Source organism: Carcharodon carcharias, chromosome 23, assembly GCF_017639515.1.
Source record: "Carcharodon carcharias isolate sCarCar2 chromosome 23, sCarCar2.pri, whole genome shotgun sequence".
NCBI classification, from domain to species: Eukaryota; Metazoa; Chordata; class Chondrichthyes; order Lamniformes; family Lamnidae; genus Carcharodon; species Carcharodon carcharias.
The window spans coordinates 32,497,825-32,786,182 of record NC_054489.1 but is presented as its reverse complement, the minus strand read 5'-3'; the positions used below and the strand labels follow the sequence as shown (position 1 = coordinate 32,786,182).

General features: G+C 43.0%; 1 protein-coding gene across 2 annotated transcripts; it reads left to right on the top strand.

Annotated features, from left to right (window-relative positions):
• Positions 1–86,257: 86,257 nt before the first annotated feature.
• Positions 86,258–265,817, top strand: LOC121269222 (tumor necrosis factor receptor superfamily member 16-like). Of its 2 annotated transcripts, none has more exons than XM_041173766.1 (6): positions 86,258–86,482; positions 115,401–115,539; positions 143,611–143,976; positions 224,305–224,503; positions 230,443–230,624; positions 263,492–265,817. In XM_041173766.1, the coding sequence occupies exons 1-6, from the start codon at positions 86,414–86,416 to the stop codon at positions 263,794–263,796; spliced, it is 1,260 nt and encodes a 419-aa protein (XP_041029700.1). In that variant the 5' UTR covers positions 86,258–86,413; the 3' UTR covers positions 263,797–265,817. The 2 variants fall into 2 exon arrangements, with proteins under 2 accessions (XP_041029700.1, XP_041029699.1); XM_041173765.1 differs by having other exon boundaries at positions 224,302–224,503.
• The last annotated feature ends 22,541 nt before the right edge of the window (positions 265,818–288,358 follow it).

Sequence of the window (288,358 nt, the reverse complement as noted above, 5' to 3'; positions counted from 1 at the left end):
AATTAGCCTTGGTGACAATCAATAAAATTTCTCATTTAACTTGAAAAAAAACAATTTTCAGTTGATGCTCAGGGTTTTTTCTGATCTGCAGTTGTTAAAAGCTGATAATACTGGAACACTCAAAAAAATGTTTCCATTATTCTCCTTCAACGGCAGGAAAAGTTATAATGCCAGATAAGAAAATGTACTTTACGTAACTTGATCCACTATAACCCAAATACTTTTTAAACATTTCATGTATAGAGAACACTTCCTGCTCACAAACATACGTACTGTAACATTTTAAAATCATATCACGGTATGGCAAAACAATCTGAAGCATTTTATAATGGCATAACCCAACCTCAACATTTCAACGTTTATAATGGAAACGTTGGCCTAGGAATTGGCTTGCACCTGAATTCAGGTGTGAGCTCAATGCTGGCAACAGCCGCCACAGCAAAACTGATGCATAAGCTTGGTCACCTTGCATTATCAGTTGTGACCAGCCTGCTGGAGGAGCTAGTGGCATCCCAAGAGATAAGTCATGAAGAGATGGACAATTGGCAGGGTCACCAGGTCTTTAGTAAGTCTGGAAAGGCAGAGTGGGGATCAAGGGGAGGGTGAATAGCAGTCAGCAGCAGCCCACTGTTTCAATGCAGATCCAGGAGAATTCCTCCTGCTCTTAGTTCCACATTTGGATAAGTAAAAATGTTGCTAGCAGTTCCTTTAAGTACCATTGATTTGGCCTGAGATAATTGACAGTAGCGTGAAAGCCACATGCTGTGGTTAGTCACAATCTAATTTTGCAAAGGGACTTACAATAGCCATTAGGTACTCCATTTGCATAGGTGTTGATGGGCAGCGATTGACATTTCAGGTGATAGGCCCCTTTTAATCTAGATTATGCAGGACATGGCATTGATCAGCACTTCGTCATGTCAAATTAGTTAGGGTGCAGAGTCATCCAGGGCATCTGACTGGTTCTGGGATCCAATTTCTAGGCCCATGAGTCAATTTTATACTGCGAAGCCATATGTAAAATCTTTTACCATCACAGTTTGTTAATGAACTAATCAAATATATCAAAAGATTTTTTAAAAATTGCAGTTGAAATTCATAATGTCCAAACTAAGTTTTAAGCAAAAAAACTTACATTTCCCAATGACGTTATTAAATTTATCCTTTAACTTAGCTTTTGTGTTTTTTTAATACCTTCATGTAAAAGTTCAATTCCTGACACCAGATTATGGTTTGCAACATTCTCCATTATTGTAAGTGACCAAGACCAGGTACACACAATATTTTTAATCAGTGGGCATGCAGAGAAATAGAACAATACAACTATGTTTTCTTTCCTCGGGTAGAGACATAACCTTGTCATTGTCTTTCCTTCCCGATCCTGATTTTCTGTACAAATAGTTAAAGAAAAGCTCAAGATCTTATAGTCCAATTATTGTGAAAAGCTGACATTCCCGGTTGATTATGACAAGTGTTTTTGTGAACAAGATCCCCAGAGAGAATGAATTTCCTTAAGAGATCTTTGTTCTCCTTCTCAAGTTATTTCTTTTCTGAAGGTTAGACAGGGTAAACTTGTTCCCAGCTGTATGAGCTGAGTAGTTAATTAGCTAACTGGTTGAACAGTTAATTAGCTAACTGGTTGAATCTGGTTACTGTAACCCCCCAGTTCAGTTTACTTTAAATTCAGGGTTCTTAGTGTAGCTGATTAACTAAGTGAAGATTTGAGAGAAGGAGTTGTTTGTTTCCTCTCACCCTGTAAGAATTGGTTCTCCTCTACTACAGGAAAGGAGCGAGGTGAGTATTTGGTAAGTGGATAAGTTGTATTCTATATCTAAGGTTTAAAATAGTACACAGTTTGGTGGTAAAGTTAAAATATATAAGAAAGTAACATAAGTAAGTGCTTAATATAATTAAGTAATTATTTAAAACACATTAAGGATGTTAGGTTAGGAGATGTGTCAAGGCTGCTGCATGTGGTAGCTCCTGGATAACAGTGTGATCCTGGGCAAACATGTCTGTAGTAAGTATTTATGGCTTGAGGAACTTTGGCTCAGCCATTGAGCTGGAGGCTGAGCTGCAGATTCTATGACACATTAGGGAGGAGGTAAGTTACTTGGGTGCTTTATACCAGGAGGGCACACCACTTAAGAAAGGGTCTTCTGATTTGGTCAGTGACCAGGGACAGGAGGGTGTGACTGAGTGAGGCAGATAAGGGGACCCAGAGGGCAAGACCGTGAGCCTCTGCAATTGTCCAACTGGTTTGAGGTTCTCTCAGCTTGTTTGGATGAGACTGGGGCTGGAGGGTGGATGAGTAAACTGACCATGGCACTATAGTACAGGAAGCCATCCAAGTTGGGGAGTAAAAAGTAATCTTGTGGTAGTATGAGACAGTATAGTAAGGGGATTGACACTCTGTAGCAAAGAGCAAGAGTCCAGACAGCGTTATTGCCTGCCTGGTGCCAGGGTTCAGAACATCTGCTCAGGATTGGGGAGGATCCAGTGATCATGGTCCATGTATATATCAACAGCATTGTCAGGATGAGGAAGGAGGCTTTGCATAGCATGATGAGCTAGGCACTAAATTAAGGAGCAGAACCTCAAAAGGTAATAATTTCTGAATTGTTACCTGTTGGAGAAGTGAGTCCTGGTTTGTGGGGCACTGGCACCTGTATTAGGGAAGGTTGGATCTGTACAGTTGGGATGGTCGACATTTGAACTGTGCTGGAGCTGGTGTCCTCATGAGCTGCCTAACTAGGGAAGTACAGGGGGTTTTAAACTGAAAGGGGTCGAATGTGGTGAACCAAAGAGCATAGATAAGGCAAGAGACCGGTATTAATATGGGAAATGATGAACAGACTGTGACAGGAAGGGATAGCAAGTACAAATCTAAGAGTGAACCAGCAGATATGGCTGGAAGCTACAAAAATAATAAAAGAACAAGAAAAGGCTTGGTATCCAAATGTATGTGACTTTTATTAATTCAATTTTTAAAAAATTCTGAAATGTAAAAACATCTCCCATCATGAGATGGGACATGTTTAAATTTTTAATTAATTTTAAAATAATTTCAATAGCGATTCAGTCTCTGAGGCATGCACGTGACTGAGTGCTGGCCCTGACTCTCCCTCTTCTCCCCTGCCCCGCCCATACAGATAGTGCTGGCTGGGCCTTAATTGGCCCGCCTCATAAAATGGTAGCACAGAGCTGATTGTGGGTGGCCCACTCCAGCTGAGCCCGCCTGCCAACTGAAAAATTCAGGCCGTAGATTGGGACCTGAATATTGAAGGGTATGTGACATTTAGAAAGGTCAGGACGTAAGGAGAAGATGGAGGGGTAGATTGTTAATTAATGATGGTATTAGCACATTAGAGGGGGATGACCTAAGCTCAGGAAACCAGGATGTAGAAGCGGTTTGGGTTGAGATAAGGAATGCTAAAGACAAGAAGTCACTTATGGGAGTGGTATACAGGACTCCTAATTGTAGCTACACTGTAGGCCAGAGTATAAAAGAAGAGATAATGGGAGCTTGCCAGAAAGATGCAGCAATAATCATGGAGGATTTTAATCTACATATAGACTGGGGAAAAATCAGATGGATAAAGGTAGTGTAGCTGAGGAGTTCTTTGAATGTTTTTGGGATAGTTTCTTAGAACAACATGTTCTGGAGCCAACCAGAGAGCAGGCTATACTAGACCTTGTATTGAACAATGAGATAAGATTATTTGATAACCTCTTAGTGAAGGTACTGCTAGGTAGAAGTGATCATAATATGGTTGAATTTTACATTCATTTTGAGGGCGGGAGAACAAGTGTCCAAGACTAGTATTTTAAACTTAAATAAGGGCAATTATGAGGGCAGGAAAACAGAGCTAATTAAAGTGAATGGGAAAATGAGGTTAAGAGGTATGTCAATAGAAGTTCAGTAGTAGACATTTTAAAGGGATATTTCAGAATACACAGAATAGATGCATTGCAATGAGGAGGAAAAATTCCAAGGGAAGGGCCCACCATCCATAGTTCACTAAAAAAAAATTGAAGACAGCATCAAACTCCAAGAAAAAGCATATAATTATGCAAAGATGGGTGGCAGGTCAGAAGATTGGAAAGAACACAAAGAACAGCAAAAAATGACTAAAAGATTAATATGGAGAAAATTTAGTGTATGAGAAAGCTAGCTAGTAATATAAAGAAAGATAGTAAAAGGTCTTATATATTTAAATAAGAAAAGAGTTGCCAAAATGAGTGTTGGTTGTATAGTGTCTGGGGAATTGATAATGGAAAGTATGGAGATGAATTAAACATTTATTTTGCTTCAGTCTTCACTATAGAGGAGACAAGTAACATCCCAGAAATTGCTGCGAATCATGAAATGGAAGGGAGGGAGGAACCTGGGAAAATGACATCCCCAGGGAAATGGTATTAAGCAAATTGTTGAGGCTGTGGGTTGACAAATCCCCAGGTCTGGATGGACTTCACCCTAAGGTCTTGAAAGAAGTGGCAAGTGAGATTGTTAATACACTGGTTTTAATTTTCTAAAATTCCCTAGATTCAAGGAAGATTTTTTTAGATTGGAAAATAGCAAATAGAACTCTTTATTCAAAAAAGGAGGGAGACAGAAAGCAGGAAACTATAGGCCAGTTAGCCTAACATCTGTCATGGAAAATGTTAGAAGCTACTATTAAAGATGTTATAGCAGGGCACTTGGAAAAATTCAAGGCAATCAAGCAGAGTCAGCATGGTTTTATAAAAAGGAAATCATGTTTAACCAATTTATTTGAGTTCTTTGAAGGAGTCCCATGTGCTTTGGACCAAGGGGAACCAATGGATGTACTGTACTTAGATTTCCAGAAGGCAGTTGATAAGGTGCCACATCAAAGGTTATTGCAGAAAATAAAAGCTCATGGTGCAGGGGGTAATACATTGGTATGGATAGAAGATTGACTGACTAACAGGAAGCAGAAAATTGGCATAAATGTTTTTTTTCTGGTTGGCAGCAGAGCCATGTCCATGAGAATCCACCCAGCATGCCTTGGATGTTCATCCAGGATCCCATTGCTGTCACTAGGATCAGTGCTGGGGTGACAACCTCAACTTTTTTACACTTGGATGAAGGGACCAAAAGAACTGTTGCTAAATTTACTGATGAGACAAAGATGGATAGGAAAGTAAATGGTGAAGAGGACGTAAGGAGGCTATAAAGTGACATAGGATAAGTGATGGACAAAAATCTGGCAAATGGAGCATAATGTGGCAAATGTGAAATCTTTAATTTTGGCAGAAGAATAAAAATGAAGCTTATTGTCTTAAGTGGTGAGAGATTGCAGAGCCCTGAGATTGAGAGGGATCTAGGTGTCCTGGTGCATGAATCACAAGCTTCATATGCAGGGAATTAGGAAAGCTAAAATAGAAATATTATTTATTGTGAGGGGGATACAAAAGTAGGGAGGTAATGCTTCATTTGTACATGGCATTAGTGAGACCACATCTGAAGTATTAGTACAGTACCAGTCTCCTTAAAGAAAGATGTATATGTGTTAAAAGCAGTCCAGAGAAGGTTTACTAGACTAATACCAGGAATGGGTGGGCTATCTTATGAGGAAAGGCTGGACAGGTCAGGCTTGTTTCCAATAAAATTTAGAGTAAGAGGTGACTTCATTAAAACCTTTGATCCGGAGGAGTCTTGACAGGGTGGATGTGTGGAGAGGATGTTTCCTCTTGTGGAAGAATCTAGAACTGGGGGTCACTGTTTAACAATAAGGGGTTGCTCATTTAAGACTGAAATGTTTTTCTCTCAGGCGGTTGAGTCTTTGAGTCTCTTCCTCAAAAGGCAGTGCAAGCAGAGTCTTTGATTATTTTTAAGGCAGAGTTAGATAGATTCTTGATTAACAAAGGGGTGAACGATTATTGGAGGTGGGCAGGAATGTGGGGTTGAGTTACATTCAGATCAGCTATGATCATATTGAATGGCTGAGCAGACTAGAGTGGCCTACTCCTAATCCAAAGATGAAAGCAAAAAACTGCGGATGCTGGAAATCCAAAACAAAAATACCTGGAAAAACTGAGCAGTTCTGGCAGCATCTGCGGAGAGGAGCACAGTCAACGTTTCGAGTCCGCATGACTCTTCAACAGAACTAAGGAAAAGTAGAAAAGGGGTGAAGTATAAGCTGGTTTAAGAGGGTGGGTGGGACAAGAAGAGCTGGATAGAGGGCCAGTTATAGGTGGAGATTGTCAAAAGATGTCATAGAGTGGGCCAGGGTGTCCCGGAGGGAACAATCTCTATGGAATGCCGCTGGGGGGTGGGAGGGGGTGGTGGTGGTGGTGGTGGTGGTGGTGGTGGTGGTTGTGGTGATGGTGGTGGTGGGTGAAGGGAAGATGTCTTTGGTGGTGGCATCATGCTGGAGTTGGCAGAAATAGCGGAGGATGATCCTTTGAATGCGGAGGCTGGTGGGGTGATAAGTGAGGACAAGGGGGACCCTATCATGTTTCTGGGAGGGAGAAGAAGGTGTGAGGGCGGATGCGCAGGAGATGGGCGGGACACGGCTGAGGGCCCTGTCAACCACCGTGGGTGGAAAACCTTGTTTAAAGAAAAAGGAGGACACATCAGAGGAACTGTTTTTGAAAGTGGCATCATCAGAAGAGATGCGATGGAGGTGAAGGAACTGAGAGAATGGGATGGAGTCCTTACAGGAATTAGGGTTTGAGGAGCTGTAGTCGAGGTAGATGTGGGAGTCAGTAGGCTTGTAATGGATATTGGTGGACAGTCTATCACCAGAAATTGAGACAGAGAGGTCAAGGAAGGGAAGGGAATTGTCAGAGATGGACTATGTGAAAATGATGGAGGGGTGGAGATTGGAAGCAAAATTAATAAATTTTTCCAGGTCCAGACGAGAGCATGAAGCAGCACCGAAGTAATCATTGATGTACCGGAGAAAAAGTTGTGGGAGGGGGCCCGAGTAGGATGGAACAAGGAATGTTCCACTTACCCCATAAAGAGACAGGCGTAACTGGGGCCCATGCGAGTACCCATAGCCATACCTTTTATTTGGAGGAAGTGAGAGGAGTTTAAGGAGAAATTGTTCAGTGTGAGAACAAGTTCAGCCAGACGGAGGAGAGTAGTGGTGACACAGTAGTGGGAGACACAGCAAAAATTCGTCCCTAGGAAGAAGAAGCATAATAAAGGGAGGACGATACAACCATGGCTGACAAGGGAAGTCAGGGACAGCATAAAAGCTAAAGAGAAAGCATACAATGCGGTGAAGAGCAGTAAGAAGCCTACAAAGACCAACAGAGGACAACTAAAAAAGAAATAAGGAGGGAGAAGATTAAATATGAGGGTAAACTAGCCAGTAGTATAAAAGAAGATTGCAAGAGTTTTTTTAGATATATAAAGGGTAAGAAAGAGGAAAAAGTGGACATTGGGCCGCTGGAAAATGACGCTGGAGAAGTAGTAGTGGAGAACAAAGAAATGATGGAGGAACTGAATAGGTACTTTGCGTCAATCTTCACAGTGGAAGACATGAGTGACATCCCCAAAATTCAAGAGAGTTGGGGGGCAAAAGTGAGTATGGTGGCCATTACCAAGGAGAAGGTGCCAGGAAAACTGAAAGGTCTGAAGGTGGATAAATCATCTGGGCCAGATGGATTACACTCCAGAGTTCTGAAGGAGATAGCTGAAGAGATAGTGGAGGCATTAGTGGTGATCTTTCAGGAATCACTGGAATCAGGGAGGGTCCCAGGGGACTGGAAAATTGCTAATGTAACCCCCCTGTTTAAGAAGGAAGTGAGGCAAAAGATGGGAAATTACAGGCCGATTAGCCTGAACTCAGTTGTTGGTAAGATTTTAGAGTCCATTATTAAGGATGAGATTTCAGAATACTTGGAAGTGCATGATAAAATAGGGCAAAGTCAGCATGGTTTCATCAAGAGGAGGTCATGCCTGACAAATCTGTTAGAATTCTTTGAGGAGGTAATGAGTAGGTTAGACAAAGGAGAGCCAATGGAGGTTTTCTACTTGGACTTCCAGAAGGCCTTTGACAAGGTGCCGCACAGGAGGCTGCTCAGTAAGATAAGAGCCCATGGTGTTAGAGGCAAGGTACTAGCATGGATAGAAGATTGGCTGTCTGGCAGGAGGCAGAGAGTGGGGATAAAGGGGTCCTTCTCAGGATGGCAGCCGGTGACTAGTGGAGTTCCGCAGGGGTCAGTGTTGGGACCACAACTTTTCACTTTATACATTAATGATCTAGATGAAGGAACTGAGGGCATCCTGGCTAAGTTTGCAGATGATACAAAGATAGGTGGAGGGAAAGGTAGTATTGAGGAGGCGGGGAGGCTGCAGAAGGATTTGGACAGGTTAGGAGAATGGGCAAAGAAATGGCAGATGGAATACAACATGGGCAAGTGTGAGGTCATGCACTTTGGTAGGAAAAATAGATGCATTGACTATTTTCTAAATGGGGAGAGAATTCAGAAGTCTGGAGTGCAAAGGGGTGTGGGAGTACTAGTCCAGGATTCTCTTAAAGTTAACTTAGGGTCAGGGTTGGACCTGAGAGAAAGGAGTGCAGAAAGTTCAGAGAGAGACAGGTTAGAAGGGGTGAGAGGAGCAGAGAAATTGAGATGACTGTCAAGTTCTGTCGAAGGGTCATGAGGACTTGAAACGTCAACTCTTTTCTTCTCCGCTGTTGCTGCCAGACCTGCTGAGTTTTTCCAGGTTATTCTGTTTTTGTTTTTGTAATTTACATTGGCTGTTGGGTACATTTGAATTAAGTTGAACTGAGCATGATTGATGAAATCTTGGCAGCAATCACAGTCTTACTTGACTCTCGAAATATAGGTCTGAACCTGCTTGTTCGTGTTTTCTTCATTCCATGCAATTAATAAGAAAAGCCCAGTATCTAAACAGTGAAATGAATAAATGAAAACCAGATCTCAGAAAGATATATTTATTTCCACTGAAGCAAAATTACACAATCTCTTGCCTGTCATTTATAAAATGATTTGATTCAAGAATCAACTAGGGTAGACCTTTGACTGATTGACTGACTGACTGACTACGGTGTGTAACATGGAAAAAGTGAGCTTTCAGCCTGTTTTATATCTCTTTCTCTCTCCGTCCATTTTGTTCCACTGTCTTAAAACTGCTGACTTGCCATTACCTGTTTTAGACCATCTCTGTCATTCTTTATCCCACTGTATGCCAACAAGAAGGAAAGAGGGCAAAACATACTAACCAAGAAATATATTAGACATCATAGAGTCTGCAGTGAGATGCAAGTTAGCATCTTGACCAACTACAGTCTCCTTTTGCTCAGCCAGCAGCCTGACCCATATAGAAGCCCATTGCACAGTGCTTAAAATTTACCAAGCCAAATTACTGATGATCCCATAGAAGCAGAGTTTGCATTAGGCCAATGTGGAGCACTCTCTCTCGCTCTCTCCACGCAATGCCACTTATCTAAATGTTGGGGATTAAGTTGGCAAGAGCTAAGGTTACGAGTCAAATGTTGCAAAACAATTATGGTTAGCACGATCTGGATGCTAACCTGGAATTTTTTAATAACAATTATGTCACACTTTTCCTGACCTCCTGGCATCCCAAGCTGCTTTTATAGTTAAATACTCTGAAGTGTAGTCACAGTTATAATGTAGGTAACATGGCAGCCAATTTGGGCACAGCAAGGTCCCACAAGCAGCAACGACCAGGTAACCATTTTTTTTAAGTTGTATTATCTTTACCTTCAAAATAATGTCATGAATCTTCTACTTTACCTGAGAGGCAGGTGACCGTGCTTTAATGTTTCATCTGAAAGATGTCACCTCTGACTGGCTGATACTGTTGGAGTTTAATATCTTTTGGAAGGACTAAATGGCTAAATTACACAGATGTTGTATAAACAGAAAATACCAGGTTACACAAGATTATTATGGAGGTTCTGAAGCATCGCAGCATCTGTGTGGACTGTATGACATAGGAAAACATTTTATAATGTCAATGAGAAATAAAATATATCTGCAACATCTGATATACTGGAAGCTAAACAGGTCAAAATGATTTTATATCTAAAAAAGTACTCGTCCCAGTTTGCACACACATTGAACATTTTGAATTAAACTTCATTATCTATGATCAAATAATTGACTTACATTAAAAGATGTCAGAAGAAGATTGGATATTCCAAAGTGCTTCATTCTTGCATCTACAGAAACTGAACAATTTGCATATTTATTACAAAAGGCAATTTATCATGATTATTTTCAGATGAAAGATATTGCTGTCATTATTTTGGATCCATCAAAGCACCATTCTGGAACATTCTTAAAAAACCACTTATCTTGCACATTGGATCTCTAAAACTTTGCAGGTACAAATCACAATCATTTTCCAATCCAAGCATTTAATCAAGCTGTATTTTTTTTTACCAAGATATGCAGGAATAATTTTTCTTTTTTTCTTTTGGTTCTTCTCATGGTGAATGATGATAGTACTGAGGAATTTCCCTACACCAGTTACCCTAAGGCAGCTGAGATTGCTAATTACTGCTGAATTAAGGAGTTCTGTGCCTATGCCAACATGAAACTGGATTGAGAAGCTTGGCTTAAGTAGCCAAGTGGTTATGGTACTGGGCTTGTAACCGTAAGATCAAGAGTTCAAATCTTACAATGGCAAACTATGAAACAATGTAACTTCATCTGAAACAGATGAAACTGGATTGAGACAGTGCAAACTCATTTCACATAGGGTCCTTACAGCCAGCGAGCAGGGCTGACTTGCTGATTGTGAAATTGTACACCAACCTAGGAGTGAAAGACCAGTGTCTAAACCATTGTGCCACCCAATTCCCAAGGGGAGGATTAATACAATTTTAAGTCACTTGTTCTGACTAACACAAATCAGCAAAGTGCAAGTCCCTAAGAAATGCTTTTGGGTGACACAATTTCATTTGTGCAATTGTCAAAAAGAGTAACTCACAATGCACCTAAAATAATGATTTTTTAGTATTTGTCAAGCAGCTAATGACAGCAAAATTGTTCCTTCATCATCGCTCAGCCTAAATCCTGGATATCCCTATTTAACAGCACTGTAGGAATACCTTCACTACTTATCAGGAAAGTTCATCTCTCCCTTCTCAAGGGCATTTAGAGATGGACAACAAATTCTGGCCTTGCCAATGATCCTCACATCCTGAGAGAATAAAACAAACACTCCTAGCAGCTTGTAAATGACAAAATGCTGGTGAATCCTGTTAGAATTGTATCTCTCAACACTGAAGTTTTCTCTTACAAAATGGAAGGATTTGGCATGATCTGGATGCTAAACTGGACTTTTTTTAATAAAAAGGTCATAAGTTCACCATGGAACTGTGAACAAGCGGGCTTTTTCCAAGAAATCATCTGACCTATATGGTACTTGTGAAGGAGCTGTTTGTGTTGAACTGCAAAACACTTTAATTAATGAAAGGCAATCACATAGCAGAGGTAAAAAATATGTTGTGATCCTACTTGTTTTGAAGGCAGTCTTATTAGAGAGCAAACTGAGGAAAGAAGGCTACCTTGACTGGTGCTCTCTCTCTACCTTGTCTAAAATTGTGTTTGGCTATCAACCTGTAGCCAGAGAATCCTCATTTGAGTGTAACCAGTCTGCATTTGAACCAGTGGTGAGAACTTCCAGCCATCCATCAGGACCAGTGGCCAGTTGTCGCACAAGAGAACTCCAGGTCGGCAGCGGTGAGACCCTGTGGACTTTACTCTTTATTTTGTAATGCCCACCCTCCAAAACCAATCTCTGCAGAGGTACTCTATGGGCAGAATTTTGCGAGCAGGGGTCGGGGCCCGCTCACCAACGCAGGATGATGCCGGGCGGAACCCCTGACGTCACCCCGCCCCAATTAAATTTTCAGGAAGGTGGGCCCACAGCAAAATCAACTATGGCACCGCTGACCTGTCAATGACTAATTGAGGCCATTGACACGACCATTTAATCAACTAAAGGACCTGCTTGTCCAAGCTTAATGTTGGCGGGCAGACCAGGAGCCCCGGCGGCAACTAGATAAAACATGAAACCTCATCCACCGGCGGGATGAGGTTCATATAAGGTTTTAAAATTTTTAATAAAGTTATTATGTTAATTATGAACATGTCCCATCTCAAGTGACACTGTCACATGAGGGGAATATGTTAGGGAAATTTTTTCTCTATTTTTAAAAGTGTAAGCGATCTCCTGGAGGCAGCACTTAGCCTCAGGGAGATGTGCGCTCTTCCGTGCGCATGCGTGAAAGAGCGTGCTCACTTTTGGGGAATCCCCCTGCCCGCACAGGAAGTGCATAGCGCTTCCCGCCGGACGTCACACTGGGCGGGCCTTAACTGGTCCGCCCACATAAAATGGCGGCAGGGCCCGCTTCTCCGGCGGGGATCAGATCCCCGCCCGCCGGAGATTGGGTCAGGCCCACCCGCCCAACAGGCAGAAAATTCTGCCCCATCTGTTTATCCTTTGATTGTCTGTTTGTGTGCTGGAGGAATTCTTTTAGGAAGAGGTAGATAGTTAGACTTCCCATTACAGTTGTGTGTTAACTAGTACTTGCAACTTGTTTAAAAAATGTTTTGTTTTAAGATAAATTAATCATTGAGTTTTTGAAAGGAGCCTGGTCAGAGTCTCTTTTCTTCTGAGTACTGGAGGTATAAGTACACAATTGGCCATTTTGGTGAGAAAATTTAGCACTTAAGTTGATGGCATAGCCTGCGGAGCAGGGCGGGTGATAATTTGCACACTCCTCCCATTCTGGTTGTAACATTCCATGTTTAGCATTTTAATGGGATGGCTGTGCACCAAGTTCAATAAAGCTCAGTTGACCCATTTCGGGCAGACGGGTCTGGGTTTAATGCCTTGTCCAAAAGGTGCAATACTCCCCCTGGGACTGGAGTGTCACTCTGGATTTTGTGCTCGAGGCTCCGAAGCAAAACTTGAGCCCCGGACCCTGACTCAGGGGTTACAGTGCTACCACCTGGGCAAATGAATACTGCTGCAATTTGATCCCTTTTGAAAGCCAGCTTACGAAGAGATGTTGTATAAATAGGCTTTGCCTGTGCGTTTTTAATTCTGTCACCATTGCTGCCCTTGGTCCCTGTGGGGACAAATCATTTGCCTTTCAATGCAGTGCTGGCTCTAGTGGCTTTCCTCAGTCACACATATTTGGGGTATATTTTCTGACTGACACTGCTCCTTTATGAAATATTAACACACTCGTACTAAATTCTCCTGCTTACTTTTTAAACACAGGAGGTAACCTGAGTGGGTCAATGTCAGTATTCAAAGACGCAGAATAATTTAGTACAAGTGTGTCAGGTATTCTTGTGAAAACAGTACTGTACAACAGTACAATTTTAATCTGCCAGTTAAGTGTCCTAAATGTTAAAGTAATATACAGAATAGACGGCTTAAGCAATTAAATTAAAATCTTAGTAGATGTAAGACCATGGTGAAATAATACAGAAAATCAATATCTTCCAATTATTTGTAATTTGTCCAAGTGACTGCGCTAGGACCAGACCCCTAGGCTTTTGGTAAGATCTGGTTAAGGACCAATAAAGGGGGAGGCAATGGCATATGGTATTGCCGCTAGATTAGTAATCCAGAGACCCAGGGTAATGCCCTGGGAACCTGGGTTTGAATCTCACCATGGTAAATTCAATAAAATATCTGGAATTAAGAGTCTGATGATGACCATGAAACCATGTTGATTGCCGTTAAACACTCATTTGGCTCACTAAAGTCCTTTTAGGGAAGGAAATCTGCCATTCTTACCTGATCTGATCTACATGTGACTCCAGACCCACAGAAATTTTGGTTGACTCTTAAATGCCCTCTGAAGTGGCTTAGCAAGCCACTCAGTTGCATCAAACTGCTTTTAAAAAAAAGTGAATAAGGAACAAAACCGGACTTGGGATCAACCTAGGCACCCGGAATGACAATGACAAACCCAGCCCTGTTGACCCTGCAAAGTCCTCCTTACTAATATCTGGGGGTTTGTGCTAAAATTGGGAGTGCTGCCTCACAACTAGTCAAGCAACAGCCTGACATGACCATAGGCACAGAATCATACCTTACAAATCAGGTCCCTGACACCACCATCAAAATCCCTGGGTATGTCCTGTCCCACCGGCAGGACAGACCCAGTAGAGGTAGTGGCACAGTGGTATACAGTCAGGAGGGACATGTCCTGGGAGTCCTCAACATGGACTCTGGACCCTGTGAAGTCTCATGGCACCACGTCAACATGGGCAAGGAAACCTCCTACTGGTTACCACGTACCACCCCATCTGACTTGATGGATCAGTGCTTGTCCATGTTGAACACCGCTTGGGAAGCACTGAGGATGGCAGGGGTGCATAATGTACTCTGGGTGAGGAACTTCAATGTCCATCATCATGTAACATTACTACAGACCAAGTTGGCTGAGTCCTAAAGGGTATAGCTGCTAGACTAGGTCTGAGGTAGGCAACCAACAAGAGGGAAAAACATACTTGACCTCATCCTCACCAATCTGCCAGCCACAGATGTATCTGTCCATAACATTGGAGTGACCACAGCACAGTCCTTGAGGACACGAAGTCCCATCTTCACATTGAGGATACCCTCTATCGTGTTGTGTGGCATGACCACCATGCTAAATGGAATAGATTTCTAACAGATCTAGCAACTCGAGGCTGGGCATCGATGAGGCACTGTGGGCCATCAGCAGCAGCAGAATTGTACTTAAACACAATCTGTAACCTCATGGCCTGGCATATCCCTTACTCTACCATTACCACCGAGCTGGGGGATCAACCTTGGTTCTGTGAAGAATGTAAGAGTGCATGCCAGGAGCAGCACAAGGCATAACTTAAAAAAAAATGAGGTGTCAGCTTGGTGAAGCTATAACACAGGACTACTTGTGTGCCTAACAGAATAAGCAGCAAGCAATAGACAGAGCTAAGTGATTCCACAACCAACGGATCAGATCTAAGCTCTGCAGCCTTGCTACATCCAGTTGTGGATGGTGGTGGACAATTAAACAATGCACTGAAGGAGGAGGCTCTGCAAATATCCCCATCCTCAATGATGGGGGAGCCCAGCACATCAGTGCAAAGGATAAGGTTGAAGCATTTGCAACAATCTCCAGCCAGAAGTGCCAAGTGAACCTTGGCTTCCTCAGGAAGACTTGTGCTCCAGAACTTGCTGTGCCCCTAGCCAAGCTGTTCCAGAGCAGCTACAACACTGGCATTGAACCAACAATGTGGAAAATTGTCCAGGCATGTCCTGTACACAAAGAACAGGATGAATGTAAGCTCGCCTATTGTTGCCCCATCAGTCTACTCTCAATCACCAATAAAATGATGGAAATAGTCATTAATCGTGCTATCAAGAGGCACTAACTTAGCCATAACCTGCTTGCTAATGCTCAGTTTGGGTTCTGGCAGAGTCGCTCAGCTCCTGATCTCATCATAGCCTCAGTTCAAACATCGACAAAAAAGCTGAACTCCAGAGGTGAGGTGAAAGTGACAGCCCTCGATATCAAGGCAGCATTTGACAGAGGGCAGAATTTTCCGTGCCCACTGGCGCCGGGTGTGTTGGGTGGTGTGAGTGGAAAATATGATGAGAAAGCCAAAAATCAGATTCATGATGTCGTGAAAGCAGTTTACGATCATCCCCTCAGCCCATCGATGGCCGGCCCCCTTCCCTGGACATCAGGGACCTCATCGTCATACATCAGCATATCATTATAAGGCCAGTCTGCTGGACTCATCACTCCAACCGGATCACCCATGGAAAAACATACTGGTGCAGAACACGTCTTGACAACTCTTTTATGTGCAGACTTTGAGACTTACCGCCAGGGCCTTGCTCATGTTGTGGACACCCGTGGAGCAGAAGATGCTGGAGCTCGACAGCAACAGGATCCTGGAGGAACATCCAAGGCATGCTGGGTGGATTCTCATGGACATGGCTCCACCGTGAAGCAGCTCACGGAAGGTGGAAAATCATCGTTGATGCTCACAACGGATGATGGTCGAGGGAGTGGGAGAGGAGGGTCTAGGATCGATTGGGAGAGAAAGATGTGTCAGGGGTTGAGGTTGGATTGGGAGAATGAAGGTGCCAGGGGATGAAGTTGGGAGGGGGGAATTAAGGTGTCGGGGGGAGGGAGTACAGGGGAGGGGTTAATAGGGGAGAAGATGGCAACTGGGGAGTTGGCTGTAAATAGATGGAATGTGTAAGAGAAGGAGTTTGGAGGGAAGAAGGTGTGAGGAGAGGGAGAGGGGGAGGGGTCCAGAGGGGAGGAAGGAGTGCAGAAAGGGTAGTAAGTAAGGGTGGAGAAAGAAGTAAGGGTAGAGGAAGGAATTGGGAAGAGGGGAAGGAGTAAAGCTGGAGGAAGAAGTGAAAGTGTCTGAGGGAGTCAGGAAGGGGGAGGGGCTAAATGGGAGGGGGAGGAGGAGGGGGAGTGGTTCCGTGGGGAAGGGGTCCAGAAGGGGGAAAGTGTTCTGGGGATGAATATCCAGTTGAACATGCAATGGAGGGGTCTGATGGGTCCATGACTGCCTCTTAGACAGTAAACTGAGGGTAGGCATGATATGAGGGAATGGTGAGGGTAACGGAGATCAGAGTGAGGCAGTAAGGTGGCAGGTGGGAGGGTTCGGCTGTAGCAGTGGAAGGGATGGTGAGGATGACTGGTGGGGACTTGGAGGCAGAAACGGGCCCTGGGGGTGGGAAGGAGGAGGCCAGGGAGGTGAATGTGGATGGGGATGAGATTTTGGGGAAGGAAGGGGATGTGCACGTTCAGCTGGCCATTCCCGAAGGAAAAGGGCTGTCGCTGGTAAATCACGGAGGGGAGGGGGAAGGCGATGCCTGGTGGGGGGGGGGGGCAACTGTGTTGGTGGAAGGAAATGGGTGACTGGGGGTGGAGAAAACATGGGGCAGCTGACGAAAAAGTGAATCTAGACTATGCTGTCCGAAATGAAAGTGAAATGACAGTCGTGGGGGGGCGGGATCAGGTGCTCCATAGGAGTGTGATCAGTGGGTGGGCAGAGATGCAGGTCAGCTCAGATGGATAACTGACAGTGAACCCCAACAGGCAGGCAGCATTGAAAATGTTCGGGGCATTGGGATGAGTGTGATACTGGAAGGATCTGCCTGCATCAGAGTGCTTGCCTGAGGCTCCGAAAGGCCCTACCCCACATACACGCACACACACACACACACACACACACACACACACACACACACGTCTCCCTCCAGTATCATTCATTGGCCAGCTGCTCCCTCTGCACTGACAGAGGATGAGGTTGAGGGAGTCACAGGCAAAGGGGAGTCGGAGGGAGAGGACAACCTCTGAGATTCCTGAGTGGATGACCCAGGCGTGTCCAGGTGCCATTCCTCCTTTCTTCGGGTACCTAGGGCCCCCGGCCTGATTCCTTGAGGGGAAGAAGCACCTGGAGGGACATTGAGGGGCCCTGTTTTCCTCTTGCATTGCCACTGCAGGAACTCACCCATGGCTCCCACAATGGAGTCCAGGTCTGCTCGCATCTCTGCACTCTGCTGGACCGGGGTCTCAATGGCATCCGACATCCTCCCCATGGAGACCTTCACATGTGCACATGTGGGCACCACTTCATCAGAGAGCAAGTGGATGCAGTCCTCCAACTCGTGTGCCACTCTGTCGAGGACTTCCAACTGCTCTCTGCGATGTTCCCACACCTTCTGCTGACTCTCCACAATGAGTTGGAAGGCTAAATCCAGAGGCTCATCATCTGACTCGGACCTCACAGATGCCTCTTCCCTGGCAGTCCTCCGAGCGTCAGGGAGCTCGCACAAACCTGTCTCCTGCTGCTGCGGACAAGTGTCTGTGTGGTGACTACCAAATTGTGCTCTAGATCAGGTCCCACCGAGGTGTGTGTCTCTGCGCTGGTGCAGGGTGTGGGTAAGCACCGTGATGGGTCTTCCAAGCTGCTTATTTCCAGCTCTTCAATGGAGGAGGTGTCCTCTTGGCTGGAGGTGAGGACCTGGATGGAGCTGACTGTCAGTCAATTGGCAGAGTTCCTTGTGAACCAAAGTAGAGGTAAGTAATGCATGGCAGCAGAATCCAAAACAGGAGAGACACCACTCACAGTTACATTGGGAGCGGGATGATGCGGTGCAGGATCCTCACAAGGGTGTTTGCCACCGAACTCACCTTCACCGCAGGTGAAGTCTATGTCCTCACCAGTGACGCTGGGGGGGACCACTAGGCATCATTTACACCTGTGGCACACCTGCTTTCTGTACCAGCACCAGCGCAGATACCAGCACCTCAGTGGGCATCAGATCGGCAGCAAGAATGTTGGTGCACATTGGTGAGGGCACTTCACACTCACTTGAGGTGCAGGTGGATGCAGCCGGAGGACTGCTGGCAACCAGGATGATGCTCAGATGAAGGCAGATGATGAGTCTCTGGAATCGTCCATTAGGCGACAGATGCTGGATGTGCAGCGGGATGTGCAGGAGGATTTGGCAGAGATCCATGAGGATGTGTGTGCCATGGCTCCATTGTGGAGGAGTCCATGCAGAGCCTGAGCACTGCTTTGACCCTCATGGCCGAGCGCACTGCCTCTTCCATTGAGAGAGTGGTGACTCTCATGGAGAGGCAGCTCCGGGACAGAATCAGGAGTTCCTGGGGTTGTGCTTGGACTTGCAAACCCTCACACAGGCAATGACCTCAGGTGGTAAGTGCCAGTGGTGGGGGATCGATGAGACATCCAGTATCCCAGGTAGGTGCCTGTCCATCAATAAAGAGCAGGGAGGTCCAGTGACCTCATAGTGGCGCACAAGATGTTTGCTGTATTTGTGGGGTCCTCTCCGGGGGCCCTGGATGGTGGCAGCAGCTCCTCCGTCCCTCTGCCAGTGACCATGGCATTTGATGAGGCCACGATGGCTGGGGAGATGCCAGCTGTGGCACTAGCTGCTCCCTCTCAGGTGAGGCCAGCGCAGGCTCCACTGGCCAGAGAATGACCGCCTAGGTCATCAAGACTAACAAGACTGGCTGCCTCCAATGCTGGTACCAGCAAGTTGGGGGACACCTAGACATAGCACTCGCAAACGTAAGTTAATGGCACCATGAGAGGGACATTTCACAGGTGATTTTCTGTTCATTTATGTTTGGCTTATATGTCTGCTGGTGTGGACATCAGCGCCAATAATGATAATGTCATTATGCTTTCAATGTGATGATAACATTAAATTTGCTTTGGTTCTGATGGCCTGAGTATGCTTCACCTATTTTCTTTCTGGTGCAGGGTATGCCAGTATGTAATGTTGGATGTGAGTGGCTCGACATTTTACCGCTCAGGCATTGAGTGGACTTTGGGTGCAAATGAAAGGGTCATTTCAGACATCCAGGATGGAGGCGGCAGCCCTGGCATGAGGTGGAAGCAGATCTTTGGCAGCCTAGCTGAAGGAGCATTGGATCAAGGCATCCCTGCCTCCCTCTAGGAAACAGAGGTCTGCCTCCATGCCCTCAACATTCTCCTCACTGTGCTCCTCTTCTGACTATCTACTGAATTCATCCTTTGTGGCCTGTGGAGTTGTGTCAAGATCCTCTTCCTCCTGTGGGTCCCCCTTGCCAGTGCCAGGCTGTGGAGATGCAACCACTATCAGTGACACCTGTTCTGGGGGGTATTGTAATGCTTCCCCTGATTGGTCCAGGCATCGGAAGTGCATCTTGAGAAGACCTATGGTCCTCTCTACCACTGCTCTTGTGAAAGCATTATATTACTATTATAATGCTGCTCTGCCTCTGTTCTTGGGTGGCGTAGAGGTGTCAAGAGCCACCTCTTCAATGGATAGCCCTTGTCACCCACCAGCCACCCATCCAGTCGGGCTAGAGCACTGAAGAGCCTCAGCACCTGGGAGTTTCTGAGGATATATGTGTCAGGGCATAGTGCACAGACTTGCAGAATCTGCGTCCTCTGGTCACACACTATCTGGACTTTCATCGAGTGGAAGCCCTTCCTATTGACTAAGGCACCTGGCTGACCCACTGGCGCCTTGATGGCCACATGTGTGCAGTCGATAGCACCCTGGATGAAGGGGAACCCAGCAATCGCTGCAAAGCCTCTGGCTTGCTAGCTTGGCTGGCCTCCCCTGTATGGTAAAGAATACAAGTCAGTATCCACCTGAACAGAGCTTCTGTCACCAGCCTGATGCCACTACGGACAGCTGATTGGGACACTCCACAGAAATATCCCACTGACCCCTGGAAAGAGCTGGAGGCATAGAAGTTGAGGGCCATTGTGAACTTCAGAGCCACTGGCATGGCCACCCACACAATCAGAGGTGATCTCAGGGCCAATCATCTGACAAATGGAGGTCACGGTCTCGCTGGAGAGGCAAAGCTTTCTTTGGCATTGCACCTCAGGCATATTGAGATAGCTGCATCGCTGCCTGTAAACCCTGGCAGCAAGATAGTGGCATTTTCAGCGGTCCCGTCTGCCGAGGACTACCTGCTGGCCCTGCTCCACCTTGTGCCTGTGCCGCTCCTCCCACTGGTCCCTCCCCTGAAAGCTGCTTTAGGACACCTACCTCCTCTCCCTTCTGCTCTTCTCTTCATCCTCAGAGGAGGTACTACCAGCGGAGAGCACAATCGCCATTACCAGGGTAACAGAAGGCTGTCTTACACCTGGAAGGGTCCACCTGGTCTGAATTTTCCAAGGGCATTGGAGACACCATTAAGTCCTGAACTGAAGCCTGGGAATGATAGCAATGAAGCACCGAACAGAGATGAAGCTGCCAAGTATCAATAAGTAACCAGCAGCAAACTATCTCCAAGTCTCCTCGCCACTCACACTGGCAACGATGCTGACCCTTTACAACCTGCCCTTGGATGAGGTTTAGCAAATTTTCGGCTGTCCGTGCGACAAGTGCCAAATTGCACGGGCAATGTAAGATCCAGCTTAATTGCCTTTTTAATGCCTTAACTAGCCTTGTAATTGATGGTAGGTGCTGCTCCAACTCGCGCTCATGCCCCTCAACCAAAATATCGCGTAAGTGCCTGATGATGTCGACATGCTCACCTGATGTCATCATGCACTATTCTACTCTCAAGCGGGTCGGGCATGCATTTGTCCCCTCAGTGAAAAATTCTGCCCTGTGCATCAACCAATTTTGTTGGAACTCTTTTTCTCTCATGATGGATTCCAGTCCTCACCTTCGAAGAGCTTGTCTTGGAATTCTCTCCAAATGTTGCTCCCTTGGATGGCCTCTGATGGCCCACCTTTCAATCTCATTTTCCGAGACTCTCTTCCCCGGATTCCCGAGTCTGCACTCCAGCACTAACTCAACAAGCACAATTTCACCTCTTTAGCTGCACCGAGCTGAATGCTACTGTTCCAAAGGGGTACCTTTTGTCCCACTGGCCCACAGCACAAAGTCATCACCCTTCTGCTACCTACCTAGATCTTCAATGCTTCTCGTATGTTCCTGTTACTTAAAGTCTGCTCATCACAGTCCTTTTTCTGCTTGGAGCTTCTTTCTTTGCTCTTGTTTCATTAACTGGGACCTCTCCCTGTCCCCTGTCTGCCATTCCCTTTGGAGCCTCTCTGTCTATCTCCCTGTCCCCTGTCTGGGACTCTCCTTTGGAGCAATACTCTGCTCCTCAGTCACATGACTGCGGTTTTCATGCCATTTCTTTTTTCTTCTCTTCACACAGGGCTGACTTGCCCTGTCCTTGGCCCAAAGACCCACAAAACGCCGATTGCGCATGCACCACCTGTTCCCAGTTGGCACATACATGGAGACTCCCAGGATATGCTGAGAGCTGTAGTTCCCAGCCTTCGCTCACTGATAAGGTAAGTTTGGATCTCAAAATAACTGTTAATTTTACTTTTGAATAAATGCACATTATATGCATCTGTGGTCAGTGACGTAGGAACGCTGCTCGCCAATCATTATGGTTACGGCTGGGCACAGACTTTTTGTGGGCTTTCGAGTAGTGGCTTACAGTATTTCAAGATCATTTGTAGTGTGACCCCCTCTCCAAAGGGGATGTGTTCTGTGTGTGAGCAGGGTAAGCAATCTCTTCAACCGATCAGATTGAAGAATTATCACAGAGACGTGGTGTGGAATTTTCTAAACTTAGTCTCTACTGCAATGACAGGACCACTAGTGGGTCAGGAACCCAGTAGAATCTTGAGCAGACGTTACCGTGGCTCTTTAACTGAGCCACAGCACTGGCATCCCACTTCCTGATTTCCAATCAAGGAAGGTGGCAGGATAATGTATCAGATCCATCAAAGTTTTTAATTAAGGGGCCCTAGCACGAGTTGTAATGGCTCACCTGGATTTTTGAGGCTGCAGTAACTGCAGGATTGGAGAGGAGACCCAGAAAAGCTGCTCCCTGGATCTCTCGCTCTTACCTGAATGTCCTGCTGAGGGATCTGAGTGGCGGCAGTGAAGTGAGCCTTACTCTGGACAGGAGGAAGAGGACAACTTCTGCAACCAAACAGGCATGGATGGATGTGACTGAAGGAGTCAGCAGCAGAAATGTGGCTCCTCCAAACTGGATACAGTCCATCAAGCAGATTCAAGACCTCAGGAGCAGAGGAGAGCGAGTGGCATAAAACTCTCACATGCCAAGGCTCATACTTTGACTTTCCCAACATTCTCCTGATAAGCACACTACAGAACAACACACCTTTTTGCACTCATTCCTCTCTCTCCAAGTATCCAATATCCCATCTGAATAACCAACACTCACCCTCATCCTATTGCCCTCCCTCATGCCTCACAGTTACCCCCCAACAAGTTTTAACCTCTCCTGTTATCCACACAAGCTACCATTAGCACTCATAACTCTCTGCTTTCTCTTCTTGCAGGGGAAAAGAGCGCACAACTTTAGGGAGAGATGGGGATCTGGAGGGGTGCCCTCTAGTGATGTATACCTAATGGCCATCGCTTCTAAGGGATTTAACACCCTGCAAGTACACAAACCTGCCTCCCCTTGCCTGCAAAAAGAATAAATTACTGCCAAACAACCTCTCTGGCCCCGAAAATGTAATTATATTAGTATATTGTTACGGACAGGAAGGGGGTTAATTTAAACAGCCCTAATTTCCCCTTTCACCACCCGTCCGTAAGCAGAAAAGTGTTTTGATTTTTTTCTCCCTCTATAAGTGGTGGTGTATTTCCCAACCCCTCAATTTTTGTGTGATCCAATCCTCTAGTAATAGCCCCACAGCAAACATGAGAAAGCATGAACTCAAAGGATTAGTCTATTTGCGGACAATCAAAACATGGGAGGAGGGTCCACACTCAGACAGTAAGGGAGGGATAGAGAAAAGAAGAGTTTACTGTATAAAGTTGACAGAGAAAATAAATATTGGTTCACATGGGGTCCACAGTCCAGAATCAAATTCCAATGAGGCATTCCTTCACGGAGGTCAGGGGCTGATAACCAATGCTGTAGAATTCACTTTTCCAGTGGAGTTGACTTCACAAGATGAGATAGGCATACAGAAATGAATCAGTCTTGTAGGTGATGGTACAGAGCTGCCCACAGAAGCAGGGTAGATGGGGTCAGGTGTCCAAACTGGGCCAGAGCTCCTCTGATATGGCCTGCTAGTCAGATGATAAAGAGCAGACGGAACTATACGGTCCAGCAAGGCAATATAACTTGTACAACAAGCCAGAGGCCTAGGTCATATGACTTTACCTCCCCACAATGTCTTCAGCAAAGGATGTTTATCCAGTATTCAGAAATTGGCTTTGTGTTCCAGGCTGATAATGCCTTAGCTATTATGGGTTAAAAGGAATGATTGAGAGCCCATTGTCTTAGTAGATGTTACATCTCTGCTGGCCAGCCTGGATTATCACATACAAAAGGCCTTCGATGTAGCTCCCTTTGAAGTTGGGCTGTGCAGTCACCAGGTGATCATTAGTAGCTCCTCAGAGATAACGATGTGTGAGATTTCCAAAACTGCAAAGTAGCTTCTTTTGTTCTGGGGGCATAGACATAGTTTCAGCCATTTTAAGCATTTTTGTTCAGTTTTTTTTTAAGTTTAGAAATAGCCCTGAGGATATCTATATATATTTCATAAGAATATACAATGCGAGATCTTAGTCCCTCACAGTATAGACTCATTGCTTCAGAACTGAATTACTCTGGTGATTTAAAAAAAAATAGTAACACTTCTTTTTGATTTACTCTCTTTTTTAATCCTGTCTTTTCCCCACACTTTATTGAATTTTCTACATTGAATTAAATATTGAAATTTATACTTCCTGGTTTCTTCTCTGCATGGCTCAATGAGGATTCTTCAATGTGATTGGATGAAGAATCATGCTGTTACCTCTCGTGCTCACACACACCACAGATCCCCTGTAGAGGGCACTGCACTGCCAAGCATCTCTAAATACCATAAACTGCCTCTCAAAAGCCCCCAAAGAGTCATCATGCATCTGTAAATGCAATGAACAGTGACCACTGTTCCTTTCCTGGGCCATTATTGGGTAAAGTAAGTGAAAGTAAAAATTAAACAGAACTACATGTGTTTGTTGGATAATTAATAATTTTAATAATTATTTTAATTAATGTCATGAAAATATAATAATTTTCATAAATTATCGTGATTTATTGTAAAGGTAGGATAATAGTGGGGCTTGGATTAGTTTCTGTGTGTGTGTAGGTGTTGTAATTGAATTAAAGACAGCTAGTCTGGAGTTTTTAAAGTGTCAAAAGGGAAGCTCAGTTTGAAATGCTAAATACATAAACATGCTGAAGTTTTGGAATGTGAGGTGTGAGGAACATTTGCACTTTTAGATAAACAAGAGTCATGAACTTCAACAGGATATTGGGATGTTACACCTATCCATAAGAGGCTAAACCAAACAGTATGTTTGTTTTTCCTAAAGTTAACTGATTATATGAGTACTATGAATAAGTTATATTATGGAAAAGAGAAAGTTGCAGGGACATGTTGGAACAATAGGATTTGCATTAAAAAGGGAGAAACATATATAAAGAAGATGAGGTTATGTGTAAGGAAAGAAGGAATTCTAAGATCTAACAAGTGTGAAAAGCCTCCAGGCTCAATGTATCAAGTTGCTGTGTATAGGAACCAAAGCTAAGAGAATTCACCTTGAATATCACTGTCCAGGGTTTTGTGTCCCTGGGTATGTTGAAATCTATCTTGTTTTACTGAGGTGTAACTGGAACTAGATTAATTAGGAAATTTAGGAGCTTAATAATTTGTAGTACTATTTGTAGACCTATGTATGTGCTTAATATCTTTTCTTCTATGAATAAATGTTTAATTTAGTTTTGTAAATAAAAATCCTCAGTCTTGGTGGGCTCATTAATACTGAATTCAATGCAAGCATCTCAAAATAAAATACAAATTGCAAACAATTGTGGCAGCTGTTTCAAGTTTCCCTCTGGGATTTGAGCAGCTCAGTATTTGCCATCCGCTTTGCCATAACTCTAAACAAAAGTAAGATAACATGATTTTCTTGGTTATCAATATTTTTTTTCCTGGATTGGTGCTTCTTTCTTTTGAATCTGATTTAGTCCTTTATTGGCATGTTTGTATGATTAAAGAAAAAGTTAACCTTGGGGGTATGATAAGTGGAGTATCAACTTTATACTGTGTATCCTGAAGAGGTGAGCATTAGAACAGTGGCAGCTATGGAAGAGTATTTTTTATTCCTTTCATGGGAAGTGGACATCACTGGCAAGGCCAGCATTTTGTTTTCCATTCCTAATGCCCTTGAACAGAGTGACTTGCTAGGTCATTTCAAAGGGCAGTTAAGAGCCAACCACATTGTTGTGGATGTGAATTCACATGTAGGGCAGACCAACTAAGGATGTTGTTGTTTGTCGCTACAACCACACCAACCCCCTCCACCTCTCTGTCTCTCTATCTCTCCGCCCCCCACACACACACCTTAAACCAGCTTATATTTCAGCTCTTTCCTGGACTCGAACTCAAGTTCTGTCGAAGGGTCATGAGGACTCGAAACGTCAACTCTTTTCTTCTCCGCCGATGCTGCCAGACCTGCTGAGTTTTTCCAGGTAATTCTGTTTTTGTTTTGGATTTCCAGCATCCGCAGTTTTTTTGTTTTTATTTTTGTTTTTATTTTTGTTTTTAAGGATGACAGATCCTTCCTTAAAGGACATTAGTGAACCAGATGGGTTTTTATGACAATTGATGATAGTTTCATGATTAGCATCATTGAGACTAGTTTTTGACTCCAGATTTTATTATTTGAATTTAAATTCCACCAGCTGCCGTGGTGGGATTTGAACCCATATCCCCAGAGCATTAACCCGGGCATCTGAATTACTAGCCCAGTGAAATTAGCATGTGCCACAATTCTCTCCTCCCTACACCCCCCCGCCCCCCCACCTTGTGCACTTTGAGGTGGAGGGTCAAACAACCTATGTGGCTAGATTTTCTAATCAAATGTGCACTATGTCGGGAATAGTCGCACGATGCGATTGCACAACGATTGACAAGAGGTTATGCTTGCCGTCTGATTAAGATGTACTTTTAAAACTGATAAAAGTAGAAATCACCTCAGCTGCTGAACCACCTTTTGTGGAGATGGATTCCTCCAAAGGCAGGCTGCAGACTTTTTTAAAAGCAAGAGTGCTGGTCCCCTGGCCTGCCATTGAGAGGCCATTTCCTTTCTCTGACTGTGTTTCAGACATTGCAGGCTTCCTACCTGCCAAAAGGAAAATTAATAGGCTCCTTAATTTGCTCAGGTGGGTAGCCATCCAGACCTGTCCTTCTGGAAAATAGACGGGAGGAAACACTGCACCAGGAACCGGCACACGGGCAAGAAATTCCAGTCCCACCCACCTCTGTTCCTGCCCTCATCTTACCATAAATACCTTGCCCATGGGTCCTGATTGTATTTCTCCTAAATGGGCTTTTCTTCTGTTCCTTCTCCATATTATGAGAATACTTCAGCAATTCACAATCACATGCAGCATTTTAATTGATTTTGAATGTTGCTTTCAAGTCTCTGCCAAAACTTAAACTGACCAGGAAAGAAGTTCAAAGCAGACCATTGAATCTTCTGCCAAAGTAGAGCAGTTAGTGAGGTATTTCTAGTTAGCCAGATGTAAATATTTAATTTTTAGTTCTAACTTCCATAACAAAAACATATCTGGAGAGAGAGTTACTATGCTGTTGAAAGTAAAATAAATACAAGTACAAAATATAAAAGTTTCAATATTTAATTAAAAGCTGTCAGTTTTTTACAGCCAAGAAGGGTGGGAGGACTCCAAATACTGAATTTTTTGGTGTCTAGCATAAGATAAATAGGAAAGAAAGACTGAAATTGTAAAATTCATAACAAGCAAATACATACAGAAATAGATTCCCACATAATTAGTTGCATTAATTTAATTGCATCATATATGCTTTAACTGACAATATAATAATTGGAAGGAGTATGGTACATGATTAATCACAATTATTATCATGAATGGGATAGGCTTGCTGTGTTATCAACTATTATGTTGTTCTTCTTTGACAAAAATGTACCAATCATACATAAGGATTGGTGAAACAATAATGTGGGTTCTTTATTTGAAGTTAAGACTATAATATTCACATATAATATAATATATAATATAATATTCACAGGGAGATCGTGAGGCACATGTCTGGCCTCCATCACTGTTGCTTGCAGACTGACTACAAATTATGGGATTAAGGCATCGCATCCTGTCGAGGTGTGTAATGACAGTTGTTTACAAGAAGCTCATGTAAAATTATATGCACAGCGTATCACAACATCCACTTTTTTTTCTAAACTAAAGGTTTGCCTTTAAAGAATCAAACTATTTTTAGCAGAGCAAAGGAAAATAACATTGCGCTTGAATGTACTTTGACAAACAGGAATAAATTTATAAATCTTTGAAAGGTAACAGTGGTTTTCTTATCCGTCCAGACTTAGTTCTGGAGAACTTTATTGGAGGCTGCTGTACATTTTCAGAATGCTGGTTAGGGATGCTTTGTTTGTGTTGTGTTTAACATGTGTTCGAGTCATAAAATGATCAGTCAGCTTTTCTAGTTTTGGCATTGTTCAGATTTGGCAACTGTTTCATTGCACTGTCATGCCACTTGGTGTTCTTACTTGGTTCTGGGTACATGCTGATGATTTCTGCTGGATTCTAGGTACCATCAGTTTGGTGTTGGACTTGAACTTTCTGATGTTCATGGTGGGTAATTCATTACCTGCATGCTGGCCATAGGCATCTATCATCTCACCCTGTTTACCATATAATGCATCATGTATTCCTGGGAAAATTGGCGAGTGATGACTTGGGATGTTTGCCTGCTGAATAATAGTTCCGTACTGGGTCCACAGTACGACGAAGTTTGCACTTTTGGAATGGGTATATGCATTTGATTCAAACAGCATCATGTAACCTATTGTGGAGTTAGGTGATCTCTCCCAGTGTAAACACAGGGTTGCCGATGGTGCTCCTCATGGGCTGTGGTATTCTCATTGTCTTGATGATACCATGGATAGTGACCAAGGACAGGTCCTTGCACGCTGGTAGGCCTACAATCACTGGATCTGTGCTGTCCACAACATAAAATACCTGGGGTGACCAGGGTGAGTTTTTGTAGCGACACTTGAGCGTAGTGGATCCCAGGGATGGGATCTCTGAGTCATTGAATGTGCTGAGTTTGGTATTGGTTGATTGAATCATCACCTGCCACTTCTGTGGATAGATACATTTCAGTGAATGAAGTGGGAGGATATTTGTACCTGCACCAGTATCCAGATTTGCATATAGGTTATGCAGACCTTGCAACTATAGGCATATAATCTGGCTGGTGGCAAAAGCTTCTGTTGGTACACTGCGCCAATACATTTTTGATGTTCATCCTACTGAATGGCAGCTCACCTTTGTGTGTCATTGGTCTTGTTATCCACATGGTCTGATCATTTAGCTTGTCTAGACATTTTGTGGATCCTGTTTTTACATTGTTTGGTTTGTGCTCTTAGTTGATTGGGATGCCATACCTGCCTGTCCTCTGTTTCTTCTTGTGATGTTGAACTACTTGGTTTGGCCTTTGCTTTTGACATTGGTGCTTCCAATGTCCTCTGGTGCCACTTGCCTTGCATACAGCATGTAAGGCCACACAAGCCACATTGCTTACTAGGCTTGTCAGTATTGGCTATTATGCTAATGGTAGAATGAATTATGTATATCCTGTAGACTCTGTCTACCAATTAGAATGGCTTTGTACTTGCAACTGCTTTTGAGTTGTGCTTCCACAATGGGTTGGTCCACTATATCTTTTCGAAAACCTCCATTGGGGTAGATGCTATCATGAGCTCAATTATTCTGTGATTGAGGTCTGCTGTCATGAAATTGCATTCATTACTCTTGTCTCTGCATCTACTTATGAAATGGTCTCTGTCGGTTGTTGCCTGAAAGTCATGAATTCCAGGAGGTATATCCTGAAGCTGGCCTTCACTCATAATTGATCTTTGAATGTTAACGAAGTTTTACCTGAACTCTAAAGAAGGTTGTTGGACAGACCTGATGTGTTCAGTCCGCCGAGGGCTTCATTGCCTACCACAATTTTAATTTTAATAGTTTGTTTATCTGGTTTGGAAATATTGAAGTACAGAAAACACAGCTTGACACATTGTTGGAACAAAGTAAATTCAGATAGGAGATCCATTACTTTCCAATTGACTGTTGAAAATTTTTGGTCATATTTTAGCTTTTGTAGGATTTCTAATGAATAGCTGTTTAAAGCTCCAGATAGCAAGTTTCTTCCAGCTCTTTTGGAGTTAATTTGGTTCTATGTTGCCGTACCTTTAGTGGCCACTGTTTTAGCCTGTTAAAGGTTACTGCTGTAAAAGGTTACTGCTTGACTGTAGAGATGGTGCTGTTGAGCACTCACTGCTTTTTTTCATGTTTTAGCTCTAGGCTCCACCAAAAAGCAGTGATTTCAGCAGGAAAATGGCTACAGACTTCAAAAATGAAAGCAAACAGTGAAATAGACTTTTTTTTTACAGGATTCTTCCAGCTATTAGGTGCCATTACTGGATAGATTCTTCTTCCCAGCTGAGCCTGCGATATTTAGCTTCAGCAGTAATGGATTCCCCTGTCTGTGGAGTTCTACTTAAAGAGAGACCATCCACTGTCTGCTGTTTAATTTTTGCTCCTGCTTAAACTTTGCAGCAGTTATACTTAGACTATTAAACTCTCACAGATTTCAACAACCTTACTGGGACCGTTTAACTGCTGGCTGGAGCCAGGTGCAATCTGAGAATAGAGGTACCATGTGTAGAAAGCTGCAGAATCTTTAACAGGTTGAGTTTTGATAGTTGTTTTGCTTTCACATCAGTTTTTTTTTGTTGGATGCAAAGGGGGTGAGGCTTGAATTCTGCTTGGTCAAATCTTCAAAAAACATACGTCCACCCTGCCACCATGTTACATTCTTCTTCTGCAACATAAACGGACCAATTGTACACATGGATTGATGAAACAATAATATGGGTTCTTAATTTGAAGATGAAACTATATACAGATAGTATTCACTAGGAGACAGTGAGGCACATGCCTGACCTCGATCACTGCTGTTTTCAGACTGACCATAACTCATGGGATGAAGATAGCACATCCTGTTGAGGTGTGTAATGACTGACTGTAGTTTAAGATATGTTCTCTTAAAGATATATGCACATCAAGCACATGCACATAGCTACTTAATAGTATATCTTGTTTAATATTCCTGAAAGCCTAACGGGTCAAGGTATTCAACATGCTGGGAAGCCTCATAGAAATCTCCCTTCTTGTGTATTGGCACTTGATAAGCATATTCTTTTATCAATGAATATAGATCTCATGAAGCTAAATCTGATTGTTACTTACTTAACATCCTTGAGTAAAACATGAGTGAACTAATTATGCAGAGCTTAATTAATAAGGATATGAGGGAATGCCCTTAAATCCATTTCTTAACAACAATAACTTGCATTTATATGGCATATTTAATGTATAAACATCCCATTAGCTCCTTTTAGACTCTACCAAATGACACTAGGCAATTTCTAAAACTTTGGCACCAAAATATCTAATAATGATATCAAATTAATGTGCAACTAAGCTTTAGGCAACTCTAAATTATTTTTGTGGAGTAAAGCAAGCTGTTCACCATTTGTTTTGAGTTCGATGATGTAATTGTTTTATGTATGTAAAGGAAAGAGAAACTTTCTGCTCTACTAGTTCTAGTTTTAGAATATTTAGACTCCGAGCTGGAGGAATGTGACTCAGAACCCTGGGCTTGCCTTCATTGTTTCACTAGCTCTCAATTCAGGCAATCACCTGCTGGTGGATCAAAGCTTTACACTGGTACCAACACTGAAGAATGCCATGTCGCAGCTTTTCTACATTGGTGCGTTGGCATGTTATATCACAAGATTGCTGGATGCAGGGTGGCACTTGATTTTTCCCACACAGTGAGCTTGCTGACTTCACATACAGCAGCAATTCAGGCTCTGTGGAGAGATGATGCACTGTATAACGTGAAGGGAGACAAGATTAGGTGACATGGCCACTCTATGACACTGACTGAATGAATGGAGCAGGAAATCTCATCTGATTCTTCTTCCTTCTGAATATTAGTAAATAAAAAAGGTTATCTCAGAGGGGAGTGCAAAATAAGAAGTTTATATTGGAGAAGGTTTTGTTAAACTAAGAGCTTCTACTGGTTCCTAAAATCTTTCATGTTCCAAAGCTGGGCAAAACCGATACAAAGTATGCAGAGATGAACTGATTTTGTGTGATCCATTCATTGTTGGATGCTAGTTGACCTACGTTAAACCAGGTCGCTCTGCAGCAATAACACACTATGGGCGACATGAATGAAAATGAGGTGAGAGTGGGACTTCCACCCCTCAAGCTGTAGCAGTTCCAGCAATGCCAGAACTCAGTAGTGGGCACTGCTGGGACTGTAAGCAGACCCATGGATGAAGACAGTCATGGCCCTCTGACCCAAGTAAGTCCTGAGCTTTGGACAGGGAAGGATAGGAGAGCTGGGGGGCGGGGAGGGATGGGGGGGGTGGGGGGACGGGGGATGATGGAGATGAGAGGGCTGGGGTGGGTTTTGGAGGGTAAATAGGGAGGAATAAAGTGGGGTGTCCCAGATGCACACAGGGCATGCCCCAAATGACGTATCCCATCCTTCCCACCTTTTTAAGCAGTTTGCTTAAAAAATCCTGCCCACATCTGCCCTCAACTTCTATGCCTCTGGCTCCTTCCAGGGCTCAGTGGGTGATCTTTGCAGTGTCTCCCAGCTGTCCACACTTGTGTCAAGCAGGTCACAGATGCTCTGTTCAGATGGGCATTGACCTTCATCCACTACCGCTTGGACCAGGCCAGCCAGACACAGCGACCCAGAGGCTTCGTGGCCATTGCTGGCTTCCCCCGTGTCCAGGGTGCTATAGGCTGCATACATGTGGCCATCAAGGCGCCAGCAGGTGAGCCCGGTGCCTTCGTCAACAGGAAGGGCTTCCACTCCATGAACGTGCAGATAGTGTGTGACCACAGGGTGCAGATTTTACAAGTCTGTGCAAGGTACCCAGGCAGCTCCCACGACGCCTACATCCTCAAACACTCCCAGGTGCCGGGGCTCTTCAGTGCTCCAGCCCGGCTGGATGGATGGCTGCTGGGTGACAGCCCCTCAGAAGGTGGCTCATGACGCCTCTCCGCCATCCAAGAACAGAAGCTGAGCAGCGGTACAATAGGAGCCACGCCTCCATAAGGGCTGTGGTGGAGAGAAACATCGGTCTTCTCAAGATGCGCTTCTGATGCCTGGACCACTCAGGGGGTGCACTCCAGTACCCCCCCCCCACCCAGATCGTGTGTCGCTGATAGTCGTTGCATGCTGCGCTCTCCACAACCTTGTGCTGGAAAGGAGTGACACTGTGGATGAAGAAAATGTAGATGTAGTTGCTGCAGCTGCACATGATGAGTCCAGCAGTGAGTCTGAGGATGAGTGTGCACAGGGAAATGCTGAGGGGATAGATGCTGAATCGGGCATGCTCCAGGGAGGCAGGGACACCCGGGAGGCTTTAATCCAATGAACCTCCAGCTAGCCCACCACAGATGGACCTCCAGCAGAAGCCTGTGTGCTACCTGAGTGCTACACCTGCTAAGGGCCTTGTCAATAAAGCTCAATGTGACACAACCCACTCATAACATCATGGGTAACCATCCACCTGCAGAGGAAAAAAGTCACCCTCAGCCATGGTCACATGTCTAAACTTAATGATATAACAAATGAATTTAAGGAAACAAACTGACAAAGGTGTTAAATACCACACCAACTAATCATGACCTCATTGCGGGGCAACACAAAAGCACCAGTGAGAAACCCGTGCTGAGCCTAAGGTGCCTTATATGTACGCTTTCGGGTGCTATGTCTTGGTGTTGCCCCTTCACTGGGACTGGCATCTGAGCCAGCCTGCTCACTGGGCTGTCCTGTTGTCCTCGATGACCTCGGTGATCGTCCTCTGGCCCGTGGAGCCTGTACTGGCCCCACCTGGCAGGGAGCGGCCAGTTCCATGGCTGGCATCTCCCCAGTCATCGCAGCCTCACCAGATCCCACGGTCACTGGCAGAGGGGTGGAGGACCTGTTGCCCTCATCCGGAGGACCCTGATAGGAGCACGCAGAGACGACAGGCAGCTGCTGCGCCAACATGAAGTCGCTTCAGACCTCCCTGCTCACCGTAGATGGATGGGCACTGAGCTTGGAAACTTGGTGCCCAGACCATCTCCCACACTGGCACTGACCAGCTGAGGTCAATGCTGATGTGAGGGCTTGCTGGTCCGTGCATCTCCAGGAAGCCCTGATTGGCCTCCTGGAGGAGCTTCTCCACGAGAGCCGCCACTCTCTCCATGGAGGAAGCATGGCGCTCAGCCATGAGGCTCATTGCATCAGTGCCTCCACCGTAGAGACCAAGACAAGTATGGCCTCATGCATCTCCACCAGATCCTCCTGCACACCCTGCTGCACTTCCAGCATTTGCTGCCTCACAGACGACTCCAGAGGCACATCATCAGCCATCGACTGAGCATGTGCCAGGTCTCTGGACTGCTGGCACCATGGGCACTCTCTGTCTCTGCCAGCTCCTCCAGCAACTGTGAAGTGCCCTCACCGCTGTGCCCCGGGACACTAGCCAATGATCTAATTCTCACTGAGGTGATAGTACTGCGCTGGAGCCTGCCTGGCAGAGATGGTGTGGCGCTGGCGGGTCAGAGACTTCAGGGCCCTCGGGTGTGAGACGGAGCCTCCTCCTCCTGGCTCTGCTCTACTGATGCTGAAAGGAAGAACAAGGACATTTGATTAGTTAACGTGGAGACAATGTCAATATGCATCCCTGTCCCCCAGATCATAATGCGCTCATCCTTCCATAAGCAATGGCCAAGCCATGTTGCAATCTTCAATCACTGAACATTCAGCACTGCCATGGCTGCTGGGAGAACAATGGTGACCTCAGTGCTGGGCATACATACCTGCCCATGGCAACCCAGCCTCACCGACACCAGTGGATGCGGGCGCCTGGTGCCTCTCCAGATTAAGGGCCTCCTACTCAAACCTGGTAATGATGGCCAACTGGGCCGGCTCTCTGCCAGTCCTCAACCATTCAGCGGCCTTATGAGCATTCTTCTCCTGAAAAGGAGAGAAGAGCATTGATTAGTGCAACTTGTACCTGGAATCTCTTTGCTGCCGTCCCACCCAATCAGAGTGGGACATTGCAGTGCTCCAGTGCCTCTTCACCCTGCAGCTGCCGCACACTCACACAAAGATGCCAGGCCTGTCCCCCTGCCTTGGCCAAATGCTGCCTACATCACATTTGGCACCGCACGGTCTAAACTTGCAAAGCAAGGAGCCGCAAGTATGTGGAACACAAAGGGCAGCAGATGGATCGGTGCCCCACCACCTGGAAGCTTTCCTCCCAGCATGTCAGCACCCTGACATTGACATGTTTTGCTGTTCCAGCACTGCGCCAAGGTGCAGATCCTTGAGGTTGTCCCCAAAACAGTAATGTGGGTCTCAGTGTACCACATGCTGCTGCTACAGAACCCACCTCATCACCACCCTCTCAGGGTGACCTCGACATGGGTGATGTCTGCTGGCCTACCCAGCAAAGGGCACATGCTCAGAGTTGTTGGGGTGGGGGGTGGGGGGGTGGGGGGGTGCGGCCAGTTGGGGAAGCCTACCTGCTGGGTTAAATGACCAATGCAAACATGGTACTCACGTTTCATGAGCGCAAGAGGTTGTTTAAGCACTTGCAGCACTGGATCCAGGTGTGTCGCACCACGTCACAGGAGCTCACTATCTCCGCCACCTCCTCCCAGGCACGTTTGGTCATGTGGGTCTTGGCCTCCTCCTCCTGTCCCTTGGAACAAGGACTTCCCACCGTGGTGCCACCTCTACGAGGAGGGCAGCAAGGCAATGAGGCACAGTGCCCCCCTGCCCTACCTTCTGCTGGCCATGTTTGACAGCCTTCATAAGGCTGCGGGAGCTTTTTCAAACAGGCCCCCGGGTCGCCATTGGACCAGGCAGGCATAGCAGTCCCATTGCCGCCTGCCCACTCCCGCTCTCCTCAGGAGCCGGGTTTCATGCTGGGCGGACCTTAGTTGGCCCACCCATGTAAAATGGTGGCACGGACCCGATCGCGGACGGTGATCAAGGCCGCGCCCGCCCGACAGTCAGAAAATTCTGCCCCATGTGTGGCAGTGCTGATCCTGGAGGAGTCTTAGAAAGAACAAAAATAAAAGTACCTGGAAAAACTCAGCAGGTCTGACAGCATCTGAGGAGATGAATACGGTTAACCTTTTGAGTCCATATGACTTAGAGTTGTACGGACTCAAAATGTTAACTGTATTCCGCTCCACAGATTCTGTTAAACCTGCTGAGTTTTTCTAGGTATTTTTGTTTTTTGTTATTGTTTTGGATTTCCAGTATCCGCAGTTTTTTTTACTTTTATCTTGGAGTCTTAAAAAGCTTTGTTCCATTTAGTGGTGCTGTCTTCTTTACATATAGCACAACAATGAAATTGGATTTGCCATCGGCTGCAGAACTGTAATATAAAGTAGGGCATTTAATCACTTAGATAAAAGCAAAATACTGCGGATTCCTTAGTTCTGATGAAGAGTCATATGATGAAGAGCTCTGAAGGAGATAGCTGAAGAGATAGTGGTGTTAGTGGTGATCTTTCAGGAATCACTGGAGTCAGAGAGGGTCCCAGAGGACTGGAAAATCGCTCATGTAACCCCCCTGCATAAAAAGGGAGTGAGGCAAAAGATGGGAAATTACAGGCCGATTAGCCTGACCTCGGTCATTGGTAAGATTTTAGAATCCATATTAAGGATGAGATTTCAGAATACTTGGAAGTGCATGGTAAAATCGGGCAAAGTCAGCATGGTTTCATCAAGGGGAGGTCATGCCTGACAAATCTGTTAGAATTCTTTGAGGAGGTAATGAGTAGGTTAGACAAAGGAGAGCCAATGGATGTTATCTACTTGGACTTCCAGAAGGCCTTTGACAAGGTGCCGCACAGGAGGCTGCTCAGTAAGATAAGAGCCCATGGTGTTAGAGGCAAGGTACTAGCATGGATAGAAGATTGGCTATCTGGCAGGAGGCAGAGAGTGGGGATAAGGGGGTCCTTCTCAGGATGGCGGCCAGTGACTAGTGGAGTTCCGCAGGGGTCAGTGCTGGGACCACAACTTTTCACTTTATACATTAATGATCTAGATATGGAATTGAGGGCATCCTGGCTAAGTTTGCAAATGATACAAAGATAGGTGGAGGGACAGGTAGTATTGAGGAGGCTGGGAGGCTGCAGAAGGATTTGGACAGGTTAGGAGAATGGGCAAAGAAGTGGCAGATGGAATACAATGTGGGCAAGTGTGAGGTCTTGCATTTTGGTAGGAAGAATAGAGGCATAGACTATTTTCTAAATGGGGAGAGAATTCAGAAGTCTAGAGTGCAAAGTAGTTAGTTAGTTAGTTAGTTAGTCGGTAGTTAGGAAGGCAAATGCAATGTTGACATTTATTTCGAGAGGACTAGAATATAAAAGCAGGGATGTGCTGCTGAGTCTTTATAAGGCTCTGGTCAGACCACATTTAGAGTATTGTGAGCAATTTTGGGCCCTGTATCTCAGGAAGGATGTGCTGGCCCTGCAGAGGGTCCAGAGGAGGTTCACGAGAATGATCCCAGGAATGAAAGGCTTAACATATGAGGAATGTTTGAGGACTCTGGGTCTATACTTGATGGAGTTTAGAAGGACGAGGGCGGATCTGATTGAAACTTACAGAATACTGAAAGGCCTGGATAGAGTGGACGTGGGGAAGATGTTTCAATTAGTAGGAGAGACTAGAGGGCACAGCCTCAGAGTAAAGGGAAGACCTTTTAGAACAGAAATGAGGAGAAACTTCTTTATCCAGAGAGTGGTGAATCTATGGAATTCATTGCCACAGAAGGCTGTGGAGGCCAGGTCATTGAGTGTTAGATAGGTTCTTGACTGGTAAGGGGATCAAAGGTTATCGGGAGAAGGCGAGAGAATGGGGTTCAGCCATGATTGAATGGTGGAGCAGACTCGATGGGCCGAATGGCCTAATTTCTGCTCCTATGTCTTATGGTCTTATATGGACTTGAAATGTTAACTGTTTTCCTCTCAGCAGATGCTGTCAGACCTGCTGAGTTTTTTCAGCTATTTTTGTTTTTGTTACATTTAATGATTTAATCTGATATTGCCCAATATTATCACAACCCAATAGATTAACCTTGGCAATGATCCATTTCTACAATAACACATTTTCCATCCTGTGGACAAAGGTATACATCCTAGCACCTAACATCCTCAAGCTAGGTGTTATTTGCACATTTGATCCCTTGGGACTACAAATGGTATTCCCAGATGTTTCCATGTATTCCGAGACTTTAAATCTGTCTCTTTCACAGCCTTTTCTTTTTGGAATTCCATTATCCCCATGAAGAACGATTGATTATTCAGGAAATTCTCTAAATATGCATTAACAACTTCAAAGAACATGACAGACAAGAGCTGCTGTTTGAAGTCAAATAAATGACTGTGGATCAAAATGCTCAATTTAAATACGGACATGCATTCCATCATCATCAGGTAACTTCATTTGTATGGGAATGGCTGTGTTGTGGCAACTATTTATAAGTTGTGTAGTTTAACAAGAAGTACGTACAGTGTTTGCTGCTATTTACCTGTATTTTTGTCAATCTATGATTCTGCTAACAATGAGAATGCCTCAGTCATTCAACTACAGCTTGTACTAATGTGCAATTTGTGCAACTACAGCTGGAGAACATTTGATTTCCTTCTTGCACAGCTAGAATGTACAACCATTTGGAAATTTACAGAAGATAGCTTTGCTTCCATATATCCTCTTTTTACAAGCTCAAAACACCCAAGATCACTTAAAGCTAATGAAGTGCCTCGCCTCTGAGTCAGGAAGCTATGGGTTCAAATCCCTCTCCAGTGACTTGAGCACAAAAGTCAAGACTGATACTCCAGTGCAGTACTGACGGAGTGCTGCATTGCTGGAGGTGATGCCTTTTGAATGAGATGTTAAACTGAGGCCCAATCTGCCCTCTCAGGTAAAAGATCCTATGACACTATTTTGAAGAAGACCTGGGGTGTTATCACTGGTATCCTGTCGAATGTTCATCTCTCAACCAACATCGCTAAATCAGATTATCTAGTCATTATCTAATCGCTGTTCTGTGGGAGCTTGCTATGCACAGATTTCTACAATGTTTCCAATATCACAAGAGTACTGATGAAGGATCATATGGACTCGAAACGTCAACTGTATCCCTCTCCGGAGATGCTGTCAGACTTGCTGAGTTTTTCCAGGTATTTTTGTTTTTGTTCACAAGAGTGTACCACACTTCAGAAGCATGCTTCATTAGTTGCAAAGCATTTTGGGGCATTCTGAGGTTGTGAAAGGTGCTATATAAATGCAAGTCCTTAAAGTCTTTCAATAAAAGGATGAAAAACTAATTGAAGAGAGCTCTTCAATTTACCCAGCTACCTGAATGACTGAAAATAAATCAAATTCCTATAACTCAGCTTCAAAGCAGTAATCGGTAGAGCAATTTTACATTTATGCATCGAATATTTGTGCAGTGTCTCTTGAATGGGTTCTGATTATAAATCCACTGTTATTGTGTTCTAGTTAAAATAAGCCAGCCATGTGTAAATGCAAGATAACAAGGTCAGTTTCAGCTCACAATTACTCTGCTTCTTTATATATAGCACATACAAATTAATACAAAACAGCACAAGTGTTTATTTGAATTGTACGTTGTTTTAAGATGACCTTCGACATACTTGCAAATGAATCATTGGATTGCAGGTAGAAATTTGACACCACTCCAAGAAGATTTCGAGATCACAGTTTACTGACTTGCTTAGCACATTGTTCCACTTCAGGTTTGCAGGCTACATTCTAAGGAAGTTTGGAAGCTGCATAAAACCAAATTTACATGAAGTTAGGTATGAAATATGGATGTGATCATATGATATTAAATTCATTTATTCATAATTAGACACCAATTATTTTCGATTGAACTTAACTTCTAAAAAAAATTGCGTTTTTCAATTTGAATCCATAAATTCTATTTCCTGCCATGAGCTTTGTTTTTTTGAAGCATGTTTCTGGCTCTCAAAGCTGCAGATGTTAGTAAAGGGGGATGGAATAATTCTGCTCCCAATGTCAGCATTACACAATCCCAGGTCATGGGCCAAATGATTAAAAAAAGCTTCCTTTTACTGTGCCTCAACAAATTACACCAGCTTCCCCATTGTGCCAGTGTGGTACCTATATTATCCAGCTCCTTTCTGCCATGGAATTCATGTAAGTTCCCCAAACAGCAACTACTAATTTCAGCCATGTGATGAGGGAGTTTCTCCCTGGGGAAAAAGAAATTCTAGAGTGTAAATCACCTCACTTCATAATTACCTGCAAACGCCTTTTCTCAGTTTAAACTTGAATCACTGTTTCGGGTAATGAATGTTTTTTTTTCTGAGAGAGAATCTCATTCTTTTCAGTGCAAGATATCAAATGAAAGGTGCTGCCAATGATTTCACTAATCGTACAAGTCAGATGGCTTGTGATGGATGACATTGGCGGTAACCCAGGGATTAGTTTATTTACTCAATTTATTAGCAGGCGTGTGATGCTGAGGGAGATCTGGAAGAATGTATGAAGCAAAAAAATAGCAAAAAAAAATTAGAGGTTGGTGACTAATCCTGAAACTAGGTCAGTTGTGTTTCTGTGGTGGTTATTTTAAATGCTGCTTCGCGCTCTTTTGAGTTTTTTACTGGCTTTCTTGCTGGTTATTAAGGATTAATATTACTCAATCTGGTATTATTCTGGATTTGCTTCAGGCAAATGATTAGGACCCTTATTTTTGAGAAGGGTAAAAATTCTGACAGTTTCTCATCTATTGTTTAGTGTTTATGAAATGCTGGCTAATTACCGGAAACCTTTAAGAAACACATAATGCTGGAGTTGTACAGTTTCTTTTCTAACAGAGAATCTAATTTCTTTGAGCTCAAAAGACCAAATGATAGGTTCTTCCATCAATGGTTTTCAAAGATTCCTATTATTTACAATGAAAGATGCTTCTAAAAATGCCTTCTATGCAGTTTTTAGATTTGAAAGATATCTTCTGTTTTTATTTCAGGTTTCCAGCACATTGTGCCGTATTTTCTCAGCTGCGACCTTTATGGATTCGCTGATCACATCTGTCTTCAAGGATTAGTGGAATTATTATAAGTAACTTTCATTTGATATTTTGGAAGCAAAAGAATAAGAATCTCAGTCAAAAAAAATCTGCTACTAACTTAAAACAGTCTGTAAAGTTCACACCTCTGCAGAAAATGAATCCTAAGTCAATTTTTAAGGTGAATGAGATTTCATTTGATGTGTTCAGTAGGGTTTGCTTGCTTCTATCCATAGAGGTTATGAGCAAGGTGGTCTTGTCCTGTTTTTTTGTTTCTCTATTCTGCAGACTGTAGCCCCTTTACCCCAGGTAACTTCCCAAATACTGCAGGATTTGGCCTTACTCTTGATATCAACATAATAAGTATTTGTTCTCACAATCTGGCTTATTTACTCCATTCCCAAACTATGGATATACTCATTATACTGGTAGTTGGGAACCCCAAATTCGAGAGTTCATCCTGGGTGGTTGGTCCCCCAAATGAGTTCTCTTCACATCTTCAGTGGCCGACCAGGCCATTCACTTCCTGACTGCAGTGTATGCTCTTTTTAAGTGTATACTTTTGTACAGTTTGGTTGTAGATCTTGTCAGCTAGAAGATACATGTCTTCTTGAGGACATCATTATTTAGTTGACATAGTTAACACAATTGACATTGTTAAAGCTGCTTTGTGTCTCCTCTGTGGTTCCTCTGCACCTTTATGTTAACACATTAGTGGACGAAATCATGTTTTGAGCGTAAGATCAAACTCCTGTGATTGTTCTCTTTGCCTTTAACTATTTGAATCAATTATAGTTAATCACCTTCTCCTTCAGCCACAGGACCTGTTCGAGGATCAGTTTCTCACTTCTGCAGTCGTTGTGCCACAAGGTTGTGCAGTCAAAGGCCACTCATTAACCTTTGGCAGAACCAGTTTGTAATATAAGGGTATCTGGCACAGCAAGGGTTAATGTGGACTGGGAACAGTACCATCACAGTGTAATGTAGAAGCAGATGACCTGAGGCTAGAGAGAGTAGTGGACTGAACGGAGACCTGTGTAGAAACAAGCATGGAGTTAGTTCATAACTTGGACTATACCCTGCATATATGTATACAGTTATGTATTATCAATAAACAGTTAACGTTCACCTTTACAAGCCTCAGAACCTCTTCCTGCCAGACCTACTGAATATATGAAGTGCAGCACAGTTCACTCTGCACCTTTACAATATCGTCCATTTTCACATTGTGCTTAGCAGCCTCTTTGGTCTGTCATCTTCTACCACCCTTTGCAAACTCTCTACACAAAATTCCCAAGTGTCCCGATTAAATTTGTAACAAGCATTTCGCATCTGGATTAAACAGTTAATCCACAAACTGGAAATTCAGCAAAACTGTTGCAAGCAAATAACTGAAAAACATTAAGCGGAATTTTCCCAGATTGGCAAAAGTGCGGTGGCGGGGGTGGGGGGGTGAAAGAAGTTGTTTTACCCGCTGACTGCAATGGCCGTTTTCACACTGTATCGTCCCATCCCTGCCTCATTAATTATGCAGCCACAGGAAACACGCTGTCTCGCTGGCAGGCAACTTCCGATTTGCCCACCACACCGTTACATCACCGATTCCGGTGAGCAGGGTTTATAATGAGATGCTAAAGTATTGAAATTGGGTACGCGATGTGCTACAGCAGGAAACACGGCCCGCCACTGACAGGTGGAGCGGACAATCACAAACAAGTTTGATGACGGTGTGAAACTGATCTTTGGCCTTCTCGCCATATTATCCCCCCCTCCCAGTCCTCCACGAATTCCGATGCCAATGGGGCCAGAAAAGTCCACCCTTTACAAAGTTAAGAGATGGTCTCAGGTTTTAGAAGAAGCATCAATTTATGGTTCGTGTAACTTTAATTTTGGTTGATGGCTTAGAAACTTATGCAAATCATTTCGCAGTTCAGAAGTATTTGGGCCGAGCCTGTCTACTGATTTAAGTGGACTGAGTTTCAGCTATCAAGCCTCTGTAAGAATATTATGGGGAGAATTTTCTCGCCATCGTGTGAGCTGGGTAGGAGCGGGAGCGGGTGAGTGTGCAGCCGATCGCCGCCCGTGATCGGCTGTGTGCTGCCATTTTATGTGGGTGGGCCAATTAAGGCCTGCCCAGCGTTTTGCATGGCCGGAAGCGCTCAGTGCTCCCTGTGTGGGCAGGGGGAGGAGGGAGAGTCGGGGCCTGCGCTCTTTCATGCATGCTTGCGAAAGAGCACAGAAATCTCCCTGAGGTACAGAGCTGCCTCAGGGAGATTAATCTGATTGTGTAAACTTGAAATAAAGAATTTTAAAAATTATTCAGACATATCCCATCATGTGTCAGTGTTAAATGAGCTGGGATGTGTCCATGAATTTTATTAAAAATTTTTATTAAAGTTATAAAGCTTTCATGAAACATCATCCCGCCCATGGGTGAGATTCCATGAAAAATACCAAGGCCGCCTGGACTCTTCATCTGCCCCCCAACCTTAAGGTTGGACAGGCAGCTCTTACAAGTGCCTCAATTAGTTGATTAATGGCCTTAAATAGGCCTTTGACATTTTGGCGGGAGCACAGCCGACTCCAGTGCGCATCCACCGAGCTGAAGATCTGAATGACGCATGGTGACGTCTGAACACATACCTGACGTCACCGCACATAATATTACACGTCGGCATGTGGGGCCCACCCCCTCTTGCCGACCATTAGATTCAGGTCTGTGTTTCTTGTTCAAAATGGGATGGTTTTTTTGTGCTGGGATTAAAATTATTTTCTTTTTTCTTTTTCTTTAATTGGATCTTTTTGTACAGAATTTGCCCCATTATATTTCTGCATAAATGCTATTTTCAAAGCCTAGGGATAAGGGCATTCATGCCCATTAAAATTGTGGTAATCAATTATTTGGAGATTTTGATTCCAGCTTCTTGTATCGAGAATATTCCTTTAGTTATTGTACAGTATTATTAAAACCAGCAACACATTTTCAACCTTCTTTGGGTGGGTAAAAATGTATAGTATATTTTGCTTTATAAGTGTATCATTAAATAACAGGTGGGGCTTATACATTTTTTTTAAAGATTGCAAATTGAAGATGAACTATCATTCAGTCCAACAGATAAAAACAATTTAAAATCTGTCTGGATAAAATGCAATAAGAAGTCATGTGAAGATACCATTATGCTGATATCCAACCCAATGTGACCTGTTTAATAATTTAATGGGAGAGGTGGAGGTGTAGTGGTAATGTCACTGGACTTGTAATTAAAAGGCCCAAGCTAATACTCTCGGGGGGCACAGGTTCAAATCCCACCACTGCAGCTGGTAGAATTTAAATTCAATTAATAAAGTTTGGAATTAAAGCTATTCCCAGTAATGGTGGCCATGAATTTCTCATCAATTGTTGTAAGAGCCTATCAGGTTCATTAATCTCCTTTAGGGAATGAAATCTGCCATCCTTACCTGGTCTGGCCTACATGTGATGCCAGATCCACAGTAATGTGGTTGATTTTTAACTGCCCTCTGAAATGGAAATTAGGGATGGGCAACAAATGCTGGCTTTGCTAGTGATGCCCACATGACATGAAAAAATATTTTAAAAATTGGTAATGAGAGACTGGGAATCTCAACCCTGAACTAATAATAAATATATCAGCCATTATTTTCAGCTGATTTGATCTCTAGCTTATGGCTGATTAATTGTTACTTGTCTCTACTTTTCGCCATTTGTGATGAACTTGGACCTGGAAGCAGTACAGTAAGGAAAAGTTAAAATATCTGTGGAATCTGTAATTTGCTTATACCAATGCTTGGAAAGGGCTTTTAAGAGTTTAAATCGATTAAATGGATTAATTGTAATTTTATTGGATAATAAGAAATATTGCTCTATGCTCTAGAGTACAGTGTTCACATCAGGAGCTGATACTGATGTAACTATGATCCAATGTCACATGACTAAGAGACTGAGTTCTGGTGGGAAGCAGAAGTACAACCTCATATACAGTACTGAGATGTATACAGATCTATAAATAAAAATGTTTTTTACGAATAACATTCTATGGTAGTATTCTTAGGGTAACAGCCAAACCCTAAAGAAACCCCATCTAGACCATAAACAGCTGAACAGGTGGCAGCTGATGGTTTCTGTCGATTGTTCATGTACGCCATCTGAAACATGGTGGCAGCAGTGATGGCAGTGAGCAGAGTGTAAGGACCCAGAAAAACACCAAGAGAAGACTGCAGACCTGAATGACCTAAAAATCCTTGGGAAAAGGACAAGAAGAAAAAAAGATTGAAGACTTACCTGAGAACAGAGCATCGTGATTGCTGCAGATGTAAGCAGACACACAGATCTGCAGTTCAGACAGCAGTGAGCACAAAGCACAATCTAGAAGACAAAGTTCTGAAGTAGCAACAGATCCAGAGCTTAGGGTAAGCATGGAGTCAGCATTGCCACTCCCAGAACTGTTCCAAATCACTGAAGGCTTGCAGCAGGCTCAACACTGGGACAATTGGAAGAGATTTGCCAGATACAGAACAGCTTCAGGTTTGCATAAGAAGGAATAGAAGGATCAGGTCAGTACTTTATTCTACATAGTAGGGGCCACAGCAGACAATATCATTACAAGACAAGGTGTTGATGAGCCTTCAAGCTCATATGAGGAAGTCCTCTAGATATTCAAAAGTAAGTATTTGAAAAAATTTGATCATTGAGCACACAAATGTTAATAATAGGAAGCAAAAACTGGGTGAATCTATCGGCTGATTTATCATTGACCTGCACAGACCCACAGAGAATTGTGACTATGGGACCATCAACGATAAATTTATATGTGATTGCATAGTGATTGGGGTCTTAGATGAAACCTTGTTAGATCTTTTCCAAACAAGGGAAAATTTAACTTTCACAATGACGATACAAATAGTGTGACAGGCTGAGCTTAGGAAGCAAAGCAGGACAGTTGTTCATGGGGAAAGTAACGTCTCTTGGAAAAAAATGAGTGAAGCCTTTCAATATGCCAAACAAAAAAGAGGAAGCACAGTGAAGTATAAGCTCATAAAATTGGGAAAAAGTGCGCCAACTGCCATCTTGAGGTACTCTTATTGTTGGGGGGAAAACCCTTTACAACGAGAAAGAACGTCCAGCAGTGGAAACTGTGGAGCACCATTGTGGGAAGTTGGGACATTATAAATGGCCTGCAGATCCAAAGTTCCTATAGCTCATAGGAAGAAAGATATAATAATGAAACCAAATAAAATCTAAGAAGTGGAAGAGCTACAGGAAAAGCAAATAGCCTTCTTAGGAGTTTTCTAAACAGAAAATAATTATTGGAGCATCAAATTAACAGTTGATGATCACTCCACAGAATTCAAACTAGATATTGTTGCATGTGTTTCAGTGTTATCTGATAAATGAAAATAGCTTAAAAATATCACATCATAGCCATCCTCCGTCTAGTTCCAAGCTCCAGGAGGGACAACACTAAAACTAATAGGCCAACACTTGGCAAGATTAAGATGCAAGGATAAAGAAATTTTGGAACACCTGTATGTTATACAGAATCAGGAGCCACCATTATTGAACAGAAAAGCATCTTTGCAGGTGAGGCTGATTTATAAGGTTGATGAGCTGTCCAGTAATATATTCAGGAATGTACCTCCATCCTTTTTTCAGGCTTAGGAAAGCTGAAAACAGAATATCAAATTACCCTAAGGGCAGATGCTAAGCCTATATGTCTCTTCACAGCAAGGATGGTCCCTCACTCACTCTTAGACAAAGTCAACAGTAAGATTGAACACATGTTACAACAAGAGGTCACCTCTTTAGTAATCACACCAACAAAGTGGTGCTCTGGAATGGTCACAGTACCAAAATAGCTCAGTTAGAATCTGCATGGACTTGGCTCATTTAGACATTCTTGACATGGTTCCTCAAGGGAAGAACATGACCATTGGGTGAGAGCGGTCCTCAATGTTCTACAAGAAGCAGGTTTGACAAATGTGAATCTGCAAAGCCTATGATAACATTCTTAGGCCACATTGTGCAAGTTTCAGGAATTACGGCTGACCTGGAGAAAACCAAGACCATTTGAGAGTTCCCTGCCTAGAACCATCACAGAATTACAAAGTAGGCAAGATCCTACCAAACTTGGTGGAAATCAACAAACCATTATGGCAACTGTTGATTCAAGGTCAATAGTGGTGCTGGAATATGGACAAGCAAAATGCTTTTAACAAGATCAAAAATCTCCCAATTTCACCAGAAATCCTAACACACTATGATCCAGAGATAAAAACAAAAAAACTGCGGATGCTGGAAATCCAAAACAAAAACAGAATTACCTGGAAAAACTCAGCAGGTCTGGCAGCATCGGCGGAGAAGAAAAGAGTTGACGTTTCGAGTCCTCATGAACCTTCGACAGAACTTGAGTTCGAGTCCAAAAAAGAGTTGAAATATAATCTTATATTTCAACTCTTCCTTGGACTCGAACTCAAGTTCTGTCGAAGGTTCATGAGGACTCGAAACGTCAACTCTTTTCTTCTCCGCCGATGCTGCCAGACCTGCTGAGTTTTTCCAGGTAATTCTGTTTTTGTTTTCTATGATCCAGAACTGCCAACAATTATAGCAGTAGATGCATCATCAACAGACATGGGGGTGGTGCTGGTTCAAGTTCAGAAAGATGGATAAAGAAGACCAGTATATTATGCCTCAATATCTCTCATGAACACAAAGAGGTATACAGCCAATGAGAAAGAAGCATTAGCAGCTATGTGGGCCTGTGAGAAGTTCTCTGATTATGTCATGGGATTATGGTTTAAAACTGAAACTGACCACAAACACTTTGCTAATCTTCTTAACCCAAAGGAAATTGCACAAACGCCACCTGGAGTTCAATGTTTTAAACTGAGACTTGTGAGATCTGATTCAGTTCCTGAGTACTTTCAAGGTAAGTACCAGGTAACAGAGAGTGCATTGTCAAGAATACCAGTGGAAGGGATCAAGCTAGATGATTTAAATTTTTGTGAGGTGGAAGCATATACTTTACTCATCACAAAACACCAACCACTGAGAAAAGACTGCAAGAGATTAAGCTAGCACAATAGCAAGATGATGAATGCATGAAAATAAAAGAGTATTGCCAGGATGAATGGCCAGAATACACTCAAAATAATTTTATGCGTGGCCAATATTTTGAGCAAAGGAAACATCTCACCATCATTGATGAATTCAAGTTTTCAATGAGAGGCCTGTTATCCCAAAATCACTTTGGCTAGACATTATATAGAAAATTCACGTGTGAATAGCAAAACGCAGGGCAAAAAGCCCAACAGTCAGTTTGGTGGCTTGGCATCAGTCACTCCATTGAAGAATTAATTACAAACTGCCTTAAACATGCAGCGACTAGACAACATCATAGCCAACCACTGGCACACTCCACTTTTCCTTTGAGGCCATGGCAATGCCTGGGAATGACTTTATTTGCGTTTAAAGGCAAAATTTTCATCATTGTCATTGATTACTACTCCAGATGGTTTGAAGTGAGTAGACTGCACAGCATCATGGTGGAGGCAGTCATTACATCACTGAGAAGAACCTTTGCGACACATGGCATCCCAGATGTTGTGGTGTCAGACCACGGACCTCAATTGGTAACAAGCTATTCTACAACTTTGTGCAGGAATATAGTTTCATGCATGTGACTAGTTCACCTAGATATCCCCAGTTGAACAGAGAAGTAGATAAGGGAGTTTGAAAAAATCATGGAATTGATGAAAAAGAGCAAAGATATTAACTTAGCTCTTCTTAGCTACAGAACTTCATCACTAAAAAACGGGTTCTTGCTATCAGAACTATTGATGGGAAGACAGCTGCAAACATGACTTCCAGCTCTACAACAAACACTACAACCTAACAGTACCTCAGATGATTTGAGAAAGTCAGGAAGCATGAGGAGCAACAAAGAGAGTCAAGCTCATAATTTCAAGTTCAGGCACAGAGCACAAGAAAGGAATGTGCTACATTCCGCGGAGGGAATGTGGATATGAAATCATCAGAAAGAAAGCATAGTAATAGAAAGAGCTCCACAGCCAAGATCTTATAGAATTGAGACAAATGGGGAAAGTATCAGAAGGAGCCAAAGAGCCTTGATATCATTGGGAAGGAAACCAATGGAATCTTGGACATATTATTTAGATTCAGATGGAGACAAGGAGCCAGAAACAAGTAGAAACTCTACAACCACCCAGGTGAAAGATACTCCTATCAAATTATGACAGAGTGTACTTCATCTTCAACCTCAAAATTAGGTTCATCAAGAGATTGGTCAAGGCATCACAGAAACAAACCTGTGAAGTCAGAAACCTTGGAAGAAGATGTAGGAGTATGTATATAGTTGGGATAAAGACTTGGGGGGGTGGGGGCGATGTAGAGTAAAAGGAGCACTTGATACTGACATAGCTACTGGTGTGACTATGATGCAATATCACATGGCTAAGAGACTGAGATCTGGTGGGAAGCAGAAGTACAACTGAGTGCAGAGAACTGAGATGTATATAGATCTGTAAATAAACAAGAATGGTCTTTACAAATAACAGTATATGGTAGCATTCATAGGGTAATGAGCAAACCCCAAAGAAACCCCACCTAGATCCCAAAGACAAGGTGGAATGCGGTGCCTGGCAACTCTTGACCTGGAAGCAGCACCAACTGTTGAGATACAACAGCCATGTGTGGCCAGGTGTAATGAAATGCTGAAGACAGAAGGGAATCAACACACAGATGTAGACACAAAGAGAAAGAGGAACACACAGAATTCTTGTGAGGAGGTAAAGCAAATCTTTCTCAAGAAAAGGGTGAGTTTCCTGTTTGAGAGAAAAGGAGTAAGCTGCTCTTGAGGCACTGTGAGAGCTGGCTGAAAAAATCTAAAACTTGGGCGGCTGTGTGAATAGCTAAATGAGCTGAGTGTTTTACTAGAAGTGGCCAAACTGAGAACTGGGGTGTAATTGGTTGGTCAGTTGAAAAGGAACTCTGGCAAGCTACATCATCAGAACTGTCATTTAAACTTTGTTCTTGGTTTTACAGCTGACCTGAATTAGGGGCTGTGCCTGATTTATCCCAATTTTGTTGATTTGGTTTTCATTTAAAAGATTATCAGAACTGTCATAACCTTAGAGTGAGAGAGTTCATAGAAGTATGCCTGGCTGATGGTAATTGTATCTGTGAAACTCAGAGGTGAGAGCTGCTGTCAACAGGACTCCTGACCTACCCTGCATGAATGAAAAACAGCGTACTGTGGAACCGTGTTACTATGTAGTGTCACATGTCTCTGGGGAGTAATGCTGGTGTTTATGGTTGTGTAAGACGTATCTTTGTTGTGTTGACTAGTTAAAGTGAAATTTACCTTTTTTAGTTGAAGTATCATATGCCAGTTTATCCATGTTTAATTTATATTGATTCTGGTTTGTGTTAGACTATAAGGTTAAAAAATGAAATCTTGGTAATTCCTTCATTTGGAAGGGGTGGGGGGTGGGTCATCCGGTTCCTCCACATAATACTTTAAAAAATACCTTTTCAATTTTCATATCAGCCAGTCATTCAAACTCATGCTTGCTGCATTTAAACTTTGAGAATTGCCCAACTTGAAGGAAACACATTATTTCAGCAAGCTTACATCATGCATACTTGCACCCATACTTTTCTGTATGTCTGCCCGACAAGGGTCTGGGCTGCTGCATGTAAGTATTGCCAAGACACTATCTGAAGTATTGTGTGTAGTTCTGGTTGCCTGACCCTAAGATTGAGTTTATTGCCCATGAGAGGGCTTGGAGGTAAGTAATAGAGACTATGGTATGAAGAATTTAATGAACAAGTAAAGATTAAGGAAAGGTCGGCTGTTCTTTGAAAGAAGGAAAATTCAAAGTGATTTCATTCTGAGATCTGCAAACTTTTTCAGTTCATCTCATGCTAAAGTATTTTACAGAGTTTCTTGCTATGGGCATTATGTGGTGTGACTTCTGTAGAGTTCTCCTGACCACTCGTGGTGACTCCAGATGATCAATGGAAACCCTGAAGAAATGGTTATTTTGATTGTTTCTCCAGAGTTAACATTGATCATCCATTGAAGTTATGGCAGGATGTTGGGAGAAGCCCTGTAGAAGGTCCAAGTGTAAATCATTTGAGCATCAAATAAAGGCGCCATCCTTATGGTTGTGCACTGACTATACTGCCTTGGCATAAACTTAAACAGCAAGTTGCCTTAGCATTTTATGTTATTCAAATTGTTATAACTATATATTATGGGCTTTTCACAAAGGTCTTAATTTTACTAGTGTTTAAAATGTATTCTTTTGACGAATTGCTCCATTTTGCACTTTATTTCCTTGACTTTTTAATCTTTGGTCCAGGATACTGATGGCCAAAATTCCTCATTAAATTATTCCTTATTGTTTACATGTAACCAATATTATGCATTACTTATTTTAGCATGAGAAGGGAGGTGAAAGATTGGCTTTGAATTATAAAAGATAACATTGACAAATCAATCCCTAAAACCACCCCCGGTAGTAATGGCAGTTTATACAGTTATTATGCACCATTAAAGCTAATGTATCTCTTGTGTTTTGAGGAACTTTAATAGGCCCCTGCATTATTAGCACTTTTAGGATTTTTTTCCTTTAATTGCCAGGAATTAGGGCTTAAGAGGAGTGATCACCGAGGCTGAGCATGTTTTCACTGGAGGAGACAATGTTGAGGAGTGATATGATTGTTTTTTTAGTTCTCAAGTGTTTAGATGATGTAGACCATTATCTTACTCAGATCTATAGGGGATAAATTCAGAGCTATCCTGTATTATTACAATGAGTGACTGCTGGATCAATGGAACAAGGTACCAAGGCAACATTGATTTGCTCAAATGCAAATTACATTTCAGAATATAATATCTTGATATATGGTCTTTGACTAATCTGAGACATGAAATATGAAAGGTGTAGTGACCTTGAGAGAAACAGGTGAATTGCAACTATGGTTCTCGATTCTTTTCCTTACCGTTGGGTTTTCATTATCCTGTGCCTGGGTCTGTTGTTGGGCAATTGGTAGAGATTGATTTGTCAACGGCCCCATCATCATTGTATCATGTGATTTCCAAAATGGCTGCAAGAGAAACTAGGTGGACATTAGCATTTTGTCAACCAACAATTCCCATGTTCCTCAGAATCCTGTTGTTGAACAATGCTTTTGCTCAGTGAGTGAATGACTGAGTGCAGCAGGCTGAAGTGCATAGGATCTACGGATTTCTCTGCTTGGAGTACTTTGCACTCTTTGTCCACATGACACTGCTTAAATTGAAAGCAAAGCCCTTAACTTTTGCATTCCCATTTTCAAACCTTACTTTGTCTTGCTGTGCCCCAGACATGCCAGATAATTTGAGCATCTCTGATCTCGCTGAGATTTAAGCTTATGAAGGGAATTGGTAAAATGAATCCAGGCAAATTATTTGCTACCTGTGGGGTTAAACAGCAAGAAATTAAAATTAAAAAATTAGGATTGAAAAGAACCTTTACATTCAAAGACCAGTCTAGGGTTCTAGAATAAATGATCATAGAAAACCTTTGACGGGTCATTCAATAACGTTTAAATAAGTGCAAGAAACAATTGGATGTATTTTTGGATGTAGCTAGGATCAATCAATGAAAGTGGGGCGGGAAAGATTATTTTGGGTCATCAGTTGAGTCCAAGAGTTCAAAAACAGAATACACAGTTCACTAGCTCTATCTCTCTATTGGTTTTCTCATCAAGACCTATCCAAGACTCTCTGAAAACTGCTCCAGTTATATTCTCAATCACTTCTCTTGGCAGTACGTTCCAAATTACTCTGTATTTAATACTCAGATCTGTCCAGTCACTGTCCCTGTTCTAAGCTTCATCCCATGGGCAGAATTTTTTCCGTGTCGGGTGGGCTCAGCGGGAGTGGGCGGGGCGCTTGCGGAGCTGACTGCCGCCCACAATCGTCTCCGCACCGCCATTTTACATGGGAGGGCCAATTAAGGCTGCCCAATGTAATACGCGAGCAGTAGCGCTGAGTGCTACCTGTGCGGGGGGGGGAAGGAGGGATAGTCGAGTCCAGCGGTCTTTTGTGCATGCGCGTGAAAGAGTGCTTCAATTTCCCTGAGGCATGGAGCTGCCTCTGGAAGATTGAAGTGCTTTTGAAAAAAAGTAAATAAATGTAATAAAAATTTAATGAAACTTGTCCCATCTCATGTGACATGTTTTTAATTTCAAAATAATGTTTTATTAATTTGTCTGAGCTTTAGGAAACCTCATCCCACTCGTTAGGTTGGATGGGCAGTGTAAACTTGAAATTTATTACTTTGTTAATGGCCTTAATAGGTCTATTAATTATCGGCAGGCTTGCAGCTGACTCCAGTGCGTGCCTGCCGAACGAAATATCGCAAGACAGCGCGATCACGTCAGGACATACGCCCGACATCATCGTGCGTCATTTTATTACCTGGCATGTCGGGCCCGGCCCCCATGGCGACAGTAAAGTCCTGGCCCATGCCTCTTTTTTGCTGCTCTGATATGTTGTGTTAAAGTCTTTCAAGGTTCAAATTGGGCCTTCCTGTTCCTGAGAAAATTCTCAAGCTCTTCGGCCTGAATTTTTCCCTTGTCGGGTGTGAGTGATTGGCGGGCCTGGGAGCAGTTAGGAAACAGGCCCCTGACCGCAATTGGCCCTTGACCGCGATTTCATGCTGGCTGGCCAATTAAGACCCGCCCACCCAGCTTGAAACGAGTCTTCCGAATGGTCGGGCAGGTAGGGAATGGACGAATCAGTGTTCCTCTGTCCTTTCAGAAGAAGAGGAGCCATAACAACATTGAGAGGTCAAGGACAGGTGGAGGCCCCCAAATCTCCTAATCATGATGAGGTTTGGAATGGATGCTTTGGAGTTGGAGAGCCACCACACACCTCGGTTAGCTGGTCGTGGAGAGGCAGGGGTTTCTGACAAAGGTAAGAGTGCGGTGCACAGAGGTGAGAGTGTCAGATTGTGAAAATATTCTTGTGTAGTCTCATCATTAATGGCAGCCTCAAACCTGGATGACACCATGATGCAGATCTTCATTGTCTCACCAGGGTGCCTGGAATGCACAGTGACAGTGTGATGACTAAACTAATGACATGTCCTTGTTCTCCCTTTTCGATTTACCAGCATGCACTCGCATGCAGGACCCCAAAGAGCCACCCTTAATGCACGATGACAACCGGACTTCAATTGCACTTGCGTCACACCCACTTTCCGAACCAGATGCCAGCACAGATACCAACATCTCGGTGGGCATTAGATCAATGGCTAGAATGTCGGTGTACAACAGTGAGGGCACTTCACACTCACTTGCAGAGCAGGTGGAGGCAGACAGTGCGTGGGGCACCGGCAGTCAGAGGACTTCTGGAGACCAGGACAATGCTGAGCCAAAGGCAAATGATGAGCCTTTGGAGTCATCCATTAGGCGGCAGATGCTGGATGTCCAGCGAGAGTGTGGGAGGATCTGGCAGACATCCATTGGGGTATGTGTGCCATGGTCTCTGTTGTGGAGGAGTCTGTGTGGTGCATGAGTCTGCAATGACCCTCATGGCCGAGCGCACTGCCTCCTCCATTGAGACAGTGGCAATTCTCTTGTAGAGGCAGCTCCAGAGACAGATTCAGGGGTTCCTGGGGTTGTGCTCGGACCTGCAAGCCCTCACACAGGCAATGACCTCAGTTGGTCAGTGCCAATGTGGGCGATAGATGAGGCACCCAGTATTCCAGATGGTGCCCATCTATCAATGACGAGCAGGGAGGTCCAGAGCAACCTCACATTGGCCCATGACCTGCTTGTTGTCTCTGCGGGCTCCTCTCAGGGTGCTTTGCATGACAGCAGCAGCTGCCCCGCCCCTCTGTTAGTGACCATGGCATCTAATAAGGCTGAAATGAGTGGGGAGATACCAGCTGTGCACTGGCTACTCTCTCACAGGTAGGACCAGCACAGGCTCCACTGGCCAGAGGACGAAATGCCATGATCGGCCTCTCCCCAGTCATCACAGCCTTATCGAATGCCATGGTCACTGGCAGAGGGGCAGAGGCGCTGCTGCCACCATTCAGAACGCCCTGAGAGGAGCCCGCAGAAACAACAAGCAGGTCGTGTGCCAATGTGAGGTCACTCAGAGGGGGCACCAAGACACAACACTTGTAAAGGTAAGTTTAAGGCACCATAAGCACAAGAGGGACTGTTCTGTTATGCCATGTTTATTTTCTGGGAAAGATTATCCCCCCGTCTAGGGGGTGGGGGGCTAGGTGAGGGAGCAGGCTCAGGCGGGCGCTCCTCCGATCGGCGCCCCCGGAGTGGCCATTTTACGGGACAGGCCAATCAAGGCCCGCCCACTATGTGCTCCCTGTGTGGGCGGTGGGAGGGGATTCCCTCAGCCGGGATGCACTTTTTCGCACATGCACGCGGGAGAGCACACAGATCTCACTGAGGCTAGGTGCTGCCTCAGGGAGATCAGCTTGGAATAAGATTTTTAATACAAATGATAAAAAAACCTCCCTGACATGTCCCAACTCATGTGACCTTAAGGTTGGACAGGCAGGTCCATTAACGGCCTTAATTGGTTTTTTAATGGCCCCAATGGGCTGTTGACAGGTCGGCAGGTGCACAGCTGGCTCGGCTGCGCCCCTGCCATTCTGAAAATGGAAATGACGCAGGGTGATGTTGGGAGTTCCACCCGACGTCATCCCGTGTCATTTTACGCGTCGGCAAGTGGGGCCCGCCCCCGTTCACCAACCAGAAGACCCTGCCTTATATGTTTATTGATTTGAGTATTAACACCAGATATGATAATGTTCATTTGTTGTGAGTGTTTAAATTATATAAATTTTGCTTTTGTCTGAGTATGCTTCACCTTTATATTTGACGCAGGACACACCAGTATCTAAAGCTGGACGTGAGTGGCTCTAAGCTTTATTGCAAGGGAACTGAGTGGACTTTGGGTTCAAATGAAAGGGTCATTTCAGACATCCGGGATGGAGGCAGCAGCCCCGGCATGAGGTGGAAGCAGATCTTTGGCAGCCTAGCTGAAGGAGCGTTGGATCACGGTATCCCTGGTGTCTCTGCCTCCCTAAGGACACAGAGGTCTGCCTCCATGTCCACAGCGTTCTCCTCACCATGCCCCTCTTCTGTCTCACAACTGGATTTATCCTCTGTGGCCTGCAGAGCTGCCTCAAGATCCTCTTCCTCCAGTGGGTACCCCCTTGCCAGTGCCAGATTGTGGAGATTCCAGCATGCAATCACTATCAGTGACACCCACTCTGGGGGATAATGTAGTGCACCCCCTGAACGTCCAGGAATCAGAAGCCCATCTTCAGAAGACCTATGGTCCTCTCTATCACTGCCCTTGTGGAGGCGTGGCTCCTATTATAACACTGCTCTGCCTCTGTTCTTGGGTGGCAGAGAGGCGTCATAAGCTACTTTTTCAACTGATAGTCCTTATCATCCAGCAGCCATCCATCCATTCGGGCTGGAGCACTAAATAGCCTTGGTACCTGGGAGTGTCTCAGGATATAAGCGTAATGGGAGCTGCCAGGGTAACTTGCACAGACTTGCAGAATGTGTCTTGTGATCTCAAACTATCTGGACATTCATGGAGTGGAATCCCTTCCTGTTGATGAAGGCACCCGGCTGACCCACTGGCACCTTGATGGCCACATGGGTGCAATCAACTGCACCCTGAATGTGGGGGAACCCAGCAATCACTGAAAACCCTCACTCAGCCTGGCTGGCCTCGTCTATACGGAAATGAATAAATGTCATTACTCGCTTGAACGGAGCTTCTGTCACCTACTTGATGCAATTGTGGACAGCTGATTGGGACACTCCACAAAGATCCCCCAATAACCCCTGGAAAGAACTGGAGGCATAGAAGTTGATGGTCACTGTGACCTTCAGAGCCATTGTCACGGGGTGTTCACCCACACAGCTGGAGGTGATCTCAGGCCCAATCATATGACAAATGGAGGTCCCTGGAGAGGTGGAGCCTCCTTCGGTATTGCACCAGTGAGCTGCACGCTGCCTGTAAACCCTGGCAACAGGTTAGTGGTGTCTTCTGCCCCTTGCACCTTGGACCACCTGCTGGCCCAGCGCCCCTTGTGCCTGCGCCTCTCCTCCCACAGGTCGCTCCCTTGGAAGTTGCATTAGGCACCTGGCCTCCTTCACCTTTTTCCCCTCCCTTCCTCCTCAGGGGAGGTGCCACCAGCAGAGAGCACAATCTCCCTTACTAGGGTTTCGGAAGGCTGTCTGATACCTGGAAGTGTCCATACAGTCAAAATTTTCTGGGGACTTTGGAGACACCAATAAGTCCTGAAATGATGCCTGGAAATGCTAAGAATGAAGCTCAGAACTAAGGTTAAATTAACTGGGGGCGGGGAGAGAGTTCAATCGAAGGGAAGTTTAAAAAAATCAAAAAGAAATGAGAGAGCAGAGGTGCAGGGTAGTGAAGAGGTGAATGATAATCAAAGTGTGACAGGAAGCGGCAGAAAATATAAACAGAAGAGTGCAGCAGAAATCAGAACCAGAACGAGCAATAATAGTAAAAAGTCAAAGCTTAAGGCTTTTTTTCTGAATGCACACAGTTTGTAACAAGATAGATGAGTTGACAGCACAAATAGAAATAAATGAATATGACTTGATAGCTATTACAGAGATGTGGTTGCAGGGTGACCAAGACTGGGAACTCAATATTCAAGGGTATTTGAGAATGTGTTCCAGAAAAAGAGGCAAAAAGGAAAAGGAGGTGGGGTAGCTTTGGTAATAAAGGAAGGTGGTGAATAGTGATATAGGTGCAATAGGTTGTGATGTGGAATCAGTTTGGATGGAAATAAGAAATAGCAAGGGGAAGAAGTCATGGGTGGAAGTCGTCAATAGGCCTCATTGTAGGACAATGTATAAATCGGGAAATAATGGAGGCATGTACGAAGGCCGCTACATTGTCATGGGTGATTTTAATCTGCATATTGACTGGACAAATCAGATTGGCAGGGTAACATGGAAGACAAATTTGTGAAGTGCATTAGGGATTGTTTCTTAGAGCAATACATTGCCGAACCTGCCTGGGAACAGGCTGTTTTAGATCTAGTAATGTGTAATGAGGTGGGATTAATAAGAGATATCATAGTTAAGGATTGTCTATGGGATAGCAATCACAGTATGGTAGAATTTCAAATTCAGTTTGAGGGCGAACAACTTGGGTCTCAAACCAATGTTCTCAACTTAAATAAGGGCAATTACCAAGGTAATAAGAAAGGGTTATCTAAAGCAGGCTGGGAAAATACACTAAGGGGAAGGTCAGTAGATGAGCAGTGGCAGACATTTAAGCAGACATTTTATAACACTCAGCAAAAATTTATCCTGGTCAAGAAGAAGGACTCGATGAGAAGGATGAACCACCCAGGGTTAACAAAAGTTGGTCAAGGAGGGTATACAATCAAGAAGTAAGGCATGCAAAGTGGCAAAAACTAGTGTTAGACCAGAGGATTGGGAAATTCTTAGGAACCAGCAGTGGATGACTAAAAAGCTAATAAAGAGGGAAAAAAATTGATTATGAAAATAAATTGGCAAGAAACATAAAAACAAACAGCAAGAGCTTCTACAGGTGTATAAAAACAGAGTAGCTAGAGTGAGCATGTGATCCTTGGAGGGTGCGACTGGAGAATTGATAATGGGGAACAGGGAAATGGCAGATAGTTTAAACCAATATTTTGCATCGGTCTTCACGGTGGAGGACATTAAGTATCCCAAAGATATCAGATAAGCAAGGAGCTAATGGGAGGAAAGATCTTGTAATGGCCTCTATCATGAAGGACAAAGTATTTGACAAACTAATGGGACTAAAGGCAGACAAGTTGCCAGGACCTGATGGCCGGCATCCAAGAGTTTTAAAGGAAGTGGCTGCAGAGATAATGCAGGAATTGGTTGAAGTATTGCAGAGCTCACTGGATTCCAGGGTGGTTTCAACAGATTGGAAAACTGCTAATGTGACGACCCTGTTCAAGAAGGGAGAGAGATAAAAAGCAGGAAACTATAGGCCAGTCAGCCTAACATCTATCATTGGGAAAATGCTAGAGTCCGTTATTAAGGAAGAAATAGGATATTTAGAAAAGCTTAACACAATCAAACAGAGTCAACATGGCTTTGTGAAAGAGAAATCATATTTGACAAACTTGCTAGAGTTCTTTGAGGATATAACAGCCAGTCGTGATAAGGGGGAACCGGTAGATGTACTGTGTTTGGATTTCCAGAAGGCATGCGGTAAGGTGCCACATAAAAGGTTATTGCACAAGATGGGAACTCACAGTATTGGGGGTAATGTATTAGCATGGAGTTGAGGCCTGGGGCAGGTCAGCCATGATCTTATTGAATGGCGGGGCAGGCTTGAGGGGCTGATTGGCCTGCAGCTGCTCCTATTTCTTATGTTCTTGGAACAGAAAAAAGCTGTCAAATTCAAATAAACAATCAGCAGCAAGTTATCTCCTAATTCCCTCGCTACTCACAATGGCAATGCTACTGACCCTTTTTATGCCGCCCTTGGATGAGGTTTTGTAAAAAGTGGGCTACCCGCCTGCCTGTTTTGCCCATGCGACGAGCGCAAAAATCACACAGGCAAAGTAAAATCGCAAACAATCGCCTCTTAAATGGCCTTAAGTGGCCTTTTAATGGATGGCGGGTGCCACTCCAACACCCACGTATGCCCGTTGACCTGAGGATTGCTTGCGTGCTGGATGACATCGGGACGCTCTCCCGACGTCATCTCACACGATTTTACTCCTGATCGGGTCGGGCACGCACCCGCCCGTGAACATAAAATTCTGCCCTTTTTGTTTGTTGTTAACTTTGCAAAGGTATTTTCTAATTCTTAATCAAAAGGTTGCTGGACTTCAGAGGGGCTGGTGGTGACTTCGGCCTGTTTACAATATGCTGCAGAATGCTGAAATTCTTCAGTTAATTGACCTCTTGTTTGAACCTCATTTACCTCAATCTTTCCCATGATTAAACAACAAGATGCGTTGCTTCACTCTTGCCTATGACAGCTGCAAAGCCTCAAGTGGTTTTCTTTAATTATATACTAATTGGTTGAATGAGAATTTAATTTTCTAATTAAAATTGTAACAACAATGAACGACTTTTGCTTGAGTTCTGTTTTTCTTACGTTTCTTTTCTATATTCTTTATATTAACATATTTTTATGCAATGTAACAGATTATACAGATTTTATACAGATGACTGTATAATGTAATCAAATCTGGTGAAAACTTTAGCAGACACCATTGTCTTAGAGCCAAGTAAGTACCTTGCCTTGGGTGTCCTATCACTTCTATGTTTGCTTGTCACCACTTTTTGGCTTTCAAAATAAAAGAACTTATTGTGTCATATCCGTTTTACATTCAAATAAATTACACAAAAGCACATTGTGGCTCTGTGGTGGCACTCTCACCTCCGAATCTGAACATTGAGGTTTCAAGTCCCACACCAGCGAACTTAGGCTGAAACGTCATATACTGCGAAGCACATAGAGACATCCTGAGGTCATAAAAAGCACTATATAAATGCAAATCTTTCTTCTTCCTAATTATACTAAAAGCAGCAGGAACCTAGAGTAGACTGAAGAAATGACGCAGGATGACGTCAGGGGAAACCCGCCCCATTTAAATTTTCAAGAAGGCGGGGGCTCAGCAAAATCAGTTGCGGGCCCGCCGACCTATCAATGGCCACTTGAGGCCATTGACAGGATCATTGAAACAATTAAAGGACCTGCCCGTCCAACCTTAAGGAGCCCCGGCAGGGAAAAGAGAAAACATGAAACCTCATCCACTGGCGGGATAAGGTTTCAGGTAAGGATTTAAAAAGTTTAATAAAGTTTTAGTGTAATTTATGAACATGTCCCATCTCATGTGACATTGTCCCATGAGGGGAACATGTTAAGAATTTTTTTTTCTATTTTTAACGTTTTTAAAACTGTCACGACCTCCCTGAGGCAGCACTCAGCCTCAGGGAGATGTGCACTCTTTCGTGCGTATGCGTGCCCACCCATCCTGTCCTCCTGCCTGGCATCTGCAGCCGCATTTGAATCCGTAATTTATAATCTCCTTTTGACAGCACCGAAGCTGTCTTCATCGCTGGCAGCCTTCCAGGGTTTGACTGTGCCGGTTTCAAATCGGCCGCTGGTTCACCATTGGACCCGGCAACAGACAGAACCCCCTCTCTCGCCTGTCCTGTCCTGACCATTGGGGAGCTGCCGTTCATGCTCGATGGGCCTTAATGGGCCAACGTTAAATTAAGGTTGGGGGCCGATCGCGGGCGGTGGCACCTTTGCCAGCAGATCCCAGGCCTGTTGATTGCGCCCGCCCGCCGAACGCAAATTTCTGCCCTTCATTTAATATCTCATTTGTGAGACCACAACAGTAGTGCCCCAGTGATGCACAGAAATGGAAGCCTGGATTACTTCCTGTTGTGGGTTTTGAAGGTGGAAACTATTGACTCAGGCTCAACTACTGAGTCAGACTACAGCGCATAAAAAAACAGAGAATGCTGGAAATACTCAGCAAGTCAGGCAGCATATGTGGAAAGAAAAATGCTTCAGGCCGATAACCTTTCATTGTCCTGATGGGGATGAATTCACAGCCTGTGCTAGAATGCATTCCAGCATTGTCCTACTGTGACAGCAAATCACTCCAGGAACAGCCTTTTCTTCGTTAGTGTTTGGCTGTGTTGCAATGTTCCTATTCACCACGTTTGTGGAAATAACCTTGCAACACCATCTTGTGAACACACTAGTGACAGAATGGCACAGGAGACATATTAAGGAACAGATATTTTTGTTTATGGCAATAATTTGTGGATTGCAATTATTTGAACATGTCAGAAATGGCAATTGGGGTGGGGCACAGAGAAGGATAAAAGAAATGTTAGTCACTCTGTCCATTCATAATTGAAACACTTCTGACCTTTATGATATAATTGTGATACCGAATAATATGGGAGGTTCTTGTGACTCAAATTCATTTAATGTCAGCACTTGGGACATAATGCAGCATGCTGTCCTAACAAAATGACTCAGTCGTGAGGGGCAAACATTCTGATGACAATTACTCTATTATAGGGTTTGAGACTCACATTGTAGTCTGAATGCAAATGTTACTTTTACTGTTCCTCACAGTAACTGCTAAAATCAAAGCTAGAAAACCACAGTTGCATTTATATAAGATCTGATTGCGTTTCTCAGAAACGTCTCCAAGTATTATTTATTAATTAATTGCAGTTCAGTGACAACCGGTATGAAGGAACATACAACAAGGTCAAACGACAGTGACTTACTCGGGCTCTAAACTTCCTGGATAAGAGTAGGAGTTGTCCGTTTGTGGTGCTATGCTACCTAGTTGAGAAGTAGGGGGAATGGTGCCTCTCTGTAGCATTAGGCTGCCTTGTCATGAGAGAAGCTGTCTTCTGTTGCAGTAGGATGACTCCCAGTTATTGTTAATTTATGAAATAGGCCATCACCAAGCATATTTGAAATGTAAAGGGAAAGTAAAGAGATGTGGGATCATTGCCAAGGCAGGAAGGAGATGGAAATGATCAATACAAGATTCTGCATGAACTTAAATAACTGGGCTGAATGACATTGGTTTTTAACTGTGTAACATTTTCTGTGTTGAGGTGAAAAACTGTATTTGGATTGTATGCATGCTTTTTATAGCCAAAGGTCCCAGTTTACCAATTATAGGTGCATTTCTTTCTGCTTTTAACATTAAAAAAAATGTATATACATCTGTTAGGGCTCAGCCACTGGTGCAGGAAAGCAAGCGTGAATCAGTGTCAGTCTGCAACCCGGATAAAGGGGGAGTGTCAATGGCAGGAAGCATCCAGCTGTAAGACCACCTGCTGAATCCAAAAATGCTAGTTGACATGAAGGTTATTAATCAACATTGTTGCATGGGAAAAGCCAAAAGATGAACCAACCAACAATCAGAAACAGTTTTCAGACATCCCAGTCCCCTATTTTTGGATTCTTTCAGAATGCACACTAGACATTTCAATCCCTCTCCCCTTTGTTTAGAACCATAGATATTTAAAGGACAGAAAGAGGCCATTCAGCCTATTGTGACAGTGCCAGCTCTTTGCTGGAACAATCCACAACTAATCCTACTACCCACTCTCTGGGCTGAACCTTGCCACAGAGATGGGTTTGGAGGAGAGGTGTTGGGGAAATTCTGATACTTTCCTGTCAATCCCGCTCTTTGATGCTGTCCGGCCTTCAAACCAGAGTACCAGGGGTGGGCTATAGACTCATAGGCGTCCACAGCACAAAAGGAGGCCATTCGGCCCATCGTGTCCACGCCAGTCAACAAAGATCTGACTACACTAATCCCATTTTCCAGCAATTGGCCCAGAGCCCTACATGCTATGGCAATGCAAGCGAATATTTAAATACTTCTTAAATATTACAAGAGTTTCTCACTGAACCACCCTTGCAGGCAGTGAGTTCCAGATTCCCATCACCCTCTGGGTGAAAAAATTTCTCTTCAACTCCACTCTTAGCCTTCTACCTCTTACCTTAAATCTATGCCCCCTGGTTATTGGCTCTTCTACTAATGGAACAAGTGCCTTCCTATATACCCTATCTATGCCCCTCATAACCTTATATACATCTGTCAGGTCCCGTCTCAACCTTCGGTGCTCCAAGGAAAACAACCCCAGCCTATCCAATCTTTCCTCATAGCTCTCACCCTCCAGCCCAGGCAGCATCTTGGTAAATCTCTTCTGCACCCTCTCCAGTGCAATCACATCCTTCCTATAATGTGGTGACCAGAACTCCACACAGTACTCCAGTTGTGGCCTAACCAGCGTTTTATACAATCCCAGCATAACCTCCCTGCTCTTGTATTCTATGCCTCGGCTAATAAAGGCATGTATCCCATATGTCTTCTTAACCATCTTATGTACCTGCCCTGCCACTTTCAGGGATCCATGGCTATGCACACCAAGGTTCCTCTGCTCTTCAATACTTTCCAGGGTATTCATAATGTAATCCCTTGCCTTGTTAGCCCTCCCCAAGTGCATTATCTCACACTTTTCCCATGGGTTGTCACGGGAATCAGCAACCAGCTCCATAGAGGCCATTTTCAGAACACGCTGGCATTTTCCTGCTTAGAGAAAGGCCCCCTGCTGAGATGGTAATTCACATGCCATCTCCCAGCAGTAGGCAGGAGGGCCATTGATGGCTCCGCTCCTTAGGTAATGAATAAGCTACAAGTATGAAAAAGCCTCAGTAACAGCAGCATCATGTTGCAGAGAAGCTGTTATAAGTCACCTCTCAAAGATATTTCCAGGCTTTTAAAGATTAACTTTGACTTTGGGCTATCCTGTTAAATCACAGAATCACAGAATCTCACAGTGCAGAAGAGGCCCTTCGGCCCATCGAGTCTGCAATGACACGTGAGAAACACCTGACCTACCTACCTACTCCCATTTACCAGCACTTGGCCCGTAGCCTTGAATGTTATGGCGTACCAAGTGCTCATCCAGGTACTTTTCAAAAGATGTGATGCAACCTGCCTCCACCACCCTCGCAGGCAGCAGATTCCAGACCGTCACCACCCTCTGGGTAAAAAAGTTTTTCCTCACATCCCCCATAAACCTCCTGCCCCTCACCTTGAACTTATGTCCCCTTGTGACTGACCCTTCAACTAAGGAGAACATCTGCTCCCTATCCACCATGTCCATGCCCCTCATAATCTTGTACACCTCGATCAGGTTGCCCCTCAGTCTTCTCTGCTCCAACGAAAACAACCCAAGTATATCCAACCTCTCTTCATAAATTAAATGTTTCATCCCAGGCAACATCCTGGTGAATCTCCTCTGCACCTCCTCCAGTGCAATCACTTTCTTCCTATAATGTGGTGACCAGAACTGCACACAGTACTCCAGCTGTGGCCTCAACAAGGTTCTATACAACTCCAACATGACCTCCCTACTTTTGTAATCTATGCCTCGATTGATATAGGCAAGTGTCCCATATGCCTTTTTCACCACCCCACTAACATGGCCCTCTTCCTTCAGAGATCTATGGACACACATGCCAAAGTCCCTTTGTTCCTCAGAACTTCCTAGTGCCATGCCATTCATTGAATACTTCCTTGTCAGATTACTCCTTCCAAAGTGTATCACCTCTCAATTTTCAGGGTTAAATTCCATCTGCCACTTATCTGCCCTTTTGACCATCCTGTCTATATCTTCCTGTAGCCCAAGACACTCAACCTCACTGTTAACCATCCGGCCAATCTTTGTGTCATCCGCAAACTTACTAATCCTACCCCCTCATAGTCATCTTTGTTGTTTATATAAATGACAAATAATAGGGGACCCAGCACAGATCCCTGTGGTACACCACTGGACACTGGCTTCCAGTCACTAAAGCATCCTTCTGTCATCACCCTCTGTCTCCTACAACTAAGCCAATTTTGAATCCACCTTATCAAATTATCCTGTATGCCGTGTGCATTTGCCTTCTTTATATCTCCCATGTGGGACCTTGTCACAGGCTTTGCTGAAATCCATGTAACCTACATCAACTGCACTACCCTCATCTACACACCTGGTCACCTCCTCAAAAAATTCAATCAAACTTGTTAGGCATGACCTCCCTCTGACAAAGCCATGCTGACTATCCCTGATCAAACCTTGCCTCTCCAATTGGAGATAGATTCTCTCCTTCAGAATTTTCTCCAATAGTTTCCCTACCACTGACATGAGCCTCACTGGCCTGTAGTTCCCTGGCTTATCTCCACAGCCCTTCTTAAATAGCGGAACCACATTAGCTGTTCTTCAGTCCTCTGGCACCTCCCCCATGGCCAGAGAGGAATTAAGAATTTGGGTCTGAGCCCCTGCGATCTCCTCCCTTGCCTTCCTCAGCAGTCTGGAGCACAAATCATCTGGGCCTGAAGATTTGTCCACTTTTAAGCCTGCCAACACCTCCAATACCTTGTCACTCCCTATATCAATTAACTTAAGAACCTCGCAGTCTCTCCCTCCAAGTTCAATACCTTCATCCTCATTCTCTTGGGTGAAGACGGATGTGAAGTATTCATTCAACACTCCACCGATGTCCTCTGGCTCTACCCATAGATTGCCCCCTTGGTCCCTTATGAGCCATTATCTTTCCCTGGTTAACCTCTTCCCATTGATATACTTTATAGAATATATTGCGATTTTCCCTACTTTTCCCAGCCAGAGCTTTCTCATATCCCCTCCTAATTGCTTGCTTAAGCTCCACCCTGCACTGTCAGTACTCCACTAATGCCTCCGCTGATTTGCTTCCCTTGTACCTGCTAAAAGCCTCTCTTTTCCTTCTCATCGTAATCTGAATATCTCTGGTCATCCATGGTTCTCTGGGCTTGTTACTCCTTCTGAGAGGGAACATGTTGAACCTGTATCCTCCTTATTTCCTTTCTGAACACCCCTCACTGCTCCTCTGTAGATTTCCCCACAAGTCGCTGTTCGTAGTCTAGCTTGGCCAGATCCTGCCTTATTTTACTAACATCCACTTTCCCCCAATCTAAAACATTTTTTTGCAACTTGTCTATTTCTTTGTCCATAACAAACTTAAACTGTACCATGTTGTGGTCACTATCACTAAAATGCTCACCCACTACCACCTCAGCCACCTGCCCGGCTTCATTCCGCAGAATTAGGTCCAACACTGCGCCGTCCCTTGTTGGACCCTTTACATATTGACCTAAAAAGTTTTCCTTTACACATTTCAAGAAATCCACTCCATCCAAGCCCTTAACACTATGTCTTTCCCAATTAATGTTGGGAAAGTTGAAATCACCCAATATAATTACCATATTATTATTGTTTTTACACACCTCTGCAAATTGTGCACATATTTGTCATACAAATGGACAATGATATATCAACTATCCATTATCTGTCTTTTCCAACAAGCAGTTGATCTAATATTTCCCATTTAACACTATTGCCCAAAGTGTGAGAGTAGAAGTAAACAAGGGGATGGATTGTATCAGAGATTGAGTGGGCAGTAGGGACATAAGAAGGTTGGGAGACATAAAAGAATTAAGGAAGAAAATGACAAAAGAGGGAAAAAAAGGAATGACCCACGGAAATAGAGAAGCAATGAAAAGGGAAACATCAAAAGATGAATCAAAGAAACATAAAGAGCAAAGAATAGAGCCAGAATGGAAAAAAAAGAAAAGCAGTATATGGAGATAATTCCTTCCTGTTTGCCTGAACCTTCAACTTTTTCTTTCACCCTTTATATTGAACTGGTATAATGCATGCCTCCTGTTGAATGTTTGTAGGAGCGGACATACCTTAGTCGTGTGCCTACTCTCCTTTCTAACTGCTCATCAATTTTCTTTACAAATCACCTCATCTGCTCTTTATTTTTTCTCCAAGCCAGGTTGGTACAGGTCAATAATTATATATTTTAGAGCCTTTGTCAGTTATTAACTTGAGATCAACAGATACTTGCTATTTCCTTGCTGTGTTCTTCCTGTGCTTAAACAGAACCTAAACACCTGTATTACTGCTGATCAGACACGTGGAGATTTTGAGGGGGATTTGCATCTTGCTATTTCTCACCACCTACAATGAATGCTGTAGTGGGGCCAAATTTGTGGCCAACACACACAATTGCTAATTTCTGATTTACTCCTTGATTTAGGTCAGCAAAGCTCCTGCTAGAAACAGGCAGGGCCTCATGGATATATACAAATTGGCATCAATTGATCTTTCCTGATTCCAGTTTTGTCAAAACCTGTGTTGCTACCATTAGTTCCTCATCCCTCCCACAAAACATAGGTGGTATAAGACAAGAGGCAGCCATTTCCAGGGGTATTTAAAGGGATTTTCAGCTGCTGTCAAGTGAAACGCTGAAAGGTCTTGGTAGATAGTTTGCTTGGATTACATAACAGTAGGTGTTATAGATGCCAGCCAGCATTTACATCTACCTAATCAAGCTCATGTGTTTGTTCAGTTCTCTTCTAGCTCTGTGCAATCATTGTAAAATCTCTTTTCTCTATCATTGCTACTCTATCCATATGATCAATGGGCCCAACTATCCTTTTCCACTGAGGGTCTTTAACCGACTAGAAAGCCACTTTTTTCCCACTTTCTTATTTTTTCCCCACTTAACATATTGCAGAGATATATTTTATTTCTTCTCTCTCTACACCTTATGATCTTGGCTTATCTAATTCCAGTGGTCATCAGTTGTAACAGTTGACAGCTCAATTTAGCTCCTGTGCTAACAATGGCAGTTTCACTCTTACAGTTTCACAGCTGAGGTTAAAAATTAGTCACAAATATTTCTCGAAATACACCAGTGTGTCTGGGTAGTGGTTTTTAAATGATCACTCACCCAGCTATGAGGAGACAGGTTTAAAGTTACTCAGGTTAGGATATTGTCAAATGGAAAATCACAGAGAGAGGAAACAAGACAAGTATTAGCAAACAAATCAGCTCATGGTACTCTTACAGACTGCTCTTAGTTCTCTTGAGGCAATGGTGCTCACTCATGTCTAGAAAACTGATCTTCTGCCTGTACTGTGTTGGGGTATCACCTATCATGATCTGCAGTTCCATGATCATCCTTTCTGTCCTGTGGAGTGGCAGGTAGTTGAGAAAAAGGCTATTTTTGTTCCTGCTGGTGCAGATACTGCTGTTGTGGACATTGCTGGTGCTGTTCCTCTTGTTCCTTATCTGAGGTCCAAGGTAGAAATTGTTATGATCTTGGACGAGACCCACATTTGTCATGACCTCGATAGAGACCAGTAACATTTTTAGTTTTTTTTTTTCAGAATCTGAAAACTCAGGTATTTACTAAAAGAATGAAGCCAGGAGGTTCACGGTCTAAATAAAAGCATTTCACTACACAAAAATCAAAGAAAATGAACACTAATAAATAACATTATTTTAAGTAGTCAGTCATGTTAAAGATAAAAGCATAATGAATTCAGTTGCTTATAATCTAAACCAAACTCTTTAAATCACATTTCCTTCTACACCCATTAGACTTACACCCTCACTAAACACACATTAGATACTTAGGAAAAACTAGAAGATTAAACACTTTTTCTGAGTATTACTTCAAAGATTCTTATAAGGGTTGAGATTTCTTGAGCATTTCACTTACTTCCAGCAAAGTTTTCCCTTCAAATCTCCTCCAACCATCCTACAGTCACAAACTCTCTATCAGCACAGGCATATCTAGCTTCTTAAGTGCAGCCACCTTGGGTAAGATCTCTCTGATTCTAATGTTCTTTTTTCTGGAGTTTTGCTCTCTCTCTCTTTCTCTCTCTCTCTCGGTCCCTCTCCATCCACCTCCATCCCACCTCTCTCTCTCTCAGTTTGGCTATCCCAGAAGTTCAACTCATTGTTAGGAGTCCTTCAGTTATCAAGATTTTAAACTCTTTTATCCAAAACACAAAATTTCAACTGAACTCTGTTTGAGAGATGTTTTCTCTTCTGCAGCCAGCCTGTTCTCAAATTTAAAACATAAACTACTTGACAATAGAATCACACCTGCATAACTAACTTTAAGTGCAAAATGTTTTAGTTAACAGGCAATATGATTGGCGCAGGCTTGGAGGGCCGAAGGGCCTGTTCCTGTGCTGTACTTTTCTTTGTTCTTATGTTAAACTTTCCCCCTCCCCCCTATTGTTTAACTCACAGGCAACCTGGTCACATGATGATTTACTGGAAGCCAAGTGCTTGGCCAAAAATTATATCCTAGAGAAAGTTAGTTGTTAAAGGGACCACCACCCCAACACAAAATATAAGCTATTCCTCCAAAAGTATTTGGGGCATCACAAATTGCATAAGCAGCTCCCATATTTCTAAAAAGGTCAACATGTGGGAATTGCAGATCTCAAAGGCACAAAAGTCCAAAGTAGCAGAAATTACCTCCAAAATCTTGGAAATCATTTCAAAAGCAGGAACACACTCTCATAATGAGTCCTGTGAGCAAAAGTCTTTCACATAGAAGCAGCTGTCATATCTCAGCGTTAATAGGCTTTCCAACCTGTCAGTTTCTCAGTCTCAATTCCTGCTGCGTTCTTTCCTTGTTCAACCTGGTAAGTTTCAGACAGTGGGAAATCAGTGTGCTGGTACTTAAAATTAGAATCAAGGGTTAAAGGTGCAGTTGATTGCCTTTTAACATATACTAAGCACAGATCCACTGGACCCATCAGTTAACAGACATGTATGAATTAAATATGGAAGATGGCAGGCTCCTGGTGGGTCCTGAACACACCAAGATTCTTTTGCTTCTTTAACCTTTCACACGGCTCAACACGAGCCTACCCTGGCAAGTTAAAATTTAACCCTTAGTGATTGTAATGACTGCAGATTGTCTGAACCTTTAATGGATTTCTGGCAAAATATCTTTTTCCTTCTGCTTGAATTGCCAGAATGACCCCAAGAGGAAATAAGCTACAGAATTCCAGTTATACAGAAAGCAAATAGGAATATTTTTTTTATTTTCTTCTTTCATGGGATGTGGGCAAGGCCAGCATTTGTTGCCCATCTCTAATTGCCCTAGAACTGAATGGCTTGCAGAGGGCATTTAAGACAGCAGTTAATTCAACCACATTTCTGAGGACCTGGAGTCATTTGTAGGCCAAACCAGGTAAGGATGGCAGATTTCCTTCTCTGAAGGACATTAGTGAACCAGATGGGTTTTTACAACAATTGATGATGGTTTCAATTCATCAATTCCAGACTTTCTTTATTAGTTAATCAAATTCTACTAGCTGCTGCGGTGGGATTTGAACCCATTTCGCCAAGATATTTGCCTTGGCCTCTGGATTACGAGTCCAGTGACATTACCATTATTCCATTGTCTCCCTATTTGCAGGAACCTTTGCCCATCCAGAGTTTATAGGCTCGGGACAATATACCTGCAATTGTTTGAGGAGCATAGGAGGCCACAATTGTTTGCAGAGGTTGTCACGGAATTCTGCAACAAGACCTGCATCAAACCTTCATAACTAGCACAGCATTGCAGTAAGGTCACTGCAGCTTGAACTTCTTTGCCTCTAACTCCTTCCAGGATGTTACAAGTGATTTCAGCAATATTAGTGAGGCTGTCATTCACGCTTGTATTAAGCAGATGGCTAATACCAAGTTTGCTTGACTAAACACTTTCATTACTTTCCCCATAGACATCTGGAAGTGGCAGGAAAGCACTTTTGCTTTCACACAGATGGCTGGCTTCCCCAAATTCCAGGGCCTCGTTGACTATACCTTTTTTGCTTGGCGGCCAATTTCAGACGAGTTACAAGAGCTTCCAATCCATTAATGCACAACTGGTGTGTGACCACCAGCACGACACGATACGTTTCTGCATGTACCTTCCAACATCTAACATCACACTTTTCCATTGCTGCACCCTTTATGTGGTCCTGCACGGCAAGTGAGAGGCCGGCAGTTTGGAGACAAGAACTATCCTGCACGTTTGGCTCATGACATTTCTCATGAACCCATGCTCAGCAGCCAAACTGTACTACAATAAGATCCAATCGTCAGCTAGAGCTCTCCTCATGCAACAATTCAGCTGCTTGGACAGGTCTGTTGTATCCTACAATACAGTGAGAATGGTAGTGGTTTGCTGTTTGCTGTATGACTTTACCCAGCCATGGGGATAACACATGAAGTCACCACTTGATGACCTTCAGCATGACAAGGAAAATGAAACTGATGAAATAGAAGATAATGAGGAAGCAATAGAGCTTCAACACTGGCCTGACACCAGATATGTTCAATAGCAGCTCAGTGAAGAGCGTTCCAATGGAACAATCCCTAACAGTCATGGCTAATCTCAATATAGTGTTGAAATGAAACAGAAAAAGGAGGCTGACAAAAATTGCAAAGTTCATTACAATCAAGATGCAAACTGAATATACGAAGTACAGAGGAGATCTAAAAAAGGGAAGTGGAGGGGCAAAGGTACAGTACATGAATAGATAAGCAGCTAACTTAACAAAGAACAACCAGACATTATGGGCAGAATTTTCAGGTCAGCGTGTGGGAGTGCACCTGACCCGCTTGTGCATAAAATAGCGTGTGATGACATTGGGCGAGCATCCTGACATCATCCTGTGCTTGCGAGATATTTCGATCGGTGGGTATGCGCAAAAGTTGGAAGCGTGCCCGCCAACCATTAAGAGGTCAATTAAGCCCATTAAAGTTGTAATTGCCCCTGATTTTTCGTGCTCCGTCCAACCTCACAGTTGGCGGACGGGTGAATCGGCCAGGCGGACTTTGCATTTTTCATGAAACCTCATTCAAGGGCAGGATGAGGTTTTTATTATTCAATTTTTAAAAAAATGGACAGAATTTTTACAATGTACATGTTCAGGTAACTGTTCGTGATGGTTGAACATTTTTGTTCTGATTTTAAAATCTTTATTTAATACTTTTGAAGTCTTCAGCTCCCTGAGGCAGCTCTCTGCCTTCAGGGAGCTTTCATTCCACGCTTGCCTACCCTCCTCCCGCCCCCCCACCCTGGCAGCGCTGATCATTTCAGCGTGTGCTTCATGTGGCTGGCTGTTAATTGGCCAGCCAGCGTGAAATCACGGTCGGGGGCTGATCGCAGTTGGCATTCCAAATCCCAGCCACTCCCGGATTCACCGATCGTACCCGCCCGCCAACCTGGAAATTCTGCCTTATAAGTCTTTTCATAAACCCATAAGCAATAAAAGGTAAGTCAAAAAAAAAGCGGGTTGCTTTGTGACCAAAAAGCACGTCTTCTCATGGAGGCAGAGATACTAAATGAATACTCTACTTCTCTACATAGTTGTTGAAAAAATTCTCTGTTCATCAGCCGCCCTTTGGAGGGGAATAGAAACTCCTTCCTGTTGCTGGTTTGCTTTATGTGCACCTACACCACTTGCATAAAGAATCTGGAGGCCCTGCTACAGAAATCCATTCTTTACTATCCACAATTGAAAAGCACATTTTCTTCTTAAGTGGCTGCTATCTGCCTTTAAGTAACTGTTCCCTGTCCAATCCACCCTTTCAATTGGTGAGCTACCTATATAGCGTATGATTAGCATTGGCAGCTCACCAATTGCATTTGAATTAGATCGAGTCACAAAAATGGCAATAGCCCATGGCTGAACACATTGGGAAAGTGGAGCAAATGCCCACCACCCATTTAATCATGTTACACACCTAAACTAACACCACTGGCTTACACTTAAGCTTTGTCACAGTGTAAATGTTCTCTCTCACTTTCCCTGGAATAGTTTGTTAGCACCTTACTATACCAATACAGTTACAACACTGGCACCTATCCGGCAATGTGGAAAATTGCCTAGGTATGTCCTGTACACAAAAAGCAGGACAAATCCAACCCGGCCAATTACTGATCAGCCTACTCTATACCATCAGTAAAGAGATTAAAGGGGTCATCAACGGTGCTATCAAGCAGCAGGTGCTTAGCAATAACCTGCACATTGATGTTCAGTTTGGATTCTGCTAGGGTCACTCAGCTTCTGACCTCATCACAGCCTTGGTTCAAACATGAACAAAAGAGCTGAACTCCAGAGGTGAGGTGAGAGTGACTGCCCTTGACATCAAGGCAGCATTTGACTAAGCAGGGAGCCCTAGCAAAATTGGAGTCAATGCGAATCAGGGGGAAAATTCTCTGCTGGCTGGAGTCATACCTATCACAAAGGAAGATGGTGTGATTATTTGAGGTCAATCATCTCAGTTCCAGGATATCACTGCAGGAGTTCCTCAGGATGGTGTCTGAGACCCAACCATCTTCAGCTGCTTCATCAATGACCTTCCTTCCATCGTAATGTCAGAAGTGGGAGTATTCACTGATGATCGCACAATACTCATCATTCGCGACTCCTCAGACACTGAAACAGTCCATGTCCAAATGCAGCAAGACCTGGACAACATCCAGGTTTGGGCTGACAAGTAGCAAGTAACATTTAACCCACACAAGTGTCAGGCAATGACCATTCACAACAAGAGAAAATCTAACCATTGCCCCTTGACGTTCAATGGCTGAATCCCCCACTATCAACATCCTGGAGGATACCATTGATGAGAAACTGAACTGGACTAGCCACATAAATACTGTGGCTACAATGACAAGTCAGAGACTAGGTATCCTACAGCAAGTAACTCACCTCCTGACTTCCCAAAGCCTCTCCACTATCTATAAGGCACAGATCAGGAGTGTGATGGAATACTCTCCACTTTCATGGATGAGTGCAGCTCCAACAACACTCAGCAAGCTTCACACCATCCAGGACAAAGCAGACCACTTGATTGACACCCATCGACAAACATTCACTCCCTCTACCACCAATGCACAGTGGCAGCACTGTGGTGTACCTACACCACATGGACTGCAGCAGTTCAAGAAGGCAGCTCACCACCAACTTCCCAACGGCAATTAGGGATGGGTAATAAATGCTGGCCCTATAAGCAATGCCCACATCCCATGAATGAATTTTAAAAAAAAGCTCAGTGAATCATATTTTGGGTTGATAGGCTTTATGTACCTGATAGCCTTCAACCATACTAGCTGCACTAGTTCCAAATTTGTCCTTCACCACTTGGATTCTGAAGGCAAATGTTCTCCTATTTGATGTGAGCATCACTCTAGAATACTACACAATAACAATTTAGGTTTGAGAGTACCAAATAACTCTCTCATCTGGGCACAGTTATGTGACAGAGCTGCAGCCATGATAAGATATAATACCATCTCTGCACTGCTCACTGACCACAATAAATGAAGCTCTGGGTATGGTGCAAACAATAAGCACAGGACTCAGTTCAGTGAACCCCAAATGCTGGTTAAATTTCAGTGTGAGCAAACAGCTGGCAGGATGGTTAACTGTCTGTTAACATGGAAAAGACTGGACACTTTTGATTGAAGAGTACAATGTTCCTTAATTATCTTTCAGGCTCTTGTCATTAAGAGCATTTAGCTCACTGTCAGGTTGCACCTGGAAGCAACAGTATGTTGTACAAGTGTTCAGTGGAATAGTTGAGTAAATTATTAAATATGTTGTGATACAGATATCTGCTGTAAGCCTGTTTCCATTTGTAGTTAATGGAAATGCTAACTCAAGCAGAATTTTTCTTAACAATTAGCTGTGCATTTACTAGCATCCAGCTGAGTAACCTGGGCTACTTGCATGTCGATAGTTTGAAGTGTTCAACCCAAGCACTGACTTTTTAACCAGATCAGACCTAAAAGCCCTGCAAAGGACTGACTGTTCAGTACAATGATTCTAGCTGTTCTGCCCCACTGTGGCTAATTTTCAATAATGCAGTACAATACATTTCACCCAATTAAAGAGTCTGGTACATCTAATCACTAATATCACTGGATGTTATTTCTTACAATTAGGTGTTTGCTGAGTATTGGTCAGATAAGGTTTAATGAATGCAACAGCTTTCATTACATTAATAGCTTCAATTCCTCTTAGTAAATGCAATACTTTACCAGAAATTCACTTAGCCTATGGTAAATAGGTTCCCATCTTTCTTTTGCTGGTTTCACAGCTGCTGGTTCTTTGTAGAAAATCAACTGTTTCCTCAAAAACCTTTATTTTTCGTGTTGCATTTTCTCCCTTCCTCTCCCAGGTGTTAACTCCTTGGTAGGGTACAGATCTGCTAGCTTGTCCACGTGGCCATTGTTTATCTGTAAACTTTGAGAGGAAATGTCAACAGACTATTTTACCATGAATGCAGTTACATCCTCTTCTCATACAATACCCAAAAATATGAGGTCCTTCCAGTGCCCTGGATAATGATCAGGAGTGACAGCCATGGCTAATCATTCCCTTTTTAACCTAGGATGTTGAGCTCAACTGTAGCATCTTTCAGCTGTGATCAGCTGAATCAATACCAACCAATAATAAGTACTTTTTTTAGTAGTTCTCCCCTTAATACATGTTTAAATGCCTAAGTCAATACGTGAGATACATCAAAAAACTAAATGTCAAAGTCAAAATTATAAAAAAACCCTAAATTTGACCATTTTGCCAATGAATGTAATAATATCAGAAGGTAACATCAAGTAATAGCCAGAAATAGGGTAACATTCCTGTAACAAAAACAAAAATAAAAATACCTGGAAAAACTCAGCAGGTCTGACAGCATCTGCGGAGAGGAACACAGTTAACGTTTCGAGTCTGTATGACTCTTCAACAGAACTAAGGAAAAATAAAAGAGAGGTGAAAAAATACGCTGGTTTAAGGGGGGCGGTGGTGGGACAAATAGAGCTGAATAGAGGGCCAGTGATAGGTGGAGATTGCCAAAAGATGTCATAGACAAAAGGACAAAGAGTTGTTGACGGTGGTGATATTTGCTAAGAAATGTGCTAATAGGTGACATTAAGGGTAGAAAGCAGGACGAGCAAGGTACAGATAGCCCTCGTGGGCGTGGGGTAGGAGGAAGGGATTGAAGTAGGCTAAAAAGTTGAGATAAAACAATGGATGGAAATACATTTAAAAATAATGAAAATAGATGGGAAAAGAAAAATCTCTATAAATTATTGGAAAAAAGGGGGATCGGAAAGGGGGCGGGGATGGAGGACAGAGTTCATGAGCTAAAGTTGTTGAACTCAATATTCAGTCCGAAAGACTGTAAAATGCCTAGTCAGAAGATTCTATACTCCACTCTCAACTTACCTTCGAACTTACCTTCAGAATACTAGCCTAGAAAATGGATCACACCTGAGATAAGATTGGAATGTTTATGGAGGTAGGGAACTGTGAATCAAATGAATGTCATTTGACCTGTTCATTAAAGAAATCAATTACAATCTGCTTGGTGTTGAACTCAACTGACACTTAGTGCAATAATGAGGCAGTTTTCCATTGTTTGAGGTGTTATGCCTTGAAGTACAGTCCCTGTGGTTAGGTATGTATAATGTCCAGTCAAAATAAGCCCAGCAAGGTCCCACAAGCAATAAACGAGAGGAATGACAAGTTAATTTCTTTTTGGTGGTTTTGGCTGAGGGAGGAATATTGACTAAGACACCAGGAAAGCTCCCTGCTCCTCAAGTAGTGTAATGAGATTTCCAACACCCACTTGAACAACAGGGACAGGTAAAGAGTGTCTTTGTTTCCACCTAAAATAATACCTCTGACAATGCAAAACTCCCTCACTATTGCATTTAGCGTCAGTTGAGTCCTACATTGAGTAGATTGTAATTGATTTCTTTAATGAATGGGCTAAGCAACATTTACTAGATTCACACTTTCTTATCTCCTTAAACCTTCCAATCTCATTTCACACAGTCTATCCATCTGGTTGAAACCCAGGTCAAAGAAGTAAATGGACTGTCTGCAAACCCACATAGATGCATTTGGTAATTCTATTCAGATTGGTCTAATTGTTCTTTGTGCGTTGTTAATGTACAGTTATTCTTTTCCATTACAGATACGATGCACAGGATGCAGGATAGGTGCATTACAGTATGGATCCCAGTTAGATGTCACTAACTATAGCAAATGGCTGGCTCTATTGGAAAAGCAGACCTGAAGGAATAAAAGCACTTAAGACAAATTAGAATAGAAATATGATCCTACATGTAATGTAAAGTTACATCAGAAAAAGCATTATTAGACAGTAGACGCCAATGGAAATGCAGTGTAACAAAGTTTAAGGGTGCGATTATATGTTAACTCAACATTTCAGTCAATCATTCAACATTCCCACTTCTCATCACAGAATAGAACATCATTGCATACACTGAGTCTGAACCTACATGAAGCAACCTAGAAACTGAAAATATTGTTCCTGTAGTGTCAATATCAAAAATAGATTTTTTTGATAGGGACTAAAACCATAATTCCAATTTTGGAATAAAGTAAACATACACCTACGCAAATATATCCATGCACCTATATACATGTATCCACGAAGAGCTGGGGCAGTAAATTGGTGAAGCTGGTTGCCACCCTTTTAGAGATTAAAATTTGGCAGCAAATTCTTCAGCAAATCTGTAGCAGGGATTTGCCTGATAATCTCCATTCCTCTCACCCCACCCCCTGCCATTTCTCATGTGGTGAGGACGAATATTAATCCCAGGGTGTGCTTAAACCCAGTAAAAGTTTTTGCTGAAATGAAAGGTTGTGAATATGCTCTTATTCAGGCCTTACAGCCATTTTAAATGTTTATTTTATGTGTCTTTGATGCATGTCTTATATTAGGCAGTTATGATTCTAGACCAAAAGGTTAGGAAATGACTTGAGAAAAGCTGCTGTGTCCCATCTAAAAGTAGCAGATGTTGTTTGCTAATTTTACACATTTTAGGGGTAGGAAACTGAATGACCTTTTTAAAAAAAATGTAGCTCTGCCAATGGCTCAGTGGGGAATTGCACCACCAGTTGTGGTACTGTAAGCTCTCCAGAGCAGGAAGGTCCAAGACTCAGCCTCTAGTCTGTCTTCAGTCAGGCAATCTTGGCTGGATACTACATTTAGCGGCAATGCATTTAGGATTAGGAAGGGGAAAATCAATCTGGCCATTTGGATGAGATAACGGATGGTGGTCAGCACTTGTCCATAAATAAATCAGAGCACGGGGGAATAAAGGAGAAAATTGAGGCAAAACTGAGGAAATTGGGAAAAATTGGAGAAGAGGATAAAATAAAAATCCCCCATCACCCCATTATCACATTGGCTCAGAAAACGAGATGTAGAATCAGTTTGGGTAGAGATAAGAAATAGCAAAGGATAGAAGTCACTGGTGGGAGTGGTTTATAGGCCCCCTAATAGTAGCTGCATTGTAGGACAGGATATAAATCAAGAAATATGGGGCCTTGTGAGAAAGGTACTACAATAACCGTGGGCAATTTTAAACTTCATATAGATTGGATATATCAAATTGGCAAAGGTAGCCTGGAGGGTGAGTTCGCTGAGTATATTCAGAGCAGTTTCTTTGAACAATACACTCTGGAGCCAACCATGGAACAGGTTATATTAGATCTGGTGATGTGTATTGAGACAGGATTAAAATAGTGAAATCATAGTAAAGGTTCCTCTAGGAAAGAGTGATCATAACATAATAGAACATTACATTCAGTTTGAGGGTGATTTGACTTCACAATAGAAGGCACAAAAAATATCCCAAGAATACTAAGAAATCAAGAAGCAAAAAAGGATTGAGGAAATTAAAACAATTATGATCATTAGAGAAAAGGTACAGGAAAAAATAATGGGACTGAAGGCTGACAAGTCCTCTGGCCCTGATGGCTGGCATTGTAGGATCTTAAAAGAAATGGCTAATGAGATAGTGGATTCATTGGTTGTAGTCTTTCAAAATGCCATAAATTCTGGAAAGGTCCCAGTGAATTGAAAAAATGCAGATGTAACACCACTATTCAAGAAAGAAGGGAAACAGAAAGCAAGAAACTGTAGGTCAATTAGCCTAACTTCTTTCATTGGGAAAATGCTAGAATCCATTATTAAGGAGGTAGTAGCAGGACATTTAGAAAATCATTATATAATCAGGCAGAGTCAACATGGGTTTCTGAAAGGGAAATTGTGTTTGACAAATTTATTAGAGTTCTTTGATGATCTTTCAAGCAGGGTGGATAAAGGGGAACCAGTAGATGTAATGTATTTGGATTTTCAAAAGGCATTCAGTAAGGTGCAACATGAAAGGTTACTGCACAAGATAAGAGCTCATGGTGTTGGGAGTGATATATTAGCGTGGATAGAGGATTAGCTGTAATTAACAGGATCTGTTAATAACAGGGTCATTTTCAGGTTGGCAGATGAACTAGTGGAGTACCAGAGAGATCAGTGCTGGGCCCCAACTATTTACAATCTATACTAATGACTTGGATGAAGGAACTGACTGTATTGTAGCCAAATTTGCTAATGACACAAAGATAGGTAAGAAAACAAGTTGTGAAAAGAATACAAAGAATCTGCAAAGAGACACAGGTACATTAAATGAGTGGGCAAAAATTTGACAGATCGAGTATAATGTGGGAAAATGTGAGATTGTCCACTTGTACAGGATGAATTGAAAAGCAGAATATTATTTAAATAGTGAGAGACTGCAGATTGCAACAGTGCAGAGAGATTTGGGTCTCCCTGCACATGAATCATGAAAAGTTAGCGTGCAGGTGCAGCAAGTATTTAGGAAGGCGAATGGAATGTTGGCCTTCATTTCAAGGAAGATGAAGAATAAAAGTAGGGAGGTCTTGCTACAACAGGGCATTGGTGAGACTGCTCCTGAGATACTGTGTAGAGTTTTTTCTTCTTATTTAAAAAGGGATATGCTTGCATTGGAATTAGTTAAGGAAATGTTCACTAGGATAGTTCCTGGGATGAAGGGGTTGGCTTATGAAGAAATGTTGTGCAGGTTGGTCCTATACTCACTGGAGTTTAGAAGAATGAGAGGTGACATTATTGAAACATATATGATTCTGAGGGGGCTTGATAGGCCAGATGCTAAGAAGATGCTTCCCCTTGTGGGGGAATCTATAACTAAGGGACACCATTTCAAAATAAGCGGTCGCCCATTGGAGATTGAGATGAGGTAGAATTTCATCTCTCAGTGGATTGTTAGTCTTTGGAATTCTCCTTCACAGACAGCTGTGGAGGCTGGGTCATTGAAAATATTCAAGGCTACGGTAGGCAGATTTTGATCTACAAGGGAGTTTAGGGTTATGGGATGGGGGGTGGGGGTGGTGTTGGGGCAGACAGGAAAGTGGGGTTAAGACCTGAATCAGATCAGCAAAGATATTACTGAACTGCAGAGTAGGCTGGATCGGATGAATGGCCTACTTCTGTTCCTATTTCTTATAATGTTATAACTGGGGTGCTTTATAAATAATGGAAGACATTCAGTCTATTAGGTGGTGCATTTGTGAAGAAGGAAGTGGTACAGAGTGAGCGCATCCTCAGCTGATAGATTATTGTTGAACTAATGTTTTCAAACAATTTCTGTCCTTCACTGCGCTTTCCTAAATAAGTATACAATTAGAGCTGAGTGGGCGTGTGTATGCGTGCGTTAGTGACTGGGAAACTCAAGATCTTCTGATGATTTAATAAACCACAGTAATAAAGCTGGAGTGCTTTTTAAATTCAATGAAACACTGAGTATATGTGATGGACTACAATATTGTCCCATTCATTTTATAAATATATATCTTATACTACTGTTGTCATGTTTGCATGGTATGACATTAGTGATGTATGGATATCATTTGAATTCCAAGACGAAATTACATTGAATGTCTAAGCTGCCTTACTTTTCATAATATATATGGATAGTTCTGACAGAATGGAAATTGCACAAGTGTTAAAATCAGCACTGAAATAATATTGAATGAAGACTAAATTTGAATGCCCTTATTGTGAAATAATACAAAGAAAATGAATCATTGTAAGGCATAATTAGGGAATTCATTTTCAAGGAAATCTAATTTATATTAATTAAATTTACTACATTTAGAAGGTGCAGTGAGGTTATTTATCCATATTTTTATCTATCTAGCTTGGTTTGGAATTTAACCTAGATATTTGCATGATTAAGGTCAGCCTTTTCCCCTTTCTCGGGACTTTAATGAGCCCTGAGTTAAGGGAGATTGGAATGTTCTCAACCCAGTCTCCTTCAGAAATCAGTCCATTGGCTGCCCATTCTCACTCAACGAGACTGTAATGGCAGCTGGCTTGGGGCAACGGAATGTATTACTTCAGTGTCATGTTAATGAGGGCACTTTAGTATAATGTAGTACTCCAGTCATTATCTCCTAAGACCTCTAAAACATGTCCGATCTGTGCTAAACCTCATGTTATGATTCAATTCTTTGAAATAAAGCAATCTAATTTCAAGATTTTTGCAGGTAGAATTGCAATCATATTCCCTTTTCTCTAAAAGAAAAAATTTATATTTTTTAAAGGACTTATTAAATAACCTAAATTTTCAAAAACAGCTGGCAAAAAAACTTACCATGCAATTTTGGTGTGTTTTTGAATGTGGATTATAATGTTTCATTGCTTAGTGTAAGGAATGCTGCTTTGAAATGGTTGGATGGGAGAAATGGAGTGAGGAGAGGATCCTGGGAGCCAAAATAGGACAAAAGCATGTCACATTTTACTGCTCCAACCTGTGAGAAGATGGCAACTGCAATCAGGATGCCAATGTAGCTGGTTTGGCTTGTTGGCACGGTGAATCACTGAAGCTCATCTGTATAAATTTCAGCTGAAGACTGACTGCTTCAAATTTGGTCCCGATATCCCCAAGATCCAACAGTCTACAAGCACTCACTGTACACATAAGTATTTATGCACAAAATTAAAGCTAAAGTACTGAGGGGGTATTGCACTGTCAGATGTAACGTGCTCATAGGAAATGTTAGACCAAGCCTCTACTGCCCTGTCAGCTGGATGTAAAAGATCTCCTGGCATTGTTTAGAAGAGGAGCACAGGAGTTTTCCATGCTATCCTGCTCAATATTTATCCCTTAGCCAACATCATTAAAACACACTGTATAGTCGTTATCATATTGTTGTTTGAGGGACCTTGCTGTGTGCAAATTGGTTCCCACATTTCACAAATTACAACAGTGACTACACTTCAAAAGTATTTGACTGGTTATAAAGGACTTTGGGGTATCCCTAAGTTGTGAGAAGCACTACAGAAATGCAAGTTTTTTTCTTCTTTACACAGGACAGAGAGTTAGGCAAAGCACCAGATGGTAGAACTGTACCCTGGTGAGGAGTTAAGCCCTTCATCAGAGGAAGGAGACTTGATGGATATACATAAAATTTTTACATTTTTATAATATTAGATATTTTTTTATATGCATGAAAAAGCATAAAGGTTATTGTGGAGTCATCCTAGCATAGGATAGAAGCAAAGCATAATCTTAGTCAAAATCATTCCACAACAAAAATAAAGCATTCATATTTAGTCACATTATTCACATTAAGCTATTTCTGCTAAATTTTGCATTGTGAATGTGAGGGCTTGTTTGACTCCCATAAATCCCTGACAAACAGAGCACCAAACTGTCAAAAGCTCAGTTAACTGAATGAGCAACTCTCAGTTGAGCTGCCACTAGTTACTCTAAATCCATAGATTTAAAAAAAAATCCAATGTAAATTCTAAAAGACACTGTCACAATCTTTCAGGAAAATACTGAGCCATCGTTAATAGATGGGAAGTGGTGTCATATAAACAGTCAGGCAGACTTCAAAGGACCAGATTATTTTTCAAATTATATCCGAAGTGTTTTGATTTCCGCCATTAGCTGAAGAGAGGACAAGTGGAACTCTGTAAGGATTGAAACTGTAGTGTAAGGTGGTAGAATCTGATTGATCTGCATTCCACAGAAGGTCACAGCTGATACAGTCAGTCAATCCGTTCAGCGTGTTTTACAGTCCTCAGGGGTATAAAGGTAACATAATCTAATTAGACGTAATTTTTTTGGAATAACAAGAGAAAATGCTGGAAATACTCAGTAGGCCTGGAAGAAAGAAAGAAAAAGAGTTAATTTTGCAGCTTGATGACCTTTCATCGTTTTCATTCTTTTGTAGATGAGGATGGCAGCAGCTCAGAGTTTAGAGGCAAAGCATACAATCCAGTTGGACACTTCTCCCACTAAACTGTCTACAGGGATTAAGTTAACAGAGTAGGCTGTTGAAGAGGACACTGTAATTGGGTTTAAGTGACAATTCCTGAAGCATTAAGGGATTGAGCAAGTGTAGTGACAAGATAAATAAGTCAGATTGATTCATTATAAAGGGATGGACCTGCTGGAGCTAATGGTCTTTTCCTGCTCTTATATTTCATTAATTATTGCGAAAACAAAATCAGCCAATTTGAGATATTTTTGGTCAGCCACACAATAGATAAACGATCTCCCCGTTCAGCCTTCAGAGGTGCTTACTCAGTCAAGATGGACGAAGCATGCAATCGTCTTAATGTAAATTTAAGGCAGTCATCCAGGAGTGGAATTAGGCTGGAAAGGATCAGCCGATCAGGCAGCATCTATAGAGCGAGGAACGGTTAACCCTACCCTGCTCGCTCCACACTTTGACCTATCAACACTTTGATCTTACCCCTTTTATTTCTGTGTCTGTTTCAAACTTTCACCAGCTGCGGGGTTTTGCTTTTAAAACAACCAGAGTGAGGAGTGTGACTGAAGAGCGTGTCCTCTAAGCTTCATGTCCACGATTGCGGCTGGTTGCAGACTGTCCTTACCCCGTATCATTGCCAATTAGGCCGGGCTGTGCCGTCTCTGGGAGAGGAATTTGGAGAAGATGCTGTCTCCACGCAAATTCAGAATTTGTGTAGGTTTTAGTGACCTTGGAGGGGCGGATTAGGACAAAAATCGACAGCCCGGAGTGTCAATAACCTGTGCATAACTGACCGTGGTCACACGCGAAAACTAATACAAACAGAAAATGCTGGAAATACTCAGCAGGTCCGGCAGCATCTGCGGAGAGAAAGAAAAACATCTCAGGTTGTGTCCTTCATCGGAAGAATAGCCAAGTCTGCGAGATATTATGGTGCACTGAATATCTCCGCAGGAAGCAACATCTTCAAGGGAGGTAGCAAGGCGTCGCAATACGAAGACAATTCGAAATATTTTAGGGGGCTCGACGGAAGTCTGAGAAAACATGATTTTCTTCTGCAACAAACTGCACATCTTTTCATTCTGCTAATTCATGATCGAATTAGTCCGATTTTTAATGCATTTCCACGCAACAGGCTCAACAGAATCTTAAATATTCCTATGTACACATGTATCGAGCTGAACGACTTAACGCTGTTCTGAGCTATAGTGTGAAAGTGTATTAAAATATACGTGTCCAACCCTCCAGCTAGACTTTCTCCCTGACTCGCCTCTGAACTACATTCCTGGAGTTGTGGTATTAACACTGCACATGCTAAGCTATAATACGGTGCCCAGTCTCAAGGCAAACACCGAATCAATCCTGTATCATGAGTCCCACTCCCCGGCCGAACAACATTGAAAAGGCCGCTGCCCATTTGTAGAGGAAAGAAATCTCGCCCTCAAGACCATGGCCAATATCACTTTTTCAAATGTTGCTGTGCTTACTTAAGGAAACCGATACGAAATGAATCCTAAACTGAAATCTGTTCTCTTTTTTTAGCATCTTTAGCGGGCACCAATGTTTAATAAATGGGACCCATGAAATGTCCAGGGTACAATATATAAGTGACCAGTGCCCGACTCCTGTTCAGGGTGAATCTCACTCACTTGCCACAGCAGGGAGCGTGCGCTGGAGAATGACAATTCGGAGCTTTTAATACAACTGATTTCATACAAAATGTGCTGTTTCAGGATTACTTGAAGAGGAGGTCCTGGAGCCGCGCGGTATTTAATATAAAATAAAATGTGAACAATAACCCGATTAACAACTGCAATATTGAGAGGACCTCAAAACACACAAAATGTTGGAGTCTTAACTGTCCAATCAACAGATTCTTAGAAAGCTAGGCAGAGATCCGTGATACACAAAGTAATATTTATTTTTAACTTCTTTGGAATTGAAAATCTTAGTCCATTGTGCTACACAGTGCTAACTCTCCCTCCTGCGCGTCTGGGATCCCCTCACCTTCCTTACCGCATCTAACCCCCAATTCCCCGGGAATCTCTGTCCCTCTGTCCGCATACCCCCTCCGTCACCCCCATCAACACTGCAATAGCAGTCATAACCTAACGGTCAAAGGCATCCGACTTCACAATCATTCTAATGGACTAAATCACCCCGCACTGTCGGAACCACAGGCTTACACCCGCTGTCAGAGGGCCTTGACCCACAACGCAGCTACTGACAATGGACTAGTTTGCCTTGAAATATCCCCCTCCCCTCTCCCCAATTGCAGCACTCCGACTGGACTGCGTGGAATCTGGTGTGCAGGGGTCATTTAGACCTTGCTCTCACCTAATGAGTTATGAGGCAGCTGCCTGGATGAACACATTTGTCCACAGCCTTGTGTTGCAATATGTTGTTACTTATACTTTGAATGTAGAACAAATGATTAACCATTACCCGGCAATATATTGGAGGTTGTCTCCAATCAGCCTGGACATTGTGACAAATCTTTAGATTTCAACTCAACCCCCCCCCCCCCCCCCACCCCCAGAGTTGTTTCCTACTTGTCTGCTAAACACACACACACACACACACAGGTCTGTCCGATCACAGAGTCAAGGAGGTGCGAAACGAGGGAACCTTTTATTAAAGGCTTTCATTCCGGAGGTTGTTGCTGACGATCTTGTTTTCAATATGTCAGCTGGCTGTGTGCGGGGAGGGGATGAGGGAGCCAGCCAGCCAACCAGTGACAAGCTGGAAGAGATCATTTCAATGTAAAAGCGGCGAGTGCCAGCTCAGAGGCACAGCCCCGCTCCTGAAGTCAGTCCCTCGCTGCTTCCCCCTTTGAGCTCTCAGCTGAGGCACTGGAGATGTAATAAAGGGTCCAAGAGCAGCTCGAGCAGTGAAGTGGGACGCCGCACACTCGGCTAGGAACAAGGATATGAAGGCGACCTTAGCATTAAGAGGGAGCAAGATGAGAATTGTGCCGTTCGTTTTGATTTTTGCAGCGGTAAGTGATACTTATTTGATATTTCTAGGTGTTTATTCTGATTGCACTCTGCTCCCGCCGCTTCCAACAGAACCTGGGGGTTTATGACGTGATGGCAGGCTGACAGTGTGTGTGTGACAGGGGTCAAGTGCTCGAACTGCCATGCGAATAAAATCCACACCCTCCCCACATCCGTGTTCACCCGGTACCCTGTGAAATCTGCACCGTGTCAGGCACCCAGCTTCAACACCACTATCACCTCGTTTATTCATTCAGCAGCTCATTCTGGGAGGCGTCCCCAGATGTCAGATTGGACATTTGAGAATGGACCGAATCTACTCGGTGCAGAGGAGTGAGTTGCTCTTTAAAAATGGGCTTTCCCTTCTGGCGGTCAGTCCAGATGTCTCCGTTTGTGGGAGCGGACGCTGTGCAATCGCGTCAGGCAGAGAGCCGAATGGGTCTGACCAGCACAAGAGTCCAGTCCTACCAGCCACTTTCTGAAAACCTGCCTTCGCCTCTTGTCAACTCATTTGGTCCTCAGTTTCCCACTCAAGGTTTAACCGAGAGGATTGGATTATCCAAACTCACGCTCTATTGTAGATCTTCGGGGAAAGCATGCATTTTCAAACTTGGCTTCAAATTGAAAGATGGCCATTGGTCTCACTGGATGACGAGTATCCGTGTTAAAATGTCAGTGTTAAAAACACATGTTAAAAATATTTCACCCAGGCCCCCAAGTCCCGCTGTCCTTTCTTCTATGCAGAAATAAATGAATATTGGGAAAGTTTAAGGGAGTGATCGTTTTCTTTCGAACCGACCTGTCTCGATATTGCCGCTTTTTGGTAGAATTTAAAACATTTCCGGACATCATTTCATTTGCTTAGCCCTTCACGGCGGTGTTCCCGCTTCTCTCTGTTACTCCAACATCTCCAATCCCCTCCCCAACCCAGGCTGATTCAAACCTAGTCGACTCTCCAGACAGTTGGCAAAGTCAATTTATAAGCTGATGCTTAAAATTGTCCTCGTACCTTGGGACGGGAGGGGGAGGACACTCTATCCGCTCGTGGCCCGAACTACGAACAATGTGCCCAGTGCTAGTCTGACTGTTTGGGGGGGGTGATTCCATGCAGCGATGGGACGCAACAGGAACCCTATATCCACAGGAGATTCTCCAGAAAGACGTGTTATGAATCTGACCACCCCACTGCAGCCTTGGTTTTACGCGTTGCATTTTGAAACGAGCAGTCTGAATGAAATTGTTTAGCCTTCAAAGACGCAGGAGTGAGTGTGGAGGAGTTGGGGACGTGAAGTATTGAGGAAAGCGTTTTAATCTCCGGGACTCCTGTTCTTGTTGGAATCCTGCTCTTGGATCAGCCAACTGCGCTGTTTAAAAAAGCGGAGAGGGAAATGCCGCTATTCTAGTCCAAGTGGGCATGAGTTGAAACTCTGCAACCGGTGGGCGATTATGTTGTGGGAACGAAAGGGGTGGGGGGGGGGGGTGTAAAATATATCCGGCATCTTCTTTCATAATACAGCCCCGTGGCTTATATCACATCAGAAGAAATGTGATAAAAGCAAAATATTGCGGAAGCTGGAAATCTGAAATAAAAAAACCCCAGAAAATGCTGCAAGATCTCAGCAGGTAGTTGCAGCCTCTGTGGAGAGAGAAACAGTTAACGTGAGAAGAAGTGTGATTGTCCGGGTAAGGGACGGAGGGAAGACCAGCTCAATAGTTTATTTAACCGTTAATCCACTGTATAAATCTTACTGTAAACGACATCAAGAGGTGGAAGAAAAGATTGAAGGAGAAAGGGCAGACAACTGGAAAACCTGATGGTAGCGAAAGTTAGAACAAACAATGAATAAAAAGATGTATGAAATGCAAAGAGCTGGAGGGGTTCTGTCCCAGACTCCTGTTTTAAATAGCAACACACAGCTAGTTGCCATGTTTCAACATATATCATCTTATTATTGTCTTATAATTAGGATCAGATCCTGAAAATTTTCCAGTGGCGTAAATTGCGTTTGGCTTATTCTTGCAAATGCCAGGAGCTCCTTCCCGCAGACTCCATTCGTTCATTGGTCTGGCCAGCGAGGGGCGCAATTGCAAATGACCTCGTTTAAAGATTTCTGAGAGTTGCAGACTAGCCGCGAGAGTCATCGGAAAAACACTTTTTTTAAAAAAAAAGAAAAAGCGGTTTCTAAATCAACATCCCTGTCCTTTTGAGGAGCAGGTCAGTCCCTGAAATAAGCAGTGCCATGACAGTGAACCTACCAATTCATTTTATAAATTCAGCTCGCTGGACATCGTTCGTCCCTGCAGCGAACCCTCGAACTGGGTTAAAAGGGACCAAGATTCACGGTTCTCACTAGGTGACCAAAGAGAAGTGATGTTTTTAACAGAGATGCTTTGTAGACGACGGAATGTTTTACCATAACTGGGGCTTTGAGACAGAGACGATTAAAGTAATTCCAAGGGGAATTGAATAATTACTTGGGAAGGAAGAATACAAAAGGACACAAGGGCAAAAGGAAACTGGATTAGAAGCGATAGTTCCAATTAGGGATCTAGCGGGTAAAAGCAAAAAACTGCGGATGCTGGAAATTCAAAACAAACACAAAAATACCTGGAAAAACTCAACAGGTTTGGCAGCATCTGCGGAGAGGAACACAGTTAACGTTTCGAGTCCAAATGACTCTTCAACAGAACTAAGTAAAAATAGAAGAGAGGTGAAATATAAGCTGGTTTATCTGTATAAATCAACCAATTATGTGAATTTAGACGCCTCAGTTTGCGATTAGCGATTAACTCTGATGAAAAGGTACCGTGAAACTACAGATCTGTATGAGGTAGAGGATTCATGTTTAGTTTGGCTTGCTTTTGTTGGTTGGCTTGTAAATAATTGAAATCAGGTTTCTCTCTCTCCAGATTATGCGTTTCTAACCGTTCATTTGCTTGGGTCTGCCATCATCACCTTTCATCTATAATTTACTAAACTATCTTCTTCAATTTTCACCTAATGTGAAGTGAAATTTCTAGTTAGAAAACAATAATTAACCAGTGAAGCGGTAGAGTGTACACTACAGTGTTAATGCAACATTAAACTACATTATAACATTTTGTGTACTTCTCGCTGATCTTTTATCCCACAAAACAGACCAATTCAATTTATTGAGAGCTTCCAGCTCAACAAGGAGCCTACAGGTTAATTTGCATCCAACTACCTGCTCTGAAAACCCTGCTCACATTTTGAGAGCTGTTACAAATTGGATCACAACAGCAGAGACAATCCACAACAATTCTAAAACAATCAGCAACATTTTAATTTTTTTGTAAAAAAGCATTCTTTAAAGAAGTTAATTCACCCTATCTTCCAATGTTAATAGTCCCTTTAAACAAATTCTAAGATTCAAACATGTAACTTTGCCAAAAACTAACGAGTTCCTCCTTGGGCCATACCATGTCAGTGTACTGAATTTCATTGAAATCCTTCCATTTGCTTTTGAGCTATATTGTTTGCAAACAGACTAACAAATCAGGGTGAAAACATTGTCACTGAAGATGAGCAGAGGTAATGAGCTGAGTGCAATGGTGTTGGAGCAGTACAGAAAAAGATTTCCAATGAGATGTAATCATGAGAATCTATAGTAATCTGGAAGATGCTGAGATGGACGAGGATGGAGGTGACCAACAGTAAGGTGCACTGGGAACAAGGAAGGTGAAAGTCTGGGGAAAATGCTTTCAAAATTGTGGTGTGCACAGTTCCTGGTCCACAATGGCAGTGCCACTTTAGGAAAATTAAAGGTGACTGTTGTAACATCATAAACTCATCAAAATCTAATTCTAGATTGTAAATACTCAAATTGATCAACAGAAAAGAAATATCATTTGATTTGTGTGTTTACACTGCTCTGATCACCTCAGCAGTCTCTTTATTTTGCGTTAGGGAAATCAAATTGTACAGACAGCTGAACAAACTGAATGAACTGCATTAGTGTTTACTGCAACTGTATTAAAGCTGAATCAGATCTAACCTCAAATAACTACCCCTTCAACCAAATGTCATGGTGCGACAGTTTATTTAGTTAATGTTATGATAACAAGGTTGATTCCATCCAGATACATAGAGATATACTGAGTAAGTTTGAAAACTGGTCTCCATGAGAGGAAGGTCATAAAAACGAATGAAAAATAGCGAAAAGCACAACTCCACCGAAGTTAAAAAAGAAATTTTTTCAGCCATTAAAATGTATATTGTACAAGTCTTTCCTATTAGATCATAATCAAAAATGTATTGTCATGGATTACTCATTCTTTGGAAATAAGCCTTGGCCAAAGGCCAAAGTTTGTGTCGTGTGATCTCATCTTGTTTTCTACAACAACCTGGCTTTTGCCTCAGCTATCTTGGATCTCTACTTAAAAAGGAAAAAAAACTGATATAGGGGAAGAAACAGGAGATTGGGGCTAATTGGTAGCACCTTCAGAGATCTGGTGGAGATGACTCCAGCAATGACGTCCATCTGCATGGTACGATGCTATGATCCTTAATTCATGTATTTTTTTCTTTCTTCAAAACTTGCCTTTTCATTAAATTACTTTGGGTTGATTCTAGCCTTGGTCCAATAAAACACATGCTCAAACAATAGCACAACATCAGCACATTTATCAAGAAGCAATTAGAGACAAGACACATTATGCAATAATGATTTTTAAGCACATGCACTTTTCATTAACTTGCTTTCAGAATATAGGCAATGTATGAGCTGTTTGTTATCCATAATGGAAATCCAGAGAGGAACTATAAAATTTTAGATGATTGTAGCTGGCATTGATGTTCCATTATTTATTAGGGCACAATTTCCAAAAGTGGGGGTAGAGGTTCTGAGGTTTCTCCAAATGCTGTGGACACTTGCTTCCACAATATGCATGTTTCTTTTAAAAACAAGATTACACCGCACCCCCCCCCCCCCCCACCCCCCCACCCCCCCCCCACCCCCACAACCTGGCTTGCTCTCCTCTCAAGCACATTATGCTGCAGCAGAGGCCACAACTCAGGAGCAGGCAAGTTCATGTTGCTGAGATTGGGTTGGGCTCAGCAGAAAGTGACTTGTAGAGTCAGGTGATGATTAGGGCTGGGAATGGAGATAGATCAGAGGCAGAGATGGGGGATTTGATGGTGAGGGGGTGGTGTTCATGTTCAGGAGAGGGGTTGGATCATGGGATGGTTGTGTCTAAAGTTGTGAAGGGAAGCAGGTTAACTTATGGTGGGGGGGGGGGGGTGGGGTGGTGGATCTGAAGGTTTAAGCATTCCTGCTCCCCTTGGTCCACAAACTGTGCCAGAAAGGCACTTACCCTTTCCTCGCAGTATTCCTCACCTCCCTTCAGCTATTGGGTTTCCCAAGGCCCAGGATACCCAGCAGGCAAGAGATAAATTTAAAATAGAAGTTAATATCCGAGGCACACAACTTCATTTAAACATTTAAATGAACAATGTGCCCCCTGGGATCGATTGCTTTCTCACCTCTAGTCCTGCCTCCCTTTAAAACCACAGGTTTTAAGGCAATTTTTGTTCAGCTTTGACATTTGAAACATTTTTACAACCCACTTGATCTATACCCACATCTTTTAGGGTTAAAGTTTACCTACAAGTAATAAATCTAAAACAAAAACAAAAATAGCTGGAAAAACTCAGCAGGTCTGACAGCGTCTGCAGAGAGGAATACAATTAACGTTTCAACTCCGTATGACTCTTCATCAGAACTAAGGAAATATAGAAATGTGGTGAAATGTAAGCTGGTAGAGGGGGGTAGGACAGGTAGAGCTGGATAGAGGGCCAGTGATAGGTGGAGGCAAAGAAGAGCTTGCCAAAGATGTCATAGACAAAAGGACAAAGGGGTGTTGACGGTGATGATATTATCTAAGGAATGTGCTATGATGACATTAAGGATGGAAAGCAGGACAAACAAGTGACAGATGGCCCTAGTGGGGGTGGGGTGGAGGGAAGGGATCGAAATGGGCTAAAAGGTGGAGATAAAATGATAGATCAAAATAATTTAAAAATAGGTGGGAAAAGAAAAATATATTTAAAAAATTATAAATAATTGGGAAAAGGGGGATCAGAAAGGGGGTGGGGATAGAGGAGACAGTTCATAATCTGAAGTTGTTGAACTCAATGTTAAGTCTGGAAGGCTGTAAAGTGCCTAATTGGAAGATGAGGTGCTGTTCCTCCAGTTTGCATTGAGCTTCACTGGAACATTGCAGCAGGCCAAGGACGGACATGTGGGCATGAGAGCAGGGTGGCGCGTTGAAATGGCAAGTGACAGGGAGGTCATGGTCATGCTTGCAGACATGATTGATGCTATTTTAAACTTTCTGAATACATTTGTTCCTTTATCCCTTTTCTTTTTATTTGTACTGGATTTGGCACAAATTAAAATGATCAGTATGAATGTCCAGGTCATTTTCCATTCTTTTTATGAGGTGTCAAGGGTGGTATCTCATGTCTTGATGCTGTGGGTGGAGTTTATAGGAAGTTCACAGTAATTACACTCGAGGGTCAATGTGCCCCATCTGACCATAAAGAATTTTAAAGAGAGACAATTCATGAAAATATTGTGGAACATCTTTGCCTTCCTGTTTGAGGAACTAAGGAACTACGCACCTTTTAAAACATGGTGTCTTTCCAAATGATTCATGTAATTGTTTTTTGTGGGGTAGGAACAGGCTGACATAATCGGTTTACCGGGATAGTCCTGTTTGTAGATTTTGGGGAGGAGGTTGAATCGGGCTGTCCGAGGTTGGGAGACTAAGGTTGGAAGCTGTGGAGGGAAGATCTCCAGAGGAGATGAGGTCAATGACAGTCCTGGATGTTCAGTGGTGGGGTCATAGTCCAGGGGGAGGTAGGAGGAAGCGTCTGCAAGTTGTTGCTCCATCTCTGCAAGGTAGATGTCAGTACGCCAGACAATAACAGTACCACCCTTGCCAGCAGGTTTGATAACAAAGTCAGGGTTGGACCTGAGAGAACGGAATCCGGCAAGTTCAGAAGGAAACAGGTTAGAGTGGGTGAGAGGAGCAGAGAAACTGAGACGGCCAATGTCACGCCGACAGTTCTCAATGAAAAGATCAAGAACAGCTAAGAGGCCAGAGGGAGGGGTCCAGGTGGAGGGGTAATACTGGAAGCTAGAGAAAGGATCCGTGGAACGGGGGGAGTACTCTTGCCCAAAGAAGTGAGCACAGAGATGAAGATGGTGGAAGAAGAGTTCATCATGCCGAGCCCAGAATTCATTGAGGTGAGGGCGTAAGGGTATGAAACGGAGTCCTTTACTGAGTACTGAACGTTCAGCATCAAAGGGGGGAAGGTCAGGGGGTATGGGTGAATATGCAGCTGGGGCTGGGATTGGAAGACAAGATGGGGTCAGAGGGACGAGAAGGGGTGGAGGGTCCTGGATGGGCGTTGATATCAATGAGCTGTTGGAGCTTGAGTTCTTTAGCACCTGAAAGAAAGAGACAAAGTTTCTTGTTAAGGCATTGGACGAGACGAAGAATAAAATAAAACTGGGGGCAATGACAGCTTCGAGATAGGGTGAATCATGCTGTTGGAGGAGAGGTCGAGTGTATTCATGTAGCGGCGGATGGCACTGAGCATGGATCTCAAGATGCGGCGAGAACAGCAGTCTGAGGAGGGTTGTATGTCCCAGAGATAACTGTAATCCTGGGTGGATTCGAAACATGAAGGGTGGAACTTCAATTGGAATCCACGTGGAGTAAGTCGGAGACAGAGACAGTCACTGAGTAAGGAAATATGGCTGTGAAAGCGAGTTTTGGCAAACACCTTGTCAAACAGCAGGAGGGAAATGGAAAGGCAAAAGAGGCAAGCAGAAATCCTGTCGGAGAGAAGAGATTACTTCTTCAAGATAGGCATTCCTGGAAGAGAAGTGGCAGTGAATTAAACACTAAGATAAAAGCAAAAATATTGCAGATGCTGGAAATCTGAAACAAAAACAAAAATTGCTGGAAAGGCTCAGCAGGCCTGTCAGCATCTGTGGAGAGAAATACAGAGTTAACGTTTCGAGTCCAGGTTACCCTTCTTCAGAACAACAGAAGTAGAAATGTGGTGAAACATATACTGTTTAAGGGCTGTTCCCAATGCAATGTCCTCTACGTTGGAGAGACCAAACGCAGACTGGGTGACCACTTTGTGGAACACCTTCAGTCTGTCCGCAAGCATGACTCAGACCTTCCTGTCGCTTGCCATTTCAACACACCCCCCGCTCTCATGCCCACATGTCCGTCCTTGTCCTGCTGCAATGTTCCAGTGAAGCTCAATGCAAACTGGAGGAACAGCACTTCATCTTCCGATTAGGCACTTTACAGCCTTCCGTACTTAACATTGAGTTCAACAACTTCAGATTATGAACTCTCTCCTCCATCCTCATCCCTTTTTGATACCCTTTTTTCAAATATTTATTTTAAAATTTTTATATATACATATTTTTTCCCAACTATTTCTATTATTATTGGTAACATTTATTTCCATTCATTGTTTTATCCCCACCTTTAAGCCTATTTTGATCCTTGCTCCCACACCATCCCTTCCCCCCACCATTAGAGCCATCTGTCACTGGCTCATCCTGCTTTCTACTCTTAATGTCACCATTAGCACTTCCTTTAGCCTGCATCACCACCATCAACACCCCTTCGACCTTATGTTTAAGACACCTTTTGCAATCTCTCCTTTGCCTCCACCTATCACTAGCCTTCTATCCAGCTTCATCTGTCACACCCCCCCTTAAACAGTATATATTTCACCACATTACTACTTCTGTTTAGTTCTGAAGAAGAGTTAACTGGACTCGGAACTGTTAACTCTGACTTTCTCTCCACAGATACTGTCAGACCTGCTGAGATTTTCCAACAGTTTTTGTTTTTGTTTCAGCAAAATAAGAGTCTGCCAGAAAGAGAGAGAGAGAAAGTGGATGCGACTACAGAATTTGGATATGCTGTAGTTGAGGAACTCTGAGATGATATAGTGTAGAACTCCATTTATTGATCTGAGGCATTTTCAACAGCGCTGCAAAAAGGTTTGGTCTAATTCTAAAAAAAGTTAATCTTTCTATCTTGGATTACAAACATTTTTTTTCAATGTCCAATGTAAAGAGACTCAAAAAATAGTTTGACTTTATGAAATATATTTGATTATAAGATAAAACCAGGTAAGCTCTGCATCACATTGTGCATTCCACTATTTGTATGAAATAGTTGCAGAAAGGATGTATGTGGTGAATGCACACTTTGCCTCATACTGGATCTCAGAATCAGATACTGCAAACAAGCCTCCAGAGCTTTTACACCTAGCCTGGGGGAAGTTTAATTTAAATGCACTGCAACCAAAATCTCAGAAGAGCATCTTCTGCTGTGTCGGTGCAAAATTTCCATTTCACAGATTTATCAATCTGTCCTACAGCGCAACCCACATTGCAGAGTGAATGAAGAGGGTTCTATCTAACCTTACTACCCAGATCCTATGACCTTATTTTTCAGTTTTGTTTTCTTTCATATTTCCTCTTAGAGCATTCATTTTCTCCTTTATTACATCAGCCATTCTTACTTCCCCTTTGGCTTCTGAATCAAAATCTTGCTCATGGGTTTTTGTTTATCACTGAGCTGATGTCAGTCAGTAGAAGAAGTTGATTTGTTCTGATATCTACAAATTAGCAATATAAACCTAACTGCTAGATATTTCATCAGATAAAGGCCAGAAGTGCTTCCTGCTCTGGGTAGCATAGACTGATGTCCGAAGGTTTACTGGCTGTTAGTGAAGGTTTGATGTTTTACATTAGTAGGTACATTACATCAATAGGAGTGATTATGGCAAAACAATTTGTGTAAGAAGTGTTTAAACAAATAGTAACCAATAGTTTAACACTGCTTTTCATTAAGTAAAATCTTTGTTGTGAAATTTGATTCTCATTTTCACTGATACTAAATGCACAGATATGCCATTTGATAGATTATATAATGGTTGATCCTTCAATGAATGATATGCCAAAAGGTAAATAACAATACATGGCACCTCATTTTAACCTTGCCAATTTTCTCCACCAATGGAGAATTGCTATTTGAATTAAAACAGGCTTTCATGAATGATATTTATGTGCACAATTGGCTTTCTATACGGATCTTGAGATTTCAGTCAGCATAATGGCACCTCACCGAAGGTATTTAAAGGCTATTGGCTTCTGAAAGACATCACTCAAATGGTTCTGCATTCTGAAGAAAAGATCTGTTAGAAAAGCAAGAAGAAAGGTTTCTTGTATTTTCAGTAAATTAGTGTTGCAAAAAATTGAAATGGAGCTATGGCCAGTAGCTCCATTCTGCCATATGGGCAATGAAACAAAATGGAAAATAAACAGACATGTCAAGATAAAACAGACTAACTGTGCATCTTTGCATTTGTATACATCTCATTTGGATAAAGCAGTTGTTTCTGCTACTTCACCTTAAATTGGTCAGACTCCAAGGAAAAACTATGTTTTATTTGCTGCATGAGGTGATAGGCGGCAAAAGTGTGGAAAGGATACTAGGATCTCACATGGCAATTTGTCTACCTCATGGATCACTCTGCCTAGTCAGAAATGTTACTTATCGGAGAGTGTGAGTACTCATTAAGACCGCGTTGCTCTTGCAGTCAAGTGCCTAATACATTAAATTCCTTATAATTTATGAACATTGACGTAAAACTACCCCAGTAACTGAATTGATTCTCACAAACATTAAAGGCTAATGGATCATTGCTACATTCAGTACCTAGACTGAGTTATCCTGCTAAGCAGCAATAACTTGGAAGACATGCTATATTTGAGCATAATGGCTGTTGAGTTTTATTTTGAATATTAAATGTCATGTCCTCATATCCTGTTTGAGTTGGCAGAGGCACATTGCAATATTTTGAGATTTTGATGAGTTTCTAAATATCCAAAAATGAACTCAACTCATCAGATACTCAAAACCAACAGTTGCACTGAGGCCATTCAATTGGCCAAAATCAGTGGCTCCGATTCTTGCATTTACAATTGCAAACTACACATACACTGCAGGTTAACGGGAACAAGTCTCATTCATGAAATTGTAGTTTTGATTAAAAATACTGCAAGAAAAGAATTAAAATTTCATTACTGTGGTCAATAATTTCAAGAAATATACAGAAATTGTAAACCCTTAAAGTAGTTAAATATTAGGTAGAGCCTTGCAACTTCAAAGCACCTTAAATGGAAGCAATCGTGAAGTTGACTGCTATCTAAAGTCTGATTTTTAAAATCAATGGACTGAATTTTACCTGCCCCTGGAGAGCTGGTTTGCCACCGGTGGAGAGGTGGGTGTGAAGGGGGTATGTCAAGTGAGGTGGGCACCCATCACGTCATCTTCCTGCCCAACCCTGCACCCGCCCGCCATATTAATATGACCAATTAAGGGTCAATTAGGCTTGTTATCAAGCTTGTTGACCCTGATACTATGCTTCCCACACCATAATATGCTTGGTGTGGGCAGCAGGGCAAGGGTGGGAAGCCTAATTTTTTTAACCTGAAATGGTTAAAAGGCAGGAAGGAAGTGGGGGTGGGGGGAAGTCACTCTTCGGGGGCCTGCACTTTGCAAATCACAGTCCCCCTTAGACTGAATCCCTCCTTTGTTCCTGCCCACTTTCTCACCTACATCCACCCTGTTCCCCTCACTTCCCTTGCCCCTAATGCTCCCAAACCCAACCAGCCCAAGACCCCAGTCTTAACATCTCCGGGCATCCTACGCTTTGGGTTCCATTCCTCACCTACATCTCCGGCAGTTGCTACTAAAGCCTTCCTGGTGTTGCCGGGACTGATGGAGCTGCTGGCCAATCCAATTGGCCAGCAGCTCCAGAGACCAGGACTTCTGCTCTAATGAGGCGCCCCAATCAGTTCTGGTTAATGAGCCCTGCAGTGCTTCGTGGCTGCAGGGCTGCTTGACATGGAGTCAGTTGGCTTCACGCTGACATGGTTTTGATGGGAGGGAATGCTGCCCGCCTCCAACTTCACATTATTCAGCCCATATATGTGTAACTTGATTGACTTTCCATTCTAGAAGTTGACCACTTAGTTTGACCTTAAATTGTGGGCATCATTTTTCAGTCAGCGTGCGGGGTCAGGCCCGACATGCCGACATGTAAAATGATGCGCGATGATGTCGGGCGTGTGTCCTGATGTCACCGCGCACCATTGCGTTTTCTCGTTTGGCACGTGTGCGTTGGAGTCAGCTGCACGCCTGCTGAAATGTAAACGGCCTATTAAGGCCATTACCAAAGTAATTGTAAAAGCTGCCCATCCAACCTTAAGGCTGGCGGGCAGGTGAAAAGCCCAAGTGGTCTTCGCGTTTTTTAGGAAACCTTATCCACGAGCGGGATGAGGTCTCCTAAAGCTTTTATTAAATAAATTTAAAAATTTTCATAAATATAAGAACATATCCCAACTCATGTGACACAGTCACATGAGGGGACATGTTTAAATAAACTTTTACACCTTTTATTTAATAATTTTAATATTGATCCAATCTCCCTGAGGCAGAATGCTGGCCCTGACTCTCCCTCCTCCCCCAGCCCACACAGGGAGCGCTACTGGTCACTTCTTACGCTGGGCAAGCCTTAATTGGCCCACCCCCGTAAAATAGCGGCACAGAGACGATCGCGGGTAACGATTGGTTCCACGCCTGCCCCTGCCTGTTCCCGCCAAGCCCCCCGTCATCTGAAAAATTCTGCCCTATGATTTTAAAGCCCTCTCAGCCTGCTATGTAGAGGAAACTTAATTAGTTGAAATCTTTCTCCTTTCTGGAAAATGGTTTTTGTTTATTCTTCAATTAATTGCAAGAATCTGTGGATATAATCTTCTTGCTGACCCTGCAATTGACTCCAATGTGGGTGGAGGATAAGAAATGTACTTTGGAAATTCATAAGATTTTTTCTTTGGTGAGGTTTTTTTCAGCATGGCTGCATATTTGAAACTCCAGTTGAAAATCTCGGCCAACTGCAACTGATCCAACGGTTGATCATTGCATGGAAATAAACTATAGTCACTGACCCACCCAGTTCATTAAGCTTTTAAGCTTTGACTAGTCTTTTAAATGTCTCTTTGTGATGTTTCATATGGGAGCAGGAGTAAGTCATTTAACCCCCTGAGCCTGTTCCACCATTCATGAAGATCATGGTTGATCTGTGCCCTAACTCTATAAACCTGCCTTTGATCTGTGTCTCTTAATACCTTAGGTTAACAAAAATCCATTAATATCAGATTTAAAATTAACAATTGACCTAGCATCAATTGCCATTTGTGAGTTTCAAACTTCTACTATGTTTTGTGCATAGAAAAATGTCCTAATTCCAGTCCTGAAAGACCAGGCTCTATGTCCCCTCGTTCTAAGATTCGCAATCAGTAGTAATAATTTCTCTCTATACTACCTGTTAGTCTTGATACCTTAAAACATTAAACAACCATTTAACCTTCTAAATTCCAGGGAATACAATCTAATTTGTATAATCTTCCTTGGGAATTAATGCTTGGAGTTCAGGTAAAAACTTGTACTTTGTTCTAGATCCCTCAAGTAATGGCAAAAGTCTACTTCCATCTACTCTGTGGCATTCTTTCATAACTTTAAACGCTTCTATCATAACTTTAAACACTTCTATCATATCATCTGTTCTTCTAATCATCCTCATGAAGGAAAGACTTCTTCATACTTGTAGTTCCTTCCGATGTCCCTCCTATTCCTTTATTGTATTTTTCCAGTGTTAACACAGCACCCAGGTCCTCAACACATCCCAAAACAATTCACAACTAATTAATTATTTTTGAAATACAGGCACTGTTCTTATGTCGGCAAATATGGCAGCACATAGCATGATTCTGCCAACAGCATACTATTTACTTTGGTAGAAGCACTCCTACTTCTGCTCTAGTAGTGCCTTGGGAGCTGTCAGCTTTAGCTCAGTTGGTAGCTCTCTTTCTTCTAAAACAGAAAGTTGTGGGATCACAATCCCACTGCAGAGACTTAAGTCACAAAAATCTAGGCTTGACACTCCAGTGACGTACTGAGGGAGGTGCTGTTGTTCGGATGCAATGTTAAACCAATGCTCCTTCTGCTCTATTATGTGGACATAAAAGGTCCTGAGACAAAGAATAGCAGGGTAGTTATTGCTGGTGTCTTGAACAATATTTATTCCTCATATTACATCACACAAACAGATCATCTGGCCATTACCTCATTGCTGTTTGTGAGAACTTGCTCTGCACAAATTAGCTACTGCATTTCCCACATTACAACAGTAACTAGACTTCAAAAGTACTTCATTGACTGTAAAGTATTTTTGAACAACTCAAGATTTGAAAGGCATTATATAAAGTACAAACCTTTTAAACAGGAACAGGAGTTAACCATTCTGCCATTCAGTAGCATTCATGGTGGAGCTGTATCTTAACTTCATCTATCTGTCTTGGTTTTTTATAATACTTAAAACCATTGTCTAACAAAAATCTATCAATCTCAGTTTTGACATTTTCAACTGACCTCACCTCAACATCTTTTGGTGGAACTAGATTTCCAGATTTCTACTACCCTTTGTGAAGAAGTGCCTTCTGACATTGCCCTGAATGACTAGCTAATTTGAAGCTAATGTTCTCTATTCTGCCCTTCCCCACCATACTTTCTCCCCATTTACTCTATCAACTTCTTTGACAATCTTAAACAGCTCAATTAGGTCACCCCTTAATCTTCTATATTCAAGGCAATACAAGCCTGGTCTATGCAACCTGTCCAGATAATTTAACCTTTTTAGCTCTGATATCACCCTGTTGAATCTGCACCACATCCAGTCCAAAGCCAATATACCCTTCTTGAGATGCTGTGACCAGAACTGAACACAATACTTCAGATGGGGTCTAACCAGAGTTCTGTGCAGCTGCAACATAATTCACGACCCTTTCTTTTCCAGTGACCTTGAGATAAAGGCCAGCAATCTACTAGCCTTTTTAATTTTTGTTTTTCCCTGTCCCCTAGCTTCTCATGATTTCTGTACTTGAACCCTTAAGTCTCTTTTGCCCATCCAAAGTTCCTAAACTTCTCAACGTTCTTAGGTCCAAATGTTATATCCATTTAAACAGGCAGAAAGAGCTTCAGTTTCGTGACTCATTCAAAAGTTAACACCTCCATGAACACATTAGGCGGGATTTTCCACACCCGCCCGCCTCCAGGATCTTGCGCTCCTGCTGCAAGTCAATGGATTTTTGGCTGGGGCGCCACCTCTTCAGTGGCGGATCCCACCTGTGATAGGGCAGGAAAATCCTGGCCATCATCAGATTAGATGCTCAAATCCTAAAATGGAGAGCTTGAACCCACAACTTCTGACTCAGCTGAGATTAACACTCAGTGAGGTAAATTGACACTTTTTTAATGCAGTCACATTTGAAAATTTCAAACACTCCCCCACAAGAAAATCATCATTATCAATCTGAATAGTCTAACCCAAAACTCCCAAGAAATTGTTACTGACCAGGGTATAACTGATTAACCTTTAAGAGCTGATGTCAGCTGGATTCTATGTTTCAGAGTTCTATTTCAATTTTACCATCACTTTTGGCAAGCTAGGCACCTGACACAAGGAATTTAGTTTTATTTTTGCCTAGATGATTTTGATAGGAACAATCTCTCCAGAGACAATGTGAACCACTTGCCAGCTCTCTTTGACTTGGTCACTTTGACCCTCTGCCAACTTGGCGAATACTTTGTCAAGCTATAATTGACTTCCAATGAAAGAGTTAGCTTGACACTCGAGGATAAAAGCAATCAAAGTGCTGTCAAGTGAAACATCCATTGACTCTTCGAGCCCTAGATTATTTTAAAATGTCGCTTTAAAACTATATCTTTTACTTTACAAAATCTCTGCTGTGCCAGTTGTAACAAACTAGGGTGAAAACTATATAGTGGAAAAACATATACTATAGTAAATGAAGTCTGAAACACCCAAAACATTGTAGCACTTTGGGCACTATGGCCCCATGCTGTCAGTTGCAATTACATTTTTATTTCTTTGAAAATACATTATTATGGAAAAGGGAAACAATTACAAGTTCAGGAAGCCACGAGGTAAATGCCATTTAATGATGATCTCATTCCCAAATGAAAGCTGCTTTCAAATTCATTATTAATTGCCTTCAAAACTGTAAATTGACTCTGTGGAAAGTTATTACAATCGCGTTGGTGCCAAAGGAGGTTTGGGTGGATAGTGACAGTGGCCAGAATTTTATGTCCCGCGGGTGGGTGTGCGCTCAACCCGTCCAGCCGCAAAATAGGATGAGATGATGTTGGGCGAACATCCTGGTGTCATCATGTACTCGCACGATATCGCATGCGGCAGTTGGAAGCGTGCCCGCTGACAATTAAGCGGGCATTTAAGCCCATTAAGGAGGCAAGGAGCCTTTCTCAGTGCATGTTTCACAATGGCCATTAATTGGCCAGCCAGCATGAAATCGTGATCGGGGGCCAATCTCAGTCAAGGGCTCGTTTTCTGTCCACTTCCGGGCCCAACGATCACGCACACCGAACAAGTGAAAAATTCAGGTCAGGGTTTTTGGGAATAGTGGCTTGTGTTCTGCTTGTACATGACCACATATTAGAAATGCACTGGTTAAATCATTTATCCAGTTGTGAAATCTTATCCATGGCTAGGCAATGAGTACGCAGAAGATAATTTCAGGCTTAGATATAAGTGGATGCTTTTGATTTACCACTGGAAAGGTGCGATTTGTCTACACATAGCATGATCAAACAGACTTGCTAAAGGGTAGATATCACAAACATTGATTACAAAAATACAGTTGTTTGAGCATGTTGTTCCTTGCATTGAAGTCAATGAATTGAAAGTCATGACTAACGTTTTTCCTATTTGTGAGCTACCTTGCCAAAGCTGGGGACTTGGAAAATCTACTTAAATATGGAGAAAGGAATTGAGCTTTCTTCTTAAACTAATATGGAGAGGAAGACGTTAAGATTTCAAATATGGATAATCAATTTTTTGAAATCGGTCAAGAGGAAGGGTGAGAATTACACAAAGCCAAGTATAAATTTAAGCAAAGTAAGTTGACACAAACTCAGGTCATGCCCAGTAAAGCCATGGACATGGACTGAGCTCATCCAGAAGCTTCTGGAGCTGTCTTATTTATTTAAAATGGACATCGATGAACTGTTAAGATGGCTACCAAGGAGTTAGGTGACTTTGCTTATTCATCACAGACTATCAAGTTTCCGAAAGGTTCTGAAGTAAATAACCATGGGTGGCAACCTCCCCCTGGAATGGACATACCAAGATAAATGTTGTCATGTAAACATTCCACTGTTCGAAGCTTACTCAAAACACAGAGTCAATGCCCCCCCCAGATGTTATGTCTCCAGGGTTGCAGCTCAACAGAAGAAACCTGATGAGACCAGTTATGCAAAAGTTACTTGTGAAAGACCACCATCAATCTCATATTTTATATCAATAGCCGTTTAGCTTTTAAGTGGACAATGGCTGTTGACCATGTGATCAAAACTGGCTTCAGATACTGAGATCCTTTATTATCTCATGACCCAGAAGAGACCGAGGAAGACTGTAGAGAACACCAACAAGACAACAGCTGCAGAGAAAGGCTGTCCCATCTTCACCTTTTAAGAACCATCAGTAGTCATCCAATTTGCGAACCAGACTCTGAAATTAGTAGCAAGCAACCAATCAGCCAAAGTACTTAATCTGTTCCAGCTTCAAAGTTAACTGAGAATCAATCTCCTAGATATTCAACTAGAAGAAACCTCAGAACGTGCTGTGAACCTTTCGCTTACAAGACTTTCACTTCAACTTTAAATGATCAAATCCATTTAAGAAACCATTGGTCTGCTACATGGGAGACCGTAAATCATAAATCAGAGACTGCATTAACTGTAATCTGTAAAAGTGCTCTATCTTTATCTGTATCCAATCTTTGCATATGTGAGAGTGAGACCATGTGTGATGATGTGTTAATTTGGGGTAAGTGTGTGAGTATAAATAACATTATTTTGCTAAACTCACAAAAGCTTGCTGCTAAGTTATTTAATTGGAACACACATTCCAAGGGTAAGAAAATGCACACTTTGTTCCATGCCAAAACATACCAACTACAGTCAGTAAGAGTGCAAATACATCTTGTCCATGACACTGAGAATAAATAAACTATGAAATAAGTAATGATTACCATAAAGTTCTGGTACCTGAGTGTGAGAAGAATGTGGAATAAAATAATTGAATTGGATGGACATACAGCAACAGGAAATTGTGAGCTCTTAAGGATTACAGGAACATACCTCAACTCCACAAATGGAAATTAATTAAAAATATGGGGGCATAAAATAGAAGGGTAGGAAAAACAGGAAAGGTGAAGGAACAGATTTATAGGATTGAGTTTATGAAATGGTGACCCCTCCCTCCCCTGCCTACATGGGGAGTCTCACCTATCAGGAGGATCTATTGGGGTGGCAGACTTGTGGTCCTCTTAATTTTCTGTCTACATGCCAAGTTGTTCAGAGTGCATGCCCAGATTTCCAGCATGTGCTCCTGCCAGGCAAAATTACTTGCTGGGAGTGCATCTCATAAATTCAGGACTTAAGTGTTCAGAGATTTGGCATTTTAAGAGGATGAAGTGATATTCCGGGCGCAGATGCAACATGAAATAGACTGGGGTTGTTTAACAGCCAGGCAGAAAATAATTCAAAATAAGAGTAGGATAAGGATATTAAAATGACATATGATGAGAAATTAAAGGAATTTTCCATCAATCCAATATAAACCAGAACTAATTTAATGGAACTGAAGACACCATAGAATGTGAACTGGTGGAGACATGATAATGTCACTCTTCTCTTCCTTTACACCTGCAAATATTTATCATCGTCATTATAGGCTTTTAGCTACATTTCACATGAAAGACTTTAATTAAACTGATAACCAAAGGAATCCCCAAAATAAGACTGGATCATAAGCTAGCTACAAAATAGGAAACAGGTGAATATTCATCACGGGTGTTTTGCCAGACCAAGGTGCAGTGTTGTTTGAAATTCCACAGCAGCCAGTTCATGAATACCTGCTGTTACTATTCCACATAAACGATTTGATTCAGAATGTCAACTGTGAGCTGTCAAATTTGTTGAACTACAGTAAAATTGAGTGATAGGTAGAGGCAAAGGATGCACCCAAAGATTTCCAGAAGAATTTAGATTGGTTAAGAAATTTGGAAGAAAAATCACATTCAATTAAAATGTAAAGTATTGTACATGAGTTGAAAACGGATAAATGTTAAATCCACAATAAATGGAACTGGATTAGTGAAGGTGACTTTAAAAGGGACTTGGGAGTAGTAATTAATGTTCACTTGGGTCAGTTAGTAGCATGCTTCCTTCAGGTCAAAAAATTGCTGATTTAAATCCCATACCTGGGGCAGAATTTTGCCCCTGATGGGCGGGTGGGCGGCGGGCAGGCACATCTAAATACTTCTTTAATGTTATTTGGGTATCTGCCTCTACCACCCTTTCAGGCAATGAGTTCCAGATTCCCACCAACCTCTGGGGGAAAGAATTCTTCCTCACATCCCCTCTAAATCTCCTGCCCCTTACCTTAAATCTATGCTCCCCCTGGTTATTGATCCCTCTACCAAGGGGACAAGTTCCTTCCTGCCTGCCCTATCTTTGCCCCTCATAATTTTATACACCTCAATCTCCTCTGCTCCAGGGAAAATAACCCCAGTCTATCCAATCTCTCTTCATAACTAAAACTCTCTAGCCCAGGCAACATCCTGGTAAATCTCCTCTGCACTCTCTCTAGTGCAATCACATCCTTCCTATAATGCGGATTCCAGAACTGCACACAATACTCCAGCTATGGCCTAACCAGCGTTTTATACAGTTCCAGCATAACCTCCCTGCTCTTATATTCTATGCCTTGGCTAATAAAGGCAAGTATGCCATGCCTTCTTAACCACCTTGTCTACCTGTCTCGCTACCTTAAGGAACTGGTGGACATGAACACCAAGGTCCTTCTGATCCTTGGTACTTCCCAGAGTCCTACCATTCATCGTGTATTCCTGTGCCTTGTTTGTCCTGCTCAAGTGCATTACTTCACACTTATCCGGATTAAACTCCATTTGCCACTGATCAGCCCATCTGACCAACCCGTCTAGTCCCTCCTGTAATCTAAGGCTATCCTCCTCACTATTTACCACCCCACCAATTTTCTTGTAATCAGCGAACTTACTGATTAATCCTCCTACATTCAAGTCTAAATCGTTTATATATGCCACAAACAGCAAGGGACCCAACACCAATCCCTGTGGAACCCAACTGGACACAGGCACCCAGTCACAAAAACACCCCTTGACCATCACCCTCTGTTTCCTGCCATTCAGCCAATTCTGGATCCAATTTGCCAAATTGCCTTGGATCCCATGGGCTCTTACCTTCATTATCAGTCTCCCATGTGGGACCTTATCAAAAGCCTTGCTGACGTCCAAGTAGACAACGTCAAATGCATTGCCCTCATCTACACACCTGGTCACCTCTTTGAACAATTCAATCAAATTGGTCAGACATGACCTCCCATTAACAAAACCATGCTGACTGTCCTTGATTCACCCCTGCCTCTCCAAGTGTAGATTAATTCTGTCCCTCAGAATTGCTTCCAATAGTTTCCCCACCACAGAAGTTAGACTGACTGTCCTGCAGTTCCCTGGGGTATCCCTTCCTCCCTTCTTGAATAACGGTACAACATTGGCTGTCCTCCAGTTCTCTGGCACCTCTCCTGTGCCCAGGGAAGTATTGAAAATTATTGCCAGCACCCCTGCTATCTCCTCCCTTGCCTCACTCAACAGCCTGGGATACATTTCATCCAGGCCTGGAGATTTGTCTACTTTTAAGCCTGCCAGACCACTTAGAACGTCCTCCCTTTCAATGCTAATTTCTTTAATTATATCACAGTCCTTCTGCCTGATTTCCATACACACATCATCCCTCTCACTTGTGAGCACTGACACAAAGTATTCATATAGAACCCTACCTACATCTTCCAGCTCCACACAAATGACCACAATGGTCCTTAATGGGCCCTACGTTTTCCCTAGTTATCGTCTTACTCTTAATGTAGTTGTAAAATAACTTTGGATTTTCCTTTATTTTACCTGCCAATGTTTTTCATGCCCCCTTTTTGCTCTCCTAATTTCCTTTTTAAGTTCTCCCCTACACATTCTATACTCCTCTAGGGCTTCCATTGTTTTGAGCCCTCGGTATCTGCCAACAGCCTTCCTTTTTCTTTTTATCCAATCCTGTATATCCCTGGACAACCAAGGTTCCCTGGATTTGTTGGTCCCACCCTTTAACTTTACTGAAATATGTTGGCCCTGTATTCTCCCTATTTCCTTCTTGAATGAGTCCCACTGCTCTGACGCACATTTAGCTAAAAGTAGCTGCTCCCAGTCCACTCTGGCCAAATCATATCTGACCTTATTAAAATTGGCCTTCCCCCAATTTAGAACTCTGATTTCTGGCCCATCCTTCTCCTTTTCCAGTTATGATCACTATCTGCAAAATGTTCCCCCACTGATAGCTCTACCACTTGCCTGGCTTCATTCCCTAAAATTAAGTCCAGGACCGCCCCCTTTCTTGTAGGACCTTCTACATACTGGCTTAAAAAGCTCTCCCAGATGCATTTTAAGAATTTTGCTCCCTCTAAACCTATCACGCTATTACTAACCCAGGTAATGTTGGGGAAGTTGAAATCCCCCACTTTTACTACCCTATTATTTTTTACACTTCTCTGAAATTTGCCTATATATCTGCTCTTCTATTTCTCTCTGACTGTTTGGGGGCCTATAATACACGCCCAGCAATGTGTTTGCTCCTTTTTTGTTTTTAGGTTCTACCCAAAGGGCATCATTTGAGGATCCTTCTAAGATGTCACCCCTCCTTACTGCTGTAATTGATTCCTTGATCAATATTGTGATACCCCCTCCTCTTTTACCTCCTTCCCTGTCTTGCCTGAAGACCCTATATCCTGGAATATTGAGCTGCTAATCCTGCCCCTCTCTCAACCATGTCTCTGTGACAGCAATGACATCATACTTCCATGTGTTAATTTGTGCCCTCAGCTCATCTATCTTATTTGTCAGACTCCTTGCATTAAAATAAATACCATTCAACTTTGCCAAGCTTCCTTGTGCCTTAACTGGCCTATAATTTCTATGCCTTCCTGACTCACTTGCTCTCTCTTCTAATTTTGGCTGTGCATCTCCCCCTGCTGAACCTCCTCTCAGGATCCCATCCCCCTGCCAAGTTAGTTTAAACCCTCCCCAAAACCACTAGCAAACCTCCCCACAAGGATGTCGGTCCCATTCTGGTTCTGGTGCAACCCGTCCACCTTGTACACGCCCCACTGCCCTCAGAAATGGTCTCAATGTCCCAGGAATCTTAAGCCCTCCCTCCTGCACCATCTCTCCAGCCATGCCTTCATCTGGACTAACCTCCTATTTCTATACTCACTAGCGTGTGGCACTGGAAGTAACCCAGAGATTATTACTTTTGAGGTCCTGTTTTTTAATCTGTTTTCTAGCTCCCTAAATTCTGCTTGCAGGACCTCATCCCTCTTTCTACCTATTTCTGCCAATATGTACCACAATCCTGGTCTGTTTGCCCTTCCCCTTTAGAATACGCTGCAGGCGTTCAGTGACAAACTTGACCCTGGCACCAGGGAGGCAACGTCCCATCCTGGAGTCACTTCTACAGCCACAGAAACACCTGTCTGTTCCCCTTACTATTGAGTCTCCTACCACTATTGCTCTTCCCCTCTTTTGCCTCCCCCTGTGCAGCTGAGCTATGCACAGTGCCATGAGCGTGGCTGCACTCCCCAGAGGAGCTGTCGCTCTCCATTTTCCAACACAGAGAAACGGTTCTCGAGCGAGATGCACCCTGACATGAATTCAGATAGAAAGCCTTCAGTTTTGTCTTTTTGTTACCTTTGTAGCATCTAGTTTTGACTGTTGATGTATTCTTAAGTTTTTTCTCTGTCCCTTCCTGCCATTCTCTGACCCTCTTTTCTCATATTACTATTTTGCTCTCTTGTCTTGACCCTACACCTTGAATTGCTACCTCTACCCAAGCTTGATCCCTCACCCCTCTTGTATAATTGAAGCCCTCTATACTTCCCTAGTTATGCTAGTTGTGAGGACACTCGTCCCAACATGGTTCAGGTGTAAACCGCCCTAACGGTACAGGCCCCACTTTCCCCTGTACTGATGCCAGTGCCTCACAACCTGAACCCACTTTTCCCACACCAGTCTTTGAACCACACATTCATTTCTCTAATGTTATTTGTCCTATGCCAATTTGCACATGACTCAGGTAATGATCCAGAGATTATTACCTTTGAGGTTCTGCTTCTTAATTTGGTACTAGCTCCTCATATAGACTTTGCAGAACCTCTTTCCTAGTCCTGCCTATGTCATTGGTACTTACACGGACCATGACAACTGGATGCTCCCCCTCCCACTGCAAGTTCCTTTCCAACCCTAAGCAGATGTCCCGAACCCTGGTACTGGGCAGGCAACACAGCCGCCTGGACTCTAGCTCTTTGCTGCAGAGAACAGTGTCAATCCCCCTCACTATACTGTCCCCTACCACCATTACATTCCTTTTTGCTCTCCCCGCTTGAATGGCTTCCTATACCACAGTGCCATGGCCAACCAGCCAGCTCATCCATCTTGCAGACTTCACTTTCATCCGCAAAGGTTGTAAGCACCTCAAACGTGTTTGACAACTGTAAAGCCTGAGGCTCCTTCCCTACTGATTGCTCAGTCCCATTACCCACCTCACTGACAGTCACATCCTCCTGTCCCTCACTGCTGACCAAAACAGATGACCCTCTTCTGTGTGACTGTCTTCTGGAACAAAGTATCCAGATATTTGTCCCCCTCCCTTATGTTGTGCAGTGTCTGCATTTCGGCTTCCAGATCAATAATCCTGATCCTGAATCCCTCTAGCTGCTTACAATTCCTGCAGACTTGTTTGTCATGGATCGCCTTGGCGTCCAAAAGCTTCCACATCTCACAACTGCAAAATAACATCTGTCCCACCATTCTAAATTATGTTATTTAGTTAATTTACTTTAATTACTTTCTTCCTATGTATGCTACAATTTACTGTGTTTATTGAATACTAGTACCACTGACAGTTAAAGGTTATAGGCTTAACTACAAGCTATGTTTTAGATGTTTTTTAAAATTACTTTATTTTTATTGCTTTTTTATCTTAAATGTTTGATTTTAATTTTAAAGTTTTCAAATTTTGTTTTATTATTTTACAATTTTATTTTTATTTATAGATCTACCTTAACTCACTTGTCCTAAGTTGGTTTCTCTCACACTGTCCCTTAGACTGAGCACTTACCAGCCAATCAACTTACCAACATTTGACTGCATTTGCTTATCATCTGAAGTTACTGTGCCATTTACTCATACATGGTTTTAAATTGTCAAATTAGGCAGTTTCCCTTTAAAAAGAAGAGAGAGAATAGTTCAGTTTACATCCAGATCATCTCAGTTCCTAGATTGGAGCAGTATACAGGTTTTTCAGAACATTAAAGATGCAGATTACAGGATTTCCCCAGGATTTGTATTTTGCCATTGTAATATATTGTAATAACCAAACACTGCCAAAGCCGGCATTTATTGCCCATCCCTTAATTGCCCTTGAACTAAGTGGCTTGCTAGACCATTTCAGAAGGCAGCTAAGAATCAACCACATTGCTATGGGTCTGGAGTCACATGTCAACCAGACCATGTAAGGATTTCCTTCCCTAAAGGACATTAGTGAACCAGATGGGTTTTTACAGCAATCGATGATAGTTAGCTTTATATTCCAGATGTATTTGTTTAATTCAATAGAGCATTACCCTGGGCATCTGTATTACCAGTCCAGTGAAATTATCACTATGCCACCATCTCCCCTAAAGGAACTGATTTGTCCTGTATCTAAGGGATTGTAGCCTTTTCCCCGAATGCATCCAGCAGTAATACTGAGACAAGAAGTGATTCTCATTGTTCATTAAACTATTTACTTTCATCAAAATTCTTTGTCAGGCAAGGTTGGCTGATCAAATACCCTTCCTGCTTGCTTCAACAATCTCCCTTAAAGAGAAATTGCAGGAGTATTTCACATGTAATGAACTGAGTGTAGATCAAGGTTGCCCACTATGAGGTTTAAGAGTGATTATCCACCAGGCTTTAGAGAGAGATTGTTCGAGGAACTTCATCAAAGGCACACAAGGATAGTCCATATGAAAGCAGTAGCAAGAAACTATTTTTGGTATCCAAGGGCAGATACAGATATTAAAGAGTTGGTGAAAAGTTGTTAAATGTGTCTCAGAATAAGAAATGACCCAACCAAGGTTCCTTTCATTCCATGGTCAAACTCAAGAAAACAATAGGAATGAGTACATGTCAATTTCTTTGAAGTGGAAAGGAAAGATTACTTTGTTTTGATCCACAGCTGTAGCAAGTGGACAAATGTTGAGTCTATGTCCAATACCATAAATGCCAAAACTATTGAGGTTTTGAGAGGTTGGCTTGCAATCCATGGATTGCGAGAGGTGGTGGTGTCAGATAATGATCTGCAGTTTAGGTCAGGAGAGTTTGAAATATTTCTGAATAAGAATGGAGTCAGACATACTTCAGTAACACCAGATCACCCAGCATTGAATGGTGGTGCAGAAAGAAGTGTGCAGATTATAAAGAGGTATTTGTAAAAGTATTTGCTAGGTGACTAGCTAGGCTGTAATTTCTGTGCTTCTCTTTGACACAGGCCAGACATTTTTCTGTTCTCTTGCAGAGTAATGCCACAGTCTACAACAGGTTGCTCACCTTAGGAGTTAGTATTTGAACATGCTCATTGGACAAGGCTTAGTTTGCTTAAGCTCTGAAGAAAAGTCATACAGATTCAAAATGTTAATTCTCTTTCTCTCTCCACAGATGTTGCCAGACCTGCTGTTGTTCCAGCATTTTCTGTTTTTATTTAGTTTGCTTAAGCCTGACGTCAATATCAAAGCTAGACAAAGTGATGATGAGTCATAATACACCAGGCATGAAATTTAGAGTTCAGTGCTGGTCAGAAGGTCATGGTGAAAAACCATAGAGGTGATAAGGAGAAGTATGTGATTGGAAACAAAAACAGAATTACCTGGAAAAACTCAGCAGGTCTGGCAGCATCGGCGGAGAAGAAAAGAGTTGACGTTTCGAGTCCTCATGACCCTTCGACAGAACTTGAGTTCGAGTCCAGGAAAGAGCTGAAATATAAGCTGGTTTAAGGTGTGTGTGTGGGGGGCGGAGAGATAGAGAGACAGAGAGGTGGAGGGGGTTGGTGTGGTTGTAGCGACAAACAAGCAGTGATAGAAGCAGATCATCAAAAGATGTCAACAACAATAGTACAATAGAACACATAGGTGTTAAAGTTAAAGTTGGTGATATTATCTAAACGAATGTGCTAATTAAGAATGGATGGTAGGGCTGCCACTGCTCTTCAAGAAATGCCTACCCCCTATGTGATTGGAGTTGTTGTAAAGAGACTGGGCAAATTCACATATCGTGGGAAGATTGGAGAAAGACTCTGTCAGTGTTATGTGGATCATTTGCTTGAAAGAGGAAATCTGACAAAAGGAGAACTTCATAAACCACCTATGGCAGAATTTTGCCCTTGCGGGTGCTTGGTGGGGCTGAGATAGGGGCAGTCAGGAAGCTGACCATCCCTGTGATCGACACCGCACCGCAATTTCATATGGGTGTGGAATGTGAGCAGCAGTGCTCAGCGCTGCCCATGCGGGTGGGGGGGAGGAGGGCGAGTGGGCCTTGTGCCAACTTCATACATGTGTGTGAAAGAGCGCTTCAATCTCCGAGGCTCAGGGAGATGACGCGCTGTTTAAAAATACTAATGCACAAAATAAAAATGTCGTAAAACATGTCTCCTCATGTGACTCTTAATTCAAGTTTAAAATTTTTATTTTATTTTTATTTGCTTTAGGAAACCTCATCCTACCCGTGGATGAGGTTCCCTAAAAATACAAAGGCCGCTTGGATTACTTGTCTGCCCGTCAACCATTAGGTTGAATGGACAGTGAAAAATTCAGCACAATTGGTAACTTAATGGCCTTAATAAGCGTTTTAATGGTCGGCGGACATGTGTCTGCTGACCTAACTATCTTGAGAGTGCACATTGACGTCAGGACGCTTGTCCAATATCGACGCACTTTATTTCACGCACGGCATGTCGTACACCCGCCCGCCCACGAAGGGTAAAATTCTACCCCAAGAGTCCAAATTCCTCCTACAGCCTAAAGTTAAACTAAAAAAAGAAACAAAGTTTGCTGGTGTCGCAGAATCCACCGGTAGAGCAAAGTGAGTTTGATTAAGATACATCAATCAATATCACAGTTCCAACCATTAAGTGGAGTTGGTAGTCAAAAAGTCAACGTTCAGACATGACACAGTAAGAGATGTTGAGAGAACAGAGTCAAGCTAATGGAAATAGCCAGAGAGAAAGAGAAAGAAGGCAGGTAGGTTATTTGAAGTGTGTAGAAAGGAGGAAGAAATAAGTTGTTTTTTTCATTGCTCCTTGTCAAATGATATTTTTGTTAAAGACATGCTGGTGTTAAAGAAAAAAAATGTATTCTTTACATGTAAATTACTCTGGAAATATTGGTCAAAAATGTTTCAGTGGTAATTATAGAAACAATAATAGTCTGTTAAATTTCAGGTACTGCTGATGTTGGTTTATTTTGGAAATTATGTGATGTACCATTTTACATTTTAATGCATAAGTTTTTTTTAGTACGGAGGGAATGTAATATACTGTAATAGCTGAGCATCTTGTTATACTGCCCTCACTGTTGGGGAGGTGTAAACTGAAGTTGTTATCAATGGCTGCCTGCACTTGAGTTTGTGTTAATTTTTCTCAGTGCAATACACGACAGCCATGGTGAAACAAACTGAACATTCAGGAACTTCCAAAGAATTAATTTTATGGTCAATATTTAGCAAAGAATAATAATTGTAATTAGGACCTCATTTATAAAGTGTCTTCCAATGTCCTTAAGAATTCTCAGTGTTTCACATCCAATGAACTACTTTATGTATAAAAAAAAATCATTTTTTGGGGGACGGGCTGTGGGGTGGAGAGGCCCTTGGAGTGGTGAGGAAGCCCCTCCACTTGGATCATTGAGGCCACAGTGAGGTGGTGGGGGACCAACCTTTGATTCATGCGGCAATCTCTTATGTGGATGGAGCCAATGTATCCCTCCCCTCCCCCGACTTCTTCTGCAGTAAGGCTGCCTCCATTAAGCTGGCGACATCTGCACGTGGCGGGGTCCACTCTGGTGGCAAAATACTGATTAGGTCAGAAGATCACCCTTAATTTGGCCCTTAATTATGTAAATTTATGCAAACCCATGGCACGGGTACCCAATCTGCATTCCTGTCCACCTCTGCAAAACTTCCTTAGTGGTGGCTGTCCCAACATGGCTCCCCCTTATTTTCCTGGTTACCCCTCCCCACCCCACTTGCCCACCCCCGTCTCTAAGCCTGCCACCCTGGGTAGGGAAAATTCTACCCAATGTTTCAGGTTAATGGCCATTCATCGGGATTCCTGATGAGTGGTCATTGACCTGAAACGTTAACTCTCTTTGTCCTGCTGCGCATTTCCTGCATTTTCTGTTCAAACATTTGGGCTATTGCTTGCTGGTTTACTGATATTCATGATATATACTGACCCCTAAAATGTATGCAAATTTTATCATTATATCATGTGATTTGATTTTTTTTTACACAGGTGTCTCACAATGCTGTGGAACTCTGTGAAACAGGACAATATACCAATGATGGGAAATGCTGTTCCATGTGTCCTCCTGGGGAAGGGGTGAAGACACCATGTGGAGCTGAAGACACGGAATGTGAGCAATGCATGGACAGTAAGTACACTCTGCTACATGATACCTTGTTCTGTTGTGTTCTGTTGTTAGTACAGAACTTGCCTTTGAAGAGGACTATCCACTTTTGAAGAAAAATGATTTTGGATATTTCCTGTTTACCTCAAATACAAAATATGGATGAAGTTCTTAGATATTGAAAATCCACAATCCATACTCCAATTTCTTCTCTCGTGGTAAATAATGATTCCGTGGGGGAAAAAAAAAAGCTGAACATATCTATGTTTATTTCAAAACCAATCAAATCCAGAAATAATGGCACTGAAGTTCCAGGGACCAGTGAAAAAGGAGAAAGGCTGCATCAATACATAGAGACTGGGATCTTAGATGAAACCCAGTTTCACCAAGTTTCTGCCCCATGCATAAAGCACATGAAACTGTAACTGGGTTGTGGAGGGGTGGTGGTGGAGGGTGCAATTGTGGAAAGGGAGGGGATGGGCGAGTTTTCTAGGCCACTCTCCATGCCGGGGAGTTGAGTGAGGGGGAGTCCTGAGCTACCCTGAGAATCATGCTGGTGACACACTTGTAAGGCTCATTCCATGCATTGCTGACATCCTAGTAAAGATAATGGATACAAGAGGGGATTGGTAACCTTTCTAAGACTGCCAGTAAAACATTTTCCAGTTTCTCTTTGAACTTCTGAGCTTCTGCTATCTGAGTGCCATGGTGCCACTCTAACATTCCTTGTATCTGCGGTGGCAGGTGCCTCTGACACACTCACAGATTCAGGCCGCTTGCCGACCCCAATTATGTTAATGACCGTTAATAACAATTTTAGATGAGGTCGAGGTCTAACCCTGTAGGTAGCCAAGAGTTCTGTTCCACTGCACTTCCGGCAGACCAGTGCTCCTGGAACCTGGAGATCTAGGCTTTTAATTTGCAGCCTCTAACTTCTGAGAATATTTATGCTTCTCAGAGTCAATCATAATGTAAACTATGCCCACTTTTTTTCTCTGCAGCAAATGCAGCGGAGATTACCATGCCAGAGGTGGGGGGGGTGCTCCTGAGCAACACCAGGCACTGTTGAACACAGAGTTGGCCACAACAGTGCCACATCATCTTATGAGATGGAAGGCTGCCACTAGCAGTGTAGCTACTTAATGACCTTAATAGAAGATTTTGCTTATAATCTTGGGTTAACTATTCAGGCAAAGCGATTGTTACTGAGCTTTCTTACAAAGTACATCTTGCAGCCTGAAGCTACACACAAGTCCTTGGACTATCTCATTTATTCAATACTTGGGTAAGAACTGATCAGCGATTGTTGAGAGAGGCCATACATGAAGAGAACTATTGGCCTGAATTTCATGCCTCTGCTGGTGGGTGTTTAGGTGGGAGGGGCGGTGAGTGTGAAATAGAAGGAATGGGCTTCCCTCTGGGTTCCTGCCCGCCCCAATCTTACAGGTTTTATGTTGCCCGCCCTTGCCCCAATTGAGGCCCTTAAGTGGCCAATTAGTGGCCACTTAAGGGCCATTTCCCACCCAGCTTCAGTCTTTCGGCTGGTAGGATGATTTTCTGGGTGCGAGGGAAGCCTGAAAATGATTGAGCTTAGGCCTCAGATGGGAAGTGGAAGGGGGGTGGGCTTCTCCATCAGAAGCCCCTTTGGGCCCCCCCTTCACCCACCCCGCTCCACCCTTAAGGTCTGGTGGTCAATGGATCTCCCTCCTGCACTGGCCTCTCCCCCAGCACCACAATCGCCCACTGTCCACCACCCCCCCACCCACACCACTTCCCCGCCCCCCCCCTCCACAAGCCCTTCCCTACTCTCCATGCTATGAAACCCCAAAAACTTACCTTGCTGTCCAGTCCCAAGACTTAGGTTCAGACATCTTTGTGCACTTACTCTCCTGTCCACTGCAGCTCCTGCCGCAGCAGGGACTAGAGAGCTGCTGGCTAATCTGATTGGCTGGCAGCTCGCTAAGGCGGGACTTCCTTACGAGTGAGGAGTGGAAGCCCCGCCTGCAGCCAATTGATGCTCATTCAAACATGGAATGGCTATGGGGCAGGTAGAGTCGGCGGGGATGTATTCCTTAAGGACCCTTGGTATGGCGGGAAAGGAAACCTCGCCATTCGAAGTATTCAGGCCATCGTGTTTTCAGCACGCTCAATTTAAATCAGTTGTTTTTGGCTTTATGCTGTAACACACTAAATGCTTGATTTAAAAAAAAAGGCAAGGCTATAAATTATTATTGCTGATGTTACTGAGTCAACGCTTGTCCCAAAAATAATCTTATTCCTGCTATTTTTGGTGGTTTAATGTCTCCCTTAACTCAGAAGAATTTAATATAAGTCCACTGTTTGTATGTTAACATGAATAATGCCATTTGTGCCAAATGGAAAATTGTTACAGAGCCATTTCTGCTTGAATGAGTTAATTTTCAGTTTCTGGGAGGCAGGTAGGAAAGTGGAGTTAAGGCTGTAATCAGATCAGCCATGATTTTGTTGAATGACGGAGCAGGCTTGATGAGCCAAATGGCCCAATACCACTCCTATTTCTCATGTTATTCCTTGAATGCTATTAAGAAAGATACTTCACTTTGCCTATTTGTTTGTGTGGAATCCAACTGAACAGCTAATCTGCAACCACTCTGTTCCACAACCTGTGGCATTGCTCCAAGCATATTAGAAAAATGTTGAACAATTGCACACCTGTCCGTGTGCCTCATACATGCACATGCAAAAGTCTTAACCACAGCATATTTAAGTAATTAAATGAAGCAACAACAGTGATGGTAAATAATGAGTAAACTGCTTCAGTATGGGGATGGGATCGCGCGATGTTTTGTTTGGTGGGTGCGCGCAAAAGTCGGAAGTGTGCCCATCAACAATTAAGAGGGCAATTAAACCTATTAACAGCGCAATTGTCAGTGATTTTTCGTGGCCCGTCCAACCTTAAAGTTGGCAGATGGGTGAATCGGCCAGGCGGCCTTTACACTTTCTATTAAACTTTATCCAAGGGTGGGATGAAATTTCCGTTAGGAAATAAAATAAAAATAAATATCTGGGAAGAGCATTTTTATGATGCTATGTTTTCAGGTGCTTGATTGTGATGCATGGACATTTTTTTTTGCAGCTTTTTACAGCTTGATTTCATTATTTGCAGGTTTGCAGCTCCCTGAGGCAGCTGTCTGCCTTCAGGGAGCTCCCTTGCAGCGCTCACCCTTGCCCACGGTGACGTCGCCGCCCGCTCTCTTCCTGCCCCCACCCTGGCAACGCTGAGCTTCTCAGTATGTGTTTCACTCTGGCTGGCCGTTAACTGGCCAGCCAGTGTGAAATCAAGATTGCGGGCTGACTGTGGTCCAGGGTCCGTTTCCTAGCGGCTCCCGGACTCACCGATTGCGCACGCCCGACGACAGTAAAATTCAGGCCAGTCCTGTAGAAATTATGCCCTTTTAAAAAGCACATTTGAATTATTCTGGTAAATCTGTGTATACTTATTTCACAATGTTGTGATGTTGTTGGTGCTGTCTGTTGAATGCCCTCTCAGTTGGGTGTTAAAGGTCTGACAGCACTCGTCAGAGAAGAGCAATGGAATTCTCGAACTGTTCTCCAACCAACATCAACAAAGCAGATTGTCTGGTCATTTGTCTCATTGCAGTTGGTGGGACTTTGCTGATTAATTGCTACATTTCACAACATTTCAGTTGTAACAATATGTTGAAAGTACTTCATTGACTGGGAAGCACTTTGTCATGTGTAGAGGTGAGAAGACACTGTGGCCCCGTCATTGTGGGACCCACCACAGGGGATGACTTCTGGTGAGACTGGAATATCCCAGCAGTGGACAGGGCTGGAAAATCCTGGCCTACGTGATGCAAGTTAATTTTTATATCTGCAGGAGGGAAGTGGTGATATTATTGAGGCTACAACTGGACTTTGATTTTGGTTTAATTAAGGCTGTTCATAAGGGAACCAGTTACCAATGGCGTCAAGTAGTAACACTGGGGCCAATCACAGGCTTTCAAAGCATACAAGCAATTCTATTGGGCAGGGGAATTTTTCCAATTCTAAAGACAAGTGGGCAAAAGGTAACAAGAAAAAAATCAAGAGAAACATAAGATTAGAAGAAAGAAATAGCAGAGTTATTACATAGTCATTTCGTAACGTAAGAGCAAGAGAGTAACTTGCTGAAGTCAAATTTTCAGAAACAGTGCAGGAGACATTCAACGAGATACAAGAATTCTGAACCTGTTTATTAAAATGTTGCACGCTCATGCTACAAGTTAATGTTAAGTGCTTCATCTAAGCAACATGCACTTGTTTTGCATATATTTGAAAGTTCTAGTTGGTAAAACTGTTTCTGACATCTGGTCAGGGCAATGCTTGTTTTGCACAAAAGTGGTTTATAACTTGGAATGACTGTTTGTTTGGGGCCTTCCATTTTCTCCAGCACTGTTCAATGTATTGTGTATCTTCTCACAGAAGGTTGCTTTAATTATTTTGGTGATATCAGGCGTTATTCACTGACAACTCCCACACTCTAAACTATTGGCAACGTTCCCCATATTGACTTCTATTGTCTGGAGACCACCAGGCAAGGAAGAGTATGTCCGTACATAATCAGAGTAATCATTCAGATCTAAGTGGGTTTCCTTAAGCAAAACGATGGGACAGCTGAGACCAAATGTCTGCTATTCCGGTGCCTTGTGGGACTGTCAGGATGCTTTGCATGCCCTCAAGAACCATGTGTGCAGGAAGTGCATCCAGTTGCAAGATGTCAAATTCTTGAGCTGGAGGAGCGGCTGAAGTACCGCAGCCTGCATAAAGTAGACTGAAAATTTCCTGGAACACATGTTCTAGGAGTGGTCACCCTGCAACTACAGAGAGTTCAGGAGGAGAGTAGGTGGGTGGCCACCTGGTAGAATAGGAAGAGGCAGGTGGTACAGGAATCCTCTGGGGAGCATGGCACCCTTAAGCTGGCTTTCAACACTCCATTACCAGTGAGGGTGATGGCACCATGGGAGAATGCAACCTAGAGTACATTAATGGTATTTTGGGCAAAAGATTGCACAGGAGGGCACAGAAAAATCAATGGTCATGAGGTGCTTGATGACCAAGGGAGATGGAGAAGCTTTCCTGCAAGCACCATCATGCGTTCTGCATATTGTGTTGCCCCCTCCCCCACCCCCATAATCCCCGCCCCTCCCCATGACTCTGCTGCCCAATGCCAGGGTAAAGGTCATCACTGAGATGGTGCAGAACATTTTGAAGGTGTTGAGGCTGGGGTAAGAGGAACAACCAGAAGACATGCTTTAAGAAGTTGGACCACAAAGGCTAAATTACTCCAAGTGCTACACACTAGTCACGAGTGAGTATAGGGATAGTAAAATAAAGGGACAGGATTTTCAGGTCAACGAGCGGGCATGGCGGCTGGGCCTGGGGGCAGCTGGGAAATGGCCCACCGCTCCCGATTGGCCCCCGACCGCCATTTCATGCTGGTGGCCAATTAATGGGAAGCCAGCGTGAGAGGCACGCTGAGAAGCTCAGCACTGCTGGTGTGGGGGTGGGAGGAGAGCGAACGCTAGAGTCTGCGCATGCGCGGGAGAGCGCGCACTGAAAGCTCCCTGAAGGCAAGGAGCTGCCTGAGGGGGCTGAACAATTTTAAACCAATGAATAAAGCTTTTAAAAGTCCGGAGAAGATGTACACAAAGCAGGCCCGCTCACCTTAAACAAGTATATTTGAAAAATTCTGCCCCAAATGTTTTGCTTTTTTATGTGTAATTACAGAAACCTCTTCCTGCCTGCTTAAGGCTGGGGGCATGTTGCAGGAAGGAGGCTTCAAGTTCCCAGGAGCAGGAGGAATCTGTTCAAGCTGAGCAAGTAGCACCTCAACAAGCCTGTGACCAATGACCTTGCTAGAAGTTTAACTATTATTGTGGTGGAGGGTTTATGCTAATTTGGCAGGGGGATGAAACAAGTGGCACAGAGGACAGCTAGAGGCAAATAGCACTAGAATAAAGAATAGTTTAGACATAGGAATAATGTAATATTAGAATGGATTTTAATGGAAACGATCTACATGAGGTAAAAATCTGTGCAACCATAAGAACTTCCCTTTCATTCCTATTTTTAGTGTGTACATGTTTAAGCATTTAAAGCTGTGCTGAGGTATTAAGTATCATTTCAAAAGCGTTTTCAATATGCAACTCCTGCCCTGTTCTGTACTTATATCATTATTTCTTTATAGTTATTTAACATTGTGTTGTTTCATTACTTTTTAAACAGCAGGAAGTTGAGTGGAACATCGGAGCCGAACCATTTCTTAAATTTAACCATCTGATAAAACAATCATCATTTTAGCATCTCTATTCTGACTGAGTTTACTGAGCCATCCCTGCTTTAGATAAAACTAAATTTGGGGCAGAATTTTCCCCCCATCGGGGCGGGGGGAGGTTCAGGAGTGGGTACGTGGAGGTACGCTCTGATTGGTGCCTCCATTCGTGGGCATGCTGCCATTTTACGCGGGCGGGCCAATTATGTGCACAAAAGAGCGCACTCATCTCTCTGAAGCTAAGTGCTGCCTCACAGAGGTCGGCTGCACACTAAAAATCTTAAAAACAAACAAAAAAAAAATTCCCTGACGCTGTCACATGAGTTGGGACATGTCCATCACTTTTAAATACACTTTTATTAAATTTTTAAAAACCTACATGAAACGACATCCCACCCGTGGATGAGGTTTGATGCTTTTTCCAATGCCTGCCAGGGCTCCCGGCCTGCCTGCCAACCTTAACATTGGATGGGCAGGTCCACTAGTCACCTTAATGACTTTGTCAATGGCCTCAATGGCACACAGCTGATTCGGCTGCGCCCCCGCCGACCTGAAAATTGAAATGAGGCCGGGTGACGTCGGGAGTTCCACCCGACATCATCTCGCGTCATTTTACGGGTCAGCGAGCAGGCCCCACCCCGTCCCGCTCACCGACCAGGAAATCCTGGCCCAAGGGTTTGATGGGACCACAATGTTAAAGTGACTGCAAACAGTTTTCAACATTGGTCAGACTCCAGAATCATACCTGAATTAAAACCATTCTACTTCTGTTTAGTCTAAACCCAGCTTATTTGACATTAGAGTTTTCATCTAGGATCTGACTTCATACTGCATCACAATTCTTTTCTATCTCACTGTCTCAGAGTATTATCTGTATATTTTTCCACTGTTGCTTTTTAGTAAAAATTTTAAGAACTGGAAATGTACAGTAGCTCAGTTGGTGTCGGAAAGAAAAGGATAAGATTATCTAATTGAAAAGAAAAACTTTTCTCACGGAGTGGTGGATATGTGAGCAAATTCCCAGAGAAGGTTACTGAAATTTTAATTAATTGGCTCCTATTGTAAAAGGTTCTGAACTGATACATATTGAGAAGCCAGACTTGGTTACGAAGATCTTTAACAACATTGCAGGATCTTATTTCAGGACAGACCTGGGAAGTAGATTAGTGTTTCTTAAAGTGAGAAGTCAGCAGGTGATAAGGGAAAGAAATGCATGATAGAATAATCATACTTGGGGCAGAATTTTACATTTGGCATGCAGGTGCGTGCCCAACACACCAAAAAATAAAATGACTCTCAATGACGCTGACATGTGTCCTGACGTCATTGCAAACTCGTGCGATATTTTGTTTGGTGGGTACATGCCGGAGTCGGCTGCACACCCACCAATAATTGAAAGGCCTATTGAGGCCATTAACTAGGTAACTAAGTTGCATTTTATGCTGCCGGGCGAAAAAGCTGAGCTGCCTTTACGATTTTTAGGAAACCTCATCCACGAGCGGGATGAAGTTTCCTAAAGCTAATACTGATGAAATAAAAACTTTATTTTGAAAATAAAAACATGTCCCATCTTATGTGACACAGTCACATGAGGGGACATGTTTTATTACATTTTTAATGTCCTTATATTTTTTTTAAAAAAGTGCTTCATTCTCCGTGCCTCAGGGAGATTGAAACACTCTCTTGCACGCGTGTGTGTGAAAGGGTGCTGGACTCTCCCTCCTCCCCTCACCCGCACAGGTATCGCTCAGCGCTACTGCTCGCGATCTACGCAGGGCGGGCCTTAATTGTACCGCCCGGGTGAAATTGCGGTGTGGAGCCGATCCTGGGTGATGGTCAGCTCTGCGACCACCCCCTTCCACACCCACTGAGCTGCCTGACGACTGGAAAATTCTGGCCATAGACTCTGGATTTAATGGAAATTATAGGGTGAATAGATTTTTCTCACCTTGCATTTTCTATATGTTTTTAATGCGAACTGATAACCTCCCATTCAAATTGTTAACCTGTTCTTTGACTTGCAAATGTTAACTAGGGCTCTGCATTTTTTAAGTTGTACTTTTAAAAAATCTTTGCTTGTTTCTTTGCAGAGTCATAACTTTATCTTATAAACCTCAGTACGCTGCCCCCAACTTCCAAACATGCATTCATTACTCATGCTTTCTTGCTGCCAAGAATTGCATTGTTCAGTGTCCTTGTGCTTATTCAAAGAGTATGTCAGAGTGCTGGTTACTGGAAGATGACACATGAGATTGAAGCAGTGAATGCTCTCCTGGTTGTCAGAGAGCTTATGAGCTGAATTCCCCAGTGGGAATATTATTGCTGCAGTTTGAAGAAAATAAGAAAAGCCAAGGACAAGTAAATGGCTGTCAAACTAATCAAAGTTCATTTCCATAGTTCCCTTACTCATTCTCATCAAAACAGGGAGCTGCATTTTTAACCTGCCTAATGTTTTTGCCTCCGCTCCTCATTTCAAATGGTGATTGGTCTTTGAGTTAAGTTCTTCGCAATATATTTTTTCACTGATTTAAAAAGATGAGTTTTCCTCTTAATTCTAATTTTTTTCAGGACCGTGGAGCTTGAGCTTCTCTAGCCTTTTCCCAAAGCTCATCCCCATCACACATAGGATCATTCTGCCTGTCCTGCTCTCTACCCTTGCTAATGCTTGTATATGCTTCTTTTGGGAAATGGCTTGTGTGCATAGGAAGTGGATTTTGAGGGTCAGTATGGATACTGTAGTAGGTTGATCGGTTCCTCCTTTGGCTTTTCCCATGTTACATGATCAGCTTCATATCAGCCATCATTTTTGGATTGGGTGCTTTTACAGCCGGATGCTTTTCCCCTCTAACCCTCCCCATTTATGTGGGCTGGGGACTGGCACTGATTCATGCGCAGTTACCTGCACCAGTGCCTGGGTTCGTTTGTAGCCAACAATTCCTGCAATGGGACAGGAACCCTGGGTCCTTCTGGCTCAGAGGCAAGAGACCTACCCACTGAAACACTCCAGCTCCCCAGTATGGATACTATGGGCAGGATTTTACTTTTCATCGGGTGGGCGCGCGCCCAACCCGATTGGGCGCAAAATCACGCATGATGTCGTTGGGCGAGTGTCCCGAAACCATCTCGTGATCTTTCGGTTGGCGGGGGTGGCGCGGGAGTCGGCAGCACGCTCGCCGACAATTAAAAGGCCTCTTAATTTGCATCCTTCGGTGCCCGCTCAACTGTTTGGCTGGCAGGCAGGCGAATAGGCCCGGCGGCCTTTGCGTTTTTTTACGAAAACTCATCCACAGGCGGGATGAGGTTTCCAACGGCAAATATAAAACCTGTAAAAATTTGTCAACCTTGCTTCAAGCATGTCCCTCCTCATGTGACTGAGTCACATGCGGGGACATGTTTGTTTCATCTTTTAAATCTATGCTGGTCGGTGTCCAGTAGCTGGCTGAGGCAGCTCTGTGCCCTCACGGAGCTGTCAGTGCACGCTCGCCTGCGCATGCGCAGATTACAGTGCTCGCCCTCCTCCCACTCCCACCCTGGCCGCACTGAGAGTGTCAGCATGCCTTTCATGCTGGCGTGAAATTACGGTCAGGGCCCGATCGCAAGCGGTGGTCCGTTTCACAGCTGCTCCTGGGACCACCCGCCGTGCCCACCCAACGAAGGGAAAATCTGGCCTTATGGATACGTTTTGAAACAGGAATGGTTGATAGTCACAGTTTCAGGGTCTGTGAGGAGATCAGAAATGTCTGTGTCGGGAAGGATGTTAGAGATCTGGGTTATACAAGGAGGTCATAGAGACCTATGGTCTAAGAGCTCCTCTTAAGTTATCATGCACGACACTTTTAAATATTATTTGGGTTCAGGTCTCTCACAGTTTACATTTTTAGAAAACCATTCAACCTTCATTTGTGACAGAGCTCATGTGTATCAGCAAAGCATGCAATTTTATCCATAGCTGTAAGAGAACATTGTGTCATGAAGCAATTCTAATTTACACAACCCAATAGTTGTGCTTATCCCAAGCAGGTGGACTGTCAATGTGTTTCTCTGTGCAGGATTCACTGTGGCTCCCAGACTAGGTTCCGACCCTCCTACTTTGTCTTTTCTTATCTCTGTTCATGACATTCTGAGTTCATGGCCAGGATTTTCCCCCTATCAGTGGGGAAGTTGAGTGGGGGGCATGCTGCCATTTTACGTAGGCGAGCCAATTAAGGCCCGCCCAGCGTGACATCCGCACAGAAGCGCTATGCGCTCCCTGTGCGGGTGGTGGGGGGATTCCCTGAGCCGAGAGTCAAGTGTGCACTTTTTCGCGCATGCGCATGATAGAGCGCACTCCTCTCCCTGAGGCTAAGTGCTGCCTCAGAGAGATCGGATCTACTGTAAAAAAATTTTAAAAATAGAAAAAAATTCCCTGACACGTCCCCTCAGATGACACTGTCACATGAGCTGGGACATGTCCATAACTTTTAAAAACACTTTACTTAAATTTTTAAAAACCTACATGAAGCCTCATCCCGCCCGTGGATGAGGGTTTAATGCTTTTTCTAATGCCCGCCAGGGCTCCCAGCCTGCCCGGCAAACTTAAGGTTGGACGGGCAGGTCCATTAATTACTTTAGTGACTCTGTCAATAGTCTCAATTGGCCATTGACAGGTCGGCGGGCGCACAGCTGATTCTGCGGAGCCCCCGCCCACCTGAACATTTAAATGGGGCGCGGTGACGTCGGGAAGTCTGCCCCGCCCACCTGAACATTTAAATGGGGCGTGGTGACGTCGGGAAGTCTGCTCGACATCACCGCGCGTCATTTTACGAGTCAGTGAGCGGGCCCCGCCCCCAGCTCGCTGACTAGAAAATCCTGGCCCATGACACTCAGGGTGGGGCTTTCCGCCCCCACCGTCTGCCTGGATCATCTGGTCCCGAAGAAAGTCAATGGACTTTTGGCTGGGCTGCCAAATCTCCCGCGGTGGGTCCCACCACGACAGGGCCGAAAAATCCCGCCCTCGGTATCCTGCTGCAACAGCTTCCCTTTGTCTCTCAGGCTTTCTGTGCATTTTGTTACCTGACGCAAGGATGCCATATTTAAGAGAATGCTTCCCTTTTGCTGAATTAACACTGTAGCACTCTTATAATTTGGGCAGCATTTTCGCCCTTGAAGTGGGAATGACGCGTTGGGGCATTTCATGATGTCATGATCCTGCCTCCTGGGTGGCCATGTCTACCCACCACATTTTCCCCCCTCAGAGCTGGCCAAGCTAGAGTCGGGGCCACAGAAGCAGAACAGAGGGAGGAACAGATGTGGATGGCTGTTGATGGAGGCAGGTTAGAAGGTCTGTCTCCCTTTGCTGGGACATTGACCCAACTCTGTGGATAAGTGTGAGGCTTTCTAATCCTCATCCCACTCACCCTGCATGCCCCATGCTCTTCTATGTCCCATGCCCTGCCATTCCCCCCCAAAATGCTTACTCACTCACCCCCCAAGCTCCATCACCACTCACCCAGTATTCACTATGTACAGAACTCTTAAGTCTTATAACAATATTGGGAAATCTTTGAGATGCTCATAAAAGTGTTAAGAAAACCAAACACTTATTCAAAAACCACTTCGAAAAGCCTAATTCTCTTAAGCAATCATATAAAACTGCCAGTCTATTTGACATTTGTGTCAATAATCCCTGTGGGCTGGAGCTCAGCCAAGCATTCACAATGTGATTCTATTGCACAGCTATACAAACAAAGTCTCTGGCATACATTAAAACCTTTTGAAATCAGTGGAAGACCTCAGCCATCTCTTCAAGATTAAAAGCAGGGGAACAGATGTCTGAATTTAAATCAATTCAAAGATTAAATTGCAGGGAGCAACTGACACAGTCAAATCTGAATATTGATGCTGTTCAATGCAGAAGAACACGTTATCCAATTGTAATGTACTCTAACGCATCTGCACAATTTTCTGCTTTCACAATGCTGGTCAATTTAAAAGTCATTTACCTTTCAAAACGAAGTTCTATCATCAATCACTGTATTAAAAAACTTGTTTTAACTTATCATATAGTATTATGTTATGACACAAAGTTGTCAACACTTTTTGAACTTATCTGTCAAAAGGTTCCTGATTCCAGACTAGCATTCCCTCATGGGTCATGACATTTCTGAGCTGTCATGAACCATTTCGCCTACCCAAACAGAGCCAACTCCATGAAAAAAGCAGGGAGTCTAAAATGTCCACACTGCAGTGAAGCCAGCCAGGGTGAGAATGCTGCATGGGTGCTTGCAACCTGACCCCTTTCCCACACTGATCAAAATAGCTGGCACTGGGAATGGCGGGGTTGGGTAGGGGGGTGGTGGGTGGTGGGGGTGGTGTGGAACCTTTGCATCTGGGATCTGCATGCTTCCATTTCCACCCTCCCTGGGGTAATATGGCCTTTTACATCCGACAGTATTAGTTACCATATCATGCAGTGCTGTCAGTTGTTCAACCATGCAAACCTGTGAACCAAAATATTAGTTACTTACTATTTATGTTTAGGAATCTATCAACTTCAAGTTTGCCTTTCTCATCCTGTTGTGCAACATTTCATTGCAAAGATATGTCATACTTGTTTATTCAAACTCATCACTCTTAATACATTCTAATTATACATTCCACTTCCTTATTTATTCACTCACTCAAACAAACTATCTGCTTAAAGCATTTCCTTACACACAACTGCAATGAGTAATTAGGGACTGATTAGTTACTTTAAGCCAAAGCAATTTAAGAATCTCAGTCATGTTTGACAAATAAAAGTTAAAGTCATAAAAACTCAAATTTGCAATCATAGAATGAAGGAGAGCAATGTTAAAATCGGACATAACCTGACTAATCAAAGCCCCAGGATTATGGGCGCCCCGATTAACCCTTTCCAAGCTGGTCTACTGCAGCCTCTATATCTATTATCCAGCAGTTCAATATGTTTGATACTCCTCTCTTGGATTTCTTCCAACCACCCCTGCTATTCTAGGGATCATCTTTAAAACTCTTCTCCATTCCTCTGTCTTTCTCACATCTTTTCTGATCCTTCTCCCAGCTGGGTATGGTTCACTTCATCTCCCTTGGACCCAGCCTATGGATATCTGCCCAGTCTCCTCCTTCAGATTCCTGTGCCTCACTCTCCATTTTAACACCAAACCCTTAGCCACATCATCAAATGCGACTTCAGACATCTGAGGTCTCCATTGCTGGTGGATCTTTCCCTGACACTTTGACCTCTTCATGCTTGTCCACATATCTCCGCCTCCTTCAAAACCCTCTCCATTACGGTCAATTTTTGTTCATGGCAAAGAATTACTATTCAGCACCCTTTCAGAATTAGAGCTAGGATGTTCAGTGGTGATGTCACAAAGCACTTCTTTACACAAAGTGTAGTAGAAATCTGGAACTCTCTTTCTTAAACGTTCTGAGGCTAAGGCAATTGAATACATCAAAAAGGTTTTTATTAGGCAAGGGTTTTAAGGGTTGCAGAACTGAGGCAAATAGATGGAGTTAAGATACAGATCACCCATGATGTATTTGAATGACGAATCAGAGGCTTAATGCTGATGAAATATAAAATCAGTAGAAATTTTTCAGACTAGAGTTCTCAAATGATATGATCTCATTCCGGTAACTGTCATGTATACAATCATAATTAGCTCTGAGCTAGTTGGCTGTAGCTTTTGTTTAGCTTTGTCTAATATCAGGATTAACGGAGCATCAATCGATTATATTGGTCATATGCCTCAGTGGGACATTTTTTGGAATAATAGCCAGCAGAGTTGTGTTCTGTTTTTATACCAGAGACCATGTGCTTCTCAAGCGCAGTATGATTTCATGTGATAGAAGATTTTCCTATATATTGGATTCCTGTCCAACCTCCTGCAAACCAAAATTACAGTATAGACAACATTTCTCAAACAAAGTTTTCACCACCTCTCTCTCTTGCAGATTCAACATAACCTAATTGGACTATATTCCTGGGTACATTTCATAACAATCCAGAAAAACATATAGCCACATTCTACAGCCAAGAATCATTGGCAGTTACTGGTGCGTAAAACTAGCATTGTGGATCAAGCAGCTAAAATCGTTTTAAAGGAAAATTGGGCACGTTTTATAGTGGGTAGCTGACTCTTAGTGACAGCATATCAATATGGCAGTAACTTGAAAATTGCCCTCATTAAGTAATTACATTATTTCTTAAAATGCTGTTGCACCTTTAAGAAGGTGTTGCACTTATGGTGGCCTCTGGTGGAAGATAAACATGAGCTTCTTGGGTCTTTTTATTTGGATACCTATTGGTATACCTGTGCATTAGTGCAAAACCAGTGTAAAACTGTTGTTAGTGACTGAACTACATTGAAACTTATGTGCAACCTTTAAAAAAGACAATTCAACCTGCAATCTGGTTGAAAAGCAATCACCAAGACCTATAAAGGTGAGAAATTTGCTTAAACATCATTGGTTCTATAATAGTGAGGATAAATTTGAAACATTATTAGGCAAACAGAAGCAGGTACATCATGTTTTAATTTTGACTATTTCATTACAATGTAGGTGATTCAATCTGAAAGATATACAAAGCTGGATTGTTGCGTTCAGTACTGGGACATCACATTTTAGGAAAGTTTTCAAGAAGGTGCCGAAGAGATTAACTGAATGAACAACAGGGATGAGGGATGAAGGCATACAGAGAGCCTGGAGAAGCTGTTGTTCCCCTGATAGCCAAGAATGTTAAGAAGAGATTTGATGAAGGTGTTCAAAATCATGTAGGGTTTTGATAAAGGGAGGAACTGTTTTCATTGAAGAAGAGAAGGCAATCAGGATACAGATTTATGGTGATTGGCAAAAGAATGAGTGGTGCCATGAAGAAACATTTTTTAAGGCAACGAGTTGTTGTGCATTTCCTGAAAAAGTGATGTAAGAAAATTTAATACTAACTTTCAAAAGGAAATTGGACAAATACTTGGAGGGGAAAAAATACAGGGCTATGGGGAAAGCAAGGACAGGCCAGCTTTGTTGGCTGAATGTTCTCTCTCTGCTGTGTCATTCTACATATCTGTAAGGGGCATAGTGTACTAAAGACAACATTCATAAGTTTAATCTGAGAAATTGGCATTATTTTCATGGTAGATGAATTTTAATGTACCCATTTAGGATTCTAAACCAATATTACTTCTGTATCATAGCACAGTTTGTTATGCTCATGTTGCTCATGCAATTTACTGTATAAATGTACAGGAGATGGTATTCTGGATAATACTATCTTTGGTTTGGACTGTAATTTGATAGTCCTAGAATCTGTATTCCATGATTCTGAATGTGAAATTCAAATTTAACGAAGTTCAAAGGGGATTTTTTTTCTCCCCCCCCCCAGAGTGGTGGGGACTGCAATTTGCTGCTTGAAAGTGTGGTAGAGGCAGAAACTCTCAAAACATTTAAGAAATACTTGGATATGCACTTGAAATGTCGTAGCCTACAAAGTCAAGGGCCACGAGAATGGCTCCTTGTCAACCAGTGCAGACACAAGGGTCTGAATGGCCTTCTTCCATGCTTACATTTCTATGATTCTAAGAAGCAATGAGTGGATAATGCATATGGTTGAATAACAATAAGTGGAGTATCAAGGATCTGATTAGTACCTTTATTTAACTTTGAGGGAATCAGAGACATAGCTACTCTAAGCTTTGGACACATACTCGCCTCCCAAGCCACAAGGAATAGTGTGGGCAGAATATTATGCTTGGCATGCAGGTGTGCACCTGACACGCCTGAGTGTAAAATGGCGTGTGATGCTGCCGGGTGTGCGTCCTGATGTCATCGTGCAGTCTCACGATATTTTGTTCATCGGGCATGCACTGGAGTTGGCAGCGCACCCGCCGATAATTGAAAGGCCTATTAAGGCCATTAACAATCTCATCCACGAGCGGGATGAGGTTTCCTAAAGCAAATAAACATTAAATAAAAGCTTTATTTTTCAATTAATAACATGTCCCAGCTCATGTGACAGAGTCGCATGAGGGGGCATGTTTTATTAAATTTTTATTCTCTTCATTTTTTTTATACAGTGCTTCAATCTCCCTGAGGCAGCTCTGTGCCTCAGGGAGATTGAAGCGCTCTTTCTCGCGCATGCACAAACTGCGCGCTAGGCCTGCCTCTCCCTCCTTCCCCCGTCTGCACAAGCAGCGTGCAGCACTGCTGCTCGCGTTCCACACTGGGCGGGCCTTAATTGGCCTGTGTGGAGCCAATTGCGGATGGCAGTCGGCTTCCAGCCCACCCCCACCGAGCACCCCCACCATGGGCAAAACCCTACCCAATATCTACAATTAGACTATCGTAAGTCAGGGGTGTAGCTTCCTTCTTGGATGCAAAAATGAGAACAGTTGAATAACAATAACTAGCAAGCCGGACTGGTGGTAGGCTGTGTCTGAGAATCACATTGCCTATTCTCCCTCTTTAATGAATAGTAATATTTGTGTTAAAAAATGATGAGCTAGGAGGATCGAGAATTTCCAGCCTAAGAATGGTGATACAACACAACACTTTGATACTTCAAGTTGTTGTGGTAACGTTCTGAACAATTAGTGCAAAAATTTAAGGCTTTATGCTTCTTAAAGGTTCCTCATATTTTCAGAATTTGTTAACAACCTAAAACATTACTACAGTTCATCACTTAACAAGCTGGATTGGTGCCAGTTGGCAATATAACCTGTTCCAGCAAGTTTGGTTTATCTCCCTCCTTTCTCCTCTTGTGATGAACAATCAGGAAAGAAAACAGTGTCACTAGTGATGCATCTACTAGGCTGTTGATGAAGGTGAGAAACAGAACCATCTCCATCAGGGGTCTTGGCATAGATATTGTGGTAAGAAAGCAAACAACCATTTATTATGGCCAAATGCTTGCTTTCCCTGAGGAAGCTGTGCTCAGTAGAACATGCCACTAGAGGCAGTTTCCCATTTTGGCCTGAATGCCATATTGCAGCTCTTAAAATGCCAAGTGTTTCTGGCATGACTCTTTATGAAGGCAATTACTTAATTTGTAGACTCTGATTCTGAATGCTACACAGTTTGGCTGATTCATCTGAAGCCAGGTCAGCAATCACAGCTGCTTTCCTATTCACTGAAGCTTCCATTAGTTCTGACACAGAGTAGCAGGGACATTCGCCAATCAGTATTCCGGTCTCATTTGATTTTCTTTTATGGTGAGTAAGCAGGACATTTTTCCACCAAGTTAGGGTGACACAAGCTGACCAGAAGCACTGAAATAGATCAGAGTTAAAGAGCAGCTATTAAGGTGCACTTTCATCCAGCTCATCTTTGATCAGACTGTTCCTTGGCAGATATTAATTTGCAACACTTCATTAGGGCTTTTAATATCTGATATTGGGCTACAGATGTGTTTCTGGCCAATAGAATATTTAAGTATCTTATCTTATTAAGTATTGTGTGGGGTATGAGGGCTTATCCTTCAATTCCAGGTTCCTGCTGGGGACAGGGAGCATGGATCTGAGAACTGGGATTGTATTCGGGGCTGTTTCCTTGGACCATAAGAGTGCTGAATTATCCTTAAGATTCCATCATTCTTGGGAGAAGTAATAGAGGGATTGGATTTGTTTTGGAAACAGTTTTCACCATCATTTATCAGTCCTGTTGAGAAACACATAGATGAAAGCCAATCTCATACCTGTGACTTTAATAAGCTGACAGCAGGATTTTCCATACTGTGCCTAATTGTATTAGATGGTAAATCAGAGTTGGAAACATACCAGTAATCCTCTTGAGGATGAAAATCTGGGCTCTGCTGCCTGGTTTATATTCGAGAAATTCCTTGATGAGCAAAACAAAAAAATTAAAACTCAAAATAATGGGCCAGAGGGTGGTGAATGTGATTGCTTCAGGGTGAGGTTATGGATAGGGAATGGGGGAGTGTGGGTTTGTAGATTGTTGAATGTGGGTCTCCCCATTGTGGCATCATGAAAAAACGCAGGGAGCTTTGGACAGATATTTGAAGTGAGTTTGCTCAGTGTTATGGGGAGAAGGCTGAAGAATAGCACTAGGTGAATTGCTCATTCAGAGAACCAATGGGCTGAATGGCCTCCTTCTCCATTATAGACATTCTGTGATAGATGCACCTGCATCTTCAGGGCTGAGTGTTGGGAGAGCAAATCTGTAAAATGACTCCAACTTTCTCATCCTTTGGTTACCTGAAATCCTTCACGTAACAAAACATTCTCACTTCTTGAAATCCTTCATTAAACCAGGGCATTGAATTTTGTAGGAAAAATGAAAAAGCAAAATATTTTTAAATAGTAAGATGGTGAGAAATGTTGGCATTCAGAGGTACCTAGGTGTCCTTGTAGACGAATCACAGAACGTTAACATGCAGGTCCAGTAAATAGTTAGGAAGGCAAGTGGAATGTTAGCCTTTACTTTGGAGGAATTGGAATATAAAGTGTAAAGCAGTATTCCTGCAATTTTATAAGACTGGTGAGATCACATCTGGAATACTGTGTACAGTTTTGGTCTCTTTACCTAAGGAACAGTGGAATACTCTTTATTGTATAGTGTGTCTTATTTTGCTTCATTGGTGTTGGTGTGTTTTTAGAAGTTGAAATTGAGAAGCCTTTCAGTCAATTTCCATCCTGTTTAGCTCCTCTTACATGCTTCGGAAGTCAAAACTGTCAGGAGACATTTACACTTGAGCCAATGACAGTAACACCAGGAGAACAATGTAACCTGTTTTGTGACCAAAGAGTAGAAATGATTGCCCATGAAGTCACTGTGCAAATGTTCAATGTGCTGCCACAAATCCTCTCTGTTTCTTAGTAGACAAATTTGTTCTGAAGGGTGGACAGGGAGGCGATGGTGTAGTGGTATTGTTGCTGAACTAGTGACCCAGGGTAATGCTCTGGGGACTCAGGTGCAAATCCTGCCACAGGAAATGGTGGGATTTGAGTTTATTAAAAATCTGGAACTAAAAGTCTGATGAGGACCATGAAACCAGTGTCAAATGTTGTAAAAACCCATCTGCTTCACTAATGTGACTAAGGAAACCTGCCGTCCTTACCTGGTCTGGCCAACATGCAATGTTGCACATGCAATGTGATTGGCTCTTAAAATGCTCTCTGAACAAACGCAATTAGGGATAGGCTGGTTTAAATGCTGGTTTAGCTACTGATGCCCACATCCCATGAATGAATTTTAAAAAAGCTCCTGTTAAAACAAGAAAAATAGTGATTTAATGCAATATTTTTGTGCATTATTTCCATTGAGGTGCCTTGAATTTTGCAGTGAAACAATTGTAATGTTGCCTTCACTAAGTGCGAAGCCAAAATTTGTTTAAGTTGTAATTCATTTGAAGCCCAGCTTGTTCTTCTGTCATATAAAATGAACAAAGATAAATGTGCACACGTTTGTTAAAATAACTGATAACATTTGTTAATAGGTTATTTGGGAACTAATAAAATATTTTAACTCTTGTGTATTTGGATAGATTTTAGAAATATGGTAAAATCTCAAAGAGCCAAAGCTCCTTGTAAAACAATTTTATGTGCACCAGTTAGTGGCAATTATGTTATCTGTTCATCCATCCATAAAATGTATTGCAATTAACTCTTGGCATTGATGTCCAGATATAACAAAACCTTTCTGATGGGTAGCAGCCAGCAAAATACAAAACTCGGCAGCCAATTCTGATACGAAATTCCGAGTCTGCCAATACTTTCTTTCAATTTCAGCCAGAAGCGTTTTGACAACTTCTGATTAGATTTAGATTTAATTTCAGATTTTTAATTGGATAACTTATGAAGAATAATGTGGACTCAAAATGGTGGGATACAATGAACTGCCCTATTCCAGCCAACAATATAGCTGACACTAACTTCTCAAGGGCCTGGCGCTGCAACTAGAATCTCTGTCTCATTGGGTGATAGGTCCTTTTAACCTGTAAACCAGGGTCCTAAAGTTCACACCTGGACCCTGACTGTCAGTCTGGTCCTCAACAGCTGGATTAGCTCTGTAAAGACTCCACATAGTTTCAGCTGATAGTTGATGCAATGAGGAACCCAGTAGATAAGTCTTCATTGATTGTTTTTGTGTCCTGGGAGGAACAGAAATGCTCCTTTCCACTCCACAAAACCAACCTGGCTTGCTTTTGCAGTAGGACCCCCTCATCCCATGAATAGAACCTCACTCCTCCCCAGACCTGCCTTTTCTTGGTACCCAGTTTGAAGCTTGGCCGTCTACTATTACAATGGCCCAAAGCTGGTGGGTTACCCCAGGGCACTCATTTTCAGCTCACAGGCCTTATGTTGATGAGGTCCAGCCCTTAAAATGATCCGTCTTCCAGTAGGCACTATCCACCTGGAATATATCCAGCTAGAGTTAGTTACTTTAGCTGTGGGAGGTGGGAGCACTGACCTTCCCATTAGAGAGAAATTTTGCCTGGCTTCTGAGTTGGGCTGTATTTAAATAAGTATTATGTTTTTAAAAATTTTGCTTTGTAAATAAAGATTACAATCTGCGCTAGGTTCTTTAATTCTGCCCTACAGTAATACATTGGGTGCTGTTTAGAACCAAAGCAATGGAAGTCCCCAGCCTTCTTACATTACTGGTACTGTGCAGGTCAGTGGAATGTACATCTCTTGACAAGACCTGGTAGTAAATGCTGTTGACACTGGGTAACAAGATATCTATCCAGCATTAATAATGTAAAAGGCACTGTTTTTCAAAGAAGAATTACTTCAAATTCACAGCACAGGAACAGGTCAATTCAGCCCAATTTGATTTCATGTTTATGCTCCAGTGAACCATCCAACTTCATCTCACTATATCAGTATGTTCTTATATTCCTTTCTCTTGTGTATTTATCGAGCTTCCCTTAAATGCATCTATGCTATTCGCCTCACTTACTCCTTGTGGTAGTGGGTTCCACATTGAAGGACTCTCAGGATAAAGAATTCTCTCCTGAATTCCTGGATTCCAGCCATTGGTTGCTGGGTGGCTCAGTGAATTATATACTGGCCTTCCCACCCAGATCTGGCGCTGGACTGGTGGGGCTGAAAACCTTCTGCATTGTGTGGCTGTAAGAATCCCTTATGAATCAAACATAATTTTCAGAGCTTTTCCTGAAAATTGGTTTTATTAATTTGTTTTATGTGTCCAACTCAAGTATGATATACAAGGTCAGATTAACTACAGCCATTGTTCCAAACACTAAATCAGGCATTCACACATTCAGGAAGGGATGATCTCAAACATTCGGACATATGGATGAATCATCATGGTGATTGTAGATTGAATTGCTGCAGTCTAAATTTTCCAGCTCTATTTATTTGAGAAGTGAAAGTCCCCTGCATGTCAAATTGTAGATTAATAGAAGGTGAATCCAGCCTAGTGATGAGTCAGCTCAATTGTTCGCTGTGATTACAGCATGCTCAATGAGAGCAGGGCCAGGATTTTGCCCTCGTCGAGCGGGGGAAAGCGGGAGTGGTCAGGAAGCCGATTTCATGCTGGCGGGCCAGAGAAGGCCCACCCAGTGTGAAACATGTGCTGCAATGTTCAGCGTGGGGAGGGGGAGGAGGGCAAGCGGGGAACTTCGTGCATACGAGTAGTTGCGCATAAGAAAAGCTCCCTACAGAGTTGCCTCAGGGAGCTGGAGATATAAAAAATTAAAAATAAAGAATTTAAAAATGTTAAAAAAAAAAATGTCCCCTCATGTGACTCTGCCATGTGACTCTACCATGTGACTCTGTGACATGAGCTGGGACGTGTTAGAAATTAGAATGAAAAATTTTTTATTTTTTTTTAATGATGGTCCAAACCTCATCCCTCCCGTGGAAGAGGTTTCGCAAAAAGTGCAAAGGCCGCTTGCCTTTTTCCCCTGCCTGCCAACGTTAGACGTGCAGCGAAAGATTTAATTCAATCAGATTTTTAATGGCCTTTATAGACCTGTTGATTGTTGGCGGGCACATTGCCAACTCCTGCGCCATTTGGAGGAGGTCATTAGGCTCAATATATTTGCTAGCTCTTTGCTAGATCTACCAAAAGCTCATCTAACTGTGTTGAAGAAGAGCCACATTGAAAGTGAAACATTAACTCTGTTTCTCTCTCCATGTACGCTGCCAGACCATCTGAGTTTTTCCAACACTTTCTGTTTTTATTACTCATCTAATTGCCTTGCTTTCACCACATAATTCTGTATCTTCATGTATTTAAAATATATATTTACTTTTCTCTTAAAAATGCAGTTAACTCAGCCTCACCTATTCCCTATGGCAAGGCATAAAAATAATTTTCTAACCCCTCTCTTTATTCCTGTAGTCCCAATATGTCAAGTCCCCACCCTTGGTATTATGCTGGTTAATCTACATGGTACAGCCTCTGAGGTTCTTCAATTCCGTGGTACCCTAAAGAGCATTTGGTCCTCTGACTATAGCCTAACCATTACTTTGTTTTTGTATTCCAGGCCCTTATTTACAAAATCCAAAGTGTTATTGTTGTTTTATTTGGCTACTGTTTTCACAAATTCATGGGGCAGAATTTTCTCATAAAATGACATGTGGTGACATCAGGCGAGCCTCCCGATGTCACCGCGCGCCGTTGCGATATTTCGTTGGGCTAGCACGCGAGATCTCCGATGCACGCTCGCTGTTAATTTACGCGCCACTCAAGGCCCTTGAGGCACCAATCGACCACAATTTTTCGGCGCCTGTGCAATCTTCGGGTTGGCACATGGGCACAATGGGCAGGCAAGTAGGACACATTTGTACAAACCTCATCCACGGGCGGAATAAGAGGGCTCAGTGGGGTCGCCAGAGGCTTCGCGGCCATTGCTGGCTTCTCCCGCATCCAGGGTGCTCTAGGCTGCACACATGTGGCCATCAAGGCACCAGCAGGTAAGCCTGGTGCCTTCGTCAACAGGAAGGGCTTCCACTCCATGAACATGCAGATAGTATGTGATCACAGGATGCAGAATCTACAAGTCTGTGCAAGGTACCCAGGCAGCTCCCACAACGCCTTCATCCTCAGACACTCCCAGGTGCCGGGGCTCTTCAGTGCTCCAGCCCGGCTGGATGGATGGCTGCTGGGTGACAAGGGCTATCCCCTCAGAAGGTGGCTTATGATGCCTGTCCGCCATCTAAGAACAGAAACTGAGCAGCGGTACAATAGGGGCCATGTCTTCACAAGGGCTGTGATGGAGAGAGCCATTGGTCTTCTCAAGATGGGCTTCCGATGCCTGGACTGCTTGGGGTTTCACTCCAGTACCCCCCAGATCGTGTGTCGCTGATAGTGGTTGCATGCTGCACTCTCCACAATCTTGCGCTATGGACAATGAAGACATAGGCGCTTTGGCTGCAGCTGCACATGATGAGTCCAGCAGTGAGTCCGAGGATGAGCACACACAGGGAAATGCTGAGGGGGTAGACGCTGACCCGGGCATACTCCAGGGAGGCAGGGACACCTGGGAGGCTTTAATCCAACAAACCTTCAGCTGGCACACCAAGTATGGACCTCCAGGACAAGCCTGGGCAGTATGCTCCATATTCGAGACCTAAGTGCAAAATCTGCCTGGTTAGGAACATTAACTAAGGTCCTTGTTAATAAAGCTGAATGTCCCACAAAACACTCATTACCTTATTGGAAACCATCCACCAGAACAAAAGAGGTGACCTCAGCCATGGTGACATGTCTGAATTTAATACTGCAACCAAAGAAACTTAATGAAACAAAATGAAAAAGGTGTTAAAGATCACACCATCTCACAAAGACCTCATTGCGGGCCAACACAAAAGCACCAGTGATAAACCCGTGGTGTGCCTAAGGTGCCTTATGTTTACGTTTACGGGTGCTACATTTTGGTGCTGACCCTTCACTGGGAGTGGTATCTGAGCCAGCCTGCTCACTCTGCTGTCCTGTTGGCCTTGATGACCTTGGCGGTCGTCTCCTGGCCCGTGGAACCTGTGCTGGCCCCGCCTGGGAGGGAGCTGCCAGTTCCACAGCTGGCATCTCCCCAGTTGTCGCAGCCTCACTGGATGTGACAGTCACTGAGAGAGGAGCGGAGGAGCTGCTGCCCTCATCCGGAGCACCGACGTGAGGTTGCTTCGGACCTCCCTGCTCACCGTGGATGGATGGGCACCGAGCTGGGAAACTTGGTGCCCAGACCATCTCCCACACTGGCACTGACCAGCTGAGGTCAATGTCGATGTGAGGACTTGCTGGTCAGAGTGCATCCCCAGGAAGACCTGATGGGTCTCCTGGAGGAGCCTCTCCACGAGAGTCGCCAGTCTCTCCATGGAGGATGCATGGGGCTCAGACATGAGGCTCATTGCTTCAGTGAAAGTTCGCGTAGACTCTTCCACCATGGAGACCAAGCCAAGCATAGCCTCATGTATCTCCCCCAGATGCTCCCGCACACCCGGCCACATTTCCTGCCCCTGCTGCGTGATGGACGACTCCAGAGGCACATCATCAGGCACCGACTGAGCATGTGCCTGGTTCCCTGCAGCCCTCCAGCCGCTGGCACCATGGGCACTCTCTGTCTCCGCCAGCTCCTCCAGTGACTGTGAAGTGCCCTCACTGCTGTTCCCCAGGAAACTAGCCAATGTTCTAATTCCCACCGAGGTGCTAGTATCTGCGCTGATGCCTGCCTGGCAGAGATGATGTGACACTGGTGAGACTTCAGAGCCCTCAGGTGTGAGAGGGGGTCTCTGCTGCTCCTCCTCCCGGCTCTGCTCCGCTGATGCTGAAAGGAAGTATAAGGACATTGGATCAGTTAACGTGGAGACAATGACAATGAGCATCTCTGTCCCCCGGATCATTATGCACCCATCCTTCCATGAACATTGGTCAAGCCATGTTGCCAACTTCAATCACTGAACATTCAGCACTGCCCTGGCTGCTGGGAGAACAATGGTGACCTCAGTGCTGGGCATCCATACCTGCCCATGGCACCCCAGCCTCACTGACACCGGTGGACCTGGGCACATGGCACCTCTCCAAATCCAGGGCCTCCTGCTCAAACCGGCTGAAAATTGCTAACTGTGCTGGGCCACTGCCAGCCCTCACCCGCTCAGCGACATTATGTGCATTCTTCTCCTGAAAAGGAGAGAAGAGCATTGATTAGTGCTAATTGTACCTGGGCTCTCTTCGCGAACGGCCCACCCCAACCAGAGTGGGACATATCAAGGCTCCAATGTCTTCTTACCCAGCTACTGCCGAACACTCACACAAAGATGCTTGGCCTGCTCCCCATCCCCTTGCCCAAATGCTGCCTACATCACATTAGGCACCACATGGTCTAACCTTCCATAGCAAGGAGGTGCAAGCACATGGAGCACAGAGCACAGCAGATCGATCGGTGCCAATGCCATCTTGAAGCTCCCCTCCCAGCATGTCATCACTCTGACTTTGACATGTCCTAGAGTTCCAGTTCTGTGCCTAGGTGCAGCTCCTCCAGGTTGCCCCCAAACCAGTCACATGGGTGTCAGGGTATCACAAGCTGCAGGTACAGAACCCATCTCTTCATCACCCTCTCAGGGTGACCTCAGCATGGGCAATATCTGCTGGAAACCCAGCGAAGGACAAATGCCGTCAATGATTCAATGCAGTCACTACACTCAGACTTGGGGGGCAGGGGGGATACCACGTGGAAAGCCTACCTGCTGGGTTAAGTGACCAGTGCCAACATGGCTCCCTGAGCGCAACAGGTCATTGAAGCGCTTGCGGCAATAGACCCAGGTGCACCGCACCACATCACGGGAGCTCACGATCTCCGCCACCTCCTCCCAGGCACGTTTGGTCATGTGGGGGGAGCCTCCTCCTCCCGTCCTGGGGAACCCACCATGCTGCCACCTCCTCGAGGAGGGCAGCAAGGCGATCATTGGAAAAATGAGGGGCACAGGGCCCCCCTGCTCCACCCTCCTGCCTGGCCTGCTCACCAGGGGCACTCTGGGAAGCCCTTCCTCTGGCCGTGATTCATGGCCTTGGAAAGGTTGTGGCAACTTTTTAAAACAGGCCGCCAGGGTGACCACTGGACCCGGCGGCCATTGCAGTCCCACTGCCGCCGGCCCACTCCCGCTGTCCTCGGGAGCCACGATTCACACTGGGTGGGTCTTAATTGGCCCGCCCGGGTAAAATGGTGGTCAGTGCCCACCCGTGCCTGCTCCTGCTCTGCTCCCCACCCCCCGCCAGCCAGAAAATTCTGTCCATGGATTTATGTATTCTGTGCCTCTGAGTGACACGTATAGTAACTTTCCATTGAGCATTTGCACCTTTTGTACTCTCAAAATGAATCACCGCAAACCTCTTATTAAGTTCTAACTTTCACCTCTCTACCCATTTTGATTGATGGCCCATTTCCACATGAAGTCTCTTATTGTAATGTAAGATAACACTAACTCAGCAATTAATAATTTGCCACAGAAATTACACCCATTGTTAACTGGCTTTAGATCTTGTAAACCTTCTGTTTGGACAGTCAGCAAATAGATGTTAAGCGCATTAATTTTCATTAATTATCTTTTTCTTTCCAAAAATGTATTTGGGAATAATTTTACAAAATCAGCTTCTGGTAGGAAGCAATTATTGAGAATGTCAATGAATGACCCCCTCCCCCTGCCTTCTCTACCATTTTCAATCTATTCCTTTTAATGGGTGGGAAATCATGAGAATCGAGTTCCTAAAACTCCCTCTCAAAGAATATTTTGTCTTATCTTCAAGGGTCTTCCCTTAGCTGGTTGTGTGTGCCCTGGGCTATTTAGTGAATCTGTTATCAATGCTGCATGCAAAGTTCACAAGAGGATGGAGGTAATTGGTATTGCTGGACCGTACCAGCTTTCCACTTCTCAAGCCAATGCGTGTTCCTTCAGTGAAGGGAAGAGGCCAATCACTAATTAGCTTGTCTGAACATCTTTAAATTTTACAAGATTGTTATGTGACTGGACCGGTAATCCAGAGGGCTGATCTAAAACATTCAGAGGATGTAAGTATCATTAAAAAACAAAGACTGTGAGGCTATCAGGATGTCGTAAAATCTCAATTGATTCACTAATATTCTATAAATCAGAGGTCTTATGATGCCGTGATAGTGTCCCTACCTCTGGGCCAGAAGCTCCAGGTTCAGGTCCTACTTCAGGACTTGCTGGCCATGGAAGGTGCGTTCATAACATGGCAATCAGGTTGATTGTCAGCCTACAAATCCTTCCAATATGCCTGTGGTCAGGCAGCAAGAGCAGGAGGAGTTTCCTGGTCAGCCATACTGCAGAAGGCAACAGCAAACCACTGCAGTACTTTGGCAAGTATAATCATGGACCAATCCAATGGCAGTCTGTGTTCACCAACACCCTCTAAGGGCATGGTACCTGAAGGAGAAATGTCCTGTTAGGAAGGGAACCTGCCATCATTGCTCGGTCAATCTTTTTGTGACTCCAACCTTGTTTGATGTGGTTGACTCTTAAGCAATGTCCCTCTAAACTGTGTGGCCATGCTGCAGGAACCTAAATAACCACAGGCAAGGCATCCCCTTTAAATTAAATTACCGTGCAGTTGCACGAAAAATTTTAAATTGTGCATTTGATGAAATCGCCCATGCACTCTTAAAACAAAATTACAGAGTACATTGCTCTTAACTACTTTCTGAAATGGTCTAACAAGCCATTCAGTTCTTGAGATAGTCAATAATTGCTGCCTTTGACAGTGACGCTCATCTAGCAAGCATGAATAATAAAGAAAATGTATGTTGCACTTCACTTATTTCTATTTTTCTTTCATCCTAGGTGTCTCTTATTCAGATGTTTCAAGCCACACTGAACCCTGCAAACCTTGCACAATGTGTTTAGGTACAAGAACCATTGAAATCCCTTGCATGGATAACTTTGATACATCCTGTATTTGCATGGATGGATATTATGAGGATCCTGATAATGTAGGCGGACAGTGCCTTCAGTGTGATCTCTGCGACGAAGGATATGGGGTACTGGAACGGTGTGCTTATAAGCAGAACACAATCTGTGAGAAATGCCCTCCAGACACTTTTTCTGACCAGAAGAGCAGTGCTGATCCTTGTCTACCCTGCACAGCCTGTGAAGAAAATGAAATTTTAATTTCGGAATGCACTCCTGTCAAAGATGCAATGTGTGCCTGTAAGTCCTGCTTTTCTTTTTTTTTGTCGTGTGCCATTCACTGAAACTATCAAATCAATGGGCTGGATTTTCCAGTCAGCAGTAGATGAACATCAAGGAGGGAGAGTCGAGGCCTGCGCACTTTCACACATGCACGCAAAAGAGCGCATAAATCTCCCTGAATTCAAATTGAAGGTTTGAAATAAAGAAAGATAAAAATTATTTAGACATGTCCCCTCATGTGACAGTGTCACATGAGCTGGGACATGTTTATGAATCGAGGAGGAAATATTTATTTATTTAAGAAAACCTTCAGGAAACCTCATCCCGCCCGTGGATAAGGTTTTCCTGAAAAACGTGAAGGCCCCCTGGGCTCTTCGCCTGCCCGTCAGCCTTAAGGTTGGACGGTAATTGGTTCCTCCATGGCCTTAATGGGCCTTTGATAGTTCGGCGGGTGCGCAGCCGCCTCTGGCATGCGCCCGCCGAACGATAGGTCTGAATGACGCGCGGTGACATCGGGATGCACGCCCGATGTCACCGCGCGTCATTTCACGCTTCGGCGTTCCGGGCCCACCCTTGATACCGATGTGAAAATTCTCCCCCAAGAGCCGTTCTTTCTGCTCACGCTTGCCCACAAGTTTTCTGAGCTTTTGAGTTGAACTTACTGTAATTAGAAAAACATCTGAGCTGAACAACTGCTACAAGGAATCGGGACCTGTGTAAATAGGGCAAACACGTTTGTATATCTCTTTAACCAATCAGACAGAGCCTGAACCAGGAAATGTCAGTTAGAATAGTTAATTCAATGCCTAAGCATGTACAGAAAGTGAAATAAAGAGAGGGAAAGAAAATTTTTAAGTTGCTCAAGCTTTTTTTCTGCTTTTTAAATCACCAACAATAATTAAATAGTGAGGAATGAGGCTGCAAGTTAATTTTCATTATCAGAGGAGTTGTTTGACAGTAATTAAGATCTATCATACTATTAAAAAATAATTTACACGAGAATGGACAAGTATTAACTTTTTCTGGTGATTTTAGTGACTATCTGCTGCATAAGTACTGCCCTTCCTTGTGTTTCAATGTTGAGTCTCTTGTTGAGATGCTGGTATAGCACAGCTTTTGGAGGAACAGGGCAACTCAAAGATCAAACCCCTGATTTCCTTGTTTAACTAGGCATGTATGGTCACCAGAAGCTGCTGTCCAATTTATAATTTAGTAACAGTGAGTGGTCATAGTCTCACTGGCATTTTTGCTGCAAAACACCAACAATTGTGGAGCTTCAATGAACAAATATTCAAGTATAAGAATATTATTCGATATGTAATCAGGTTCATTTGATTCAGGAACTTAGTATCCTGTGATTAGAAGAAAACTCACCAAATTGAACTTGCTTCTACTGGTGAAAAGAAGATGGAGGGGTGTTTAATGTACTGTGAGGAATAGGTGCTGTAATGTAACTTGCACTGTAAGTGTAGTATGGGAACATAACAGGCTAGTTCAGCTGGAATTTGAGATTAGAGATTTCACAAGGGAGAAGTTAGTCACTGTTGCATCCATTTTCCAGGCAGAAAATGGGGTGAAAACAATCAGTTTTGGGGGACTATGTCCTCCATCCAAGAATTCCTGAAATATGTTAGATGCCATGTTGATTTTGGCCATTATTCAAGTGTCACGGGATATATTAACGAGGGTCCTAAAAGACATTTTAAGGACCCATCTGTAAAATTAGTTAATACTGTATGGAGCAGACATCAAGTTTTCTTCAGTTAGTTTTCTGATTCAGAATGTGGTCTAGCCAGGGACCACGGGAGACAGTTACCAAAAATTTAAGTACAATTTTTAAGATTATCTTTATGGGGGAAGTGGGAGCAGGAACAAATATCTCCTTCTGGCTCTACAGTGCTCCTGAACCTGCTGCTGGCACAAAAATATACTCTCTGTCACCATTCACCCATTACTCCTACATCCACTCATCCACTGTGTGAGAAACATTTCTGTTCCTTTGACGGTAGGTGAGGGGTGGGTGGTGGGTGGGTGGGGGGAGAGATGTTCAGGACCTGGAAACAGTTGCCACCCGTTTCCGACCTCCAATGGGCAAATCCAGCCCTCAGTCTTTTTCTCAATTCTGTTTATTTGCTCTTTATAGCACTTTGTTCTCTTTCTCTCTCTCTCTCTCTCTCCCCGTCACTTCCTTTATCACTGTTCCCCCTCTGCTTATTTTCACTTATCACTTTCCCTTTATTTCTCCTGTTCCTCCTCACTTTTATTCTTATTTATTTTTCAATATATTTACATATATTTATCTCCTTTTTTTTGCCTCTGCACCAGTTTCCCCCTCCACTTGCTATAACATCAGAGCTACCACTAGGGGGCCTGTGTGGTGCTTCCTTGGGGAGCATGATGTAAATTATTTAACTTGCTGGGCCCAAATCAGGACTCAACTGAACCTTTTCAGGATGCTCCCATAATCTCACGTACTATTCACTTGTGTCTGTATCATGCATTATTTATTTACAAATTGTGATCAGGCTTAGAACAGATTGTCTTGAAACACAAATCCAGGAAATATCAAATGCGAATTAATAATCATGTAGGCATTGTGCTCAAATCAGGGTTGTCATCTTGGGATGGTCTTTGAGGGGCTTTATTTTAAAATGTACTAAAATGTATATCGGCTTTAGAAAGATTTTGGGATTGGGAGGCAGAGTCAGTTGCCTTTTATCTCTCCAGTGAGAATCTGAACCTAGCCCAATTTGATATTGTGGGTACCCTGTTTATGTGAGATAACACACACAGTTCAAGTAGTCACATGGGCAATGCATGCACATCATATTTGTGAACTCCAGCTATAACATACAAGATAAGACATCATCCCAAAGACTTCAGTCATTCTGACTGGCCCCAGTCCAAATTGAAATCAGTTGATTTGACATTGGAAGGACAAAAACCAAACCTCATTCGCCTTTTGGGATGAGAGATTTTCATTATCTCTGGCATTGTTTTCTCAGAATTTTTTTTTCAAGATAGAATTTTTGCAGAAATGACCTGAAATAAATATTATAGGAACAAACTGGTTTAAAATTTGCTTCCATTGATTACACATGATCTGTGGGCTCCAGTAAAACATTCACTCTTCATGAGTCATTTACTAGTACTGAATCTCAATAAATCATTGCCTGTATAGAGTCACACTCATGCACTTGCAGTCTTATCTCTATTGCTCCCATAGAGACTGTTAGTCAGATGGTCTACTCTCTATGTTGAAGAAATCAATAAATTGAACTTCATGCTTAGTCAGATGCTAAAATGTTACTGTAGCCTTTGACAGGTTAAGCACAACCACTCTATGAATGTGACTGGACTGAGATACTGTAAATGGTTCTTGGATGACAATGGTGTATCAAACATTCTAAATAGTTTTCTGAATGCAGGAGTGTTTTCTGTCCTGTGCAATAATATTTTGAGATGGTATGTTTAGATAACTATCTTTAGGCTGAGATTTTTCTCCCCACAATCTCAAACTGTGAGGTGGTAAGGAAACTAGATGGAGACAAGTGCTGACTCACCCGTTGCCATCTTATAGCTTGCATCCTAAATTAACCCTCAGCATTCAGGGTTTAAAAATGTTCTTAAGAGCTGGGCATGGAAGTCAGACTCAGTATGATGAGCGATAAAATGATTTGTAGAAGCTGAAGGAGTGCCACTTGTTTCATTTCATAATTAATGCAGAGTTACTGAAGATAAAAATAATGAATCAGTCCTGACAGTGTTTTTCCAAGCTTCTAAAATAATTGTAAGGCTTTTATTCATACCAATATAAGGCATAAGTTTATGAAAGGGTCACAATGCAGTTCTATTGGCAGAAGTGAAATCATTCCTTTGTAATTAGCTGTACTCTAGTTGGGGAGAGGTAGTACTTGGAAACCTTGGCTGCTGGGCACATATAGCAGTTTTAGATAAGTGATTGGTGGTGGTCTGGTGATCTTCTGTTATCCTTGAGCTTCCTGATAACAAGGTGATAATATGGAGCTGCAGATTTTGATACTTTTCCAGCTGTATTTATGGGTTCTGTATGACACTTAGGAAATGTCCCAAAGCAAACCATTTTATGTTAAAATTGACTTAATAAGCTAATCCAACTCCTTTGAGGATTTTTCTTCTCCAGGTACCACGTCCTAAGATGGCATTGGCGACCACAGATTTTTATTGGATTGGTCCACAATTATACTTACTGCATTTAAACCATTAAAAAAATAAACAATTAAACCACTACAATGGTTTGCTGTTGCCTTCTGCAGTACAGCTGACTAGGAAACCCTCCCATTCTTTTACGGCCTTCCATCAGATGTATTGGAGAGATTTAGAGGCTGGTAATCTACCTGTTTGGCCACGTTATGTATATATCTTCCATGGCCACCAAGTCCTGATGCAGGACTTAAACCTGGACCTCCTGGCCCAGAAGTAGGGGTGCTACCAATGTGCCACAAGACCCCTTCCTTTCAGGGTAAAGTTAATTGTAATCTAGCTACTTTAAAAATGGCATGGATTTAGTAATGTTCTCAAAGTAAGGTAAAATGTAGTTGGTTTTTCCACCAAAGAACTACTTCCTTTTGATAATTTTATTGATAGGCACTAATACATGAGCTAATACAATACTGCAAAGAGCAGAGACCCAATGAAGACAAAGATTTGCATTTATATAATACATATATTACACCCATTAATTTATATTACAGCCAATGAAATACTGTTGAAGTGTAATCACTATCGTAATATAGGAAACACAGCAGCCAATTTGTGCACAGAAAGTTCCCACAAACAACAAAGTGACAATGACTAGACAATCTGTTCTTGTGATGTTGATTGAGGGATAAATATTGGCCAGGACACTGGAGTTAACTCCCCTGCCTTCTTCAAAATGGTGCCATAAAATCTTTTACATTCACCTGAGAGGGTAGACTGAGCCTCAGTTTAATGTCTAATCCAAAAGACAGCACCTCTGAGAGTGCAGCACTCCCTTAGTACTGCACTGAAGTGGCAGACTTGATTTTTATGCTCAGGTCCCGGGGTGGGACTTGAACCCGGAACATATCTGCCAACAGAAGTTGTCGAGTAGCTGCCTAATTTTTAAACACTTAATTGCTCATGACAGTAACACCAGTGAATAAAAATTTAATTCTTAATGTTGTACTCTTACAACCCACCCCACCCCATCAATCATACATGACAAAAGAAATAGCTACTGTAAAATCTTCAGTTAAATCCATTTATGTTTTGAAACTTGACAAAATTTGTCGAATTGAACTTAAAGCGCCTGCTTTTTCTTTCTCACTCAGACTTCAACCAATCCATCATGATGCCACAGGTCCCAACAGTTTAGAAAACTGAACCCAATGCTCATTAAAACATAGAGCACAATTTGCACAGCATTTGTATGCCCTATGTGTGTGAGATTAAACTGACTACAGTGGGGGAGTAAACTCTCACTAGAAAGCATTTAACAACTAATTTGGGGTAATTAATTTATGATATAGGTACCTTTTTCAATTTTATAATTTTTTTTTGTTGCAAAATCCACCACATTCTTTCAGCATCAAGGAGTGAAAGTAACCTGGCAGAATGAAATATACACATAGTCGATAATTTGGGCACAGCGTGTAGCAAGTCAGATTTGTAGGCAAACTCTTTTATAATTGGACAGAGAAACCTGTGTTGGTTTCAGCCAAGGAGAACGGATCTTTAGTGGAGCTAGTTCTCTCATTTACTAATTTATATATATATTGCGAATACCATTTTAGGAAATAGATGACAATGATTGGTTTTTGTACAGACTGTATGAATCATAGGCTATTGAAAATATTTTAACGTTATTGTATCAATCCCCTGGGTATTTGTACAAATCCTACTCTAGCCACCAAAAGAAGAGTTTATGACAGTTAGTCTTGTGGCCAGAGGAGATTAAAAAGTTACAACATGTGTCACATGAAGGCACAAAAAAATCTGTAAGTCTGTGTGATATTCCTCAAAATGGGTTGAGCAGGTACGAAAGGTTGGAGCCTCACTTGTAGAAGGTTAATGTTGGGTTACCTCTACGGGTCACGTTGAGAATAAACTACACTGAAGGTCATGCTAGCTTCTGACTCACACTGAACTTCAGATACATTGTGAGACTGAAATGTTTCCAAATTATTCAAAGAGGTCTATAAATTCTCCTGTCAGGAAATCCTGTGCTTCGTTTTAATAATTGATCATTTCCTGGTGAGTATCATTAGTGAAATATTATCCTCAGGACAAAATGTATTTTATAGTTGGCAAAATGAGAAAAATAATGTGATACCAAGAAATAAATAATGAACTAATCAGTTATTTTCATTGTACAACACTTAATTTGAAATCATAGAATCATATTCTTTGAAATATAGTGATATATAAACTAATCATTTGGTAGCACAGAACTTGAGTATTGCTGAAAGAAGACATGTTGTCAAAGCTTTTCATTTTGCACTCATCAGGACAATTTGCGAGAATCCCAAATGAAATGGGAACAACAGTTTGTACTGCATGTAAAGAGAGTGATGAATAGTTGGCAAGTGGATTCTGATTGGTAGATATGTTGCCATGGAGAATGCACCAGTTAACTGATATTTGACAGTTAACTGCCAAGCTTTGTTTAAATTTAAACCATGCAGGTTGACTTGTTGCCTTTACATTTGGTATTCTTGCGAATTTTCCTGAGTGCAAGATGAAAAGCTTTGACAATGTTTTTTTCAGCAATACTCAAAATATATAAACTAGTAATTAGCCATAGTCCACAAAGGACCATAGGCATCTCTGTCCACTAGAGAGAGACAATTGGTTTTATATAGCTTGAGGGGCACTACTGTGCAAGCATGGGGCAAGGTGAGGAGGCACCAGCCTCCATGAGCTACCACAGCCAGTACAGGGATTGACCCTGTGACTTTGGTACTATTCTGCATCACGCCCTAGCCATCTAGCCAACTGAGCCAACCATTCCCACACCACCCCTCCCCTTAACCCATGACTAGTAATGTAAATTAGTCCTGCAAACTTAATGATATTAAATTGAGAACATGTGGGCCAATCTGAAGGATAAGGCTACAGAAAAAGTACTTCACCCCAAGCAGTCTATTCAGTTCCAGTCACTGAGAAACAAGGGAGATTCAAACACTGGAAGCACTACAATGCAGATACACAAGACTGATTCTTAGTGTTAAAAGTCTGAATTCTGGGCTAAGATTAGAAAGACTTGGGCTTTTCAACCTGGAAAGAAGGTGTCTGATAATTGAGTTTATCTAAGATATGGAAAACATAAATCTTCATCATTAAATAGTGAGAGAAGAGCAAGGAGCCATTAGTAGAAACTAATAAAAGGCAAACTTAGGACTGATATCAGGAAGTTCTCTTCACGCAATGATTGATCGACACTTGGACTTTGGACAGAGTAGCAGAGTCAAAAACTGGTGAATCAAACAAGAACCAATTGGATATTACAATTACAGATGCCTAGTTTAGAGCCCTTATGATTGGTGGAACCAAGATGAGTCAGATAGCCTTCATCATCCATAGTAATCTTTTAAAGTGCGAGAATGGTTGGGACCTTTAGCATTGTGTGTCCTTCATTTTGTTGGTTTGGTTTGATTGGTTTAATTTAAAAGACCCTTTAGCATTGTGACCATATCCGATACTTCCAGATCTGGATTTTAAAGGTAAACTCCTGCACTAATCTCGGAAAGATCAAGGGAAGGCTTCATAGGTAGAGTTATTTAATGTAACACTGACCAGATAGTCGTTACCTTAATTCCTCTTATGAGAGAATAAAGTTCAGCATTTTGTGACTGTGATTTTACATTTGCTTCATTTTGAAAGGCAGCTGTATATTTCCAGCAGAGAGAGTGATCTGGCTGCTTCCATGTTTATTTTAACCACAGTACAATAACATAAAGCAGGGTGTTGGAAAAACGGGTACCAAATGTGAATAGTTTTTCAGTTGTGAGCTTGATATGGACGGGCTAGGCTGTAATGAAGATGTCACAATTTAATACATGTCTAAAATACTTTCCTGCATTCTGCTACCAAAACAAATCCATTACCATACTTCTAGACTTGTGTTGGTTTAATGCCAATCTACATTTTAGTGTTCATTCACATAAGCCATTCAAAACTATACATTACAAGCAAGTAACTCAAATTCAGGCTGCAACTCTAGTCACTACTACTAGTGGTTTTTAAATTTTTACGTATGTGACCCCCATTCAAATTTTTAACATACTCGCAGCAAGTCCCCTGCAAATATAGGTACACAACTGAGGGCCCAACTCCCCCACTTCAAATGATAGTGTCAGCTACTTGAAAGGAAACATGGATATCATTGTATGGAACACATTTTCTTGCAGCTTTTTCAGCCATGGAAATAACACTAAATCAACAAACAGAGAAAAATGTGTTTTGCAGATTTGCCTGCAGAGGGAAGATAAGGAGATATGCTGTTGCTGAAAAAAGAGACATGTTGTTGAAGCTTTTCAACTTGCACTCATCAGGACAGATACATGGGAATACCACTTGTAAAGAGAACAACAATTAATATTGCATGAGAAGAGAGTGCTGATTGGTTGGCAAGTGGACTCTGGTAGAGGCATTACCATGGAGAATGCACCAGGGAACAGTTAACTGCCAAGCTTTAGTTTGAACCCAAACCAGGAAAGTTAACTCTGGTCAAGGCATTGCCGTGGGGAATGAACCTCGGAAAGGCTGTCTGGAATGGATACCTGGTATCACACCAGCATTGAAATTCATTTACCATGTTACTCATTTGCGTGATAGGCAGAATGTATTTTTGGCTTGACGGCAGCATTCTGTTAATGGAGAATGCCACTCGTGTTGCTATTGCATTTTAACAGCGTGAAACAGCTAACTTTACCTGTTGCTCAAATTTTTGAGGCACTTTACCCATCCAGGGCAATCTGTGACAGACTGAGCACTTTTCAGGACTGAGAGTGGTGGCGTTAGTCCCATTCATGAATCTGCACAATATACAGTGAACAATGATCTGATCATGGCAGCTATTATTCTGCAGAATGGTTTTGATGCACCCTATTTCAGCACCAAGCTTGCATGGTGAGCAAATAGCTTGGGCCCTATTTACGAGGTTGCTGATAAGGCTAATTGTACACGCCTTAATGGGCTCCATCCTGCACTCAAATTCACCTTTGAAATGGAGCAATCCAACGAGCTTCCTCTCCTTGATGTGCTAGCTGAAAAATCTGCCAATTGATTCTGTTGTCTACCACAAGCCTACTTTCATTGGTCAATATATATGTTGGGATTCCACACGCTGTAAGATTGGATTTATTGGCAACCTCGATATGATACTCCTAAAATAGGGGAAACAATCACAGTGATATCATTTCACTGTTTGTGGGATCTTGCTTTGCGCAATTTGGCTGCCATATTTCTACAACAGTAGCCATACTTCAGAAGTACTTTATTGGCTTTCACACACTTTGGATATTCCTTCTTTTGTTCTTTATAACTCATACAATAGCATCATTGCTACTTTCTAGTCTTTAAGATGTAACACACACCTCATTTTAAAGTGTAATTTTCTCAACATTATGAAGAAAGTTTGCTTGGAAATAAGTTTTTTCATTTCATAGTCACTAAAGTGCATCAGCCATTCTCTGATAAAGGGACACAGTGTAAAGCACAGCTGTTCCCTATTGTGTACCTCACATTCCACAGCAAATGGAGCAGAGACTGACTGCCATGCTGAAAACTATTGTCTAACGAGATGGAAGGCTGCCACACATAATTCTTCCTCCAGCATCCTTGTGAAGACCTTCATTGCCCACACCCCCTTATTTTATAGTTTGAGTAAACTCCCAAAGATTAGTTCAAATTAGCAAGAATTGGGGGACGAATTTGTCATGCTCTGATGCAGTGGTGTCATATTCATGACAAAATAACCTGGGAGTGTGTACTTATACCTGAAAAGTCCTTAGGAGTTGGGAATTATGATAGGATATTGAGATGGAAGACTCTTGCATAAATTAGTCAGAGATAATTCCATTGTCTGCACAGATAATGCAATGGACCTATGGTTAAGGAAATGATACATCACGTGCATCACCATTACATGCTAACACTGGAAACTTTGATCTAAAACCAATCGCACAGGCATTCAAAAATCTAATTCAAAAATCTGTTTTCTAGCATCCTTGTCTTTCTTGTTTTGATTATGTTCTTTTTTGCTTTTTCCTGTCTTCCGTTTTTACATATGGGCAAGATGTGGCGTGTTACTGGATCCCAGGTTCCTGGTGCCAGCAAGAATTTGTGCCAGAGATACTCTGGGCAATTTGCCACCTGATTTGTTTCATTTTCTGTGCTGTGAGCCGTAGATCCTCCACGTGGTACCTCCCCCACTATTAAAGTTGAAGAAGAAATTGCATTGTGTACGTTAACACAAGTCCCTCGCTCCATAACTCACAGTTTGGAAGATGGTTATTGTACTCTATTTCCCAGTTACAATTTTAAATGAGATTACTGAGACTGGGCCTCATGCATAGTATAACAGCAGCAGCTGTTGGCGGTCTCAAATTTTCTATAAAATGGAAATATTTTACAGCACGGTTCACACTTCACTTCCTTACTTGTAACCCTGTCTCTGTACTTTCACCCTATAATGTTATAAAATCTAACACAGTCCCTTTGAGCTATGTGGGCTGCAGTTATAACCTTTGATAATTAGCTTTTAATGGCACACATGCAGTATTTGCCACTTTTGTGATCTCACTGTAAGGGATTTGAAATGCTTCATAGGGACCAGCTGTAAAATATTCCTGAATCAAAGTATTTATATGTGTACTCTGCACTTTGACATACTCTCTAAGGGGAGATGTAGAGCTTTGACAGATTGGAACCAAAGGAACAATATCTGGTATTTATGGTTTTAGGGGTCAAGTGATTTTTTTCCTTGTCAGGAAGCAGAAGTTCTAAAAGAGAGTTGTGCAGGCTGAACAGGTAGGAAGTGGTACCCCCCTTACATTATGCAGCTCAGTGGAGTGACAGGGTATAGGATCATATCTGTAATTCCCCACCCAATGAGTTCCTGGATTGTCAGGAATGCAGGATTCGGGGAATAGAAATATTGCCAAATGGGGTAGGATGGGAAATCAGAGGGTGGATTAACTCTGAGCTTATTTCCTAGTGATTGGTTAAGAAGTTCAAGTTTAAAAAAGACTTGGGGCGCGCATATTTAGATGAGCAATGGTACACCATATGACATGCATATAAAAAATAACAATGGAATGAACACAAAGGGGAAGATTTATTTCCCCATTTGCCATAACATCATAACAATATAGATTGGCCATAATCTAATTAAATGGCAGAACTGGCTTGATGGGCCCAATGGCCTACTCAGGTTTCTATGAATTAGTATGTATACTTCAAGGGAGACAAATGGTTCTGCATTTCAAAAGACTGTCCCTTATTTGTTTGTCCTGCATCTGTTAAGAGATGCTCTTTATCCCTTATTTCTGGGACAGCCCATAGTTGACTGAGCCTGGGAATCTCCTCTTTTCTTTGCCTCTTTTGTTTGTTTTTGTGAGCACGTGCACTGTGGCTGTCAGCCATCGGGGGGGAGTTGTGCTCACCAGGACCACCCCAGCTCCCCCTCCGCACCCCCACCCACCCACCCATGGCTCTTGTGCTCACCAACATCCCTGGCCCCAAGCCCTCCTATCAGGTCCCATAGTTGAACTGTCCCTTATTTTATTTCATATGAGCTGGTTACCCTGCATTCTTTCTAAACATCACACTTTGGTGTTACACCCAAACCAGCTTTGTTAGCTAAAGTCAGATTTCCCAAAATACCATGAAACTGTAAATTTGAGCTCAGCAGGCACCCATTACCCATTTTAAATTAGTTCAGGTCAAACACATGGTCACTCATTGCAGCAAATGTCTTGAACTCCCGATCGAAGGTCATTTGCTAGCATGTTTCATGAGTATCAGTGGAGTGTTACCAGTTTATTCCAGCTGTAGGAAATTGGACACCAGGACTGATTCACGCTGTAAAACATACAGCCCTTGATCCATGCCTTGGGTGGCCGGTAACCATTAATTTGTCATATTCAAAGAAGGGCCAATTATCACTGTTGCATGACAAAGCTCCTGCGCTATGTGCTGCATCCCCACCAATTGGCATAACCCGTCTTTTCTTTGAAGTTTATTGCAGCAACATGGCTTTTGGTACATAACCTCTCCAAATTGCTCACAGTGGGATAAGAGGTCATCCTAAGAGTGATCTTTTCTTCCAGTGCTGTGGTTTAAATGCACAAACTGTTAGCTGCTGGCCATAAAATTGTGTCTCATTGCAGTGTTATAAAAGGACTGTATTTTATCTGTCCTTACAATTACTGTCAATTTCATGGCTGGGTGTTTGTCATCACGAATCCAGACATGGAACCAATATGCAAAGTATTTTCCTTTTCTAAAGAGTCAACAGTCAGGACTGCGGGTTAGTATTTGGTTTTAGTGACATGTTTGCCATTCATGTTTCCTGCATTTCTCAATTATGGAGTCGTTTAAATTTTTTATGCTGAGTGCATTTCAAACTAGACATGCGATTAATCCAAGCATTCAAGAATTTAAACATGTTCTTAATCACTCATTGTATATAACTTGTTACCTTACTCCTCTTCGTGAGCGCAAAATGTTATCAGCAGTGGGAAACTAAACTTTGACTATTGAACATCACTAACAAACCAAGGCCATCTAAAGTGCATTGATAGTACAAAAAGTATGATCCAAATTGGCTCAGCAACCATCCTCAGATCCGCCCACCTCACACCTGCATTCGCTTCTACAATTTTTCTCATGCTAGCTTTTTCTGTAGCTTCCCTGAGGGGGATTGGCAATTCTGTGCCTAATTGTATGTCGCCCAATGCTGCTGGACCAAACCTATGTTAAGCTGGGTGAGGCTGCAACCAGTACAATATGTTCCAGTTTCCCACAATGACACTCCTTGTGGCCTCTCAAATACCCATTTAGCAGCAATTAATGCTGAAGGATGTGCAGTTTCATGTTGTGCCTTTGTACTCAATAGGGATGGACTGAGATTACCAGAAATTAATTTGACCATCTCTCTGCAGTTGATAGAGAGAAGAGTGTTAGCTGCTTATCTACCTTGGATTCAAAACTAGGTTTGTAACACACTGTGCTGCTGAATCCAATCATAGCATTTATTAGAGACAGAATTATCCAATGGTCAGCTGTAGATTATCTCTTAATAAACCTGCAACAATGAAAAATATTATCTGTTTAAGAAAATCATCACTCACCACTATAATGGACACAATTTTGGTAGTTTAATAATGTTTCACACCTCAGAGACAATTAACAACCTGGAATTCCCAGATCATTGATGTGCATAATAATATTTGCTGCAAGTGTAAAAATTGACTGAAGATATTTTTTTTTTTAAAAAGCACGTAAAAACACACATGCACAGACAACCTGAGAGTTTAGGGCTGTAAGATAACCCCAAAATTAACAGGACGACTGTAAACCATTCAATCTTTGCCCTTAGTTTATGATGTTATGTGAAACCCTGTATTAGATTTCAGCCTTGTAATCATTTTCAGGTATCCATTATTCTCTATTAAATGCCAGGTATTCTAAGTGATGTTAATGCAATCAATCCATTCATAAATTTCAGCTGGAGACGGTGTCCCATGTTTTTAAACATGATCTATTTTTATATTTGTTTGTTCCTATTCAGTGCTTTCTGTTACTTTAGAATGGCTGGATTGCTGGTGAATATTTAACATTTCTTGTATTTAACCACTGATTGTGGAAATCCAATTATAGTTTCCTAGCTTCTGTGGCTTTGGCTGTGTTAGAAAATGTGTGAAAATGAGCTGGACAGGTCATGTAACAGCTTTCATTTGACCTTTTTTTTACAAGACTGGGATACAGAAGTGATCCCTTTGCATGTAGCAGACCATCAATGTTGAAGATAATATGAGGGGCTCTGGGGTAAGTCCAGAGGATGCAAGTGGTAAGGCCAAGCTAAGTTTTTTCAAAACCAACAGACAGTTCTGAGGGAGATGAGCAATACAACGGTTTTGAAGCAAAAATAATAAATTTGATTAGGAAAGAATGTAATACATTTTGATTACAACATTGTGAGGCTGGTAGGATGAGGAAAATTGGGCAGTATATGCTATTTGGAGCTCAAAGGTCCACAGAGGGAAATGACTCAAAGCATGTCAGTAGAGAGATGGGGCCAAATTTTTGCCACCGAGGCGGAAAGCTCAAGTTGGGAAATTTTCTGACTTGGCGGACCTGTCTCCATGCTAATTTCACTCCAGAGTGGGGAGGCCTGGATTGAGTTGGGCCTGCTGACCCTCGGAAGCAGGTTGGATGCAGCAATGGGGGCAGACTGGTTAGAGGGCCTGCCTTGGTTTTCTGGGACTTTGTTTCAGTTGCATTAAAGGCTATTAGGTCTTCTGGCGCTCAGACCTTCCCACTCCCAGTGCCCCTTCCATGTTCTCCATGGCCTTCCTGCATCCTTTAGGCCCACGCACTCAGTATGTACTATAGAACCAATGAGCCATATAATGACAATGGCAAGCCGTGATATGCACTTAAAAAAACACCCATTCAAAAATTCCCTTTGAAAAAGCTGCTGCTTTAGAAACCTGTGAAAGTGAACATCAGGCATCAATAACAAGCTTTACCTCATTTCATGCCTCTTAATATTGTCCAAGTAAATAAACAGACATTGAAAGAAAATTAAAAGAATAACTTATTATAACCTCATAGAAATGTCAATCAATGAAAGTAAACGCTCCCATTCCACCTGCGACAACTGACTCTGGCCGAGCTAACCCATTATCTAGCCTTGGAGCTCAGCCAAGCATTCATAATGAGGCCAAATGGATAAACAGGTGTCTAGCCATCTGTTACTGTTGATACAGTTCCCAGATGGCATCATTATGAATGCTTTGCTGAGATCCATGGCTTGCTAATGGATCAGCAAGGGTCTGTTTAAACAGGTGAAATGGGAATGTTTGCTTTGGGAGTTGCCAATTAACGTCTTTAATGAGGTTATAATAAGTTATCTTTTGAGCTGTTCTTTTCAATGCCCATATGTTTATTTGGAAAAGGTTAAGAGGTTTGAAGTGAGGTAAAGCTTCTATTGATTGTATGAATGACTTTATAATGGCTCTATCCTATGATGGAAACATTTTTATAGGGTTGTAAAAGTAGCAGTTTTTTCAAAGGGGAATTTTCAATGGGTGCTTTTTTAAGTGCATTTCAAGACTTGGCATTGTTAGTATATGGCTTATTGGTCTATAGTGCATAGTGGGTGAGTGGGCATGGAAAAGGAGCCATGGAGGATAAGGAAGGGGCATGGATAAGACATTTTAAAACATACCCTTCAAAAGGTTCCTGAATCCAGACTATGGTTCATGATTCTCTGGGGGACTTGACCCCATGTGTCCCTAAACTGGCCTGACTCCAAGAAAATGTGAGGGGGTTTGAGATTCCAGGCTGGGAGAGCAGGGTGCGGGCCCACTACCCACATCCTTATTCCATACCAGTGAAAATTGCTGGCACCAGGAATTAAGTCAGGGATCTTGGAATCGATTTCTGACCACTATTTTTAAAGGCCTTAAGAGTCAGTCCTACTCTGTTGGAATCTAGCCCATAGCAAGAAGAATAACTGCAATGAGAAGTTAGAGGGGCCAAATGTCTTTTTGTCCATCAAGGAGCACAAGATTAGAATATTACATATGCTATTAAATGATTAAAAATATAAATAAATAGTTCTGTGTAATCGCTAGAAAATAGTTAACAGTGCCTGGTTGTTAGAAAGTTCCAATAAAAGAGTTAAACAGGTTTTTGATTGACAAGGGAGCTAAGGGTTATGGGGACAGGCAGGAGAGTGGAGTTAAGGCCACCATCTGATCAGCCATGATTTTATTGGATGGCAGAGCAGGTTTGATGGACTGAATGGCTTATATCTGCTCCTATTGTTTATGATTGTAAGTTAAATGATCCATAAAAAGATTATGGCCAGGATTTTCCAGTTGGCGAGCGGGGGGCGGGGCCCACTCGCCAACACATAAAATGAGGCGCGGTGATGTCGGGCAGAACTCCCAACATCATCGCGCCCTATTTAAATTTTCAGGTTGGTGGGGGCTCAGCAGAATCAGCTGCGTGCCCACCGACCTTTCAATAGCCAACTGAGGCCATTGACAGAGTCATTAAAGTAATTAAGGTTGGCGGGTCAGCCAGGAGCTCTGGCGGGAATTAGAAAAAGCATGAAATCTCATCCATGGGCGGGATGGAGGTTTCATGTAGGTTTTAAAAAACTTAATTAAAGTTTTTTAAAAAATTGCGGACATGTCAGGGAATTTGTTTTCCTATTTTTCTGATTTTTTAATGTACAGTCGATCTCCCTGAGGCAGCACTTAGCCTCAGGGAATCCCCCCACCCCCCCTCCCCCATCCGCCTGCACAGGGAGCGCATAGTGCTTCCGAGTGGTAGTCACGCTGGGAGGGCCTTAATTGGCCCGCTCATGTAAAATGGCAGCATGCCCCCGATTGGGGGCGTCGATCGGAGGAGTGCCTCCGCATGCCCGCTCTTCAACTTCCCCCCCCACCACCCTCCCCGACTGGGGGAATATTCTGCCCTATGGGCAGGATTTTCCACTTGGCATGCTGGCGCGTGCCCAACATGCCCCAGGGTGAACTAACGCATAGTATTTTGGTCAGCGGGCACCAGCGAGTGTTGGTAGTGTGCCAGCCGACAATTAAGAGGCCTATTAAGGCCATTAATCAATGAATGAACCACTACTGTGTTTTTGCTGCCTGTCCAACGTTATGGTTGGCGGGCGGGTGAATCGGCCAGGCAGCCTTGGATTTTTGAGGAACCCTCATCCAAAGGTGGGATGAATTTTCCGATAATAATTTTTTAAAAAATAAAAAAGTCTGGGCAGAATTTTTAATCATCAACATGTTTAGGTGACTGATTCATATGGGTGGAAAATTTTTCTGGGTTTTTAAAATCTTTATTTAAGGGTTTAGAATTCTTCAGCCCCCTGAGGCAGCTCTCTGCCTTCAGGGAGCTTTCACTGTGCACTCGCCCCTGTCTGCGCTGACTTCAGTGCTTGCCCGATGACCTCAAAATCTTGCCCTATGGGTCTGTCAATAAATTAATCTTGGTGACAGGGGTAATTATTTGTATCAAAGCAGCCTGCTTGACTGGCAGCCAATTGCTTGGCTTAAACATCCACTCCCTCGTGATATCAGGGCTGCATGGGATGCACTGCAGCAACTCTCAACCACTCGAATTCCACCACCCAGAAAGAGCAGGGTAATAGGCAGCCCATCACCTCTACACTCCTTTCCGTCCCACAGGAACTTGGATAAATATCGCTGTTCCTTCGTTATTGCTTATTTAAAACACTGTAACTCTTCACTTCACAGCAGTGGGAGCACCTTCACCACGTGGACTGCAGTGGTTCAGGAAGGTGTCTCACCACCATCATCTCAGGGCAACTAAAGATAAGCAATGAATGCTGGCCTTGCAAGTGATAACTAGGAATGCCTTTTAAAAAAAAATCTCCTACACTTGATTTATTAAGAGGTTTTTTTTCTTTACTTGTCAATGCATTGAGAGTTGGGGACTCCAGCATAGCATTGGGAGCTGGGGACTCCCAGCAATGTGTGGGAAATCTGGATATCTGTGTTTTTGCTGCATGCTGTGCAGTTTTAACTCCATAGCATGCAATGATCGTCCCTGGTCCCACCTGCCAATCAGCCAGTCAGGCAGAGGGCACTCCAGAGACAGCTACAGGATCAGGTAGCTCTGGTCTCCAATCCCGGGTGAAGGTGTGTGATGCCAAGGGATTCTAATCCCCAAGCCTGAGTGGAGAGGTGTTTGGATGTGGGGGTGGAAGGGCTTCTATGCGGGTGTGGATTCTAATGTTTGGCGAGCTCGGAGGTGGGTGGGGGTTTGGTAGTTGGGTATGGTGGGGTGGGGGGTGGGGGTGTGGGTCACTGTTGTGGGAGTTTGGAAGAAGTGCTCTTGTCCTCCAGGCCCACAAGCAGTGCTGTGAAGCCACTTAACTTCTCTACGAGGCTTTCCTTGCCTCACTGAAGCAACCGGGTTGCTCGAGACCCAGAAAACCCAGCCAGCCCCAGTTAAATCTGCAATGCAGGTTAAATCCAGGACCTGATGGATATTTAAAATGCCAACCCGCCTCCTGGGGACAAGTAAGGTGCCCACCCCTTAACCTGTCTCAGTAAATCCTGGAAGTTCTTGGGCTAGGGCTGGCTTCCTGGCATGCTTGGAATTTTTGCCCATTTAAACCCCTAACTACTCCAAGGGAACTTTTTTTTCTCTATTTCTAATATTTTTTACAGTAGGTCCGATCTCCCTGAGGCAGCACTTAGCCTCAGGGAGATGAATGTGCTCTTTCATGCGCATGTGCGAAAGAGCTCACTCTTGGGTTTAGAGATTCCACCCCCGCCCGCTTCTGTGCGGACGTTACGCTGGGCAGGCCTTAATTGACCCGCCCACATAAAATGGCGGCACGCCTCTGCTCTTCAACTTCCCTCCTAACGGGGGGAAAACCCTGGCTATATTAAAATTCCCTCAAATGTTTTCTGCTGAAATCTTAACCACGGCTTTTGCAATTCAACTGCACTCAGGAGCTGATTAATTCCTGGCATAGTCAGTGAATGATCACTTAATTATCTTCTGTTCTGTGCTTCACATGCAGTTGTCAATCTCTTTTTATGCCTGGAGGGAATTTTGAGATTGACAATAACTGTATAGGCAGGTCATAATTTGGATGAATATAATTAATGTAAAGTTTACAACGGCATCAGTACATTACCATTGTTGTGCATATGAATTTAGTGATGTGTGAAAGAACTTCCTATTATTGGCATTTTCTTTGTTTATGTTCATGCCCTCATGCAGGTGAGGAGTCTGTGACGAAGTAGATGCTGTAGTTAGCTCTGGGCTTAGCATAAGATTGAGGCTACTTACATTCCAATAGGCCTCCTTCCAGTCAGTTTGACATTGGCAATGCTTGTACCTGTCTGGGGAATTAACAGTGAATAGGGTTGGTGAGCCATGTGGCAGTAGTTGGGGCAAGGGAGGGGGTGAAGAGAAAGACAGACTGCGGGATTGAACGATTCAGGAGCTGGGTGCCAGACAGAGCAAGAAGTTTTGGATGTTGTAGAAATGCAGAGGATTACCTAGTTGTTTGGGTCTCATCCTGCCTGAAGGTGAGGCACATGGGTATAGTTACATTAGAGAAAGAACAAGTATACTGTTTGCCCAATCTCAAATGGAGAAAGCAATTTGAACATTCCCAATGTTTCTACTAGACCAGCAAGCTCGATACAAGCCAGATATTACGCAGGAACATACATAGGATTGTCTGGGGCTAGGATAGACAAAAATGGCTAGCGCCAGTGACTCAGGAGCTTTCCTGGCTTTTGGAACTCAAGTACAATGATGCAGTTTTTGGTGTATTTCACCAATAGACCATTAGGAAATTTACAGTATTTGCGTTATTCCAATAAGATGTTACAGGGTATATGCCTCCTATACCCTATATAAGTTGACTAAAGGGTAAGACAAAGATACATCTTAAGGCAACAGCAGTTACTTGGAGGTGGCTTGTGCACATATTATTTGGTTTCTATCAATCTGTAGGTTTTACTGACATGCACAATAATTTGATGACATGTAATTAGTATAAACTGGATTTGCAGAGACTTTAGAGTCACAATAAAAAGTTCTTGAGAGGTAAGAAAATATATGGTATTTGGTATAAAAAATCTCTTTAATTCTAGAAGTTTACTGTTGAATTATTAGCAAGAATGGTTCCTAAGCTATTTAATCACTGATTATTGAACATGCTCCTTTATTCTTGCTCTTAGGGGCTTGTGGTCATAATGAGTGCATGTTACTCTTAGCACAAGCCAATGGGAGTTTTACAGAGGACTGTGCACTGATATGGGGGCGGGGGGGCGGGGGGGAGGTAGGGGGGTGGGGGTGGTGAAGGGGTGAAGGGGTGATGATGTGAGGTGCTTTTAGTTATTGGTAAATCTGCTATCGGCTTGTCAAATGGATTTTCAACAAATTATGCAAGTGTTTTGACAAAACTGTTTTACTTGTGGCTTCAAAGATTCAGAGACATTTCTTTACGTTGTAATTGGCTGTGAACCATATAAACAGTAATATTTTGCCTGCTCTGTTTTCCTTTCTCCTATTTAGTTACCTATTTCTGTACCTTACTGACCCAGCTAGGGAATGATCTATCAGGACAAGTAGCCTTCTGTAGCTCAGGAGAACAACCTGTCACAAATCCACATCCAAATGGTGAAAATTAGAATTACTTTTTCCAAAACTCCTGCATCATGAGACCATAAGAGGTAGGAACAGAAGCAGGCCATTCAGCCCATCGAGTCTGCTCCACCATTCAGAGAGATCATGGCTGATCTGATAATCCTCAACTCCACTTTCCTGCCTTTTCCCTATAACCCTTGATTCCCATACTGATTAAAATCTGTCTATCTTAGCCTTGAATATACTTAACAACCCAGCCTCTAGAGCCCTCTGCAATAAAGAATCCCACAGATTAAGTACGGTCTGAGAGAAGAAATTCCTCCTCATCTCTGTTTTATATGGGTGACCCCTTACTCTGAGATCATGCCCTCTGGTCCTAGACTATCCACAAGGGGAAACAACCTCTCAGCATCTACCCTGTCAAGGCCCCTAAGAATCTTATATGTTTCAATAACGTCGCCTCTCATCCTTCTAAAGTCCAATGAGTACAGACCCAACCGACTCAACCTCTCCTCATAAGAAAATCCCTGCAGACCCGGGATCAACCTAGTGAACATTCTCCAATGCCAGTATATCTTTCCTTAGATAAGGGCCAAAACTGTTCACAGTATTCTATGTGTGGTCTAATGCCTTGTATAGTTTTAACAAGACTTCCCTATTTTTATACTCCATTCCCTTTGAAATAAAAGCCAACATTCCATTTGCCTTCCATATTACCTGCTGAGCTTGTATGTTAGCTTTTTGTGATTCATGCATGAGGGCCTCTAGATCCCTCTGTGCTGCAGCTTTCTGCAATCTCTCTCTATTTCTCCATGTAATGATACATAATGATATCCTGTAATGACCTTTCATTTTAACACTGCTATTTGGATTTTAGCCACAGGAAATGATTCCTAAAATGGCATCCAATACAACTTTGGTATAAACAAGAAGCTAGTCACTGAGGTAGGCAAGAAAACACATCCGTCACTGTAAGGAAGTGGAGAAAAGGGCGAAATATTAGAAACGAAAGCAGACGAGCTACAGTGTTACCTGCAAGTTGCTTGATTTGTGAGCCCAGCAGAATACAATTTAATGTTTCAGGTGAGTTGGAACCTAAAGGCTGCCATCCATCAATGTTCAAAAATCAAAGCAAAGCAAATACCAGGTACGCTGCAGTGACATCATGGTATGCCGAAACTGCGCTTTTGTATAAGCTGAAAACAGATACACTCTTTCTCTGTCAGAGTGTGTTATTTGTGCTTTTTCTTTAAAAAATCAGCAGTGAAGGAAAGCTGTCATTTTCACTTGCTTCTGTGCTATTAAGCTGCTAGTTCAAAGAAACCAGCATCTGGTTCAACCACATCTGATCGGACTAGAAGAGAAGAGTAGTTCCTGACAGGTCAGGTTCAGTGGCAGGGATCTGCTGACAGGATGAGCTGGATCTATAAAGGAGGAAGAGAGAAATTGGCTGACAGAAAAGATTTGGCAACAGTCTTTGCAGAGTGCAGTGCTGATCCTAACAGAAACAATCAGATCAATGCATGTATCTAATTCTTAGATGACTTCGGGGAAAAAGTTACAACCTGGAATCTTTGACAGAATCTTTGACAGAAGGAGAAATATCCTTTTTTTGTACATTTTTATCCTGTCTTTTTAAACCTTTCAGTCCCCATTTGTAAATTAACTTAGGTCCTTATTTTGAAAGGAGAATGCTGATAGTTAACATGCCTGTTAAAGCCATTAAACAATCAATTAACTTAAATTTTTTCACTGCTCGTCTAACCCTACAGTTGACAGGCAGGCAAAAAGGCCAAGCGGCCTTTGCATTTTTTTGGAAACCTCAGCAAATAAAAATAAAATAAAAGTTTTAAAATTTAATTAATAACATGTCCCTGCTCATGTGACAGAGTCACACGAGGAGACATGTTTCATTACATTTTTATTTTCTTTATTATTTTTACTAATAACTCCTCATCTACCTGAGGCAGCTCTGTGCCTCAGGGAGATTATGAAGTGTGCACTGGTGCATACTCCACTTGCCCTCCTCCCTCCGCCCGCACAGGTAGCCTTACCTGTCCCCGCCGAGCCCACTTGATATTGGTGAAATTCTGCCCATAATGTTCCTTGTAGACGCCTTTGAGTGTTTGGATCTATCATTATGATCAATAGAAAACCAGTAGAAGCTATTACTAAAGATGTTATAGCAGAACACTTGGAAAAATTCAGGGTAAACAGGCAGAGTCAACATGGTTTTGTGAGAGAGAAATCATATTAACCAATTTATTGGAGTTCTTTGAAGAAGTAACATATTCTGTGGATATGCTGGACGTACTGTATTCAGATTACCAGAAGGCATTTGATAAGGTGCCACATCAAAGGTCACTGTGAAAAATAAAAACTCATGGGGTGGGATTTTCCATACCCAGCTGCTGCTGGGATCTTCCAGTCCTGCTGTAAGTCAATGGATTTATGGCTGGGGCGCTGCCTTACCTGTGGCGGGTCCCACCTGCAATAGGGCTGGAAAATCCTGACCATGGTTTAGGGGTAACGTACTCACATGGATAGAAAATTGGCTAGCTAACTGGAAACAGACAGTACGCATAAATGTGTACTTTTTTGGTTGGCAAGATGTAATGAATGGTGTGCCACAGAGATCAGTGCTAAGGGTCCAGATTTTTACAATTTATATAAATGACTTGAATGAAGGGACTATAAGGGTTGCTAAATTTGCTGATGACACAAAGATAGGTAGGAAAGTAAGATATGAAGTGGACACAAGGAGGCTACAAACGGAAATGGATAGATTAAGTGAGTGGACAAAGACCTGACAAATGGTGTATAATGTGGGAATGTGTGAAATTGTCTATTTTGGTTGAAAAATAAAAAAAAAAGCATATTATCTAAATAGTGAGAGATTGCAGAACTCTGAGATTCAGAAAGATCAAGGTGTCCAAGTGCATGAACCACAAAAGGCTGGTATGCATGTACAGCAAGTAATTAGGAAAGCTAATAGAATGTTATCATTTTTAGTGAGGGGAATTGAATATAAAAGTAGCAAGGTTATGCTTCAGTTATAAGGGCATTGGTGAGACCGCATCTGGCGTACTGTGTATAGTGTTAGTCTCCTTATTTAAGGAGGGATGTAAATGCATTGGAAGCAGTTCAGAGAAGGTTTACTAAATTAAAGCTCTTATGAGGAGAGGTTGGATAGGCTAGGTTTGTATCTGCTGGAGTTTAGAGGAGTAAGATGTGACTTGATTGAAACCTTTAATATCCTTTGAGGCCTTGACAGAGTGGGTGTGGAGAGGATGTTTCCTCCTGTGGTAGAGCCTAGAACTACGGGTCATGGTTTAAAAATAAGGGTTCACCCATTTAAGACAGGGACGAGGAGATATTTTTTCTCTCAGAGGGTCATGAGTCTTTGGAAGATTCTTCCTCAAATGATGATGGAAGGAGAATCCCTGAATATTTTTAAGGCAGAGGCAGATAGATTCTTGATAAGCAAGGGGGTTGAAGGTGATCGGGGTAGTTGGGAATGTGTAGTTGAGGTTGCAATTGGATTAACCATGATTTTATTGAATGGTGGAGCAGGCTCAAAAGGCTGAGTGACCTGCTCCTGTTCCTAATTCACATGTTCATATGCTTGTATTGCATAGGTAGATTGTGCCTATCAGAAATGCGGCTGCAGGATCAATGTGCCTGATATTTTACCTGCATCATTTTCAATCTAGTAAAGCCAGTGAGTGGAGAATTGTGTGAGACAAGGATTCAGTGCTACTTCCACATCCACATTCCTATTATGAGCCAACATTAGGCAAAACTATACACCATGGGTGTTATGTCTTACAATTTACCTCTGCATCCTTGTCAGCTCATTCCTTTCTTTGCTGTATCGTAATAATCAAAACTACTTAACAGAGTCAAAAACAACTTGAAACATTCTACCATTGAAATAATCCAGAGTAAGTTTTACTTTGCATTTACAGGACAGAATTGGTTAATTTAGCCCAACGGTTCTTTGCCAGTCTTTACGTTCCATATGAGCCTCATCTAACCCTATTTAATGGTATCAGCATATTTTTCTACTCATTTCTCCCTCAAGTACCTATCCAGCTTCCCCTTGAATGCAACTTGCTACTCATGTCAACTACACCATGTGGTATTCCACATTCTAACCTCTGTTACAGCCATGTGAGGAAGGGTAAAAATGATTCCCCTATCATACCACTCCAGGTCTGACTGTAACAAGGCTTTTTATAAGGATGAAGGTATTTATTCAATGTCTTTGCTTAACCATCTATGTGCTGATTGCAAAGAAACTAGTCCTTCTTTGAGATTAAAAAAAGGGGTTAGTTTCTATGAGGGAGACTTGTCTCTCCATTGGGGGGGGGGGGTTGGGCAGGAGCGGGCATGGGCGGGCGCGCTGCCGCTCACCGCCCGCGATCGTCTGGGCGCCGCCATTTTATGTGGGCGGGCCAATTAAGGCCCAGCAGGCCCCCATGTGCAATAAAGAGCACAGAAATCTCACTGAGGAGATCTGCCTCAGGGAGATTAGTTTAAGTTCTGAAAATTTTAATAAAGAAAAAAAAATTAAGACATCTCCCTTCATGTAAAAGCATCACACAAGCAGTAACATGCCTATGAATGTTATTAAAAATTTTTATAAAACTTTAAATACCTTTATGAAACCTCATCCCGCCTGTGGATGAGGTTTCATGATAATGTGAAGGCCGCCTAGGTTCTTCGCCTGCCCCCCCGCCAACCTTAAGGATGGACAGGCAGCTCAGTTTATTGTTTTAATTGATATTTAAATGGCCTTAATAGGCCTTTGACAGTTCAGCGGGCGCGCAGCCGACTCGGGTGCACGCCCATTGAACTGAAATTCTGAATGATGCGTGGTGATGTCGGGACACATGCCCGATGTCATCACATGTCATCTTACACATCGGCGAGCGGGCCCCACCCCCGCTCGACGAGCCGAGGATTGTGGCAATTGAGTTAGAAATGCACCCAGGTAAAGATATAAAAATATTTCAAAAGGTAAACCCACATCTGACCTTCGCAACGCACTCTCTCTCTCTCGCACACACCTACACATGCACAAGCATGCAGAATTGCAAGTTATACAGTAGGTAGTTACTTTCTTACCTAAATTAAAGCTCAATGCCAAAAAGGAAAAAAAAAAAGATAGTTCACTCTTTGAGTCCTTTGCTGGTATCTATGGCTACGGTAGACGTTTCTCCACAGTGGTCTTGAAATTCTAGGAGTTGAAGCCCATGTGAAACTTGAAATGCCGGAGGCAATTTATTTTTAAAAACGCAATCTGCCTTTTCCAGGAGTTGGTGATTTTTGCACCTGAAGTTCCTTTCAATGGAATTTCTCTATCTCTGTATAGAGATAGGGTCCTGAACTTGGGAGAGAAGAAAAGGGGCTTGTTCCTGCTTCATTGTCAGCTTTTCCAGGCTACTCTTTTAGCAGCTTGCATGCTGTAATAAAGGGGATTTCAAAAATGGTTGTTTTAGTCACATGACCCCTCTCTCCAGAATGTTCTCTGAAGTATTTGTTTAGCTGATGTCTAAACAGACCGTAGCTTTTGTTTCATGGCTAGACCACTAGATTCTGTATCGCCCTAGACATTAACTCCTCAATATTCGTCATACATCTTGATGAGATAGGAAGAACATCTTTCCATATAGCTCAAAAACAAAAATACCTGGAAAAACTCAGCAGGTTTGACAGCATCTGCGGAGAGGGATAAAGTTAACATTTCGAGTCTGAATGACTCTTCATCAGAACTAAGGAAAAATAGAAAAGAGGTGAAACATAAGCTGGTTTAAGGGGAGGGGGAGGGGTGTGGGACAGGTAGAGTTGGGTAGAGGGCCAGTAATAGGTGGAAATTGCCAAAATATGTCATAGACATTTTTCCATATAGCTATTGTCCTGGTAGACTTTCTGTCTCCACTTGAGAGGTAGCCTTATAGAAACACAAATGTGAGGTCCAGTGCAGTTTCAGTAAATCTTTTGAAGAAGTGACATCAGCAGGTGTGAAATTCCATGGAAGGATTTTGTGACATGTCTAAATCGTAATTCACATTAGAACTTTCCGGAAACTAGTCAACTTGCAATACCGGATGTCAGGTGACTTATGGCAGCTATCTCAAGTCAGTGTCTTTTCTTGCTTTTAAAAAGTCCTTTTTAAACAGTTCAATAAATGTTAGACAGCTGATGAAATTACAGATTGATATTACTCATGCACAAGTCACATCATCGCGACACCACTCTTTGAATAATGTTTTTTCTGAAATTCCTTACTAGATTTATAGGTGACTATCTTATATTTGTGACCCCTATACCTGAATCTTCTTGTCAGCGTGTGGGGGTGGGCCCTGCTCGCCAATGCATAAAGTGACGCGCGCTGATGTCAGGCATGCATCCCGACATCACCACGTGTCATTCAGATCTTGACCTCGGCGGGCATGTACAGAGTCGGCTACGTGCCTGCCAAACTGTCAAAGGTCTATTAAGGCCATTTAAATAGCAATTAAAATAATTAACAGCATTTTCCCATGGAACTTCACCTACAGGCGGGATGAGGTTTCATGAAGGGTTTTTAAATGTAGTAAAAATTTTTATTAAAATTTATTGACATGTCCCAACTCATGTGACACTGTCACATGAGGGGACAGGTCTGAATATTTTTTTTTCCTTTATTTCAATTTTTCACTACCAACTTAATCTCCCTGAGAGAGAGTTCTGTGCCCTTTCGTGTGTATGTGCGAAAGAGCACAGGCCCCGACTCTCCCTCCTGCCCCCACCCGCACAGGGAGCACTCAGTGTTTCCGGGTGCACATCACAGTGGGTAGGCCTTAATTGGCGCGCCCGCACCCGCTCCGGCTTAGCCCCCCACCCCCTCCCCAAACAATGGAGAGAAAATTCTCCCCATAGTTTTGAATTCCCTAAAAGCAGCAACAGTTTCTCCACATTTACCCTATCAAACGCCTTCATAATTTTAAAGACCTGCACATGATCGCCCTTCAGTCTTCTCTTTTCCCAGTCTGTTCAGTCATTAGTGATGGTTGTAACCCCTTAGTTCCTTCACTAAGTGGCAACACTTAAAAAGCACTTCTTTGGCTCTAAGTACCTTGGGACATCCTGAGGTTATGAAAGGCATAACATAAATACAAATCTCTTTTTTTCACTTTCTCCAGTACCTCTAAATCCTTATTGCAAAAATGGAGACCAGAACTATGCCCTAAATGTAGTCTAACCAAGGTTCTATAAAGCTAAACATAACTCCTTTTCAGTTCTGTTCCCCCACAAATGAATGCCAAATACCAATGATTCCTGTGTGCATTATCAACAAAATCAGAATTGTGTGTATCTGTCATTCGACTTGAAATCTTAAACTGGAGCTTTGTTAGGGCACGGAGACCTGTTTCAGGGAACTATGAATTTTACAAAATTACCTACTGGTTTCTAATGTGATTTGGTAATTTGAATTATGGTAATGCGATGTGGCATCACAATAGGATGTTGTCACTCAGCCTGAGCCTAACATAAGGCAATGAAGTTAGTATAAGCATCTGGTGGCTTTTCAAACACAAATTGCTGCCAATTTTGCATGTCCACTGAAGCTATCTGACTCTACCTCCCATGCTATGATCTTGTGCTATTTATTACTGATACGGCTAGGTTAACACATCAAAATCTTCCCATTCATTAAGGTCACTAATGTTAGACCTAGAATACGAGTACTTTCATAAGATGGGAAAAGGTAATAATGGGATTTCTAGTTTGGCTATGCATTCTCCGGCCACTTGGGATGCTGGGTAGAGAAATTAGTTTCCTCCTGCAAGAGATCTTAGTAGGCAGGTTGATGTGATGTGTTCCATAGTCTGGGATATCTCATATCCTTGATTTATGGAGGAGGTGACTGAATCATCCATGCTCTGTGAGGATTTGGTTGAGTGCTGTCCACTGTCTTCAAGGAGGGTCAAGATCAATGATCTCTGCTGTTGGATCTGCTGTGGGTAATGAGGTATTGATTCTTTATGCTGCATGCGTCCCTTGGTTCCATCCACCTGGATGGTGGGCTGATCCCAGCTGCATGAATATTAGCTGCTGCTTCCCAAAATCATGTCCAGCATGATTTAAAGCACTTTCTTGGTGAGTGTATCAAGTTTTTGGGAATGGGAATGTCAGTGGTGTTCATGACTTTTTCCATCTCATGAATATGATGGGGGTGCAGTGAATGGGCAGGTGGGGTAATATGGCAGTAAGAGACACTTGGTCGGACATCAATAGGCCTGGAATAAAATTCACTTTTTTATGTGGCTGTGCAGCTATGAAGCTATACTACTCATTAATAAACTTAACAAGCAAAGTTAAACATCTTGGAACATTTTGCTACATTAAAGGTGCTAAATGAATGCAAATAGTTTATTTTTCTCATTTTTTGCTGATGTTTATTGATCTTTTGTTGACTGAGGAGAGTTCTAAGAGCTGGACTAGAAGTGGCTAATAGTTTGTTAGTATTTCCTACCAACATAACAGTATATTTTACTCATATTTTACTTTTTCTGAAGTTAGTTCAGAAAAATAAACACAGCCCTCAATGTGTTTCAGAAGAAAGAAAAGGACCGAGAAATATTATGAAAAGGCAGGATTATTGGGCTATGATAAAGATAGTGTGAGAATTTGTCAAGTCTGTTACAACAAATTGTACATAATTACATAATCCTTGGCATCATAAATATGGGTACAGAGTACAAAGGTAAACCACAATGCTAAACCTTTCTAAATAACTGGTTAGACCTCAGCTGAAATAACGGGCTGGATTTTAAGCTCCCCTATTGGTGGGTTTGAAGATGGGTGGGCTTGTGAAATGCAGCGCATGGTCTGCCCACTGCCTTCCTGCCTGATCCCGATGCGTATCCCATTTTACATGGTCGGTGGAGACATTGGGCAGCCTGCCTGTCCTTGGGCCTATTGAGTCCCTTAAGTGGCCAATTAAAGGCCACTTCCTCATCCTGCCCCTGCCACTACCTCATCCTGCCTCTGCCACTATTTTACCCATGGAGGGGGAGGCCCACAGCACCCCATAAAATCCAGCCCGTTGTGCCCAGCTCTGTTGTCAAGCCTATGAAAAAGGTACAGGGGGAATTACCATAATTATACCAAGGATGAGGGGCTTCAGTTATGTGAAGAAATTAGAGAAGTTGTGATTGTTCTCCTTGGAGCAGAAACAGTGAAAGCAGATTCAACATTAACTTTTAAAAAGGAATTGGATAAATACTTGAAAAGCAAAATAAATTGCAAGACTGTGGGGGGAAAAGAACAGTGTATGACTAATTGAATAATTCCTTCAAACAGCCAGCACAAGACAGACCTACAGGCAGCTTCACTCCCCTTACCACCGTTCTCCTCCACTCCGCTTACCACCGTTCTCCACTCCTCTTACCACCCTCCTCCTCCTCCACTCCGATTACTGCCCTCCTCCTCTTCCCTTTTACTGCCCTCATCCCCTCTCACCCTCCTCCTCCCCCCTTGCCTTCCTCCTCTTCCCCGCTTACTCCCCCTTTCCTCCCCTTACCACCTTCCTCTTGCTTTCCTCTTCCCCTCCCTCATGAGAGCCAGTGATTTTTATTGCTAACATCTGCTCAGGGACCATCATTTTCAATACTTTTGGGACCTTGTGGGACATGATGTGTAAATAATGAGGGAAAATGGCTATTGTAAAATAAAAATATTAAAAAAATGTTTTTAAATACTGTAATTTTTTTTAACATTACAGCAGTAAATCATGATATGCCCAGTTAAGTGCAAAAATTCACAGGAAAGTTGTTTCCATCATTAAATCACTTAATAACACCTCCAAAAGATGATCATTTTATCAGTGATCTTACCTTGCTGATGATCGGATCTGAAGTCGCTGACAGTGTTGCTCCAAAATTAGTCACTAGGAGATCTGCATCCAATGCCCCCTGTCCCATCCAACGAAGGAACGCTGGGCTGTGCAACCAAACTACCTTTTGCGCTGTAACATACATATTACACACATTTAGATGCTTAAAACTCATATTTGTTAAATGCTTTGTGTTGGGTGAAGTGGGTGGATATAATTTATGCATAATTCAGTCAGGAAAGCTCAATCTGCAGCCTAGTTAAATCCTGACCCAAAAAGCCATTAGGTGATGAGAAACATTTTCCTACTGGGACAATGCAAACAACCAGTTTACAATGTTTCTAAAAAATGGTTTTGTTAGAATTCTTTTCTATTATGGTGATGAGTAGAAATACTAGAAGCAGTTTTACATTTTAAGCCATAGATGCTTACCTGAAGGAGTATCAAAATTGTCAGGGTTGTGATCTACAAGTCCTCTTTAAAAGCAACTCAGAGGTGTGAGATATCCACTTTTTTCTGTTGTAAATGACTTTGTATCATAACAAGCACTGATCCGTCAGTGGCTTTTGGCAAAAGTAACCATGTGAAAATGTGAAGCTCACAATTTGGAAGAAGGGCAGATACTTCTAAAAATGTCAGTCATCATAGAGATCACTCTTCACCTTTATCACAACATCAGCTCTGAAAAAATGGGTTGTGCATCTGCAGTGTTGACACTGGTGCTGTACTTATGTTGAGAGACCGTGTTGAGTGCCATATTAATGGTCCATCTCATCTGGTGCAGACACACCATGCAAATCTCAACATTGTTTTAATTTGTTCATAAGATGTGGGTAACATTGACAAGACCTCATTTATTGTCCATTACTAAAGGCCCAGAAAAGATGGTGTTGGGATTCAATGAACTACTGCAGTACTTATAGGATTCATAATCTCATGATGGTAAACAAATGATTGGTTCCCCAATACATTTGTTACATTTTTAAGGGTTAATTTATTTTCATTTGGGGGGAAATGGCGGCATAGTGTTAATGTCACTGGACTAGTAATCCAGAGGTTAATGCTCTGGGGACACAGGTTTAAACCCCAGAGTAGCAAATGGTGGAATTTAAATTAATTAATAAAATCTGGAATTGGAAGCTAATCTCAGCATTGGTGCCCATGGGCAGGATATTGAGGCCGGCGAGCAGGATATCGGCTGAGGGAATCTGGCCCCGCCTGCACGGGGGGAGGGGGGGGAGGGGTGCCAATCGGAGGCGCACCTGCTCCTGAACTTCCCCCCCAACAGGGTCGGGGGGGCGAAATTCTGCCCCATGAAACTATCAATGATTGTTGTAAAAACCCATCTGGTTCACTAACGCCCTTTAGGGAAGGAAATCTAACATTTTTATCGGGCTTGGCCTACATGTGAACTCCAGATTAACAGCAATGTGGTGGACTCTTAACTGTCCTCTGAAATGACCTAGCAAGTCACTCAGTTGAAGGGAAATTAAGGATGGGCAACAAATGCTGGCCTTGCCAGTGATGCCCACATCTCAAGAAAGAATTAAAAAAAACTGTATTGCACCTTCCACCCCACCAATTTTCCTCGCCTCTTCTCCTGAGGGTAGTGACTCTTGCTGGGCGGGTGTAATCCTAGATACTGACAGCTTTCTGATACCTACCCCTTTGTGACATTAGATAGTGACTGCATCTGGCTGTTTGAAAAATGGTCAATACAGTCAAGGCTAATTTTGTCCTCAGCTGTTATCTGTATCCGTTCACTTTACAGTTGTTTCCTTCTCTTTGGTATGACACTGAATGTCGTGCAAGTAACAATTATTTCTGGGTGAGCCTTGATGTTGAGTGTCAGTGGGTGAGCCATGTCCTGCCCAGATCTACACATGCACAAATAACTGGAAGGTTGAATTTGCAGGAACACCAGTTAGTTTTCTTCTCCTGGACTCTGGTGGAGCCTGGATTACAATTCATGCCGCCCTTTGCTAGCCTGTGTGAGATCAGCTAACTCAGCACAACCAGTGGTTAAAACAATTAACCTTCTGATCTAATCAACTGATCTGACCACCTAATCACTGGATAAATTTACTGAACCATCGGAGGAGTTGCCTGGTGTATTTGGCCATGTATAAAGTGGCAGAGATGTTTTGTAAGCATTTCTTACTACAGGCCTAAATATGAAAGAGCAAGTACTGTCATGTCTTTTGTAGGCGGGGAATGTGCCGATATACAAGGATGCACACATTCAGCTGTATCATGTTAGCTTCCTTACATCCAAGTGCACATTTGGTTGATTGAAGCCACAAGGTATTCCCATTGGTCAATGCATAAATATTTCCGACAACTCACTCTTCCCATGAATGCAACACAAGCTGGTCTAGGCGCAGCTGAAGCGTACCAATGACGTTAGAATGGCCAACCCTCTAGGATTGAACTGGAGTCTCCAGGAATTAAAGACAGGTCTTCGGGGCATTTAAGATTCTGGCCACTCTCCAAATTTTCCCATCCTGCCCGCAACAGTGCTCACAGCTGGCAGGACCGCAAAATCCCTACCTTTCATTTCGCTCAATACGTTTGCTCGCTAGCTATATAAAAAAAAAAATTGGAGATGAGAAAAAGAAGCTGTTTCACAAACAATCAAGTATCATCCAAGCATAGGGTGACCAGGTTTTCAGGAGTCAAAACCGGGGTCGCATTGAAAAACCATGGGGCTGAATTTTCATCCCACGCCCCCACCCCCACCCTTCCCCCCATCGGGGAGGTTGTGTGGGGATGGGAGGGAGCAAGCGTGAACCAAATCGGCGCCCCCGATTGGGTGTGCGCCGCCATTTTACAGACCCGCCCAGCTGTGCGCTCCCTGTGCGGTCGGGGAGGCGATTCCCTGAGTTGGGGTCTGCGCATTTTTGCGTATGCACGCAGAAGAGCTCAGAAACCTCCCTGAGGCACGAGGTTAGTTTAAGTCCTGAAAAATTTAATGAAGGACAAAAAAATTTAGGACATGTCCCCTTGTGTGAAACTGTCACATGAGCTGGGACATGCCATTAATTTTTTTCAAACTTTTAAAATTAAATAATAAACCCTTCATGAAACCTCATCCCGCCCGTGGATGAGGTTTCATGAAAATGTGAAGGCCGCCTGGGCTCTTCACCTGCTCCCCGCCTACATTGAGGTTGTACAGGCAGCATTCTTAACAACCTTAGTTACTTTCTTAATGGCCTTAGTAGGCTTTTGACAGTTTGTCGACTGTGCTCCTGCCAAACTGACAATCTAAATGACACGTGGTGATGTCAGGATGTTTGCCCAACCTCACCGTACATCATTTTATGCATCGGTGAGTGGGCCTTGCTCCCGCTCGCCATATGGAAAATTCTTCCCATGGGAAGGTGGGGGTCCATGACGATTGACATGTTGGGTGACCAGTGGCAGGAATCTGGGAGCGGGCAGTTGAAGGTGGGAGTTCATGTGATGACATCTCCCGAAATATGTCCAGTCAGAGTTGGCAGCCCAAATTGAAATCAGTTTGATAGGGGCTGTAACCCCAGCAGTGAGCTTTCCTCAGGTTAAGATTCAGATCAATGTAAAATGGAAATCCTGATAAATGGGCATGAGCCTTTAATCTTAGAAATTGTTGAAAAGGGCACGAGTTATATTCTAACCTTAAATGTCAATTTTGACTTACAATTTATTTGTTAATTTTACAAAATGTATCCCCCTCCACATATGCATGAGTAATTATGTCCTAAATTAATCTTTAAATAGCTTGGGGCAATTTTGTGTCTGGCATCAAGACAATTCAGTCATCTTGGGCAGAATTTTGCCGTCGGTGAGCAGGGGGCGGGGCCCGCTCGTCATGCAAAATGACATGGGAATCCCGCCCCATTTCAATTTTCAGGAAGGTGGGGGCACAGCAAAATCAGCTGTGGGCCTGCCGACCTGTCAATGGCCAATTGAGGCCATTGACAGGATCATTAAAATAATTAAAGGACCTGCCCGTCCAACCTTAAGGTTAGTGGGCAGGCCAGGAGCCCCGGCGGGCAATAGAAACAAACATGAAACCTCATCCACTGGCGGAATGAGATTTCATGTACGGTTTTAAAAAGTTGAACAAAGTTTTAGTGAAATTTATTAACCTGTTCCATCTCGTGTGACATTGTCATAATGAGGGGGACAGGTTAAGGATTTTTTTTTTCTATTGTTAATGTTTATACAGCTGTCAGTGATCTCCTGAGGCAGCATTTAGCCTCAGGGGAATGTGCACTATTTTGTGCGCATGCGTGAAAGAGCGCACTCTCGCATTTGGGGAATCCCCCCCTCCCCCTCCGCACAAGGAGCACATAGTGCTTCCCGCCGGATGTCACGCTGGGCAGGCCTTAATTGGCCCGCCCACTTAAAATGGGGGCAGGGCCCGCATCTCCAGCGGGGATTGGCTCCCCGCCCACTGGAGATTGGGTGGAGCCCGCCAGCCCGGTAGGCAGAAAATTCTGCCCCTTGAATGGGAAATCTCAATTGGACCATGTTCCTTTTTGTTTTGAAACTGCGGTATTACATATGAACATACAAATTAGGAGCAGGAGTAGGATATTCCCCCCACCGAGCCTGCTCCATCTTTCAATAAGATCATGGCTGACCTGATTGTAACCTCAACTCTACATCCCTGTCTACCCCCAATAACCTTCAACCCCCTTGCTTATCAAGAATCTATCAACCTCTGCCTTGAAAATATTCAACGACTTTTTTACTTCCACCATCTTTTGAGGGAGAGTTCCAAAGACCCACGAGCCTCAGAGAAAAAAACTTCTCCTCAACTCTGTTTTAAATAGGTGACCCCCTAGTTCTAGATTCTCCCACAAGAGGGAACATCCTTTCCACATCCACTCTGTCAAGACCCCTCAGAATCTTATATGTTTCAATCACTGCCTCTTATTCTTCTAAACTCCAGTGGCTACAAGCCTAACCTGTCCAACCTTTCCTCATAAGACAACCTGCTCATTCCAGGTATTAGTTTATTAAACCTTCTTTGAACTGCTTCCAATGCATTTATATCCTTCCTTAAATAAGGAGACACAGTACTCCAGATGTGGTCTCACCAATGCCCTGTATAACTGAAGCATAACGACCCTACTTGTGTATTCAATTTCCCTCAGAATAAATGAAAACATTCTATTAGATTTTTTAATTACTTGCTGTACCTGCATCCTAACCTTTTGTGATTCATACACTAGGACACCCAGATCCCTCTGCATCTCAGAGCTGTGCAATCTCTCACCATTTAGATAATATGCTTCTTTTCTATTCTTTCTGCCAAAATGGACAATTCCACATTTTCGCAAATTATACTCCATTTGCCAGATCTTTACCCACTCACTTAACCTATCTGTGTCCCTTTGTAGCCTCCTTATGTCTACTTCACAACTTACTTTCCTACCTATCTTTCTGTCATCAGTAAATTTAGCAACCATACCTTTGGTCCCTTCATCCAAGTCATTTATGTAACTTTTAAAAAGTTGAGGCCCAGCACTGATCCCTGTGGCACACAATTTGTGCCATATCACCAACCAGAAAATGACCCATTTGTGTCTACTCTCTGTTTCCTGTTAGCTAGCCAGCTAACCTTCTCTCCATGCCAATATGTTACCCCTGTACCATGAGCTTTTATTTTCCATGATAACCTTAGATTTCCAGAAAGCATTTGATAAGGTGCCACACCAAAGTACAGTACATCCACCTTTATCCAGAGCACATGTTACTTCTTCAAAGAACTCCAATATATTATCATTTTGTAGCACAGAACTTGAGCATTACTGAAAAAAAGACATTTTTTGTCAAAACTTTTCCTCTTGCACTCATCAGGATAATTCACAAAAATACCAAATGTAAAGGGAACAACAATTTATACTATATGAGAAGACAGTGCTGATTGGTAGGGGCATTGCCATGGAGAATGTACCAGTTGATGGTGGCCAACAGTTTGTTTCCCAAGCATTGTTTGAAATTTGAGGAATGAACCAGTGAATAGCTGTTACTTATTTTGTTCGACTGAAACAAGCGCAATGTGTGTCAAAATCCTGAAAGTTCCTCCCTAACAGCACTGTGGGTGTACCTACACCACAGGGACTGCAGCGGTTCAAGAAGGCAGCTCACCATCACTTTCTCAAGGGCAATTAGGGATGGACAATAAATGCTGGCCTAGCCAGCATTGTCCACATCCTGTAAATGAATAAAAACAATGTTCTTTCTGTCTGCAAAGAATGGAGCCCTGTGTATTAATATAAGTAAATATCAATATTAATATGTTAATTATTTTATATGATAATATATTAAAAACTTCAACGAAAAATAGCTGTTTTTCACCAATACCCCAATACATTGGTTAAGCATGATTGCCCTCTCACAAAACCATGTTGACTCTGCCTAATTACCCGGAATTTATCTAATTACCCTGCTTTTCCATTTGAATAATGAAAAATTATGAATTCTAAAAAAATTCCAGGCAACTTTGCCCTTTATTTCCATTTGTGCAAAGTCTACTAGACATAAGGATTACATGGCTTGTGAACCAACGGCCTGCAGCCTGTTGGTTTAGCACAAGTTAAACTTTGCTTCATACTCCATGCACCACTATCCATAAAAGCTTTCACTAAGCTGAAGGTGCGTGAAACATTGAAAGTGAAAAATTCCATATATTATTTGTTGAGAATTTCAATGTTATAATTAAAATAAATGAAGAAATATAAAGCTGTCAAACATTTGCACCATAGCATGAACTTATCCAGCTCTGATGTAAAAGAATCCTGATTCAGGCCTTTCAGATTTTCCCAGGACTAAACCCAGACAATACATGGCAGAGTTGGGGGTAGGGTGTGAGACTATAGAGTCATAAAATGGCTGCATCATAAAAGAAGACCATTTAGCCCATGTCCACACCAGCTGTCGGTGACAGCTGCTGAGCTAGTCCTACTTCCCTGTCCTTTCTCCAATAGAAAGCTTGTATAGCATGAATTCTGATGTTTGCCTTGACGATATGAAAACTAATTAAAAGCTTAATAGCTAACACCTCCACTTTATACGGTGCAGGAGTGTGACCCATCGGCTATTAACTTAATTTGTTGCTCTGAAATTCCCTCCTCCACTATTTTAATCTGTTCACATTAAATGAAACATCACTGACACCAAAATATCAGGAATTCCCGTTGGATACATTAAGTGTTCTTAAGCTACTATCCATCACATCATTTCAGGACTTTGAGCCTGGGCATCTGTTTGACGGTGTAGATGTTCGTGTGCAGCCTACACAAAAGCCAGGCTCTTCTGTTCAAAATTGAATGGGTGGTGGCAACTTGAAACTCAAAGTGAATTGTTTTATAATCAGTGTTTGCTTTCTCAAGTCAGCAATGAAATATTGTGAGGTTTCTGCTTGAACCATTAGAATCCTTTTAACGTCTCAGATTGTTACTAACAGGAATAATATAAAGTGTGTAAGTGGCCTGATAAGTCCCTGCTGTGATACTACACACTCAGGCAGGGGTACTTTTGAAAATGAGCAAAAATGTATTTGTGGATCCAATTAGAAAGCGATTTAACCTTCAGCGTCAGGCTACAAATTCCCAACAGTTTCCCTGATATCCCAGTAACCTTTATCTCAATCCTTCAGCTCCTATACTAAAATGTATCTTTGAATCAAAAGAATGCATTTAAATAGCACCTATCTCAACCCAAGATGTCCCAATGCGTTTTACAGCCAATGAAGAATTTTGAAGTGTAGCCACTCTTGTAATGATGCATCATTTCCAGTTGGGAGTAACCAAAGTATTAACAGTAATCGTTAAAAACTGTTTTTCAGTTTTTCTACCTAATTCAGTCCTCCCTCATTTAGAAATAATAATTTACATTTCCCACCCATTTTTCTGGCAGACCTAGGGAGAAGTATCTGTAAGGCAGCTCACCGGCATGTTTAGCTGCATCCTTTATTCTGAGCACCTGTCCACCATTTCCTGGGGGAAGTGGGGAGTTGCTACTAAATGTAGGGCAGGGGTATGCATAGGACGTACTTGCATCATTAAAAAGCTGGTCATGTGCAAGGCCCAGGTGCCCAGGGTTCTTAGGTGAGTTAGGAGAGATTTTCTCCCAGATCAGAGCAATGTGCACTCACTCTTGGAGCATGGCAGGGACAACCTCACAGTGAAGGGCACAGCATTGTTTTAAGGACTTTTGACATCATTCAGTTAGCTCAGAGGCTGCTTGCTTCTTCTGCCTTTGCAGGCCTGCAATTATATGGTCTGGATTCCACTTAGCTCCTCAGAGGTCTCTAGGGTTGGGAGGGATGAGCATTGGGGCCTGCCCCTCAACAAATTCATGATCCAGGGGCAGAGATTCAGCTGGAGGGCAGAAGAGCTGATTCATCAGAGATGTATCCCAATTAGAAAATCTAGGCTCCTCCTGTCTATTTTTGGTTGGTCATGCAGCTAGCAGATAAATTTGATATATAACTTTGAAAACTTTGATGTCTATCATTTTGAAGCTTCGTAATTAGAATTCCGATTCATTATCTATCAATGTTGTCTTGAAGCAACAACGTAGAATTTGTGACGCTGTGCAGCTCCACTCGCAATTTCTTGACACAAGCTGAAAGTAGGGAGGTAACTCAGAAGTTCTTGGTGTGTATTCAGTTCTCAGTTGAAATGAAATTAAACATTGGTGATTTTGTAAGCTTTAGTAATGGCCAATTATAGAAGGTTGGGCATGTGATTTTGCTGCAGGAATTTCCTGGAAGCTGAGGAAATGAAAGGTAATCAGTCAGTCATGACACTGCTCTGAAAATACTCATATCTCTTAAGTAGCTAAATGGCCACTTAATGGTATGGCTGGCAAAAGGTTCTGTAATCACGTATAACCAAGGAAGAGATCAGCAATCTACCATCACTGACTAAAGTTTATGAAGAGCCTGTGCTATTTTGTCATAGTTTCACAACCAACCCATAGCAAGGTTGTGATAACTCATAAAGTGATAAGAACCCTGACCTCCACTTTTTAAATGAGTGGATCCTCTTCAGTGGCTTCACATAGGGAGAACCCAGACCTATTACTGAATGATTCAGGCTGCACACTCCTCTTACCTCCCGGTAAAACTTCCTGACCATATTGCAAATTGTCTAAGAAACTTAAATGTTAATAGTTGTATTATATTGTTTATGAATGAACCAAATATCGAGCAGTCCAGTAGCAAAACAATAATGCTACAGATGCTTTTCATTAATGAATAATGGACCATAAGACCAATAGTGTTGGGAAAATGTCCCAGTAATTAACTGCTGGACAAACATATTCCTTTCATATCAGTTATACAATACCATACATTCATGTTTAAATCAATCTATTATTTGTACCTCTTCACCGACACGACGCTATTTATATCAAATTCAGTGCACTGACACATCATTTTTCCATTCACTTCTATAAATAGAAAACAGAAATGTGTTCGTTCAAGGCAGTAACTTAATCTTACATTGCTGCTGATGTTCATCAGATTTCGCTTTTACCATTTATAGCATTGTCACCGCTGCCTGACTGATTTACTGGCCAACAATTCACTTCCAGCCGGCTAATGTCCTCTGTATTTTTTAGTACAAAAGTGTCCAGAGTGGAGGGTTAAGTGACCAGCGATCAGCCACTGCAGACCTTGTCAGATGGTTTGTGGTCACCTGTATCCTTCATTTCTATGGATACCTGAAATATGTTCTCCATGACCTGAACCTGCCTCTATTTCTGGGTTCGAGTTATTGAAGGAGTTTAAGTGTAGCGAATAGGTTTTTTTAATGAGTGTTTTTTAAAAACAAGGATAGTGAAGTCATCAATAGACACGGGGTAAAATTTTTAGCCTAGCAGGCAGGTGCACACCTGACCCGACTGAGCATAAAATGACACATGATGATGTCAGGACGCATGCATTGAGCACTTACACAATATTTAGGTCAGTGGGCGTGTGCTGAAGTCAGCAGTGCGCCTGTTAACAATTAAAAGGCCTATTCAGGACACTAAAAAGTTAATGAAAAGACATTTTTTTGCTGCCTGTCCAAGCTTAAGGTTGGCAGGGAAGCGTAAAGGCCAAGTTGGAAACCTCATCCACAGGCAGGATGAGGTTTCCAAAAGCAAAAAAAAATTCAAATAAAATCTTTATTTTTTCATTAATAACATGTCCTTGTTCATGTGCCATTCACATGAGGGGACATGTTTCATTGCATTTTCATTTTTGAATGATATTTTTTCATATATCTTCATCTCCCTGAGGCAGCTCTCTCGCGTTTGCCTCGCTCGCACTCCTCCTCCTGCCCATGCAGGCAGTGCTGAGCACTGCTGCTCGCGTATCATGCTGGGCCGGCCTTAATTGGCCCGCCAGCATGAAATTGCCTTCTGGGTCCGATCATGGCTTCCCGACCAACCCCGCTGAGCCCGCACGCCCAGGGCAAAATTCTGTCCTTAGAACTTTATTTCATCTTAGCATAGTGCTGAGGTCTGCCCATGGTGGACACTGGATGAGATGGCATGGTGGGTGCAAGGGAAAAGGGTGGTGCATGGGGGACATGGGTTGACATCAGTTGGCACTAAGTTTGATATAAAGGGACATTGGGTGGGTCAGTAGAGGGGCATAGGTTAGCGTGGAAAGTATGAGGAGCCATGGGGTGGGTGGCATGAGGTGGCATGGGGAGTGAGGGGGTATGGGGGCTGAGGACTAGAGGGCTTATTTTTGTTTTATTGTTTTCCATACAAGCCCCAGAGCACCGAGGCTGGTCTTTCGCACAGCTCGCCTTTGCACCCGGCAGCCCTTTGCCTGCCTCCTCATTGTTTCCTGGGGTGGCGGGCCTGATTAACACCTGACGCCCGCCTCCCGTCAACTCCCCAGGCCTATAGCAAAGGAAAATCCGTCCCACTGTCTTGCCTTTTTTGGGATATATGTTTGAATCTTACCCAGAATGATGGCAGATGTAGCTCTGTATTTCCATAACAGCTGTAAGAGTCCTCACCGAAGTGAGTGTGACCAATATCTGGCAATCATAAGTTTGCAGGGTACTACAGCAAACCAGTACTGATTAGCATAGGAGACCAGAAAGATAGATAATGCATAGGAAAGTTTTGCAGTTGTGCCAATGAAATTTTTTTTGTGGGTAGAACACAAGTTTTATTTTGCATTTTCACTGTCAGATATAGCTTTGGGGTTCCTAATACTGATTGTAAGTGAGAAACATTTTCCTTGCTCCGCATCCTGCTTTTTAATGGATGAAAGAACTATGCTTTGGAAGAAGAGTAAAAAAGGGCTCACAATTTAACCATAATATTAGTCAATGGAACATCAGAGCCCTTGCATCTGGTGAAAATTTAAATGAATAAGAATTCAAAATGCGGTGTAGATCAAAGAGTTAAGCTCATCCTGGTTAGTACATAGAGGGCATAGTTAGAAAAATACACATGTATGCTCCATACTCACAGTGTAGCTCTCTGTCTATATTTAGCATAAACACTTTGGCATAAAATGCGGTCTGAAACATTTCTTAATTTTTGGTATGTGTTTCTCACTCGAGCACTGCAGATCCTGGTCACAGATATCTTGCTGGCTCAAGGCAACAGTCATACTTTTCATCAATAAATGGTACATGAAAGCACAAAGTCCATTCAGTATTGAGTTTGGCTTCTAACGTATAACACAGCAACATCTGTGGGCTCCTGTATTGGTTGGATGGTGTCGATATTAGAGGAAAATGGTGGAATTGGTGCCAAGTAATGGGGTAGGCAATCTGATTTCTGGAATTTGTGTAACATTGGCTTCGGATGCCACCTCTGGTTTGTACAGGAAGAGGAACCCTCCTGTTGGCCACCTGAACATGGCTGTACAATAGAAACTGCTCTTTATTGAAAAATTGAGAGGAGCCAAATGCAGCATGACTGAAACTTACACTAATAATTGCACAAAACATGTGTTTTTTTTAAAAAAACAGTCCTAATAGATATCTCATTGCATTCCTCACAGATTAAAAAAGTTCAGAAATAATAAGAGTGTTGAAAAATAATACACAAAACTGTGGCCAACACTCTGGCCAGCTGTGTGCTTGCTGAATCTGTTACTTTCCCTACCCTCATAATATGCAAATAGAAATAAGACAGACAGGCATGAAAAATGTATAACATAAACATTAGCTTGGATCTATTTATATGTGGAATTTATACTAGAAATATGCTGAATAGTACATGTATACTCAGCTGTAACCAGGTGTTATGGACAGGAGGGGGTTTAATTTGGAACAGCCCTGATTTTTCGACTCATTACCCGTCAATAAACAGAAAAGTGTTCTTGATTTTTGATTGCCCACTTGAAAAGTGGTGGCACATTTTCCCCAACGCTTTGGGTTTTGATCGAGCCAATCCTCTATTAATAACCTCACAGCAAACTCGAGTTAAGGAAAAACAAGAGGGTCGTTTATTTTACACATACACAAAATGCGGAAAGGGGTTTTGCATTGCCTGCCCTTTTTTTGCATTCATATAAGACAGATAAGGGAAAGAAAGGGTTCAGGGCAAAGACCACGATAAAAAAAATAAATGAATTATGGTTTCACTTGAGTCCAGAGCCCAGAATCAAAGACCAATGACAAATTCTGATGCAGAATTCAGCTGGCCGAAAACTGATGGTATAAGATTTGTTTTTTTGGTGGTGTTGATGTCCCAAGGTGAAGTAGGCATATGGAGATTGAATCACTTCTCTAGGCAATAGTACAAATCTTCCCAGCAGAGTCAGATTAGATGGGGGCCAGTTGCCTAACCTGGCTAAAGCTTGCCTCTGTGCAGCCTACCAGGCAGATGTTAAACAGCAGATTGAAGATGGAATCCAAAAGCTATATAATTAAGGCAACTTAAACAACTCAAGTCTCAGTCATGTGATTTCAGGTTGAGTTATTCAGCCAACGAGGCCTTATGTTAAAACCCATTGTGTTTTGAGCAGGTAACTGTAGAACCATTAGCACAACTTTGGTGATGAGGAGTCACCAACAGCTCTGCGTTTGTCCATAGCTGGCTGGTACATCTATTCTTTGTGTTAGCTTGGCTGGAATGTTTATAAAATGCAAGGAGTGTTACATTTCAGGGGTTTGATGTATTAGCCTTTGTCCATTTTTAAATTTCTCAAAAACTTCCAGAGGTACCACCATATGGTCAGCGGTGGCCATTTAATCAATCCAGCCATTTGTCCATCTTAAAAGAAAAATAATTTTATGAAGTAGCCAGAGTGACATAGGTATATATATATATATATTATATATTTTTTCCTTCATGTTTTCTGACCATGATAGTAAGTTAAAATATTAATGTTTAAAATTACTTCAAATCATACATAAATGCATTGCATATTTATTCACTGAATTGACAGATTCTGCCCTGAGTCAAATAAAGAATTAGGAGCAGCAAAAAGATATTGTGAAATAGTCAAACACCTTCAAAAAAAGTGTCAACATGCTAAATGTCATTGGTGATCATGGTTGTACACAATTCCCATTTTACTGGTTGAGGAAAGTTTTTTTTTAACAGCTTTGCAATGTCAGAAGCAAAGCTCTCAAGCAGAACATAGACTACAAGCCACACATCTTTGCATGAACATGCTTTAAATGGTCTTGCAGGTTGTTGCAGGTTATTCAGAGGAAATGTGATAGGTCACTCATGCCACATCTACCAGTTTTTAGAATGATACCTTTATCAAAAGCTTTTCTTGTCAGCTTGGCAAAGGTAGGAAGTGTCTTGGTGGAAGTGCTACAGAGAATCTTTCATGGCTACAATATGATTTGGTTGTTTCTTTTTGTGAAGTGTGATTAGGAAGAAAATTGAAACAGGGCAAAGTATTTGTGTAGTACCTTCCAGGAGTTTGATGTGTTAGCCTGAATGCTAAGTAATTAGAAAGAAGCTAAATGTCAAAACCTAGAGGAAGTGGAAGAAAGCACACTTAACCAAAGGTTCTGCAGTTATGATGTTGATGGTAGTGACAAAAATGTTGCCCTGAGATCAATGGAATGAAAGTTGGGCAGGTTTTATAATATGTTGATAATATGCTCGATTAGGTTTCCTGGGGTGGGGGTGGGGGGGGAAGGCCGGGGGTTGGGGGGGGATGGTGGGCGGTGGTGGTGGGTAGGTGAAGGCAAAAGCTAACTCCTTACACTGGAATATGAGAGTGCAGTTTCACTTGGTGTTAAGTCTTTCCTGATAGCAGGAGGTACCACGTTGAAATTGAACTGTTAGGAACCAGCCTTTTCATTGATGTGGTGGTGATGCCCTGGATGAATGGTCCAATGTGTGACTGTAATAACCTTTGCAGTAGAAGCAGTGGAGTAAGAAAACATTGTAATTTCTTTAAAATGTCTGTGGAATCTGTAATTGTTCGTAAGAATGTTTGAAAAGGACTTTTAAGCATTTGCATCAATTGTAAAGAGATCAATAGTTAATTTCTTGGATAATAAGAAACACTGGTCCATATGACCTGATGACCTTTGACTGAAAACAGTATCAACAGGAAGGCAGTTAACATATGAAAGCTGTGTGGCTGGCAGACACATAGGAGAGCCGGAAGCAGAAGGTGATCAGCATACAGATGCAAACACAAAGAAATGCTGCCGGCAGTATGCTTAGGAGTAAGCCAAGCTCTTCACAAAAATGTCAGTTTTCTGTTTGAAAGTAAGAAGAAAAATAGAATTCCAAAAGCTCTTGGGGAAATGATGTACGACCAAGTCAAAAGGAATTGAATCCTAATAAGTGGTGCAAATAGCTCAGGCCTTTGAAAGAGCCAAGAGTTTGTGTCAGAGAACCAGATCGTGAACCAGGTATCATTGGTTGGTCGGTTGAAAAGGAACTCTGGAAAGTTATGCCATTGGGACTGACATGACCTGAGTGAGAGAGGATTTGTAGATGTGTGCCACGTTTGTGTTAACTGTATCCAGGGATCTTGAACAGAATATAACTGCCAGTGAACTCAACTCAGGAAGCAAATTGACTTGAGTGAGAAAGTGAGAGATCCAATGTATCAGAGTTTGAGTTGGAAACACTATGAGATTGCACATGGTGCCACATTTCTGCAAAATGTGATGTTGGTACTGTAGCCGTGTAAAACATACCTTTGTTGTATCAGCTATTTAAAGTGAAATGTACCTTTTTTATTTGAAGTATCATTGTCTTGTTAATTCATGTATAACTTGTGTTGGTTCTGATTCATGTTAAAACAAAAGCTACAAAAGTGGAACCTTATTGGCAATTTTGTCATTTGAGGATCATTCAGTATATTTGGTTATTTTGGTTTATGGTTTCCCCACAAGGATTGTAACAGTGACATAAGCAAGACCAAACTGCTAGAATCGAATTTGCAGTTGGCTACTTAATAACAACACTGCGGTGCACATCATTAAAGCTATAATCTCACTAACGCTTTCACATGATGGTTATAAAAAGCTCCAGTTTAGCTCTTGCAGTTTATGATGTTGTCTGATTGCCATGATGAGATTACTGTCTTGTAATCACTCCCAGGCATCCACTTATCTTTTCAGCAAATGGAATAATCCAATACATCAGACAAAAATTAACATCAACTGCCTGAACAAATCGTGCCTTGCCTGCTGTATTAACGATAATCCATGGAGGAATTCCAACAGCTTCCTCCATGCTTTATCTATTATTCAGCAGCATTTTCTGAAGCCTCGATAGCTGCTTGTGTCTCTGTTTTGTCTCTTCCTTGGTCTACCAAAAAGCCTTTCATCGTGTTTTTAATACTGTTGTTAGAACTGGGAGGGGAAAGGGTGGGGGGTACAGGAGAACATTGGTACTTGGTTGGTGAGATTACACTGGTTGTAGTTTATGGGATTTATTTGGTTTCTCTGAAACTTAAGTGTATCATTGTGTAGGCCTGGGTTTTGCCCATATGAGGCTTAGTTGCATGCAACTAGATGATGGAGTTCCGAAGTTCATAAAAACTTTGAAGGCCCATAGTTCATCTCCTTTGTTGTGTCACACACACACACACACACACACACACACACACACACACACACACACACACACACACACACGGCTTCCCTCTCTAAATACCTTTTTTTTTTTAGCTTCCCTCTCCTTTAAAACCCACCTCTTTGATCAACCTTTTGGGCAACCACTTAAAGTCTTCTTCTTTCCTTGACTTTTTTTCTTATGCTCTGTGAAGCACTTTGGGATGGTTTATTTTACCCCATGTTAAAAGCACTATGCAAAAATAAGTTGTTATTAGTGTAAATTGAACAGCTCTAGAAAATGGCTAAAAATATGCACCACGATTACTTACTGATGATTATAAGCTTTAGAATTATTGGCCTAAACGGAGTAGGTGTATTTGGTGACCGCTTTGGTTCCTTCAGAGATGGTGTGTTTGGCCAGTTCCCCTGGGAGCATGAAGCAGACGACGCTCTGGATCTCTCTGGTTGAGATAGTGCGGTGCTTGTTGTAGTGAATGAGGTGCGAAGCCTCTGAGGCAATGCGCTCGAAAATGTCGACAATGGAGTTCATTCCACTCATGGTCTTGCCCGAGATCCTGGTGGAAGGATGGACCTGGGTCAGCACCCTGTACATGTAAGTGGAATAGCTCTGCTTGTGAGATTTCCTCCATTTCTTCGGCGGCTCCTTGGTGCCTTTAGTCAGTGACTGCTTCAATCATCCTTAAATGCAGCTGCCACCTCAGGCATTCCTTTCGACTTGGACCAACTCAAGTCAGTTAGTTGTACCTACCAATACTAATTGGCAAGTACATGGAATCCATATGGTTTCAGTGCCCTATACCATTCTCATGACCATGTGACAGGTGCATGTGTAATATTAGTCTTATTTTCATCGGCTGGGCAAATATATATTGCAATTCTTTAAAAGGACTTTTAAAGTAAGCAAAGACACAGTCTTAAATAAAACCAAAAAACTGTGGATGCTGGAAATCCAAAACAAAAATAAAAATACCTGGAAAAACTCAGCAGGTCTGGCAGCATCTGCGGAGAGGAGCATGGTTAACGTTTCGAGTCTGGATGACTCTTCAACAGAACCGTCTTAAGCTGGATCTCACAGGTCACAGGTCAAATGACACATCTGCAATTGCAAGTCAGTCAAACCTGGAAGTTTCCAATGTGGATTACAATTGGGACATGCCAAGACAAACCTCCTATGGAATTTCATATCTGCTGATGACAAGAATTATTTGAAAGATGAATTGATGCTGGTAACTGTCTCTCACCATTTACATTCCTATAAAGTTACATTTCAAGCTATCAGGCAGAGACAGTCTACAGGGACAATGGTTACATAGAAGGTGCTGTTAGGTTCTTCCTAGCTCATCAGAGGAAAGAATGGTCTGTTCAGAAATGATGGCTAACATATTAAAAAAAAACCTAATCACCTAGGCCATAAAGCAATAGCCAGGGTCTACCCAGACATTAACTCCTGTGGAATACTCAAATCATTGAGAGAGAAGTCATGAGACCAAAATCACAATTTTGAAATGTCCTTTATTACACACCCTGGTCTTTTTGAAGAAGTCTGCAAATGGACCAGCAACACCAATTCTCTCCCTGCTGTCTCAAGTTCAGAGCCCTTTCTCTGTTACTTAGAGATATTGAATTGACACCTTCATCCTTATAAATTGTAAAAAAAAACCTGTTACAATCAATAGAGGAGTGAGGAAGAAAGGGGATGTCCTGACACCAGTCCTCATCTGATCATAACACCATACTGATTTATAAACAGGTAATCATTATTAAATAGTTCCCACACTACTGGATAAGTAGATATGGCTATCTCAGTGTACATCATGACATTACTATTTTTGGGATGTTTTGTTAACTACAGAGCCAGCACACCTATGGGGTGCTTCCCACTGGTGAGTCTTACAGATTGTGTAGAATTGTAATAACTATAACTGTAGAATTATGGTCGGCTCTTCTGTGTTAGATCTCCACAAAATCAAAAATTCAGTGTAGCTGGAAGAGAAGAATTTTTTTTCGGATCTTCTACTTTGTGACTGTGTAATATATTTTGCTTTTTGCATTAGTTTTACTGTTTTTTTTAATGTTACACAAGTGACGCAATAAAAAGTTGAAACCTGATGAATTTAATGGTCCATAAAACTGCTGGAATCCAGGAATATGAGGCTGTATTTTAGGGCCACCTGCTGGATGTGTTTTCGGTGGGGGGGAAATATGAGGAGTACCCAGCCCACCACCTTCCTGCCCGCCCCCCGAGCTGTCCTCCATATATTGTTAGGGGGGAATGCACTGAATTGGCTTGTTACCAAGCCAATTGATGGGATATTATGCTGCCCAGACCATAATATGGTTGGCAGGGGTGGGAGTGGACAGGCCATTTTATTGAGTTGAAAAGGTGGGGGGGTGTGGGGAAGGGCTCTTGGATCCATCTGTGCCCTAAAAACCGATCTTTACCTGTCACCAGCAAACGTAACTCTTCTCCATGTTTCTCCTTGCGGGCCTGGCAATGCCGACTACTGAGCTCTGCAAAGACTGCACTCTCTGGGGTGGAAATTTCTCCCACTGAGAGGCAGAAGCCCCATCTCACCTGCTTTATCCCACTGACAGCATGGTGTCGCTGAGGGGCAGGCTTGTTTTACGTGGGTCGGCTGCTGACCAATAATTCCCCTGAGGGAGTGAGCAATACGCCACCTCTCCACCCCACCCCATAAAATTCAGCCCATGGGGCTGCAATGCTGCTTCTGACTCAGAACTGATTGGAGCCTGGTAACATGCCTAGTAATGTTGAACCTGTGGCTGTTGGCTCAAACTCTTTCTTTGTAACATTCTTCAGATCAGCTTTGCTGTTCAAGGAGTATTTCCTATTTCAGCTGCATACTGGACACTAGCCTCTACTGAACAAATAAGTGCTATCACTGCCTGAAGGTTGTAATCAGAAAAACAAGACATCGGCCGGGATTTTCCATGCCCACCGGCGTGGGCGTGTTTGGTGTGAGCGGACAACATGGCGAGATCGGTTTCACGACGGCGCTATGTTTCCCGCCATCGGACGTTGGGAGTCTCATTGTAATACATCTGCATATCATTATAAGACCAGCCGGCCGGAATCATTCCCTGCCGCTGGATCGTCCGCCCTCCTCAGGGGGAAGACACGCCAGTGTGTTTCACAACAGCACATAAGGGCTGCAATTCGCTTGGGACTTCCAGGTCTGTTTGCCTCATTTGCTTTGGGCAGCACTCACAATCATCAGCGCCAGGCCTCACAGACAGCACCGCATCATTTTTAGGGGGGGCTCAGGGGTAGGTTTCTACCTACCAGATCAGCAGATCAGCCATATGTAGGTGGCTTTTGAATGGCTGCAGGGCGAGGGTTTGCTTGGGGAAGGGGGAAGAAATGGCCTCAGGCAAGGGAAGAAGCTGCAGGATGAGAGCTATACTGGGGAAGGAGGTTATTCCAGGGTGTGTGTGGGTGACATGTTGATCTGTGCAAGTGGTCTCAAGGTGATGAGGGCTGACCTGGCAGTCTCCAGGGGAGATGAGGCCAGATGGTGGGTATTTGTGTGAGAATGGGTGCTGATACCCCTTGAACTGGCAGTGAGTGAGATGCCAGTGAATGTGTGATCGGCTTGAGTGTATGTGTTTAGAGTGATGAGGTGGTTGCCATACCCTGGCTGCACGAGTGGGATCCTTCATTGCTCTGAAGAAGAGTCATACGGACTCCGAAACGTTAACTTTTTTCTCTCTCCGTGGATGCTGTCAGGCCTGCTGAGTTTTTCCAGCATTTTCTGTTTTTGTTTCAGATTTCCAGCATCTGCAGCATTTTCCTTTTATCATTCATCCTGTGTCTACATTGGATGGCAACCTCTTCTGTGCAGCACTGGCACTGGCCACCGCTGCCAACATCTGTCATGCTGGATTGGTGATGCTGCTGCCTATCCTGCAGCCAGAGTGGGGGTAGAGGGCATCACAGTGAGCCTCCACAATGTCCAAATGGCATTCCAGTGACACGTCACTAAACCTGGGGGCTGCAGTCCTTTTGCCTTTTGTGGACATCTTCCCTGCAATAGTCATGGGCTGGAATCACTGAGATGTGTACGCGTAGCTGGACTGTAAAAATGGCGTCCGCCATGGAAACAGCGTGTTTCCCGGGAATGCATAAATAATGTGGCGAGTTTGGGACGTGAAAACCCACCATTGAGGCCAGTAAAATGTTGGTCTACCCGGCCGCTACCACACTTACTGCAAACCTGGGACGATTCCACCCATCACCATTAAGACATATGAATTGAGGTTAACTGATGAAATGTCAGTGCCGACGGGGCTCGGTGTGAGCGCTCTTGACTCTGAGTCAGAAGGTTGTGGGTTCAAGACCCCATTCCAGGGACATGAGCATTGCACTGCCGGAGGTGAGATAATGCCCTGTCTGCCCTGTCAGGTGGACATAAACAATCTGGGTTTTGATGAAGGGCAGGGGAGTTCTCCCTGATTTTCTGGACAATATTTACCCCTCAGCCAACATAACCGAAAAAAATCTAGGGCAGAATTTCATGCCTCGTGGGCGGGTGTGCGTGACCTGATCGGGAGTAAAATAGCACGGGAAAACGCCGAGTGAGCGTCCCGATGTCACCCCCCCCATGCAATCTTCAGATCGGCGGACGTGTCAGCGCGGGTGTCGGAGCCACACCCGCCATCAATTAAAAGGCCACTTATGGCCATTAAAAACCCAATTGATCCCAATTTTACGTTGCCTGTGTGATTTCATGCTCATCGCACAGGCAAAATGGGCAAACGGGAAGCAAACATTTTGCAGAACCTCATCCACGTCTGGGATAAAAAGGGTCAGCAGCATTGCCATTGTGCATAGTGAGGAGTTTAGGAGATCGTTTGCTGCGGGGTGCTTATTTGAACTTGGCAGCTTCACCTCTGTTCTGAACTTCATTCTTAACATTTCTAGGCTTCATTTCAGGTCTCGGTGTCTCCAAGGATTCAGATTGTGTGGACCCGTCCAGATGTCAGACAGCCTTCTGTTACCCTGGTAACAGGGATTGTTGTCCCTGCTGGTGGCCCCTCCTCTGAGGAGGAAGAGAGGGGCAGGAGGGAGATGAGGCCGGGTGTCCCAATGCAGCTTCCAGGGGAGGGAACTGTGGGAGGAGAGGCGCAGGCACAAGGGGGGCAGGGCCAGGAGGAAGTCCATGGTGGAAGGGGCCACAGAAGACGCCACTATCCTGCGGCCAGAGTTTACAGACAGCAATGCAGCAATATATCCAAGGTGCAATGCTGAAAGAGACTCCGCCTCTCCAGGGAGACTGTGACCTCCATTTGTCAGGTAGTTGGGCCTGAGGTCAGCTCCGACTGTCAGGGTGCAAAACCAATGCCAGTGGCTCTGAAAGTCACAGTGGCCCTCAACTTCTATGCCTCTGACTCTTTGTGGAGAGAGTGTCCCAATCAGCTGTCCACAGTTGCTTCAAGCTGGTGACAGAAGTGCTGTTCAAGTGGATACTGACATTTTAAAATTTCCATACAGGCGAGGCCAGCCAGGCTGAGCGAGCCAGAAGGTTTGCAACAATTGCTGGGTTCCTCCGCATCCAGGGTGCCATTGACTGCACACACGTGGCCATGATGGTGCCAGCAGGTCAGCCGGGTGCCTTTGTCAACAGGAAGGGATTCCACTCAATGAACGTCCAGATAGTGTGTGATCGCAAGACGCAGATTCTGCAAGTCTGTGCAAGGTGCCCTGGCAGCTCCCATGACGCTTACATCCTGAGAAACTATCAGTTGCCGAGGCTCTTCAGTGCTCCAGCCCCACTGGGTGGATGGCTGCTGGGTGACCAGGGCTATCCCCTGAAAAGGTGGCTTATGATGCCTCTCCACCACCCAAGAACAGGCGCAGAGCAGCGTTACAATAGGAGCCATGTTTACGGATGCTACGTTTTGGTTTGGCCACTGGTGCCTGGTTCAGAGAGTGAGTGTGATGCAGGTGCAGCTAAGCCTGGTGGTCCTCTGCTGTCAGCGGTGGATCTTCGGGGTCCTGTGAATGAGTACCTGCTGGCGAATCTAAGGGAGAACAACATCATGTCATTAGCTTAAGTCACCACGCTGTCACTGTGCATGCAGAGACCATGTCATGCACACCCTCATGGATCTCTGCCAGATCCTCCCGTGCAACCCGCTGGACATCCAGCATCTGCCACCTAATGGACGACTCAAGAAGCTCCTCATCTGCCTTCAGTTCAGCATCGTTCTGGTCTCTAGCAGTCCTCTGACTGCTGGTGCCATGGACCCTCTCTGCCTCTGCCATCTCCTCAAGCGAGTGTGAAGTGTCCTCACTGCTGTGCACCAACATTCTAGCCAAATATCTAATGCCCTCCGAGGCGCTGGTATCTGCGCTGGTGCCTGGTTCCGAGAGCGGGTGTGATGCAAGTGCAGCTAAGCCTGGTGGTCCTCTGCTGTCAGCGGTGGCTCTTTGGGATCCTGCGAATGAGTACCTGCTGGCGAATCTAAGGGAGAACAATGACATGTCATTAGTTTAAGTCATCACACTGTAACTGTGCATGCTGGACACCCTGGTGAGGCCATGGAGATCTGCATCATGGTGCCATCATCTTTCAATGATAAATGGGGACTCCAGGTTTGAGGCTCCCATCAATGAAGAGACTACACAAGAATGTTTGCACCATCCGAAATTCTCACCTCTGTGCACTGCACTCTTACCTTTGTCTGTAACCCCAGCCTCTCCACGACCGGCTGACTGAGGTGTGTGGTGCCTCTCCAGCTCCAAGGTGTCCTGCTCAAATCTTGTAAGGTTTTGGGGGTCACCTGTCTGTAACCTCTCGATGTTGTTTTGCTTTGTGTTTTCCTGAAATGCCAGAGGAGCATTGAAGAGTCCACTCTCTACCTGCAGCACCATTGCAGCCTGGCCAACCCCACCTGAGGAACACCTGGCAGGGCACATCTGAGTCGTGGCCCTCGAGCCGCAAGGCACTCAGTCCAAGCAGCCAGGGCTCACCCCCTCGGCCAACTCCGGCATCATTGACAATTGGCACTCAGACTCTAATACCCCTGAGCTCTACGGGGCGTTACACTTCACCACACCGATCCATGCCAACACAGTTCTCATCCTTCCCAAGCGCAGCAGGTCATTGAACCTTTTGCGGCATTGCACCCAGGTGCACTGCACAACATCGTGGCTGCTGACCTCGGCTGCCACCTCCTCCCAAGCTTTTTTCATCAGATACTGTGGCCTCCTCCTTCCATCTCTGGGGATGAGGGTGTCTCTCCTGGCAGTCACTTCCTCCAGGAGGACCGTGAGGCATTAATCTGAAAACCAGGGATCGAGTGTCCTCCCGCCTGGCATCTCCAGCTGCACTTGAGACCATAGCTTTGGTCTTCCCTGGCAGTCTTCAAGGAGCTGCTTATGCCACTTTTAAACCACCCACTGGGTTGCCGTTGGACCTAACAGGCCCCTGCCCGGCCCTTCCTGACCATTGGGATGAGGAGTTTCATGCTGGGTGGGCCTTAATTGACCAGCCAGCGTGAAATCATGGTCGGAGGCTGATCACAGGAGGGGGCCTGTTTCCCGACTGGTCCCAGGCCTGCCGATAGCGCTTGCCCGCCGATAGCGCTTGTCCGCTGATAGCGCTTGCCCGCTGATAGTGCTTGCCCGCCGAGGGTAAAATTCAAGCCCTAGATTATCAGGTCATAATCTCATTGAAGTTTCTGGAACATTGGAATGCTGAAATTAGCTGTTCCCTGCATTACAAATGGCTAAACTTTAATGTGCTTCACTGATTGTAAGGAGCTTTGAAAGATCCAGAGGTCATGAAAGGCACTATATAAATGCAAGTTTTTTTCAGTATTCAGAGAAAGTGTGATCATAAATTGGTTACTACAAAATCCTTAGCCAAACTAAATAGTCTGTGAATATTCCGTAATTACATTTCTTAATCTTGAGCTGACTGTTAGTTAAGTAAAATCTGTCAATTCACTCGAATTCCATATGTGTAGAACTGATATGAATCATTGACAACCCAAGTATCTGTTGTGCAGTAAATTGGGCATATATGTGAGCAGCTAAAATTATAGCAAAGGCACAGCTACATTAGGCTATAAGGGAAAGTACCCAATATTGGTCCAAATAATGCATATTTCCGATAGAAAGGGCACATGCTTCCAAAGCATATGTGAAGTTATTTGTCAGTGATCAGGGCCAGTGTTATATTTGATGCCATATGTTCTGTAGCTATTTGTTATCATAATAATTCTACATCTTTGCATTTTCATTGAAATGCATGAAAAGAACTAATGTGCATAAAAGAAACATACAGTACAGAGTTACAATTACATAACATGGCATGACTGTTAATTCTGGTTTCATTTTTATTTTTAGGGATGGTGATTAAATGCAGATTTAGTTTTACCTGAGAATCTAGGTGAAGGAATAAGTCCTACAGCAAAGGATACAACAAAGGGTAAGGCAGAAGATGATAGAAATCTAGGAGCAGTGTCCAGATGATGTCAAATTTTGGTATTTAAAGCATGCAGATTGTAAGAGAAAGATGGAGAAGTAGTAAAGCATTTTGAGGCCTCAGGAACGAATGATTTGAGCAAGAGCTGAATCTTGATCTCAAAACAGAGAAGATAGAGAGAAAAGATAGAGCATTTAAAATTACATTTGGAATGAAGAGGAACAAGAGAGAAGGAATGACTACAGCAGTAATGATAAAATAATACAGTATAGGTTATGATGGTGTGTGAAATAGAGAAAGAAACTGACTAAACGTATCAAAAAAGGATAATCCATTAAACAATAAGTTTTTACTTGTATCTTGGCTAGGAGTACTGGAGATAACCGGAAAAACCACTCCACTAATGAAAGCAATTTTCAAGTCTTGGATGGCATGGGTTTGATACAGAACAAAATATTGCTGAGAGATTAGAAGTGAATTTTCACAGAACCTTCCAAAACAAGACATATGCTTATTAGAGTTAGTGAAATGGTTGAACAGAAAAAGTAATGTAGCCATCGGTAAGACAGAAGTAGAATCTAAGTGGGTAGGGAGAACTGCAGCAATTCCTCAGGGTAGTGTCCTTGGTCCAACCATCTTTAGCTGCTTCATCAATGAACTTCCTTCCATCATAAGGCTAGAAGTGGGGATGTTCGCTGATGATCGCTGATGATTGCACAATGTTCAGCAACATTCACGACTCCTCACGTACTGAAGCAGTCCATGTCCAAATGCAGCAAGACCTGAACAATATCCAGGCTTGGGCTGACAAGTGGCACATAACATTTGAATCATACAAGTGCCAGGTAATGACCATCTTCAACATGAGAGGATCTAACCATCGCCACTTGTTGTTCAATGGTATTACCATCACTGCTCCACTACTATCAACATCCTGGGGGTTACCATTGATCAGAAACTGAACTGAACTAGCCATATAAATACTGTGGCTACAAGAACAGGTCAGAGGCTAGGAATCCAGTGATGAGCACTCACCTCCTGACTGCCCAAAGTCCGTCCACCATCTACAAGGCACAAATCAGGAGTGTTTTGGAATACTCCCCACTTGCTTGGATGAGTGCAGCTCACACAACACTCAAAAAGCTTGACACTATCCAGGACAAAGCAGCCCGCTTGATTGGCACCACATCCACAAACATTCACTCCCTCCACCACCGATGCACAGTGGCAGCAGTGTGTACCAACTACAAGATGCAATGCAGGAATTCACCAAGGCTCCTTAGACAGCACCTTCCAAACTCACAACCACTACCATCTAGAAGGACAAGAGCAGCAGATGCATGGGAACACCACCACCTGGATGTTCTTCTCCAAGTCACTCACTACCCTGACTTGGAAATATATCGCCATTCCTTCATTGTCGCTGGGTCAAAATCCTGGAACTCCCTGCCTAACAGCACCGTGGGTGTACCTACACCACATAGACTGGAGTGGCTCAAGAAGGCAGCTCACCACCATCTTCTCAAGGGCCACTAGGGATGTGCAATAAATGCTGGCCCAGCCAGTGAAGCCCACATCCCATAAAAATTAATTTTAAAAATGCCCAAGGATTAGATACACTAATAGAGGTAGTCTACAGACCACCTGATAGTGGAAGGCAAGTGGGGGAAGAAATGTGCAAACAAATTAGAGAAATGAATAAAAAGAAAGATAATAATCATGACCAATTTCAGTAATCCTCATCTTCATTGGTCAGAAGTAGGTAAAGTGGATAAGAGAATGGAATTGCTACAATGTGTATAGGGCTCACTATCTACACACTTATCCTATGTCGGTTAAAATTGCCAGTGCTGGGAATGAGGCATGAATCCTGAAATCGGGTCCCACCTGTCATTTTTAAATGTGAAAATTAGCCCCATAAATATGATAGTCACTAAGAAATCAAATTGGTATCCAGAAGTACCTTTACCCAGAGAGAATGTAGAACTCACTACCACAGGGAGTGGTTGAGTCCAATGGTATAAATGCATTTAATGGCAAGCTAGATAAACGATAAAGGAGAGGGAATAAAGTGTTATGCTGATGAAGATAGATGAGGAAGAATGGGAGGAGGTTCTAGTGCAGCATAAGTGTGGTGGTTGGGCCAAATAGCATGTTTCCATTCTGTATATTCTATCTTAAAAGAAAAAGCACTGTAATGTCGAAAAGCTCATATTCCTAAATGGCACTCCCATGACTGACTATTCACAAGACTGTTGAAAACATTTTCCTGTGTTTTGAGTCAAGGAAACAGTTGTTTCTGCATCACAAATCACAGAAAAAATCATCCCAAATTATTGCTGGGTCTTTCAGTTCCTCTCACCAGGTTCTAAAAAACAGTCATTGATGGTAACTATGTAAGATAATTTCTTATGGAGCTCCTATCACTGCCGATCCACAAATGGAGCGTGGAAGATGATGAGGGAGCCCCTGCACATTATAATGATTTATTTTCCTTTGAAGTTCAAACACACTGAAGATATTATTGCCCGTCAGCTTTAATTGCATTAGGCATTGAGTTGTTTTGTGACAATGCTGCCAGTCATAAACCATCCTTTACAACAGATCTCCAACTGTTGATCAATTATGTGTTACAGCACTGCCTCCATTCTGCAGTTAGTTCAAAATCACTGAAGCACCACAGAAATTCCATCATCATCTGTCAAAGTGTATACATTAAAACCATTGAAACCTGTTGTCCTATAACCATCAGAGTATTTCTTTATCTTCAATGATTTCTGAACAAAAGACATTTGTTCTTTTTTTTACAGGCTGATTATCTCTTTTTCACCTAGGAACTTAGAGGAGAGATTGAGATGCCTCATCTAACCTGAGTAGTTTTAATGACATTTGAAATAAAAACACAATTCCCGTCTTTGTCAAAGTAATGTTAAATTGACTCATTCAGTAAAACTTTGATTTCAATTTATGCTGTAATGAATATTAATACTGCTTCTGTTCCAGATTATATTTTGTGTAAAATTGTGGCAACTGTTTTTTTTCCAATACTAAATCAACAGCAAAAATCTGTTCAGTTTTATTCATCAACAGGACTTCCTGGTTACCTCAGAATAAATCCAGTTTCAACCAGAAGGATGAAGTTAGATACAGGTGGAGAGGGGCATTATTGGTCACTATATTGTGCTGTGTGTTCACCAAGGATAATGTTATAAGCAAAGTTATAGATCATTCCCATCTCTAGCTGTGGTCTATATTCAGCTAACATGCAACGTGCCAGATTTTTTATCAATTAGCACTGAACAGCCAATAAATTGATTGGATAGACAGGGGAGTGGACCTCTTTTGGCATTGCCTCTGATCCTGCGACATGCAGCTAGGAGGACAAACTGAAATAAGTAGGACCATACCCCTGTACTAACACCGTCAAACATAGATTAAATGATTACTCATCTCATTGTTTGGGGGACCTTATGAGGCTATTCTACTGCCATTTTAGCCTACATAACAACTGTAGTTGCATACCAAAAATAATCAATTATAAGTGAAGCATGTTCTCATTTTAACTTTGTGCAAGTGGGTGGGCTTTGAATGGGTTAAAATTGGGCTCTATACGTTCTTCATATAGAACTGGGTGGAACAGGCAAAGTCTTATATAGAGAAGCATAAAATATTATGGATGAGCTAGGCATGTATGAACTACATATAATGCACTTATACTGTCCAATATTACTTTGGCATTAAACAACCACATTGGTTTCAACAGTCTATGGCTAGTATCCTATCAATGGTTTGTGCTTCATTTATACTTAACCAATGGTCACAAAAAGATACACATATACCAGGGAGTAAAGTTTTAATTAAAAACTAGTTTTCTTTCTTGAATATGATGATAAATTCCACAATTGGTTTTATCTCAGTCAAAATGCCAGAAAGCAATCAAATATGGCAGTGAGGTTTGCTGGATCTCTGAGTGGGGACACATTTAAGTGGGTAATATTGGTATTTAACTTTCCAAATCCTGTCATCTATTGTATAAATAGATGAAGAAGCTTATGAACTTGGACCAGGATTTTGCACTGAAATGCTTGGTGCCTAAATCTGGAACATTGTATAATGGACAATGAATGTAAACAGATTTCTCATTTGGAACAGGTTCACTGGATTATTTTGGATAAACTCTTTTGACAAAAGAATGATATACATTGTAAAGAGACTTAATCAGGGATGACAGTCATATGGAAGAATGCACTCTGTAAAAGTATTCAGTATGGCAGCACTGAAATAACAAATTTCTGACTTTTTACTGTCAATGGGGAACTTGACAAAATACAAGTGCATATTGGAAACTTAGTCTTCATGATGTTCTGAAAAGCCTTGCCAATGGGCAGGGATGAAAGGGATTTGGTGAAGGTGCAAAAAAGATTCTCAAGAATGATACCAAAACTGCAAAGTTATAACTATCAGAAAGATTGAACAAGCTTGCAGCTCTTTCCTCTAAAAAGAGAAAGTTGAGGGTGACGCAATAGAGGCGATTAAAATTAGAAAGGGGTTTCATTGGGTAGATATAGGGGCAGATTTTATGGGCAGACTAGATTAGCCTCCACCTCTGCCGTCTGTACCTCGCTGACCAGAAATTTGGTAGCCCCACAGCGATATTATGCTGGGGGTATAGCCTTAATAGGGTCAGAGTGGGACTTCCGCCCACATCAGGGAGGAAGCCCTGCCCTAGAGAGCTGCGGCTGCAGACCAGCAGTGCCAGAAGACTGTAGTGGCCACTGCTGGGATTAAAAGCAGTTCTAAAGGAAAAGAGAAGATGGCTCCTGGACTTGAGGTAAGTCTGGGGATTTTTGGGCAGGTACTCCAGTGAAGGTGGGGGGACGGGGGGAGGGAGCAGGGGGTAAACTAGAGAGGCTGCAGGAGGAAAGAGAAAAGGGGAGTATGAACTTGAATGGGGGGCTGCTCCGGATGGGCACAGGGACCCCTCAAAGGAGGTACTATCCCTTCCCTGCCTGACAGGAGCCCACACAGTCGAAGCTGCCGGGCTGCTCACCTTGGCCTGCCTTCCCCCGCAGACTGAAAACTTACAATGAAGGTGGATTGGGGCCCTTAAGTGGCAGTTAATTGGCCAGTTAAAGATCTCCAAAGGCTAAGGCTGGTCAGGCTGCCTGGCACCAACCTACCTCCATAATATAGGAGACAGGTCGGGGTGGGAGGGAGGGAGGGAGGTGGTTTTATTTTACGAGCACCCCCACCTTCAAATGCGCAGGTCGGGGGAACATTAAATTGCACCCATTTGATTGTTTCCATTTGAAGGGTGTCCAATTGTAGGAGTTACCAATATAAGACAGTCACTAATAAATCCAAAAAGTAATTCAGAGAGTACTGCTAGGATTAAAAGCAGTCCCACAGAGGAAGAGATAATGTCTCCCTGACTTGAGGTAAGAATCGGTATTTTGGACAGGCCTGGCTGGGAGACCCCAGAGAGGTGGGTGAGGGGAACCATGTGACCATGGTTATAATGTGGAACCTAATACCACATGGAATAGTTGAAGCAAATAGCATAAATTCAGTTAAGAGCAATCTAGATAAGTACATGAGGGAGAAAGAAATAAAAAATTATGCAGAGAGCTGGCACGAACATGAAGGGCCAAAAGGCCTCCTATGCTGTAATCCATTCTACGATTCTATATGCGAGGACTAGATTAAGTGTGGTGGGAGAGGACTCATATGTATTTCAAACAGCAGTTGGGCTGAGTGGCCTGCTTCTGAGCTGTAAATTCTCTGCAATTTCATGCAAAGCCTCCAGCTCAAAGCATGACATTGACATTGGAAAATTACTCACCCAGTGTCTTTAGCATACAGAAATATCCCAAGGTGCTGGAGAGAAGCCATAAGAAATGGACGCCCTCATTTTGGGGTGACCAGACACTTGATTGATTGGTGGATTTTTAAGAAAGCTTTTAATGTGCAGAAAGGGAAATAGAATTGGAGGCTTCAAAAAAAAAAGGGTGAAAGCTGCTGAAGGTGATTGGGCCAAGGACTAGTAAATGTACAGAGGTCTCGCATCAGATCTGATGCAACAGGGAGCCACTGTTGGTCTATCAGTAGAGTAGGGCGTAAGCACCCTCATTTTGACCCCAAAGGAATTTTGAACAAGTTGGCGTTCATGGGATGTTGGGGTATTCATACATTAGAAAGTGGCAGACATTGACAATTCTAAACATCGACTTAAAGGTAAAAGCAAAAGATTGTGGGTGCTGGAAATCTGAAATAAAAACAGAAGATGCTGTAAAAACTCAATAGGTCTGGCAGCATTTTTGGAGAGGGTAACAGAGTTAATGGTTTGAGTCTTAATGACTTCTTCAGAGATAATAAGAGGTACTTGGAGATACTAAGGTTGGAGGTGAGGACAACATTAAGAACATGATAGGTTGGAGTACTTTAGAAACATTGAACTATTTATACACTGTGAGGCGTAGGTGCCACTGGGAAATCTACACAGTGAGAGACAAAGGGGATATTGTGATTTCAATAGATTGAAATATGTATGAAATGCTGAGATATTTATTCAATGCTGAGATATTTATTCATTGATATTGAAGTCACTAAGAGGTCCACACACCAGGACATTTAATGGATGATCGGTTCCCATACAATATGTAAAAGAAATTGGGGTAGAATTTTGTGAGTGTTCTCCCTACTTTCTGCTATAGATTTGGCAGAAGGTCGAGAGAAGCCCTGTGGAAATTATAGACTACTGTGATCTTTATATACTGGAACATGTTGGAAACAGTGGGAATAGCAATTCGCTGACTGAGATTTCTAGAAGATGCAGGCGATGCTGCAATCGTCATCTGCCTTAATATGTAAAATTCACTGGGATATCGGTGTACTGGGATGTGTTGGAAGAATTGGGGTAGCTATGCAGTAGGCGATTTAAGGAATACCACAATCACTATACTAGAATATAGGAGACACTGGAATACACTTTAAGGTATTGGGAATCTAATATACTGGGAGGCATAGGGATTTTATGCATTAAAATGTTTTAAGAGATATTGGGACGTCTGATGCACTTGCAAGCGACAACAAGTCACATGTATAATTAATCGGGGGAAGGCGATATCTACATCTGGAGGAAGGCAATATCTATTTGGGCTGGAGAGGAACTTGCAGTGAGAGGAGGAGGATCCAGTTGTCGTGGTCCATGTAGGTACCAATGACATAGGTAGAACCAGGAAAGAGGTTCTGCATAGAGAGTATGAGGAGCTAGGTACTAAATTGAAAAACAGAACCTCAAAGCATTATTACTTGAGTCGCGTGCAAATTGGCATAGGGTCCATACAATTAGAGAGATAAACACGTGGCTCAAAGATTGGTGTGGGAGCAGTGGATTCTGATTTGTGGGGCACAGGCACCAGTACTGGGGAAAGTGGGGACTATACCGTTGGGATGGTCTACACCTGAACCTGCTGGGACCAGTGTTCTTGCAAATTACATATGTGGGAAAGTAGAAAGGGTTTAAAACTAAATAGTGGGGGCAAGGGATCAAATGTGGAAAGATGAGATGTATCAAAGAGAGGAAAATAGTAATATGGGAAATGAGGGCCAGTGAATGGCAGGAAGGAACAGAGAAAAAAAAACTAAGAATGCACCAAGAGTTAAGACTAGATGACACAAAAATAACAAAAAGACAAAATTTAAAGCTCTTTATCTGAATGCGCATAGCAAAGTAAATGAACTGATAGCGCAAATTGAAGTAAATAAGTATGATATGATAGCCATTACGGAGACGTGATTGCAGGATAACAAGGATTGGGTGCTGAATATTGAGGGGTTTATGATCTTCAAGAAGAATAGGAAGCTAGGTAAAGGTTCAGGGATAGCACTGTTAATCAACGATGGCATTTATGCAATAGTTAGAAATGATCTTGGTTCATGAGATCAGGGTGTGGAATCGATTTGACTGCAGATGAGGAATAGTAGGGGAATGAAGTCACTAATGGGAGTGATCTACAGGCCCCCTAACAGTAACCACAATATAGCACAAAGTATACAAGAAGAAATATTGGGTGCTTGTGATAAAGGGATGGCAATAATCGTGGGTGACTTAAATCCACATATAAACTGGCAAAATTAGATCGGCAGTAGTAACCTGGATGAAAAGTTCATAGAATGCTTTTGAAATAGTTTCTTAGAGCAGCATGTTGTGGAACCAACCAGAGAGCAGTTTATTTTAGGCTTGGTATTGTGTAATGTGGCAGTATTAACTAATGACCTCAGGGTAAAGGCATCTCTAGGTAGCAGTGATCACAATATGATTGAATTTTACATCCAGTATGAAAGGGAGAAGAATGGGTCTAAGACTAGGATTTTAAACTTAAATAAGGGCAACTATGTGGGCATGAAAGCTAAGCTAGCTAAAGTGAATTGGGGTACAATGTTAGGCGACAGACCACTAGAGAAACAATGACAGACATTTGAGTGGATTTTTCAGAATACTCAGAATAAGTATATTTCTACTATAAAGAAAAATTCTAAAGGGAGGACCCAGCATCTGTGGTTAACTAAAGAAGTTAGGGAAAGCATTAAACTAAAGGAAAAAACATAACTGCGCAAGGATGAGTGGCAGGTCATATGATTGGTCAGAATATAAAGAACAGCAAAGAATGACTAAAGGTTAATCAGGAGAAAGAAATTAGAGTATGAGAGGAAGCTAAGCTAGCTAGAAATGTAAAAAACATATAGCAAGAGTTTCTACAGGTATTTAAACAGGAAAACAGTAGGTAAAGTGAGTGTTGGTCCTCTGGAGAGTGAGAATGGGGAGTTGATAATAGCTAATAAGGAAATGGCGGATGAAAGGAACAAATAATTTGTTTTTGTCTTCACTATAGAGGCTATAAAAACACATTCCAGTAATAGCTATAAATCAGGAGGTGGAGGGGAGAGAGAAACTTGATGAAATTACAATCACTAGGGAAGCGGTACTGCCCAAACTCATGGAACTGCGGGCTGACAAGTATTCAGGCCCAGATGGACTTCATCCTAGTGTCTTAAAAGAGGTGACTAATGAGGTAATTGATGCAATGATGTTAATTTTCCAAAATTCGCTAAACTCTGGGAAGGTTCTGGAGAATAGCAAATGTAACCCTTGTATTCAAGAAGGGGTGGAGGCAGGAAACTATAGGCCAATTAGCTTGATGTCTGTCATGGGAAAGGTGTTAGAGTCGATCATTAAGGAGGTTATCACTGGGCACTTAGAAAAACGCAAGGTAATCAGCAAGAGTCAGCATGGTTTTGTGAATGGGAAATCATGTTTAACCAATTTGTTAGAATTCTTTGTGCTGTGGATAAAGGGGAGCCCGTAGATGTACTGTACTTGGATTTCCAGAAAGCATTTGATAAGGTTCCACATCAAAGCTTAATGCGGAAAATAAAAGCTCATGGCGTAGGGGGTAACATATTAGCTTGGATAGAAGATTGGCTGGCTGGCAGAAAACAGAGTATGCATAAATGGGTCATTGACTGGCTGGATGTGACTAGTGGGGTCCCATAGGGGTCTGTGCTGGGGACTTAACATTTTACAATTGATACCAATGACTTAGATGAGGGGAGCAAAGGCATGGTAGCTAAATTTGCAGATGACACAAAGATAGGTAGGAAAGCAGGCTGTGAAGAGGACATAAAGAGTTTGCGGATCGATAGAGATAAGTTGCTTGAATGGGCAAAAATCTGGCAGGTGGAGTATAATGTGGGAAAATGTGGAGTTGTTCACTTTGGCAGGAAGAGTAAAAAAGAAGAGTATTACTTTAATGGAGAATGATTGCAGAGGAATCTAAGTGCTCTGGTGCATGAGTCACAAAAGGTTAGTATGGAGGTACAGCATATAGTCAAGAAGGCTAATGGAATGCTATCCTTTATTACGAGAGGAAACGAACATAAAAGTAAGGATATTATACTTCAGTTACATAAGTTACATCTCGAATACTGTGTGCAGTTTTGGTCTCCCTATTTAAGGAAAGATGTAAATTCATTGGAGGCAGTTCAGAGGAGGTTTACTAGCTTGATACCTGGATTGAATGGGATGTCTTATGAGGCTAGGTTGGGCAAGCTGGGCTTGTTTCCACTAAGTTTAGAAGTTTGAGGGGTGACTTAATTGAAGTATATAAGATCCTGAATTGTCTTGACAAGGTGGATGTGGAAAGGATGTTTCCTCTTGTGGGTGTGTCCAGGACTAGGGGGCACTGTTTTAAAATTAGGGGTCGCCCTTATAGGACAGAGATGAGGAGAATTTTTTTCTCTCAGAGGGTTGTGTGCCTTTGGAACTCTCTGCCTCAAAAGGCTGTGGAAGTGAGGTAATTGAACATTTTAAAGGCAGAGGTAGATAGATTCTTGTTAAGCAAGGGAATCAAATGTTATTGGGGGTTGATGGGAATGTAGAATTCAAAACACAAACAGATCAGCCATGACCTTATTGAATGGCGGAACAGGCTTGTGGGGTCGAATGGCCCACTTCTGCTCCTATTTTGTTAGTTCATATGTAGCGAACTGTGTGCAGTATCTTTATCATCTGACCTTTATTTGCAAAGGAACAAATGGGGAAGGGCACCATTGTTATAATAGAAGCCTACAGATGAGTCTAGCTTTGCTAACTCAATAATGTATCCATTAATATATCATGCTGTGGCAAATAACCTTTGGAGATAAAAAAAAGTCAAAATATTTAAAAGATAAGGCACAAGAGAAAACTTAACAGAACTTCAGCCATTTACCAGTGTGTCCTGAAAGCAGTTTATGATGATACAAATCCTACAATGTTCTAATTGTATTTGAAAGCTGAAGCCCATGCTAAGTAATATGATGGTTACAAGCTGTTCGAAAAAGCTTTCAAAGATAATGAACTTTAATACAACATCATTGCTAGGAATGAGTACAGTGTGCTTTCCCCTCTTGGATTTACAGTATCTTGCACAAATTGATGGGATGAAAGTTTTCTCTTCCCTATCTGAAGACTTCAAATAAACTAGCCAAAGAAAAGCCATTCAAAGGTTGTGAGGACAAAAATTAAATTGATGCAATAGGACCTGCTGTACATTGCAAATTAAAACACAGCAACCTGTAAATAACGGGTGTCAATGCCAGCCCTCCGTTGTCCAAACTCCACCTCAGCTTATCCAAATCACTGCTGCTCAGACCCTGTCCTGCACCGAATCCTGCTTTTGTCCTTTCTACATTGGCTCCTAGTCCCCTAAAGCTTCCAATTTAAATTCCTCATCCTCATTCCACACCCCTCCCAGATCCATAACCACTTGCAATTCCAATCTCTCAAATAACTGTATTTCTTACTCTAGCCTCTTGGTAACCCCCACCCTTTGTTCCATAGAGGCAGCCGTACCTTCAGCAGCCTAAACGCTGATCTGAATCTCCTTTCCAAACCCCTTCATCTCTCCGCATCCTTACTCTCCTTTAGGACTCTCTTTAAAACCCACATCTTTGACAAAGGTTTTTTTCATGCTCCCTAACATCTTCCTCTTTGGTCCAGTGATGATTTTTGTTTGGTTTCACCTCTGCTGGTTCTTTTTGGACATTTTACTAAGCTAAAGCTGCTATAAAAATGCAAGTTGTTGTTGTGCCCTTGAAGGTTTAATATCAACAGGAGGGAGAACTGCTCTACATCAAGCTTTGCATACAGCCTGAAAGAGGCTGATGCTGACTTAAGAGTGATTTAAATAGAAAAAAAAGGTGTTCCATTGCCCAGCTCTGACATGCCTCACCTTGAGAAGGCCCAAATACAAACTAAAATAAACCATAATGGGTTATTCAGGAATAAGATGTTTTGTTTCCTTGGGGAAAGGGAAAAATTAATGGGGTAGAGGAAAACTGATCACAATGTAACATGATATTGTCAACATCTCATGGTGCTGTATCTATGTAAAGAAATGTAAAAGGTCTTGCCAAACAACTTTGCAAGAGCACAGTTCATCTTAAAAATGCAAAATTCTAAATGAACAGTTACACACGGACCCTAATGCTCAGCTGCTGGTATACAGCAATGCCTTGACAACTATAAAAATGGCAGTAATATGAACATTGGGTAACACGGTGAACATTACTCTGTACAAGTGTGGGTTTGAACATTATTCCAGTCAGCACACCTGTTTTTCATCTACTTTAAAGTTTTCCACCAAATGGATGTGGACGGTAATACTGACTTATCACTTGTGGCCTTATAAACAACAATTAACAGTTTTGCCACGGACAGAACGTATCTCAGTATGTTTTGTATGGAAAGAGGTGTGCCCTTACTTATCCTGGGACTATATACTCCAATTAATTAATTCCAATTACACAAATCAGCAGCATGTTTTTTTGAGTTTATAATAAAGAAGGTTATTTATTCTTACACACGTACCCTAAATTAACACAATGTCACACACCCAGTCTCTCTCGCGCATGCACACACACACACACACACACACACACACAACTATTTGACATAGAAGATAAAAATAGTGCACTTTTACAGACTACATTTAATTTAGTCTCTAATTTGTGATTTCAGGTTTCCCATGTGGCAGGCCTCTAGTTTCTTGAACGCATTTGATGGTTTAAAGTTGAAATGAGGGTCTTGTAAAATGAAGGCCAGAATTTTCGGCTCAGCGAGCGGGGGCGGGGCCCACTCGCCGAGGCATAAAATGACGCAGGCTGCGTGCCCACCAAACTGTCAAAGGCCACTTGAAAAGTAATTAAACTAATAAACTGAGCTGCCCGTCCAACCTTAATGTTCGTAGGGGGCAGGTGAAGAGCCCAGGCGGCCTTTGCATTTTTCATGGAACCTCATGCACGGGCGGGATGTGGTTTCATGATGTGTTTATAAATTGAGTAAAAATTTTTATAAAAATTCATTGATATGTTCCAGCTCTGTCACATGAGGGGACAGGTCTTAAAAACTTTTCTTCATTTAGATTTTTAAAACTTAAACTAATCTCCCTGAGGCATCTCTGCATCTCAGCGAGATTTCTGCACTCTTTCGCGTGCATGCACAACTCAGGGAATCCACCCCCTCCGCCCGCACAGGGAACGCTCAGCGCTTCCGGGCGCACGTCACGCTGGGCGCACCTTAATTGGCATACCCACGTAAAACGGCAGCACGGACCTGATCGGGGGCGCCGATCAGGTCTGCGACCGCCTTCACACGCCCCTACACAATCCCCACCCCCCCCCCCCCCAACCCCCACCACCGATGGGAGGAAAATCCTCCCCAAAGGATTCACAGCAGGTTGTGAGATTTCTTGTCGTCAAAATTTAGGAGGTTAGCTTTCAGTTGAACTTTGAAACTGGAATAGGTTAAATACTTTTGCTGACTGATTGACTTGAAGCTAGTTTCAGAGTTTGGTTCTCAGACTGGCCAGAGACTGATGATTCTTAAAAGGCAAAGATGGCACAGCCTTTCTCTTCAGCTGTGGCCTTGGTGGTATTCTTCTGTACCCTGCCCAGGTGTCTTGAGACAACAAAGGATCTCAGAATCCGAAGCCAGCTTTGATCACATGGTCAATGGCTACTGTCCACCTAGAATGGCTTAAAGCTAATTTACCTCACTGCTCCCTCATACCAGGTGCCATATTTAAATTGCAGCCGTGCACACACCTCTCAGTGCTTCCAGCCCAGGACGGCTGTACAGAAGACATGGCCCCAAAAGGCAAGAAAACTTCAGCCCCCTGATTCAGTGACACATCCCTGGAGGCCTTCTGCACACTGTTGGATCTCTACCCCCGCTCTGGCTGCAGGAGGCCCATCAGTGTCACTACTCCGGTTTAGGAGATGGTGGCAGTGGTGGTCAGTGTGAAAGCTGTACAGAAGAGGTTCATCATCCAGTGCAGAAAGAGGATGAATAATCTCATATGTGCCATCAGGGTAAGGCAACCATCTCATCACTCTAAACTCACACACTCACAAGGCCACCACACATTCACCGGCATCTCACTTACTGCCAGCTCAAGGGACATCACCACCCGCTCTCTCACACACACCCTCACATCTCCTTCTGGCTTCATCTCCTCTGGAGAATGCCTCTTTAGTCCTCACTCTCTTAAGGCCATTTGCAAGTTCAACACATGTCCCCCCAACACACCCTGTGATATCATCCCCCCCCCCCCCCCGCCCTTCCCGAGTAATGCTCTGGCCCTGCAGCCTTTGCCCTTGCCTGGGACCGCTTCTCCCCCTTCCTCAAGCAAGCCCTAGCCCTGCAGCCATTGAAAAGCCATACCTGCCTTATGGCTTGTCTTGTAAGTAAAGACCTGCCTGCGAGACCCCCTAAAAGTGATGTGGTGCTGCCTGTGAAGCCTGGCGCTGATGACCATGAGTCCTGCCCGAAGCAAGGCAGGCAGACAAACCTCGAAGTCCCAAGTGTAGTGCAGCCCGCCGAGTGCACATTGTGTATGTTCAGTTGTGAAACATGTCAGCGTGCTCGGATGATCCAGCGTGGGGGGGATGATTCCGGCGAGCAGACGTGATATGGTATGCAGATGTATTAAAATGAAGTTCCCGACGTGCAGTGGTGGGATACGCGGCCCACCATTGATGGGCAGGGTGGACAAATGCGAACTGGTTTCACAATGGTGATGTTTTGGCCATCTCACCATATTGTCCATTCATACCTGCCTGACGCCAGTGGGCACGGAAAATGTCACCCATGGAGTCTAGGACTCTATTAACTCTGTGTTTTGAGTAAGAGTTGAACAATGACAGATGCGAATTCCATGGATAACATCTGTCTGGGTATGTCCATTCCAGGGGGAGGCCCCCACCTATGGTTATTCAATTCAGAACTTTTCAGAAGCTTGATAGCCTGTGTTCAATAAGCAAAGGTCACCTGATCCCTTGATGGCCATCTGAACAGTACATTCATGTCCATTTTAATAAATAAATGGCAGTTCCTGAAGATTCCATACGAGCTCCATCCACGTGTAAAGTTATGAATATGGCTTAAAAACAAAAAACTGCGGATGCTGGAAATCCAAAACAAAAACAGAATTACCTGGAAAAACTCAGCAGGTCTGGCAGCATCGGCGGAGAAGAAAAGAGTTGACGTTTCGAGTCCTCATGACCCTTCGACAGAACTAGGTGAATCCCAGGAAGGGGTGAAATATAAGCTGGTTTAAGGTGGTGTGGGGGGGGGGGGGGGGGGGGTTGGGTTTGGGGGGTGCGGGGGGGTGGGTGTTGGGTGGGGGGGAGAGAAGTGGAGGGGGGTGGTGTGGTTGTAGGCAAAAGCAGTGATAGAAGCAGATCATCAAAAGATGTCACAGACAGCAGAACAAAAGAACACATAGGTGTTAAAGTTGGTGATATTATCTAAATGAATGTGCTAATTAAGAATGGATGGTAGGGCACTCAAGGTATAGCTCTAGTGGGGGTGGGGGGAGCATAAAAGATTTAAAAATATTTAAAAATAATGGAAATAGGTGGGAAAAAGAAAAATCTATATAATTTATTGGAAAAAAACAAAAGGAAGGGGGAAGAAACAGAAAGCTGGTGGGGATGGAGGAGGGAGGTCAAGACCTACCTAAAGTTGTTGAATTCAATATTCAGTCCAGAAGGCTGTAAAGTGCCTAGTCGGAAGATGAGGTGTTGCTCCTCCAGTTTGCGTTGGGCTTCACTGGAACAATGCAGCAAGCCAAGGGCAGACATGTGGGCAAGAGAGCAGGGTGGAGTGTTGAAATGGCAAGCAACAGGGAGGTTTGGGTCATTCTTGCGGACAGACCGCAGGTGTTCTGCAAAGCGGTCGCCCAGTTTACGTTTGGTCTCTCCAATGTAGAGGAGACCGCATTGGGAGCAACGAATGCAGTAGACTAAGTTGGGGGAAATGCAAGTGAAATGTTGCTTCACTTGAAAGGAGTGTTTGGGCCCTTGGACGGTGAGGAGAGAGGAAGTGAAGGGGCAGGTGTTGCATCTTTTGTGTGGGCATGGGGTGGTGCCATAGGTGGGGGTTGGGGAATATGAACATGGCTTGCCTTTCCTGCGCAAGACACTTGTATATTGAATTGAAATAAGCTACAGATGTGACATATAGAATTTGAGATTGCTAGAACCCAATCATGTGGTGGAGTTAAAATTCTTGCATAAATTTACATTTAAACCCAGTGATACTCCAAAATTGAGTGAGTTAACTACAGGAGAGTTGATGTGCTCCAAGGCGCCAGTACTGTTGGTATTCAAAACATTGTAACCAGGCTTGACCCAGCTGTAAGGGGGCATTGGGAGTGAAGAGAAATGCAATGCAAAGTTAATGGAATAATAAGGTTCACTAAATGCTTTAAGATGTTTGGAGCTTGCATTGTTAGGACAGAGCAATAAACTGTAATGCTTTCAGTCTGTTAATAGTCCTGTCTTTACACTGCAAGCCCTGGTGGATCATAATCTTTCTGAGTAATTTGAAAGAAAAACTCTTGGACAGCTAGTACAGACTTTAGGAACATAAGTGAAAAGTAAAACCAACCCTGTGGGATAACGCCTGGATGACAGTAAGGAGAAGAGTACAGTTTAGGGGTTAGTAATCAGGGGCTGGATCTTTGCAAAGTCAGGAAGATTTAACAGACCTTTAAACATGACGGAAGCACAAGTCTCATCCCCATTTCCGACAGATCCGATTTTTGCTGGTCGGGGAAAGGGGACTGGTTGTGATTCACACAGGAGGGAAACCTTAACTCAGCAGAGCCATTTCAACTTAGTGCTGAGTTCAAACAGACCCCTTTTTGGCTCTTGCAAGGTTTTGAGCCTACAGTATGGTAGTCATGACTTAATGGAGGAGACTTAAACACCCTTGAAGGGTGATAAAGCCTGTATAACTGCTATGATCTGAAGTTTTTTAAATGCCCTGTTTTAACTTTAAAACTATAGGCTGCAGCTTCAGTGAGTGTTTTAAAAAAACTTTGCTTTGATTGACATGCATTGGTTACAAAAAAAGAGTAGCATCTGGTTGCACAGTTTCAGTAGAGTTCTTTGTTGATGTTTCCCCAAGGGCTATCATTTGCTATTATAAATGCTTGGCTGTGTTTCAAAAGCTACAATTATTTCAGTGGGGCATTCTGAGTTCGCAGTTTTATTGACATTTTAAGGAATCTTTTGAAGGATTAGCTGCCTTTGATGTGGGTCTAAATAGAAGTTTGTTTGGTTTTATAAGAGATTAGCCATTTGCGGAGATCTAAAAGCATTGAATGAATTCTATGAATGAGAGTTGTTATCCCTATCAAGTGTGTAGGAGTGAGAGCTATATTACATTGTCAGAAGTTTGTTTTCTTTCATCTCCTTATGGCTCCTGCAATTTGCCCATTGTGGATACTGTGGAGGCTTTGGAGTTGGCATAAAGGGTATGAGGAGCATTGGGGGTGGGTGGGGATATCAGTTGACATTGATTTGGCATTGGGGGCATGGGGGGGCTATGGGAGGGGGGTCAGTGGGTGTGACCGGATGTGAGGGGTGAGTGCTCAAGATCTTAACAGCTTGTAAAACAACAGTGATAATGTCTCAGAGAAACAAGTTGGCCTTTTAACCAGCCCACCCCAGCGCTCATCTGCCCCCATGACAGCCTGTGCTCTGATTCTGGGGTCAGCGGGCCCAAATCTATCCCACACATAGCCCCCAACCCCCACCGCCCACCTCCCTGAGGAAAAATCGCACTATTGTGCATTTCAATGTACTTTTTACTGAGGTGTGTCCGGCAAATTGGGAATTTCTCAGCTCAAGCTATCCCACCTTGGTAGTCAAAATCCAGCCCTAGGTGATGCCAAAAGTCTGGAGGTTGTAGGAGGAATGGAAGACTAAGGAAGGTGAGGTGCCATAATATGAGTATTCATGTAAATGTTCAAAAATGGCATTTGGTGCCTCACTGTCCTAATTTTGTCAAAGCTGCTTATATTTTACCAGATCAGTCAAGCTTATTAGCCCTTATACCAACATTTACCTATATAGTAAAGGTTTAAATAAAATACTTCCAGGCGAACACAGTTTTTATACAAGTAGGAAATAATTGTATGCACGAAGAGAATAGGAAAGGGTTAGTGTTAGAACCTGTGAAGGAAATCCCACAATATCGGTGAGCTAATTAGGGTGGTGTGAATGTATTAGGGCTGTCCGATAGCAGACTGTACAGGAATCAGAATCATCAATCCAACAACGCCACAGCTAAGGAGGGAGGTTTACATTCTATTTAACTTTCTGCAATTTCCTCCCTTCCTTCCTACCTCCAGTTTTTTTTTTAAACAGTTGAACCATCTTCATGTCTGTCTGGAAGCCAAAGACTGAAGGGCACATAAACTGCCGAAATTCAATATGGTTTTGTGAAGAGGTCAATGAAGTAAAAAAAGGAAACTAAGACTAAGCTTCAAATATAATTTACAACATCCATAGCTTTGTGACACCCAAAGACAGTACATTCCTTAGGTTAGTAGTAATATTTAAACACTGTTAATAGGGTTGGAACTATGCATTTGAGTGACACCCCCACACCCCACCCCACCCCCAATTAAGAATTCCTTTCAACTTTACAATGTCAACATGGAGCACCGCTGCGCTTGAGATGCATTGTCAAGGGTGTCTTGCAATTTTAAGGGCCACAGGACTGTGTGTTTTATCTTTTAAAGATAAAGGCACACCGTGATCTTGTTACAACAATTTTCGCTTTCAGACCAGATGTTCCTGTCAACTAAAAATACCTACTATTTCCTTGAGTGATCCAGCAGTCACCAGTGTTTGAAACATGAAAAATAAATTCTCCTACATAAAAAGTTGGATGTTGAATGATTACGCCACGACCTTTTTAGGGTTCCAGTAGGATAAGGATTGTTTTTTTTTAATATGATGAAAGGATATCCAGCTCAAAGTAAACTTGGGAACAATTAATGGTTTAGGCTTTGAAGAAAATAAAAACCTGTGGTGAAGCTGGGAAATTGGATGTGCGTTTCTCATAGTTGTTTTGGTTTTATTGGCAAACCTGCTTTTTATCAAAAGTACAACTTAAAGTAAGAATTACTTTCCACAAATGGGTGAGGCCCTTTCAAGCATCATTTGCAGGTTAATTAAAAATAGTAATTATGCAACTCAGTGAAGTTGTTGGCCAGTTCAACTGTAGAAAAACTTGTCCCCCATATTGTGAAACTTAAAAATTTTGATGATGCAAAGATTTTATGATAGATAAGATTCTTAAAATGTTTGTTTCTAAACATATGAGCAGTTGATAACCCAATCTCAGTCATAAAAACATCAGAAATCGGAGCCAGGGTGGGCCATTCAGCCCCTTGATTCTGTGCATAAACACACGCACAATGGGCAGAAATTTTTGCTTGGTGGGTAGACGCGCATCTGACCTGCTTGAGCGTGAAATGATGTGCGTTGATGTCGGCCAAGTGTGCCAACATCCACGCGCAGTCGCACGATAGTTCAGTCGTGGGCACACACCAGAGCCGGCAGCGCACCCAACAACAATTAAAAAGCCTGTTAAGGCCATGAAGTAATGAATTAAATTAAAATTTTTGCTGGGCAGGCGAAAAGGCCAAGCGGCCCTTGCGTTTTTTTTTGGAAACCTCATCCACAGGTGGGATGAGGTTCCCAAAAGCAAATAAAAATAAAATAAAACTTTAATTTTTCATTAATAACTTGTCCCTGCTCACGTGACAGTCACATGACGGGACATGTTTCATTACATTTTTTTTTTCATATCTCTCCATCTTCAGATTATGAAGCACTCTCTCCTATGCATGCACAAAGTTGGCCTGCTGACCCTCCCCTGCCCCCCGCACAGGTATCGCTCAGCACTGCTGCTCGCATTTAAGTGCTGGGTGGGCCTTCGCCAGCGTGAAATCGGGGTCCGGTGCCGATCACGGGTGGCAGTTGGCTTCCTGCCCGTCGCCATCGAGCACCCCCGCCAAGGGCAAAATTCTGCCCAATATCTTTCTGCCGGTTCCAAATGCTTTCAATTGCGGGCCCTATTCATAAAAACAGCGAGCAATTTTAATAAACAGAAACATCTGGTTTTAAAGCTGAGCTGACGGTAACAGAGTTGACATATACCTCACCTCTCCGGGAAATGAAAGCATTGAAGGTTCATGCTGATATCTACGTTGCAATACACTGGGGGGGTGTGGGGGAGATTTCCTCTGTCTGCTTTGTGCAACAAAATAGTAAACCCGATCATGAAGAATGTGCTTAGTTGCACACAATGCACAGAGGAAATCTCCCATTGTTGGAGCAGTGCAGACAGAACTTTGATCTGTGTCTGGGTCTCATGTTACCTGATCATGCGGTGAGGGGCTGGTGGGTGGGGAGTGGTGGTTGAAACAGACACTGATAACCAAGAATAGAAAATGTACTTCAACTGATTTATCTTGTGTTGATGTATCAAAATGTGTAAAAAAATATGTAGTACTTAATTTTATTGTGATGGAACACTCTTGTGGGGCTAGGTTTCCTTCTATGCTGAGCTTAGTTGTGACACTACTGTGTCCCAAATCTATTTTCTTCAGTCAGCTTCATTTAAATATTGATTGTGGCATCCCAGCACCATTTGTGTACCAACTTAAAGCTTACGTCTTAAAGATTGGAGGAAGTGAATCTGCAGCAGTTTAATGCCATGCAACCATTTTGTGTCTTTAACAATTTAGATCGCTACAATGCATGGGACTGGTGGTTCTTCAAGACACCAAGCTCCCATCATTTACAGGTATTTCAATTAAGGCTTTATTTGCTGAGGAAGATTGTTAGTTTATCCCTTATGGAAGGAAGGGGTCTGTAAAATGCTTCATCTGGGCACAGTGAAAGCGGGTGTCCTTAGTAGTTGATTCACTCTCCATCAACTCCACTCAGCTACCCAATGCGAGATGAAGTTCAGCGAACTCGCCAAGTCAGTCAAGGCCACAGGAGACAGTCATAACATGTAACAATACAAAAACATGTTTTCCATTTTCCATTTCCAACCACCACTGCTTTGAACATCATCTACAACTTATCAGGGTCATGTGTGGATTTACCAAACATGAATCACATTCCTACCTTCCCTTGCGTATACTCTTTTATTCACAATTTACATGTAGGGAAGCTGGAAAGGCTGCACATGACAGGGACTTTCTTCTCTGCACCTTTGGTACCCTGCCAAGAAATGCATTGACACCTAGGTTGCATTCCATGTAATGGTAGGCAGAACATCTTCAAACTCTCTATTTACTTCTTACAGGGGGAAGATGCTGCACAACCAAAAACAATGGAGTGCTGCCTCATCCCTTCAAGATCTGCTATAGAACCTAGAACCTCCTTTTATTGAGGGAATATGGAGAAGAGGGAAGTTACAATTAAATTAATTGATTAAAAACATTTTAATGGAAGTACATTTGCTTTAAATCAAGGTAGCCACTTAGATGTGAACCAATTTGAAAACAAATCTGTTATCAATGAGGCACAAAACAGAGAATGATTTTCGACAAGGTGGAGGAATTCCTTCAGGAATAGTTTTAAAATGGGAGCCTTGGTCCATTTATTCATCTCTGCTCAAAGGCAGCTTATTGGCTCAGAGTCTGCTGATGCATCACCTTGAGGTGTTTTCATGGCAATTTTTGTCAGCGGTGATTTGCTGTTGCCTTCCTCTCTCAGGGGCAGGGTTAGGAGGCAGGACCCAAGTCTACTTCAGCCAGAACGAGAATCAAACCTGTGCTGTTTGCATTAAACTGAACCACATGCCAACCATCTAGCCAGGTGAGCTAACTGGCCCCCAGAGCAGGGTTATATGCCAACAAGTTAATGATATGTTTCCTAGGGGTAATTTGACAGTGGCAGAACTGATTCAGCACATCGTACAGATCCTACTTGAATGAATGTGGAACTGAAGGGGTAAGTGCAGCAAGGTGCTGTGACATATTGTCTTCTGTGGTGCCACTGGAATCTGTAGCTGGTTCTTCGGATGCACTTGCAGAAACCAGTCCAGTCCAAGCAGAGTGGATGGTGGTCCTGTGAAGAGGCTGCCTTGCAATCCTCTATATTGGTACAATTATTGCAGCAACAGTTTGAAAGCTGGGCCAGGGAATTGAGGCTCAGGGAGGCCCCAGTGCCATGTGTAATTCAGCCCAGGAACCACTCTTGAACATTTTTATGAAGCCAATCTCAAGATTCCAACCAGTAGAAAATTTACTGTTTTCATTCAGGTTAACAAAACTGAAGTTACGGTCCTGTCTGATAAAACTTTGCTTTGATGAATACAAGAGTATTGGCAATGTGTCCTGTCTCTCAAACACAAGCTGTCCTCAGGTTCCATGGTTTAAAGCTATTACTTTTGTTATTGTTAATCCTACAAGTACCATGTTCTAAGGGATATTTCTACCCTGAAAAAAAGATGAAAAGTTCCTTAATATGCCAGATCATTTTAGTAAATTCTATAAATAATCCATTCTCACAGCTCTCTTAAACAAAACAAGGAACCTGTTTGTAATGATTTGCGAGTGCCTTTACAATTCAGTCTTACTGTATGGCTAAATGAAGTGCGGTACTAACAAGTTGTAAATCATCATTAATCACTGACAAGAAGTACTTTATTGTGGCTTGTGAAGGCCTTCTCAAACAACAGAACTAAGCACAAGCACACCAGTAAACCAGGCTGTTTCAAATCAGGGTAGCCACTTTGACATGAGCAAAAGTAACAGTTGAAAAATAGCAACAAATCTGTTGGTGTCTTTCACTTAATTGATATTTTAAAAAATGTGAATTGTGTGCTCAGTTTGGACAACAATGTGCCTTAGCCTCAATCTCAGAAGAGTAATCCAAATGCAACAGACCATTTTTCCACCTATTTCCCTATTTCTGAGGAGATTGCCAAATTAGTATCTGCTGTGTGTTGTGGGGTTGTATCCCCCAGATTAAGACAGGTTCAGCTCATTTCAAATAGGATCCTTATTGCCTGTGATGAGCAACAGTCTGAGCTGGGTCAAAACCCAAGTCCCAAGGGCAAATGATAAAGAATAATCAGCTATCATTTTGCCAGAAAGACTTTATTGACCTCAAGAGAGAGGAGAATTTTAGTTTTTAGTGGCTACTCTCTTAGGAATGCAGCAGTTTTTTTTATAGGAAGTACTGCAACTGGTTAGCGCAGAAGCCATCAAGTCACTGGTGTGTTATCTCCAGTTCTATCAAATGGTTGTGAAAAAGATCCATCTGCACCATGAAACAAATGAAAGATTTTAGCATTGCTGTGACATTACTGTTAAGGTCACTGCTACAGGTGTTCAAGGATATATCAACAAACTGGCACAATGGTATTACTCATGTTGTAATGATGTACCTCTAGTGTAGGATGTAAAATGATGCCTGGGTCTTCTGCTCTTCACCAAAACAGCAATGAGTTCTCTATGGTCAATAATCGCACACATTGAATAACATTGTGCAATTAGTACTTAATTCCAGATCATAGAATTATATTGTTGTATTGACACAACCTTACCCATACTAACATTTTGGCATTTACCAAAGATTAACCTACCAGCTCCTTGCTGCAGGCACCCTAACACTTCACAGAAGTCATATAATTCAAATCTGTTCTCAGTAGCAGTGTAAGTAGTCAACATTATCCATGTTTGAAGTGAAATAAAAGGTAAAAAGAGATTTGCATATTTTTATATATATATATATATATATATATATATAAATAATAGTGCCATTCATGAAGTTGGGACAATCCAAAGCATTTTACAGTCAATGACATACTTTGAAGTGTAGTCACTGTTGTAAAATACAGGAAAAGTGGCAGCCACTTTGCGCATAGCAAGCTCTTACAAACAGCAATGTGATAATAACCATGCAATTTGGTTTCATGATATTGATTGAGGAATAAGTATTGGCTTGGGACATTAGGGGTAACTCCTCCACCCTTCTTTGAAATGGTATCATGGGATCTTTTACGTCCACCTACAAGGGCAGATGAGGCCTTGGTTTAACATCTCATCCAGAAGGCGACATTTTTGACAGTGCAACAGTGGTTTTGCGCTCAAGCCTCTGAAGTGAGATTTGAATTTACAACTTTCTGACTCAGAGCTACCAATTGACCCACGGCTGACACAGCATGGAGGATCCGTCATCAATCTTGTTGTATTTGAGAAATTGAAAAGATCACAAAATAAACAGTCAGCTTTAAATTTTGCGTGTTTATTTGCTGATTAGTTTTTTTTTTGAATTGCTTAGATTTTGTGATTCAGTCACAATTTCCTCACTAGCTACTAATGTAGTTTCTAATCTGATCGCATTCCATACTGAAATCACAGCCACCCACAGTTGTAATGTTTGTAAACATTATGGCCAGGATTATTCAGTCAGGGTGCAGGAGCGGGCCCAATATGCCTGCGTGTAAAATGACGTGCGATGCCATCGGGCATGCGTCCCAATGTCATCGCCCGTCAGTTCGGTATTTTGTTCGGCAGGCGCACGCCAGAGTCGGCTGTGCACTCACCGGTAATTGATAGGCCTATTAAGGCCATTAACAAAGTAATAAATGTCATGTTTACACTGGCAAAAAGGACAAGCGGCCTTCACATTTTTTAGGAAACCTCATCTACGAGCGGGATGAGGTTTCCTAAAGCTTTTACTACTTAAATAAAAAGTTTATGTGAAAAATAAAAACATGTCCCATCTCATGTGACACAGTTACCTGAGGGGACATGTCTCATTAAATTTTTAATGTCCGTAAAGTTTTTAAAAAAAAACGCTTCAATCTTACGCATATGAAAAAGAGCACTGGCCCGGCTCTCCCTCTCCACCTCCCCCCCCACCCCCCCACCCCCCGATAGCGCTGAGCGCTACCACTCGCGTAGAATGCTGGGCGGGCCTTAATTGGCCTGCCCGTGTAAAATGGCGGTGTGGAGCCGATCGCGGTGCCCACGCAGGATAAATTCAGGCCTATGTCTCTTTTTGTTGCATTCTGAAGGCTGGCTGCTTATCACAGACCAGAATGCAATATGACGAGATGCTCTTATATTGAAAACCGCTAAAGCGCAAACAGTTTAACATGATTAGAATTGTGAGATTCAACGACTAACTTTATCTGCCGGCCAGTATTTTATGTTTTATCACTTTCTTTACTGCCCATTATGAAGTCATCCATTTTACAACCTTGTAGTAATATAAAGCTCTGAACATTTAAAACGTGTTCCTAATTTCTTCAATTTAGTGATGGAATCATAAGTTTATCACCATTTTTATTTGAATAGCACAAGTTCTGAATGAAGTTTGCTGTAAAAGATGGTAGATAGAAGTGATACTGAGCCTGAAGGTGGATAGGGCCATGAGACTATGATTAGCAGAGGTTAAGTTTGTCAATTGTAAAATATAATATTTATGATACTCCATGGGCAGAATTTTACGGCAGTGGGATTTTACATTCCCGTTGCAGTCTGTGGGGATTTTAATGAATTGCTGCATTTTATGGCCCCGTCCCTGCCAAAACAGGGCTGTAAAATTCTGCCCCATATCTTTGAGATTTATAAAACAAATCATTTTGAGATAAAAAAAAAATTACTGTGTGAGCACAAAAAGTAAACGATCTCATTTTTTCTGTCTTCAGCAGCTTACAATCCAAGATTCACCCGGGTGAACACAGTAGTACCTCTAAAAAGCGTCACAACAACAGAGATAATGACCACCACTGCTGTTCCAAGTTCTCCACAGTTTATTGGGCAGGGCAACAATAACAGCATCATTCCTGTTTACTGTTCCATCCTGGCTGCAGTTGTGGTGGGACTCGTGGCCTATGTGGCTTTCAAACGGTTGGTGTTTCGAATGACTCAATTTTTAACCACGTGATTATGATTGACAAATGATGCATTGTGAATCTTTAATTTGTGATGAATGGGGAATGTGTGGTAAAACCAGGATAGGTAGTGCAGCGTGATCTAACACTTTACATTTAAAAGTGTGGCTAGCGTAATGCTGATTTAATTATGGGATGGCGTTTAAGGAGTCGCATTATTTATCGTTTTCTTTACTTTCAGTTAAGTAGTCATTGGGCAGAATTTTCTGCCTGTTTGGGTGGGCGGGCCCGACCCAATCTCCAGCGGGCGGGCAGCTGATCCCCGCCGGAGAAGCAGGCCCCACCGCCATTTTACATGGGCAGGCCAATTAAGGCCTGGCCAGCGTGATGCCTGGCGGGAAGCGCTATGCACTTCCAGTGCGGGCAGGGGAGAGGGTTTCCCCAAAAGCGAGAGTGCGCTCGCTCATGCATGCGCATGAAAAAGCGCACATCTCCCTGAGGCTAAGTGCTGCCTCAGGGAAATCGCTGATACTTTAAAAAATATTAAAAATAGAGAAAAAAAAATTCCCTAACATGTCCCCCTCATGTTCCGCCCCACGCCATCCCACTTCATTTTACGCGTTGGCGAGTGGGCCCCACCCCCTGCTCACCAACAGCGAAATTCTGCCCATTATTTTCTTCTCTCTTGATTTGTCTTTTTGCTTTCTGATGGCAGCACGAGGCTTTATTGACTGCAGCTGTAGACCCGTCCATTTCCTGTTGTCTTTTATATGGTCATCACTCTATTTTGGACAACTCTCTTGATCACCTTGTGCGTGAATTTATTATATCTGAGGGATGTGAAAAGACCATTGTACGCACTTGCCCTGTTTTTTTGTTGGGCTCTCCCCATGTACCTACCCTTCTTCATCACCAATTCCAAAATTTTCTAATACAAACTTCTCTCTGGCTCCTCAAAAGTGACCACAGAAGCACCAATAGGGACCAAACCTATTAGTTCTTACTCAGAATAACAATACCAACTTGCATTTATATAGCACCTTTAATGTCACATGTTGTTCAAAGGTGTTTCACGGAAGCATTATCTAACAAAATTGGACATCGGGCCGCGTAAGGAAATTAGGGACAGATGACCAAAGGTTTAGTCAAAGAGATAGGTCTTAAAGACAAGAGATGTAGAGAGATGGAGATGTTTAAGGAATGAATTCCAGACCTCAGGAACTCAGCAGCTGAAGACATGGCCATCAATGTTGAATGTATTAAAATTGGGGATGCACAAGAATTCAGAATTAGAGGAGTGTAGATTTTTAAGAGTGTTGTGTAGCTGGAGGAGGTTACAGAGAAAAGGAGGGACAAGGCCACGGAGGAATTTGAAAACAAGGATACAAATTTTAAAATCAAGGCATGCTTCCCTGGGAGACAATGAAGATTAACCAACACAGGGGTGATAGGTGAACAGGACTTGGTGCAAGGATGAGCTTATGTTTATGGAGGGTGGAATGTGGGAGGCCAACCAGAATGTGGCGAAATAGCCAAGTGTAAATGTAACAAAGGCATGGATGAGAGTTTAAACAGCAAATCATCTAAGGCAGGGCTGAAATTGGGTGATGCTACAGTGGTGGAAATAGGCGGACATAGTGATGGCATGGGTAAGTGGCTGGAATTAAGGTCAGATTTTCCCGAGGTGGATAGAATAGAGTCAGGCCAGCCACCCCGGACACAGATCCTCGATTCTCTGGAACCTAGTCACAGTTGCTTTGTTAAATATTAGGCCCTCTAGTTCTCACTTCTCACAACTTCTTATTCTCCTTTTATGGCACAGCAGATGGCAAATGCCGAGCTACTCAAATTCCAGAGGGAAACAGGAAACAGCTGCCCCAACTGTTTCGCAATTTGTATTTTTATTTTGCGATGAGTGCCTTAAATTCAGTAGTGATAAATTCAGTCTTAGAGATTTTTTGACAAAACTTAATTAAACTTTTATAATTAAAGAAATGATTTTAAGCACATACATAGGTCTACAAATTACTACTATAATAATTCCTAATTACCCTCATTAATCTAGCTCCCAGTTACACTTCTGTTAAGGCAACAGTAAAACAATATAGATTTCAACAGACCCAGGCAAAGCACAAAATACCCTGGACAGTGATATTTAAAATGAATTCTCTTAGCTTCAGTTCCTGAAGACAGCAGCTTGGTACAAAGAGGCTGGAGGCTTTTCACACTTTTGGATCTTAGAATGCCTTCTTCTTACACATGACCTCATCTCCTTTATATAGGTTTCTCCCTTTTTAATGTAAGGTCCATTGTCCCAGTATGTCTTTGCAACTTCACTTTTTCCATAATATAAATCTTTCTTAGCACTCATATTATCAATAATCCTTGGGAAAAATAAACACACAGTTTGGCTTAGCCTCTTATAGCCAGGAGTAACATTTTATCATCTCTTTGAAATTCACTCTTCTGGTTTATCTAAAAATGCAAATATTCTTCACACCTCACATTCTAAAACTTGAGCCATGTTTACGTATTTAGCATTTCTAACCTAGCTTCTCTTCTGATACATCAAAGCACCCAGACCAAAGGCTGAGTTTTGCCGTCGGTGAGCAGGGGGAGGGGTCCACTTTCCGACTTGCAAAATGAAGCGGGATGATGTCGGGGGGAACCCCTGATGTCACCCCACCTGATTTAAATTTTCAGGAAGGCAGCGGGGGTCAGCGAAATTAGCTGTCCGCCCACCAACCTGTCAATGGCCAATTGAGGCCATTGACAGGGTAGTTAAATCAATTAAAGGCTCTGACTGTCCAACCTTAAGGCTGGCGGGCAGGCCAGGAGCCCCAGTGGGCTTCTGAAAAAAACATGAAACCTCAAACACTGGCAGGATGAGGTTTCATGTCGGGTTTAAAAAACTTTAATAAAGTTTTAGTGAAATTTATTAACATGTCCCATCTTGTGTGACATTGTCACATGAGGGGGACATATTAATGATTTTTTAATTTTTCTAGTTTTAATGTTTGAACAATTTTCAGTGATCTCCCTGAGGCAGCACTTAGCCTCAGGGAGATGTGCGCTTGTTTCGTGCGCATGCATCTCTCGCATTTGGGGAATCCCCTCCCCCCAAGTCCAGGAAGCGCATAGCACTTCCCGCCAGGCGTCACTCTGGGTGGGCCTTAATTGGCCCGCCCACTTAAAATGGCGGTGGGGCCCGCTTCTCCGGCAGGGATCAGTTCCCCGTCCGCCGGAGATTGGGTCAGGCCCGCCCACCTAACAGGCAGAAAATTCTGCCCCAACTGTCTGAAATTCAATTAAACCCTCCACACACACATTCACATACACAAGGCCCTATCCAAACACCACTATTAGCCTACCTTTACAATAAATCGCAATAATATGAAAATTTTTATATTTTCATGACATCCCCCCACCCACTCCTCATGCACCACCCATGACAACTTATATCCCCCCTTCCCCAGTCCCTATGGCCCCTTAGAACCTCCAAGCCAACTCATGCCAACACATGCCCCACCCATTTTGCCCTTACACACTCCTAGCCAACTCACTCATTACCCACCCTGGGCAGATCTCAGGAGCCATATTGGGATAAAGTAAATAAAGATTTAAATATCTATTACAATTACACTGTAATAAAAAAGCTCCCATTTGTGAAAGCCAATTCTAAATTGCAAAAGTCCCTCAAGTACTTAATTCCTTATCAAAACAACAGACTTGTGTTCATTAACCCACCATCAAAGGCTGTTAATCATTTAATAACCTATTTGAGCTGCAAATCAAACTGTGAGCTCACAACCCCTGCTGCTGGGATAATTGTAGGTTGTGGAAAGCATCCAACCATTAATAGTCCTGAGGTAATGTCAACAAGCAGCTTCTGTTATTGTTGGAACATATTGTTTTCAACTCTCATTATGCAGTTAGGCAGCTTTGTTCATTTTTAAAGAGCTGGGGGCTTAAATAAGTTGAGAGCTTGACAGTTCTACATGTATTATCCACCCTTCATGAGCATTTATGTCTCCTCCATAAATTTGTGACTTCCACACTATGAGACAAAACCCTTTTTGGGCTTTGGAATGACATCTGTTGGAACTCAGCATGACCCAGCTGAGTTTGGGTTTCCTGCCTGTGTGATTCATGTCATACCCCTTTCCCCTACCAGCGAAAATGGAAACTTGCAGAAATGAGGGTGGGTCTTCCGGATATTTTAAAGGTCCTTGGGGATTTCCACAACTCCTCGAAAATCGGGCCCTTCCCCTCTCAGTCAAATACGGCACCAAGGTTGTGAACTGGTTCAGAGTCAGGCAGTGACCAGTGGGGTCAGTGATCAGGAAACAGAGTTTGGACTGAGGACTGAAGACAATAGCTTTGGTCTTTGGCATATTTAATTTGAGGGAATTTCTGCTCATTGCAGTATTGGACGTTGGACAAGCAGTCTGCAGGGAGTCAAGAGAGGTGGCAGTGGTGTAAAGCTGGGTGTCATCAATGTCCATGTGGAAAATGATTTGTTTTTGGATGATGACACTGAGGGGAAGCATGTAGATGAGCAATAGGTGGGGGCCACAGATAAATCCATGGGAAAACCAGAGATAACAGTGCCAGAGTGGGAAAATAAGCCATTGCAGGTGATTCTCTGGCTATGACCGCAAGGAGTAGGATGGGACCAGACATCCATGTCACAGTTATTTCCAAAACAACATCTATGCTTTCATTAAGCAATGCAAATTGTCAGTCCACAGTCCCATCTTCAGAATGAGGGTCCCCACTCCCAGCTTTAGAGTCCTGCTCCTCACCCTTAGGTTTGGAATCCCGGGACAGAATTTAATACCCCCTCCTTCCCCCCACTCCCCCCAATGTGGCTGGTTTGATGGCAGCGGGGGCATTTAATCAGACGGGAAGGGGGTGACAAGTGGTTACACATTGCCTTCCCTCCTCCGCTCGATTCAGTTTGTGGCGGGAAGACCCCATGGATGGTTTTCCCGCCCCACCTCCAGTTGAGGCAATGAGGTTGACAATTTACTCAGGGGCTTGCACGACATGTAAACCTGTGAGGGGATTGCTTACGGGTTCCAAGTGAAAGTGGGGGACTCTTGTTTAAAGGCACTCAGTGCCTGATCGAGGAGCCTGGGATCGGCAAGTGCCCACTGACAGCCCCTCCCCTGCCTGCGCTGCCTCTCCCCTTTCCCCGTGAACCCCACCGCCACCACTTAATATGGCCTGGGATCCAGCAATGATCCTAAGCCTGGGTGGGTGTAGTATGGCAGCAGCCACCACTTCCCTGGTGATGCTGCCTTTCAATAGGTCTGCTGGCTTCTGGTTGGCGGCAGCTGTAGGCGGACGGAACTTACGGCCCTGGGATCCTTGAATGCCTCAGTGATGTTTAATTCAGCGGGGAGCTCTCGCTGACTCTCCAGCAGATGGGCAATTCCCCTGTCGCCTCCATTAAATACAATCTCTGGGCCTTACTCTCAGCTTTGGAATCCTGGGTCTCACTGCCATAATTAGGGCCTCATTCAACAGGCTGATCTGATCATCTTCTGAGAAAAGTGAAACTTCTCAATTTCCAACATCATTTCGGACCTTCTCAGTTTATATGGCCACCCTCTAGTACTGCGGCAACTCCAACATCTTAAGCCATTTTTACATACTGCCAGTGTTCTTAATTATGTAAAATACCCACATCACCTCTAAGTTTATGCTTTTCCAGTGAACCCATCTTCAAATCGCAGTGATCTTCAGATTGGGCTCATCTTTGCTGCCCTTTGCACTTTCCCTAGAACTACTTTAGTTGCATAGCTTCAGAGCTTCTATAACTTGGTTCATACTTACTTCCTCGGAAGCATTCATTGCCTATGTATTTCCCTCTCTGTAACCTGTCCCTCTCTTCCTTTCCCTTTGTAAAGTTCCTCAAATCATTCTGATTCTTGTTTTATTTTTCTTTAGATGGAACAGCTGTAAGCAAAACAAGCAGGGAGCCAATAACCGGACAGTAAATCAGACACCCTCTCCTGAGGGTGAGAAACTGCACAATGACAGTGGAATCTCGGTTGACAGTCAGAGTCTACAGGAGCAACAACAGAAACTACAGCAGCAACAACAGCAACAGCAGCAACAACAGAACCAAGGTGGGTGTTGGGAGTTTAGATCTAAATAGTTCTTTTGATTACAGGACTATCATCACAAAGATAGTGAAAGAGTGTCTTTCAAATCCCTATTTTATGTACACTATGTAGAATCATAGTAACTTACAATACAGAGGGAGGCCATTTGGTCCATCATGCTTCTGATGGTTCTTTGAAACAGCAGTCGTGCTTAGTCCCACAACCCGCTCTTTGAAACCTTGAAGAAATCTACAGGAAGAAACAGGTATCGGCACAGATATTCTGTTTAATTCAGTTCACATGCTAATAAGTTCAGACATATTTAAATAGTAAAGCTTGCTGCCCATGAGCATAAAATTTTTCCAACTTGTAATTTTAGGTTTGATACCAGTGTAAATGTGAAGCAGGATATCCTATTTGGAACTTACGCTGACAAATTGGACTCCCATTTTGTTGATACCAGGGAATAGACAATGCCCTTTGGATTTCTTGTGCTATTTGGTCAGAAGATTAATAAATATCAGAAGGAAAGTATCAGGGAATGGATTTTGTATCTGCAATCCAGATTTATCCACCTGCTGGAGCCTATTATTAATTGCATCATTCAGGATTTCAAACTTGATTGTCAGTATTGTTCATCAGCACTGCAGTGTAGCTAAAACAGAAGAGATTAGGGCTAGCAATGCATCCATTCTCTTTTTAATGAACTGGTAGAATTATCAGCTCATTCTGTAGCTTCCTGAACATGTGCGCAACACAGTTAGACTGGCAAGGATGGATAAATTTAGCCTGTTTGAGGCTTATCTCCATATACCTAAGAGGAGACAAGTACAGACATACTTCAGCGTTGGATGTACAATTGAAGGTTAGGATTGGTGAGAACAATAAATTTGGGAAATACAAAGTAGTTATTTATATAAACCAGTTCTGGTAAAGCAATACGCATGGCATGGATATTTTCTTTGTGCGATCAGCGGGCCGGAAAGCGGATGAGAAATGGGCCTCCGGCCACAATCAGCCCCCGGCCGCGATTTCACGCTGGCTGGCCGATTAACAGCCAGCCAGCCAGCATGAAGCGCGTACTGAGAAATGCTCAGTGCTTCCCGGGGTGGGGGCAGGAAGAGGGCAGGAGCTGACCTACCTGAAGGTGCAGGTGAGCACTTCTAGTGAGCTCCCTGAAGGCAGACCAATGACTGCCTCAGGGAGCTGGAGACCTCCACAGGATAAAGGAAATGACAGAAATGCTCAAAATATGTCCACACAGCACAATCAAGCACTTGAAAGCATACTTCATAAAAAAAAACAGCCCCCCAGACATCCCTTTTTATTTTATTTCCCCAGGGAGATTTCACCCAGCCCTGGATTGAGGTTTGAGCAAAAGTGCGAATGCTGCCTGGGAGAATGGCCTGTCCGCTAACCATAGATGTGGACAGGCCGCATAAAATCAATGTTAACTGCATCGTCAATGGGCTTAATTGCCCACTTAATTGTCAGCTGGCGCGCTTCCAAATGCCGCACGCGCCAGCAGAGCGAAATATCTCCCGATGATGTGGGGATGCTTGCTTGATGTCATCTCGCGTTATTTCCAGTCCGTGAAACGGGACGTAACATTCTGGCCAATGTTTTCAGGACTGTGTTGTGCGCTGTAAATTGTGAAATCATTTCAATCTCCTGAAACACGAAACATTTACTTATTTAATTTAAAGAGTTAAAATAAGACTGAAAAGTCAGAGCTAACTTGAGGCAAGGAAATCTGTTGTTCAGCCCCACTGACTTGTTAAGACAATAACAATATGCATGTATATAGTGCCCTTAATGTAGTATAACCTTTTCAAGATGCTTTACAGAAATGTTATCAAACAAAATGTGACTTCGCAAGTCTGACCTGTCACCCAGCAGAGTTTATGACCAACTTTTACTGAAAATCCTTGGCTTATTATTAATCAAAATCATGTGATTAAGTGCTGAGAAACCTCAAATTAATTTCAGTTTATCAGATCATTCTTGTACTGGGTTGAGAAAAGTGAACCATAAGGGTAGTCTTTTTTGCATATTCAATTTGCCATGTTTAGGCCTCCAGAACATTTGATCAAGCTTTTTGTAAATAAACAAAAATAATGGATCAAAGTTTCTACTTTTAAAATGTTAAAGCTTATAAAATAAAAGTTGAATAACTTTCTGTTGAAGAATGGGATGGTGAATTAGGAAGGATAAACATGATTATTACAAAGTAGATTCACTGATCCTTTACTGCTGGCAAAGATTGTATTGAAGGGAGTTCCTGTCATTGATGGGGTTCCGACACTGTTCTATTCTAACTCACAAAAATTGCATTAATTCCACAAATTATAACACATGATATAATTCACAGTCCCCTGCTGGGCAGGTGAGATTATGGAAGTTACTCATAAATGCTGTATGGAACATGATTGTTCCTGAGCTGCTGGGATAATGGAGGTGTCGTTGCCAAAGAAGGTAGCTGATGAAGGATGTATAATGTGTGACAAAGTTTTACTTTTAAGTCTGCCCTCAGGATATTACTGAATAATTATAATTTTAAAAAGCTCTGCTACTTTTGGTGGAAACTAGGTGATGGATTGTCAAAATTCAGTATGTTGAGCATTGAAAATATGATTAAATAGAGACTATTATACTAGGATCAGTGTTTCTTATTTAAATACCTTGCTGAGGGATCCAGTGCAGTGGAAATTAATTCAACAATGAATTTAATAAATTGAAATTCCATGCTTGCATCATTCATCTATTTGGATTGGGTGCATAATGATCTTAGTATCTGAACAGACAGGTTACATGGCTACAAGAGTTCATCATAAGACAACCAATTAGTCCTTTGTTCAGGAATAGAATCTACTTGATCAGACATTGCAAATGCCAGAACACAATGGTCATAGTTCAAATTTGAATTGAAAATGCATTCCTAGAATGACTTTCCCTGTGGTAGCTGACAAGGTCTTTGCTGGGAACTACTCCCTTCTGGTCAATCAATTCATTATGTTACATCATCCGATTCTAAGTTGCTAATAAAAGGCAGGTGGTTCTTGTTGATTTCTGTAAATCCAACATTTCAGACTAAGTGGGCCTGTGGTTAGCTTTTCCTGTTGTCGGTATAACCAGCTCTGGTTTTACGATCAATTGTGCCCTGATTATTGACTTGTGGAACTGTTTTTACCATCAATTGTATCGTATTTAAAAGATTTAAAAGATTATCAATTGTATCGTGATTATTGACTTGTGGAACTGGTTTTACCATCAATTGTGCCGTGATTATTGACTTGTGGAACTGTTACTTATTGCTGGCTAGTTTCTGAGATCCTCCTTCCTTGAATGTTAGTAGTAGATATCTACAATTAGAGTTGTTAAAGATGACAGGAGAATTTACAAGGGGAGCTATCAGCAGCTTTACCAACAGGTGCCTGGTAATTCTGCGATTGTCAATAGTGGTGAAAGTTCAATCAGAAATCAATTTTATGCCCTTTAAGATGGTGTATTTAATTACGCTTGGGTGCCTCTCTGTAGTTGTCTTGTCTTTAATCATACTGCCCATTTGAATTCCCATTTAAACCAGACATGGACAGTTTTTCACAATACCATGGTGATATCCAACTAACCCAATTTCTGGGGGCAGTCATTTTGTTCACTGCTCTCAATTAAGAAGCTCAATGTTTCTGTAGGTGTTTGATGGAGTTTCTGAAATAAAAGCAAACACTTCAGATGGGGTAGAGAAATGCTACTTTAAAGCAGGTATTCCCCCCGCTCCATTTAAAGTATGTTCTAATTGCGTGTTTTCATTTTAATATGGTTTGTATATAATGGAACTTACCTGAATAGCACTGCCTCCATTTTCATTTTAGCAGGTTACTATACAAGTGCCAAGAACCATATTGTAACTGTGCATGCTCAGTGTTTTTTTAAACACACCACCGCTCCCAACTTGCTCACTGCCTCTCCCTACCCCCTTGCTCCCTCCCGCTTGCTGCCTCGCTTACCACCCCTCTCCTCAGCCCTCACTGTGAGTGAGCGAGGGCTCACCTTGGGAGAGAGATGCGAGGGGTAAACAGTGAAGGGGTCAGGAGACAGACAGCCAGCTGGAGCGAGGGAGTGAGTCAGGTGGTGAATGGGAGGAGTGAAGAGGTCGAGAGAGGCGGCAAGTGGGAGTGAGAGGGGCAGCAAGCAAGAAGTAAGTAGAAAGAGTATGTTTAGACCAGTGAGATATAAGACAATAGGTTTTTAATGTAAACATTACCCCTTATTTCATGCTTTCCTATGATTTTCATTTAGCATGCCATTTTTTTTGGAATGCATAAGAAGTGCTAAATGAGAGATAGCTGCATATGAAGAAAGAAATTTGGTTTCTTTTTCATAAGATCATAATAGAAACAGGAGTAGGTTATTTGGCCCTTCAAGCCTGCTCTGCCATTCACTAAGGTCATGCATGATCTCATCATGGTCTCAACTCCACTTTCCTGTCTGTTGCCCATAACCCTTGATCCCTTGTTGATCACTAATCTTCTAACAGCCTTGAGCATATTCAGTGACCCAGCCTCCACTATTCTCTCTGGAAGAGATTTCCAAAGACTATCCACCCTTCGAGAGAAGAAATTTCTCATCTCCATCTTAAATAGGAAATCCCTTATTTTTAAACTGTGCCTCCTAGTTCTAGATTCCCCCCATGGGGGGAAATACCTTCCCAGCATCTACCCTCTCAAGCCCCCTTAGAATCTTATATGCTTCAATAATGTCACCTCTCATTCTTCGAAACTCCCATGAGTATGGGCCCAACCTGCTCAACCTTTCCTCATAAGACAAACCTCTCATCCCAGGAATCAGCCTAGTGAACCTTCTCTGATTTGCTTCAAATGCAAGTATATATCCCTCCTTAAGTAAGGAGACCAAAACTGTACACTGTACTCTAGGCACAGCCTCACCAATGCCATGTACAGTTGCAGCAAGACTTCCCTACTTGCTTTACTCCATACTTTTATGCTCCATGCTGAAATGCCACTCAAGAATTTAAATCAACAATTTTTAAATGTTGTCTTAAAACAAACTGAAACAAACAGTGGGATTTTCCACACTTGCCCGCCACCGTGATCTTCCAGTCCTGCCACAAGTCAATGGTCTTCTGGCTGGGGCGCTGCCTTGCTGGGCCAGAAAATCCAGGCCAAAGTCAATGATCAATGCTGGATTCCTTTGCTGGCTGTAAGCAGTTCTACCAGTGTATATCCTTGCCCTATCAGGGATTTATACTGATGTATAATCAAGCTTCACATATGTTTTTTGTACTGCATTTTAGATATAAGGCAAAAGAAGCCATTATTCTTACCTGTGAATTATCATCTTAAATAGCAGTATTCAATAATCTGAACTTTCCAGAATCATGTAGAGAAAGAGATCGTCTTTATATTTCTATTGCATTTCCATTGTCCTGCATAGTGAGGGAAGAGTGGCTATCTTTTCCCATGCTTGTGTTATTATTTTCTTTCCTTCCACACCCACCCACAATCCTTCAATCTTTCAATATTCTGGGTGTGATCAAAGTATATCATCCCCTGGAGATCTGGTTGCCTAATCCCCTGAATGTTTGTGCAGCTGGTGAGGTTTGTGCCCTACAAAGGATTCTTTTCAGGGAGTGGAAGCAAAAAATATGTCCAAAGCTCAATTATTCAAGTCCCTTTCTTGTAACTCTGAATGTCCCGAGCCATTTATGTATGAGTTTTCAAATTTTAACATTTCAGGAAAGACACAGCCTTCAGAAAGTTATGATCAGTAGAGTTCTAAGGAAGGAATGTCAAGTGATGCCCACTCATATAGGCAAGGAAACATGGAACACAGTAGAATATGCACCAATCAATGAGAAATATTACAAGAGCAATTATTCCCCATAAAAACCTATCTACTACAAAGTTTCTGTTGCATTAGGACTCTATCCTGATGGTTCTAATGTAGTATGCACTGTAGTTTGTTATTCCTAAAGCCTATCACCTACACAGTTTGGCACTTGATAACAGTAAAGAACAGACCAATGAAAATTAGCTCCTGGACTGTTTGACACAAATAACTTTCAAGGTTGCTATGTTGGTCCTGTGTAAAATGAAGAGATCTCCAGCATTAACATTTAACACTGTCTTCTACATTAAAGGTTTGGAAACATTTTGATTGTATAAATTGCCTCAGCATTAGCTCGCTTTAAGACCTGGAATATTATAATAATAATCTGCTTTATTTATAATTATTCTAATTGTATTAATATTTATTTTTGGACTGATGATAGATAAGATTTGAAGGATCATAATCTAAGCATGTGTTGTATGATGATTGAATAAGTCAAGTTCCAAATATATTTCATGGGATTGAGGGGATTGCATTTTAGAATTCCATCCATAGACCCACTGGTGTCTGGTGACTAAATATTTCAAATTGCATTTTTATTACATAGGATTAAAAACTTTCCAGTATTTTTGCTGATATTTTGGTATTGTATTCCATAATTTCTTCTGTGCAAGCCACAAAACAGTGGCTTTTGGCCATGAGATTTTCCTAAATTCGGCATCATGAAAAGTGTGAGAGTAGGAAGGTCTAATATTTAATCTCTGTTTAAGAGATACGCTATCTTCTATTGATTAAGTTATAGAATGAATTCAAAGTATTGAATTCAGTTTACCTTTCAAATTACACAGAATTTTGATCATGTCCATTGGCATAGTTCATGGACAAAAATGTTGTAAATACCTATGCCCTGAAATTCATGGGGACTTCTGCTATCACGGGTTTGGCCTAATGGAACCTTCACCAGTCTATAGCTGAGAATGATGATCCTATTCCAAGTTGTGGATAGTAAACCATTTAAATGACCAGATTGTGTGCATTATACTCATCTGAACCAATCTCCCCAGCAATGTACTAGCCCACCCAAGACTCTGAACCCTCTGAGATACTAATTGGGCTGAAGAAATGTAGAAGGTGTGTTTACATTTACAGCTCATCAATTCCTCTTGACTGGATGTTGTTCTGTCTCAGCCTGACTCAGTTGACAACATTCTCACCTCAGCATATACTCTGGAATGACATTCCAATAGAGCGTGGAGGGGAATGTTCAATTGCGAAAGGCACTATCCTTCAGATGAGACATTAAAGTGAGACCATGTACTGCCTATTCCAATGGTTCTATGGATGAAAGCTCTTTGAAAATATTCAACCATTTCCACCAAAAATAATCAACTATCATTCATCTTATTGCTGCCTGTGGAATTTTGTTGCGCCTACATAGAAGCAATTGCATTCATTAAAAAATGCACTTGGAGTCTGGGCATCACTGGAAAGTCCAACATTTATTGCCCATCCCTAGATTCTCTTGAGAAGGTGGTGAATCCCTGCAATCCATGTAGTGAAGATGTTTCCAAAATGCTGTTAACTAGGGGTTCCAAAATTTTGACCCAAAAACAATGAAAAAACTTCAACTTCAATACACTGGGCTGGCATCCCAACTCTGGTCACCATTATGACATTATTTGTAAGTAACTTCTACATACATAATTACTGCACTTTACACAATGAATTTGAAGTGCTGTTGGTAAAATAAGCAATGAAGACATGTTTCTGAGATCTGTGATAAAGTGCTTAGAACTGTCTTTCTTTCTGATTAATGGGGCAGAGTTTTGCCCTCATCGGGCTGGCGTGGCGGGCAGACCCAGGAGCCGTTGCAAAGCTGGCCACTGTCCACGATCGGGCCCTGACATGGATTTCACGCTAGCTGGCCAATTAACGGCCAACTAGCATGAAACGCGAGCTGCAGTGCTCAGCATTGCCGGGGTGGGGGCGGGAGGAGCCCGGAAGCGTGCGCATGCGCGGGGTTGTGCACAGTAAAAGCTCCCTGAGGCACAGAGCTGCCTTTACTTTTATTTTAATCACTTGTCGAAACCTCCTCCTCCCCGCGGATGAGGTCTCGCCAAAAAATGTAAAGACCACGTGGCCTTTTCGTCCGCCCGTCAACTGAACGGTTGGACGAGCAGTGAAAAATTTGAGTCAATTGGGTTCTTAAGGGCCTTAATAGGCCGCTTAATTAATGGCGGGCGTGGCTCCGACTCACGCACGTGCCCACCGAACAAAATACCGCGCGAGTGCGCGATGACGTCGGGATGCTCACCCGACATCATCACACGTAATTTTACGCTCATTCAGGTTGGACGCGTGCCAGCCCAATGGGTGTAAAACTCTGGCCATGGTGTTTGGCAGTGATGCAGCTTGAGGGAAAACCACCAGAGCAAATCCTGAGCTAAATTGTTAGCAGCACTCTCTAAATTTTTGACAGTGATGTTCCCAATTATGGCTTGAGTACTGCAATTTTCCTACCAGAGTTACAATCATTACGTTATGAAAATTGTGGGGGGATATATTTTGGGACTCGGCTTCAGTTTCCCATCATTCCACTTAAAGCAACAAGTAGTAGGAGGTCCTGGGAAGCAAGACTGTGCAAGGATACATTGAAAATAAAAACAAGCAAAACCTAGAATTAAAAACAATTCTAGATATGTGCGGGGGAGAGTGAAATGCCAGGTCTATAAGAACATTTAAGCACTGTGCCATAATCCTGTTAGTTCTATTTCAAACAAATCTTGACATGGTGTATAATTGTCCAATTTGTAGTAACTATAAGCTGCTCTAACCTACTTTCCAAGTACCTCATAACTTTAGTACTCTTTGTCTTTCTGGCTTCCATTTTTACAATTGTCATCAGGAATGCCTAAGCTTATTTTTCTTTGGGCCCATGGGGATTAATTTGCATCAATTTTAAGCTGAAGATACTAACATAATTTAGTGCCCCAATTAAAGTTTTATGCTCTAATGGGACAATAGCATCAATAACAGACCTTTATGAACTTAGACATCATCTAAATTCAAATAGAATAAACCAAGAGTACAAAACAGAAGTATAAAAATATAAAGAGAAAAAGTATAAATGACCTTCACAGTCTGGACTATCATGGCTTTCAGGTCAAAGATTGTACACAAGCCAAAGTCTGAACATCCCTGGAATGGGATTTTCCACACCTGCCCACCGCTGCGATCTCCTGGTCCCGCCACAAGTCAATGGGAAAATCCCAGCCCTGATCTGCAGGCTTTATAAATACAATTTTAACATCAATAAACACTATTTATTTATTTTTTTCATGTTTAAATGCTGCATAGGCCTCAGCACTTTGACTAAGTTTCTGACTGAGAAAAATGCTACAACTTCAGCAAAAACCAGGGTAAAGTTAATGTGAAAGCAAAGCTCTGAAGAAGAGTCACACGGACTTGAAACGTTAACTATGTCTTTCTCTCCACGGATGCTGTCAGACCCACTGAGTTTTTCCGGCTTTTTCTGTTTTTGGGTAGAGTTAGTGTGGTTCATATTCAAGCAACAAAATTGTTCAGAAGCACATATACAGACCCGTGTACAAGATAACACATAACAAACCCCAAGGACAATAGCTGCATAATACATGCAATGTATAAAAAGCTGTAGCTTTCCCTTTAAATATTGAAATAAAAAATTTTAAAGGCGCTCACACTGATGACCGTAAACAAGCTGCACATAGTCACTAAAATGCATACAGATTGGCAGGGGGGTGGGAGGGGGGGAAATGTGGGGGGGGTCATTTGGCCCATACTACTTCCCCTTCCATGGCAAACTACAATTCCCTGTCACAGTATAGAACTAATGCCTCATGAGAGACTCCAGAGAATTCACCTCCACTACCCTGCCCGGAAGACTATTCCAGGTATTATTCACTCTGTGCTGGTGCCAGCTGATGCCGGTCCTGAACTTGCCTTTTACTATTTTGCACCTAAATCGTCTTGCCTTCCGTTTGTGGCTTAACTTAAAATAGTAACCGGCATTAGATTTTCTATTCCACTTAGTAAATTAAACACCTCTATAAAACCACCTCAGATTCCAAAGTTGAAGAGTCTAAGGGGAGAAATATGTTTGTGTAGCACTGCTTCTAGCAACATTACGCAGACTATGTTGATTCCCTGGGAACAGACAATGCTGCAGGTTGCTCCCTGCATGGTTCACATGGTTTTCTTCAAGAATATCAATGAACAATACTGCATGGTCACACAGGTGGCAGCCTATGGCTCTGCCTGCACCTCACCTTGGGAATCGACATAAGTCTTCCCAGAGATGCTGCACATATGAATTTCTTCCTGCAAATCTTTCCTCATAAGGTACTTATTAATGGTCAGAGCAGATAAACATTCCAATATTTGTCCCTAAGTTTATATATCAATGTCCTGTAGTGTTGACAGAGTCAGTAGATTTCAGGTGAAGTGGAATTAGTGGATGGGGATAATTGGACTACAATATGCAGGTTTCATTAATTTCCCACTTTAACATCATATACTTTGTCCTTATTTTATCACTATTATAAATTCCTCTGCCCACGTTTATCATGGGAACTGCCTATGTAAACTTGTCACACTGTAATTCCACCCTCCTGGAAATGGTGGCACTGCAAGGCATCACCTGTCAGGTGGGTGTAATTACGACATGACAGGCTTACATTGGCAGTTTCATTACAAATATAGAAATAAGTTTTTATAATGGAAAAGGTTGATGGAAAGTATATGATGTAAAATTTATAGTTGTTGGGAGTGCCTGAAGGTGAATGGGGACAGTTTTAATCCAGCTCATAAGATAAGATGAAGGTTTTTTCTCGGTGTCACTGCTGGCTATAACAGTCCTACATGAAAGGTGATTGAGAAATTTCAATCAGATCCTCAGTGGACATACAAGCACAGCACAAAACTGCCCCCAACTTAATACTAATTGGCTATATCACTTAGAAGAACGTCAAGGATCGCTGTCTTGAGAAATGAAAAATATCACTCTGGGGACTACTGAATTCTGCTCTGAGGTTAGGGTTGAGCACATTGCTTGCAGAGTGGCAAGTGCTTTACTCTGCAGTTGGCTAGTATTATACCTGATCTGGAAGTACTTAATGCTAACAGTAGGTCCCAGTAATAGGGAAGTGTTTCATTTCCCAGCATTAATATCAGTCACTTAGATGAACATATAAAACAAATAGAAGCACTCTCATTTATATTCCTTCATCATTCTCAAGTGGACACAGGAAATTTTGTAAAGGATGAGACAATTCAATAATCCAGTCCCACTGATTTAAAACAAAAATTAAATTAATTGACATTTTTCATCTCAAACTCTTTGGCTCAAGTGTAGCTTATACCTAACGTTTCTGAAACTTAAACTCATTGGAATCATACTGTTTTTTAAAGAGACTGTTACAAAGTAACAACATATGTTCTGTGCATGCAAATATCTGATGGAACATTTCATGCTATCTTTTGTTCCAAAATATGTTGGAAGTATAAACTAAAAAGTGCCTGAAGGCAAATGGTCTTTGCCCCTAAAATGCCAATGCATAGGGCTGAATTTTGACCCCGGTTGGGTGGGGTTGTATGGGGGTGGGCGGGAGCGAGCATGAACCCGATCGGTGCCCCCGATCAGGTGTGTGCTGCCATTTTATGTGGGCGGGCCACTTAAGGCCTGCCCAGCCTGTCGTTGGCCTGGAAGTGCTGAGCGCTCCCAGTGTGGGCGGGGGAGGTTCCCTGAGTCAGGAGTGTGCTCTTTTGCGCATGCGCATGTGTGCGGAAGAGTGCAGAAATCTCCCTGAGGCACCTCTGTGCCTCAGGGAGATTTGTTTAAGTTTAAAATTTCTAAATAAAACTTTTGAACACTTTTAAAACATGTCCCCTCATGTGACAGTGTCACATGAGCTGGGACATATCAATGATTTAAAAAAAAATATTGAATTTTTAAACACTTCATGAAACCTCATCCCGCCCTTGGATGAGGTTCCATGAAAAATGCAAAGGTGCCTGGGCTCTTCGCCTGTCCGCCAACCGGAGACTTCAGCCCATACTCTTGAACCTGGAACACCAATTCTGACCCCACAGTATTGTAGGCCGATTTCAAATCCAAGCTTCTTGTAAGTGTTGGCCCCAGCTGGCAAGGTGAGATTCATAGATTTGCCGCTCTGAGGACTTGGAAGAACTACTCAGCTTTTGGAAAAAAACATTTTTCTTTTCTAGCATATTGGATCGACAGAATGAATCTGTTTTACAATGTTAAGGATGAATGGAAGTGATAACTGTAAGCTATCTGCTGACTTACCAGCAAATACATTCCATAGGGTGTATCAGAGCTATAGCTATTATGAAACAGAAGGCATTTGAACTTGCCTTTGTGTTAAGTTGGAACAACTGTGGGAATGCTACAACAAGTCTGTGCTATTACATTTCTGAATTTTAAGAAGGCCTTGACACTCTATATCACAAATGCTTAAAATTCTGAAGGCATATGCAATTCATGATAAAATGATAGTTGCTGCCTCAGTGATGTGTAACAATATCACTGCAATAATCTGGTCGACCCAAGTCATGACACTGAGCCTTTCAGATTTAAGAGATTCAATGAGACACAATGGTTACCTTTTTATTTCTTAAATTGCTAGTCTCGAAAAGGAAATATGGTTTTGTTATCCATATGAAAAGGAGTTGAAAATATCCAACAAGAAATGGAGATTACGGATAGCAAGTGTTAGGGTCGCTAACAGTAGTTATATACCATTGGGCAGTGCATTAAATAAGAAACTATTGGAGCATGTAACAAAGGCAATGTTGCAACTGTGGATGACTTTAATCTTTAGCTAGACTAGAGCAATCAAATTGGCAAAGGTGATCTGGAAGATGAGTTTATAGAATTATTTTGTGACAATTTCCTGGAGCAATACATTGTGGAAGCAACTAGAGATAAGGCTATTTTAGATCCAGTATTATGTAATGAGGCAGGGCTAATTAGTAATCTCATAGTAAAAGATTCATTGGGAAATAGTGAACATAGTAACAATTGAATTCCATATTAAGCTTGAAAACGACATAGTTGAGTCCCAGCCAAGAATCATAGGCCAGAATTTTATGTTGATCAGGCAGGCATGCGCCCATCCGAACGCACGTGTAATTGCGTGAAATGGCGTCAGGCATTTGCCCCGACATCATCGTATACATGAGCAATATTGAGGTCGGCAGGTGCACGCTGGAGTCAGAGCAGCACCCACTGACAATTAAGGGGCCAATTAAGGCCATTGAAAACCCTACTGTCCACGATATTACTTTGCCCGTGTGATTTCACACTCGATGCACGGGCAGCCCGTTTTTAACGAAACCTCATCCAAGGGCGGGATGAGATGTCTGGGGAGAAATAGAATAAAAAAAGATATCTGGGGGCTGATGTTTTTTGAGATCTGTCGTCAGGTGCTTGAATGTGCTGCATAGACACAATTTGGTGCATTTTTTTCTTGGCATTTAATAACACCAGGCCGGCAACTCCCCGAGGCAGTTCCGCAGCAGCTGTCAGTCTTCAGGGAGCTCGCTGGAAGCCCCCACTTGCACCCTCACTTCTATCATCGCCTGCTCTCTTCCTGCCCCCCTCAGTAGCACTGAAGCTTTTTTCAGCAAGCATTTCACGCTGGCTGCCCGTTAATTGGCCAGCCAGCATGAAATTGTGTTCATAGCCCGATCGAGGGCGGAAGAACAGTTCGTGTCCACTTCTGGACCCGTCGACTTGATGCACACTACAAGCCTGAAATTTAGGCCATAAACTTAGGCAAAGCCAATTATATAGATATGAGAGGAGCACTAACTGAGGCTGATTGGGTGAATAAACTAAAAGGTATGGCAGTAGATATACAATGGGAAACGTTTGAAGAGACAATCTTGCAAAGTACAGTCTGGGTTTGGGAGTGTTTTAGAAAGCAGCGAAGACGCACTAAAAACTTGATAAAAAAGGGAAAAAGTACAATGGGAGTAAACTAGCCAGGGATATAGAAACAGATTATGAGAGCTTTGGCAAGTATGTAAAAAGGAAGACAGTAGCTAAAGTAAACATTGGTCCTTTAGAAGTAGAGACTGGATAAATTATCATGGGAAATGAGGAGATGACACACATTGGACAAGTATTTTGGATGGACTTTTCTGCCCCCCCATTCCCACCCCCGCCACCACCGTGGGTTCTCCCATGGCGTACGCAGCGAACCATTTAAAATTCCATACACTTCAGGGGGACTGGAAGATCCCACTGGCGGGAAGGGTTAGAAAGTCCCGGCCTTTGAGTCTGTTTTCACAGCAGAAAACACAACTTACATACCAGAAATAGAGCTTAAGCCAGAGGCTAGAAAAAGAGTGGGGTGATTAAAGTGATTAATATCAGCAGAAAAAAAAATGGGAGAAGCTTGAGGGGCTAACATCTGACACATCCAATAAAAGAACATGAAAAGTTAGAATTGGAGAGGTTTAGGCAACTTCGGAGCGCAAAGAGCTTGGTAGGAAAGGTAAAAGCAAGATATTTAGAAGCGATCTTAGATTTACTGCATGTCAAAATTATTTCATAGTGAAATCAAAAGTCCCTGCCAGGTAGATTAAGCCACAATCCCAAAATGCAACAAGTTACAAGGAGTTGTGGACCTTTCATGGCTTGGGATGAGGCACATTGTCGGGATAGAGCTGAGGGAGCCACACTTCCATCTTATTGGGCCGAATCTTCCAGTCGGCGTGTGGGAGCAGGCCCTACACGTAAAACGACACGCAATGACGTTGGGCGTACGTCCCTATGTCATCGCGATATTTCACTCGGTGTGCGCGCACTGGAGTTGGCTGTGCGTCCAAAATGTAAACTGCCTATTAAGGCCATTAAGAAAGCAGTTATTGTCATTAGTAACACTACCCGTCCAACCTTAAGGTTGGCGGGCAGGCAAAAAGCCCAAACAACCTTCACGTTTTTCAGGAAACCTCATTCATGAGTGGGATGAGGTTTCCTGAATCTTTTATTAAATAATTAAATAATTTTTCATAAATCTAAAAAGACATCCCAACTCATGTGACACAGTCACATCAGGGGACATGTTCAAGTACATTTTTAAATCATTTATTCAATTATTTTAATATCCATTCAACCTGCCTGAGGCAGCTCTGTGCCTCAGGGAGATTGCTGTGCTCTTTTGTGTGCATGCGCAAAAGAGCTCTGGTCCCGACTCTTCCTCCTCCCCCAGCCCGCACAGGCAGTGCTACCGGCTGCATTTAATGCTGGGCAGGCCTGAATTGGCCTGCCCGCGTAAAATGGCGGCGCAGTGCAGATTGCAGGCAGCGATTGGTTCCGCGCCCATCCCCACTCCCTCTCACCCAGCCTGGCCGCCCACCATATGAAAAATCCTGGCCATTGTTTTATATTTATCCTGGAGGGACTTGGTGCCGCCATTAGGTAAAAGACAAAAGCATCCTATTCCACGGCACTGACACCCTTTACCTAGTGCAACAATTCACAGAGAAGCCTGGAACAGCGGGAAAACAATGGTAAAAATGATTTGGTTGAATGAGTTTCAGCATAGTAAACAGTACTCAATGAGCATTGTGACATCTTGAATGAGTTACGACATTTTTAAAACTATTCCTCATGTGCAAGTTGAGACTCTCCAGGACCTATTAACCATGGACAGCAAAACATTATACATGAGAGACAAAGTGGGCTCGGATTTAAACTTGGAAAGCCACGTCTCCAGATGTGATTTACTTAAATAAAGGCAATTCTTCTGAAATAGCATATTGTGGGAGCTGAGATTTTAGAGACTGATCAGTAGATTTATTTCATAGGAATATTTTTAACTGAAAGCAACTGATAATTTTGAAAACTGTCAGTAACATGAGTGATATCTAAGACCAGATTTTGACTGTTGAGGCGGTTATCCTGAGTCAGGAAGTTTTCCAACTCGCCGGACCCACCTTGGTTAAAAAGTGCCTTGATTCATGAGATTTTTGATCTGTGGGGGTTGGGGTGATGGGGGAGTGTGGTGGTGGGTGCGGAAGCAGATGCCACAGGACACTGGAGGGTTGGTGGGCGAGTGCCAAGGGAGTTAGAACTCAGCACTGAGTTTAACTGGTCCTGCTCAGTTTGGGTTTCGTTCCTGTGTGATTCATGTCTCCCCCCACCCCCGACTCCAACAAGAAAAATGGGATCTGTCAGAAATGGAGGAAGGACTTCCACATCTGGGTCCCGCCCACCAGCTAGAACTAAAGCGTTACAGGATATTGGCCAATGCAAGCCACACACTTCATCCTAATGGGGGAGCTGGTTAAAACCTGTCAATGTTGCACAGCAGACTGGAGCTAAATGATAATAACATAATAACTGGATCTACGTATTGTAATCTATCCTTGAAAAAGAAAACCAATGGGGTAGGAAAATGAGCTGATGGAGCCACTATGGAATCACAGTGGTCTTAAAGAAAAGGGTTGGGTACTGTAAATAGGAAGCTGGTAAGCATTACATCTCCCAGCTAATTTGAACTTCAAGATGCAATTGTTAAACTGTAAGTTTATATGTGTAAATTGTAATCTGGACATGTGTTTTTTTTTTGCTGCTGAAATGGTATCTTACCTCTCAAAAAATGTCTTCCATTTGATTGTTTTAAGGCAAGGTTTTATTAAGTGGTAAACCTGACCAAGTTGATGAAATTAGAGTTAAACAGCACAATTCAGCTGTGCCAGAATCATTGATTAAAGACTAAATGCCGTGGAGGATAGTCACTAAGTTTCAGTGAACTGAAGTGAGACTGGCTAAAGGGTTAAGCTCCAAGGTTTCAGGTAAACCCAAGTTGATTGGATTTGATCCTTAGATTATCAATGCCCATTTATTCTGTCGTAATCTTTGTTGATGTGATGTATACTGTGAAGCTTCAGTTTTTTTCTCCCCCTGTGGTTGAAAAATAATCCACAACCATGAAGGAATGAAAATTGTATCTAAAGTTTGCAAATCTAATTTTAATTTCTACAAAACTAATTTGAATTTTCCAGATAATGCTAGTTGAATGGTGGGGGAGGGGTGCTGGAACTGGGGCAGTTTTGAGTTGAGATTGTGATTACCTAAGAGTTCTGACCTTCTTTCGATGTTGAATATTTATATGGGAGAAAGCCCCCCCAACCCCCGTTTGGTTGTGGGGGGGGTGGTGGGGGGTGGGGGGGGTGTGGGGGGGAGTGCGGGAGCGGGCACGCCTATGATCAGCGTCCTCGATTGGGGGTGCGTTGCCATTTTGAGTGGGCCAATTAAGGTCCACCCAGCATGTTGTCTGCCAGGAAGCACTATGTGCTCCTTGTGCGGGCGGGGGGATTCCCTCAGCCAGGAGTGCACTCTTTCGCACATGCGTGTGAAAGAGCGTACTGATCTCCTTGAGGGTAAGTGCTGCCTCAGGGAGATCAGCTCTGGATTAAAATTTGCAATAAAAATGATAGGAAAATTTCCCTGACATGTCCCCTCGTGTGACACATCCTGCCCATGGATGAGGTTTCATGCTTTTTCTGAAGCCCGCCAGGGCTCCCAGCCTGCCCGCCAATCCTAAGGTTAGACGGGCAGGTCCACTAATGATTTTAATTAGTGTCTCGATGGTCTCAATAGGCTGTTGACATTTCAGCGGGCACACAGCTGACTCAGCTGCGCCCCCGCTGACCTGAAAGTGGAAATAACGTGGGGTGATGTCAGGAGTTCCATCCGATGTCATCCCGCGTCATTTTACACGTCAGCGAGTGAGCCCCACCCCTGCTCGCCGACAGGAAGTTCCTGCCCATGGTGTGTGCTCATCTCCAATACCAGACTCTGGAGATACTGCAGCAAACAAAGCTCAGTCCTTGTCTTCTCTGATTTATTTCACTTTATAAGACGTGGCACTAACTTTGTCTAATTTTAATCAAGAATACGATGATTGAAGGTACGGTAATATAATAATATCCTGATGGTGTTTGGTAAACAAGTGCCAGATAAGAGGCCAAAATGTAAAGGAAATAATCCAACCACCTCCCCTTGACATTCAATGGCATTACCATCACTGAACCTCCCACTATCAACTACTTGGGGGTTACCATTGACCAGAAACTGAACTGGACCAGCCATATAAATATGGTGACTACAGTATCAGGTCAGAGGCTGGGAATTCTACAGAGAGTAACTTACCTACTATCTCCCCAAAGCCTGTCCACCTTCTATAAGACACAAGTCAGGTGTGTGATGGAATAGTCTCCACTTGCCTGGATGAGTGCAACTCCAGCACTCAAGGACCTCGACACCATCCAGGACAAAGCAGTCCACTTGATTGGCATTGATTGGCACCCCATCAACCACCTTCAACATCCTTTGCATCCCCCACTGACACACAGTAGCAGCACTGCGTGCCATCTACAAGATGTACTGCAGCAACTCACCAAGGCTCCTTTGATAGCACCTTCCAAATCCATGACCTCTATCACCTCAAAGGACAAGGACAGCAGATGCATGGGAAGACCACCACCTAGAGGTTCTCCTCCAAGCCACTCACTATCCTGACTCGAAACTATATCACCATTCCTTCACTGTCACTGGATCAAAATTCTGGAACTCCCTCACTAACAGCACTGTGGGTGTATGTACACCACAGGGACTGCAGTGGTTCCAGAAGGCAGATCACCACCACCTTCTCAAGTGCAGTTAGTGATGGGCAATAAATGCTGGCTGAGCCAATGACACACACATACAGTGAACAAATTTAAAAAATGTAAATGGTTCAGCTCTTTCTGTCACTCATCAATACAGCACCCATAATGGACCGCTGTATACTAAGGTTTACAGTGATAATAACCTATTTTTAATGAGTTGTTGGTGATGTGGGAAGTTTCTGAGTTGCCGTGACAACAAGCCCTTTTACCTGCATGTTGTGGTCTATGGATAGTGATGGTAGAGGCTCCAACACTCTTGATCACGTGGCTGCCTAGGAACCTCTCGCTCTTACCATCTGCCACTGGTGTGTGTGGAAGGATTTACAGGTTGATGCTCAACCTGGTTGACTGTGTTATGAACACACCTTCCTTGGCCATCAAGTGCTTGGGTCCGATTCAAACCTGGAGCTTCTGGCTCAGAGGTAGGGATGCTACCCACTGTGCCACAAGACCTCCATTAAAGCAATTAGTTACAAAGAAAATGTGAAATAAACAGAATATTTTAGAATATTTAGAAATACATTTGGAGCAAAATCTTTGCTGATTATGTTTACACGATTCCTGGTGCGACTCTAAAAGCATGGCATGGACTTTATAAAGGCTTGTATTTACCAAAATCGCACTCAGTAATGTATAATCATTTGCCTGTTCCTGAAAGCAATGGTGCATCTTCAGCCTTGAGCCAAATTCCATTTGTGCAGTTTAAATATAATGCTTACACTCACCTTCTCAGGATTCGTTTTAAGAGTTGGGTTTATTATGATTGCTCGTCGTTCAGGCATTCAAAAATGTTAATTCTGAAACCCAAAGCACTCAAACTATTTTGGACAATGCTGCAACATATTTGTGTTAACTGTTGAAAGGACCAACATTTAACACATGATATACTCCCTCAAATACTGTAGGCTCTTACACATACCGCTCTCACATTTGCAACTTCAAACAAACACCATTTAATAACCGTGACCCAAAACCAAATCGAGGACAAGAATACTCACCTTGCTCAATGAAGCTTTGACTGTTAGCAGCAGAAAGATAATTGTCTTTATAGCTAACAAGTGGTCCATGGGTCTGCTTTTGATCAGCTGAGGGGCTCATGGAAGGACTTTCCAGCATATTATTTTCCATGATTGGTCTTATTTTTTTCCGTTTTATTTTGTGTCTCCCAGGGGATTACATGGCTGTCACGGAGAGATGAGGGATGGGAAGTGAAGCACTATCCATGCATGTTGCTGCAAACAATATGGCCAGAGTATTGCCGTCAGCGTGTGGGGCCTGACACTCCGACGCGCAAAATGACGTGCCTGTGTGTCCCGACATCATCACGCGTCACTTAGATCTTTCAGTTGGCGCGCGCGCACCGGCCAAACTGTCAACGGCCTATTAAGGCCACTAAAAAAGTAATCAAGCTTATTAACAATGCTGCCCATCCAACCTTAAGGTTGGCAGGCAGGCAAAGAGCCCAAGCAGCCTTCGTATTTTTCAGGAAACCTCATCCCCGGGCGGGATGAGGCTTCTTGAAAGTTTCATTAAATAAATAAAAAAAATTCCCAAAATGTAAAAACATGTCCTATCTCATGTGACGCAATCACATGAGGGAACATTTTTAGATAACTTTTTAAATGCTTTATTTAATTATTTTAATATCAACTTAATTTCCCTGACGCAGCTCCGTGCCTCAGGGAGATTGCGCGAGCGCACATGTGTGAAAGAGCGCAGGCCCCAACTCTCCCTCCTCTCCCCGCCCACACAGATAGCGCTGAGTGCTACCGGCCGTGCATCACGCTGGGCGGGCCTTAATTGGCCCGCCCACTTAAAATGGCAGCGCCTGCCCCCGCCCACTCGCGTCCAGCCCTCCCGACAAAGGTAAGTTTCTGGCCTATGAGTGTGGGCCAGACTTGATGGACCAGCTGGTCCTTTCCTGCCTGTCAATTTATAGGTTTCATATGAAAAAGCTTACCTTTTCCATAACAATACCACACTTGCTCATTTTTCTTATGTTCTTTCTCAAATCTATTTATAATATAGTCCCAGTACTCTCCTGGCTAGCCTCCCATCTTCCACCCTACATAAACTTATGCTCTTCCAAAACCCTGTTGCCCATTCCTTAACTTGCTCCATGTCACCTCTGTGCACAATGACCTACTGTTGCTCCTTAATTTTGAAATTCTCATCCTTGTTTTCAAATCCCTCCATGGTCTCACCCCTTGCTATCTCTGTAAACTCCTCCTCCAACGGACAAGCCGTTGAAGTCTCGGTGCTAATCCAGTTCTGGGCTCTTACGCATCCTTGATCTGAATCATGCCACCACTGGTGGCCTTGCTTTCAGCTGCCTTTGCCCCAGGCTCTGAATTCCCCTCCCTAACCCTCTACACCTCTGTATGTCTTTCTCCAACTTTGAAGATGCTCCTAAAAACCTAAATCTTTGATCAAGCTTCTGTTCATTTGTTGTGACCCCTCTTTCTGTGGTTTGGTGTCAAAAATATTTTTAGTTATCGCACATTGGGACATTTTGCTATATTAAATGCATTATCTAAATTTAAATTGTTATACCATCTATTTGATTAAGGCTTCTGCAAAGTGCATAGAAGGTTTGGAGAAAGGTTCAGTGACGAGGACAATTGTGGGATCTATAGCTTTAAGTTGTAAAGAGATGCAGACAGAATTGAACATGTTGTTATTGGAGAGATTAAGATGAAATGGAGACATGAAGAATGGACGATTATTAAATTTGGTTTTTGAAAGCAGTGAAGGTTAGGAGGAGATTTGATAAGAGGTGTTTAAAACCACAAACAATTTTGATAAATGCGGAGAATTTGTTTTCAGTGGCAAAACAGGCCAGAGAACACAAATTTAAGGTGACTGGAAAATGAACTCAGCTGCACACGAGGAAACGCTCTTTTTTACAGAGTAACATCTGATTTGAAAGAGTGATGGAAGCACATTCAATAATAACATTAGAAAGAGAATTGAATAAATAATGGAAGCGAAAGTATTTACAGGGCAATGGGTGAACAGTAGGGGAGTGCAGGGGATCTTGGTACAGGCATAGTAGGCCAAATAGCCCCCTCCTGTCCGGTATCATTTTCTGATTCTGTGAACATGAACGAATCACAGACTCAATTTAAGATCAAAAGGAATTTTCTTCTTCACACAGATTTATGAAAATGTGGAATAGACTGAGGTAGTTAACATCTTTAGCAAAGAGTTAGTGATAGCCAAAAAGTTTGGAAAGGGACTGAGTTGTATATAAGAACTTGCATTTATATGTGCTTTCCTTGTTCTCAGGATGTTGCACAGTGTTTCACAGCCAATGAAATACAGTGGGCAGAATTTTCCCCCTGTTAGGGAGCAAGTTCAGGAGCAGGCGCGTGCATGCGCATCTCCAATGGGCACCGCCATTTTACGTGGGTGGGCCAATTAAGGCCTGTTCCAGCGTGACGTCCATCAGGAAGCACTATGCGCTCCCTGTGCGGGTGGAGGGGGATTCCCTGAGCCGAGAGTGCGCTCTTTCAGGCATGTGCACAAAAGAGCGCATTCATCTCCCTGAGGCTGTGCTGCCTCAGGGAGGTCGGCACCAAATTCAAAAATGTTAAAAATAGAAAAATAAAATTTCCCTGACACTGTCACATGAGTTGAGACATGTCCATCATTTTTAATTAAGCTTTTATTAAATTTTTGAAAACCTACATGAAACCTCGTCCCGCCCGTGGATGAGGTTTCATGCTTTCTCTGAAGCCCGCCAGGGCTCCCAGCCTGCCCACCAACCTTAAGGTTGGATGGGCAGGTTCATTAATTAAGTAAATTACTTTTTAATTGGCCTCAATAGGCCGTTGACAGGCGGCAGGCGCACGACTGATTCGGCTGCGCCCCCGCCGACCTGAAAATTGAAATGATGCGGGGTGGTGTCGGGAGCTCCGCCCAACGTCATCCCGCATCATTTTATGCATTGGCGAGCGGGCCCTGAGCCCCGCCCCCCTCATGCCGGCCGGGAAATCCTGCCCAGTATGTAGTTATTGCAGTGATGTCGGGGATATGACAGTCCAATTGCACAAAACAACTTCCAGAATGAATAATGAGATAAACGACCAAATAATCTATTTTAGTGATGTTGGTTGAGTGAGTATTAGCCTAGATTATGTGCTCCAGTCTCTGGAGTTGGTTTTGAACATTACTGATAGGCGAATGTACTACCACTAAGTCAATGAGAAAATTTAAATTGGAGAATTCCAGGTGTTATGATAAAGTGCTTTACAATAACTTGCCCAATATAGGAAACTCATAGTACTTTGGAGCAGGAGTAGGCCATTCAGCCCTTTGAGCCTGTCTCACCATTCAATAACATCATGGCTGATCTGGTGGGTGAAAAGAAATTTCAGGTGTACACACTGTCAGTGTGAACTAATGCAGTCCTAATACCCTTAAGTGTGTCCAAAGTTGAGAGACTCCCCTTTATAACAAGCAAAACTATGACCCAGACAGTCACATAAAAAATACAACATCAAACAGACTGCCAACACCGAAACTAGGAAAAGTGATTACTCGAAAAAGTCTTCCTTCTGATGGGAGAGTCATACAGAGTTACTCCTGATGAAGTCATGCGGACTCGAAACGTTAACTATTTTCCTCTCTGCAGATGCTGTCAGACCTGCTGAGTTTTTCCAGCTATTTTTGTTTTTGTTCCTTCTATTGGGACCTGGTTTAACATTCCTCATGATTGAATTGTAATTTATCTTAAGAAGTACTTTGTCTAAGATATAACTGAAAATAAAGAATACGTTTTAAAATACATTTTGGCTACATGGTAGCTACTGGACTTTAAAATAGCTGGTTATTTGAAATGATTTGAGATGTCTCAACGCGATAGGGCACTATAAATGGTGCTTTGATGTTGCTTTTTACGTGATACTTTAATACCTCATCTCAGTTTATCGCCACCACCACACCCACCACCAATAATAGATCTGAAACTAAAGTCACAGAGCTTAAAATGCTCCCTCTAGCCAAATTTGTCAAGTCAGAGTCTAATTGTATTGTTTGTTAAGCATCTTTCACTATTTAAGTGGGCAAAATGTTCAATTTCCTGCTCTTATACCTCAGTGAAATCCTAATGATGATAAAGCAAGGTCCTGTTCGCACTCAGACTGGCATTGCTTCTTGTGATTAAACAGTAGTTGTTCTCAGTTGGAATGCGAGGGTGAATCCATTCATTCGGCAGAAATTTCCGTTCCCACGGGCAGGCGCGTGCCCGGCCTGACTGGGAGTAAATTAGTGATTATGTCAGGCGAGCACCTGCCCGTGCACTCTCTCGATATTTCAGTCGGCAGGCGGGAGCGAGAGTCGGCAGCCTGCCCACCGGCAAGTAAGAGGCCTATTGAGGCCCTTAAGCAAGAAAATAAGTAGGATTTTTGCTACCTGTCCAATGTTACGGTTGGCGGGCGGACGAATAGGCCAGGCGGCCTTTGCATTTCTTGCGAAACCTCATCCACGGCCGGGATGAGGTTTCCGACAGTAAATCAAAAACAATTTTTTTTAAAAAATCATTTTTAACATGGGCCCCTTCATGTGACTGAGCCACATGTGGGGTCATGTTTATATCATTTGTAGAATCTTTATTTTTCATTTTAAAAATCTTTGGCTCCCTGAGGCAGCTCTGCGCCTTCAGCGAGATTTCAGTGAGCGCACCCACTGCGCGCGCGCAATCTTCAGCGCTCGCGCTCCTCCCGCCCCCACACTGGCAGCGCTGAGGCTCTCGGCACACGTTTCATGCTGGTTGGCCGTTAATTGGCCAGCCGGTGTGAAATCGTGGTCAGCGGTCCATTTCACGGCCGTTCCCAGCCCTGCCTCCATCCGACGAAGGGAAAACCCTGCCCATTAAGTATTACTCAGCAACTTTACAGATGCTATGGAATGGTCAATTCCAAATGACTGTGGCCAGGATTTTGGCGGGATGGGAAAGTCCTGGCCAGTGATTGTTACCCACGTTCCCTGGTCAGTGAAATAGCTCCATAAGTGGCTTTTCCTATTTAACTTGTTTGGGAAATTAGAAAAATAAGCAGGGGTAAAATTAGATTCAGGCAAGGGATTCTAAACAGGCAGAATCAAAACTGCCCCCCTGTTGTACGATGCACCTGATACTCAGTTCTGTTGACGTCAACAAGGTTGAATATTGAGCAGGCCATATAACAAGTGACCAATGTGATACAATCTGTTTTGCAGTCCTGCCCATGCCCAATTTCATTAACCCCCAGCCTTCCTTGGGAACTTTACTGCAGCTGCATTCTTGATCATACGCATGTTTATTTGTAGTGAAGCAGTGTAACCATGTAGAACAATTGTGTCTTTGGAAATTAACTATTCCTTCCCTTGGCATTTAAAGTTTTCCAGAGTTTACTATCAATTCTATTTTGTTATTCATTTATGGGATGTGGACTTCGCTGGCTGGGCCAGCATTTATTGCCTAACCCTAATTGCCCTTGAGAAGGTGGTGGTGAGCTGCCTTCTGGAACCGCTACAGTCCATGTGGTGTAGGTACACCCACAGTGCTGTTAGGGAGGAAATTCCAGGATTTTGACCCAGCAACAGTGAAGGAATGGCAATATATTCCAAGTCAGGATGCTGACTGATTTGGAGGGGAACTTCTAGGTGGTGGTGTTCCCATGTGTCTGTTACCCTTCTCCTTCTAGATGGTAGCGGTCATGGGTTTGGAAGGTGCTGTCTAAGGAGCCTTGGTGTGTTTCTGCAGTGCATCTTGTAGATGGTCCACACTGCTTCCTCTGTTCATCATCAGTGGTGGACAGAATGAATGTTTGTGGAAGGGATACCAATCAAGTGAGCTGCTTTGTCCTGGATGCTGTCACTGATCCAGGCAAGTGGATGACTTGTACCTTGTAGATGGTAGACAGGCTTTGGGAGTCAAGAGAGTTACTTGCTGCAGGATGCCTAGTTTATGATCTGCTTTTGTAGCCACAATATTTGTAATGTTAATCCAGTTCAGCTTCTGGGCAATGGTGACCCCCAGGATCAACAAATAATAAGGAAGAAAGTTTTTTTATATATACATATTCTTCCATGGAATGTGGATGTTACTGGCAAGGCCAGCATTTGTTACCCATCCCTAACTGTCCTCGGGAAGATGGTGCTGAGCTGCTGCCTCAAACTGCTGCAGTCCATCCAATGCAGGTACACCGACAGTGCTGCTGGGAAAGGAGCATGAGGATTTTGAATTTTGATCTGCGACAGAGAAGGAATGGTGATATCGCTCCAAATGGCGTGTGGCTTGGAGGGGAACTTGCAGCTGGTTGTGTGTTCCCATGGGGCAGAATTTTATGTCCCGCAGTCAGGTGCATGCTCGACCTGTTCGGGCATTAAAATCGCGTGAGATGACGTTGCGTGAGCGCTCGACCTCATCGTGCGCTCGCACGATATTTTGCTCAGCGGGGCGTGGGCAAAAGTTGGATGCGTGCCTGCCGACGATGAAGCGGGCGATTAAGCCCATTAATGTTGCAATTATCTGCGATACTTTGTGGCCAGTCCAGCCTTACGGTTGGCGGACGGGTGAATCGGCCAGGCAGTCTTTGCATTTTTCATCAAACCTCATCCAAGGGCGGGATGAAATTTCCGTAAGGAAATAAAATAAAAATAAAAGATCTGGGGACCGCAGTTTTATGAGGTTATGCTTTCAGGCGCTTGATTGTGATGCATGGATATTTTTTATTTTGCAGCTTTTTACAGCTTGATTTCATTATTTGCAGGTCTGCAGCTCCCTGAGGCAGCTGTCTGCCTTCATGGAGCTCCCTTGCAGCGCTCACCTGCAGTGAGGTCATCGCCCACCCTCTTCCTGCCCCCATCCCAGCAGCGGTGAGCTTTTCAGTGTGAATTTCACATTGGCTGGCCGTTAATGGGCCAGCCAGTGTGAAATTGCATTTGGGGGACGATCACTGCCAGGGCCCTGTTCCCCAGCCACTCCTGGGCCCACCGATCGCACGTGCCTGACAACCAAAAAAATTCAGGCTCATGTGTCTGCTGCTCTTCTAACTGGTAGAGGTCACAGGTTTGGAAGTTGCTGTCGGAGAAGCCTTGCTGCGTTGCATCTTCAAATAGCTGCTACTGTGTGTTGGTGGTGGAAGGAGTGAATGTTTAAGTTGGTAGATGGGGCATGTTTTGAGCTGGGTTTTGCCACTGAAAAATACCTTGTGCATTTGTTTTCATTTATATTTAACTGTTAAAAATACTGCTAAAGCCATCTTCTGCACAGCATGTTGGATGAATGCGATTTATCTACTTATTTATGAAATTAATAGAACCAAATTCAAGCCAATCTTATCAAATTAGTTCATTAACATCCAAACTCAGTACAAAGAGAAATAGAAGGGACTGGATTTCTAGCAAGGGGGGTTAAATGGCCTATTAAGGTCTACGGTCAGAGGCTGACTGGAATTTTCCAGTCTGCCTCTGGCTCCCTGAGTTATCTGGAACTATAGGCCAATAGCTTGGAGGCAGCCTCCCAGCAGCAGACTGGGATTGCCAGTCCCCCAGGCAGGCTTTAAGGCCCTCCCTGCTTGCCTGGAACCAAAGGCCACCGTGTGGAGGGGATCCTCTGCCACAATGGTACCCAGACTGTTACGGGCATCTTTCTGTTTAAAATTTTAAAAAGTTGGAGGGAGGATACCTCAATCTTGAGGCTCTCTCTCTCTCTCTCTCTCTTTCTCTTGCCTAAAAAAGCAACCTGCTGTAAGTTGGATGCCTCCAGCTTCGAGAGCCTGTCCACTGTCCTTAATTGGACAGCAAGCCTTCCCCCGGTCACTAATTGGCCAATTCAGGGAAAATCCTTGACTATTACCGACACAGTGTGGGGTTGTGACCCTCATTTAAACCTGGATTTGGACTCCTGATGTAAAACCCAAAATCCTGCCCTAGGTTCGGCTCTTGAGAGGAGAGATAAATGAAGAAACAATAGGGATTGGATATCAAATTTAACCGGAATTGCAATGTTTTTAACATGGAATAATTTGAATGTTCTGTCCCTTTAAGAAAAAAAAAGCGAAGTGTGAAATGCCTAACCTGTCAGCGATTAATGCAGCTCAAGACACGCAATGCACAGTGTGCATGTTGATGTGAACTGTGGTGCTTTTTGCATGAATGTGTGCAAAGCTCAGTAAAATCCAGTTATAATTTAAATTACATCAAAACTTCATGATGCACCCAGGGCACCTGCCCAGTGTTTTAGACACACTAGTTGCATGTGTGAAAGGGGCATTGCACTATGATGTTTCTTAAACTGGGCTTTTTTGGGGTTGGGGGGGGTGGGTGTGCAGGAGAAGAAAATTGCTATTTGCACAGAAATTGTTTCTCCCAATAACGGCTGTTTGCTCCAGAGCTGTTTAGAGTTTAATCTGAGGAATCTGCTTCTTAAAGTTGCTTTCTGTCTGCTACCTCAATGGAAATTTTATGGCATAAGGCTTATATGGGTACATGTGTGGCCATTGCTTATTGGGTTCTTATGAGTTTAGTTAAGACCACCGATTTGTACAGGCCAGATAGTTGTAATTAGATCTTTGGAATTCATTGTCACTGCATCTGCCAAAAAAAAACAAGCACTGTCCTGCAACCATACCTGCAAATTCCTTTCAACGCAGTATGTCTTTCTCACTGGCTGTCAAGGTAATTGCTGCTTTAAACTGTTATTTAATGAAGTCCTTCTAAGTCACATCGGACTTTTGCCAAATCTTCCAACCCGCTTATAGGGATACAAACGGAGTTCCTCCAGTTCATCATTGGAAACATATAGTCACACAACTTTGCCATGCATGTAGGACAAGATCAGCTTCTTGCTTCGCTTGTGCGTTCCAGGACAGTGTTATTGACTCTGTGATCTTCCAACACTAATTATGCTCAATTTGAACTACAGCTAATGCACCTTCTCCAGTCAATGTGCACATGCTGCTTGCTATACCAGGTTGTGAAGGATGCAGTATCCAAATCAGGTGCCCCACAATCTGCCTTGCAGGAAGACGGTAAGAGGGCATCTCCATGGTGCCATGCAATCGCAGGGGGATCAGGATAGACAAGCATGGGTATAGAATTGTGGCAGTGAAATATTAGAAAATACTTAAGAGATTACAACATGGAAACAGGCCATTTGTATTAACTAATCAGCATTTGGCCCCCACACGAGCAAATCGTCCTAATTGCATTTCTTTGCCTCGTTGCAACATCTCTTTGACCCCTTTTCCTTCCTCCACTTATTCAACCTCGTTTTTCAATATTGACCCAGCCTTTTCCTCAACCAATAACCCGGGAAGTGAATTCCACAGTCTCACAATTCTCTGTGCAGGATAGTCAATTAGTGCTGTCAGGAGGATTGGGGATCGCTGTTTATGTGGTAGGGAAACAGTAACGTGGTTCAGGAGATGGCTGGGTAAACTTCCTCAGCAGCTATTGGAAGCTGCTCGCTTGCATCTTCTTCCAAAATAAGCCAAATTACGAAAAGGGAATGTTGCAGTGCAAGCTGTGCGATGGAAGTAAACAGCAATCTGTAGCAGGCGCTGAGGCTGCAACAATATAATTTTTCAAATCATTAAATTAAAAAAAAGCCCAACTTGACAGCACAAACCTGTTTCTTGAGCCTGCCAGTGCCTAAAAACAAGTTCCAAAGCGTCAAGCATTTCTGGAGGTAGTTTGCTGCTGAACTGCATCTGTTCCTATGAGAAGAAATTTATGTGCACCGTCTATTTATTTGCACAGGATTTAAACTACTGTGTGCTCCTCGGGTACAGGCACCAGAAAAACCGTAGAGGAAATTTTTCAGAAGAAAAATGTGAGCGAAGAATTAGCACTGAATTTTCATTTCATTGCAATCACTTTTTAGGTCCTGTTTGAGAGCAGGGTGGAGGAAAATCAGCTCATGTTGTTTAATAGTAAATTTTCCTTAATGTAGTTCAAGATTTTAATAAGATGCAGTTATAAGCCAAATAAAAGAAATACAGTCAAATGATATACAGCACTGGCATGGTAATTAACAAAATGTTGCCTAATTGACATTCTGTGAAACTGTCCTTAATTATGGTTCTGACCCCACCAATTAATAATAATGCATTTCCTGGAAAAATTGGATCTTGCCTATTAAATGCAATTTAAATTGTCATGCTCTCTTGTTGCTCTGCAATCAAGTGCCTAAGCAATGCACACCAGAGCATGTAATGATCCACTGAAAACAGATGGCCTGCTCCAATCACTTAATGGGTTACTTGCCAACACAAAAAGAGCTGTCAGATGTGAGCAGGATGTTGTCATTATTCAGCTCGACAGTCTCTTAGTAAGAAGTCTACTTGAGCAGTGTTGACCAAGGTGTGGCCCCAAATTTCTGCAATCCAACCCTTACAACCCCGGCAACTCTTGCCTCAATCATCCCTAATTGACACGGGATCCAAACACTTGGGACTCTGTCCTGTAACACTTATGCCAGCGGAGGAGGGAGGGGTGGGGCTGGTGCTGGTGGAATTTCGGGCCCTGATTCTGTGAAAGTTTAATTGTGGAACATCAAGTTACTTTATCTGTGAGCATTTATTAGGCTGGTTAGAGACAGATAAAATACTGGCCTTGGATTTAATGCTAATAACAATAAAATATTACCTTGTTTATACATTGATGAAGTAATGGACACTAAATAGGTTAATTTCAGAATCAACATCAGCCATTTAAAGTGGAATTGGTGGCCATGTAATATTCTGCCCATTTTCAGTTTTGACGACTTTAAATGGGCTCCATTTACACCATTGGCCGAAGTTAAAATGACCCTCAGTGAATGTAATTTTCTTGCTGTGGTTGCATGGAGCCTTGGTGGGACCACACCTGGCTGTAGAGGGAGTGCAACAAAGCCTCACTAGACTAACCCCAGGGATAGCGGGATTGTCCTATGAGGAAAGATTGAGGAAACTGGGCCTGTATTCTCTAGAGTTTAGAAGGATGAGAGGTAATCTCATTGAAGTGTGCATAATTCTTACAGGGCTCGACAGGGTAGATACAGGAAGGATGTTTCCTTTATTTTGGGGGGGGATCCATAAGCAGAATAAGGGGTATGCCCTTTAGGACTGAGATGAGAAGGAATTTCTTCAGGCAGAGGGTGGTGAATCTTTGGAATTCTCTACCCCAGAGGGCTGTGGTGTCTCAGTCATTGAGCATATTCAAAGTAGAGGCCAATAGATTTCTAGATATCAATGACATCAAAGGATATGGGAATAGTGGGAGAAGATGGCATTGAGGTAGAGATCTAGTAAAATGCAGAGCAAAGCTTGTCCACCTTCTACAAGGCACAAGTCAGGAGTGTGATGGAATACTCTCCAGTTGCCTGGATGAATGCAGCTCCAACAACAATTAAGAAGCTTGACACCATCCTGGACAAAGCAGCCCGCTTCATTTGTACCCCTTCCACAAACATTCACTTCCTCCACCACCAACTCACAGTGGCAGCAATGTGTACCATCTACAAGATGCACTGCAGGAACTCATCAAGCCTCCTTAGACAGCCAAACCCACAACCACTAACATTTAGAAGGATAAGGGTAGCAGACACATGGGAGCACCACCACCTGAAGGTTCCCCTCCAATTCACTCACCATCCTGACTTGGAAATACATTGCCGTTCCTTCACCGTCACTGGGTCAAAATCCTGGAATTCCCTCCTTAACAGCTCTATGGGTGTATCTACACTACATGAATTTCAGCAGTTCAAGAAGGCAGCTCACCACTACCTTCTCAAAGGCAATTAGGGACGGGCAATAAATGCTGGCCTAGCCAGCGACCTCCACATCCCATACATAAATTTTTAAAAAGCAGGCTTGAGGGGCTGAATGGCCTACTCCTGCTCCTATGTTCCTATATTCCTCATTTCCAATGTTCAACACAACTCAAATTAATTCACTAATTAAACAAAACTTGAACTGTCCCTTTTCAACAATAAAAAATATGAACTGAATTACATGAATGCCTTTAGTTCTCCACAGATATAGTTTTGCTGTATTTATAGGAGTAGGCCTTAATGCATTTTTTTATTGTCTTCTATGTTCAGTTGGTGGGACTGTCACATCTGATTCTTAAAATTGTGGACTCTTGGATAAGAATTAGGAGCAGGGATAGGCCACTTGGCCCCTCAAGCCTTCTTCGCCAATAAATAAGATCATAACTGGTCTGAATGTAACCTCAGCCCCACAATCCTGCCTACCTCCTATAACCTTTCACCCCCTTGTTAATCAAGAAGCTATCTAACTCTGCTTTATAAATATTCAAAGACTCTGCTTCCATCACCCTTTGAGGAAGAGATTTCCAAAGACTCATCCCTCTGAAAGAAAGAACTTCTCCTCATTTCTGTCTTAAATAAGCAACCACTTATTTTTAAAAAGTGACCTCTAGTTCTAGGTTCTCCCACAAGAGGAAACATCCTCTCCACATCCACCCTGTCAAGACCCCTCAGGATCTTAAAAGGTTTCAATTAAGTCACCTCTTACTCTTCTAAGTTCCAGGGGATATGGACCTGACCTGTCCAACCTTTCCTCAAAAGACAACCCATATGTTCATAAGTTTGCAGCTACCCTCTCTTGGCAGACCCTGAAAGACCCGTTGAAGTATGAGTCACTGCCTCCTTATGTGAAGCTCCCTCAACTACTCAATCTTCTCATTCGCTGGTTGTACGCCCTATCTTTCTGCTATGGGTTAACCTTGCAAACCTCTTTTCCATCCAACTCTGTTCACCCACCACTGCCGGAAAATGAACGATCACCTCTCTGCTCTCCGCATTTCCCTCTGGAATGCTTGTTTGTTCATGGACAAGGCCCTTAATTTCCACAATAAGGTTGGGCTTTATCAGGAACCTCTGGAATGCTTCACGTTAGGTGAAAATTGGTGAAACCTGAAAGCAATGACTATTGAATTTTATAAATATAATGGACTAAAGATGTTTGTTTTAGTTTGAAGTGATATCTTTAAAAAGAAACTTTGACAAGGTCAGCATATCTGATGTGCTGATTCCAAGGGAGTCTTAAAATTTTACTGTTCATTGATGTCTTGAATATTTGGCTTGAAAATTTGGTCTCTTAAAACACTAAAGTGATTAAGGAGTAATCTCATCGACCATGTATGTATGAGGGAGTGGATGTTTTAAAAATTCATCCATATATCCCCTGCTTCGGGCACATCTGCTATTTAACAACTGCACTGTACTTGATTTTATATGAAAAGATACCCTGAGGTATTCTCACCACTCTATGTAACTTAATGGTCTCTCTCTCTTCTGTTTGTAGCTGCACGAGTAGAGCCAAGTCTTTATACCGCCCTCCCTCCCCACAAGCAGGAGGAGGTGGAGCAGCTGCTGAACAGTTGCAAGGAGGATGCACAATGGTGCAACCTGGCCGGTTTGCTGGGATATAATGAGGAGCATATAGACACTTTCAAGCAGGAAGAACACCCTGTGCGTGCCCTCCTCTCCGACTGGGCAGCCAAGGACTCTGCCACCACGGACGCACTTTGCACTGCCCTACGGAAACTGAAAAGGGACGACATCGTCGAAACCCTCAACAGCGAACCCACAGCTACATCCGCTGTGTGAGAGTGAACGAGTCAGCAACAGCCTTAATTCTCCGCCTGACTGTTCCTTTTGGAATTGGAAACAAAAGAGTGGATATAACAGAACGTCTGAAGGAAAAGGGAGTTCAGTCCTATGCTTAAGAACACCCTAACGTGCACTGATGCATAACTTTCAGTATTGTGCTGCCTTCTCCCATTTAAAAAGTGACTGTGTGCCGCAGAAGCAGAAAGCGCTTTCATGTAATTATGTCAAATGTTGTCTTTTCTGTAACCACCAGAAAAAAAATATCACATGCACATTTTCAAATGGGCCAGGTTTTATTAAACCCGAGAGCTAAAATGGGACATATGTGTAAATGTCGAAGCATGGACATTTAATCTTCTTTGTGCCTCAGCACTCTTTGCTGAACAGAAAAGTGTGTTAGTCTTGTAAATTGTTAGCAGCCCCCTCTGCATGTATCCAGATAGTGTTTGTGTAACTAATTCTAGCATAGTCCAAGTACCAGAGATGTTCTGGCTAATTCCTAGTCCAGGATGTTTGTGCGTCTTTTCATGTGAGGTCTCTGAAACTTTAGGTGTATTAATTTTAATCTGAAATGGCAATGCAACATGACTTTGGGATTTTTAACAATAATCCAACCATTTGTGATTCCGTATCAGGGATGGAAATAGCCAGGACAAGCTTAGTCGCAGTGTTAACAAGTATGGGAGATCTTAATCATTTGTTCTCACACTCAAACCACATGGCAATGATCAAAAACAACTGGAGTCGAGGGGCACAACTCGGTGACCAAAGAGGGCAATGTGACTCATCACCTTTTAGAATTCCTCCACCCATTTCTTGAAACCATTTCAGTTGTGTTTACAGAGGATAGAATTGAAATATCTCGGATTATTTTTCCAGTGCCTGTTCCAAGGTCAGACACAATGCTAATTTATAAACAATTTCCACTTAAATCTGCACTTGGATTCCTGACAGAATGAGTAGGTTTAGCATTTGAAAGAATAAGCGTCTGTTCCTGATTCTAGACCAATAGCAGGATGATTACCAATGCCGTTTGTCATTTAGGATCAATGTTTAGTTTCGCATTGTTAATTTAAAATAGTTAAGAAATGCCACTATGGCTATCCCTGTGAGGCAGAATGTCTAAACTATTGTGCATCACTTAGATAAGAATAACTGGCATATCCAATCTTGCTAACACACTATTTTCTTTTAATATTCAAAATCAATTACAGCTGTAAAATGTGAGACCTGAAAACAGAAGTAAATTGAAAATGGTTATGCATGCCAAAATCCAGCTCACAGGCCTATGATTGTGACTTCAGTGCCTAGTGGAGACCCAAGTCTTCATGGAGATATCCCCTAAGAAGTGAAACCTGCTATCCTTACCTTGTGTGGCCTATATGTAACTCCAGTCCTGCACCAACATGCCCTCTGTAGTACCCTCGCAAGCCACTCAGTTGTATTGAAATCTTCTCAGGACAACTAGGGGTAGGCAATAAATGCTGGGCTTGGAAATGATGCCTAAATCTTGAGAATAGATTTTTTTTAAAGACGCATCTGTGATGAGCCTGTTACTCTGAATTAGTTGGTTAGTACAGAAGTTCCACTGGTGTCAGTATGGCAACTTTATTTTTTTCATATGGGTTAAGGAGAATTTTTCAATCTAGTTCTGTGCGATGGGCGTTGTTCTCCATCACTGGCTGAATGTCATTCTATGGGTACTGTGGGGAAACCTCATGCTGCAAGAATCCACGGCTGTGGCTGAGAGGAAAGCCATTAGGCCACCGGATAATTTTAAAAGTATCCCAAAAGCTAAAAATGTGTACAGATGTCAGGGAACAAGTACAGCATAAAGAGCATTAACATTTATTGCCAGATAGAGCTGTGTCTTTTCTGGAAACGTTCTCAATTTCGGCAAATTAGTTGTTAAATATTTCATCTGAAGTCTCCATTGCCATGTTAAAAATGTATGATTTTCTTTTAGATTGCTGAATGTCAAATCTTTTACAAATTAATAAAGTTAACAGTATTATAAAGTTAGTTTATTGGAATTTTTATCACAACTGAATGAGCAGAGATCTAGGCACCTTTGAAAAAATCAAGTGTTTTTTTTTTGTTCGGAAGTTTCTCCTTCATGCACATTTCTCCTGTCAGTGCAGCCCTGTGCTGAGCCCTCCTCCTTGTTGAGATAGATTATACCATGGAAGCTTATTTTTCCTCATTTAAGAGAACCCATTACCTGCTCTGAAATTCCTAGCCCATTAAAAACTGAAGAAGTTCTTCACAGATGAGTTTGAGTGTCCACTGCAGACTACAAGAATATTAATAGAGAAACACAGGTCTTAACCACTAAGGAAATCCAATTGTGAAATACAAACCCAACTTTATATTGTCATGCAGATTTAGAAACCCACTATATTATCTTTGAGAGCCTCATGCCTGGATACATTGCAGCTATGATTGCATCAGTGTTTTTGAGATCAGGTATGGTCTCAATTTTAGAGTTATGTTTCTTTTACAATTCATGATTGGGCTATGACAAACTTAACATCCTGGGAATAAGATAGGGTCAATTTTCTGGGGTATTGTTACCAGTGAGAGCCTATCCCACAGGCCAAGCACTATCACTCAACACTTGCAAATACCAAACCAGTCATAATGAATCAGAAAATGTTTTCCTGGATTCATATATAAATACAATTAGTTCCTAGAAACTCAATTCTCAGTGTTGGAAGAAAATCTACATTCAGTTGTTTAGCTGCAGTTTAACGGGCACTTTATAGATTCATAGAATAGTGTAGCACAGAAGGAGGCCATCAGCTTATCGAGCTTGTGCTGATTCCTTTGAAGAGCCATCTTGTTAGTGCTACCACCACACTCACTCCCTCTCACTGCAATCTCCTACTCCTTCAAGGATTCATCCAATTCCTGTTTGAAAGCTTCTGTTAAATCTGTTTCTTCCACACTTAACAGGTAGTACATTCCAAATTCTAACCACTCGTGGCAGAGAAAAGTTTTCCCTCATGTCGCTTCTAGTTCTTTTGCCAATCGCTTTAAATCTGTGCCCTCTGGTTATTGATGCTTCAGCCATTGGAAACAATTGGTCTCTACTTGCTCCATTGTTGTGAAACCATGCTTTATGAAAAATGACTTTATGAATTCACTCGCTGGAAACACCAAATTGATTTTTTTTTAAAAAGACTAAAGCCGCATTCCAGTGATTTGAGACCACAGTCAAAGATGGTTGCACATCTGCATCACTCTTCCTTCTGCATTACAAGGCCATTAAGTGGACCCACTGTCTGCAAAGAAACAATGGCTGTGAAAGAGAATGAAAAGGGGCCATCATCTCCTATGTCACTAGTAAAGTGTTCAGACAATCACCTGGTTACATCTGTCATAGGGAAAGTGTTAGAATCCATTGTTAAGGGGGTTACAGTAGGATAATTAGATAACCATGATGTGATCAGGCAGAGCCAACATGAATTTGTGAAAGGGAAATTATGATTCACTAATCTGTTAAGAGTTTTTAGACATTGAAAGTGGATAAAGGGGAACCAGTATATGTGGTGTACTTGGATTTCCAAAAGGCATTTGATAAGGTACCAAATCAAGAGTCCCTGTACAAGATGAGAGCACATGGTTTAGGGGGTAGCATATTAACATGGACAAGGGATTCGTTAGCTAACAGGAAGCAGAGAGTAGGGATTGGACTGGCAAGCTGTAACTAGTGTAGTGTCACAGGCATCAGTGCAGGGTCCTCAACTATTTACAACTATATCAATGACTTGAAAGAAGGAAGTAATTGTATGGTAGCTAATTTTGCCAATAATGCCAAGATCGGTAGGAAAGTAAGTTGTCAAGAGGAGGTAGAGTCTGCAAAGGGATATAGACAGGTAAAGTGAGTGGGCAAAAATTAGGCAGATGGAGTTTAATGGGTAAATGTGAACTCGTTCACTTTGGCAGAAAGAATAGAAAAGCAGTATGCTAATTAAATTGAGAGAAATTGCAGAACTCTATGGTACAGAGGGATCTAAGTGTCCTGGTATATGAATCACAAAGTTAGCATGCAGATACAGCAAGGGAGGAAGACAAATGAAATGTTGGAATGTTGGTGTTTATTGCAAGAACAATGGAATATAAAAGTAGGGAAGGTTTACCACAGCTAGTGTATAGGGACTTGGTGAGACCACATCTGGAGTAATGTGTGCAGTTTTGGTTGCCTTATTTAAAATATATATATACATAATTGCTTTAAAAGCAGTTCAGAGAATGCTTATTGTGCTCATTTCTGGATGAAGGGGTTGCCTTATGAAGAAAGGTTGAATAGGTTAGGCCTATGCCCATTGGATTTTAGAAGAATGAGGAGTGATCTTATTTGAAACATATAAGATCCTGAGGGAGTCTGTTTGGATGGATACCCTGGGGATGTGGAGACTAAAACTAGAGGACATGGTTTAAAATGAGAGGTCTCCCTTCTAAGACAAAGACGAGGAGAAACCTTTTCTCCCAAAGGGTCACTGGTGTGCAGAATTCTTTTCCCCAAAAAGTAGTGGAGACTGTCTTTGAATTTGTTCAAGGCAGAGCTAGACAGATATTTGTTAGGCAAGGGAGTCAAGGATTATGGAGGAGCAGACAGGAAAGTGGAGCTGAGGCCACAATCAGATCAGCCATGATCTTATTGAATGGTGGAGTGGGCTTGGAGGGGCAAATGGCCTCCTCCTGCTCCTATGTTACTCAACATGTTGGAGGCAAACAATTAGACATAATCACTTGGACAATGGGACCCTGGCTGAGAGCGCAATACCCAACTGTACTCTAATGAAGATAACTTGATTACACTAGTCATAACCATATTTGGGTCACTGGGCAATTGGAGAGATGGTCATGTGACAAGCCAACACTTTGTTTAAGCACCTGATTACTCTGCAGAACAACACATGTAACTGAGATGCTGAAGGAACAAGACCCTGGCGGGATTTTCTGGCCCCACAACCAGTGGGCATTGTCATGGCTGGAATGGGAAAATTTCCCATCCCTCCCAAGATGATGCCCGCCAATGCTGAGGCCTAAAATTCCATCCCCTGAGTAGGTCCTTCACTCTTTATCCAACTTGCAAGCCTTAAACTCTATCTGCTGATTTTGACTATACAGGCACCACAAACAGAGATTTAAAAAAATATTCAACGCAACGCTGCTGTCTCTAGGACAGATAACTCGGTGGTCTACATCTTTAAACCACCTCGATGGTGAAAGAAGCAGGACCACCAAGTTCAGCCTGATACCAGCCAGTCACCAACCTTCAAGAGCCGTATACCCTTTAATTTTTCTGGACTTTAAATTGCTTAATCTACCTTTGCATTCTGCAGTCTATTCAGGTGTGTATGAATTTTGAGTAAGTACAATAAAAAATTACCCTCTTTTTTAAACAAGAAAACATTTCTATGTCATAGTCACAAAACGTCAACACTTACACACACAATTGCAAACACATCCCTTTTTGCAGTCAAATGAGGAGTGAGAAAAGAGGGAAACCATTTGACCCCTCCTCACCTGATAGTAACACTACTTAAACTCCTCAAAAGTTTAAGAACCAAAATTTCCTCTTTGCCTTTCTCTGTTCTAAGGAGGACAGTCTCAACTTCCTCAATCTATCCAAGCAACTGTCATCCCTTATACCAGGAACTATTCCAGTAAATCTCTTTTGTATGCTTTTGAAAATCCTCAATACCTTCTCAAAGTGTGCTGCCCAGAATTGGACACAATATGCTGTCTAAGGCTCTATTAGTGATTTTTATGGATTTGGCCTAATGTCCTGTCATTTATATTCTGCAGTTGGAATTTTAGGCCTCCCATCCACTCTGGGAGCAGCTGAGTTGCAGTGGAGTGTTGTGTAAAATTGGATGGGATGGCAGGGAATACTGTGCCTGTCCCCTTCCTGCTGCCATTGATATTTTACCAGAGGTAGATGGGCACTTTGCTACCCAGGGAGGATGGCCTCACTATGGACTCAGAAGTTGGGGCAAGGGTAGGGTGTTCCTCTTGATTGGGCAATCCACAGAGCCCAAACAGTGGCATGGGCCCCCCTCCCTCACTTACTGGGGCCTGCCTGTTTGGCCCCAGTGAGCCCCAACTTCATTTACCCGCACTCGGTCCTGCTCCATCAAGGCTGGCCTGAGGACTGTTGAAGGTCCAGCATCGCCAACACTCATGGTGACTCTGCTGGGACTGGAGAGTTGCCAGTCCAACAGCTCAAGGAGACAGGACTTGTGACACGAGAGGTGTATAAGCCAGTACTGCGGCCTTCCTGGGGGCTCGGGAGGGAGATTGGGTTTCTCCCGATTGGGTACCCTGTTGCCAGCTGAGGGGTCACCACCTCTATGTAAAATCCCAGCCTATGCATCTATTTATAAAGCCCAGGATCACATATGCTTCAGTTACTGTGTTTTATTAACATGTCCTGCCAACTTCAAAGATTTATGCACAAACCCCAGATCACTCTGTTCTTAAACCCTCTTTAAAATGGTACCATTTAGCTTCTATTGTCTCTTTTCATTCTTTCTACCAAAATGTAGTACCTGACACTTTTCTGCATTGAGTTTCATCTGCTGTGTGTCCTCCATTCCATCAGCTTGTCAGGGGTTACACTCTTGAAATCTATTACCATCTTCCTCACTGTTTGCTACCCTTCAGATTTTCTTGTCATCTACAAATTTGGACTCTCTGCTCACAAAATCCAAGTCATTGATGGATATGAAAAACAACAGTAGACCCTAGTACTGAACCCTGGGGACCAGTACTGTACACCCCTCTACAGTCCAAAATGAAACCTATACACCACAACCCTGTTTTCTATCCCTTACTCAATTTTGTATCCATGTTGCTACTGTCCCTTTTTATCCCATGAGCTTCAATTTTGCTGACAAACCTATTATGTGATACTTTATTAAATGCTTTTTGAATGTCCATAAATATGCAACATCAGCAGCGCTGCCCTCATCCACCTTCTCTGTCACATCATCAAAAACTCATTGATGTTAGTCAGACACAATTTGCCCTTGACAAACCCATGCTGGCTCTTCTTTATTAGTCCACAATTGGCCAAGTAGCTGTTAATTTTCTTCCAGATTATTCTTTCTAAAAGCTCCCTACCACCAACATTAAACTGACTGGTCTATAATTGCTAGGTTTATCCTTCTCCCCTTCTTTGGAACAAATGTACAACATTGGTAATCCTTCAATCCTCTGGCAGCACCTTTATATTTAAGAAGGATTGGAAAATTGAGGCCAACATTTCCACAATTTCATCCCTTACTTCCCTCAGCAACCTAGGATGCATCCCACCCAGTACGGGTGATACATCCACTTTAAGTGCTGTCAGCTTATCTCTGTCTAATCGTTTTTTACCTGGTATCCCACAACTTCCCTCTTTAACATGGTTTTGGAAAACTCCTCTTCCAATGTAAAGCATTGATTTTGTATCTCAGCCATGCTACCTCTACCAACAGATCCCCATTTTGGTCCCTAATCAGTCCTGCTGTCCTCTAACAGATGCCAGTCTTCAGTCAATTTGATTCATGCCACGCAGCATCAAGAAACAGTGAAGGTGTTGGATACAGCAAAGGCTTGTGTTCCAGATCTAGCCATGCCCTGAGCCAAACTCTTCCAGTACAGCTACAACCCTGTCTTCTTCTAGAAAATATGGGGAATTGCCCAGGCAGGACCTGACACAAAAAAAAGGGGACAAATCCAATCTGACCAATTACACCTCCACACCCACCCCACCCCCCAGCAGTCTACACACAATCATCAGCAAAGTGCTAGAAAATGCCGACGGCAGAGCTAACAAGTGGCACTTACTGTTCAGTGATGCTTAGCTTGTATTCCACCATGCCCACTCAGAACCAGATCTCATTACAGCCTTGGTGCGAACATAGAAAAAAGAGCTGAATTCCAGAGGTGAGGCAAGAGTGACTAGTACTGAAGTCTGGGAATCAGGGTGAAAACTCTCCACTCTTTGCAGTCATACCTAGACCAAAAGAAGGTGGTTGGAAGTCAGGGCATCGATGCATGAGTTTCTCAGGGCAGTCTCGTTGGTATGATCGTCTTCAGTTGCAACATCAATGACCTTTCCTCCATCATATGGACAGAAGTGGGGATTTTCAGTCATGATTGCAGTGTTCAGTTCCATTTGCAACTCCTCAGAAAATGAAGCTGTCCATGTGCAGCAAGACCTGGACAATATTCAGGCTTGGGCTGATAAGTGGCAGATGCACACAAATGCCAGGCAATGACCATCTCCAATGAGAGAGAATATAACCAGCCCTACCCCAACTCACCTGATATTCAAAGGCATTCCCATTCTCAAATCCCCCTCCATAAACATCCTCAGGGTCACCATTGACCAGAAACCTAAATGGATCAGAAATACAAATACTATAGCTAGAAGAGCAGATCAGAGGCTGGGTACCCTGGGTTGAGTAACTCACTTCCTGATTCATTAAAGACTGTCCACCATCTAGAAAGTGCAAGTCAGGAATGTGATGGAATACTCCCCAATTGCCTAGACAAGTACAGTTTCAATGGCACTTAAGAAGCCAGAAACCATGCAGGACAAAACAGCCCATGTGATTGACATCCCATCTACCACCTTAAATGTTCATTCCAACTACCAGTGAATCATGACTGCAGTATGTACTGTCTACAAGACATGCTGCAATAACTCGCCAAGACTCCTTTGACAGCACCTTCTAATCCTGCAGCTTCTCCCAAAGTAAAAGAAAAAGGGTAGCAGATATATGAGAGCACTTTACCCTAGAAATTCATTTCGAAGCTGCACATCAGCTCAACTAGAAATATATCACTATTCTTTCACTGATATTGGGCCAAAATTCTGGAAGTCCCCACCCAAAGCACTGAGTGTAACTCCCCCACACAGACGGCATCAATCCAAATAGTCAGTTTGCTGCTACCTTCTCAAAGGCAATTTATGTTGGACTATTTAAAATAAGAATGTAAGAAATAGGAGCAGGAGCTGATCATCAGCTCCTTGTGCCTTCTCCACCATTCAATACAATCATGGTTGATCTTCTACATCAACTTTACTTTCCTGCTTGCTTCCCTTACCTCTCCATTGCTTGAGAGATTAAAGATCTGTCCATCCCAACCTTGAATATACTCAACAATGGAGCGTCCACAACCATCTAGGGTAGGGAATTCCAGCGATTCACAACCCACTAAGTGAAGAAATGTGTTCTCATCTCAGCCCTAAAATGATCAACCCCTTATCATGAGCCTGTGCCCCCTTGTTCTAGATTCCCCTGTCAGGGGAAACAGGTCAAGGCCTTTGCCAGCACCACCTCCGCCCTATGAATGAATAAAAACAATATTCCTACAGAAGGCCTTTGGTTTCCCTAGTATGTTAGCTGCCAGTCAAAGCTGGCTAGGTGAAACTCAGCGACAAAGGGCTCAGAAAGACTGATGCTTGATAGAACTTGGAGGTATTTCTGGACAAAATAGATCACCCAACGATCCTGTTGAGGGGTGGAGCTGGAAAATCCCACCTGCTATCTTTCAGATGAGATATTAAATCACTGCCCAACCTATCCTCTTAATCAAAGATCCTATGTAACTATTTTGAAGACGACCTTCTATGCCCAGTTATTCCTCAATCAATGTCACTAAAATAAATTGTCTGGTCTTTATCTCATTCTTTGCCATGCTCAAATTAGCTGCTGTATTTCCTGAATTACAACAGTGACTACACTTCAAAGATATTTAATTTTCTGTGAAGGGTTTTGGGACTTTTTGCGGTCTTGAAAGATGCTACATAAGCGCAAGTTCTTTCCCAGTAAAATTTGCGTTTTACACAGCAATGCCATATCACTGAAATTATCCCTTTGTCCATATAAATTTCACTTTAGTTTATAAGGATAAGTGTTGGTTTCAGGAGTGATGTTATGCACTGAGAGAAATATTATATATGATGGGGTCCTTTGTGAGATTAAAAGCTTAGGTAATTCATAGCCAGTAAGTGACATGCATAAAGACACAGCAAGGACATTGTAGGAGGTCAGTCATCTGCAGGGAAATCAGAATAGAAGAGAGTGAAGGAGCACCTAATCTCCTATTAATAACCTGGTAATGAGCTGCGTTGCATCTAAAACTAGGACATTGGGTGTGAAACAGAACAGGCAAGATCTGTGGATCATTCAGGTTCAAGTGGGTGACAGTTGGTGATATATGCAAGTGTACTTCTTTAGATTGCAGATGAGCTGTGAACTCAGGACACAAGCCAAAAATCAGGAAACCAGCAATTTTAATGCGCAAGATTTTTAAAGATGGGTCAATTTGCCAAAATGCGCAGCTGCAGGGTGAGGCTTTCCATCAGTAACACAATGTTGGAAATTATCTTCATAGCATACAGGCCTCAATCAACAGTCATTACTGTATTTCTACTATTTGTTAAAACATCTTGATCTGTTTTTCTTTGAGCCTCCTTTCTTGCTTTTTCATTCTTCAGGAGAGAGTGAAAATTACACTTGGAAAAGAAAGAACTTGCATTGACATGGCATCTTTCAGTGGGCAGTTTAGTTCCAACATGCAGTCCTCCCCATTTGATTTTCTTACTCTGTGCTTTTCCCGGTTAATACTTTATGTGCGGGTGCTATAAACAAATATAAATCCTCTCCTTTACTGTGCCAGAATCAAACACTGCAAAACTAAATATACATGAAGAAAGTTTTATCTTTGTGTTACATTTTACTGAAACTTCATGCAATGTCCCAAAGTATTTTAAATGCAACGATTTACTTAGAAATTCACTGTTATTCAGACGAACATAACTTTAAGCACAAAAAATTGATTGACCACCTTGTAATGACATTGGTTGAGGGAAAAGTTTCAGCCTGGACACCAGGACATTCAGGCCAGATGTGGTTAGAATAAATACCCTTTTACTCTCTTGTAGTAACCTATCACAGTAACTTCAAAAGAGCATAAGGGCAATTTTTTGTTCCCAATTCCCACATCAGGTAGATAGCTCTTGAATGACTTAGGGATGATTTCTGTTACAGGATAACTAGGTTCAGAGTACTAAAACCTTATAGCCAATAGACAGAGAACACTGAATGGCTATCTTTCTAATGGACTATTGATACTGAGAAATTTATTCTCGGAATGAAGATACTAAAGATTGACAACATTGGAAATAAAATGCCATGTTCAAATTTCAGAATGTCCTGCCAGTCAAAATGAATCTTTAAATTATTTTATTTAGCATGATTTTTCCAGACTGCAAGGGATTGTCATATTATTTGGGATTTTGAATCCAAATATGAACTATGGAGAGAAATTGGGATAAACAAGATCCAGCAGAATTGCAATGTGATTTATTCCCTGCCTATTCAATTCCCTGCCTATTTGGCCTGTGTTAGTTTTCCTTCTCTCCTGTCCTATACTTATTCACATCCAAGTAATTAAGGAATGATGCTGAGAGGCTATAGTGGAGTGTGCCAGCTTAGTTATGAAGCCATCACACTGACTGGTGAGGATGTGGACCGTGCCTGTGGCAACGGTGAAGTCGACGGTAAACACCCTTCTCAGGATCCTGCACCATATCATCCCTCTCTCAACGCAACCATGAGTGCTCTCTCGCCTGTTTTTGACTCTCCTGCCATGCACTAATCATCTCTACTATGGTTCACAGGGAACTCTGCCGAGCGACTGACACCCTCAGCCAGCCAGTCCCTCAGCGCCATCCACATCCTCATCTGCAGCCAAGGGGACACCTCCTCCAGTGAAGAGGTGGAAATAAGCAGCCCGGAAGACCCATCACCTCAGAGGGAGCAGCCGGCCCATGAGTGATTCTGAAGGGAAAAGTGTGTGTGCGTGGCAAGGCCTTTCGGAGCCTTGTGCAAGCACTCACACACACACGCGGATCCTTCATATTTTACACTCATCTCAATATCCTGAGCATTTTCAATGCTGCCTGCTGGGGTTTGCTTTCAGTTGTCCAACTGAGCTGATCTGCATCTCCGCCCACCCACTGATCACACTCCCATGCAGTACCTGATCTTGCCCACGATTGATGTTCCATTTTCTACTTGGACAGCATAGTCTGGATTCGATTTTGCGTGTGCTTCCCCATCTTTTCCCCTCCCCTAGTCACTCATTTCCTCTCCCCATCACAGCTGACCACCACCACCTCTGGCATCAAATTCCACCTCCCCTCCAGGACCTACCAGACACAACACTTTTCCCTTTGGGGATGTCCTGGTGAACATGCAGGTTCCCTTCTTCCTGAAAATCTCACCCCCATCCACATTAACCTCCTCAACCTCCTCCTTCCCATCCCCAGCGTCCATGTCTGCCTCTGAGTCCTCACCAACCACCCTCGCCATCCCTTCTCACCGTTGAACACATGCCCACCCACCCTACTGCCTCGGTCATTTTCACTCTGCCTCCATACCACGTCTACCCTCAGTTCACTCCCCAGGAGGCTGACATGAACCACTCTGACTCCTCCCATGCATGGTCACCTGCACATCTGGCCTCCCCATCACCACCCCCCCCCACCCCCCTTGTCCCCCTGGAACCCTTCTGCCGCTGGAACCTCTTCCCCACCAGCACCCTTCCACCACCCCCAAGTATTCCCAACCCCCTTCCTGACTCCTTCCTCCACTTTTACCTCTTCAACCACTCTTAGTCCCTACCCCTCCTGACCCCTTCGGTCAATCTTACCTCTTCCTCCAGTTTCACTGCTTCCTCCCGCCTTACTCCTACCTCCTTCTTCACATCTTCCTGCACTCTTACTTCTTCCTCAATGCTTACTCCCTTCCTTCGCCACACCCCTTCCTCCCCGCCCCGCCCCCCCCTTCCCGGACATCTTCACCTCTCTGCACCCCATCTGCCCCTCAGACACCCTCCCTTCTCCGCACCCCTTCCCCCATCCCCTCCCCCTCCCCTCTCTGCACTCCTGAGCCCCACCCCCTCTCCTCTCCGCACCCCTTCCCCCATCCCCTCCCCCTCCCCTGTCTGCACTCCTGACCCCTGCCCCTCCCCTCTCTGCATACCTGCCCCCACCCCCTCCCCCCTCCGCACCCCTTCCCCCATCCCCTCCCCCTCCCCTCTCTGAAATCCTGCCCCCCAACCCTTCCCCCTCCGCAGCCCTTCCCCCCATCACCTCCCCCTCCCCTCTCTGCACTCCTGCTCCTCTCCCCTCTCTGCACTCCTGCTCCACGCCCCCTCCCCTTCCTGCACTCCTGCCCCCCACCCCTCCCCTCTCTGCATTCCTGACCCCTCCCCCTCCCCTCTCTGCATACCTGCCTCCCTCCCCCCTTCTCCCCTCTGCACTCCTACCACCCTCACCCGCCCCTCTCTGCACTCCTGCCCCACACCCCCCTCCCCCTCCCCTCTCTGCACTCCTGCCCCCCTCCCCCTTCACCTTCCCCTTCACCTCTCTGCACTCCTGCCCCCTCCCCCTCCCCCTCCCCTCCCTGCACTTCTGCCCTCCCCCTTCCCTCCCTGCACTCCTGCCCTTGCACCTTCCACCCATCTCCCCAGTAGCAGTCTTCTCCCCCATTCCCCATCCCCTTCCTCACCCCAAACTCCCCTGAAACCTTCATTTCCCCCTCCCAATCTCACCCCAATCCGTCAACTTCATTCACCCTCCCAAACTCAACCCCCAACATCCCTCCATCTCCTGGCTGATCCTAGCCCTTCCTCCCGCCCCCCCACCCCCGACCATCACCCATTGTGAGCATCAATGGTGACAATCCAACTTCTGTGTGCTGCTTCACAGCGGAGCCATGTCCATGAGAATCCACCCAGCATCCATGGACCTTCCTCCAGTGTCCTGTTGGTGTCCGTCTCCAACATCTTCTGCTCCTCGTATGTTTGCTATGTGAGCAAAGCTCTGGTAGATAGGTCCCAACTTCTGCATGTCACACTTGTCAAGAAGTGTTCTACATCGGCGTGCTTTCCCGTTGATCTGGGCGGACGATTCAATGGCGGAGGGGTGGCGGGGTGGGGTGGGGAGATGATTCTGGCGGGCCGGCGTAATAATGATATGCTGATGTATTACAATGAGGTTCCCAACATCCAATGGCGGTGAACGTGGCCCGCCTTTGGTGGGCTGAGCGGATGATCGCAAACTGTTCTCATGCCGCTGTGAAACCGATCACGCCATATTGTCCGTTCACGTCACCGAACACGCTCAACACTGGCGGGCACAGAAGATCATGGCCACAGAAACTATCACCATCCCAGAGAAGCACTACACCTTCCTGAGATTTCTGCTGGCAGCGAATCATCACTAACCACACTCAGTACTGTCCCTGATGTTTGTTGGAAATGACATTGGTGCTGATAGGAGGACACTCAATTACCCCTGAAGATCTAAACCACTTCTTCCACACTTGATGTACATAAAGGTGGTTCCTGCAACCCTGTTTCTTATGCTCAAATGATTTGTCAGCCCACCATAGCCAAGCTGTTAGAAATGGCTAATTGGTCTATAATTTGTTAATAATACAATAAAAGTTAACTTCACTGGTTCTAGCTAATTACTCACATTGTCTTAAACTTAGAACAATGCCTTCCTTTAAGCTATGTCTCTTATCTTGATGTCTTTACAGGAGTTCCATTTATTAAGACAGACTCAACAGTCAAAAGACATTGTATGTTCCTGATAGGGAGGGAGGCCAAGGCTTTTCTCCCAGATGTTGCAGCACTTTAATCCTCTCATAAGAAATGCTAATACAGAAATACAGAAATAACATAAAGTGACTTCTAATCAACTACTAATTATTAACTACTTATCCTTCAATTACCAGAATAATTGGGGTACTTCCTTCTAATGAAATCATCTGTTGCTTGACAGTGACTGCTTTGTAAAACTGTTTTAGGTTAGTTTGTTGTAAAAGGTTAACACATTAACATGGCTTCTTTTTCTGTTCACATGATATTAGTATAAAATGGCCAAATTAAGCAAGCACACTAAAGCCTACTCAAATAAGATCTAAAACTCAGGCCAACATAAAAGGAGACCCTTCAGATATATGTTTGGGAGGCATTGGGAATGATAGCAGCAGAGGTCAGTGCCAGGAGAATAGCTACAAGAACCTGGATTCAGTGCAGGACCAAGTTTTAAAGATGTGATGCAAGTTGTCAAAGTGAGTGAATTCAATCTTCAGCTGGTGCTTATCCCACCAACCACACCATTAACCTCATCCACTGTTCAATTCCCTACATCTCCATTACCCACTTACCAAGAACTGTCATTAATGAGTACTCAATCATTCAATTATTATGCTTTACCTCACTTCCACACACTTACCACTGTTGCAAACCTCACCCCGACAACTTACAGCTGACACACTGGCTGTTCAACCATTAGAGCCACATCACCCAAACGTATTGCTACTCGCTGACCACTTCCCCTTTTCTGATAGGAAAAGGTAGTGCATAACAGCAGGCAGTAGGAAAGAACAGGAAGCAGACAAGCCTGCATGTTTTACACCCATGGTTTTTGGTCAGCAGTGAGGACAGGAGGATGTGACTGTCAGTGAGGCAGGTAATTGGACTGAGCAGACAGTAATGGAGGGGCCACAGACTTTGCAATTGTCAAACAGGTTTGAGGTGCTCACAACCTTTGGGGATGAAAGCGAAGTCTGAAAAATGGATGAGCTGACTGGCCATGACACTGTGGTAGAGGAAGCTGTTCAATTGTGGGAGCAAAAAGGAACATAGTGTTAGTAGGGGATAGTATAGTGAGGGGATTGACACTGTTCTCTGCAGCAAAGAGTGAGAGTCCAGACGGTTGCCTGCCCAGTGCCAGGGTTCGGGACATCTGCTCAGGGCTGGAGAGGAACTTGCATTGGGAGAGGGAGGATCCAGTTGTCGTGGTCCATGTAGGTACCAATAATACAGGTAGAACTAGGAAAGAAGTTCTGCAAAGTTAGTATGAAGAGCTAGGTACCAAATTAAGAAACAGAACATCAAAGGTAATATTCTCTGGATTATTACCTGAGCCACTTGCAAATTGGCATAAGGCAAATAATATTAGAGAAATGAATGCGTGGCTCAAAGACTGGTGTGGGAGAAATGGGTTCAGGTTTGTGGGGCACTGGCATCAGTACTGGGGAAAGTGGGGGCTGTACCATTGGGACGGTTTACACCTGAACCATGTTGGGATGAGTCTCCTCGCAAATCGCATAACTAGGGAAGTATAGAGGGCTTCAAACTATACAAGAGGGGTGAGGGATCAAGCTTGGGTGGAGGTAACAATTCAAGGTGTAGAGTCAAGACAGGAGAGCAAAATAGTAATATGAGAAATGAGGGTCAGAGAATGGCAGGAAGGGACAGAGAAAAATACCTAAGAATACATCAACAGTCAAGATGAGATGTTACAAAGGTAACAAAAAGACAAAACTAAAGGTTCTCTATCTGAATTGACATAGCATTCATAATTAACTAAATGAATTGATAACAAAAACAGAATTACCTGGAAAAACTCAGCAGGTCTGGCAGCGTCGGCGGAGAAGAAAAGAGTTGACGTTTCGAGTCCTCATGACCCTTCCACAGAACTAGGAAAAGGTTGAGGGGTAGCACTGTTAATCAAAGAGGGCATTGGTGGAATAGACACTTGGAGATTACCTTGGTTCAGGAGATCAGGAAGTAGAGTTGGTTTGGGTGGAGATGAGGAATAGTAGGGGAAAAAGGTAATTAATGGGAGTGATCTACAGGCCCCCTAACAGTAGCCACAGTGTAGGGCAAAGTGTTCAATAAAAAATATTGTGTACTTGTGTTAAAGGGGTGGCAATAATCATTGGTGATTTTGATCTACATGTAAACAGATTGGCGGAAATGGCCTGGATGAAGAGTTCATAGAATGCTTTCGAGACTGTTTCTTAGACCAGCATGTTCTAGAACCAGCCAGAGAGCAGGTTATATTTGACTTGGTATTGTGTAATGTGACAGGATTAATTAATGACCTCAGAGTAAAGGCACCCCTAGGTAGCAGCAACTACAATATGTTTGAATTTTACATCCAGTATGAAAGGGAGAAGAGTGGGTCTAAGGTTAGTATTTTAAATTTAAATAAGGGTAACTACGTGGGCATGAAAGCTGAGCTCGCTGAAGTGAACTGGGAAACTAGGCTAGAGGATAAATCAATAGAGAAGCAGTAGCAGACGTTAAAGGGGATATTTCAGAGTATTCAGAATAAGTACATTTGTATCATAAAGAAAAATTCTAAGGGGAGGTCCCACCATCTGTGGTTAACCAAAGAAGTTAAGAAAAACATCAAACTTAATGGAAAAGCATACAACTCCGCAAAGATGAGTGGCAGGACAGATAATTGGACAGAAGATAAAGAATGTCAGGGAATGACAAAAAGATTAATCAGGAGAAAGAAATTAGAGTATGAGAGGAAGCTAGCTAGGAATGTAAAAACGGATAGCAAGAGTTTCCACAGGTACTTGAAAAGGAAAATAGTCAGTAAATTGAGTGTTAGTCCCCTAGAGAGTGACAGTGGGGAGTTAATAGTGGATAATAAGGAAATGGTGGAAGGAATGAACAAATATTTTGCTTCTGTGTACACTATACACTATACTGTGTACAAAAACCATTCCAGTAATAGCTGCAAATCAGGAGGTGAATGGCAGAAAGGAACTTGGTGAACTTGAAATCATTAGGGAAACAGTAAATTGATGGAGCCGTGGGCTGGCAAGTTTTCAGGCCCTGATGGACTACAGCCTAGGATCTTAAAAGAGGAAGCTAATGAGGTAGTCGATGTGCTGCTGCTAATTTTCCAAAATTCGCTGGATTCTGGAAAGGTTACATCAGATTGGAAAGCAACAAATATAACCCCTCTATTCAAGAAGGGAGGGAGGCAGGAAACTATAGGCCAGTTAGCTTGATGGCTATTGTGGGGAAGTTATTAGAATCGATCATTAAGGAGGTTATAGCTGGGCACTTAGAAGTGCTCAAGGCAATCGGGAAGAATCAGCATGATTTTGTGAAAGGAAAATCATGTTAAACCAATTAATTGGAGTTTTTTGAAGGAGTAACATGCATATTGGATAAAGGGGAGCCTGTAGCTATACCGTACTTGGATTTCCAGAAGGCATTTGATAAAGTGCCGCATCAAAGGTTATTAAAGAAAATAAAAGTGCATGGTATAGTGGTTAACATACTGGCATGGATAGAAGATTGGCTAGCTGGCAGAAAGCAGAGAGTATGCATAAATGGGTCTTTTTTGGATTGGCAGGGTTTGACGAATGGAGTCCCACAGGGGTCTGTACTGGAGCCTCAAATGTTTAGGATTTACAGCAATGATTTAGATGAGGGGAGTGAAGACATGGTAGCTAAATTTGCAGATGACACAAAATAGGTAGGAAAGTATGTTGTGAAGAAGACATGAGGAGTTTGCTGATAAATATTGATAAGTTGAGTGAGTGAGCAAAGATCTGGCAAATGAAGTTTAATGTGGGAAAATGTGAAGTTGGTCACTTTGGCAGGAAGAACAAAAAAACAAAGTATTACTTAAATGGAGAATGGCTGCATAATTCTGAGGTGCAGAGGGATCTAAGTGTTCTAGTATATGCATCACAAAAAGTTAGTATGCAGGTACAGAAAGTAATTAAGAAGGCTAATGGAATGCTATCCCTTATTACAAGAGAGATCAAACCAAAAAGTTCAGTTATACAGGGCATTGGTGAGACAGCACGCTGAATACTGTATGCAGTTTTGGTCTCCTTATTTTAGGAAGGATGTTAATGCATTGGAGGCAGTTCATAGAAGGTTTACTAAATTGATACCTGGAATGAGTGGGTTGTCTTACGAGGAAAGGTTGGACAGACCGGGCTTGTTTCCACTGGAGTTTAGAAGAGTGAGGGGTGAGTTGATTGAAGTATATAAGTTCCTGAATAGCCTTAACAAGGTGGGGGTCGAAAGGATGTTTCCTTTTGTGAGTGAGCCCAGAACTAGGGGGCATTGTTTTAAAATTAGTGGTTGCCCTTTTAGGACAGAGATGAGGAGAATTTTTTTTCTCTCAGGGGGTTGTGCAACTATGGAACTCTCTGCCTCAGAAGGTGGTGGAGGTGGGGTCACTGAATATTTTTAAGGCAGAGGTAGATAGATTCTTGTTAGGCAAGGGAATCAATGGTTATCGGCCATGATCTTATTGAATGGCGGAGCAGGCTTGAGGGGTCGAATGGTCTACTCCTGTTCCTATTTCTTATGACCTTATGCTCTTTTGGAGGAGACAATTCTGGCCATTACAGGAAGGGTATCACTGAGGCCATGGCCACTGGTGGAGTTGGCTGGATTGATGATGAGGGTCTCTTCATTTGAAAACCTCAGATTTTCCAACTTAATCCTCATTCCACAATCTCTTATGACTCACAAGCAATGATCCTCTTCCCTCACCATAATCCAACCATTGTCCCTTTTTCATTTTAGATATCCAAGTACTAGGACCTTCCTTGTCAGAGGAAGAAGAGAGCATAAGTGGAGCCTGTTACACAATCTAACCAGTTTAGAGGATGATTCAGGCTAAAGGAGAGAGCCGCACATTGTGAGACCCCAGGCACAGGTGTGCTGGAGCCAGGGCAGAGGAATGGATACCACATGCCCCACTTGCCAGAGGGCGAGACCTCCCACTAGTTCTGCCTTAAGGAATCAGATGCAGACTTTGATAGGCCAGGCTTCAGAAGATGGGCATGCATGCCCAAATGCTCAATGCATGAAAAAGTCTACCAGGACACTTAGAGATTCAGAATATGATTAGGCAGAGTCCATATGGATTTATGAAAGGAAAATTGTGTTCGACAAACCTGTTAGGTTTTTTTGAGGTTGTAACTAACAATCTAGCTAAGGAGAAACCAGTCATTGTAGAGGATTTGGATTTTCAAAAAGCATTTGATAAGCTGCCACACAAGAAGTTACTACAAACAATTAGGACTAATGGATTTGGGGGTAATATATTAGCATGGGTTGAGGACTGGTTAATGGACAGAAAACAGAATAGGGATAAATGGGTTATTTCTGGGTTGGTAGGTTGTAGCTAGTGTGGTACTGCAAGGACCACTGCTTGAATCTCTTTGAGTGTAATGTAATGAGTTTGCTTACGATACAAAGTTAGGTCAGAAAGTAAGCTGCAGGGAGGATTCAAGAGGCAGCAAAATGCTCAAGGGACTTGATGCGGGAGGGTACTTCCCCTGGCTGGCGGGTCTAGAACTATAGGCTGCAGTCTCAGGGATCAGCCATGAGGTGAGGAGGTATTTCTTCACTCAGAGGGATGTGAATCTTTGGATTTCTCTACCCCAGAGGGCTGTGGATGTTCAGTTACTGAGTGTATTCAAAAGGGAGATTGATAGATTTTTGGATCCTAAGTGAATTAATAGATGTTGGTATAGTGTGGGATGGTGAAGTTGATGTAGAAGATCAGCCATGATCTAATAAGTGGCAGAGCAAGTTCGAAGGGCCGAATAGCCGACTCCTGCTCCTATTTCTCATGTTCTTACATTTTAATCCCTTGCTCAATATGAAGGAACATGAAGGAGTTCATATCCAACTTGACACAGAGTTTGGAGCCCATCTTTCCAACATCAACTGGTCGTTATCTCCATCAGCACATCAATGCAGCGTCTGATGGCAACTGTCACAACTTCCATTGTAGTACAAACAGCTTCAAAAAAAGGCCTGATGCTGCAGGGGAACCTCAGATTGCTGCTATTGTTGAGTTTTGATTACCACTGTTGAAGGGGGGTTTCAGCTTGTCGCAGAAGGCCATCAGTTTGTTTTCCCTGAGAGAATGGCAGTGATTCCACAGAATAGGAACCTGCTGTACACTCTCTCTCTCACTCTCGTGGTGGCAGTATCTGTGATCCCACATCTGCCACTCTGTCAGCCCTTGCTGTTGCCTATCAACCAGCCAGCCCATTCAGCTGCAGCCCAGGCTGAGATTATAGTCCGAAACCAGGTTCTCTAAACTCAAAGCTGCTTGAGGTCATCCTCCAAGGGCACCTGAGTCTCCTTAATGCCAAATTAGCAGCCTTCTACCTCCCACGCTTCAGGCGCTCAGGAAATACCTCGTAGTAACACATGGAAAGCTAATGGAAGACAGATAATTAAGGAATACACAAGGGTGATTAGTTTCATTTTGTATGCATTATTTAATCATTCGGTTGATAAAATTGCTTTAGAATATGCATTTGGTGGTCGTTTCTATTTCCACAATTGTTGGAAAGAATATGATGTGATGGTCAGCTAGAGAGGAAAGGTGAGGTGTATGGGACTGTTGGTGAGTGGAGAGATGTAGCTGTAGTGACTGGTATCGCTCATGTTCCTTGCAGCATACCTGTCATTATAGGCTTGCTGTGTAAGTGTGCACAGAGTCCTAACTGGAGTCATGAGCCATATCATGATGCTATAATCCTTGCCACTCAATGGCTAGCCTTTAGCTTGCAGTGCTAGATCAAATACAGCTGGAACACAAAACTGCCATGGAATTAAAGAATAATGATTGGTGCATTCACCTGCATGACAGGTGGATTGGAGTCACATTCCAGCTGCATATTGAAGGAACGGAACCACTTCCTGTTGATGAATTGAATGAATCTCAGTGACTCCTTTATATGGAAGTATACTATAAATTGTGAGATATTGCTTTTATCTTCAACAGCCTGAAAGGAACTAGAGACATAAAAATTAAGAGTCACCATTATCTTCACACCTATAAGCAATGCTATCCTTGTCCTACTTTGAGTTTACAGTTGTGGTTGCAGCAGTTGACAAATTTCAGTCATGACCTTTTAAGTGAAACAAGAACATCTCAAGTGTTGGTCCTTGCTGTAGTTGAGGTAAGACAATTGTTTCTTAACCTCCACCTACAAATCCAAACTTCTGCTGAGAGCTCTTCCTCCCCCACACCCCAATCTCTCTTCTAGCAGCTTGTCCTGCTCTGTATGGCCTCTCTTTGCTCTCCTAATCATCCTCAGTTCTCAGAAGAGGTCCTACCAAGGTCCTACCATATCTGGAAGCAATGTCCCCAAACTTACCTGAAAGATGGCTGGGAGTGGACCCAGGGGCTCTAATATCACATGGCAAATCTGGAAGTACGTTAAGTGCATATGCCAGTAACTTTTTAACTCAGCCACCTCATCCCAACCAATCAGCAGCTATGGACATTGTAAGGACCCACATGATGTGATTTCAATGCAGTATTTAAAGGGACAATGCAAGGATGCAATTTAAGGGTGTGGCAGTTCAGGAGTAGAAAGAAGGAAGTTGAAAAATGGAGGCAAAACGTGCAAAGGCTGCACCTCATTTCAGTGATGCTTCCCTGGATGCACTGCCTGGGGCTGTGAGGAGTTGGCGAAAGATGATAATCTGCAATAAAAGGAGGGAGAAACCTGCAGCAGAGACAAAGAGGGTGTGACTGAAGGAGGCTGGGAAGGTCAGCAGCAGGAACATAGTTCCAAACTCCTGGATGCAAGGTCAGGACAGGTGAGTATGGCAATAGATCACCCCTGTCTCTGCTTTCTCAAGTTGCTGCAGCACATCACTACTCATACCAACTTACAGATTGCAAGTGTTCCCATCTGTCTCTACCTAAGCACTTCCCCACATCCCCATCCATCCATTATTCACTGACACTTAGCCTTGAGGGTCCCAGCTTGCTTTAGCTGTCTTCTGGTGGGCCAGCGGCTCCTTCTATGGTGACAGATGATGAGGTTGAGGGAGTCACAGGCAAAGGGAACTCAGAGGGAGTGGACAGCTTCTGAGATTCCTGACTGGGTGAGTCACAGGATTCCAGCTGCCACTCCTACCTTCAGGTCCCCAAGCGTCCCAGCCCAAGTCTTTGATCAGGAAGGAGCACCTGGAGGGATGTCAAGGTGCCCTGTTTCCCTCTCCAGTTGCCACTGCCACTGCAGGAACTCACCCATGGCTACCGTGGTGGAGTGCATGTCTGCATACATCTCCACGTTCTGCTGGACCAGGGACTCCATGGCGTCTGCTATCCTCCCCATGGACTTCTCCATGCATGCACATGTGGGCACCACTTCATCAGAGAGCAAGCAGATGCAGTCTTCCGACTGCCTGTCACTCTTTTGAAGGTTTCCAACAGCTCTGCTTGATGTTCTCGCCTTCTGCTGATTGTTCACAATGAGTTGGAAAGCTAAATCCAGAAGCTGGTCATCTGACTCAGACCTCACAGATGCCTCCTCCCCATCAGTTCTCCGAGTGCTGTGGAGCTCGGCTGAACCTGCCTCCTCCTGCTGTGGACACGTGTCCATGCGGTGACCACCAGATTGTGAACCCGAGTCTGCTCTGGTTCTAGGTCCCACCAATGTGTGTGTCACTGCCATGGTGCAGGGTATGGGTAAGCACTGTGATAGGTCTTCCAGGCTGCTTATTTCCAGCTCTTCAATGGAGGAGGTGTCCTCTTGTCTGGAGATGAGGACCTGGATGGAGCTGAGGGAATGGCTGGCTGATGGTGTCAGTCGCTTGGCAGATCTCCCTGTGAACCAAAATAATGATAATTAGTGCATGGCAGCAGAATTAAAAGCAGGAGAGAGCAAACACTCACAGTTGCATCAAGAGAGGGATGATGTGGTGCAGAATCCTCAGTGGGTGTTTGCCACCAACCTCACTGTCACTGCAGGCACAGTCCACATCCTCACCAGTCAGCACGATGGCTCGCTCCTCAAAGTGAGTGAGGGGCCAAATGTGGGCCACTCCATCCCAGGTCTGGGACCTCTCCCTGCTGATGTGAGCCACTTCTCCTCCATGGAAACATATGGAGAGAGTGTGAGCAGGACACATGGCACTGCGTGGAATGTTTGTGTGGTGAGTGGAGCCACGGACAGGATGAGGACGTGAGCTCCAGAGGATATGAGCCTGATGGAGATGTGAGTGTGTGTGGGAGAGCTAGTCCTGTTGTCCCTTGAGGTGCGAGATCCCTGTGACTGTGTGATGGGTTTGGGAGCATTTGAGTTGAGTGTGATGAGATGGTTGACTTACCCTGGTGGAACAGATGAGAGCATTCACCCTTTTCCTGTACTGGATGGCTGACCTCCTCTGTGCTCTGGTGGTGCTGACTGTCACTGCCACCGCCTCCCAGGTTGGATTGGTGACTCTGATGGACCTCCTGCGGCCAGAACGGGGGTGGAGGACATTACAGTGGGTTTCCGCAGGACCCTGAAGATGCCCCGGAGAGTCATCCCTAAATTGGGGGGGCTGCCATCTTCTTTGCTTTTGGGGCCATCTGTCACTTGGAGCAATTTTGCTCTGTAGACATGAAATAGGCTGCGCTCTGGTGCATTATAAATATGACGCCCGGAGTGAGGAAGCGCTGAAGTCATGGTGTGGTGGGCAAATCCGAGTCCACCCACCGGCGATCTGGAGTGTTTCCCGTGAATGCATTACTAATGAGGCAGGACGTGCCGGGAATGGGACAATACTGCGCGAAAACCCGCCATGGCGGCCGGCGGGTAAAATGTCTTTTTTCACGCCCGCTACTAGCACTTCGTTCAAATCTGGAACTATTCGGCCCTAAGAATAACTCCTC

Coding starts and splice junctions, on each gene's coding strand:
- LOC121269222 (XM_041173765.1), top strand. CDS start 86,414: ATGAAGGCGACCTTAGCATTAAGAGGGAGCAAGATGAGAATTGTGCCG. Junction 86,483..115,400: donor TCGTTTTGATTTTTGCAGCG/GTAAGTGATACT, acceptor TTTTTTACACAG/GTGTCTCACAATGCTGTGGA. Junction 224,504..230,442: donor GCCTATGTGGCTTTCAAACG/GTTGGTGTTTCG, acceptor ATTTTTCTTTAG/ATGGAACAGCTGTAAGCAAA.